The 288,358-nt window shown below is 40.5% G+C and overlaps 7 protein-coding genes, 2 long non-coding RNA genes and 1 pseudogene across 24 annotated transcripts in view; 5 read left to right on the plus strand and 5 right to left on the minus strand.

The window, feature by feature from the left end:
* Positions 1-4,384: 4,384 nt before the first annotated feature.
* LOC131686887 (uncharacterized) lies at positions 4,385-31,460 on the plus strand. 6 transcript variants are annotated; one of them, XR_009305191.1, is made up of 6 exons: positions 25,544-25,966; positions 26,149-26,234; positions 26,318-26,336; positions 26,433-26,686; positions 26,743-27,271; positions 30,785-31,460. XR_009305191.1 is itself a non-coding variant. In XM_058970894.1 (4 exons), the coding sequence occupies exons 1-2, from the start codon at positions 5,198-5,200 to the stop codon at positions 26,559-26,561; spliced, it is 1,248 nt and encodes a 415-aa protein (XP_058826877.1). In that variant the 5' UTR covers positions 4,385-5,197; the 3' UTR covers positions 26,562-26,686; positions 26,743-27,271; positions 30,785-31,460. The 6 variants fall into 6 exon arrangements, 2 of the variants coding, with proteins under 2 accessions (XP_058826877.1, XP_058826883.1); XR_009305189.1 differs by having other exon boundaries at positions 25,543-25,966; positions 26,149-26,336; XR_009305190.1 differs by lacking the exon at positions 26,318-26,336 and having other exon boundaries at positions 25,545-25,966.
* On the minus strand, positions 15,656-20,803 carry LOC131686871 (uncharacterized). Of its 2 annotated transcripts, none has more exons than XM_058970876.1 (2): positions 20,152-20,803; positions 15,656-20,081 (listed from the first exon to the last, which is right to left on the minus strand). In XM_058970876.1, the coding sequence occupies exon 2, from the start codon at positions 19,967-19,969 to the stop codon at positions 15,689-15,691; it is 4,281 nt and encodes a 1,426-aa protein (XP_058826859.1). In that variant the 5' UTR covers positions 19,970-20,081; positions 20,152-20,803; the 3' UTR covers positions 15,656-15,688. The 2 variants fall into 2 exon arrangements, with proteins under 2 accessions (XP_058826859.1, XP_058826866.1); XM_058970883.1 differs by having other exon boundaries at positions 20,138-20,803.
* On the minus strand, positions 28,636-30,598 carry LOC131686908 (asparagine--tRNA ligase, cytoplasmic-like; annotated as a pseudogene).
* Positions 31,461-31,683: 223 nt separating the features above from the next.
* LOC131686916 (uncharacterized) lies at positions 31,684-32,885 on the minus strand. The gene is made up of 2 exons (XR_009305192.1): positions 32,171-32,885; positions 31,684-31,915 (listed from the first exon to the last, which is right to left on the minus strand). It is a non-coding gene; the product is annotated as an uncharacterized LOC131686916 (long non-coding RNA).
* Positions 32,886-40,008: 7,123 nt separating this feature from the next.
* On the minus strand, positions 40,009-206,113 carry LOC131686941 (rhophilin-2). 7 transcript variants are annotated; one of them, XM_058970987.1, is made up of 11 exons: positions 205,765-206,113; positions 204,892-205,317; positions 52,391-52,635; positions 43,345-43,498; positions 42,801-42,942; positions 42,511-42,722; positions 42,339-42,443; positions 42,139-42,283; positions 41,113-42,080; positions 40,900-41,052; positions 40,009-40,835 (listed from the first exon to the last, which is right to left on the minus strand). In XM_058970987.1, exons 2-11 carry the CDS (start codon positions 204,943-204,945, stop codon positions 40,629-40,631), a joined length of 2,385 nt encoding a protein of 794 aa, XP_058826970.1. In that variant the 5' UTR covers positions 204,946-205,317; positions 205,765-206,113; the 3' UTR covers positions 40,009-40,628. The 7 variants fall into 7 exon arrangements, with proteins under 7 accessions (XP_058826970.1, XP_058826965.1, XP_058826975.1 ...); XM_058970982.1 differs by having other exon boundaries at positions 204,892-205,399; XM_058970992.1 differs by lacking the exons at positions 204,892-205,317; positions 205,765-206,113 and adding exons at positions 116,069-116,405; positions 121,633-121,762.
* LOC131687072 (uncharacterized) lies at positions 51,791-52,386 on the plus strand. The gene is made up of 2 exons (XR_009305195.1): positions 51,791-52,144; positions 52,212-52,386. It is a non-coding gene; the product is annotated as an uncharacterized LOC131687072 (long non-coding RNA).
* Positions 206,114-218,892: 12,779 nt separating the features above from the next.
* On the plus strand, positions 218,893-223,980 carry LOC131687002 (uncharacterized). Of its 2 annotated transcripts, none has more exons than XM_058971041.1 (5): positions 218,893-219,024; positions 219,525-219,578; positions 219,651-219,883; positions 220,186-220,341; positions 221,543-223,980. In XM_058971041.1, the coding sequence occupies exons 3-5, from the start codon at positions 219,685-219,687 to the stop codon at positions 221,872-221,874; spliced, it is 687 nt and encodes a 228-aa protein (XP_058827024.1). In that variant the 5' UTR covers positions 218,893-219,024; positions 219,525-219,578; positions 219,651-219,684; the 3' UTR covers positions 221,875-223,980. The 2 variants fall into 2 exon arrangements, with proteins under 2 accessions (XP_058827024.1, XP_058827030.1); XM_058971047.1 differs by lacking the exon at positions 218,893-219,024 and adding an exon at positions 219,116-219,339.
* Positions 223,981-233,175: 9,195 nt separating this feature from the next.
* LOC131686983 (sorting nexin-29) lies at positions 233,176-235,697 on the minus strand. Its single transcript, XM_058971023.1, has 4 exons — positions 235,110-235,697; positions 234,048-235,040; positions 233,704-233,989; positions 233,176-233,631 (listed from the first exon to the last, which is right to left on the minus strand). Exons 1-4 carry the CDS (start codon positions 235,283-235,285, stop codon positions 233,485-233,487), a joined length of 1,602 nt encoding a protein of 533 aa, XP_058827006.1. The 5' UTR covers positions 235,286-235,697; the 3' UTR covers positions 233,176-233,484.
* Positions 235,698-240,045: 4,348 nt separating this feature from the next.
* On the plus strand, positions 240,046-270,184 carry LOC131686928 (integrin beta-PS). 2 transcript variants are annotated; one of them, XM_058970963.1, is made up of 8 exons: positions 240,046-240,234; positions 251,881-252,393; positions 252,448-252,676; positions 252,808-252,892; positions 267,168-267,602; positions 267,660-268,411; positions 268,469-268,943; positions 269,008-270,184. In XM_058970963.1, the coding sequence occupies exons 2-8, from the start codon at positions 251,898-251,900 to the stop codon at positions 269,071-269,073; spliced, it is 2,538 nt and encodes an 845-aa protein (XP_058826946.1). In that variant the 5' UTR covers positions 240,046-240,234; positions 251,881-251,897; the 3' UTR covers positions 269,074-270,184. The 2 variants fall into 2 exon arrangements, with proteins under 2 accessions (XP_058826946.1, XP_058826948.1); XM_058970965.1 differs by lacking the exon at positions 252,808-252,892 and adding an exon at positions 255,057-255,141.
* Positions 270,185-278,964: 8,780 nt separating this feature from the next.
* LOC131686917 (kinesin heavy chain) overlaps positions 278,965-288,358 on the plus strand; it is a 43,465-nt gene continuing 34,071 nt past the window's right edge. For both annotated transcript variants that reach the window (XM_058970944.1, XM_058970953.1), the window contains exon 1: positions 278,965-280,089. In XM_058970944.1, coding sequence (XP_058826927.1) covers positions 279,943-280,089 — 147 coding nt within the window. In that variant the 5' untranslated portion in view covers positions 278,965-279,942. The remainder of the gene's footprint in view (positions 280,090-288,358) is intronic.

Raw genomic sequence — 288,358 nt, forward strand, 5'->3', positions numbered from 1 at the left:
ACAGGTGGCACTAAAATTTTCTAACCAAGACATAACTCGTATTATGTATTACAATTCTTCCGAACATACCATTCAGCTAAATCTAATCATTATTCCACAAAAATGTTTAGTTTGTTAGAACCTAGTACCGATACACTACCATGCACTGCTAGGCCCCATTCAAAACTGACTCAGACACCACTTCGCTAAAAGTTTAATAACTTCTTTTAACACAGCCGAATTTACTAGCAGTCTTCGACAAAGTTGTACACAATTAAATTATAGTTCTTATTTTCACTTACAGTGATAATTCGATGCATACTGTGCCACCTAGCGGTGAAAATGCGAGCTAGTGGGTTTTCTCCATATAAATTGTCGAAAAATCCCATACAAACTTCAGGCACGTTGGTCCGGTACGGTTTTTTGGTGTTGGTGTTTGTTTTTTCGTGTCGTGGAGAAGGCGGCCATCGAGGTTTTTAGATAGTGACGGACCACGGCATCGAACAGACGCCCCGAGTTTTTTTGTTTTTCGGGACAGTTTCCCGCCACAATAACCAGTGCGGTGAAGTGCGCGTGTGCGACGGTGACAATCCCGTTCGAAAAGTGCCGACCCATGGTTCGGGTACTCAAGTGTTTTGGTATCGGGTTGCCGGAAAAGGAAGCTAAGCGCCAAGGAGCAACTCGCTTCCTCGGCTAAGTATAAAGGACCCAGAAGACGCCTTTCCGCTCTCGCTGTGAAGGATCAGCCGAACGAGCCTAGCTCTCCTTCACAGCTAAACGTAAATCGGTAAATCTATTAGTTTATTTACCTTTCCTTGTTGTGAAACAAAAATCCGAAATTCTGTAGAAGCACCTAGGCCGCCCTGAAAAGAAGGGTACGCCGCCCTACTTACAAAGTAAAGAAAAAAGAGAAAAAAAGTAGGCAACCGCGGCATCCCAGTCGCCGTCGTTCCCCCAGCACATTATGAAGCCGACACCGACACCAACCCCGAACGCGTGAATCAACAAATACATCTCCAATGCAACGCACGATCACGACCCGCAGTATTGAACGAGGAAAAATACACATGTCCAAATCGAAAATTATTATTATAATAATATTGCCGATTGACAGCCCATGTGAACATCGGCTAGAATGAACTAATCTTGTTGAGATCTGCGTTCAACATATTGACAACAATATGATTTAATTCGGTTATTCTCGCATCGTAATGACTACGAAACGGGAGCAAGTTTTAAAAGTTTCGTTGAACTATATTGAAAATCAGTCTAAATCTGTACCTTTTGAGTCACGAAGAAACTTAGTTGTCTGTCACAACAGCACATACTTATTGTTGGTATGAAATAGTTGTTGAAATAAAAATTGCTACTTGGGTGATCGTTCATTTCTAAATAAAACCCATACCGATGATGATTTTGACTATTTTGTGGTACCATCATCTTGCTTTCCAAAATGGCGTCAATCAATATCCGTATCTGCCGACCATCCACTCGCAAATGACTTCCATATTGATGACAGTCATCACTGTTTTGTGGAAACCGGAAGCCGCCATCTTGGTTTTTAAAATGGCGTCAATCATCAATTCCCGTCTTCTACTGATCACTCCATTTCAAATGCCACCCATACTGACAATGATTTTCATTGTTTCTTTGGAACAGGAAGTTACCATCTTGATTTTCAAAATGGCGTAAACAACCAATTTTCGTCTTTTGCAGACCACCCGCTTTACAGTGACACCATTATTGACGGTGGTTTTCACTGCTTTGTGGAAACCGGAAGCCGCTATCTTTGCTTAGAAAATGGCGAAAAAATCAATTTCTGTCTTCTATTGACCCCCCTTTCGAATGACACCCATATTGACAATACTTTTGACTGTTGTGGTAACCGGAAACCGCCATCTTGGTTTTCAAAACGGAGTCAAATGTCCATCCGTACGGAACCGGTGCAGGAATGGCCTTGAGGGAGCTGTAGAACCGTATAATAGGGAACTTTAATTTGGAAAAATTGTGCTAGTTTTTCATATGTATTGGTAGCGGGTGTCCTTACGAGTACACTCATATCATTCTTAAACCTTAATTATTCCTTTATGATTTTTAAATTTAAAAAAAACCAAATTAAACTCAACCAGCAAACTGACAGTTGTCCTACTAAATGACGTATCTGTAAATATCTCGTTCGCCTCATTGTTAACCGGGACAGCACCCCACACAGCATGATCTGGTACTTTGTCAATCCGCTAGCAACCTGCCATCCCAAGTTTCATCTGCAAACTATGGTAGATCTGATAAGGCAACCTATAGGGTCGTGCAAGTCGCATTGGTTTGGATGTGTTATTGTCCTAAAAGTAAACAAACTAAAAAATGTTTTTTTCAATAGTTTCGGGCCAAAAAAATTGAAAAAGGACTGAGACATTAACTCACGGTACTAATCTGCATCAGAATATGCCTTAACCCGCACACCCCTAAAGATCCCTATTGGAAGAACTTCGCATTTCGTATAAAGCTATGAACCCAAATCGCTGGAATGATAGAAAAATATATACATTTTCTTAGGTTCTCCCGGAACAGTTCTCCGGTGGCCAAGATTGGTTCAATTCATGTCTATTGTGAAGGATCAAGGGGAAATAGTCATATGTAGTACATTTCAAAACACAATTACTTAAATTTATGGGATGTTTCTTCAAAACTCGTCCGTCACCCCACTGGGATGCCGGATATACCCCAAGGGAATTCGGATTAATTCCGGAATCGGTCCACGGATTTGAACGCTACTCGGTATATAGAAACTGGACTAAATTCCAGATCTTTTAAAGCCGGTTCCATCCAATTCGGTCAAAAATTGACGACATGAGAGCAAAATTTTATCAAAATTTTCAGAAAATTTTTAACTTGGTACTGTAAAGGTTAAAAACCCTGCGAGGGTGGCTGTAAATGGTATCGAGTCAAGTTTCGACATCTCCTGATCGGTTCACGTCTCGACGGGTTCCGACGGTTCTGGGGTCGACCGGTTACGCAGCGATGGTTGAATAGTTTGCTGACTCAACGTACATTGGGGAGCCAAGGGGCTCAGCGTATGCAGAGAGATCAAAGGACAGCCTGGAGCTAAAGACAGCAGTACTAATTCTGCCGGAACTCAAGTGCAGCGGAGAAACGAGCATTAAATTAGCAACACCAACAAGCTTAACATTTGGTTAAAAATCCTGCGAGGGTGCCTGTGAAGGGATGCGAGACACGTTTCGGCATCTCCGGATCGGTTCACGTCTCGGCGGGTTCCAACGTCTGCGACCGGTTACGCAGCGAGGGTTGGATAGCGTGCTGACTCACTGACCTACGCAGGGAAGTCAACCGGCTTCGCGTTTTGCAGATCGGTAACGTTGCAAGCAGTACGCGGGTAAAAAAGAAGAAAAAGGCAATTTTTAACAATAATAACAGAAGTGATAAGCATGACCGCACATTGGTGAGAATAAAAATGCAACAATGCACGAAATGTTAAGTATGTGGAACATATCCACGTCGCAGGTTCACCTGATCTTGCGGGATAATGCGGCAAACATGCGGAAAAGGTTAGTCACCCGCTTCTTGATGGTTTGGAATGTCAAAAATCTGTCAAAGACGCTACAGCGAAATCACGGAATACTGTAACATTCTCCACTAGCAACAAGCTGTCCGACATCCAGGATAAATACGATTTACCGAAAAGAAAACTTCCCTAACATACTATGCAGAAGTTTCCGTCAAAAATTTGACGGAATATGAATGGAATATTGCAAGCCATCTTCTTGTCCTTTTGAGGCCATTTGAGGAAAGAACCAGAACCGTAAGCTCCGATGAATCCGAGTACTGCTGAGGTAATTCCATATGTGACGGCGTTCTGACTGTTTTTCGGAAATAACTACAGTGATCATAATGGAGAGAAACCCAGTTTAATTTGGTTTATTTTGGAGGAAAGTATTTTTACATTTGTCACTGTTCTGAATCCAAGATTTTAATTGAACTTCATTTCTGAATACAATCATCGTATTCTAATTGATCGAATTGTTGCCGAGATACTTGATCAAATGAAATAAGACAGTGTAACGGGGTCTGAAGCGGCGTAATCTTCATTCGGAAGATTTGGAAGTTCTTTGAAGAAATCGGAACAAGTCAACAACAAACTATCGACCCGCTCATCTGCACAATTAGTAACGAGTTACAACAGTATCTTTCGGGAAAAAAAAGATCAAAGCTCGTATGCTTGGTGGACAACAGACATACAAATACCCGTATGCATTGAAAATCGCTAAGCGGTACCTTTCAGTTCCAGCAAGTACTGTTGTAAGCGAAAGGTTGTTTTCGAAGGGTTGAGAACTAGAGGGATAAGCTGGAATGTAAGGTTATATTCTACAAATATTTGATTAGAACAACCATAAGCCAGTATGCTACCCAAAATGTACTGAAGGTGTTATATTATTTGGCGTACCTTTAATATGTTAACCTTGATATTAATCTTACTGGCAACATTGCCACCTTTTGTACTTCCGCTGTCTTAGATCACCGATTCCAATAAAGACTTCTGACGATTAAACGTGCTTTTTTTGTGACTCTTTCCCATCATCACAACATGGTGTCAGAAGCTCTCGCGGTTATCGAGAAAGTGCGTATCGGTTCGCGACGATAAAAAAAGAAAAGGAATCGGTGTTATAGGAATCGAGTGCGCGTGTGTACGTGCCGTATATTTCCATCTGACCGGTCTTGAAGAGCTAGAGTGAAATGGAGGAATTTAGCGAATTGCTTAGAAATCAAAATAAACTTTTCGAGAAGTTTATACGCCATGTTCAGAATGGTCAGCAGCAGGCAGCAGCGGCTGCTCCTCCGGTGTTACCAAGTGTTCCGCTTCCTCCTCCCTTAGCGATTGATGGTGACATGGAGGAGAATTTCAGCTTCTTTGAGGCTAATTGGAAAAACTATGCCACAGCAGTCGGCATGGATGCCTGGCCAGAGGAAGAAAATACTAAGAAAGTGAGCTTCTTGCTATCGATCGTTGGTGTATATGCTTTGAAAAAATACTTCAATTTTGAGCTGACGGAAGAAGACAAACGTACGTCTGACAGTGTTCTAGCGGCAATTAGAAAAAAAAGTGGTAAGTGCACGGAATGTGATAGTAGACCGGTTGGATTTTTTCACGGCTACTCAACTATCGTCCGAGTGTGTTGACGATTACGTGTCGCGGTTGAAGGTTATGGCAAGAGTTTGTCATTTCGGACAGTTGGAAAGTGCAATGTTGACGTACAAAATCGTAACCTCAAATAAATGGCCGCATTTGAAATCAAAAATGCTCACAATGGCTGACATTACGGCAGTGAAGGCAGTTGATTTGTGCCGCATTGAAGAAATCACGGCAAAACACGCCCAAGTGCTTTTGCTGGACGGAAAGAGGGATGTGCAAACACTGAAATCGTTAGAAAGCCGCAAGTGTAAGTTTTGCGGAAAATGGCACGTCTTTGCCAAAGGTTCCTGTCCTGCGTATGGAAAAAAGTGCCAAAAGTGCGGTGGTAAAAACCACTACAAAAAAGTATGTCGTGCGGAAAATGGATCGAAGAAGAAGTCACGAAAAGTAAAACATGTGAATGACGGAAGCAGCAGCAGTTCTGAAGAGGGCGATTCACAGTGCAGTGATATTGACGATTCGGATGAGTCCCATGTCGATGGGGAAATCGGGAAAATTTATGACAACTCCCAAAGCGGAGGCAACGTGATGGCAGAAATACGACTTAAAGTTGGGAAAACTTGGAAGAAAGTTAAGTGCGAACTAGATACGGGAGCTAATACGAGTTTAATCGGGCGTGAGTGGCTGTGTAAACTGATTGATGACCCGGAGCCGCAGCTTTTGCCGTCACATTATAAGCTGCAGGCTTTCGGCGGAAGCTCAATTACAGTGCTTGGGCAAGTGAAACTGTTGTGCAAATACAAAAAGAAGAAGTACCGACTTGTTCTGCAGGTTGTTGATGTAAATCATAGACCATTGTTGTCATTGCGGGTGTGTACTACACTTGGTTTGATTAAGTTTTGTAACTCGGTGTCTGTGGTACCAGCATCATCATTAACGGAAAATAGCGAAGAAGAAGTGTTGAAGATATACCGGATCAGAGCTGAAGCGATCGTCGATAAATTCGCCGATATTTTCCAGTGTTTCGGCAAAATGCCTGGAGAAGTAAACTTGGAGATTGATGCCAATGTCCCTCCAGTCATCCAGCAACCACGACGCGTTCCAATTGCACTACGAAACCAACTCAAATTCGAATTGGATAAACTCCTGGAGAATGGAATAATAGCAAGGGAGTATAACCACACGGATTGGGTAAGTAACCTTCTATTAGTTCGGCGAGGCACAGGGGAAAATCAGTCTCTTCGTATTTGCTTGGATCCGAGACCACTCAATAGAGCTCTAAAACGTCCTAATCTCCAATTTACGACGCTCGATGAAATTCTTCCAGAGTTAGGACAAGCCAAAATTTTCTCGACAGTGGACGCCAAGAAAGGCTTTTGGCATGTCGTACTCAATGAAAGTAGCAGCAGATTAACATCGTTCTGGACACCATTCGGGCGCTATCGTTGGCTACGATTACCTTTCGGAATTTCGTCAGCGCCTGAAATATTTCAAAACAAACTACTGGAAATTATCCAGGGGTTGAATGGCGTAGAATGTTTGGCGGACGACCTTTTGATATTTGGTCGCGGGAAAACAATCCAAGAAGCGTTAGAAGATCATAATACTAATCTTGAGAAACTGTTAATGAGGCTTCAAGAGAACAATATGAAGCTCAACAGGTCGAAGTTGAAGCTTTGTGAAACATCCATCAAGTTCTACGGACATGTTCTTTCCAATCAGGGTTTGCGGCCAGACGAATCAAAGGTTTCTTCCATAGTTCACTATCCAGTCCCGTCTAATCGTTCCGAGCTCCACAGATTCGTAGGAATGGTAACATATCTCAGTAGATTCATTCCGAATTTGAGCGCAAACTGCACCAATCTAAGAAGATTGATTTCGGAGAAAGTTCCCTGGGAATGGAACTTAGTACAAAATGACGAGTTTCTGAAGCTCAAAGGACTCGTTACCGATAGTACAGCACTTCAGTACTACGATATTCGCCAACCATTAGTAATTGAGTGTGACGCTAGCTCCTATGGACTAGGCGTAGCTGTGTTCCAACGAGGAGGTGTCGTTGGCTATGCGTCTCGAACTTTGACTAGTACAGAAAAGAACTATGCTCAAATCGAGAAGGAGCTTTTGGCGATTCTGTTCGCGTGCACTCGATATATGATCAGCTAGTCGTCGGAAATCCAAGAACCATTATCAAGACGGACCATAAGCCTCTAACAAATATATTCAAGAAGCCTTTGCTAACAGCCCCAAAAACGACTACAACACATGCTGTTGAACCTCCAAAGATACAACCTCGAGATTCAGTGCGTGACAGGCAAACAGAACGTTGTCGCCGACGCCTTATCCCGAGCTCCCTACAACGACGAAGATGAGTCTAGGCACTACAGTAAGTTGAACATCTTTAGAGTATTCCGACAACTCGAGGATTGGAATCTGTCGAGTTACCTGAGCGTCTCTGATAGCTGTCTGGTGAACATCATTGAAGCAACTACCCAAGATCTTGTTTTACAAAAAGTTATGGATTACATACGAAATGGTTGGCCAAGTACGATTGAACGTGTTCCATTCGACGTTAAGATGTATTTCAAGTATCGTGGTGAACTTTCGACGCAGGACGGTCTCATTTTCAGAAACGATCGAATTGTCATTCCTCGTTCCATTCCGCGAGCGACGGTTGATAGAGTGCACGTAAGCCACAATGGGATCGAATCGACCTTGAAGCTAGCGCGAGAGAACATATTTTGGCCCGGTATGTGCTCGCAAATTACTGATGTGGTCAAAGAATGCATGGTTTGTGCAAAGTATGCTCCTAGTCAACAAAAGCCACCAATGCAAAGCCATTCAGTACCCATCTACCCATGGCAAGTTGTCTCAATGGACGTATTTTTTGCCGACTATGCTGGAAGAAAACGGAACTTTCTTGTGACAGTTGACCACTACTCCGACTTTATTGAACTAGATATACTAAAAGATCTTTCCGGCAAGTGCACAGTTTAGACCTGCCGAGTCAATTTCTCCCGTCATGGTAGCCCACAGATAATGGCACAAATTTCGTCAACGAATACATGAAGGAAATGGCGAGAACAAGAAAAGGGCAAAATACTACTACGATAGAAAAACTCGCGAACAGCCTGCGCTTCAAACCGGTGAGACAGTTTTGGTACAACTACACCCAGAAACCAATAAAACGTGGACTCCTGCAGTTGTAAATCGCAAGCTCAACGATCGTTCGTACGTCGTCAGTGCCGGTGGTTCAAACTACCGTCGAGATCTAGTGAATATAAAACCGCGTAAGGAACCTGAAGCATGCCCAAGGTGCGGAAAACTCGCTCACCGCCATGAACGTACATGAATTTGTTTCCTTATACATCGTCGGGGGTTTACGCTCTCGTTAAAAAGATACAGACCCACACAACTCGTTCCGCATCACACCGTATGCGATTACGAAGAGAGAGAGAATCGGAAATCGCAAAATTTTTTAACGCGTTCCGCATTGCCGATGCAGTGAGGTAATGAGTGCCATCGAACATATTCGGCAGCGAACATGTTCGTTCGGAAAAATGATCCAAATCTTCGTGCGCAATCCTGAAACTGAACGAATGAATTATATGGCTGGCCTGAAAATATTGGTAGGAGTCAGTGTCCGCCTGGACACCGCACGGAGTGGCAATTTTTGCTGTGTAGGTTCAACTCGCAGTCATTTCCTTGCTGCGTGTTAATTTTATCATGCGCTATACATGTTATCGCTCGAGTTGAACTCTACCATTGTATGTACAAATGGTAATGTACATTGGTTTAGATTTGTTTGGATTTAGTTTAATTTTCAATGTTTAGGCGCGTTCGGCTCCTTCCATGCGCTGCATTCGAGAGGAAACTTAGATTTGTCTTCTTTTCTATGCCAATAAATAATCTCGAAAGTTGTGCGTTTTATAGCGTATCATTGCGCGAATATAGCTCACTACTTCCGGTGATATGCATTTGCATAGAATTGACAAAATATCGATTGTCGCTATTCAATTTTCTTGTTTTTAACTGTAGTGATAATATCTTTTGCTTCAATCATATGATTATCCACGTTTAGATGGTTTTGGCTTGAGACGAAGCTGTCCCAGATTATAACTCAAATTGATGTCAAATTAAGTGATAACAGTTTCGGTTGAAACCTGACTCAGTTCCGGGATCAAACAAAAACGCATTCGTGCTAGGGCATACGAGTGCGGCGCATAAAGTTCATACCTTTATATGTATCAACTAATAACAATATAATACAATATAATAGATAAATCGAAATTTTAAAAACAGTTTACCAAACGAAATTTTCACTGAAATGCTGTTAAGTTTATTAAGTTTTTGGAACTAATCATTGGAATGTGGATTGCGTGAAATTTAGTAACCAGGATCACCGTTCTGGCGGAGTAACTATTGGTGTTTGTTTCAGGCAAGATTTGTTTACAAAAATAGATAAGACTAATAACTAGGACTATAACCATTCATTTATGCGCTTACAGTTGTATTATCTATAGCACTGCAGTTATGCAGTCTGAAACGATTCCGCTGGAGCAGTGCTGCCAGGGACATTTTCAGTTAGCAGTGAAAATGAAATTTGTAGATATTTTCGTTATATTGCATTATTATTGAAAACTGATAAAAAATTTAAGGGTTGTGTACAAGACACGACCACGATGACATTAAAAATGCAGCCAGTTTTATGAGCAAGCAATATTATCCGTGGCCAAATTAAAATCTTAATGTCATCGACTGTTTCAGAACTACACACAGGCATGCTTTTCTTCACTAGAGATAATTGTTGAATTTTTAAATTAAAACTGATAATCTGTAGTTTGACAAATTCAAGTTTTAAAAAAGTTTTATTCAAATCCCCGAAATGTGAACATAAATTAATGATGCTCACAAACAAAACCTTACATCTATCTTTAAATACCTGCTATCAAATAAATGTTTGCAAGCACGATAGAAAAATAACTGGTCATAAATCAAATTATTCGTAAACGAAGAAAGTTTAACATATGCATCTTTATATATTCGGTGGTTTAATTAACATTAACTCTGAAATGTTCTATATGTGAGGTCCATTGATGGAATCCTGAAAAGGACTATTTGTGGGATGCACAAACACGCGTGCTATGGAATGAAAAGTACTAAACTAACTAAGGGCATTTGGTTTTAGTCAGCTGCAAAAAAGGTTTGCCATCTTTTCTAACCGCACGCTACTTACATCAGATAAATCTTTCGAAATGAAAAGAAACAACCTTTCTCTTCAGCATCTAATATGAAATACTGATAGCTTGAAACGTGACATCGGCTTTTATCACTTTCGCACTGATGATGGAAGGACTTCCTTCATACAGAATAACGAAAAAATATTTGCGGATTTTTCACATCCTCCAATTTCTATAATATTGCAGACCTTTGGATTTGGTTTGGTTTTCGCCAATTTCAGTATGGCAATATACTTTTAAATAACTGTACATTTTTGTATTGTTTCGGAAGGATAATATTAAACAAATCACTGATTGTTGTAAATTTCAGGTTGTCAATGTACGCGCAAGCAAAACGTAACGAATATAAACGGCGAAATTAGGTTATCGCAGTCATTGTCAGGAATTTTTCAAATTTGTTCATCTTTGTTGGTTATAGCCCTGAAAAGGGCTTTTAATTTACAAAAATAACATGCGAAATGGAACAATCAGTCAGCCGCAACTACGGTTTGCCGTCTGTTCCAGCCGCGCGCTACTTACATCGGATAAATAATTAAAATTGGAAAGAAACAAACAACCTTCCCCGTCAGCAGATAATTTGAAATACTGATAGTTTGAAACGTGACATCGGCTTTTATCACTTTCGCATTGTTGATAGAAGGACTGCCTTCATGCAGAATAACGAAAAAAATATTTGCGGATTCTTTTTAGTACGGCTTTCGCTAGTTAGCAGTGTTGCCACATCCTCCAATTTTCTGAAACATTGCATTATGTTTCCGGATTATGTTTCCGAAAGATTATATCTCGACAAACATATGATTACGGCCTTAAAACCAACTGTCAAAATCCACTTTGAATGGAAATTCCAGACAAACCGTTCCTAGTCGAACACAGTTCACAACAGTTTAAAAAAGAGAAAACTTTTCTCTTTCATTTACTACCAACATCTGTGATTGGCGTGTAACGGTTTGTCCGGAATTTCCATTCAAAGTGGATTTTGACAGTTGGCTTTTAGGTCGTAATCATATGTTTGTCGAGATATTTAATAAATCACAGGTTTTCACCAATTTCAGACTGGAAATGTACTTTAAGTAGCTTAAATTTAATTTAAACAAATGACAGATTGTTGCAAATTTCAGATTGTCGATATACGCGCAAGCTACAAATAACGAATATAAACTGCGCAATTGGATTATCGCTGTCAATGATTGGAAATATTCCAATTTGTTCTTTATTGTTATAGCCTTTAAAAGGATTTTTAATTTAACAATCATAACATGCAGAATGGAACAATTATTCAGCTTTAACTGAGGTTTGCCAACTCTTCCAGCCGCGCGCTATTTACATCGGATCACCCCCAGCGGTAGCAGTGATCAAATGCAGCACTCATCGCAGCGCATTGTCACCATGCATGACTGCTACTGCTGTTCTTTACGGCCCGACGTTCGAAGGGAGAATGAAGCCGCTCAAGGAATGAAATTCTTTAAATAGTCGAGGATGACGTCATTCATAGAAGCGTAGTGTGCTGGGTGCTCCAATATGTCGTACGAGTCGCTATAGGCACGATGTTACTTGTCTGGCAAAACAGCAACAACTGATTCAAACAGTCACGCGGCACATTTATTTATAACTTTTCGTGCTCGTTTGAATCACTAAGCTGCTCCCTATCGACGGCGCTGCCGGGGATAGTTTGACTGATGTATGGGAATTTTCACGTTTTCGAGATCTGTTCATTTTTGTTTGTTTTTCAATAGCGTGCTATTGAAATACAAAAACACTATAGCAATAAAACATAATTTCAGTTAATTCCGAATTGTTTGGTGATAACCAGACGGAAATCCGTTCATAAATAAGAAAGTTATTAGCGTTCAAAATAGTGACGCAAAAACGTGACATCGTTTGATTTTAGATTTTAGAATGACACCCTACCCCAGATAGTGCAGTAAGACATTTTCAATGTCAAAACACATAAACGTAGACTATCTTTGTCTATCATTCCTGTGCTATGGGCTATTGAACAATTGGGCAGGCCATAGCACTGTGATAGAAGCATCACTCTTGATAATCAGAGGTTTTTAGTGTTTCTTGATACAAACAAATCAAAAAAAAAGTTTAGCAAGAAAGGTTTCGAGTGATCGGTGTGAATGAATTTGTTTATAGACATCATTTAAAAACCGGGGATGGAATAATAACTGGCCAACAACATTTCGATCCGCCTCAAATTGTTCAAAATCACAGTATTTTCAAATCGATTGGAATTTCTGAATCGAACAAGATCGGTTGAGTTTGAATCTAATATTAATAGTAGACCCCATGTTATATAATACTTTCAGAGAAACTTGGTTAAATCTCAGTATAAAGATACTTTCCTATGATTCAAATTTGAAAAAATGTTACATCGTTAATTTTACGAAAATGCGAATTTTAATCCAGGTCGCAATTCAATGATTGTGAGTATTGTGTGAATTATATTAGAATTTAAACTAAACTGTTCTCATTAAATTCAGACCCAAAAAAAATGTGGAAAGCCTTCAGGCAGCACAGAAAAGCTGTTAGGAAAACTTGGAGTCTCAAACCGAATTACATCTTTGAGTTATTTGTCAGATGGAAGAAGTGATGACAATCCTGTAAAAGCTTAGCAATCAGCTGAGAATGGTGTTCATTGCGATAACTGGGTTTCATTGCTACGACACAGAACTGCGTAGAACCGAAGAACTTATAAATACTATCAATTTGGACAGTCTTCGGCTATCTTTTCCAAGCAACTGGATTTTTGCAAAGATTCTAGGGGAATTCTATTGTGCTTCGGAAAGTAAACATTGAGTAGTAGCTTATTATTGAAAGAGAAGCACATACCACAGAGAACAGACGTCCATCTTTAGCGTTCAACTTGTGTAAAAATAATTAACGTTGTCGAAGCTAATTGGGATATCTCCACCCGGGTGCGTTACTGTCGTCATGTTTTTAGTGGCCGAGTTCGATAAATTGAAAATCGAATTGTAATGCCTGAAGATATTTAGGTTTGAAGAAAACCAATTTTGTTGTTAAAATCACTTTCAACTGTCAAAAAAGGTTCTTTTGAAAATTTTCTCCAGAAATAGTCTTATTATCCAGTGTAGCGCATTCCTCTGTATTTGACTCCAAAAGTGAACAGACTCTGGGTCTTACTATAAAAATTGATTCCGTCAGACACCAGTTACACTGTTACCAGTTATATTATACATAAATAATACATTTCTATGCATTGTAATCAATAAATATAACACGTATAGCATAAAATATAGTTAACACTTAAATGCATAACGCTGTTTTGAAGCAATATTACGCAAAACATCCCAAAATTATCACAGTCGACACAGTATTGAAACTATGAAAAAAATTTCACAAAATTTTAAAAAAAATTCTTTGCGCCTTTGAGGGTTAATATGACTCCCATGTTTGGAAAAAAAGAAAAATGTTATATGAATTGATACAAAAATTATTTATTGCACATTTTTAAAAGACCTATTATGTACAACAATAATGTTGCCAAAAACGGAACCCATTTGTTGCCAAAATCTGAGTGTACCGAAAAGGGAGCATGCAAAAATCGGAACGTACCAAAACGGAATCTTACTGTACTATCATTGAACAGCCTCCAAGAAACATAAAAAACACATATCAATACTTCCTCCATTCAATTACACGTTGAATAACCTTGTCAATACGCTGAACGTGTAAGGACCGCTAATATGAAACACAAACAAGATGCTGAATCAAACATTCTTCACTAGTATATATGATGATTGACAGCAGGAAAAACAAAAAGCACCACAAAAAGGATAAGCAATCAAAACATCGGGAAAACAATATTTAGAACAGATGGATAAATCGTCGTACCCAGAACATCACGTTCCAGATCCATTCTTGACCGCTCATCATTCCGAATTAGATCCACATGACATCACTGTGAACAGTCTAGTGAAAGAAACCGATTCCACACACCCCGGCTTGGCAACAAAGTCAACTTACTGTACTATCATACTACAAATTATGCAAAACATGCATCAAAAATATTGAACGCGTAAAGTCCGCTATTCATTTATACCTATGTGGAATATGAATGATATACAAAGGGACAATCTGCTCGCTTAACAAATTACAAACACGCAAATACACTCGACTGACACTACACCACTCCATCGATACAAAACACCGTGGCAGCGTCAATGCAAACAATCGCAAGCACCGCTCCCGCTCGCATGCGGTGGGAATTGAATCGATTTTCGATTTAGGCGAACATAGATCGCGATCCAAATTTTTGAGGAAGAATCGCATTGCCGAACGGATCCGCTCATCATTGTTCGGATACAATTCCGAACAAGTATCGGAAAGAATCTAAATCGCAGCGATCCAAGGTGAGCGTAAGAGAGAACAAATACGAACATGTGAGATACCATATTCACTTGGCTTTGGCCGATCGGGCGCTCAACAGATGCACATTCATAAACAAGAAAAACAGAATAAAGCATCGGAGGTAGGTGAGTGTGCATGAGCCTTGAGTGAGCGTAAAACGAGGCGATTCTTCCTATCCTTGAGCATACCCCAATTTGCTGCCAACACCGATTTCCCAAACCGAAGAACTTCGAAGTATCGTACCAAGCGCCGATTTACTGATGGCTAGTCCGCTACCACCAGGTTCATGTACGGCCGTCATTCCGAAGGATTTAAGGCAACCTCGAACATATTTTCAACCTGAAGAGTCACACATTCAGAATATGTCACCAAGCACGGGTGTAGCTCAAACCACCAAAGGAAGTTCCAGACCGAAGCGTGAGCGAAAAATACCCAGTAAACTAAATGACTTTATACTCGATTAGAGATTGATTTGTTTTTTTAGAGAAGAGAGGATGTTATATTATTTGGCGTACCTTTAATATGTTAACCTTGATATTAATCTTGCTGGCAACATTGCCACCTTTTGTACTTCCGCTGTCTTAGATCACCGATTCCAATGAAGACTTCTGACGATTAAACGTGCTTTTTTTGTGACTCTTTCCCATCATCACAGCAGAAGGGATGAATTGAGGACACTGTTTTGGTTTGCGAAGGTTGAAAGCAACCACGCTTGAGGGGCTCCTTCTGGATTAGTCAACACATCTAGGAAACACCGATGCGGATGTACTGACTGTAAACTTCTGGGGAATCTCAATGCAAATACAGCGAGTCAATTGTTTGTTTTGTACCATTCGAACAAGACCAAACGTGTTGTGTTTATGCCAAAATTGGCATGCACTTTGTTTCGGTAGAAGGTTCAAAATATTTCAAAAGATCATTTTATTCAGTGTTTGTTTGTATTTCTAGTTAACTAAAAGGAAAACATATTTGAAAATGATTGCAAGACCTTTACAAATTTGTCATCCCATACATATTTTCTCATTCTAATATCGTCCAAAATATCAAGCAAATCTTTCTCAATCCTACATTTTCTGCTTTCACTCTCATACTCGTATGAATTAGCAAGTAGCCCTGACCGATGAATAATTAACTCATAACTGCCCTTATTACCATGTCTGGCAGTCAGTCCCTTGATCTTATTTTCCTGTGTTGGATGATAAGAAAAGAATGTTTGAATCACGTGCAACCCTCCAGCGTTTTCCACGGCCGCCCTGGATTTAAAGTCACTGCCTATTCCCATTTCAGATGTCACCAGGGTGGCCATTCCTGCCAGGGCTGCTTTTTTAATAATTAGCTGCTTCTCGACATCGGCAGTATCTGCAGTCAGAATGTTGAGCTTATTGAATTGCTTGCTGTGTTCAATTTGGAACTGGTTCAAACTATATGCATCTTCGAAGACTACAATCACCGGACGATGGGTTTCGAGGACTGCACGTGCTCGGTTTGAAATGCAGTTCATCCAATCAATTTTCTCCGGTAGGGAACAAAAATTTACATCCTCGTCGAATTGAAGCCGGGAGCAACCGAACACTGACGACATTTTCGTCCAATTACTTACATCACAAATTTCAAGGGGATAATAAAAGAAGGCTTCAAACACACCCAGTACCAGTGGGAAGTCGATGAGCAATCTTGTAAAGGGTTTTCCTGTATCATAAGATATTTTCAAATATCCATAGTTGATTTCATCTTCTGTGATACTTGCAGCGTTCGACATCTCGTGTTTAAGATAGTTGAATAATGCGAGATAGTTCGAATTTATAATACCTGTTGGCTTCCGAATATAGCGAGCAGTTTCAATCATGGACTCCAAATGCTCCTGAAACAGATCCTTATTTGTGCAGGATTTAGCGATGCTTAGTTGCGAAAGTAGATTATCCTCATTCGAACTTTCCAAAGAAAGCTTCCACCTATCTTTGTCTTCAAATTCGGATGAGTCAATGTATTCATTGATACTATTTTTTATAACGTCAACAGCAGTTTGGTCAGAAGACAAATGCCATATTCTGGATTGAATTTTATCCAGTCCTGGCAGTATTACATGGATTGCAGGATTCCAATAACGCCATTTATGGAGCAAAATCGTATCATCGATCAACAGCACGGAGTTATCCAAGTTTCCTGTCATCAGCCGCCTAGCAGATGCCGTGTATTGACTTGAACTGGATTCGAAACCGGTGAGAAGTACACGTTGACCATTTATGAGCAAACGATTCAACCTATTATCACAGTTAAAGTTATCCATCGTGGTAAAACTAATGCTTTCTTGAACATCCAGACGCGCAAAAACTCGTTTGAAATCAGTTCGATCTCTTCTCGCTAGATACTCGCTGCAGCACCAAATGCACACTGAATGACCCGTCAAAGCTAGCAGAACAGCTATCAATCGAATAGCCAGCGTTTTTCCCTGGCCTGGTTGAATTTCCGCAAAATGTTTGGTCACCCCTGGATCCGGATTATCCACGCTCAACAGCCTTAGAATACACAAGACCTGAATAGTGTGCAACTTCGGGTTTCGCTTGCCATTGGACGCATTCTCGTAGGCCAAGGTGAACCAGAGAGCTGCGATTCCTGCGAGGATTTTTGGAAGCTGAACCTGCTTGAACTGCTCATTCCAAGATTTAAAATGAAGTGTTTTGGAGGTTGCCTTCAGTGCTTCTACTATTCGAGCAATTCGGATTTTTTTCTCCAATGAAATATATTGCTGATAGTGGTCTGAGTACTGCCGAAAGGCTTCTCGCAGCGTTTGCTTGTTGTATATGTTAATCATCTCATCACATTCATCCATCGTCTTGTCTATATCTTTTTCAGACGTAATCCAATTCCTATTGAAACTATCTTTTCTGGATTCAGCACAACTTTCAAAATCAACGATAGGTTCCATTTGTGTGGCTAAAAATTGTTCGAATGAATCATAATCTAGTTGATGGTTCAGATCCGGTAACCGGTTTCTCAGCGATGAAATCAATATGGCCGTAGTCGTGATTTGATCCGCTTCTGATAGTGCAAGTCCGGATGACCATTGTTTCATGTTTAACTGCTGAAGGATCAAGGACAACTGTGCCTTCACGATGAGAACCACATAATGCTTTGGAATTTGAACATTGTTATGCATAATTTGCAGAATCGGAACAAACTTTACAGGATCCGTCACGCAGAAAGTGGATTGATCAATCGCTTCAAGCAGCATCTTAGGAATGCCATTTTGCATGTCGACACCGGGAATAGCCTTTATGAACCAGTCAAATGAAACTTCATTGAGCTCGACAAGAAAATCGTTATATACGCGGATGAACTTCAGCAGTTGTTCAGCAGGCACATTTTTTTCTAAAGCTACCAGAACTACGTCCATCAATGCGTTCGCGATTTGCTTCAGGTCCGGTAGATTTATTTTCGAAGGGATCTTTTCAATTACATCCCTTTTGCGATTCCAAAAGTCGATGAAATCCTTGACCAGCTCTCGAAATCGGTTCGTAATTGGAGGGCTTAATGTGATCTCTGGAATGAGATGGTGAAGCTGTTTCCGCAGTATCTGTTTATCGACCTTCAAATTAGCTTTATCATTCTGCTCGAAAATCCCGATGGTACAAGCGATATAGTGCACCAAACTGTGCGTCACAGTACGAACGATTTCCAGCTGGTCTTGATTCGCTGCTCGAATCAGGGAAGCATATTTCTGAAGAATATTTTCATACTCCGTAAGTTTTTTTCGGGTTGTAATCGATGAAAGGGCATCATCTAACAGGCAGTACCAAATGAACGATTCTGGCACGGTTTGATAAGGATTAACCACCATTTCGTTCTCACAATTCATCATGAGCCTGAAATTGTATTCAAAAGGCTTACTTCCGATGTTCGGCGAAGGCTTGAAGTGATCCAAGAGTTTAAAAATGAAACGGTATTCGCGTTCCAAGCATTTTGTAGAGTAATCTTCATTGTTCCACGTTATGTCGGTAGCCGGTTGCCAGCCACCGGCGGCATCGCTTTTTATAAGTTCCGATGTGTTCAGTTTTGTCCTTTTACTAATTTCATTCATTAGTTCTTCCAGATGTTTGCAAAGAAGAATGAAAACAGGATATGTTAATGCATTTCCCCGATTAAATTTACCGATTTTCATCGCATTTACTTCATCAACGAACCTGTCGGCCAAGTGCTCCAACGGTTGCTGGAAAACATCCACATCTAGACTGTCAACCAAGTTGGCAAAGAGTTCCACGTCGCATACACCGATGAACATGATTCGTGTTGGACACATGCCCTCTAAACCTTGCCATAAACATGCTGGAGCTCGTTCCAGTAACTGTTTTCTGTGAATCTCAACTGCCTTCGATTGAATAGCCTTCAAAGCTTTCATCAACTCCGATGAATTCGAATCCAACAGTTTTCCCATGCAAGGAATCAGCTCTGCTCTTCTGGACAAAGTGCACTCGAGGTCATACAGATTGGTTGCGATGTTGGTAAGCTGCACAGTACTCAATCGAATTTTGACAACTTCTTCACACACACGCTTATAACTGATCGTCTTACAGGCACCTACGATTCCCCACAGTTCCAAACAATCTTCTGCGAACTCGCTGCTGGTTTCCGAGTTTATTTTGATTTCTTTAAGGGTCTTCAAGAGCTCTCCCCGGAGACGAGCTTGTTCTTTTCTAAAAGTATCGAAATAAACTGCCTCAATCCGAATCTGCTCGAACAGAACTTTTTTCGCCTGCTTAAAATCGGTTGTTTCGTCAACTAATTCCGGTTGCTGGATTTTCACTCTCATCAGTAAATCGTCGTTTACTAGCATCAGACGACCTTCGCTGTGCAGTTTTATGTCCATAGTTTCAATAGTAAACCGAGCGGAAAAGTCAAGCTCAGTGATTTTACCTGCAGTTGGTCGTTTTTTCTTGATGTATTCGTTGCCTGATGGGGCCCAAAATTTTCGCACTTGATTAAGAGTAGTTACGGGCGATCGTAAAACGCAGGCAGCTTCGTCGATGGAGGCATCACATCCAATGGAAGCATGAACCGGATCTGGCTGGTTGAGTACCATTGGAAGATTTTCAAAACACGTTAAATTCTGCTTTGTTTCCATATTTTCGCACGAACGATTTGTCTCAATCGTTGATTCAGCCTTGTTTACATTTGGATTGTTATCTACTGGTGTTACATTCGTTTTGTGTCGTTCGTCAGACCGAACTGGTTCCATTTCCAGACCAGAGGGATATTAACAGTCAATGAAAAACAGCGATTACCACTTGACATCGGTATTTAGCTAAGCGTTTTAGCTTTCACGAGATTAACTTGATGTTGTCGTGGATCTGCAAGAACCAAGATAATTAATAGTTTTATAATCTTATTCACATATGATGCTGACAATTTGTGACTCACTGTCTATGCTAACTGCTTGTAACAACACTTTTGTACGAATAAGAAAGAAAGGTTTGAAAAATGCTGCAATTTTAGAGCAGCAGGCGGTGAGAATCGAACGACGTAACATATGTTTACCTATAATTGAGGTAAACATCTGACTTTTAAAATAAACCAGAGGGGGAACAACTTGACAGCTCCTATACAAATCGTTGAAACCACTTTTTTTGGGTCTGTGGGTCTAAAATGGCGGATCAATCTTTATTCAAGAGCAATTTCTAAAAAAAGCGTAAACTTGTTCACAGTGAAAATTTTCTTGTTCAGATTTTTTACTTCCGATAATTCATTTTTGAAGACTTTTTGGGTTTGGTGTTGTTTTATTATAAAAATAATGCATCTTTATTCCGATGCATTATTTTTAAATGATTCATGATTTTTTGGAATCATCAGCATACAAACAAGCGGCGCTTATGCTAGTTAGTGAGCATCTTCATTTAGTTTTAAGATATTAGGTAGTAATATTTGCATTGCAATATAAACAACACACACAATGACACTGGACAGTTTTTCTCCCTCTCCGATAGAAAATGAGCTGTCATCAGTTCTGAATTTTGTGGAATCCTTTGCACCGTAAATGTCGCATGCTGTCAGAAATAAACAATCGAAGTCAATCCCGCCTTTGTTAAATACGAAGTGAAAAATGATGATCACAAAACTAAATGTATTTAAGATTAACGACAAACTTTCGAGAATTGTCATATGCGAAAGATATTTCAAGGGCGACGGGAGAAGAAAAAGTTCACACTAGAAGCGCACTCAAATCAAATCATGCATTTTACATTTTACATTCGGCACAATTTGTAATCCTTTTATGAAACTCCAAAATGACGAATTAACTTGTTTGTATTTATATTAAATTATTACGCTGTTTTGAAATGATCATCTTGATTACCGCTTCCGAATGTAAATAAAGAAAACAAGTTCGTAAAAGACGTCACGGAATTATTTGCTCGCATAGAAATTTACAGTATCGCAATTTGTGGACGGCGTTCTACGGTGGCGACATCATTCAAAACACGGTGGTTTCATGCAACTTAGGCTAAACGTCAAGTTGCGGGAGGGTTAAATAAACACACTGAGACAGGGTTGCCACATTCACGGATTTATCTGCAATGTCACAGATCTATTGGCGATTCTACGTTAAAACCGCTCACAGATAGCGCTGGAACCAAAGTGTTGCTTATTGTCTTAAATCACTTTACTGTGCGTTGGTCCGCTCAACGTTAGAATATTGTTCAGCTGTTTGGAATCCGTACCACCAGAACGGGATTGACAGAATCGAGGCTGTCCAACGCAGGTTCATACGCTTCGCCCTTCGTCATCTCCCATGGCGAAACAGATTTCAGCTGCCGAGCTATGAAAACCGTTGCCAGCTAATACACCCTGATACACTCAGCATTCGGAGGGACTGCTCTCGAGCCCTGTTCGTCTCGGACTTACTCTCTGCCAGAGTGGATTGCCCTACAATCCTCGGACGTCTGGATCTTCAAGCCCGCGTTCGAGCTCTACGCAATAACTCCCTTCTGCGAGTTCCGTTCAGGAGAACCAACTATGGTTGCCAGAGCGCTGTTACCGGACTCCAACGAATTTTTAACAGTGTGGCGACAGCCTTTGACTTCAACAGGACGCGGAATGCGATAAAAGTGAAAATGTTGTCAATTTTAAAATGTAATTAGTTTAAGCAACCATCATTGGGGCCAAGGGGCCTGTTGGTGAAGGTAATAAACATAAACTACGTTCGAAACCGTTGGGGATTTTTACACAAGTTGAATGCTGAAGATGGACGTCTGTTCTCTGTGCTATACTGGTTGTTTGTCGTTCGGTCCCCGACAGTGGACGATCTTCCGAAACCGATGCTATCCGTACAGATGCCGAGGTCGGTCCCACGATTCTGGGTGGAGGGTGACTTTCAGTTCACAGGCGCCCCGACGACCATTTACCGGTGCTACTTCCGGCTAGTCCCCGGCGGCAGACCTACCATTGAAAGTTTTCTGGAAACCGTTATCTCGATACTGGTCGGTTAGGTGCCGAGGTCAGTCCTGCGATTCCGAAGGGAGGATGGTTTCCGGTTCTCGGGTGCCCCGGCGACCTGCCGTCGACGATGGGTGCTGTCAGTCTAGGTCGGTGGTCTACTTTATCTCTCTTACACTTACGCAGGCTGACTTGTCGAGTGTCAAGGTCGGTCCGGCGATTCCGGTTGGAGTGTAACTTCCTGTTCAACAGGGCCTCGACAATCCAAGGCCGTGTACTGCTACATTGCTACGTCCATCTACCGTTTACAGCGCTATCCCCCTGATGTTGCCACTTGCTTAAGATGTCAGCTCGGGCTCGTTTACGGACTCCTCTCGTGCCTCGATCCCTGTAACACTCATTATCTTCTTCGAGAAGAAGGTTCATGGGAATCGATCCAGCTACTATGTAGGCTGCCTCTGACGAGATAGTTCGATACGTGTTAGACACCCGCATGGTGCAGTTCAGCCGAGACGGGTCTACAGTGCCGTCATCTAAGCAGGTCCTGCGTCCACCGATGTGGAGACACTCGCCAGCAGTCGCTTATTACTGCTGCTGATCGCCGAATTGTTGGGCATGATTCGAGATAGTGCCAAGATCACTTTTACGGCCCTCCAGCATGCGTGGTCGGATGTGTCTATTAAAGCTTAGCCAGTTTGTCCATCTACACTCCCAGTTGGCTAACTTCCCGCTTTGAGTTGATGATACACTCTCCGATCGAAATTCTTGCCTGCTACACTGCCTTTCGGTTGCTTATCGAAATCATCTCGGTTTTGTGGTGAACTAACGTCAGCTTCTTGTAGAGGCATCCAGTCTTCCACAACGTCTATCGCCTCCGTTGCGAATATTTCTACTTCCTCTAGTGATTCGCAGATGACTAGGAGCATCACGTCGGCGGCAAAACTGACAATCTTCACACCCCTGGGGAGGCCCAGCTTCAGTAATCCGTCGTGCATAGCATTCCAAAGAGTTGGCCGAGTATTGAATCCTGGGGAACGCCCGCTGTTACGGTGACACTTCTGTACAGTGAATCGGCGATTGCACCCACACTAGCGCTATTGAAGGCGTCTTTTGCGTCCAGTGTAACCACTGGACGCAAAAGATGCAGTAACGGTTTCCTCTTCTCTTTTGCTTCTGCGCAGCCTCTGTAGTTTCCACGACCGTTCGTATGGCATCCACAATGGATCTACCTTTCCGGAAACCGAACTGCATACTGTGGATGGCCATTCTCTCCCTCCGTGTATATTGTAAGCCTGTTAAGGACTACTCTTTCAAGCACCTTGCCGACTGTATCCAACAGGCATATCTGCCTATATGCTGAAGAATCTCCCGGGGGTTTGCCTGGCTTCGGCAACAGCACCAGCTTTTGTCGCTTCCAGATGTTGGGGAACTTTTGCAACACGGTCCTAAACATATCCGGGTTCGTTGGATCTCAAGGTTTTTGCCACCACTTTCAGCTCCTCGTTGGTTACCCGAGCTTCTCCGTCGAAGTTGTACTGAGTCCCGAGCCCCGTATAGGGACACGGTTTCCGTCTCCAGGGGTTTGTCTTTTGCCTCGTAAGTTGCCCTCACTTTCGGTGGTGCCTTATTTCCAAGGACTTCTTGGCCACCCAACAGCTCCTTTCCAATTACCGCCGCTTTCTGCCCCAAGGTTTTCCATTCCATGACGACCAATCCGAGGTTTCCTTGTATCTTCAGGACTGTGTCAGGTGTCATCCTTCCTTACTCAGGTAGTAGAACAGCACACCTGTCAGTCCAAAGTCGTTGTCCAATTCGTAATCCGTGTCCCGTCTGTTGACGTTCGCCATGGCCAGTACGCCATAATCAAGATGTTACTGGCGTCGATCTCGATGTGCCGGTTGGCACTCCGGTTGGACTGCTTTTATTGCTAAGATCTTAGATTATAGGAATCTTAGGATCTTAACAGAAGCGACACAGACTCGCTTCGTCGAAGCTGCTTTCGGAGTTATGACTTTTTTAGAACTTTAGCAGAGTCCAATCCAAATCCCACCATGTCCTAGCAATACTGCCCAACTCGTAGTAGGTTCAGTGAAATTAAAAGCGTGTTTTAAGGATTTTTTCAATCTTTTCAGTGACAAGGCTTTAGTGGATATAAGCAAGAGACTTCTGACGAATTGAATTGTAGTCGGAGCGGAGTTTATTTGGAATCTACCAGAAGAGAATACCAAACGCGGACACTTGAAGGAAGAGTGAAGATGATGGAAGGTGGAGGCGATCCGCCCCCAGCGGATCCCGGAGAACAGAGCGAAACGGAAATGGACAACCCAAAGGATACACGGAAATCGACTGAAAACAAGGAAAACTACCTGTATACGGGTCAAGATGATGGACCATACAGAATCTACGTGGAAAGTGCAAATGCTGAGAAAATCAACAAATTCTCTCTGGGATCGGTAATTCGCAAAATGGACAAGTATCGACATCATGTCATCGAGCTCAAGTATCTTGGACGCAACAAAATAGTTGTGTTCATGAACAGTTACACGAAGGCAAACCTTTTCGTCGGAGATGAACGAGTGAAAGAATGTGGATACAAGGCGTACATACCACGACACTTGCTATGCGTTACCGGTGTTTTGGCGGGAATCCCAACTGACATTCCGGTGGAGGAAATCAAGCTAGAGATTGAGTGCGACTATCAAGTGGTAGATGTCTATCGCTTAAATCGATTTGTGGACGGGAGATCTAGACCAACCAACCGAGTGAGTGTGACATTTCGAGCGAAGCAGTTACCGGAGAAGGTCAAACTTTTCTGCTGCACCCAGAGGATTAGTCCATTCATCCAGAAGGTTCTGTTTTGTTGTTTTTTTATGAATAAAACGGATACTAGTAGTCCTTAGAGGTATTGCCTCTTCGTTGCAGATACGATCGCCGACATTACTGGTTTACAGTTTTCAGGAGAAGTATACGTACCTGGGTGGACCACCACTAGAAGATCACCGCGATATCTGCCAAGACTAAACGAACCGATCACCGTCAATACCCGCTCGGGGTGGAGGATTTACTTCTTTCTCTCTCAGGACGATCAACGGGCTAAGTCATTGTTAGAATCCCAAACCCGTCCACTGCTTAACCACTTCGAATCCGGCCTGCTCTGAAGACACGATCACGTTCGACTTTCGGATAGTGAAGCGATACCTTTCAACCGATGGAAATGTCTCGAAAACCGTTTGAGCAAGGATTCAGTACAAACTGAGGCTCTTGAGCAGAATAAAGGGTTACGTGAGAAAGCTGACTTCGGAAAGAGTTCAAGAAAAACGTGCACGTATTTGGTATACCTACCTATATTCGTTGTGCGGTGAACTCAAAGGGTGCAGATAAGCTCAGAAACGGAATTCCGTTTTCTTGCATCCCTTTTCCGGCTGCCCTTTTTTCTATTTTTATCTCTCTCTAAAACGGAATGAAAACTATTCCGTTTCGTGATCAGGGTTGTGTTAAACTCGAAGAAAATCTTCCGTTCCACAAATATTTGACATTTCGTTCCACAGCTTCCACATAGAGCTGTCAACATTGTTTTGACTGTTGTTACTCTGAATATAAACATTTGATATTATATTATTGCTATTAGATAGATTTCAAATAGTTACAAACAAAAAGTTAATGTTAAATCTTTTTTGTACCACTGTTGTTCCAAATCTTAGGAAAAAAAAAGTTTATTCGGTTGGTATAAGGACAGACATGCAATTTGAAGACAACATATATGTGTAATTAAAATGACGACGAAAATAAGTTGTTTTGAAAACGAGTGCGTAGTGTTCCAGTTATGACCTAGTTCTTGTGGTGGTCAAGTTTCATTGCATTATAGACTGCTTTTATGTGTATCAAAATTTATTCATTGGCTACCATTGTGAATAACTTGCAATGGACAAGTTCATCTGAAACCTTATTAGATATTAAAACTCTAATCATTGGCTTATTGTGTCGCAGTTTTCCCAATTGTAGATAGTAAAATTAAAGTCGTTCCTAGCAAACAATCGTGCATTCTGTTGGTTAATTTGATCTGCATAGTATCAGTGAGTAGTTGAGGGATATAACAATATAAACATTCGCGATATTCTAATCTGCATCTGTTTCTCATGCTGAATTATCGATATAGCGTTTTGCATCACCTGCTAGTAAATATATCATTTTGCCTCATGTGCTTTAGTAAAATCATTGTTTTGCCTCACCTACTAAAGAAGAAAATTGATGTTGTTTATTTCTGTTTACAGTTTGTGACCAACGTGTATTTGTTCCTCCTGTCCAACAATTCGCTCGTTCAAAGGCAACAAACGGAGGATAGCGAATCGCTACCGGAACCAACGCAAATTCTGCTGATCGATCGTGTCAATTGTGCTTAACAACGAATCGCTATACTCCGGGCTGATCGTGGTCCGGCACAAGATGCTATACCGGATCTACGCTTGCACGGGAAATTGTAACATACCGAAACCGAATGAGGGGGAAGATGCATCAAACGGTGCGGGTAAGTTCGATGGCGAATAAATATGAAAAATCATTACTGACTTCCGTTCATTGCAGTATCGTCCCTACTGGGCTACCGACCAACGTGTAATTGTTCCTGCTGTCTGAAAAGTCGACCGGACTCGCTCGATCAAGTACCAAACGGGATACTGAGTCGCTACCGGAAGCGACACCAATTCCGCTGAAATCTATCGTTTGTGTGTCACCACGAACCGCTATACTCCGTGCTGATCGTGCTCCGGAACGAAATGCTATACCGGTTCTACGCTTGCATGGGAATTTTAATCGTACCGAAACGGTAAGAGTCAATGTCCATCTGCTTCCAGTGTGCGGCAATGAGATTTCAGCTCGCCGGATACACCACGGCCGCAGCTGCTTGTAGCAGGTGAATTTACTCAACACCATATTACGTTTAAAAGCGACCCAGACCGCCCGAAATGTCACCTGATTTGCTCTCTGAACGCGTTGCTCATCCAGAGTTGCTTATTTTGGCTATTCGCAACTAACCTACACTGGATACAAGTCGTTCCTGCATCCGCCACCCGTGGACGCGCTCGATGGCTCTCAACTGAGTTTGTGTATGTATGTGAGTATCAAATAATATCACTTTTCTCAGAGATGGTTGGACCGATTTAAACAATGTTATACTCAAATGAAAGGTGCAACATAGCCATAAAACAACTAAACCTTTGTGCTTTTTGCATATAAAGAAATACTATGCAATCATTCCACAAATCAACTTTTCAACTGAGACTCGGGGGCCGAATGTCATAATCCATTCGATTCAGTTCGTCGAGATCGGTCAATGTCTGTGTGTGCATGTGTGCACATCTAGGGGGAAGTGGCCCAATTCGGACCGCTGGCCAATTCGGACCCCCAGCTGTTTCTCAGCTATGGTAATATTATGAAAAGCGTATATATCATTGTCATGGCTGTCATGTAGCTCTGTTTTATATCACAAAATTTTGCGGTTCTCAGTTTTCGTATGCGTGCGCTGGGGGCGAATGTTGTTTTGGAGCGCTTTTTTGAAAAATGTGTAAGCCAAAAAACACAATTTTCGTTGGCAACAACAATATATCAAGTCAAATGCATTATCGTGATTTTGGATCTACTGGATAATATCTTTTATTTAATATCTTGTTTTGGGCGAGACTATCAACTGTTTTCGTTTAATTGGTGTGTGAATAATAGAATATGGGATGAGCTTGTCAAATTCCAGCAAAAATCCGCATTGCCGTCGACGGGGGTACGAATCGATGGGTTGACTTTCTTAAGGAAAATATTGGCACAGAAGAACAGTTCGGTGACGGGGAATTTCGATTCCTGCACCGATTAATCTATGACTTAAGGAAAGCGGTTGAATTGCAAGGTAAGAACATTACAAATTAAAAAAAAATTTCACTCGTTACTGATGTCTATTTAACAGATAATCAAAACACCCAAATGCTACAGATTTTACAGAATCTCTCAAAGCGATTTAGAGCACCAGTTACGATAGCGAAATAAGTCGAATTCTGGTGTTGTGTGAAAGTTCTGGCCGGTTGTACCAAATCATGGCCAACATTAATACTTTGTCCCTGGCCCGTGACATTCTACCGAATGCATTTGTATTCTTGCGATCCAGTAACTCTCAGTTGGCTGCTACCGGCGGGAACCCACTTAATTCAAATTTCCCCTCGGTTGGTACACGAACGTATCTGGTGTTCGCTTGTTCCTATTGGACAACGGGCCGTATGTAGCACTAGTGGATTGCACTGGAACCTCGACAACCGGGCTGTTTGGTAAGCACTTCGAACACTCACTCTAGCCAGGAAGTTCAAATTCAATCAGAGAGTGCCGTACTTTGGTTAATGGGAACGACCCCGAAGGATATGTGATAAGAGTATTGCCTGCAACTGAAAATACGCGTTCATGTCAACGGGCTTTTAGGTGCCTAATAAAATTCCCTCATCTCTCTGTATGTTGCTTTATTAGATATAATACAAATATACTGATATAGAATGACAATATTTTATTTTCTTAAAGTAAAAGTGTCAATTTCTAGCTTTTTAGTAATACTGTTCAGAGAAATCGACCTCCGACAATTAATCGGCGATCGTCTTCACATCTAGACATGTAAAATGATTTAATTTTCGCGGGAAACCGGCACAGCATTATTGGTTCGTTTATTTGCTCCGTCATTTTTCGTTCCGGACCCTCCGGAATATCATCGCCAAACTCATAAAAAGTTCCATCATTCTTGGTGACGTTGTTCTCCTTTAGCCAGTCAATAGCATCGACATAGTTCGGTGGCATAAAATTCGGGTTAAGATGACCCCACGGAGATTTCAATACTCGATCGACAACATCTACTATCAAATCTTCCAGCCGATCAAGTAGCTCTTTGAAAGTAATAAAGGGACATTCACCCTCAATATAACTGTATTCTGCTAAATCACGGCGAGCAAGACTCTGCTCTGCACGGTAACTTTAAGAAATGCAATAGTCGCCCAATGCCGGCAAACAGGTTTCCATATATTTTTGTGAGCTTTGCGTCAGGAATGCTTCCGCCCTAAAATGTATTTATTGTTTGAGCAAATACTTCTAATGCGAACATTTTTTATTTACCTAAAATAGTCCAGTTTGAACAGAGTCGACCCTCCTTCAACTTGTGTTTGCACCAGCGTCGGCGGCGTTACCTCCGTGTAACCACGTTCATGATAATGCTCCCTAAATGCCATCATAATGACATCTCTCATCTTGAGAATCTTAGAAGTATTTTCGCCTCTAATCATAATGTGTCTGTTATCGAGCTAGACATCAGGAGAAGCATCCTCGTTCAAAATAGAATCTGCCCCACCGGCCGGAGCTAATCCAATTAGCTACCAATAATCAACGTGCAGCTCATGTCCACCGGGAGCGGACTTACCTTCTGGAACCTCTGACACAAGGTATCGCTGAGAACGCTTTTCAAGAATTTTCTTGAGCTGAGATTTGGCTACTAGTTCGTAGGGTGATTCCGATTTTGCATCCTTAGCGTTTACATAAATTCTTGGGAAAGGTTCCTTGCCGGCGTGCTTCATGGCTTGTAGGATTGTTTTGAAGGGTTTTTCCGCTGTTCCATCACCGAACTCGTCATCGCCACGCTTTTTCAAGGTGTAGAGATCGTCTGGAGGTGGTGAGAAAAATTGGATCAATATTCAATTATTATTATCCATCACCGTTGGTTGAATTTCAGCGGCCGTTCACTTTCCGGCAAGTGTAATGGATAAGAGTACTTACTGGCAACGTTTGTTGAGTGCCGAACAGGGGATTGATTTTCGTTTCATCCTTGTTACTACGAGTAGGTTATGCTTCTTTTACCATCTCAGCATAGATATCAGTTTCGGCTGCCAACGTCGGATGGTAATCTAACGAGAAGAGATTATATTAAATTCAAAAAAATTTTATCTTAAAGAAAGAAACCACCCAACTTACCACTAAGAATTGAAACTTTTCATAGCTAGCGTCATACTGTTGAACTTCGCTGTCCAAGCATTCCTGACATTCTTCCGGGTGTTGCATGTGCATCTACGCCCCCCGGAACGAACGGTCGGGGTGAAACGGATAGTAGATTCTTCGTATACCACTAACCGTATCGTGGGGGATAAAACATTCCTTCTTCATAGCCTCCAACAGTTCTTAGTGCATCTGGTGTAGGATAAATCGATTCCAATTTTGAATTAGACTGATCAGATTGATGTTAGCAATGTTGCTTCGGTCCGAAGAAAATATTAACCCCAGGGCAGCTTCTTCCGGAAAGAGAATTCCTTACAACAGCAGTGCGTAATGGGTCGAAGTGACAGCTGCTATCTAAACCAAGACTATTGAAAACTATAGGTAGGATTATTCAAGATTAGCTAAAACTAGTCGAGATTAATTTGGGAATAAAAAAGTTCACTAATTTATTTTAGTCCAACGTTTAGAGTGATTTCCCCCTAGGGGTATGGATGTTTTTTTATAACCGTTGGCTGAATTTTCGTAAAAAAGTATATGTCGCCACGCGATGGGAGTACAATGTACGATTATTTCAAGTCAATTTGAATAGCTTTCAATAAATATTTTCTTTGATATTTCACAGGTGCCATTAGGAGCCTTGAGGACAACCATAACAACTGGGTGACTAAACAGAACAGCGGGACATTATGATTTAGAGCAACACACCACCGTTCTATGAATCGTTGGGGTTTGCACCATGCGATGTAGAATAATATAGTCAATGAGACAAAATAACTAATCGAATGATTCACTGCGTATAGTTTTTCTCATGTTCCCAATCTTCTATTGGCAGACAGCCGCTTTAAATAATCGGTGCAACGTCGTAACATTATTTAGTGGATTCTGGGTGGAAATGTGGTGCTTCCTGCCGATGTTGGTGACTCGAAGGCAAACCGAATAAAAGGGCTCCAGATTGAAACAGTTAAACATATAGGGTAGATGATTTAATTTTTCTCAAACTATTAGGGTGCTACACTATGTTCCGATGAATATACTGGAAGAGGTAGAGATTTTGTGCGAAGTAGGGATACCAATTTTTTATCCCATAATTTGAACAGCAGACGATGTGTTCGGTTAGGTACAATAAATAGATAGGCTACGATGATATAAAGAGATGTAACCCTCTCAGTGGGAGGCACGATTCTCGAGAGTCTACGATAGAATATTTATGCAATTTCACCCGATCGAAGTGAATTATAACTCTTACAGAAACATGGACAAATATATTGCGAATGAATAAATTATGTTTCTAAAGTAAATTGCTTTATGTATCGAAAGAAAATATCCAGTTAAGTTATAAAAGTTTGCCCTCTTGCTTTGGAACAATTCAGCAGTTTAAAACTCTCTTAAAATTAGACGTGCACACTCTGGGAGCCAAAAGCGATATACGAAGAATAAACTGAATCGTAGTGACATTCTATAGAGAAAAGAAATGAATTTGGCTTTCTTTCATTCATAATCTTTAGTAAAAACAGCGTGTGGTGATATTTCATTCGTTTGTCTATTCCTTATATAGTTTTAGTCGAATAGTTATCAGCCAGCTCCAAATCGCATTATGGCACGTTGAAATCTCGTATCGAGGGTATCCATTTCCACGTGTAGCCTTCAAAACTGCATGATCGCTGGTCCAAATAGCAGCTGTGTATCAAAGATGCTAACACGTTTCACTCGTTGTAATTTCGTAATTTGTATTGCCATACAAAAGAGCCTTCAACTGAAAGAGTACAGAAAAGAAACAAATATCAAACTGAATTTATTGAAAAACCCCGGGGCGGTGGATTGCTCTCGAGTTGCACTTTCTAGCAGAAGAGCAGGCCACTGGACGTGTTTCATTCCCACTTCTGCTAGAAAGTGAAACACCAAGGCAATCCACCGCCTCGGTATTTTTCAATGAAAAACGACATGAATGAGTTTACAAATGAAAAAAGTATTATATCTTCAGTACAATGGAATCACTATCAGTGGGAACCTTGTTTAAGCTTCCGGGGTGAAGTCTTCTCACTACATGATCTTCTTATTGGCTCCTTAAAACACTACACAAGATCTTCCTACACTAGTTTCTAATCTGATTTGGATTAATCGAATTACACATCATAATTACACATCATAATACCAATACACAAAGGTGATTTATTGTTCGCAATAGAATAGAATTTATCATCAGGCATTATTTCAACCGTACATCGCTCATCAACAATTTGTCATTTTTGTTGACATGGTGTTAAAAAATATCCACTCTCGCTAGCTTACTATTCGGAAAAACAACAACAAAACTCCACAAGCACTTCCGGAACTTTTTTATGCTCCGATTGTAGTGAAAAACTTTTGCTAATATATATTTTTAATTGCAGAAAGATTTAAAATGTGATTGAAATTTTCGTTTGCTGCTTTTAATACTATATGTAAACAAAGTTTTTTATCTCTTTCTGACTGGTAACGCAACGCATGATGACACACGAAAGAAAAATTGATAGGAGAAAAAGAGATGATCGATTTGTTTTGCTCTGGTTTAGACATATGCACAGGGTTGAACATAAGTTCCACTGCGATCCACAACGTCAAAACGGAACGGAATCGGAATGGAATTTCAGCTTATCTGGGCCCAAATAAGCCGGGCAAGTTTCGCCCAGTGTGGGACGCAGTTGCCACCGTCTATGGTGTCCTGCTGAATGGTCCAGATCGGCTAACACCGCTGTTGACGGTGCTGATCCGTTTCCGAGAGTTCCGAGTGGCTGTATGCGGGGACATCAGGGAGATGTTTCACCAAGTGCCGATGAAAGACGAAGACGAACTTTGCTAGCACTTCTTCTAAAAAGGTATCAACGAGTCGAAGCCCAGAATTTACGTCGTTCAGATGATGATCTTCGGCGCATACTATAACATGTCAAGAACCTGAACGCAGCACGATTCGAGCAGGAGCATAACGATTATATGCTCGTTAGCACTGATACAGAAGAAAACACAGTGAAGCTCACACAGGAAGCCAAAAAGTTTCGCGAGCAAGCTCGGTTTGAAACTGGAACTCCGCTACGGTCATGGCGATTCACTTTCAAAATATCCTCCCGTTACGATGAAAATCTGCTCTCCGGCGGACCAAACGCGAAATTATCTGCATATTGATGATGGTGTACGATCCATTAGGTTTGATCACGAACCTGTTGATGATTTTGAACGTTGCGCCATTGAAATTCCTGTCCATCCAGAAGTCCGGGCTGCAAACGGACTTACACGGTGTCCGATTAGCGGATACGAAGATGGCATCACTATCCATCACGGTTAGCAAGCGGTACTTCAGGATAGATTCTAAAGACGTGTTATACTGGTTGAGATTGCAGAATTTGGATTGCAGGATTGTGGATCCGGTTATAAGGCCGCAAGAATATTCTAGATGGACCACTCTTCTGAGTAGCATGGCTTTCGTTTTCCGGTACATCAACAACTTGTAGCACTCTACGAGATAAGAAAATCGTGTCTTTGGACCGCTGGTGCAACAAGAGGTAGCTAAAACGGAGGACTACTTCTTCCGCCAAGCGGAGTCGGATGTCAATCGATGAGATCACCGTGCTAGCCACAAATCACTCTGCGAGAGACGATTGGACGACGATGTTTAGGAACAATCCACTGTTCCATTGCGCCTTCCTAGACGAGAATGGAGTTGCTCGTGTTCGTGATCGAACAAAAGTCTGTACGTTTGCCGAACGCGGTTTTGTTGAACCCGTCACTCTCCTTCGCATCAAACAACTGATCATTGCCGACATTCACGAACGTTTCAATCACCAAAACCATTCCACAATCATCAACGAAGTTCTACAACTCTACCGTATTCCTCGTTTGAATACCACCTGCCATACGATCCGGAGAGAGTACCAGAGGTGCAAAAACGATCGAGCAAAACAGCACCTTCCAGCGATGGCTGATCTTCCACATTCTCATCTGGCCGCCCGTTCGCCTACATGGTGGCAGATTATTTCGGTCCGATTCTGGTTTTGCTTGGACGACACTCGGAGAATAGGTGACTACCGACTCTTACGTAATGGCAATTCGAGACATCAATGCTACTGGCTATAGCTATCTATAGCGATCGCAGAACTAGCTAGTGATCAAGCCGAGAATCGAGAAGCTTGATTTCGGAAAACTGGCTAGCGAATTTATCTCAAATCGAAACCCAACTTGTCGTGTTCGCCCCACTTAGAAACGTCTGATCCGCAGCGTGGATCTGAATTTAAGCAAACTATAACCCAGTAGACAACCTACTGTCGAAGTTCATCAGAACGCGTTGATCGAGGTAGAAAACATTGTCAGCTCGTGATCACTGACCGACGTTCCCCTGAATAACGACGAATCACCTGTGCTAACACCTAACCATTTACTGTTGGGATCAGTAAACGGTCTGAGGTCGTAGGTTCACTTCGATGACAGTCCGGTACAAAGATGGAACTGACGAACTCAATCACAGATCATGTCGATCTTATTCTGGAATCAGTGGATCCGCGACCATCTATCCACGATCACACGCAGAACCAAGTGGTTTACTCCAGCAAAACTGATGTCGGTGACATTATAGTACACCTATTAGACTTAAAACTAGTAAATTTGAGCTTAGAAATTGTAAGTAGGGGTTTGCCCACTACTCGGGTTCTTGTTTGCCCGGCGAACCCTTCTTTTCGGGGCGGTCTAGGTGCTTCTACAGAATTTGGGATTTTCGTTTCACAGAAAGTAAACAAACAAATAAAATTTAACTTTACCGTTTATTTTCACCAACTCTCCTTCACTGCACACTACACTGGGTCGATCCCTTGTTGGTTACTGCTTACGGACAGGCGGGCGGGTTTCTCTGTACGGCCGGGACGACAACGGACTGGTCGGTCTGTTGGCTGCTCCAGCAGCGGTCCTCGTCAATTAGCCAGGGAGGTGAGCAGGGCTTTTTTGTTGGAACCTCCCTAGCGACGGTGGTGAAGAATCACCGGATTCTTTGCTCCCCGCAAAGAATCCCGGAAGACACCGCAGTGTTTTTCCCAGGGGGAGCCACTGTCCACCCTGCTTCGCCCTCCTTGGCTATTAGCTGGGAAGGAGAGCAAAGCTCGTTCGGCTCATCCTTCCCAGCGAGGGCGGATTGGTGCGTCTGGATCCTTTGCGGTTAGCTGGGGAAGCGAAAACTCCTTGTCGATTAGCTTCCCCCGACGGCGATCCAGCACCAGAAACACTTACGATGGCCGCCTTCTGCACGACCAAAACAAACACCAACCGCCTCGCCGCATAGCTGTCACCGCCGATCCGTAGCGTTATCTGACAACTGAAATGCCACTTGATTTTCCTGACCCTCAAAAACGCCATTGGTGAAGACCCAAATAAGATCGTGATATTTGCTGCGGACGTCATCCAGAAGGGTCTACGACAAAGTATTACCTAGCTTGCCAACGGTTCCAAGATTGACGACCACCACCCACACCTTCACAAAACGATTCGCGAAGGGCTTAAATATCAAGGCACATAACCAAGCAGTTTACCGGCATTCTATCATTCCGCTTCTCCGGTTTCCATCTTCCGAAATTCATCTACATGAGAATGATAAGGATCGTAGTAAGGAAGCACAACCCCTCACCGATGCATTGCTACCGGTGCGGTAGGTATGGACACGGTGGCGAAAATAGCAAAACGGCAAGAGACTTGCCTTAACTGTGGCCGGGAAAATGAAGTATCACGAAAAAACCAGTGTAAAGAGTCGAGAACAAGTGTCAACTGCAAGAGGAATCACTCTGCCAGAGGTTATAACTGCCCCACGTTCGTAAAAGAAATCGTCCGAATCAAAACGGATAGGGACCTAGCCTTCCCTGAAGCATACGCTCTTGTCAATCCCAGGGCACCCACCCGGACATACACGGTGGGACGGTGGAAGAACGCCTAAACCGACACTGAGGACCGGACCTTCCAGCTGTTCCGCGACGAAACCGCCCAGCTGAAGGTCCAAGTCCAAAAAAGCCGAATCAAAAAGATCCCACCATAGCCAAACCCTAAAAATCCAGAACAAGGAGCTTCGTAATGAAATTGCACTACTTCAGGAAGTCTTCTTTGAGTTTAAAATGCTACGGGAAAACCTCTCCGTCGAATTCTCTACCAAACTAGCTACCCCACAAGTGCCTCACTAAAACTGGATAACCCCGAAAACAATCAAGCCGTTACGAAAGCAGGCTGTACACCGGCACCGATTGGGGAAGTACTGCCCGCGCCCTGGCGAGTCTCCGGTGGCTGTCGATTTGGGGCCATTGGAAACTCCCATGATAGGTATGCCGCATTCTTCCAACAATACCAATTCAACTGCCTACCACCCACTCAAAACAGCCTAGACAAACACGGCGGTCACCCTGGTCGCCACGGGTTCCTCTCCACTCAACGGGTCACAGCGCTAGACTGCACTTAATCCCCGCAGCTCGAAAACCACCACAAAGGAATGAGACAACCGACCAACACACCACAGCCGACGAATTACACACCGGAACCAAAGAGAACAGGCGATTGAGCTTTAGGGAAAAGGCACCCTCCCCTGCATCGGCCTCGTCCGCGTTCCCGGCAAGTCCCCCTATACCAATCTGTACACGAGAATGGCCTTCTTATCCCCTAACAGGGAAAGCAACCGCTGTCGACACAGACCACAGACCAACTGGTCTCGGAAGCGATAAAATATTCCCCACTCCCTACAGCACCCAGTACCGACAAGATCACTACGTTAAGCGACAGTACCCCTTGTCATACCCTCCACGGTCACCGGAAGAGCAGCACGCCAGTCCACCCAACAATGACGACAACATCAACCCACCCAGCAACAGCAAAACGTCTAACATAATACGGTATGTTCCAGGAGAAATGCCTTATACTGGCCCTATCCGCGGATGTACCGGTCTCCGCCGATGAGCCTTCGGTTACTGGTGCAGCAAGCCCAACTCGACCAGTCGGACGGCTCCCAATCCATTCCAGATAGCCCGACTAACAACTCTTGAGCCACTCTGCCTCGCAATCCAGTAAAACCACCTACATACCAGCACCGACTTCTCCCCATGGTTCGGGAACCAATACGAGTGGGAGATGGCGAGAGCCGACAACAATCACGAAACCATCGGCCTGGGTATGAAGGTGGAACTCCTATCGGCGTACCTCCTGGTACCTCCTAACTGGTCGCGGTTCCCAGAAGAATTTTGACCCCCATTAGCTGCTCCATCGTATGCGTTTACGTTCCACGTGGAGCCACCTAAAATACGAAACCAAATAACCAGTCTGATCAACCAGGTTCAAACAAGTGTAGTCAGCGAGGCAACGAGATCGTCGGACTCATCGAGGAAATTGACGCCGTGATACTCAACGACGGCGGCAGCACGTCTATCCGCGGCAACGCCGTCTCCGCTCTCGACACCACCTTTGCGCCTAGTTTCATCGCTGTGATATGCAGTTGGTCCACGGCCAATGCCACCGTCGGGAGTGACAACTTCCCCTTCGAGCTAAAACCACCTTCCACCAAAACCACCCGACACAGCCGCTGGCTGTACGATAGTGCCGACTGGGACGATGCCGCCATACAGTCCCATCTCAATCGAAACCGCACGTACTCATCGGTAAAACTCTTGGAAATGATCTTTAATGCGGCGGAACAAAGCATCACTACACCGTGCCGTACACTGATGGAATCGGGAAGTCGCTGCCGCCATCAATGCTCGATCCGTACCTTGCAAAACACACCGCCCAATCATCCCCCCTCGAGACCAACAACCGGATAACTTCAGGACGCTCTGGAATACCGCAAGGAAAACAATCCAAGCGGTTAAGGAAACCGAAGTTAAACGAATGTTGTGGACGGCACCTACTCGGACAACGCGCTCTGTGACAAATGCCGACAAAATGGCTACTCCCGAGTGGTCAACGACACCACCATCACCGATCCTGAGGAAATTGCCGGACAGGATAGGATGCCATTTCAACTCGCCACTCCACAACTGCCTATAACAGAGTCTTCACCGGAGCTGAACGCAACGCTGCCCTGAACACCGCAGGAGGACAGTTCGACGGCCCTGACAGGGTGGGTTACCCGATGCTTAGGCACCTATCCCCCCACCCCGCGGATGCAAAAGGGCCCTCCTAGACTCCTTCAATTCGATTCTTCCGAGTTAGGCGGATCCTTCCCCGAGGACTGGAAATTGATCCACGGCGTCTCTATTCCCCAGGAATGCCAGGGTTAACGTGCCCTGAAAGGCTTCAGGCCAATTAGCCTCCTGTTATGCACCGCTAGGACACTGGAGAGGATGGTCAACCGGCGACTGATTACGAAGACGAGAAACTACTCGACATAAGCTCGTTCGGAGAAATATTGGACAAAGCAAGATCCGAAAACCTCCCTGCTGACATATCCATGCTTGACGTGGTAAAAGCGTCACAGAGGCGTTCTACATCAACTAAAACGATGAGGCATACAGGGGAATATCGGCGCGTCTGTCAAAAATTTCCTAACAAATCGACGTTTCCGGGTCTGCATAGACAGCACCCTCCCCAATGAATTCCGCGAGACCAACGGAGCACCGCAGTGACCAACTGTGACTGTATTTTTCCACAGTTCCACAGCAGATATTTGTACGGGATTGAGCTGACTTGTCGGAACCTTGGAGGACTTTCCGACATCTTAGGGCGGTGCGGTCAGCCTCCGAACTACTACCGAGTACTCCGGCCGAAGCCGTGTCTGTGTGGAGACCGGAATACTACCCTGTCACTGGAAAGCAGTCAGGGTGGCTTTCAGACGGGCACCGCGCTTCCTGGAGAAGACCTCGGGCGATGGATGCTCCCTTCTCACTCCTGCAACCAACTTACACCTGGAGTTACTCAACAATGCCATCCCACCGTGAGACCATGGGCCTGGCACAACTCCGTACCCAACACTGGCGACAGCCTTGCTCGGCGACCACCCGAGCATCACACTGGGGAAGTACCTTAGACAGTTAGCCCACCGAAGATACCCGCAGCACACCGAAGTCTTCACCGACGGCTCCAAAGTGGATGGGGGAGCGGTTTCTCCTTCGGACTATCCCCCTTCGTTTTAGCTTTCTCGGTGGAAACTGCCACCATTTCAGTGTTAATGGCTAACAGACCTAGGCCAGCGAGACTCACCGAGACGCCGACTGATTAGCTCTCTCCGGGAGACCATGGACCATCGTCAGCATGAATTTTTTACCAACCACCCAAAAAAGCGAGGAGCGAAACAACATCTGGACCGATCGAGATAGCCAGAGGGAACAGCAATACTCTTCCGACTCCGCGTGGGACACGTCCGAGTGACCCATGCACATACTGGCTCCAGCGGGTCCGTTACAACAGTCGGTTCAACGTCACGCACCTCCTGCGAAACTGTCGGGAGCTGGAGGACCTACGGGTCAGTACAACCTGACGGGGTCGATACGGGACATCCATCCACCGACCCGGTTCGGGAGGAGGTACTCCTCTTTCCAAAGGACGCCGGTCTGTACGACCGCATCAAAATAAAAACATGGGGCCCTATTCTCACAGTCACGTCACCTAGTGACTAGAAGGAAATTTCCTTCTAGTCACCAAGTGACGTGACTGTGAGAATAGGGCCCATGGACTAATGAGCTCGGATTATCATCTACACTTCCTGGAGCTTAGAAACGCATACTGCAAACCGTCGGTCAACGATGAAGGCTCCAAAGAGGCATGGTTAAACAAACATGCCAACACGTTATCACCAAGGTTCTCTACACAGAAAACTGTGAACTTTGGTCATTGGACAAGATCGGATAGAAGAAATCAAACAGATTATTTGAAAACAACATTTATTTCTGTAACGGTTCAGTTTCGGGCTTGTTTCGAAATAGTTGATTTTTAGGTTATGTCATTTAAATTATAACCGCGAAAATATGGAAGAAAAATACTCAGTTCCTCTAAGTTTAGGCGTAGGCGTTTTTCATGTTTTTCCTGTGAGCATATTCGCCTTTGTTTGTTATGCAATTTAAAAATATTCTTTAAACAAAAAGATGTGAAATGTACAATCTTATTCATCTTTTTACACGTAAATAACTAAACTCGATCGTTTTTTGAGCTTTACCCTTCACTCTGTGTTCGACCTTTCCTAAATAATGTAGGTTCTAGTTTCTACCAAGTTAATCGACCATCTTTATCTGAGGTTAAAATAATAAATATTCACACGAATAAAAGACTAAAGGTTGAAAAAACACTATAAATTAAGTACACTTGATTTCTACTGCACACCCACCGATGAATCGGTGAAGCATGGTTAATGGCATCCGTTTTTTTTTTACACTTCTAAAGTTTTGTGATTAGATTAGAACGTAGATCTTAAACGATACGATAAGACAGCTAAGGCTTGCTTTCCATCATCAAATTTTCTTCCGAGCCATTCTCGATCTAGAAGTAAATTAGAAAATTTTGCCCAAACTTTGCGTCCGGCGGAACGGATTCCAGCTGCCGGAGGTGAAACTGCTCAACCGATTCTTACCCAGCTTCGACCGGGGTTTGCTGTTCTTGGTGGTCGTACCGGTCGGGCTCGGTGCCCCGGATGAAACGCCGGACGAGCTGCCGGACAGTGTCGAAATCGATCCCTTGGAATGGGTGGAGGACATTGGCTGTCGGAAGAGAACGGAAGAATTAGAACAATGACAGTCGGTTCGGTAATGGCAAATTGCCTACCTTCAGGTAATTGCGATCCATCGGAGTGATCACTTTGAGGTCCAAACTGTTGGAGCAGTTTTTGATCAGCTTCAAAACCTGCTGATGCGTGTACCATTTGACGTCAATTCCGCACAGTTCCACAATGAAATCACCCTCCTTGATGCCACCGAGCTGTTGGAAGAAAAATAAATCAGATTGACTGAGCAAAAGACAAAACTAGACAATACTCACATCAGCCAACGAATTGATCTCCACCGTCGAAATCATAACCGGCGCATCGCCTCGTATATGAAATCCGAAGCTTTCAAAACTGTCAACCCCACCACAGTCGCTACCATCCTGGCTGCCGGGCTGAAGCCCATTCAGGGTGCCAGCCGTCGCAGCCACATTCGACCGTGTGACGACATTGTGATGACCGTTTTGACTCGAACGGAACTCCGACTCAGATGCGTTGCAAACATTCTTAAAGCACACGTCACACGATCGCACATCTTTGTAGTAGTTTGTTTTATTGCATTGACACTTTTCCCGACTGCCGTCACTTCGGCCAATGCTGCTTCCCCCGCTACTGCTTCCACCACCATAACGACGCCGATCCAGCGTACCACCGCCGGTCATCGCCATCGAGTTACCCTTCTGCAGCCGTATGCAGCGTGGTGCCGTCCAGTAGCGTCTCGCGGAAAATATCGCAATCGGTCCCAGCTTCCGGAACGGATCCTCAATCTTATACGCCGTGAAATCGGGTCCCGTAAGGGAAATCGTAAATTTAGAGGTAGTATTCAACGTCACATCGATCAAATCGATATCCTCATCCTGGAACCCCGCTCCGTCCAGCTCCATGTCTAGAACTTCCAACTCTTCGGCCGTCTTTTCCAGCGCATAGTTCAACACCTTGGTGAGGGAAATTTTATTCTTCAGCTCGCGGCACATCCGCTGTAGCCTCTGGGCTTCCTCGTGACTAGCAAGCGATTCGCGGAGGTGCGCTTTCTTCAACATTGCCGGATTTAGGTCACCCTCGAGGGAACTCTCGTCGAAGATGAAGGTATCCCGGGACTGGGTCAGTGTTTGGCTTCCGAAGGCACCGATCGCTCCACCGGGGGGACCCTTCAGCAGCTTGCCGCCAGTTTTGGAAGGGGTACTCGTTTTGAGATTAACGAGCGCCGGATCGATCGATTTGGCTGTATGGTAGTGGGCAAGGGCTGGAAAAAGAAGATTTTTAAAATAGTCTTACTCGGAACGGTCTTCAGTGGTGCGTACCTTTGTAGTGTTCTGATTTGAGTGGGACCAGCCCAGCCCAACACTCGGGCAGATAGGTGTGCGCCTCGTTACTCTGAATTATTCGGTGGATCTCCTGGTATTCAACCAACAACTGGGTGGCCTCACCGGAGAGATTGCGGTGGAACTAGAAAAAAAGCGTTTTTAATTCTGATTTGAACATTCAGCGAGACTCGACTTACCGCACTACAATCGGAATTGGTCGTTTCTTCTAGCTGTAGTAAAAGTTTCTCGTACAGGCATTCGCGGGCCTGAGCCAAAATCAGTGCCACCAGCACTTCCAGGACCTATAATTAAAGAACAAAATTATTCTGAGCTCCCTCCCTAAAATAACACACACACACAAACACTGACCTGTGGTTTTAAATCCATCGAGGGCGCATTCGTGAACGTGTCGTAGATGTGCTTGAACACCCCGGCCGCCCGCAGAAAGTTGTCGACCGCCGCGTCCAGGCCCTTTTCCGACGAGCGGTCCTGCTTAGCCCCGATCTGTGTGTAGATGGCAGCCAGATTGAACAGGATGCAGGCTTTCTCGAATGCGACCGTCCGCTGACACGAGGGTACCCCTGGTGTGACCGAGGAAAGATAGCGACATGTAAAGCGAGAGATTTATTATTATTGCAGACAGACGTTTGGTCACTTACCGGTCAGCGAGTCGTACCACTCGAAGTAAACTCCGAGGCTTCGGTCGGGCGGAAAAAATCGTCTCTCGACATAGTACAACAGGTTGTAGTAGCGGAACAATAGCGCAACGCCTTGCGTGTCTCGGGTCGGGGTTTTGGCGGCCTGTTGTACATAGTATGGGGAAGGAGTAATAAAAAACAAATTTTAATTTCTTCAATATAAGATGACCCTTCTTATGCGTTATAATTTAGTAATTAGGATTAGAACGTGACTCTTTCGGGGGCAAGCAGGGACCGACATTGGGACATTAGGTTAGTAAGGATATGAATTTATTTATGTTACAATTGAATACCCACATGTGGCCCAATTTACCCTAAATTACTAATGCTGAATTCGGTTTCGGATCCGAGTCAAATGTTTACATACTCCATACAAGAATGACATTACAACCGAACCAACCCTGACCCGAATAACGAATTCAGCATAATCAATCAAAGTAGGTCATGCTTCTGGGAGACGCCAAACCGAAAATCATAAAAGTTTTTTATCCATCACGCAACGAACCTGTCTCGTGTCGGTGATATCTGCGATTGCGTCCTCGTACACGCTGGAATCTTCGCTGTAGTGCTCCAGGATGAAATCCGAAAACGGTTCCATAAAGCTGACTTCTTTGGTTTCCTTCAGGCCAAGCGGAATCATCGGTATGACGTAATCCAGGCTGGAAGAAAAAGGAATGAGAGGTAGGTGGAAAAATTATTTTCAAATCGGCGGATAGTGGTGCAGCGTGTTTCGTTTAAAATTTCTATTTGAGGTTAGAAAATGAATCCAAATTAAATATTCCGGGAAAGTCCCGAACAAATTAAAAACTCAGTTCCGAAATTGAAGGTCGGAACTGATCTTCAACATTTCTCTAGTGCAGCTCGGTAACAAATTCCTTTTAAAAATTTAACGAACAACCTTCACGTGCCATGCGAAAAGCGTCACACCTATGCAAATCCATGGGAACCCCGGAGGCGGCGGCGGTGGCAGCAGCTAAACAACGATGATTTGTACCTATTTGTACCCTGTGAACCGGTTACATAACTACTGCTGCAAACTTGTACCCAGGCACAGTAGGCTGTTGTCAGTGTGAAATTGACACGCTGCAAAGAAGAAACATTCCATTGACAAACGCGCCCTCCGGGTCGGGTGGTGTGGATGACTGGATGGACGGAAATCAATGTTCAATTGGATCGTTGAGGAACGCATGTGAGGAGCGAGTTGTTTCGTCAGCGCGGGTGAGAGGGTAGGTCAGCTTGAATTACGCGTCTTGTTTTTTTTTGTTGCTTTTTCTGAACTCTTAAGACGTCTTGTTTCGATTGATTGATTACGTCTTCTGGCGCACACACACACAGTCGTCGCTGCCAACAACGGTCAAAGACAGCGTGACGGTGGAATATTCGATACTTCTTTTGAGGTTAAGGGGACTTATTTGTTCTGTCTTTCTGTAGCTGCTTGAAAGGACGATTGAGCATCGAAGGCTGAGAAGCAAAACGCGTTCGCACCGTGATTTATCTTGAAAGGGATGTTTTTGTTTGCTTCGAAAAACAACATGACTCAGGATGGAATTTCGAACAGTGCAAATTAAATTTATTTTTCAGCAATCATTGTGATGAGCAATCACCACCTGTTGATGTACGGATAATCACTCAGGCTCAACTTTTAAAGACGTAGTTTTTTCAGTGCTACTTTTACCGAATAAGGAACTTGTTTCTATAGGGATGAGCTCATCCCTATATGATCAGGATTTTTTTCCTTTTCTGAAAATTATACACCATCTTGTTATCCATTGAGTGGAGGCCTCTTTTTATAGACTGACGGCCCCGTCAGGAATTTGAATGAGATCATCTAAAATCGATATCCAAGTGCTTATTAGAGAAGATTGTTTGCTAACAAAATGCGACTTGAAAGAACTTTTTATGCTACACCTACTTTAGAAGGATTGTCCGTAGTCACTAGTCCACAGTCAGGTACTGTAAAACGTGGTTACTTTGGTAATACATAACAATTATAATGGTCAAATTTGATCTGTGCACTACTTTCAAGATGGAAACATTGATTTCAATACCGCACCACTAATTAAAGTGATATAGCATTTACTGGCGATTTACTTGCATCTGTAACCCATCAGGGTAACAATTTAGCACTGGGTGGAAATATACCTATTGTTGATATACACGTCCGTAGAGTGTATTTGTTATTGCATCGTTGTCATTTGGGGTTAGCTGAACGACAAGAAGTGTTTTCAATGCCCCGGCTAAATACCAAGGAATGGAGATACCGGTTGTTCTTACTGTGGAAGATCAGTCGAACGAGCCTTGCTGTTGTTTGCCTAACAGAATGAAGCAGGGCAGACAAAGGTTTCCTCTGGTAAGATCACTGCGGTGACTTTCGGTACCGTTTACGGCGAGTAGACGATCTGGCGTTATTTTGCCACCAGTAGCGAATAGCCACCGCGAAGGAAAGCGCGGCCGGTCGAAAGAAACCGCCAACAGTAGCAGCAACAGATTGACGAAATCCAGCAACGCACAGTATAGCTGAGGAGAGGTGTAGTGGAGAATGAAGCTAGCAAAATTAATATTTATTTGTTTGTAGTTTCACGAAAATCCGAAAATTCTTGGTGGAAGCACCGTCCAGGCCGCTCTATCAATAAGGGTCTGCCGGGCAGATAAAAATTGGAACCCAAGTGGTGAAGAAATCCTTACAGGAATGGATGTGAGTGAGGAAAATTTGCGAGTCAAAAGATAAACTCCAGGGGATGGAAATTGTGTCCTACTCTACACCGAAGAGATCGAGAGCTTCACCAGGTGATGTGGGATCAGAAGGTTCCGAGAAACACAAGGAGGCTCCCGGAACCGTGGCACGCTTGGCAAACGAAGCAGCCACCAACGTGGGCAAAACACCCAGTCAAAAAAATTGATCCGTAAAGCGAAAACTCTTAAAGGTAAGCGCAGTCATAGTCAAAGCTAACGATGACTCGTACGAGAAGGTACCGTATGCAAAACCCAAGGTACTGCAGCGCAGACCGAGAAAGTCATGAGTGACGCAATGGAAGTGAAAACCGTGTGCTCGTAGGCAATCATTCAATGCAAGGATTTGGATGAAGTATTTTCGGAAGAAGAGCTAAAAGAAGCACGGAAAGACTAGTGCTAGTTTGGAGAAGTGCTGAGGACGCTCCGCACGAGGAAGCGATCTCTCGGCAAGCATGTGGTTTCGGTTAGGTTAGTTAACAAGGCACTAAAACCGGAAAGATCAAAGTAAGCTGGTCAGCTAGCGGAAGCGTCCTTTAAGTGCCAAGAAAGTGCTTTGGTGAAACTGCAAATGAAGCTGACAGGAACGAATTATGCGGAAGGTGCGGAGAAGGAAGCCACAAGGCAAGACTTTCAACAGACTGCGATAGTCTGATCTGTGCAAACGAATAAGGAGTCACATTACAGGAGGCCGCCCACGATGTCCGGCCTTCAAACAGTCGACTGCAACGAAGTCACAGTAGAGCTAACGCAAATCAACCTTAATAATCAAACTCAGTGCCGACACAGCACAACACTTGCTGCGGTAATCTGTATCGGAGTCTAAGTGTGATGTATCTATCAACTCGGAGCCAAATTCGGTAGTCGCCTAATCAACCCAAGGGGGAGCAGCGACAGCCTGGTCGCTCACATCGTACGGGGCTCAAGATGATCATGAAGAAGAAGCTGGAATAACCAACGAGGAGCTGATAGCGGTGGCAAGAGCCTTGAGAACCATAGGCATCTTCAGCGTGGCTGTGAAAACATCTACCCTAATTAACCCGGACATGTTTATGACCGCATTGTACAAGCGTATCGTCGATGGTAGCTTCCCCGACAGCTGGAAGCAACAAAAGTTGGTGTTATCGCCAACGCCAGGCAAGCCGACTGGCGATCCTTCAACATACAGGCCGGTATGCCTGTTGAATACAATTGGCAAAGTGCTTGCAGAAGTAATCCTTGACAGACCTACAACGTACACGGAGCGAGAGAATGCCCTATCCAATATGTAGTTCGGCTGCCGGAAAGGTAGATCTACTGCGAATACTGAACTATAAATACTGTGGCAAAACGAAAGAGAAGAGTCGAAATGGTTACAGTGGACGTAAAAAAATGCATTCTACAGTGCATTCGCCGATTCGTTGTACAGATTGAGAGTTTCCGAGTAGCTCTGTAAGACAGAACCGGATACTGATCTACAAAACTGACACCGGAACAAAGTGTTACCGTAACAGCGGGCTTTCCGCAGGGTTCCATACCCGGTCCGAACCTTCGGAATTCTGTGTACGAAAGAGTATTGCTGCACCTTCCCAGAGGCTTGAAGGTTGTCGGTTTTGCGGACAACGTGGTGCTTCTTGTGGTCGCGAATTACTGGAGGAAGTAGAAGTACTGGCCATGGATCCGACAGTTGCTGTGGAAGCTTGTGGGCGATAAGCAATCGAAAGGCGAGAGTTTCGGTCGGAAAGTGTAGCATCGACTTAAAGCGAGAAGTCAGACAACTGAGAGTGGCGATAGATAGATTATCTCCACATCGGTGCTCCGATACGCGGAACTTGCGTGAATGATGGCGCAGCAGACGAAGGGGACATGATCTCGGCTGAAACGCACGTGCAGTCTGATGGCCATACGGGTGTCTAGTCCGTATCATAACTATCTAGTCAGCTGAAACGATTACCAAAAATCTTCTACTCAAGAAAGATAGGTACATGAGGAGTCCCTAAACGAGCCCGAGCTGATACCTTAAGCAAGTTGCAACATCAGCGGGGTGACGCTGTAAACGGTAGACCCATCGACTAATTCCATGCCTGTCGATGTGGGTGAACATAGCGCACGGCCGAGTGGACTTCTACATGACGCAGTTCGTGTCTGGTCATGGCTGTTTTAAGAAATATCTGAACAGGTTCGGCCACGCAAGATCGTCGTTATACATCGCGTGGGGTGATGCAGAGGAAACACCTCAGCAAGTTGTCTTCGAATGCCCGTGATTCGAAAACGAGCGAAGCGAAATGAGGTCCACCGTCAGTGGTGACGTCAACATGAACCATATTATTAAAAGAATGTAGGCGGACGAAAAAAAAAAATGCGACGCGGTGAACAGCACATACGTTCAGGTCACCGATGAACCCGAAGTCACATCTTAATCACATCAGACCGATCATGGCACTCAACAAGTCAGTGTACTGAAGAGAGATACGGGGATCATCGAGCGGGATCGGTGTAGACTAAATCTACCGCTGGGGACTACACTGTGCATCACGTATCGTCAGCGATAGATCATCGCGGCACCAGAGTACCAGATATCATCCTCCATCCGGAGTAGCATGACTGATCTCGGCTCCTGATCGACCAGCATCGAGATAACTGGTTCATGAGAATTTTGGACGTCGGGAAAAAAAAGTTCGAGCAGATCGTGCGGTAGCTCCGACAAATGGTCGTCGGGGTGCCTGTGAACTGACAATCACACTTCACCTAGATTCGCTGGACCAACCTCGGTACTTGTTAGGGTAACATCGGTTTCGGAAAATATTCCACTGCGGGGAACTCTTCGTCAGAGTAGGAAAGATCCACCGTCGGAGCCTATTCCGAGTAGCGAATCAACGGCTTGAATCGTCGGAACACCACCGAACCGGATGCAATCCTCGACGACAGGCAGACAAGACGAAACAACTAGCTTCCCATTTTTTTGGTTTTCTTGCTTTTTTGTGCCCTGCTGAATAATTCATGACAGTTGACTTTATGCGGCTAGCGATGTTGGCAGTGCAGAAACAAGCTTCTAGGTTTACAAAGTAATAAAAATCCTGAGTATTCTGAGTAATGTACGATTGATTTTTTTTGAGAGTTGTCCTACTGGAGCTGTAGAGCTAGATTCTCGGAAGGGCTCCCCGTCAGAATCACTCACTACAATTGCAAACGAGACGGGTCATGTCACCCACACTAAAATATTGCTTAAGGCCAATTGCGGCAGACTGTGATTCGAAATGTGATATTTATTGCACGGTTTAGATATGTACGGGTGTAGAGATTTCGCGAGCGCGTGTATCACCGCGAAGAGCTCGAGCATTTGTCCGTTAACGTGTTCAGTCGCGTGTGCGTTTGTATGTCGCGTGTGTTGACGTGTGTAAGTAAGAGTTTGCCCACTGCTAGGGTTGTTGTTTGCCCGGCGGACCCTTCTTTTCAGGGCGGCGTAGGTGCTTCTACCGGAATTTCGGATTTTCGTTACACAACAAACAAAAAGGGACACAACAAATAAATTAAATTTACTTTATATTTTCCGATTCTCCTTTGCTGCTGATGCTGGATGCTCTGCTGTCGTTGGCGGAATGGCGGTTGGTCTCTGCTGCGTTCGACCGGCCGGGAACACAACGGCCAAGTTGTCCCGATTTTAGAGGCCTGCTCCGGCAGCGGTCCTAGATAATTAGCTAGGGAGGTGAGCTTTGCACTTTTGTTGGAACCTCCCTAGCAACGGAGCGAATAATCGCCGGGTCCACTCACTTCCCGCGAATGGACCAGGTAGGTTCCGCAGTAACCTACTTCAGGGGAAACCTTTGTCCGCCCTGCTTCGTTCTCCTTTACGATTACCTGTGGAGGAGAGCTAGGCTCGTTCGGCTGATCCTCCACAGTGAGAACGGCACTGGTGTTACCTGGGTCCTTTTTGTTTAGCCGAACTGGACCACAAACCGGTACACTGATGGATTTAACTTGCCGTCGCACGCGCGCACTGCACTTCTATAACGGTGGCGGAAAACTGTCCCGAAAAAAGGAAATAATTTCGAACGTCTGTTCTTGGCCGCCTTCCACCTCGACCGAAAACATCAACACCAAAAAAAAAACCCATACCGCCGCATAGCTCTCATCACCTATGCGCAGCATAGCCAGTACACTTATTTCAGCAGTAGGAGAGCGGTGGTCTATCTAAGCCCTATGTTAATTATTTACAATTGTCAAACAAAAATTACTACACCTATCTGCACAAACAAAACCGTTCACAAACGCGAAACTATATAAAAATGAACGGTGAACGGTACAAAACAGCGGTGAGCATAACATTACGTAAACAATACACTCTACGGAGTGTATACGCAAAAAGGGTATATTTCCAGCCAGTGCTAAATTGTTACACGGACGGGTTACACGTGTATGTAACTTCGCGTGTATAAATTCTATTTCATAACCGTGTGCCTTTCGCATATACGCGTGTATTGTTGGATGATCACGAATCTGATACTATTTTCGGCGCGCGGTTCAGTTGCTAGAAGTCAGTTCATCCAAACCACTAGAGTTCCCGGTCATGTCGTTGTCCAGTGGATATGAGAGCTTTTTTCCAGTGGATATGAGAGCTTTCTTTAATTGATCCAATTGAATGCATCGAGGATAGAGACATCCGGAAGTGAACAATTCACGATAACGCGAGCGCTTCAGACTGTAGGTTGACGCTTGAGACCGTGTTTGAATGTTTATAAGTGCTGAGATGTTCATATTATCACCGGGATGTTATCATGTCTGCGAGAACGCGGCTGTAGGTTGCGTGGATGATCGCGAAGGGCTCAAGCATTTGTATGTTAACGTGTTTGTCTCGCGTGTATAAATTCGATTTTTATGTCGCCATGGAACGTGTTGTTTAGTGGATACGAGCGTCATATATTTGTTTGGTCCACTTGAAAACATTGGACCTGTGCTACTAGGGCCGAGTATAGAGACTTTCGGACGAGAGGCAAGCCGTAGCAGGTTTGAGTGCGTCGTATTGAAAATACCCACGAATTTTGAATATAATTGAAGTAAATAATGAAAGTATTCAAAACTACTTCTGTTGTACTTAATAAGGTATTCATGTCAATGTGTGAGTGCTTAAAGTATTTAAAGTACATATTGGCGGTAATTAAAATATTTCGTGCATTTCAAGTACGAAGGCGCTGTATTTCAAATCTTGCCTGTAATTAAAGTACAATGAAATTGACACTAACTTTTTTAAATAATTAAGTACTAGTTTTGGTACTGCGTCGTATTGAAGATTTAGTGCTTGTCCCTCGCTTCCGAACGTAACCGATTCAGGATCGCACGAACACGGGCATTTCGAGATTTATTCTTGAGACCGCGTTTGTGAATTTAAAATGCTAAACCGTTCACCGGGGTGCTTCCCTGTTTGCGAGATCGCGGGCGTTGGTATCCGTGGATGATCGCGAAGGACTCGAGCGTTTGTATGTTAACGTTTTTGTTGCGTGTACTAGCGTGTATGTAACTTCGAGTATATATAATTTTTAATAAGCGCGTGGCCATTCGCATGCTCGCGTGTTCTTGAATGATCGCGCGCGGTCCATGAATATACTTAATTTTTAGTATATGGTTCAGATGCAAGAAAAGCGAGTTCTCCTATTTCACTAGAGTTCCCGGTCATGTCGGCATGGAACTTCATGGGAAATAAAGCAGTGTAAAATCATTTATTTCTTTATATAATTTCAAAAACAAACAGATTAATCGTAGTCAAGTTTCGTTGAGCATACAAACGGAAAATATCCGGAAACTTGCCTCTTTTAACACTACAGTGAAAGGAAACCATCCACGATGAGTCATGGGAAATTGTTTGTTTACTTGTTTGATTGACAAAAGATGATTTGATTCAAGCCCCCCCGCAGGCACCTCGAACAAACACGAATGAGGTAATGTTATAACGGATGAGGGAAACTAAGATATAATAATAAGTAATCTCCCTTCATAACTACTAGCCTAGCACTGGGCCCATTTGCCAAGCCCGTAGATTGAGATGAAGAAGACGAGAAGTCACGTGGAAAGTGTAATAATCATCTCTGTTGTACGTAGAAGCACGACTATTTTCTGCAGCGCCACAGATGCTTCCATCATCAATCTAAATGTTCAACGGGAAAACGGGCCCGATCGTAAAATGATCGTGACTTGATGCATGTTTTGTTATTTCTGATGTATGTAAATTCCATTATTAGAGGGATGGCTGACGGACGAATGCAAACGACCGTAATCAGTGTGTGCTTGTGATGTGTTGATTTGTTGCGAAAGCGAAGCTTCTGTCTGTCAGAAAGAGAGAGGTTCTACCTGACTGATTCCACTAGCGATCGAGGTATGGTAAACAATTCGATCACGTTTTCTCATTTCTAGTAGCATGTGCCAGCAGGTAATCTCACAGCTCTTGGTGATCAATTTCAGAACAACAATGATAAATACACGAGGGAATTTGCCACACACGTTTGACAGTTGTGCTTATTTTTACCCACGTGGCGTAATTTAGAAGCTAATCGTCTAGTGAATCATGAAATAACATTTAAGCCAAAGCGTTTAAAATACAGCTAGTAAGTATCGCTTCAACATCCAATTCGTTATGACAACTAACAATAATACACTTGAATTTCATTGCAGCTGTCATCATCCCTACATCGTATTCTGACAAAATCTTGCATGGGATCTAGTTACTACCAATATAGATTCAATTAAATTTTCTCAATGATTTGAACCTACAGACGTGTGCAACCTTCGAAAAAAAATGATAAACCTGTCCGATGGGACGATCAGAATTGAAATAACAAAACAAAACTCACCCTTCGCCCTGATAAATCTCCATCGACGAGTTCAGCTCGGAGAGCTGTTCCTTCAGCAGCTGCAGGTTGGAATTTACGAAGCTCAGTTCCAGCGCGACCGTGTCCTTCAACTTTTTGTTGGTGGTCGCCTTGAACAGGTTCTCCGCACCGGCCCGCAGCCTCAGCTCCTTGTTGATTTCCTGGTTCAGCTTACAGCGGCGGCTCTGGAGCTTCCCACGGCAGGTGGCAGCCCGCGGGTCGGATCCCTGGAAGGAGAAAGAGCGCGGTGTTAGTAATTCGATGATTGTCGTTGATTCGTACTGCATATAAAAATCAACCAAAAATTTGTCCAGCTGGTTGGAAATTGACCCATGTTGACGTTTTAATTTGGAGGAAAACAAATCGTTCACACGGCGATGTTGGGAATAAACAAATAACTTCAATTCAAACGGGGAGATCTCAGTAAGCGTATTTTAAACGTCTGATATAATGTCACAAAAGGACTAAAAGGCGTCATACTCCGTGCTGATTTCAATCCTTAAAACATTTCAGACAAATAGTTCGAATGCTAAATAACAATTTCAAACCTGATCGGCAACGTAAATGATCGAGTTCGGATAATCAAGCCATAAACCAGATTCCACGTTCGGTACGAGTCCGGAGCCTTAAAATGAAGCACATTTCCAGTCCAACATAGTACATAACAATCAACGGTGCGTCCAGCTGCCATTAATTGACTATTCAAACATGTAAGTATGTCCATTTGGTAGCACTTTTGCGCTGACTTGTATTTGGCAATCGGCTGGAGTGTGTGGAGTAGCATTACGAAAATAAGAAGAAAAAAATTAAAGGGTTGTGTACAGGACACGACCACGGTGACATTAAAAATATAGCTTTTTTCAAGAGCGTGCAAATGAATTTTATCTATCACACATATCGACACACGTTCTTGTTCACTCGCCTGTTTTCATATGTTACAATTTGCTATATACCCTCCCCATTAAAACATAATTTATTGAAGGTCTTTTAACTGTAATCTATTAATTAATCAAGTATCTCACTAGGTGATTGGCATTATTTGGCTGATCCATCTAGTAAAAATAGGTTGGTCTGTCCAGAAAATATATTCAAAAAAAAGTTCCATATTGAGAGCTGTGATGAGGAAGCCCACGCCCGCCAACGGAAATATACAGATTTTCCATGAAATATGATATTTCATTTTCCATTTAAATTTTCAATAATGTACTAATGAACTTAAGTAAATAATCTTAAGTTTAAGTATTTCTTGATCGATTAGTGGTGGAAAAATGAAATTATTTGATAAATTACATTGTTATGCAACGTTAAAACGGGTTTTTATGCTATCTTGGTGACATTTTTCTTGTTGCTAATTATTAAAACGTGTTATAACTCTGTAGTGTAAACATTGTATTATAAAACCAATTCTGCAGCGTTTTATGTTATATAGGTGTTTCATGTGATAATAGGACTGACATAAGACATAATTATATCTTCAGTACAGCGGTTTGTTTCATAATTTAAAACAGATTTATTTTAAAATTTAAATTAGTAACCTAACCGTATTTGTTGTATACCTTAAAACGCAATTAGAACTGTGTTTTAAATACATAGGGTAGGATAGATATTCTGACTGGTTAAACTGGGAAAACAATTTTAAGTCCAGTAACGCTTAAGACGGCTTGAATTTGAATCGAAAAAGAACACCCGCTTCAACTGCTGCTGGGACGGTAAGTTCTGTTTTAAAATTTTCCGTTGTGTGCAGTACGAAACAAAAGTGTTTGAAATTAGAAAACAAAAAGTTCTGCTGGGAATGTGATTGTTTCCGATGCAATTTTTCAAGCAGGGGATACAGGCCGTGTAAATGAAAACCGCGTAAATTTCAAAATCCGCGTAAAAAAACCTGAGTGTACTCTCCTATATAAAATACTACGCTGCTGAACAGTGCAATAACAACAGAAGCACATTGTCAGATGCCTTACTGATAAAAAACATAACCGAAATAGGAAACATGAAAACCAATAGGCTCTTTACCCTACGCAGCTACAAAGCGCCGTAAACATGGATTAACAAGTTACAACGCACACGCATGCATAAAAATATATTTTTTTCAAACGCAACACTCTTAAGCAGCACACACCGTATTGAATTAAATCCAAACCACCCCGCCCACCCACTTTGCAAATCATTGTGACACCATGCTGGTACCCGACAAATCCGCACACGGCCACCGCTGCCGAAAATGCATAGCGTCTACCGCTTATTGTAGTGCCCAGACGCTGCAGCCATGATCTTACCCGTTCGACATAAGAACAAAAACTGATTCAAACGGGTACGCGTCACCTCTATTTATAAACTAACCGTATATGGTTTAGTCACTTAGGTGCGAGTGTGTGCAAATGCCAACGTTACCGAAAATCGATAGCGCTTATTGCATCGCCCGGAGACGACGTTGCTCGTGTGGGATAAGAGCAACAACTGATTTAAACGGACATGCGTTGCTTCTATTTATGACTTTTCGTGTTTCATTGAGCAACTAAGCTGCCCTCTTTTGACGGCTGTGTCTGAGAAATCTGCCTCACGAATGGTATTTTTCCCGTTTTTCGTGAACTTTTTAATTTTACCAATTTCCAAAAGTCTACTTTTATTGGGGAGATATTAAATTATTACCAATATTTAAGTTAGGTGTTTCTGAATCGGTTGGTGTATGAATGATTAAAATCCATCTAGTAATATCGGAGTTATAAGCGTGCAAACCTTACATAGTTTCGTTACATGGGTGATAGTTTAGATTTTAGAATGACACCTAGCCCCAGATAGTGGAGTAAGACATTTTTAATGTCAAAAATCAAACATCGACCACCGGTTTCCAGCTCTCCTTGGCGGGTGTGCGACAGTAACGGCGAACCGTTCTTTCAGCAGTCAGTCACTCACTCAGCTCTGTACCCATACTCCAAGTTGATGGTTGCTTTTGATGAATGTGGTATGTTGGACTGACATTCTTTCCTCCTATGTTCAGCAGATTCGGATTTAGACACATACGCGTTCCATGCAACAACAAAAAAATAACAAGAAGAAAAAAAAAACTTGATGGCAGACCAATAAGAAAAATACTGATGTGGTGTGGTATTGAGCCATTTCTATGCTCATGAATCATGAGTCGATCGCAACAACATTCCTTCACGTGGTTTGAGCGGTATTGGGGATTGAATGGAAGTTCGCGAAAGGGGAGAAGAAAAAAAAAACCCCAGCACAACTATTTTTTGCGACTTGTGCGGCTTCGTTCCAAACTCGGAACGAGCGCAGCCGTTCTAACCGAGGTTACATGAGTGATTACCGCACATTGTACAGAGATTTGCACCCACCACTACCGCTCGTTGGACCCCAAACCTACAGTTTAGTACTAGACAATTTTTTACCTTTATGCAGTGTGTCTTTCGACGTAAACGATACTGGTATATTCAATAATTTACGGATGAATGTCTGTAATGTCAATAAACCATAAATGCTCCGGAATATGGCGTTTATATGGGTTCTACCGGACCATGCACAGTGGCACGACTTAGAACAAAAGGAGGACTTTTCCGTATCGGTTCATATAAGACGTATTTATGTAATTTTGGTACGCTGAATTCGTTTTCGATATTAAAACATTTCAAAAATGAACATTTACTATTCATTAGGGTGTCTCAAAAATATTTTTTTTTTTCTAAATCGTTCTTACAAATTTGTGTATATTAATTTTCGTATGCTAAATCGTTTTTGATATTAACATTCATAAAAAAATTTCATTATACATTAGGGTGGCTCAAAAATAATTATTTTGTTGTGAAGGTTCAAAAAACATTTTTGTGCGCTGAATTCCTATGTTGGTTATAAAAAATAGAAATTAAGTTTACTGCTTATTAGAGTGGCTCAAAAGTAAATATTTTGTCATTTATAAAGATTTCTTTCAATTGTAATTTTGAAATTTATTTTCCGAATTGAAACGAATCGATTGACATCTCATTATGGGGCTTTAGAAATGACTATATTATTTTTAAGGATCAAATAAGATGGGATTGTCTAATTTTGGAACGTTTAATTCATTAGTGGGTTACTTGGTATGAAAACTACATTTTTTTTTCATTTTCAAAACAAACATTTTGAGCGTCTTAGTGAATTATTGATACATTCACTAATCAACAAGATGGTTAACGATTTTGTTGGTTGTGTGTTTTAAGTTGCTTACATTGCTTATTTCATACCTTGAATTAAAATAGATCCAAAATCCCTTTTTCGCGTATATGGTTCATTTAAAAATGGTCATATTTTATTTGGATAATATCGCGCACCCTTAAGCTATATCAGTGCTATGCAAACTCGGAAAAAATAGTCTCGCCAAATGACTAGAACTCAATTGTGTTCACTCAATTTGACGGTTATTGCGTAAGTTAGCAAAAATAGTTCATGAAACATTTTATGACACATTTCAGATGGTTGAAAATATTTACTGAATTTTAAACATTCTTAATTCCTTTACCACTTAAAAATTATACTTCCCACTCGGCTCCTTACTCTTGAACACTAGTAAAACCCTTGTAGATCATGCTCTAAATGCTATTTGAAAGTTGTGCATAAATTAGTGTCATTATTCTAGTCATAAAGTGAATATTCAAATTAAATATCAGTAATAACCATGCGTCTCCATCCACAGTTTTTTCAAATTTTGACTGCTTATCGCAAGTTTTCGCAAAACTAGCATAGACTCATTTTAAAGAGAAAATGAAAAGCTTTCGAATGAGTATAGTGTGATCGCGGGCATTCACGGGCGTCGTTGTTGTTATCGCTTTAGAAGTTCGAATTCAATAAAAATTCATGACAAACAGTTATCTAAACACTAACTAAACCAACTAGTGACTTATTTTTGGCGATTGTACGATGTAATTTTATCACACGGATAATTTTGGTGAAGTAATGCAATTCATAAAATCAACTGTTTCTTTGAAAAACGAGAATAACCGTATATAGTTCCTATAGTCAAATAATGCAAAAAACGCTTGAGTTATGCCCTTCAAAAAGCTGTCAAAAATTCATTTTGCATTCAAAACACCTAAAATCTCGCGAAAATGTCTCTGATGGCTCAGTTGATACGAGAAAAATACTAGTGAGAATATCGCATAACCTTCATATATGGACTTAAGTCCGGGCTCGTCCTACTGTGCCATGGCTTCATGGGTTGATCCTAGGGAAAAATCACTTTTGATGCAATGTTAAATGTATACAAACAAAAATGTACTTCTATCCTTCAAAACAGATTTTTTCTCAAAAGTTGTCCTTCTGAAGCTGTAGAGCTAGGATCTCGGAAGGGCTCTCCGGTCAGAATCACTCACTACAATTGTAGAAGAAACGGGAAATTTCACCCTCTAAAACACTGCTTAAGGTCAATCGCAGCGGTCCGTGATTCTGAATGTGATATTCATTAAACGGTTAGATATGTGCGGACGTAGGGACTTCACGATCGCGTGTATCATCGCCAAGGGCTCGAGCGTTTGTGCGTTAACGTGTTCGATCGCGTGGGCGTTTGTATGTCGCGTGTATAAATTCGATTTTATAATCGTGTGTCCATTCGCATATTCGCGTATGTTCCTGGATGATCGCGCGCGGACCGTGATTCTGACACTTAATTTTCGGTGTACGGTTCAGATGCTAGAAGAGTCAGTTCTTCCATATCACTAGAGTTCCCGGTAATGTCACCATGGAACGTGATTGTTTAGTGGATATGAGCGTAATTTTTTTTTGGTCCAACTGAAGGTATTGAACCCATGTTACTAGGGCCGAGGATAGAGACTTCCGGATGTAACCGGTTCATGATCGCGCGAACACGAACATTTGTAGGTTCACTACTGAGACCGCATTTGTAAATTTTGAAGTGCTAAATCGATCAATTAATCAATTAATGGGTTGTTACGCTGTTTGTGAGATAATGGGCGTATGTGTGCGTAGATGATCGCGAAGGACTCGAGCGTTGGTATGTTAACGTTTTTGTCGCGTGTGCTAGAGTGTATGTAACACCGCGTGTATAAATTATTTCCTGTAACCGTGTGGCTATTCGCATGTTCTTGAATGATCGCGCGAGGACCGTGAAACTGATACTTAATTTATAGTGTATAGTTTAGATGCTAGAATAGAGTGAGTTCTTCTACATGTTCTCTAATAAATAAGCGTGTCATTTTTTATTGGTCCAACAGAAGGTACGAGTCCAGGCTACTAGGATCGAGGATAGACTTCCGGACGTGACCGACCGACCGAGCGTAAGGTTAACCGTTATGTGTCCAACAAAAAAAAGCACCTTTAACAGGCCGACGAGGGTACCCCGGTATTAACAAACTGAAATGTTTATAACTAAGGCTTCCTTTAACCGATTTGGACACTTTTAGATGTTTTGGATTCCGGAACTTGTCCACATTTTGATTCTGTAGAATTTAACCGAATGAATGGGTCTGGTTCTTAGTAATCCGGATTTTCCGAAGTAATGTTCCAGTACTAGGGCATGATTTGTAAATTTTAATAATGCCCTAGCAATATGAGCATCAAAACTCTTCAAATTGTCTCGGAAGTTTGTTATTTGTTGTTACGGGACCCTAAGGCAGTTTGAAAAATGGAAATAGAAGGGAATGGCCACTTACGGCCCCACGGGAACCTGCTCCGGAATGGGGTCAAATCACCAAATGGTTCCAAAACCACGGGATATAGCCTACTGATGCAATTCCAAGATCTTTGATACCCATGTTGCTAGTAGTACATTGTAATTCACATATAGTATCCCAGCACTGGAACATGCATCCGAAAATCTGGATTCCCAGGAACTGAATGAAGTAAGCCGATTCAGTTTTACCAAGTCTAAAAGTGGATAAGCTCTCGAATCCAGAACACCAAAAAGTATGAAAATCGGTTGAAAATTACCTTAGTTATTGGCATTTCAGTTTTGTGGGTACCCGGGTACCCACGTCGGCCTGTTACGTAGTAAAAAAAAATCAGGAGCTCCTCCTAACTCCCCCCTTAATATATCAACAATGTTATTAACCCAAAAGCATGACGTAGTGAAGTTCTAAAATGTCACAATGTTTCAATTTCCTCCTTTGGATAGAACATGAGAATTTCATTAATTAAAACTTAGAAAGGTACCCGGGCACCGCGTCGGACACATAACGGTTAATGCTGAAGACAGCCCTTGTAAATGTTTAAGTACTAAAGCGTTCGTTTGATTACTGGGCTGTTTTACCGTTGGCGAGATCGTGGGCGTAAGTCTGTATAGATGATTGCAATTGCAAGTTCGCGTTTGTGACAAATTTGTGTTATCGCAAAGGCCACAAGCGCTTGTACGTTTTGAATGAGAAAGATTGTGATTGTATATGAGAGAATATTCAACTTATTGTGTTAGTGAGTGTTACTATGATTCTAATTTAAGACATAGTAATAAAAAGAAAGATAACATGCCGAAAAATGAAAAAAGAAAGAAGTGAAGAAGCGTATAAATTGATCGATATTATTTTTGCTACATATGAGTAGTGGAAAAGCAAACTACTAGAAGTAAATCAAAGTAAAAGAAAAGAACACATGGAACATGCAATCAAACTACTTGAACTTGTCTAAATACCAGCAAATTATGTTTATTTATCATCAACGACAATTGCATTCTGTTAGAACTTTTTCAGGCTATGCTGACCGGGAATAACGGTTGTTCAATGAAAATTGAGAATGATTTCAATACCTTTCTGTAATTAAAGTAAAGAGCGTAATTTTTTTTCTCTCCAAGAGAATTACTTGTGGACTCCATAGAAATGGGTGGCATGTTTCTTTTCGCTCGGGTGCTGCCAGTTCAATCGAAGATGGCGTCGAAACAGCAAGCACTCCGCGAGCGTGTTGTTCGGTTTTACGAAACGCTTGGTCATCTTGGAAAAAAAATTGCGGTAGACCCCTTTCGAGACGAAAATGTGCCCGTGAGTCCAGTTTACCGGATCCTGGCATCCCTGAGCGTGGAGCGGAAGACCGGTAGCGGCCGTCCGGCGAAAATGATGGCAAAGAAAAAGAGGGAAGCCTTGAAAAAGCTGTTCGACAACAATACCTTGATTCACCGAATCCTCAAGGTGGAGGACATCATCTGTCGGAAGAAGACTCGATCCTCCGAGTACACGGACGAGTAGATAGCGATGGCGAAATCGTAGTGCCGGTGGATGACGAAAAACTACTGTCGTTCGTGCTGAACGACGAAATTTACTTTCCGCTCCGAAGACCCACATTTCAGGAAATGACAGCTACTATTCCAGCGACAGCAGTTTAAGCATAAATTTGAAAAAAAAAAACGTTATGCAGTACATCGCCATATCGGACAGAGAGATTTTAAAGCCGTGGATCAAGCCGAGCGGTCTGGCCATCAATCAACAATTGTACCAAGAGGAGTGTCTTGAGAAAATTATTTTGCCGTTCTTACAGGAGCATCATGCAGATGGGAAGTACGTCTTCTGGCCGGACAAGGCGCCTTCCTATTACGCCAAGAAAACGCTGTCGTATTTTGAGCAGAAAAATTTGAAATCGACACACAATGATTTTTACTGCGAACCGTGCCTAAAAACACTGCCATTAAGCTGTTGAATAATGTCTGCAAACACAGCCCACAGAAAAGGTCAATCCACGGTGACCCGCCAGCCGACCACGCTATTGTGCACCGGCTGTTGGTTGACCGTTAGTTTAGGCTGGTGCAGAGTATGAAAAAACACAAAACATAAAAAAGGCCCATAAGCCCTCTCGGTCTCCTCGATGCACCACTATCAAGGCGTAGTGTAATAATCATTTTAAAGCAATTGCTTTAAAATGGTTATTTTTTGTTTGTCAGAGGGTTTTTAAAACTGATGCACGAAATATGCTTGATGATGTTAGCAATACCGTCAAATTCATCAACTTAGGGGAGGGTGCCAGATTTTTTGAAAGATTCGAACATATCATAATCCGAGTTGCCAGTTACATCGAATTGGTCGGAATTCGAGCAAAATTTGATTGAAATGGGATATATTTGTTGTAACTTTCTCGAATATCCTTAGTAATAATGCGATTTGATAGAAAATGGTTGGGATGTCCTAAAATTGAGCATGAGCATGATGACCGTACAATTCGTAGTTGCTACTCTGTGATTGACCAGTACAAACGTAATTGCGCAGAGAATCAAACAAATGAGACCTGGGAGTAGTAACAAACGTGATGGAGACCGTGTATACCTCTACATCTCCACGTTTATCACGGGAACGAGCTTTTGTTAGTAGGATGAGGTAGATTTGCACAAATCTGGATTCATCTTGATGAGTGATACGATTTATGCAACTCTCAGTAGTTTTGTCATGTGTTTCTTGCTCTGGGCAGCCGGCTACCGAGAATTTATCGTTTATTGAATTAAATACTTGGTTTGTAAAAAAAGTAAGTTCAGCTCCGGACAGCCGACAGTCGGGAGTGTTGCCTGTGTTTAGTTGAATCAAACGGAAGGTGAACGATTTTATTATTTTTTGCTCCTTCATTCCGGCGAAAAACGGCATTCTAAAAACAATAGAGTTCAATGAAAAGCGATTACTTTTAGTGTCTCCAGATATTTGTCGATATATCTATGTAATTAAAGGTTTCGTAATACACGCGTTATTTCTCGTCTATAAATTTTGGTGTTATTATTAATGACAATTATTTATTGGCTTATATTTATCCACGCGCGTTGTTATGCTATTTAAGCGATTGAACAAGATTGAAAACAATAAAAATGAAAAGAATCTAACTTGTCACCTTTTGCGTCAATAATCAAGCTACCATATGGTTATACTCATGAATAAATATGGCTAACGTGACCGCAATATAGTGCGTGTACTACTCCAAAGCATATGCAAGTACTCAATTTACAATAAGAACAATTAATATCATTTATTGATGATTTAATTAACTAAAAGTAAACCAATGAATATGACAATAAAACATTTGTTCTTCGTGCTGATATGACTGCCGAAAGTTGGTAACTGGTTTTGAATTCTTCTTGCGAATTGTCAATTCTAAACCCTGTTATATAATTCAAAAGTCATCACCCACTTAGACAAGACCATGCGCATTCCCCACACGCATTAAAGACCCAGTGGATTAGTTTCCTAGTTGGTCGAATAAACATTAAACGAAAAAATGTATTTGTTCAATCTAAAGAAATCTCAGTTCGATTGGCATAACTGACGGATATGTGTTCCCTTACAATGTCATCAAATCAAAGAACATTTAAAATGACATATGACAAAATATGTGCAATTTAGAATATAACGAAATGAAGACAGCTTAATTCTAGCTACTTCAAAAGTTAAACTTCAAAGTGAGAGGTAGTCAAAAGTTGTCCCAATGATAATCCGAACATCTGAGCTAACTGTGACATTTGTCACAATATGAAGGGGGCGTCTTTAAGAATACAATTATGGGCGTTTTATTCATGTTTTCCTTGCAGGTATTCAGCACAGACACTTTATACACAGACTTGCGGAGACAACTACAGTAAGACTAGCAACCAGGAATGTAAGCTGGCATCACGGAAACTTTCATAAGCTTTGCATGGGATTCCTTCCATACTTCCCGTCACAAAACCCTCATGCTCGTTTGGCTGCACTTTTTGACACTTCGCTAGTCTGTGTATAGAGTGTCTGTAGTAGTGGTAGCATGCGATGGTTTTCTTTCATTCGTCTAGGTCAGCGGGAATGAAGTGCAAAGAAAGAAATATTTGACACTAGTGGGTCTGGGTTTGATCCCAGCCGTAGTCGTTGAAGTTTTTTTGAGGTGAAAAATCTGTGATCACATATTTCTTCGGATTGCAGGTAAATTCGTTGTTTCGGTCCGTGTGTTGATGGGTTGATATCTAGCGTCCAGATGGTGTAGTCACCTCTTTGGCGTAGGTGACAGCCACTCCGTGCGCATAGAGGACGACAGAAAATAAACGTGAACAAAAGTCTTTTGTTTCACCCACATCAATTATTTAAAATTACAAATAATCCCAAGTAACCAATAAGCATTATAACGTAGCCTTTTATTTACTTTAAATTCACATATAAAGCTGTCTTATAGAGCCGTGAAGCCCTAAATACTGATATAATGCTGGTATTATGCCAGAAAAGGCGAAATATAGTACTATTACTGTGCAGAGATTGACAGCTCGTTTTTGCAGCACTAATGCTATTATATAGCACCAGCGTACAAATGTCAAATTTGAAAGCTTAATATTGGCACTACTAATGCTATTAAAAAGCTTCAGTTGGTTGTCATTGTCCGCCATGGTTTTAAAACCATTTCTTATGTTTCTTTTCGGTATGGTGAGCAAAAAGGAAAAAAATTCAAATAAAATGTTCTGTTTAAAACCGTAATTGACTCTTTTCTAATGCATTGTAATGAATATCCTTAGTGGGTTTTCGTTCTCACATGATATGAATATTTTACGAAAATTACCTTTAGTAAGTCTCGTACTGAGGTACCTTGCTTCGAGCTTCACGGTAAGTGCGCTGCGTTTGCTGCCAGTTCGATTGAAATGAAATATGCCGAATATAATCTTCAAGAAGAGTTGTATAACGAATTAACCCACAGCATTACAATAGCATTATATCGGATTTTTATTTGCTCTATAATGGTATTAAATGCACATGTAAAGCTTACATGCTTTAAAGATCCTTGAAGCGTGTAAGCGTTATATCAGCTTTGTATGCGCATATAGAGCAAGCGATAATGCTATATTTCGGCTGTGAATTTATACATTATTGATGTTAATATAGAGCTTTATTGCATTGTAATGGAGTTTCAATGCAACATTAGTGCAAATGTATAGCCAATATAGTGCAATGTTTATGGTTACTTGGATACACTCAAACCGGTTCATTCAAAAATACTTATAACTAGAATTCCGACAACTCAATTAAAAAAAACTGATGCGATCTATCTAAAAATGAGTATTAATTTGAGTAGAAGTAGGTGATTTGAAAATATATGAAAAAGTGAAAGATTCGATGAAGAGACACTCAGAAAACTCAGTAAGTTTCTCCGAAATTCGGTGTTTTAAAATAAACTTCCCTTGCCTCTTTTATGGTTTTTGTCATTATTGCGAGATTCGATTTACAGGAAATGTAAGTGGAGAAAAGGTTCCCAGAAATGGAAGTCTAAATACCAATGAATTTCTTTATAGTACTATTAGAAATGTGAAACGGGTATTTTCCGTATTTGATAGTACTGATATTTTCATTCCGCACTCCAAACTGAGTAAACGAGACAAACTCATTTTTTGACTGTGTCTAGTCTAGTCTAGTCTACACATACACAGCCAATACATGTAGGGATCCTGGAAAATTGCAGACGTTTGCCCACATTTTTTCTTGTCACTGGCACATATTTAATATGACACAAGCACTAAAGCGGCCAGGCCAACTGTGCAGCGTACAAAATAAAGATGATACGGCAATCACATGATTTATTTAATGAATAATTTAATCAACGGATTATTTTGAACCTTGAATAAGGAAGAAACGTGGACAACCGTACACAACCGTTTCAATTTGATGGGGGACAAACTCATTTTTTGACTATGTGCCAGTTTTTATGAAATAGTCTAGTGTGTGTCTCTTTGGCAGAAATTCTCTATCTCGCTCGCTAGATGGAGAAGGCATTATTTGAATTGTTGAAAGCAGATCGGATATTAGAAAATTTACAAGAAACAAGGTTAAGCAGACAAATGTACGTTACAATCTCATTTCTTTCTGTCGTATTTTTACTTCAACAAGTGCAAACAATCCAAATAGACCCCTATGATTGGTCCAACCGAACCGGTATATATCTGGAACATAGTCAATGTATACCGCGATTCGTGGTGAACTGCACTCATCTGGTTTTCTGTGATGAGTCTGCAGGCAGATCTTGACCTCCAAATAAAAAAAGCTTAATGTACTCGAATGCCATGTTTCTACAGTGTGCCAACTTAAAATATTGGCAGTGATCAAAACAGAGTGAAAAAATTAGCCTGCGCACCTTTTCCACCCGAAGCTATCACAGGAAGTGCCAATTTCTCTCTAACTGTTAACCTGCCTTTATTTCGGTTCAGCAGATTTTAATCGACCTGTCGAAGCATATCAATCTCTCTCTCTCTCTCTCTCTCTCTCTCTCTCTCTCTCTCTTTCTCAGAAAACAAAAAAAGAAAATGAGGATGCTGTTCATTCATCTCTACAGCCCGGTTGTGATCGGTTCGATTGCAGATGGAGCGGTCTGTTGACCCAAATCCGGAATTTGAGCGGATAGTGTGGCCTTCGCACAGCACAGCACACCGCTCAGTCGCTCATTCAGTCGATGGAGGGAATGGGCAGAGGAAGGGGTTATGTCACTTTGATTGCTTCACAGCTTCGCACAACATTTCTCCACTCTCTCTCGTTGGGAGTGAAATTATGGAAATTAATTCATGCGCACCGATCTGCAACGGAACACCCATCATCGATCTCGATTCGGGTTTCGCGAGTTTCAACGGAGATGAAACATGTGTGGACGGTAATTATATTGTAAATTGTTTTCTTTGCATTAAAGTGACCAATTCCGATGGAACTGGATCATGGTCAAGTGCATTCATTAATGAGCGTTTGTGAGAAATTTTGAGTTGGTTTTTTGTGCGATCTTTTCTTTCATCACGGTTGAAAGCAGGTTGGTTTTTGTTGGAACTGGCTAGGGTTGAAGCAAGCAACAATATTCTGGAACGAGAATAAAAGAAAGGGATGATCGAAAAGAAAGAGAAGTAAATCCTTCCGGAATGATTTTGAATGCATTTTTGAAATGTCGGTGCGCAATGAGGTTAGGTTATGACGACTCTCTTCTAAAATTTACTTCGCAGTTCAATTCGTTCATTTGACGGCCCACCGCATGTGCAGCGTTGCCAACATTTTTTTCAAAAAAACTGGAACCTCTCTGGAAAAAAAACTGGAAAAAACTGGATGATCAAAAAAACCTATTTTACCCTTGTAATGTTTAAGTTAATGATTCAATGAACGTAATTTAAAGTAAACACGTATGTTCCATACCTTTTACTGAAATTTTGAGCCAGTTTTTTGATATTGCTGTCCAAATTAAAAAAATATTAAAGCACTCGAATTTGATTGTAATAGTTACAGTCGAATTTTACTTTTTTTGTTTTGCTTTGAATCTACACATCCACAAAATCCTAAATTTAAGACTATTTGCTAAACTTGAGGATGCGTTTAAACCTTTCTTACGATACCACTATAGCAACTAACTAAGAAATCAACAAATGTTCATGAAAATATTTGACACAATGTATTACCACCTTTATGTTTGAGTAAAATTCATTTGAAATCGAATGAAAACGTACATCCCCGAACCGTTTTACTCACAAGTGGTATAAAGAGTTCAGGTTACGATGGATTAAAATCTTATTCTGGGGCACTCGGCATCATCCCATCGCTTACTTGAAAATTCTATGAATCAAGTTACAATTTGTGAGATAAAATACTAAATAAATAAGTATTTTAAAAAACTGGATAAAACTGGCTCAAATTAAAAAAAACTGGACGATTTTTCCGATTGTCTGTTTGACTGGATGCTATTAAAAAAACGCTTTTAATCCACCTAACAGTGTGATGAGACATTTCTTATAACTCTTATCACTCTCTTCGGATATTATATCGTTTGAGAACATTTAGAACTTGATGCTTCGCGATGTTTTTTATAACACATACTACATGGGATAGTGGCAGGACTCAGAGAATCGCTCAAATCAGCATAGGACAACATCAGTGCTAGAAATCTCAAACCAAATCAATGGGAAAGCGAAAAAATGACCCATTATATAGACATACAAACGAATTATTGCTAATGCTCTGTTAATAAAACATCTAAATTCCTCAATCAATGCATTGTGGTGGGAAAACTGAATTTTCCTAAAGGGGTTATGTATATTGTACTGAGTCAAAAAAAAACATTTAGCCTATACATATAATTGGTCATACAACAAAAATAAAATTCTCATCAAAATCGATCAGGACCTGCTAGAGTCGAATGTAAATCGTCATTTTTCTTAAATTTCTCTCTACATTCGGAAAGTGTTATCCACGTTATTAATCATATTACGTTTTCGTCTCAACTTGACGCATTTCCAAAATAAAAACCCGTTTTAATCCACCTAATGGTGCAATTGTGCTTTTCTCATTTGTCCAGACTACGATTCCATGGCTGGTTATGTTCAATACAATGGTGGAAATGAATATTACATGTTCAGTACAATTTTCACATACGAACAATGGATCGACAGCCACGATCTTGAGATACTATGTGATACTGAAACATCGCTTGAAACCACCGGCGGATCATTTAGAAAGATCCGGGTCCTGCATAAAACTTTCAACTTGTTAAGAAATTTTAAACTAGTTTTAATTTTAAAGTAGCAACCCCTCACTGCATACTCGCTCCGGGCCGGTATGTTCACATTTTTTCCACATACACACACATACATACACACACAGACATTTTCCGAACTCGACGAATTGAGTCGATTGGCATATGACACTCGGCCCTCCCGGTCGCGATTAGATTGACGAATTTTAGAGTGAATGAGAAAGGCAAAAACATTTTTAGCAAATTTTGAAAGTTATGCATTTTTTTGGTGAGCAGTTCTATGTTTCATAGACATTAAATCAATTTCAACTTCACTTCCTATTAAATAAAGACCCTTATTACAGTACATCTCTACAAAAGCGAGCTCAATTTGAAAAGAAATCTGAGGATTATTATTGATTACAGAACTCTGGAATTTTCTATTGGAATGTTTTCAGGCAGGAATTTGATATTGATGCTATTAGACAACTGTGAAATCAAGACCAATAGATCAGTTACATATCAGGAAGGACCCCATTCCGACAATTTATCAAAAGTCCTCATGATGTTTACAACAACAGGTTATCAATCTACGGATCAGATAATTGTTATTGTAATATTGAATTAAATCAGTCTGCATCAATAAATTTTCAACTTCAATCCAATTTATTTTTTTGGTTTGGTGGGGGGGGGGTTGTATGGTGTTAAACCCCAAAACCCTCTCTTGGCTACGCCGTTGCTTGGAGTTATTTATTTCGCTTTCCATTTTCCGATATGTTTCAGATCGATCCGATGGTTATAAGTTAGAAAAATTGCAGTCAGAAGGTTCGCACAAATGAACATTTTTGCACTGATAAGTTATCAAGTTCCTTCCAGATAACTTGGAAGTGTTCGGTGATTATTTCTAGCGGTTGTAGATAGTAAAATGAAATACAAAATTCGTTTTATCGAAATAATGTTTAGCTTATTTCAATGGATTATTACTATATTGAACAATAAATAGGCGAGAAAGAGTAATCAACAAACAACAAGCCATAACTTTTAAAGTATTCAAAATAGATATTTAAAGTCTTTAGTAAAGTTATTCGCAAAAGTAAGAGCTACAAATTTGCTGAAGACATCATTTCGATATAATCACTTCCAAGAAAATTTGTGAAAATATCTCACTCATAGGGAGATTAATCAGCAAAAGCACAATACCAAAAGAAAGGGCATATTGCCGCCATTAAATTCTCCGAAGATACTATTGACCTAAAATAAGCCGTTTTGGCGTTAATAATAGATTACATGTTTTTGGTCATATTTCTGGCAATGGGAAATGATAAAAATCTTTCGTCCGCCTTTAATGTTAAATATCTCTTTTGATAATAGTCCGATTTCAACAATCTATAGCTTGTTCGAAAGGTATTTGTTAAAGTTGTCTAAAAACATATAAATTGTTAATCTATAATGTCAATTTCGGCAGATAATTTAAAAAAACTGTAAAAAACGCCATTTTTACGCATTCAAACATTCATATCTTGGAAACTAAACATCAGAATCAAAAACAAATTAATAGCGTTCATACTGTTTTTTAGTTCTTTCATTTAAAATTGGTTTGGATAAGATCGGTTCAGCCATTGCTGAGAAACACGAATGAGAATTTGCCCGTTACATACACACACACAGACACACACACACACACAGACATTGTCCCAAATCGTCGAGCTGAGTCGATTGGTATATAAGACTCGGCCCTCCGGGCCTCGGAAAAAATCTTGAAAGTTTGAGCGAATTCTATACATTTCTTTTATAAGAAATGTAAAAACAGATTTTTGTGATATAATTCTGATATTTTTGGATATATTTACTCATTTAGATATAAAATATCTTAAATATCCGTCTGTGTGATACAATTATTTTATCAAACCAAGATATAACTAACATACTTTATACTAAAATAGATTGAGATATAATATGATATAACCGATACGTTTTCTTGGTATAAAAACTTGATATTTTAACAACTATCCAGTTATATTTTATATCAAACTTAGATATAGATTTTGCCGTGATATAATATCTTATTTTGATATAATTTTGATGTGAATTTCTGATCGGGTACAGAACTCTGGAATTTTCTATTGGAATGTTTTCAGGCAGGATTTTGATATTGATGCAATTAGACAACTGTGAAATCAAGACCAATAGAGCAGTTACATATCAGGACCCCATTCCGACAATTTATCAAAAGTCCTCATGATGTTTACAACAAGAGGATATCAATGTACGGATCAGATAATTGTTATTGTAATATTGAATTGAATCAGTCTGCATCAATAAATTTTCAACTTCAATCCATTTTTTTTTGGGTGTGGTGGGGGGGGGGGGGCGTTGTATGGTGTTAAACCCCAAAACCTTCTCTTGGCAACGCCATTGCTTGGAGTTATTTATTTCGCTTTTCATTTTCCGATGTGTTTCAGATCGATCCAAAGGTCATGAGTTAGAAAAATTGCAGTCAGAAGGTTCGCACAAATGAACATTTTTGCACTGATAAGTTATCAAGTTCCTTCCAGACAACTTGGAAGTGTTCGGTGATTATTTCTAGCGGTTGTAGATAGAAAAATGAAATACAAAATTCGTTTTATCGAAATAATGTTTGGCTTATTTCAATGGATTATTACTATATTGAACAATAAATAGGCGACAAAGAGTAATCCACAAACAACAAGCCATAACTTTTAAAGTATTCAAAATAGATATTTGAAGTCTTCAGTAAAGTTATTCGCAAAAGTAAGAGCTACAAATTTGCTGAAGGCATCATTTCGATATAATCACTTCCAAGAAAATTTGTGAAAATATCTCACTCATAGGGGGATGAATCAGCAAAAGCACAATACCAAAAGAAAGGGCATAATGCCTTCATTAAATTCTCCGAAGATACTATTGACCTAAAATAAGCCGTTTTGGCGTTAAAAATAGATTACATGTTTTTGGTTATATTTCTGGCAATGGGAAATGATAAAAATCTTTCGTCCGCATTTAATGTTAAATATCTCTTTTGATAATAGTCCGATTTCAACAATCTATAGCTTGTTCGAAAGGTATTTGTTAAAGCTATCTAAAAACATATAAATTGTTAATCTATATTGTCAACTTCGGCAAATAATTCCAAGAAACTGCAAAAAACGCCATTTTTACACATTCAAACATTCATATCTTGGAAACTAAACATCAGAATCAAAAACAAATTAATAGCGTTCATACTGTTTTTTAGTTCTTTCATTTAAAATTGGTTTGGATAAGATCGGTTCAGCCATTGCTGAGAAACACGAATGAGAATTTGTCCGTTACATACACACACACACAGACACACACACACACACACAGACATTGTCCCAAATCGTCGAGCTGAGTCGATTGGTATATAAGAGTCGGCCCTCCGGGCCTCGGAAAAAATCTTGAAAGTTTGAGCGAATTCTATACATTTCTTTTATAAGAAATGTAAAACTGGAAGAATCCAGTTTAAACTGGAAGGTTGGCATCGCTGCGCATGTGCTTAAAACTACAGACACTTTATATAACAGACTAGCGGAGAGAAAAACAGTAAAACTAGCAACCATGAATGTAAACTGGCATCACGGAAGCTCCCATAAAGCTTTACATGGGCTTCCTCTTGCACTTCCCCTCTCAAAACCCTCATGTTCGTTTGGTTGCGCTTTTTGACACTTCGCTAGTCTGTGTATAAAGTGTCTGTACTTAAAACGAAGCCGATGGGTTTTTTATATAATTATAAAAATACCAATATCAATTTATTGAATGCAATCCGCGCAGTTTAAAATGCGTACGACGATCGCTTCCGATAAGTTGGGGTATCCGTGGCGTGGCTTGTTCCCGGCTAGCGGGTCATCTTAATTAGAGCACTGTTTCTATATAATTTGCATCTCGTGGGATTTGATGATGATTAGTCCTATACTTCTTAAACTTTAATTTTGTGACATGACGCTCCAAAAAGAGGTATAGATCCTATTCATCCAGGAAAATGAGCACCAAAGAAAAATGAAATTCATTCATTTAAGGGTTAACATTTTTGGGATTATTTTGTAATGCTGATCGCGTCCTACTAGGCGACCTTTGCATTTGACCCAAGAAAATTTATATCCGTTCCTGCGATCCAACTCAATGTGCTTGTGTCATTGTTTATAATACGATTCACAAATGATTCATATTCCTTCAAATTGAAACTTGAATGTTGCTGGGATGCACTGTCGGATACATTTTGCAAAGGCGCTGTATCTACTTCTGAACATATATCCAATAAACTTCTGCTAGATTCCATTCTATTGACCGGCGGAAGATTCTTTGTCGGTACCCAATCAACGTTCGTAATATCCAAAGCAGATGCAGCTCCTGCAAAGCATTTTAGCATTAATTAGTTGCATTAATATGAGTATGTAATACGTACCTTCAACGAAATGCAAATTGCAAACATATTTGTTTTTGGGGTTAAACTGAGATTGAAATCCTAGTACTTCCAACCATTTATATTGCCTTAGTTTTACAGCCGCAATTGTCTGCTCATTTTTTACAAAAGGGAAACGAAAATAGCGAGCACCGCCTGTTAAAGAGCTAGTTTGACATCCAGGCACAACACATTTCCTTGTCATTTTCAATAATTCTTGCGAAACAATAATTAACTGCAGCAAATTACTTGAGTAAAAAAAATGTTATGGTTTCTTTGAAAACTTGCAAACAGCTGATCGATCGGTAACAGTAAACAAGAGCGCAGCAAATGTCATTCGGGACGAGCTGGGGCTCGGATAGTAACGCTTGTAACACAGCGTGATTTGGTTGATTGCGTGTTGTTTATTACGGTTGTTGCATTGACTTAAAGCAGTAGGCCTTGAATCTCCAGAAACGTAAACAATTGTATTGTATTGTTGAGTACGTGAGTGATCGTACGTTGCGTGCGTTTCGAGTGAATGATAACAGAATATCTTACATTTCTAGACAGGTAGAAAGAGCTCGCTTAGAAATTTCTCAAGTCGTAAGTATTTCGCTATCTAATTAAATCGTAAAGCAAACAGCTGTGACACATTTCTCGGATAGTTTAGTGTGACATCGGCGGGACAGCTGCTCAACCAGACGCGGTGCGTGACAAATTTCCAAACAAACGGAAATTATGCATGCCTGCGACATGCGATCGACCACAACACAGGCTTTGCGCTTTTGGGCCAGTCTCAATTTAAAAAAAAACGAATGCTCTGCAGTAGGCGGCGGCGTCGGCTTGGCAGTGTGATTGTTTGGAATCAACAACACCACCATACAAAAAAGTACATATAAGTTATGGTAAGACGGCGTCCTAGCCCGGCTCTCAAAACCCTATCTATCTTTGATAGTAAATGGTAAGTTAGGCCACAATTCTCTCAAGCGCCTTAAACTTCCTTCCTAGATCGACCGAGTTGTGGTTCATTAGCGTGGGTGCAATTAGTGCCGTTATACTGCGTTGCTACGATTCCGGTTACTTTGGAGTGCGAGAAAATAGAAGGCCCTTTGTTTAACCAGTTATTTCGTTGCACATCAAAACAAGCCAGTAATTGTTTGTTACTGATAAGCGACTGGCGGGCTGTGGGCTGTGGATATTGTGTCGGAAATAAACCATGCATTCTTTGTCATAAAATATATGAGCCTAGAGGTACTCAGGTGAAGTGGATGACGGTTCAACTTTCGGTCATTGTGACAAAAACAGTCCGACACAAAATGTATCATTTACTATTTTGACGTAGTCAGTAGATGTTATTTAAGATTTTATTGCTTTTACTAACAAATACAATTCAAGTCATTCACGTAGAGGAACTCATAAATTCGAAAACATTTGACATATCCGACATCGACAAAATATTTATTACATGGAATGAAGATATTCTCGCGCCCAGCGATATTACACTCCCGTGTAGTTTTCCTTACAGGACATTCCATGTGAAGATTCCCTTTCGAGACGAGTGGTTGCCAAGCTATATGAAGAGACAACAAGAAACGCAAGTGGTCTGTTTACACTGACGGCTCTCTGATGGAGAGACGGGCTGGTGCTGATGTCTACTGTCGTGAAATGAGATTGAAACAATCGCACTCGCTCATAACAGTTTTTGCAACCGACCGAGACGGTTGTGCCTCCAGGTGGAAGGTTTTGTTCTCGAGAGAGTGACGGAGTGCGAGACGCTGTATGCGTTATTGTGGGAGAGAGAGACGAGTTTGTTAAGTGTGAGTCGACAGTTGATACGTCGGAGGCGTGGTCAACGGCATCCTCGACAAGTGGTGTTTTGACAGCAAACCGCGGGTAGACGAATTTGCCTACCGCGGTGGCAGAAATCGACAGTGATCGTGCCTGTACACACAGAAAAAAAATATAGTGTATTGGTGTCGTCGGGCAATTCTAATCGACGAGAGGGAAGCGTCACAGGTAGACCCATTTGCTCTATTTGTCTACCGCAGAAGTGGTACGACGAATAAGGAAAACAAGTGGCACCGAAAAGTGCCGCATCGACAGTGGGATTTTCGCAGCAAGCCACAGGTAGCCATTTGTCTACCGAGGTGGTGGAAACGGAGAGAGCGCGCTTGTGGTGGTGATACCGACGAGCAGCTTAATCGGAGAGAGTTTTGAAGTGTTGCAGGTAGGACTATTTCTCTACTGAAGAAGCAACGCGACGAAGAAGGACAGCAAGTGTCACATTGTCAAACAACGGGCACCGAGTTTACAACGTAACACATGAGGTGTGTTCTACCGGTGTCTTCGTCACCTAATAGATAGTAGATAACAGGTATATTTTTCATTCCTTTTTGTGATAGTTTTTCTTACTAGGTAAAATGGATGAAGAGATGGGAGAACGAGTAACAGACCCTCCCCCTAAACCTTATGCTGAAAATGTAAATCCTACTAGAATTAAAATTTACCCAGAGTCGTCAACGGGACCATGGATTGTATTTATTAGGCGTAAAGCAAAGGCGCTAAATATCATTCAAATTTCTAAAGATTTGACTTCGCGATTCTCGGATGTAAAAGAGATCGTAAAAGTTAATAAAGATAAAATACGCATTGTCGTTGGTAGTCTCAAACAAGCCAATGCAATTGCTTCTTGCGAGCTTTTTACGCGTGAATATAGAGCGTATATTCCTTCAAAGGAAATTGAAATTGAGGGGGTCATCACAGAATCGAGTTTGACTGTTGATGACTTAGTTAAGCATGGGGTTGGTCGTTTCAAAGACACCATACTTAAAGACGTAAAAATACTTGAATGCAAGCAATTGCATTCAGTATCACACGAAGGAGATAAAAAAGTTTATCGACTGTCTGACTCATTTCGAGTGACTTTCGCTGGGTCTGCGCTGCCCAACTATGTCATTATCGATAAGATTCGTCTCCCTGTTCGCCTTTTTATCCCTCGTGTAATGAATTGCCTTAATTGCAAACAGCTTGGCCACACAGCCACTTACTGTTCCAATAAGGCACGGTGTGGCAAATGTGGGGGTTCACATCAAGAGGATACATGCAATGAAAATTCAGAAAAATGTTTAATGTGCGGAGAAAACTCACATGAGCTCCCTGCATGCCCCATTTATAAATTGCGTGAGGATAAAATTAAACGATCCTTGAAGGAGAGGTCTAAGCGCTCCTATGCAGAAATGTTGAAAAATGCTACCCCTAAACCCATCTTCTTAGAAAACACTTACGCATCTCTATTTTCGGAACAGTCTGACTCTGACGGAGCGTGCGAAGGTACATCATTTGTTTTACCCGGAAATCCCAGAAAAAGAAAACAGTCTTCTTTTCCCAAGCTGCCAAGAAAAGGCCTTAAAATTTCTCCACCAATAGATAAACTGCGCCCAAAACCGAAATATTCCGATTCAAAACCGAAATCAATTCCGCCCGGTTTTGGGAACGTACAATCCAAACAGAACACCATTACTGGTAATAATAAAATTTCGACTTCCTCTGAGCCTCAGCCAGGGGTAGGATTATTGAAATTTTCTGAAATTGTTGATTGGATTTTTAAAGCATTCAATATTTCTGAACCACTAAAGAGTATACTTTCAGCTTTCCTCCCAACAATTAGAACATTTTTAGAGCAGCTGATTGCTCAATGGCCCATCCTTGCAGCGATTGTATCTTTCAATGGGTAATTCACCTCCTCCAATGAAAGATTCCATCACAGTTTTACAGTGGAATTGCAGAAGTATCATACCTAAAATTGATTCCTTAAAAATTTTACTGCATAATTTAAAATGCGATGCTTTTGCTCTATGTGAAACATGGCTTACCTCAAACATTAATTTCAACTTAAATGATTTCAACATTATTCGCCTAGACCGAGACACCCCGTATGGAGGAGTGCTTCTAGGAATTAAAAAGTGCTATTCTTTCTATAGAATTAACATCCCCTTGTTTGCGGGCATTGAGGCTGTAGCTGTCCAAACGAACATTAAAGGCAAAGACATGTCTATCGCTTCTATATATATACCTCCCAAAGTTCAAATTGGACAACGTCAAATTTTTGAGGTAGTGGAATCCATGGCTGCTCCGCGTCTGATACTGGGAGACTTTAACTCGCACGGAGTATTGTGGGGTTCCCTCTACAATGATAATCGATCCTCTTTGATATACAATGTTTGTGACGAATTTAATATGACAGTTTTAAATACTGGCGAAACAACACGCATCCCTAGACCTCCTGCACGTCCAAGTGCATTAGATCTATCTCTGTGCTCGACATCACTTCGGTTAGATTGCACGTGGAAGGTTGTACCTGATCCTCACGGTAGCGATCATTTGCCAATCGTTGTTTCAATTAACAGTGAATTAGGCCTTACGAATTCAATCAATGTTCCTTATGACTTAACACGAAATATTGATTGGAAAACATACGAAACATTAATTTCCACTTCTCTTGCTTCGACAGAAGAGCTACCCCCTACCGAAGAATATGAATTCTTAGCGGGTTTAATTATTGAAGCAGCAGAACAAGCCCAAACGAAATGCAATCCTGGAATGACAATAAATAGACGGCCCCCTAATCCTTGGTGGGACAAAGAGTGCTCTGATGCATATGAAGCTAAACAAGTTGCCTACAAAGAAATTATGAAACAGAAAGGGGGTATACGTGAGAACTTTGAAAATTATTTCATTTTGCAAAACAAATTTGACAGTATACGTCGTGCCAAAAAATCTAGTTATTGGAGACACTTCGTTAATGGCTTGTCAAGAGAAACATCAATGAGTACTCTTTGGAACACAGCCAGAAGAATGAGGAATCGAAACGTGACTAATGAAAGCGAAGATTTTTCGAATCGTTGGATATTTAATTTTGCCAAGAAAATTTGTCCCGATTCTGCTCCTGCGCAGAAAATCACTCGCGATGCTCCCACAAGTAACGATTTCATAGATTCGCCTTTGACAATGATGGAATTCTCAATTGCACTCCTCTCATGCAACAATAATGCTCCGGGACTAGACAGAATCAAATTCAACTTGGTGAAGAATCTGCCTGACCTAGCAAAAAGACGCTTGTTGAATTTATTCAATAAGCTTCTTGAGCAGAACATTGTCCCGCACGACTGGAGACAAGTGAGAGTTATCGCAATTCCAAAACCGGGAAAACCAGCCTCCGATCATAACTCGTATCGACCGATTGCAATGCTATCCTGCATCAGGAAATTGTTGGAAAAAATTATCCTACGACGTCTCGACAATTGGGTTGAGGCGAACGGCTTGCTATCAGATACCCAGTTTGGTTTTCGGAGGGGAAAGGGAACGAATGATTGTCTGGCGCTACTTTCGTCAGAAATCCAACTCGCTTACGCAAAAAAAGAACAAATGGCGTCTGTGTTCTTAGACATAAAAGGAGCATTCGACTCAGTCTCCATTGATGTTCTCTCGGAGAAGCTACATCAATGTGGTCTTTCACCGATATTAAATAATTATTTATACAATTTATTGTCAGAAAAGCACATGCATTTTTCATATGGCGATTTGGCGACACTCAGAATAAGTTACATGGGCCTCCCACAAGGCTCTTGTCTAAGCCCCCTTCTCTATAATTTTTACGTGAATGACATTGATAATTGTATTGTCAGCCCATGCACTTTAAGACAACTTGCAGATGATGGCGTGGTTTCTGTTACAGGACCAAAAGCTATAAATTTACAACAACCATTGCAAGATAGCTTGGATAATTTATCAATTTGGGCTTTAAAGCTGGGCATCGATTTCTCTACGGAGAAAACAGAGTTGGTCGTTTTTTCAAGGAAGCGTGATCCAGCTCAGCTTCAGCTTCAGTTGGTTGGTAGAACGATAGCCCAAGTCATGACCTTTAAATATCTCGGAATTTGGTTCGATTCTAAAGGTACATGGGGAGGCCACATTAGGTATCTGATAAAGAAGTGCCAACAAAGGATAAATTTTCTGCGAACAATAACTGGATCATGGTGGGGTTCTCATCCAAGTGACATGATAAGATTGTATCAAACAACAATACTTTCAGTAATGGAATATGGGTGCTTCTGTTTCCGTTCAGCTGCGAACACTCACATTATTAAACTGGAACGGATACAGTATCGTTGTTTACGAATTGCCCTAGGTTGCATGCAGTCGACCCATACGATGAGTCTTGAAGTACTAGCGGGAGTTCTTCCTTTAAAAGACCGATTCTGGGATCTCTCCTCTCGTTTACTTATTCGTTGTGAGGTTATGAACCCACTGGTAATTGAAAATTTTGAAAGACTTGTTGAGCTCCAACCCCAAACCAGATTCATGACAGTGTATTTCAATCACATGTCACAAGAAATAACGCCTGCTAGGTATGTTCCCACATACGTCAATATACTAGATACTCCTGAATCCACTTTATTCTTCGACACGTCCATGCAAGCAGAGATTCGTGGAATTCCGGATCATCTACGCTCGCGGGAGATCCCTAAAATATTCACAAGTAAATATCAACACATAGACTGCCTTAAAATGTTTTACACTGATGGGTCACGAATCAGTGAGGCCACTGGTTTCGGTATTTTCAACAATAATTTTTCAATTTCTCTCAAACTTGCAGAACCCGCCTCTGTTTATATAGCGGAACTAGCAGCAGTTCACTATAGTTTGCAAATAATTAATACTTTACCCCCGAACCATTACTTTATCCTCACTGATAGTCTCAGCACAATTGCAGCTCTACGCTCAAAGAGGATTGATAACCACGATCCATTCTTTTTGGGGAAGATACGAGAATCTCTGAGTAACCTGACAAGAAACTGTTATAAATTTACCCTAGTGTGGCTCCCCGCCCATTGCTCTATTGCGGGAAATGAGAAAGCTGATAATTTAGCCAAGATTGGTGCACTAGATGGTGAAATATATGAAAGACCCATCGCTTACAATGAATTTTATAGCGCTTCTCGACAGAGGACACTTGTTAGTTGGCAAACATCTTGGGACAATGGAGATATGGGACGATGGCTACACTCAATTATCCCTAAAGTATCAACGAAGGCATGGTTCAAAGGATTGAATGTAAGTCGGGACTTCATCCGTGTGATGTCTAGGCTCATGTCCAATCATTATACTTTAGATGCGCATCTCCGTCGTATTGGGCTCGCTGAGGGTAATCATTGTGCTTGTGGAGAAGGTTACCATGACATTGAGCATGTTGTTTGGTCCTGCACTGAATATCGTGAAGCCAGATCACAATTAGTAGATTCTTTACAAGTCCGAGGAAGACCAATCCATGTTCCTGTTAGAGACATCCTGGCGTATCGCGATCCTCTATACATGGAACTTATCTATCATTTTCTAAAAACAGCATCTGTCAAAATTTAATTAAATTCATCTCCTCATACTCTCATCCAAGGCTAATCATTCACCAATTAAAGTGTCCTAGAATATTTAGTTTTTAAATTTAGACAATAACAGAAAAAAAGTAAATAAATACACCCGAAAATACTAGATCATTATGAAATACAACAATGTAAGGAAAAAAGCAAACAATAAAGTGATTTCAGTGTTAGTTTTAGACAAAGTACTAGTATAGTTAAAATTAGTCTTAAGAATTTTTGTAACGTGCTATGTAAAAAAAAGAAACTGGCGTAAAAAGCTTTTGCAAATGCCGTGTCAAATGAACGTATGGAAAAAAAAAAATCTCACTCGCTAGGTAGATACTGTACTGTATTCTAAGCGGTTATGTGCGGGGTACAATCGGCCCTTTAGCAGAGCCTGTCCGGCAAATTTATAAATTTCAGCTCCGATTTTCAGGCTGCAATCAAGGCCGTCAGCTCAGACAATCCACGGTCCAAGCTAGTGATCGCGTGCTGAACCCAAATCGAAGAACTAAGCATTATCAACACTATCTACCCTTGTCTGGGTACACGGCCATTGCGATATTACTGAAATTGAATGGAATGACGAATTGGCCCGAGCAGGTGCAGCTATTGATTTCGTTTGTCCTGATCCCACTGCCAATATCGACAGGTTGGATAAGAGAAAAATACGGTCCTGAGCTTCGTCCGAGCATCGCAAGAAATTCGCAAACGTGTCGCCCAACAAAGGCGTTGCTAGGAACAACCGTGCCCAGTGATTTCGAAAAATCTCCTATATTTTTCAGAACTCCACTGCGACATGCTGACCAGGGCTTTAACCGGCCACTGCCAACTTCAGCGCGCTGAGCCATTTTCGTAAGATCCTTTTCAATCCGGCTACGGAACCTCACATCATCTGATATACAACTGCTCAGCTGTAGTGTCCCAGCGATTTCGAATTATCGGCCGTGCTTACATAGACGAAACTGTACTTGGACGACTGAAACTCAGAGACACAATAAAGTTTCTTATCCAATGCGGTAAAGAGCTTTAGGTTACCCGCAGGTGAATTGAACTACTTGTGAGTTTAACGTACCTGTTGTTTGATTTTGTACTATTATTTTCCCCTCTTCGAATTCTACTTCCTCCCTACTCCTTATTGTTTCCTTCCGCTCAGGGAATGATGAGGAGACACAACAAGGCGCAAATCTCCGACTGCGTGCGTGGAACGTGCCATTTGAGCCAATATATTCTGATTCCTGATGTTATTCGGTCAGGTTTGTCAACTAGAAGTTTAGTGGAAACTTCGAGTTTGAGTCTCTCAATTAATCGAAACAAAAAAAAAACTTATTTTTCCGTTATTTTATTGCAAATAAGTAATAGTCTTCATTATATTATCTTCATAATTTCACACATTCTATTTTTTGTAATTTAAGATGTTCGTTAATTTGATTTAATTCTTTGGACTCAGCAAACCAATTTCTTCGTTTTTTTTTTGTGTTTATTTAACCAACTAGGGAACTGATCTTTAGAGTATTAAATGTGCGTTGGGAATACGCAAGGTCTTGTCTGAGTGGAATGATGACTGTTGAATCATGTATGAGGGTTGAGAAATAACAATTCACGAGAAGGATCGAAATCCAGTTCCAAAATTTTCGGCCGTCATATTAGCACGAAGAAAAATTGTCTTAGAGTCAAATACACTGGTTTGCTTTTAGTCTATTAATTCATATTTATTTTATTAATTGTTCCCATTGCATTGAATACTTTTCTATACTATCCAGTGGTACTTTCACTATATTTCATCATGAGCGTAATAACATTACAACTTGATTATAACCGTAAAAGGCGACAAAGCCAGGAGTCCCTTATTTATTTCTTGCAATTTTTGCATTGCTGCTTTAAGCACATTGTTGTATTAAATTAGTAAAAATTCGTTGTTATTGTTCAACACTTTACCCCGCCTAATAACAAAAATTCCTTCTCGTAGCCGGCCCCGTTATTGGCATTTAAAAGTACAAAACTCTAGAAAGTTGTACATAAAAAATGGCTAGCTACTCCATGGCCAAATTTGTTGATTCTCTGTTTAATTTCAAATCTTCAACATTTTCATTTTTCAATTTCATATTTGTTAGTCTTTTTATTTTTAAATTCTTTATTTGCTAATCCTTGATTTTTTTATTTCTGAATTTTTAATGTTTTTAAATTTCATGTCTATAATTTTAATTTTTAGACTTCTTATTAAGTTTTTTTGAATTGTTATTTTCAATGCAAAATTTCATCTCATTTCTTATTTTTTTGATTATTTAACATTCTACGTCTCTATTCTATAAATATTTAATCTCTTTAGTTTCTTTATTTTTAAATCTTTAAATTTATTTTTTTTTGTTTTTAGTTTTTTATTTTATTCTTTTAAATTCTTTTGAGTCCCTACTTTTTTATTTATTAATTTCAATTGTTTACTTTTTCAATTTCCAGATATCTCCTAATTCGCTAATTCGACCACCGGAACTTTTCTAGAATCCAAACCGGATTTTTATCTATTTTTATCATAGCTTTCCACGCCCATCCGGCTAAAGCTGACATTAAAATTTAAATCAAAGTCCAACGAAAATAACTCAACCTAAAACAAAAAGAGATAGGAAAAAAACCGCGATTTCCTTTTTTTCTCTGTGACCCATTTTAGATGACTTCCCATTTTCATAACTGATTGCGCAGAAGAGATTAACTGGAGCCAGCTGGAGAGAAGGCATTTGCTAATGAAGGCTGATCTGGGCAGCCATCAAAGCATAATTATCCGCGCATCCGAACACACGGTAACGGTTAAAATTTGCCAATAAATCTTGTGCGCATCGTCATCCGACGATTATTAGAACCGCGCACATTTGTGTGTGTGCGTGTGTGTGAGTTTGCGAACATTTGAATAAAAACTGTGCTATAAATGATTTGATTCCGCTTGTTTTTCTTCCGCGTGTTCTCTTCCGAAAGAAAGAGGTTCACCGTATTTTGGAGTGGCACAATGAAAAAAAAAATCAGCTGAGGTTCAACGGTTTTTCTAAATAGCCACCGTTTTGTTTACGGCTGCGTTTCGAAATTGATTGGTCTGTCAGAATGGTCAGCAACTGGCGTTCGGCAATGAATACTGATTAGTTGATAAATTTAGCCACCGAACATGATTTGAATATATGAATTTAACTGACAGCTTAACCTACACAAGTTAACCGTTCGGATGGGGTCAGTAGTCGGCTCGAAGGTGATATCATAATTAATTCACATTCCATTGTAACAGTTTTGTCTGATGGCGACACCTTTCCGCATTCGTTGAAAAACGATCGCAGCAGGTGGTTGCTGGAAATGATGTTTATTGAATACTTTACGGTGACGTCATAAATGAACTGACTGTTCATTTTTGACAGTTCGCTTGTACTGTTTACATGGACTTAGAAAAGTTCTTTACGAGCGAATCTAGTCGTCCACAAATTTTTCTAAGTCCATGTAAAACAGTACAAGCGAACTGTCAAGAAAAGTGAGGTTAACTGTTTCAGTAAAGAACCTAATTCGGTTGGAATTTTGTTCTCGAATTAAATTCTAAACTGGTCGCATAAGACTTATCACATGCATAGATTGTATTTATTTATACAGAGCTGTCAAATGTCAGTTCGCGTCGTTTTCATCGCCCTCGATATTTTGAAACGGGTCATAATTATCTATAAGCCGTTTGTCTTATTTCTGGATCGTTTTTTCTTTTGCATGCTTATATTTTACACTGAACCAAATTTGCGAAATGCAGTTGAGTTTCACTTACGCACCGACAGGTGGTATTGTTGTGTGAAACCGAATCATTGACTTCGAAACAGTATATCCAGGGCCGGGGCGTGGTTTTCTGGCGCCCTTGGCAGATTCTCAGTTTTGTGTTTACTTTGCCTGTTTTAAGTTTGAATTTTGAAAGTTCGACTTTTTAACAACAATTTAGTGTGTACCTCGAAATGGTACGCTTATCCTGACCTATAACTTATCCTCACTTATTTGATAGAGCTAATCAAGTTTTCTGCGCCCTTGGCAAGGGTCAAGTTAGCCAATCGCACACCACGGACCTGAGTACAGCTTCTGCAGTCTACTTTCTCCAACGGTAGTAAAACGGTGATACATGCTCGCCTTGGGCCAAGATCTAACAACAACAACAAAAACAAGCATACCGACCGACATCAGCGGTCTCGATTGCAGATGGAAAAGCTACTTAACTTTTCATCTCGCGGTTTGCTTGATTTGCATTTTTATATGTTTACAAGGTTTTTCCCCTCCACCAAAAACGGTAACCTTCCTGCATATCTTGGACATAGCCCTTCGCCAATTCGCCGAAAAGCTTAAAAAACCGAATGTGGCAAAAGACGCTAATAATAACCGCAATAATCATAAATCGCTGTGAGAATTTCGCGACTGGATTGTTTGGTTTTGGACCTACCATAGGACGAAGATGTGAAAAAAGACAAAGCAAACCCAATGATCATCAGCATACAGCAGCTCACAACCTGTCCGGTGAGAGTGAGTGAAGTATCTTAGCGTTTTTTTTTGCTGCCGCAAGGAAAAAGTGTGCTAATGGGTTTCGTTCGGAGTCGGTTTATTGGTTGGGGCTGCACATAAGAAGTACTTGTGCGCGTGGCCAATTGGTGGCCCCAGGAGTCATCTTTCTTATGATTAGTTGGAGAAAGTTACGCTGATGTATGGAACTCATATGCTTCAGTAAAGTTCAAACAATTCAAATGTTTGAATCGTGTTTTTCTCATTTTAAGCTATTCATGGTCATGGGTTTATTTCGTCCAAACTTTGACTATTTCTGACCAACAGGGTTCCTCGTGGGCAATTGGGTTATACCACAGATAACAGACGTTTAGGCTAGAACAAAATTTCTTCAAAAACCTGTGTAAACTTTCAAATTGATAAACGTTGGAAATCCGTGTTTCACTAGTGCCATCTGCGCAACTGTTTGCTACACGTGTTTGACAGCTGCACTCTAACTGCATTGAATCGATCACTGCGCCATCTACAAACGTTTGCCAAATGTGTTCCAGACGGCTGATTTATTCGGAATTTCAGTAGCGGGTATTTACACACGATTCAAACCGAGCCTAAACGTCTGTTATCTGTGGTTATACTTTCATAGAATATTTTTATATTGAATTTTAATGCAGAATGTATTCTAAGCTTTTAATATAGAGATCCCGTTTCAAAATATCGGCATGACTGCCACGTCAGATTTTGAACGTTAATAACATCCATTATACTTACCAGAATAATTTGATGTTTAGGCCATTTTGTCGAAAATATGTTCAGCAATCTTGTATTAAAATTTGTAGTTGTAACAAGCATTAATAATGAAAAAACTGTGTTTTGAAAAATCTACTCGTAAATAGTAAAAAAATTCAAAGCCGTCAATCCGCTAAAGATTTGTTTCTATTATCATTCATATTTGGCTGCTTGGTGCGAACAGAGGGCGGTACAATACTGAGAAGGAAATATTTGTGAGCTGTACATGGCTGGTGGATGTATCAGCACAGACTAACAGACATAACACTCAAAAACAAAACTTCCGCCATTATCACGAGACCAGAAGGTGTGCTGGAAGTTGTGGTTATTATGAGCGCCATAAGACACCAAGATCTATGAAACTTAGTCCTCCTACGAAGTACTCTATGTACAAGGCGCTTATAAGACTAGTAGTAGCCTACGGGTACGTAGATCGCATTAACATTTTTACAGGAAATTCTAGCAAGTTACTGTTTTCAGCAAAACACTTTTTTTGGATTCTTTATTTAATTTACGTTAAATTGCCAATATGTAGATGCAAAAGAATAGTTTTTCTCACGCTAATTTTGTTTACAGATTTCGGTTGATGTGCTTCGTTCTAATTTCCATACAAATATTGCCGATGTGCACAATGCCAAGGAACAACCAATCGTCCCCAAAATGTGCACATTCATTTGAGACCTCCGAAGGCGTTTGAAAAGTACAGTGCCGGAAAAAGGTATATGACGAACAACTCTAATGAAACACCCAACTAGTCGAAAGGGGTAGAAGAAATGCAAACTAATTTACCGGCAGGTGGTGCGACATACCGACGAATCATAGGTGAGACGACAATGTATACAATTTTCTAAAATGATTTAGTTTTGAAGAATATACAAGTTTGGATTGAGGCGTTTTCCGATAACACAACCGGAGAAATGCAAACTAATTTACTGGCAGGTGGTCCGGCATTCCGACGAATCAATGGACCTTGCGAACGTTTTTGGTAAGTCTGTAAAGAATTAAATTTTCTAAAACGGTCCAGTTTTGAAGAATATACAAGTTTGGATTGAGGCGATTTCCGATAGCACAACCGGACCTACTTTACCGACAAGTGGTGCGGCACACCGACGAATCATAGTGGATCTTGCGGACGTCTTGGGTGAGTCTACAGTGAATCAAATATTCTAAAATGATCTAGTTTTGAAGAATCTACAAGTTTGATTAGAGGCGTTTGGCGGTAGCACAACAGTTCCTTTTTATTTTTTTTCAGATCATCGCGTGGCATCTAAGCGATCGAGTCGGCTTTTGGAAAGTTGATGTGCTACTTGAAGGTGAGCATCAAATCGAGATTACCTTCTGCGTTTTCAATATGCTCAATCGGTATTTTAAAGGCTATAAGTGTAACGGTTGATGGTTTCTGGCAAGCATTTTATAGGTTTAAGGGGTGTCCTGTGGGAGTTTGGACTTTGTCAGGCACAGCCGTAATGCGATTGTGGTTCGAGGGGTTTAACCCGTAGGAGAGTAAGCACCATGTACCCGAGCAAATACTCATGGGTTCAAACACCACACAGCCCCTTGAAAAGACCTTAAACATGGTCCGTGCCAAAATTCCCAACCATCAAGGCACCATAAAATGGTCTCAATAACCCATAAAAACACCAACATATGGTGTTTTATATGGGACCTACCGGACCATGGTAATGGTGTTTTCATGGGTTGAACCCATTTCAAACACCCATGTCAAGCCCCATGAGCATGGGGGTATTATGGACTTTGCGTTTGCTCGGGTAGGGGTTTCGTGGCCGAAATAGTCTCTTGCTGGATGTCGAATGTGCATGGGGCGTTGAGATTTCCTTTTTTGGAGGTGGATTTATGGGGATTGGGTGGCTTTTGGGTTTGGAGACATGTTTAACTTTCGATATGATTTTAGTTGGAGATACACATCAACTAAAACAGCCTACAGTTAAACGATGTTCATGAGATTAGGAACTAAGTAGCAATTTTCGTAGTTTCTCTTCAGGTTATTGTGATATTTTATTCATGAGTTTACTATCGCTTTAACGGTCATTTCAAATATATTCGTAGTTGGGACTGTGGCCACATTTGAAATTATGGCGCCACTGACATATGAACAAGCATATGGAGGATAGACCACTAGTGAAAAATTGTTCCCAAACCTGAGGGGTAACCCACCAGTAACTGAGTGTTTGGGACCGTGAATAAAAGGTGGAGCTAGTGTTCTGGGAAAATTGCCGGATCGATGTTTTTTGAGGGAATTTCCTCATAGTGTTATGTCTGTTGGTCTGTGGTATCAGTTTGGGTTGTTACGTGCTACTTGCAGAGGCTATCATTTTCATTCTCGATGGGTGGAAGATGCATGTACACACGAAAAAATCGATTTTAAATCATCTGACCGAAGCTTGGTTCGTGATTGGTTTCCGCTAATTTCATGCACCGAGCCGTAAATCTTGAACGGGCTTCGTTCGAAGCTTCTCCTCTTTCTCGATGGAAGTGAATTGATTTCATTCGATGGCCGCATTGTGATTTTAGTTGGTTTTAGCAAGTCTCGTCAGATGTCCAAAGACTGTATGTCAACACCAGAAGAGAAGGTTTGTTGTCCTTAAAATCATATTCAAAGTTCCTTAATCTTAAACTTTGATGCTTAATAAGTTTAATATATTTTCAGGTATTTGAATACGACAACTCACTTATCAAGACAACAACGCTTCCCTCCTTTGAACTTTAAATACACGTGGATAATGAAGCTTAGCTCTGTTATGGTTTTATTTAACCGAGTGAGCTAAATTAGTTTAAGAATTTATGGTATTTATATATTTTGAAAAGAAAAGTAGGTTTTTTATGCCTTTTTGAGAAGAGATTATAAAAGCAAATTTCACTCCAAAAAAATTCAAGTAATAAATAATAATAATAATAATAACCAGGAGAGGTGTTCGTGGATTAATTTGTGCAGCTCCGTGCTAGTAACCAGGGCCAATTGAAACAAAAATCTCCCACCCGGAGAATATTTTCTTTAACAAACAAATTAGTCCTTATTGGCGATATCAAACCACTCAAAAGAAAAAAATTGAATTTTTTTTTCTTCGCCGATTATTATTTTTATTTACTATGGGTGGAAAGTTGCATACATATGAAAGAAAACGATTTTTAATACATCCGACCGAAGCAAAGATAAACTCAAGATAGAGTGGTCGGATGATTCCCATGTACCATCAAAATGCGACCCCTCGATGAATTTGGTTCACCGTCAGTGTGACAGCTCAATAATAAATTGAAGCGAAGCTTTGCGAAATAGAACCAACGTCGATATTTGCGTCGTATCTATGACAATGCGTTATTTCCAAAATAACAAGCAAGCTTTCGTTTGGAAAATAAACAAACTTTGAGGTTTTTAACGTTCGGTAATTAATTGATGTGACTAATGCCGATTTCGTTTTTAGATTAGTGTCACTCTAGGTTAAAGTGACCAGGCGTCCCGGATTAAGCGGAACAGTCCCGGATTAGGCGGAACAGTCCCGGATTTAAGGATGCCTCATGGTAAAATGGACCGGAAAGTTTACCAAAATTCTGCTTTTTACACCAAAATACCCATTCATATTGTTATGCGTTATTTCGAAAATAACAAGCAAGCTTTCGTCTGGAAAATAAACAAACTTTGGGGTTTTTAAAGTTCGGTAATTAATTGATGTGACTAATGCCGATTTCGATTGTACTAGTTTGGTTGAATATTTGAGAAGCATACATTTTAAGGGTTTTCTTGAGGCCTTTAGAAGTCAGTATGACTATAATAATAATTTTACACGCCAATATAGACAACGTGTTTCTTTTATAAAAAAATTGTTTACTACATTGATTTGCTTCGTAACCATAGCATTTTTTCGACGCATTCTGAATAATATCGACGCCTATTAACGAGGGGGCAGCAAAAGCATACTATTATTCAGTTCTCCGGTTCACGGTTACTGTACCATCATTTGCTAATGGTTGGTATAGGACCTAGTAATCTTGAGTTTATCTTTGACCGAAGGTCGTTCCTAATTGGTTCCCGCTAATTTCAAGTACCGATCCGCAAATATCAGGATGAATTGAGATTTTGGTTGGTTTCCATTATTTAACCTTGTTAGATGGACTACATTTCAACATCGAGAGAGAAGGTGATTATTAAGATTCAGCCGGCTTCGTGAACTGATTGTAACAATTAGTTTGTACCAGTAACGAAAGCCAATTCGGTCACTAAGCTATATATAGTTTTCCGTTCCATTCGATAAATTTTAAGTTCAATATGCATAATATAACATTATTTCAAAAAAAAAAAATTTCGTTGCAATACGTAAAAACGATTTTTTTGTTTTTTAAAATAAATCTTATGTAAACTTGGCAACCATACATAGGAAAACTGCGGTTGTTTACATCTGGCCTATCAGGACAACACCCAAAATGAAAAAAAAAACTATATGCAATGGATGGTGTTTGTCAAATAAAAATAACGTTCCGGGAAAACCGAGAAAACATGCCCAATTTTTTCTGACAGGGCATCATTTGTCGTGAACTTCGATATGTCAAATTCTTCCTATAGTGTCAAATCCAGACTGTCAACATATTTCTTTATTTTAAATTTTAATATTATTTTCACGTTTCCTGAGTTAGAAAAAAACATTGTTGCAATCACGAAAATCAGCTTTATCGATGTAAGTAATAAAAAACGACTTTTTTCTCATTTAATGACCCAATTGGAACAAAAGTGTCCCACCCAGAGAACCTTTTCTTTGGAAAACTAATTAGCCCTTATCAGCGCTATCAGTCAACCAAGAATCAAATTTGAACATCATTTTCTTCACCAACTATTATTTTTATTTCCGACGGGTCGGAATCAGAATATATACACGGAAAATCCCGTTTTTTTAATCATCTGACTGGAGCTCATTCCATATTGGTTCCCGCTAATTACCTGCACCGAGCCGCAAATCTTGAACAGGTTTTGTTCGAAGCTCCTCCTCTTTCTCGATGGAAGTGAACTGATTTCATTCGATGGCCTGCCCAAACTGAACCATGTACGAAACCGGGGGTCGTATGCAAGTGCGGCATCATTCGTGTGTTGCACCCGTACTGGCAACAAACGCTCGTCTGGTCGCGGTATAGGAGGAAAGAAGAAAAGGAAAAGTGAAAATCCCGCTTGGCACTTACGTTAGGAAGGCTGCCAACGCAACACGGTGGTCCGGCCAAAGACTCTATCCACGGGTGGGCAAATAAAAGTGGTTCAAACACTCTGTCGTATTTGACTTTCCCGAACGTACAAAGAGCAGAAAACTAAATCCAAGATACCGAAAAGGTAAGCTAATCGCGGGTTCAAATAAACACGGTTAAACTAAATTAAAAGCTACGCGTTCGTCAAATTGCCGGCGACCTTTAAACTAGAGAGGCGTAGCTTCGTGATTACATTGTGTATTGGTAGTTGGTTTCCTACATTTGTTCTAGGTCCCGGGACAAATATTGGTCAAGCTTTACTCCTACAGTTATGCTAACTCAGTTGCCTAACATCGATCTGACCTGCAGTTGGATGGGCTTTGGTGAACCGCGGTAACTGGAACTGGTTGGTGACGGCGACGGGCGGCAGGCGTAAGCGACCGCCTGCGTCGATTTTTGATGAATTTACTTGCGCAGCAGTTTCAGCAGGCTGCTCGATTCGTAGCAATCATCTCCGAATTTGTACCATAAAATATAGTTCGAGTGGGTGACGGTGTCTCACAAAACTTCGTGTCAGTCTGCCGTGTAAAGGGTTCGACAGTCTCCACTTAAGTTATTAGATCAGTATTTTTTTTCGGGACAATTGGTGGCGTGATATTGGGAAAACAAAAGCATTTTCTTTCTCGCTCAGTCCTATCCAGGGATGCCAGGTCATATTTCTTGAAATCTGCGCGCAGCCAATTTTATAATCTGTTCAAATCTGTCTTGAAGAAAACGTACAAATTTGTCTCAAAACAAGAAGTGGCGACATTTTTTTAGAAAGAAACAAGAATACCCGACCGTGAGCATTATGAATGCAGTACCGATGACATGGACGTAAACGAAAATGCGAGAGAAAACGGACCGACTGATGCGCAAGGTGCGATGGATAAGGCAACTAATGCTTCATCGCCAATGAAAAGGATCTCAACACGCAGCAGCAAACTGCGTCAACAAGATCAGCCAGACAGATTTGCTTGATAATTTGTTATTTTTACTTATTGTAAAAACATAAAAGATCCACGGCTCAGTTGTGCTAACGCACTGAGTCGTGTCAAAAAAACCTGTAGAAAAAAAGATATTGTTTGTATAGAAGATGATGAAAAATCACGAAAAAGAAAACAGCTGTCAAATCTAGAGTTTCGTCGGATGTTTGTTGATATTTCCTAGCAGCGTTGCCAATGTTCCAGATTTATCTGGAATCTTCCAGATTTTTCCCAACTGAACAGACATTCGTTCAAGCCAAACATTTTACCAGATTTTTTAAATTTTGCCAGATTTTTCCAGATATTCTGAATTCTACGTTACAACCCAGCTTTAAAGCTTTAAGCTTTAAAAAAATCTGGCATAATGGTATCCCCCATTATGCCAGATTTTTTTAAAGCTTCTTGCAAAAAGTCAAATCTCTTATTGTATCAGATTTTTTAAACTATAGAAGTAGTATCACACAAATATTGGAAATCTGGGACTTATTCGATAAATTCACGTTCTATGAAGACCAAAATGTATGCCAAATTTCGATGACTTTGAGGTCGCTGTTAAGTGACAGATTTTGACAGACAGTTTTAGTTGAACTGCCAAATTATCTTCGAAAAATAGTGGCAACCCTGTTTCCCAGATAAGTTAGTTACTTTTGAGCCTACAATTAAACACGATCGAACGGGCGTGAAATAGCGGACTCCACCGTTTGCTACGCACGCCGGGAAAACTCCGCCCATCCCATTAACTGCAAGCTATACAAACATTCACCCGTAGTGATGGGTTTTATGTAGACCCAGATGCCGACCGGGGCCATTCCCGGTCGATCGGAGGTTCCGAGTTTCCAATAAATATAGATATATACCCGTGAAATCTCTGTTATTATAGCTCATTATTCTATTACAAGTAGCTTGCGGCCTGTTGGTCGACGTATGGATGTTCTTCGGCACGGGATGAGCTGCTTTTTTCGCATTGAGCCGCTATTTTGAAACTGTTCGTAACGGTTTCATGCAGAATTTTTCCGCCGAAAACCGTATACTCACTTAGGCTTCCTACCAGAGAATGGGCTCTAGTGTGCTAAATGATTTAGCTTCAATCCAATTTCCATGTCGCCTGAAATATAGTCACCTTTCTATTTCCATTTTCACCATCACCTACATAGTTTGCCATGTAAGAAATCATTTCCCCGGTTGTAAATTGAATTTCTGCACCCGGTATGGCCTGAAAGCATCCAGGAAATGGACGCTCAACAGTGAATATAATAATCGACCGCCAGCACATCGAAACAGCAGCTGCTGTTCGGCACTCCGTACAACAACCGGTCAGGGTACCATAAACAACAATCCGGGCAGGCGCGTGAATCTGCTTCAATAACACGACGGATGGCGGCAGTCAATCGAGCATGCCATGCCGCGAAGAATTCTATTTATTTCATTAAACCTAAAAATGCGCATGGTAGTTGGCCATGCACCTCCGCATAGTTACGATGTCTAACTAGGTACGCGTCGCTTTGTGCATTTCCTACATCAAATCCGAAGGCGCGCCGCGTCGCCCGTTGCCAATTGACCAATCGAACACCCAGCACCGTAACAATTAAGCCGCCAAGGTTCGGTCTGGCCGCCATTATTTGTTTCCTAACCTAATAAGCCATCTCGGACGCGGGGTGTGCAAATATCGCGCATGTCAACAACCGCGATAGCCGCGCGACGCCGAGTGCCTTCTCAATGTCAACCATGTTAATGTTTGGCCAAATTTCTTCGCTCAATTGAGTCAATCATGCAAAAATTGGGGGGAAATTACCATTGGAAAAAAATTACAACGAAGCCGCCTACCTGATTCAATTTGCAGCGCGTAATAAATGCGGTGCGGCGATCTGAAGGTTAAGCATATTATCCACTTGTTTTCTGTTGCCGCGGCTACCCATTATTGGATCGGCTTTGGTGTAGTGCATTGTACATTTGAATATAAGGTAACAATTGATTGGTTACGGAATTTGCGTTTCGACTTCGTCTCATCAGAATCTTACATTAACTTAGTGACAGAATAAGCTAGCGCCAGATTGGTGCTAGCTACAAAAAACGGAGACAAAATTTGTGGTCCTTCCATAACTAATTTAGTTATGGTTATAGGAATGATTCTAAAGCCTCTAAATTCTCTAAATTCCATACAAACCGTTGCTCGCCAATCACCGATGTTGGCAGTAAACAAAAGAGAAAAGTTTTCTCTTTCATTAACTGCTATGAACTGTGTTTAGCCAGTAATGGTTTGTCCGGAATTTCCTTACAAAGAGAATTTTGACAGTTGGCCGTAATCATATCGATCGTGAACCGACAAATGGGCCTAAATAACAAACGTAAACAAATGTAAATAAAGAGGAGTAAAAATACATCATAATAAATATAAAAACTCACGTATAAATGGTTCACACTTCATGAAAATCAATAAAAAACGAAACGGCGGACTTTTAACTGTAAACAAACCGTCAGGCGGGTTACGCCTCTGCATTTCTAAAGTAGTGAATACTGACGAAATTGGCAACATCATTGTTTACAAGCGCGTAAACAGAATCGCCCTAAACAAAAACCAAATGCTTGTTACGCCCGTGGGAATAACAAATTTTACCCTCGGGTGAGCACAGCGAACACCACATTTGATTTTTGTTTTCTGGCGACACTGCAGGGCGAAATTGCGAGTCGTCAAAACAATAGGGCGACTCGAAAATGGCCTAACCAACATTTCGTAACAACACTTGGCGGAATATATGGCTGGATGTTGTTGGCTCGAATCAAAACTTGTCGAAAGTAAACAAAGTTCATTTCATATCGTCAACCTGGCGCCCAGATGGTGTAATCGTTAGAATTAGGTTTTACACCAACCGACATAACCCCACAAAACGAGCCGGATGAACTTCTTTTGACAATTCTCGGTGGTTTGTTTACATGGAAGTTACGTGAGTTCGAATGTAACAGATGAGCAACCGTTGCGCTCGCACTCACGCATCTGACAAAGTAAACAAACCACCGAGAATTGTCAAACATAAACTTCATTCATTATGAGTTCATTCGTGTCGTCATCTTGTAGAACTCAATTCAACGAGGTGCTGGAGCGTTGCCAGAAAATTGTTATTTCCAAATTAAATTTTACTAAACTTCCCAGCTAAGCTCAGCCGGAATGCTGGCTGGTTCTAAGTCGTATTTCGGCTCCGGTGACACAACCGATTCTAGTTAGAATGTTTCAGGGGTATCATTTCGATGCGGCTTAGCCGCATAACCGAGGCCTAGGAACCAAAGTGATCCACTCGTTTGCCCGTCTTACTCAAACATAAGGTCTATCCCTAGTTTAAGTCCGACTGAGCGGTATCGAAGTCGGACAGCACGAGGAAAAGCGATGTGGCGTAGCCACATTGGGTGGTGGACACAAAATAAAATTGGCAACACTAGCAAAATGTAAACACAAATGAACACTCCGGATGAACCTATCGTCAATTCATATTTCGACGAGTTTTAATTCGAGCCAATTATATGGGCCCATGCAAACACTGTTAAAGTACGATTTAATTTTCTGAAGCGAATTTTCAAAACTATTTTTCGGGCCCATATTATCGAAATATTCTAACTTGAATCGGTTGTGTCACCGGAGCCGGAATACGAATTAGAACCAGCCAGCATTCCGGTTGAGTTAAACTGGGAAGTTTAGTAAAATTTAATCTGGAAATAAATTTTTTTTGGCAACGCTCCAGCACCCCGTTGATTTCACCACCTGGGCGCCAGTTTGACGATATGAAATGAACTTTGTTTACTTTCGACAAGTTTTGATTCGAGCCAACAACATCCAGCCTATTTTTCTCGATTCCGCTTCAACTTCGGCCCTTTGGTCGGTTCACGATCGATATGTTTGTCGAGAATTGATGTTTTCCTAGTTATCGGAACAACTTGAAACACTGCACTGAGTTTGAAAACAACTTTATATGAAGATTTTTTAGGTTGTAACTCGTCAGGGTAACTATTTGGCACTGGGTGGAAATATACCTGTTTTTGTGTATACACGCCGTAGAGTGTATTTGTTTACGTAAATTATGCGCACCGCTGTTCCATATGATCGTTCACTTTTTACGTTAAATTTTGTTTATATTTTTGTTTGTGAACGATTTTGTTAGTTCAGATAAGTGTAGTAAATTTTGTTAAACATTTGTGAATAACACATAGGGCTTAGGCAGGTCACCGCGCTCCATTTGTCACTATTTGTCTATTTGAATGAATGCGATATATATATATATATATATATATATATATATATATATATATATATATATATATATATATATATATATATATATATATATATATATATATATATATATATATATATATATATATATATATATATATATATATATATATATATATATATATATATATATATATATATATATATATATATATATATATATATATATATATATATATATATATATATATATATATATATATATATATATATATATATATATATATATATATATATATATATATATATATATATATATATATATATATATATATATATATATATATATATATATATATATATATATATATATATATATATATATATATATATATATATATATATATATATATATATATATATATATATATATATATATATATATATATATATATATATATATATATATATATATATATATATATATATATATATATATATATATATATATATATATATATATATATATATATATATAGGGTAAGATATATATATATATATAGGGTAAGGTGGGGCAAATCCGACCGTTGGGTAAACCCGGCCCTCCTCTGTTACCGAAAATCAGAAGCACTACGCGAACTAATATCAATGGTGTCGTGTAGAGCATCGAAAATAATCATAATGGTGGTATGACAGCATTTTATTAATCTACATTGATATGCTCAAACGACAAAAAGTGTGTTTTTACAACTTTTGATTTGACTTTTGTGTATTATTGCCTACAGGATATTTCTGATTGTTAAAGTGATTGCATAAAAAATGTAAGTGGATTTAAATTCTTTGAATACAAAGTGCGTAGATGAATTTGGTTCAACCTTTTTCATAACTTTTTTTAATTGCATCGTAATGAAAAATGACGCGGTGGGGCAAATCCGACCTCTAAATAGCGGGGTAAATCCGACCGCTTTTTTGCAAAGAAAATTTTTATTTATCGAATTGAAATATATTTTTATTGTTATTTTATATTATTTTTATGAAAAATAATTCACAATTACAAACGAAAGACACAAAAACGTGATGATTATAGTATTCGTCAAGCAATTGCTCCCATGCAAATGGGAATATCATTACGTGCTACTGCTCGTGATTTTAGCATTCCAAGATTGACATTGAACTCCATTTTCTTCATGTTACAATTCAATAACACAACATTCATTGATTTTTCATTGAAAAACCATTAAATTTGGGTAATATCTGCACTAAAACAACCAAAAGCATAGGGGGTCGCGTTTACCCCACCATTTTTGAAAACAGCAAAAATGAAGATTTTCGTTAAAGGCTTGTATCTCGAAATATTCCCAGGATCTGAATAAAATGCTATATATAGAAAGTTGCCCAGGAGTCTAACCTTTAATTTGGTATATAAAACGACTTGATCCGATGGAAAATGAGCATTTTACAGCCAAAACCATTTACTAGGTCGGATTTACCCCACCTTACCCTATATATATATATATATATATATATATATATATATATATATATATATATATATATATATATATATATATATATATATATATATATATATATATATATATATATATATATATATATATATATATATATATATATATATATATATATATATATATATATATATATATATATATATATATATATATATATATATATATATATATATATATATATATATATATATATATATACAGATATACAGGGTGTTTGGTTCATGGTTAAGAATCTCTCGGGGGGTGATAGACTGCCATATATGGAGAAAAAAATTGTTCTACACATACCATCAAATCTCAACCGTTACAGAGTTATTGAACTTTTAGTGTAAAAAACTTATTTGTCTTAAAATACCTCTAACTTGAAAAGTATACTTTGTATTTCAAATGTTTTAGTTCCATTCGAAAGGTGAGAAAATTTTACATTGAGTGATGCCCTCACGTGTTTCAGCCAATGAGTTTAAGTAGCCTTTTTAAAGTAATTTATTGAAAATTAAACAATTTTAAAAGATTTTTCGCTCATTTCTTGAAAATCCTAATAGTTAACCTCATCATTTTAATAATTCAGATTGTTAGTCTTGATGAGCTGTTTAATTCGTTCTTTGACATGATACACTTACCTTTTCTTATTTTCATGATTTTGGGTTATTCAACTTGAATATTTTTATCTCATTTTCACTAGTATCAGCTCTAATTGAAAAATTATGGCACTTATTGTACTTTTTGTCTTTTTATTCGAAAGCCAGGAAAATTTTACAGTGAAAAATGTATTAATACCTTTCAGTTAAGTGAATTTAGTATACTTTTAAAAGTAAATTAGTTTAAAGTTAGTGCTATTATTAGCATTTTCGTTAATTTTCTTAAAATAGTAAATAATAAACATCACCATTATTATCATGGAAATAATGCATCTCAGCAAGTTCTACAGTTCTTTCTTTGACTCCATTCAATTATCTCTTTTGGTTTCGACGCAAAATCGTTTTTATCACATCGTTTCATATGCAAAAATAACGATTTCGAACCCACTACATTTGTGGCGAGCTCATGCTGTGTTAACTATCAAATAGCAGCAAAATGAAAAGAGATATAGACAAAGTGTCTAATAAAAAGTTATAGAGAACATTAAGGGGCATCAAATGAATAATAGTAACGAAAAATTTTGTTGATTAATAATTAGAATAATTAAAAAACTCTCCAAAAAACACAAATTTTGAGTTATTTCGTTAGTAAAAATAATTTACAATACTTAACCAAAAGATATTTGTACATACACTGATAGGACATTTTCTCAGCTTTCCAATGAAATCTTGTAAATAACGATATAAAGCATATTTTTTAGATTAGAGTCTTTTAAGCACTTGCAAGTCGGTTACAGAAAAAGTATTGTAATGAAATTACAAACAAATGAGAAGAGATAAAAATATGACGTCCAAGAACAAATTATGAATCGTCCTAAAACCCAACTTTTAGATAATGGATATTGCTATAATCATACTTCATTATTTCGAGAAAATTAGCAAAAACCTCCTCAAAAACACTAACTTTTAGCTACTTTACAGCTAAAAGGTAATTAAAACTAATTACTTAAAAGATATGAGAACACCATTCAATAGGAAATTTTCTCACCTTTCGAATGGAACTGAAACATTTAAAATACAAAGTATACTTTTAAAATTAGAGGTATTTTAAGACAAATAAGTTTTTTACACAAAAAGTTCAATAACTCTGTAACGGTTGAGATTTGATGGTATGCGTAGAACAATTTTTTTCTCCAAATATGGCAGTCTATCACTCCCCGAGAGATTCTTAACCATGAACCAAACACCCTGTATATATATATATATATATATATATATATATATATATATATATATATATATATATATATATATATATATATATATATATATATATATATATATATATATATATATATATATATATATATATATATATATATATATATATATATATATATATATATATATATATATATATATATATATATATATATATATATATATATATATATATATATATATATATATATATATATATATATATATATATATATATATATATATATATATATATATATATATATATATATATATATATATATATATATATATATATATATATATATATATATATATATATATATATATATATATATATATATATATATATATATATATATATATATATATATATATATATATATATATATATATATATATATATATATATATATATATATATATATATATATATATATATATATATATATATAGGTGTGACAGAACACACGGTTTGCTAGTGTTGGCAAAAGCACCATCCAGCTAAGCCGATGGTTTTTCCAGCAGGTATTTTGCATGAATTGAATCGTTATGATCTAATAAATCGACTGATATTCTTCTTTTAGAGTTTTGAAAAGGTTTAAATGGATAATCTGGTGGCAAAGCTGAACACAATTTTTCTTACGCATACTACCAAGCCTTGAGGTAACTTGAGCCTTAACCTCATTTGGCAAAAAATCCCGATTTAACCTCAATCTCGCACCAATACAACCGCACATGGATTAGTCAATTGAGGTGCGATTACGCGATCTGTCATCGTGAATAGACTTATCCAGCTGCGTTGGAATTGTGCCATTTTGACGTTTGAATTGGAAGGAAACGAAGGAAACCAAATCGTTTACATGGCAAATTGAGAGGAAAACAACCTGCTTCCGGGCTCAAGGGGAGGACGGTAGTATAAAAATGCGAAATCTCAGTGTACGTATTTTAAACATCAAATATCTTAATTAGTGTAATATTCTGTTATAAAATGCGGACTTGCAAATGAGACTTATTTTTTTTTAGTTTTATGTTCTATTTCCTACTTTATATTCAAACACAGCTCAGTAAAAAACCTGTCACTCTCGTTGCTAGTGTAAAGGGTAAACAAAATAGCCCAGATCATTCACAAAATAACATTCAGAATCAACTCCATGTTAACATGAACCCATTCTCCTTTGTTTCTTCCAGGTAAGTCTTTCAACATCTCCACTGGAATACGCCAACTCCAAGACAAACAGGTCAAGGTGTTCCATCTCGGGAACGTCCACAGGAGACCTGTTTGTCTTGGAGTTGGCGTATTCCAGTGGAGATGTTGAAAGACTTACCTGGAAGAAACAAAGGAGAGTCACAGCGGTGGTGAGCAGCTATCACTAACCATCTTAAGCCCCCTCTCAAGCATACCATTTTCAAGTGCTCCTCCAAGCCAAATCCGTACAACCGTAGCCAGCCCCGTTTGGAAAGTCTCTCAACAATCGGGCCCCGGGTCCGGGCCGCAGAAGTAGCACTCATCTGTCATCTCACAGATTCGCCACTTGTGTTGAGGTGCGCGATCTGTTTTTACTCCTCTCTTTTACGTCTCTCGAGACGCGGAGATACGTTCCAGGGTTTTTCTTCCGCGCACGATCGCCGTCATTCGGCGTCCTATATTTTCAGCGATGCTGCGCCCGCTCGGCGATGGTGCAGTAGTGCAGCCCAAAACAAAAGAGCCCGCGAGCAGATCACTTACCTGGGCTTAGAGAAAAAAAACCAGTTAACTGCTCCAGAAAACTAACGAGCCCGCCGCGTTGCTGCACTCTACACAAGACAGATTTGGGTCACGTCCGAGAGACACACATCCGCCGGGGCATCTCACTTTTAATGGCCCTGCGAAAAAAGGCAACAGATGGGATCTGAAGGTATTTGATAAAAGAAAAAAAAAAGACAAACTGGCGACTTTTATAATACGGGAAGGAAAACATTCAACCTGTTCGGAAACAAGTTCCTGGAGGAATCTTCACCATCGTCGGCTGTTGCAAGTCATGTGACCTATTTTCGATATTTCCTCTCTAATGACTCTCACTTGTACCGAGATGAAGCTGACCCATTCATCCCCTCTGAAAATAGTTCCGTCGGTAGAAAGCGACGAAAGCGAGAAATGGATAAAATGCCTCATTCGTTATCCCGATTGCTTTGCGGAAGAAGCCTACACAACGCCCTAACTAATTGAAACACGGTTGACCATTGGGCTCAGTGGGCGCCCTTCCGCAGTTCCTCCCTCCACAGCTCTAACCACAACGAGGCAGGAATTTACCGAGAGCGAAAGCCGACATGTGGTCCAGCGAGCAATGCGGCCACAGCAAACACGGCTGCTGCGGAATGTGGGGGACCTATTGATCCAGTGTGCTTCTTTTTACCGGATCACCTCCAGACCATAGCGAATGAACCTTTTTTGTCGGATTGCGCTTGGTTTATTCGAGGCCGACCAGTGTGTTTAGACATTTCTGAGTTGTGCAATGCGAGTCGCCGGTTCCCCATATTTATATGTGCGAAACGTCAAACTGGATGTCAGCATTGGAAAGCTCAGTTACCCATTTGCTAAAAGTTGCCATAATCGAGTTCACATAACAATCGAGACACCGAGTACCACCATACTATCAGCGGTTGGTTGGGACGAGAAATCAAAACAAATCACGTATCTATCCAAGTATCGCTGATGTTGGGGGTGAGCTGTGCCATAAGGCAATTTTGCCAAGTATTTACTGCCAGAGACGTGCCTTAAACTAGCACCCCCTTGCCGCGAGCCCGAACCCAAGCCAAACGCTCAAATGCAGTCGAGCATTCAAAAGTTGTTGTTTACCGCTCTGTTATAAAACATTTATCGTACACACACATACACAGGCGCGGCTCATGTCCGACGCGAAACTGCACTTTCTTTCGGCCTGCCTGAAGCTTGCTCGACACTGAATTTAAAAAGCTGATCGGAATCAGGCGAAAGGAAAAATTTTCCTATCGTGTTTGGGAGCGGTTAATAAGCAGTGTCGGATTTCGAGCGGATATGTACATGTGAAGTTCATACTTTTTTTTTATCAGATCGAACTGTCAAAACAACGAAAAATCAATGGTATTTATAAAAGCTGGATCGTCCTCAGGACTTAACAAACCGAACTAATTCGAATGGCGAAAAAATGTCAACTAGAAAAAATGCAAGGAATGGCTTTAACAACCAAGCGCATCTCTGCACAGTACGCCATATCTCTGCGCAGTTTGAACAGCGGGTGTTGATTTGATTAACAGGGTTTATCCTCCCTCTTAAAGGAGGGGCCAACGGACGATCATCACTACGATCAGTCACGCTTTTTGATACCACAGCGCCACAGAAAAATAAATGATGCGTGTTTCTCCTGAGATGAATGACGTTGTAGATACTATGGACCCTGCTGTCACAGTCACTCCACTCAGCGACTAAAACGGAATCTTTATTCTAGTCACTAGGTGACGTGACTATCAGAATAGGGCTCTATATTTATATTTCACTGTTATCAAATAATCCCGCCTAGATTTGTTTTGCTAAACAGATTCGCTGAACTAGTTTTCATTGATACACCATCAAAAATGATTTCAAAATTGTACTTTGTCTGTTTGTCTGTGGGAACATAAGCTTCGATCCGGCGGTATATCCAGTGCAGGTGCAATTTCTTTTCGCTTTTTTGCGCTGACGATCGTTAAATTATCTTAATTTATCATTTCGGAAAGTTTGATCGTTTAGGGGTGTGTCAGTCTATATTTTACGGGTAGGCAATTACCGATCGTCGAGCCTGCGGACGGGAGCGGGCCATTTGGCATAGTCTTTTGGCATAAAGTCTTGACATAAGGTCATTTGGCATAATGGTCATTTAGTATAATTTTGAGAATTGATCATACTGAAGGCCATTTGGCATAACGAATATTTGGCATTTTTCGACGGAACAAACAGCGAATCTCGATTCAAAGGCCCCACGTGAAGTAGCGTATCACAAACAACAAAACCGGCGCAACCTAAGTTTCTTGCTGTCGAAAACCGATCACGGTTAACAGGTCAAACCAAACCTAATCTCGCAGGGTACCAAGAAACAAATCAAAGAAATAGCCCCTGTTTCCACTCTTTCTCCATCTCAACACACTAAACAGAAACTGAAAATCCCTGAGTCACCATCGGATCGCAGAATGAACAAAAGATCCCGCAACGGGAAAAGAAAGCGACGAACCCGATTTTTGATCTGCTCAATCTCCGCCCCTTCTCATCCACTCGCAGTCTGTTTTTGAATGAATAATGGTTCCCCGGGGTTGGATCAAGGGCCTCTCTATCTCTTTCTCTGTTGAAAGAGATTAGGCCAAAACAAACAATATCTGCGCTTCGGAAGAGTAGGGACCGCAGGGTGTCTCTTACAAACTATACAATCCAATTGTTATGATTTTATAATAAGGCAACCAAAATTAATATTGCACGAGTTAAGGAAAAAATGCATTTAAATTCAATTACACAGCGTGAATAAACAACTAACAGTTATTTCCAACTCTGAAATTTAAGTCATTTGTTCCAGTTTAAATAATGGTACCTCATCAAAACCGATCAAGTCACTAGGAAATCGTAAAGTTACGTAAACTTCATTGCCGATTTTTTGCAGAAATTAAAAAAAATATTGTTGGTCAAAGAATAGAGATCTTAATTTAATCAAATATCTTATTTTTTCATAGAGGAAGTCCCTCTCATATTGTTTAAAAACTGAAGAAAATTCAGCTTCCAAACTGACAAGTGCTTTACATAGTTGATATCTACTTACATCCCCGTCCGCCCTTTTTTGACTGGGAAAGATGGTATAGGCGCCCACATCACATCATCTACACGGAAACTAAAAACTACCTAAAATTGAGTTCCTTTGACTCAATCTCGTGGTATCGTGGGGGAACTTAAAATTAGGTAAACCGTGTTGAAGGTAGTTTCCATTTAACCACGGCAAAAATTACAACTCATTGATAGGTTTTTGATACTCAAATTTAAGTTGAATTTACCTAATTTTGAGTTCACCCCAAACAACTCAAAAGTACCTTCCTCCACGGAAGACCTCGACTGAGTCGAATCTCTCTTTTTGTTTTTGACAACACTAATAAGCAGGGCAGGAAAATTTCGAAAAATGAATTGATTGCTGTTCGAAGCTTCACGAAGCACCTTCTCCAGCATACCACATGCAATCGATGAGTTTGACACAATCGCTGCGAACATTTAGGGGTAAAACTTATCTCTGCTCGGACGAAGCGAGCTTCGCATCTAGTTCGCTCTTTACAATGTTCGAAAAAGTTCACATTAACCTTAGAAGCACACATCGTCGAACACGAGGTAAGCTCTTGGCTCGTGGTTTTTGCGTTTTTGGAACATTTCCACAGAGTTTCGAAGCGATATTCGGTGAACACATATAAAGCGAATGCCTCGTTTATTTGAGAATCGCGAACATCGAAGTTTTATATCGCTTCAAGCATCAGCATCATGAGGCCACCGCGAACATGTACGCTACGTGACTATCTGTCTTAAAATCATAAACTTTAAATCTTATTTTGAGTATAAATAAAATGGATTATTTTAAGATTATAATTTAGGATTTAGGGATTAGGTGCGTCGCATACCTTACCAATTTATGAGCCACGAGTTTGAATGAGCGTAGTGGTAGTGAAATTCAAATTCTTTTTTTCGGAATACAATTATGTTTACTAGCTACTTTGATTGCAAACTCGTCTTTTCTTCTTCAATCGGAGTATATTTTCCCTGCCAAGGAGTTTAGGTGAAGATGTATAAAGTATGTTTAAGGGGGTAAGGGTTTCAGCGTGAAAAAATGTTTTTTGGTGAAATGACTCTTTTGGATGAAATGATACATTATAATGTACAAAAGTTTTGATCAATTCGCTTCGCCCAAATTTCTAAAAAAATCGCAAATAGTGTTTTTTAACGCTAAAACCATTACCCCTCTCTTAATAATCTCCCTATCTAAAACAAATTCTTCCTAAAAAGAACAATTTTCGGATGGAATCTCACTGCTGACGTCCGAGTTCAGTTAGACGGCGAACTTCAGTTATTTGTATTCACTGAGGGGTAGTTAGGCGTAGTCCGTTGGCCTTTGTTTTCAACTTGTTGCGGTTTCTAACGTTCTTGCGCAACATTCCTAAATCGGCTAGTCATATTCACTCAATAATATGCGATGATTTGGGTGTTAAACGTTATTTTTAATTTTACCAAATGAATTTATTAACAAATACCTACATACTTGAATCCATTATTATTGTCATTAATTGAATTATAATTTCTTGGCATCTGTACCAAACCAAGAGGAAAGCTTCCAAATGATTTTTATAATATTGTTTTATAAGTTTATTGGTTGATTACCTAATCACAAGAGACAAAATATTTATTTTCAAACATTTTCGACAGAATCTGTTCACTTAATAAATGAAGTGTCAAACTTATTACATGTTCCACTTTTATGAAATTTATTTCCTGACTCCTGTACATGTGTTTTGTGATAAATAATGAGAAGGATATTCCAACTTGTTTGTATTGTATTTGTTAACTAATTACTGATGGAGAAACGCAAAGAACTTACAAACAATGTTCTAGTGATTTTTTTTGTTGGAAATCCAAAAACAATTCTGAAAAGGACAAAATTTGGTTTATCTTCTCCATGATGTAATCTTCCCTTATTTGACTTTTACTAATAAAAAATAAAAGAAAGAAATCTTTAGGGCCCCCCGTATTTTTTTTTTTGAATCAGTTATAGCCGAAATGCTTTATGTAAGGGAAATCTCGGAAAATGAGAAGCGAAATAAATAACTCCAAGTAGAATGAAAGTCGTTCTAAACTCGAACTTTTCGAATACTGTCTTTCCATTATTATTTGCTTTTTGTCGCATTCCATATTTTGATATATTATTTTGAAGACCCATATTTAAGATCAATACAATAGTAATTCTTCAAAAGGGCTAATGAGACTTTTGTAAACAAACTTATTTCGCTCATTTTTCCGCTACAGAGTTGAATTTTATGAAAAATACACATGAATCAACATCTTTGCCCTTGGTAGAATCGATTTCAAATGTTTTCTGTGTTGAAATGATAACAAATTAAGAGAAATCAGCAAAACAAAAGTTTGTTCACAAATCTTATTAGCCCTATTCAAATGTTGATATGGAATAATAAAATCAATCAAGATCAATTTCGATTTTTTTTTTAATTTTGCGGTGGTGTAATCCCTTAAGTGGTTGATTTAACGGCTTCTTTCAAAATTTATCGAACCTACTCCCATTCGTTCATTCGTTGGAGTAGTTTATGTTAAAGAGAGTGTACTAAATTAATAGGAACACTTAAATTTATGAAGTTATGACCCTCGCTCCACAATGCAGTTTGCGACAGAATTGCTCAACTGAAAATTATTAAATGAAATGAATGAAAATAAACATTAGACTATAGCATTTTGTACGCATGCACTTCAGAGGTCCAAGGGTTACAATTTCTGTTCTAGTTCTCGGATCTCCAACACATTTTTTTCGATTTTTTGGCCCAGTTCTCAAGGGAAATCCAGTTTTTAACTTTTTGCATACATATTGCATTGAATGAAGAACTTAGATAATGTATTCATAAAGTATTAGTAATAATTCGATTGTCCGTTCATTTTAAAAGGCTATTTTCTATAACTTTACAACTGATTTAATTTCACTTTCAAAATTTCTCGAAACATCATGTTCTAAAAGTTCTCAACCGATATAATATTCGAAAACAGTTATAAAAATGTCTCATCACACTGGTAGATGAATTCAAAGCGTTTTTTTAAATAAGTGCACTAAAAAACATGCGCCCTTCTAAAACATATTTCTGAATCAAAATGGTTTTACTATTAGTCGAAAACAAGATTTACAAAACGACCAGAACTGCCAAATATGAATCGGGAATGGTCGAGTTTATTGACATTCCCTATTTATTTCTAGGATTCATCATACACATCATGACGTTATTTATTTAACTGATAATCGATTTTTTTCCTTTGAATGGATATCGATATCTTTATCCTCAAGAAACTGACATAACTGGATCCTCAAGAAACTGACATAGGAACATGACTAAGATAAGCGAGCCACTCAATACGTTGTGTACATTGTGTTTAACTTCATTTTCTAGCCCTAATTTATTTCATTTGAAAATTTATCCCCGCCCTGTCACGAAATCTTGATTTTATCCCTACTGGTAATATATCAGTAGGGTATCTTAAATAAACTTGTTACGTCACTTTTCAGTTAACCCCAGCATCCATAAGCTACACATTGTCACAATTATTTTTCACCTATTCCACCCTTAATACAAGGCCTCTGTCTAGAATATACTTTTTTTTGCATAACTAGTAGGTAGGTATTTGAATAAAGAAAACTAATATCGTCCGGCGAACATGTTAGCGATGGCCCTCGCGATGCTAAATTGATATAATCCTTCGGTGTTCGCGATTCGGAAATACTTCGAGGTAATCTTTCTTTTGTGTTCGCGAACATCGCTTCGAAGCTCCGTGTAACTGTTTCAAAAATATCGATCACACGAACCAAGAGCTTAGCTCGTGTTCGTCGAAAACTACGCAAAAGCTTTTACATATCTTTCCGAACATCAATGAAATAAACAAGAAGCTTCCTTTGTCCTCGCCGAAGAGCATGCAAAAGTATCGCCCAAATGTCCGCAATTACGATGGTAAGCGATTGTGATGCGAAGCTTGTGAATACGAACCAGTAACGCAAAGCTTCGCGCTTTGAAAGTATTCGAACATAGGTTCGGTTCGAATATTTCCTGCCCTGCTAATAAGTGCGAAAGCGATGCACAACTCAAAAGTAAGTTAAAAGAACTTATTCTGCAGGTTGTTTTATTTAACCGTGTAGTACTTCTGCAATTCGTTGTCTGATTGAGATTTCAAGTGACATTTGCAAACTACAGTGAGTCTGCTGAAGCATGTAGTAATTCTTGGTTCATGGGTTTGGATAAACCGATAACTCACACCAGAAAATTCAGTACATACTGCAAAAAATTCCTGTTCCAAACAATATAACCGTCTTCTATTGACTGTATATTCTACTAATTTCTAACATGTTAGCTGATAAAAATTGTGATCAAACCCTGAATTTACGAGACACCCTTAATCCGGCCAAAGTTCGACTTTGAACCAGCGCGCAGTTTGATTGCATTGCGTATCTGATGAACGCTGTTTAGCTCGTCATTTTCTCCGTTTACCCATGCTCCCCACACAGAAGCACCATATCAGTTTCTGCTCAATGATTAACGGTTTTTATTTCTACCGCACCGTGCCGTGGCCAATCTCTCTTTCCTATTCCCGAGACTTAACCTCCGGTGTTTTTTTCGCTTCTTGAAAGGGCTGTCCTAGCGGATAGATTCAGGCTTTTGACGACGATGATTGATCAAATTCTTTTGTGGATTTAACTCATTGTTCCACCCTAGGCTTTGTCTGTTGTCATTCATTCAGCTTGGTATGTGAAATTTGAGGCGATTTGTTTTACAATTTTTCCACGCGTTCTGTTCTTTTGAGAAAGACAAATTCCAAGGTAAAAACTAGCGGTTAAAAAACTAACCTGGCTCGAACCAACTTTATATCCAGTTTTTTTATATTTCACCCGAGGGGAAAGTCACTTCAGTATAATTTTTTATATTCCGTTCAATTTTGCATGAATAAGTATTTTCCGGTAATTCTAGAAAATTTAAACAATTTTCTATCAAGTCGAATATTGCTAAAAAATCGAAGAAATCACAGCAAATCTATCTAATCTAAATCCAATTCTGCTCGAATTCCGACCAATTTAATATAACTGGCAACTCTTTATAGTCTATGTTCAAATTTTTTAATAATTTTGGCAACAACATTTATGTTTTTGTTTTTATTTGTTCCTGCAGTTATGCTACTGGCAATGTTTTGTTTTGATTTAATCGAGCACTGAAGCGTTCAAAACTAGAATTCCAAGCAATTTATTAGTTTTTTCATGACACATTTCAAAACAATCCACGGCCATTCTAAACCATTATCAAGCGATGTTGGAAATGCAAATCCACTCCGAAGAAATCAATGCCAATCTTTATCAATCCAATCAGAATTTTAAATTATAAATTCATTTCATCAACAAATCGCGGAGTGTCGTTCCCCTCGATTTCATCAGAAAAAAAACCTGTTTTAATCCACCTAATGCCAACTGCATATTATACCTTCCGTTTGAGACTAGGATAGTCAAAATTGGTCCAGTTATCATCGAAGTGGCTTTAGTTCTGGAATATGTCCGGAAGCCGGAACTTCCGGAATTATCCATAGTGGACAATGTGTTCCAATAATCGCCATCAGTGATGTAGGTCTGCGAATTGAAGTAATTTGATGTGCATTTCAATAGATTTTTCACCTATGTGGTATTACGATTGTACCGGTTTTTATGGGAAATTCCTATGTGACCGCAATAACCAACCTGTAACTCCGAAACCAAAAGTCAGAACCAAATGAAATTCAATAGCAGTCAATGGGAGTATTATAACTTTCGTGTGAATTCAAGTTTGTAAAAATCGGTAAAGAGGTTGCTAGAGAATATGTGTGATATTAGCTCAGGAGCGTGGCGAGTTCCCCGGGGGCATCAAGAACCGTCATAGGTAGTCAATGTGGTCAAAGCTTCTTTGATTGGTCATTAGTGATCTAGACCCGCAAATCCAAGTAATGTTGAACGTATTTGAATAGGTATATATCATTCGGACATCATAGGATTACCAGTTTGTATGGGGAATTGCTGTGTTACCGCACTCTTCAACCCGTAACTCCGGAACCGGAAGTCCGATCAACTAAAAATTCAATAGCGTCTTATGGGAGCGTTATATCTTTCAGATAAGTTTGTGCAAATCGGTTCAGCCATCTCTGAGAAAATTGAGTGACTTTATTTGACACACATATACATACACACATACATACGCACACACACAGACATTTTGCGATTTCGACGAACTGAATCGAATGGTATATGTCACTCGGCCCTTCAGGCCTCGGTTGGAAAATCGATTTTTGGAGTGATTGCATAGCCTTTCTTTATATGAGAAAGGCAAAAAAACTTTTTTATCCATATCGTGATTAGTGAATTGGCATTGGATCACTGCCTTTGTCTCACAAACGAATTCAATTCGTCGGTTCCGACAGAGTGAAGTAACAAGTTACTTTACGCTTGTCCGGACATGCCGTAGACTCGGGTGATTCGCATTTCTAATGCCAAAAGATCCTGACTCCTACGGTAGCACACAAAGGGTTAAGTCGCCGGTAAACTCTAAGCTTGCTCATATGACCCTTTCCACGCTTTTCTAAACTTTCTCCCTTCAACTCCTTGCTCTCTCTTGAGTACTATGGCTCTTAATATGGAAAAAATATACTTAATTTTCCAGTCCCTTGCTAATTAAATGCCGTAACAACAGTTGACCCTAGAGGTCGACTAAAAACTACTCTGTAAAAATCGGTTGAAGATTGTTTATCGACTTTTACAAGGGAGAACTCCAATGCGAATTTTACGCTAGAAGTGTATAGCCAAATTTTAGATTCAATTCCGATTTTATTTCTCTTTCCGATGCTATAATGTTTCGCGTGTTCGACGAGATAACGTCCGCCCAGACAATCGATTCATGGTCTATATCCAGCATAAAGGAAAATCTCTAAAAGTGTCACAAATTTATAAATCTGTGGCCTCTAATTTGACTAGCGTACGGTTAAGAAACAAGACCAACGCGATTGTAAATGATTCATGATTTAATATAAAATATCGCGTATACATTCCGGCACTCGTCGTCGAAATAGACGGCGTATTAACCGAAGAGTAATTAAATGTCGCAGACCTAAGGAACGATGTACCTCCCGTACCGACTCTTGGTGCTAAAAGAAAAAGAAGCGCTGCCTTCTCTCTGAAACTTCCCCGTAAAAAGGGACCAACCATCTACTTTAAAGAAACGATCGGTTACCAAACAAAAGGGCGAACACGAAATTATTGCGACACCGAAAATGTCATACCAATTTTCTTATAATGTTTAAAATCAAACCAAAATTTTAGGGTAGTTTTATACATATATTTACTTCAAAAATCAAAAGAAAAGTTAATCGATGGAGCCTTGAGTGTAAAATTGAATTTTCGCTTGATGCCCTCTATCAAAGTCTTTACAGTGTCATCCGGTACCAGTTTCTCAGTTTTTTCTATTTTCTTAACTTGTCCTTCTCGTCTTTGACTGTCTTCTTGCTCTTTTGAAGTTCCCGCTTCATCATTGCCCAGTACTGTTCCACCGGGCGCAGCTCCGGACAGTTTGGCGGATTCATGTCCTTTAGAACAAAATGGACAGAATTTGCCTCATACCACTCCAGGACACTTTTAGAATAGTGGCATGATGTCAAATCTGGCCAAAATAGCGGAGCTTCGTCGTGCTGCTGCAAGAACGGCAAAAGGCGCTTCTCGAGGCACTCAGATTTGAAGATCTCGCCATTTACTGTGCCCTTTGTCACGAAAGGCTTACTCCTCTGTCCGCAAGAGCAGATGGCCTGCCAAATGAGATATTTGGAGGCGAACTTCGACATTTTCTTCTTCTTAAATTTGTCGTCCACATAGAACTTGCTCTTGCCGGTGAAAAACTCCAACCCCGGAATTTGCTTAAAATCGGCTTTTATATACGTTTCGTCGTCCATCACACAGCAGCCATATTTTGTCAGCATCTTCTCGTAGAGCTTCCGTGCCCGAGTTTTAGCCGTCGATTGTTGCCGCTCATCGCGGTTTGGGAAGTTCTGTACCTTGTATGTATGTAATCCAGCTCTCTCCTTTGCATTCTGGACGTGGCTCTGCGACATGCCGATCTTTTTAGCCAAATCACGGCTTGAGACGTTGGGATTTGCTTTAATCATCCGCTTCACCTTTTCCTCCGTCTTTTTGTTCTCCGGTCCCGGTTTTCTTCCAGCTCCTTTGCTGTGGTCCAACGTCAACCGCTCCTGGCACCGCTTCAACACTCTGGAGACGGTTGAATGGTGTATGTTCAACATTTTTCCCTACTGCCGGTGCGACAGGTCAGGAAATTCCAGGTGTTTGGAAAGAATTTGTTCTCTCGACTCGCGTTGGTTCACCTCCATTTTCGTTGAATCGAAAAACACGACTTTGAGTAAACAATACACATCAATGAGAAAGTGTGCAAAATTTGGTTGATTTTTACGGTTAAGAAACAAGACCAACGCGATTGTAAATGATTAATGATTTAATATAAAATATCGCGTATACATCCCGGCACTCGTCGTCGAAATAGACGGCGTATTAACCGAAGAGTAATTAAATGTCGCAGACCTAAAGAACGGTGTACCTCCCGTACCGGCTCTTGGTGCTAAAAGGAAAAGAAGCGCTGCCTTCTCTCTGAAACTTCCCCGTAAAAAGGGACCAACCATCTACTTTAAAGAAACGATCGGCTACCAAACTAGAAGCGCCTGAAAAGTTTAATTGTATAGTGGTTCGGATTCTCCTCGTCCGTAACAAACACCAACTAAAATGCACTAAAATGGTACCAGTTAGACACTAAAATTCAAACAGTCACACGTTTTGAGCGAGCACATTATATAGTTCCAAATTTGAAAACTTCATATTGGCACTAGTCGTGCTATTATAAAGCTTGAATTGGCCGCAATTTTTATTTTTATTGTTTCCTTTTCGGTATGATGAACAAAAAGGACGAATATAAAAATACTGTTTAGAACCATTCTAATGCATTGTAATAAATATCCTTAGCGAAATTTCGCTCTCCCACGATATGAATGTTTGATGAAAGTTAACTTCAGTATGTCTCGAACAGAGGTAGCTTGCCCCGTCCCTCATGTCAAGTGCGCTGCTGTTTGCGGTCTACGGTATATTGAATGTGGTCGAATGAAATGAAATATGTCGAATATAAATTTCAAGAGGAGTTGCATAACGAATAAACCCACAGCATTGGGATAGCTTTATATCGGCTTTATTTTTGCTCTATAATGGCACTAAATGCATTTGTATCCTTGAAGCATGTACACGTTATATCAGCTTTATATACGTATACAGAGCAAGTGATAACGCTATATTTCGGCTGTACCGGTATGCATTTATGATGCAAATATGGAGCTTTAGTGTATTGTAAATGCTACAATAGAGTGTCAAAGCAACATTGGGGCAAATTTATGGCCAATGTTGTGCAATGTCTTATTTCTTATGGTTACTTTGGAGGAGAAAGTTCTCGTATTACGATCACTACCTACCAGAGTTAAAAATAATCGAAGCTCTTTTTTGACGACTGAAAATGAACCTGTTGCGACTCGCGGTGAATAGAAAAAATATTCATTCAACTATCCATCTTATTCATTCAGTTGAATATCGTCCAATATGTTCATTACACTAATTATTTAGGAAAATGTTTTCAAATGCTGATAAAGCATATGAAACAACAATCATCTTCGCTTGCATTGTGCCAGGGCCTACTTTGATGGATTTGATTCGTTGCTGCACGGTCGCTTCGTGTAATAATCGGAGCCGAATGAAAATCTACATGGATGAATGGGCGGTTTGATCGTTTGACGTTTTCAGCTGCGTAACTGAATGAATGCGGCTGAATATGATCAATTTTCATTCAATGAAATTGAATATTTTTAACTCTGCTACCTACACTTCTTATAAATTTGAGCGCCTGGACAAATTTTTTTAGTTATTTTGAACGAGTGTGTACTGTTAAGTTTGTACATATTTTTGGTTCTGTTAGTTAACCGATAATAACCAAAAAATAACAGATCGCGATAAGGCGAAGAGAAATTACGAATATCTTAATAAAACTGCTGATGTCATGAACATCAGTCACATCACTCCACGTGTCAAATTCGAAAGCTCTAGAATAAAATATGACAACGTGCAAATAAATTACGAAAATCGTGACTAAGACCCTAAAATCGAGAACATAAATCATACTATTCGTGACAAAATATTAAAAATCGTGACTAAAACCATGAACATAAATCATTCTACTCGTGACTAACATATCACGATAACGTGAATAAAAATTACGAAAATCGGGACTAAGATCCTGAAATTATAAATATAAAACACATATACCCTAAGGAGGAAAATTGGGTAAACACCAAAATTTCTCACTAGGGCGAGTTTTTTTTGGTAAAACCAGTCTTTGCACTTGAAGGGCACAAATCCTTATTTGTTACACGCATAGTGCTTTCGCATAGGCCTGCCAAGCCAAGACAAATTTCGGCTTCACTGTGTCTCATCGGCATTAACAGAGCTTCTGCTCGGACGGGACATCACGTTTGATCAGTCGTTCGATTGAAACACAAAGTGTGTTTTAGTTTTAAGGGATTTGCGTCAAGCCGGCGCTAATCTATTCCGACAAAAAGTTAGTGTCGGTTTCTGATGAGGCGAAGCCGAAACGCACCCGTGTAATAAAACACATTACTCTTCATCAAAATATCAAAAAATCGTGACAGAGATCCTGAATTCATGGACATAAACAACTCTACTCGTGACTAAAACATCACGATAACGTGAATAGAAATTATGAAAATCCTGACAGATATCCTGAAATCATGAATATAAATCACATTACTTACACAAAAATCGTGACTAGTATTCTGAAATCATGAGCATGAATGACTCTACTCATGATCAAAATACCACGGAATAGAAATTACGAAAATCGTGACTAAGATCCTGCAATTATGTACATAAATTACGCCACTCTGACAGAAATCCGATAGCAAACTCATGAATAAAATATCACGGTAACTTGATGAGAAATCACAAAAATCGCGAATAAGCTCCTGCAATCATGAACATCGTTTAACTGTCGGCTGTGTATTTCCAAATTGTGAACAAGGATCACAACAAAAAACTAAACATGTCCTGGAAACAACCACAGTAACGCAACCAAACATTCGAATGTAACGCCAAGTATATATTCGACGCGAACTAGTTTTTTGGAAACACAAATAGTTTCATGAATACGACGTTTATTATTCATAATTTCAAGAACTTGGTCACGGTTTTCGTAAATCCTTCAGTTCCCGAAATCGTGATCTTGTTTTCATGAATTTATGAACGGATTTTTTTTCGTGTGATCAGGATAATCTATTTACATGGAGAGCCGCAACTATACGGAACTCACTCTCCCGTGTTCTGTTTAGCAGACAGAATGCTTTGTTGTTGAATATCAAAGTGGGTTTGAATGAAGACGATCAACTATGGACCAGATGGTTATCCTGCAGTGAATGTTTGAACATGTCTTGCAAACAAAACTGATTGAGCTGATTTGTATTACACTGGAAGGGTAAAAACTGAGCATCAAAATAACTGTTTATGGCGGTAGAAGGATTAAAGTAGGATGGTGTACTCTAATCTATTGTTTTACGTAGGTACTATAGGAAGATCTGTTGTGCAAAGGATCGGAACCATCATGAGATCTCACATGGTTTTTGGTTTTGCGGACGACATCTACAGCATTGACGTTGGTTGCAGAGCAGTGGAAGAGCCGTTTGTGCATTCTAATTACCAAAGCTAAAGACTTTTAAGTATCTGTTAGTACCCGTGTCAATTAATACCCGAGGTGTATACAGGTGTACACATTTTTTTTCTATGTGTGCATCAGCTGTCACTTTTTTCGGGCAAACAAGAATAAAACAGAAGCACGTGGTCTCATACTTCATTCTGATTGGTTAGTGATGTAAACATTTGCTCTTTTGCGATCCCGGACGCCATACTTATTTTTACCACGTGCTTACAAGCTTCGTTTCGATTGGTCGATTTTTTGATTATGTGCTTCGCGGTCCTGGGCCGCCATGATTAATTTCACTAGCAACAAACCAACATACTCAAACATGACGAATGTGAACACCTATACTATAATGCATCTCGATTAATACCCATGTCGAATTTTGCGCAATTTCATCCTTATGCATGTTTGAAATCAATACCAATTCTTCAAAAGAGCTACTGAAATTTTTGTAAACAAACTTATTTCGCTCATTATTCCGCTGTCGAGAATTTAATGAAAGATACACATGAATCAACATCTTTACCCTTGGTAGAATCTTCTGTGTTGAAATTATAACAAATTAAGAGAAATCAGCAAAACAAAAGTTTGTTCACAAATCTTAATAGCCTTATTCAAAAGTTGATGTGGAAATGATTTTGATTGCCACCTCCCCGTCAATTGACCGGTTCAACATAACTAATTTTAGCAAAATCATATCGAGATTTAGCGTCGTTCAGGTAACGCAATTTACGGCTAATTTGCTTATAATGCGATAACTGTGCATACACTCTTACCTTAAGCTGCAAATCCTGCAAATACCCCATACCGGCTCCGGTCTGCTTCACTATGCCGTATCCACCAGCTGCAACGATCTTGTGCCTTTCTCGGCGCACACGGCCAACAACAATAACAAGGTATGCGCGCACAAACCGTCGAAAGTAATTCGCTTTTTTTTTTGCAAAAATAAATATTTTGTCTTGCACTTTTCACCCGGTTTTTGCTTGTTTTCCTTTCACGCACTTTTCCACTTTTGGTCTGTATGTATACCTACAGACAGCCACAGTCAGCCAATCAATCAGTCACGCGGAAATGAGGAGACCAGATAATCCATTCGGACACATATCAACACAGCTAAATGGGAAGAAAAATGTTTTTGTTTTTTTCCACGCGGTTTGTTTTACTTGTTTTTCTTTTTTAAATTTGGAACAAGATGATGGAAAAATAGATAAGAAACTCTTAGCACTGTAGTTGATCAACTTTTATACTACATCAATCAGATCGCATTCCAATAATCCTATTGAATACTTTACGGTGACGTCACAAATGAACTGAGTGTTCATTTTTGACAGTTCGCTTGTACTGTTTACATGGACTTAGAAAACTTCTTTACGATTTGCTTCGAGCGAATCTAGTCGTCCACAAATTTTTCTAAGTCCATGTAAACAGTACAATCGAACTGTCAAGAAAAATGAGGTTAACTTTGTCAGTAAAGAACCTAATAACGTAACTTATTCTGCAAAATATATTTCTCTAACATATGATATTTTGAGGTTATGGTTAACTATTTAGTACAAAAAAACCATTTGTAATGCGCTAATCTGCTTCCCAAGCGCAGATAACAAAACCGTTGTTTACAATCAAAGGAACCCAGAAAAATACACCTTTATCGATAGCGGTTTGTCAGATGACGAAAAAAAATGTTTCGAAACAAGTGGAAAATAGCCATTGTGAAAGTTTACCCAACTTTTGTAAGATAGTTTCAAACAATAAGTAGCTCTCGCGAAAAAAAAACGGTCTGCTGTGTTAGCAAGATTTCTGTTTGTATATTTTATCGCGTTCGTACACGCAAAAAAACAACATTGGTAAAATTGAAAGGTTCAAAACATCCAGAAGAAAAATAGTTTTTTGCTGAGTGTTTTATTAGTAGTGTAGATCAGGTTAAAAGTATTTCTTTCGAAGTAAGAGTGAATGTTTGTTGTATCATTCTATTTCGAGTTGTAAAAAAAAATACCGACTCATTAAAATGTAGTTCGGTACCTACTTTGTGTCAGATATGCCAAGTGTTACTATCGAGTTGACAGCTGATCGGAAATACATTTCAAAAATAGCCGACACAGATTTTGATCGGGTTTCTATTTTAACATAAGTGCTTTCTACTAATTCAAACATGGAAGTATGTTATGTTTAACTATTATTTTTATCAGTGTATACCGGCAAAACAACTGTTCCGATCCATCGGAAACTGTCGGAAAGTAAAGCATTTTCATGCTATAGTGTGTTAAAAGAAGGCACTTTTACAATTGGCCTCCTCATCCTCGTACGGGAAGTACCGTTTCGGTTTGAAATTTGGATGCGGTTCTCGCTGACGCTTACTGCTTAAGTTCGTCATTGATTGAGCGAAACTCGCTAAAAACAACAAACCAAACGTCAATTACAGAGCAACGGTTACAAAAGTGAGGTTAGTGAAAAAGTTCGGCTCCACTTTTCGGCATAACATTCAACCGAAACCACCGGTAATCGGTCAAATATTTGCGTTAACTCAAACCTCGCTCGACTACTCCCGCTGGAAGTCATTGCCGGGGCGGCAACGGAGTAGTTTCCAACCGAATGTTAGCTCATTAATATGCACTGGAATGGAATGGGAAGCTAGAGGTAATGTGAGTGCATTTACGAAGAAGCGAAAAAAGAGTTGCTTCGATACGGTTTGTTGATTTTTCCCCTTAGCTATCTACGGTACGGCGGCGGTTATGTTACAAGACATGACGGCGTAAAGGTGTCGGTGGTATTTGTTAAGTTTAACAAGTCGCATGCGGAGAAATGCGAGCACCTTCGGTTCAGCCGTCTTGATTTAGAGTGTTGTTTTGAATTTAATAAGCTTTTAATTTATCCGCAGGAGTAATGCGCTCGTAAGGGGGAGGAAGAATCGAAACACCGACCGTGTACTGCACTGGCAAGTGGGCAGCAAGTGCGTTGAACGTGAATGGCGTGGCGATCCGCTTGAGGGGACATCAGCAATGTGTACGAGTGTGTGCCTTCGGGTGTGGAGGAGTTTTTGTTGTGTTGCACACAGGAACAAAACTGCGACTATTTTTGTTTGAATAGAAGAATGAAGCGTCTGATTTTGACGTAGGACTTACGTCTTTCTTTACTATACTGGGTGTCATTTCAAAATTTTCAAAACGGATGCGTTACGTACACTTTGAACTCTAATAACTTTTCTCCTACTAAAGGAATTACTAATTTTGTTTCATAAATCGAAAGGAAAACGTTCAACGCTTGCTATTGATACCTTGTTTGCTATGTAAAACTTGTTTAAAAAGTTCAAAAACTACTTTTAATGCGAATCAACATTAATGCTAAAACCTATAAATATGGGTGTCACAGTTTTTCTTAAAGCCAGACGTGTGTAAGCCACAGAGCAGAACACACGTACGTGTGCTGCTCAACGAGAAGCTGCATTTTGACCACCAACCAAATCATAGCTACTGCCTTATCGCTGCCAACCAAGAACAGTCGTCGCCCTGCGTGAAATTCATTGCTCTCAGAAGTGGACAGAGTTACTAATTCGCAAGCTGCTCTTCCAGTGCCTGGTCCGTGAGATTGCACAGAATTTCAAAACCTACTCTTCCGGAGCTCAGCCGTAATGACCCTTTAAGAAGCCAGCGAGGCCTGCCTGGTTAGTTTGTTGGAAAATACCAATCTGTGCGCTATCCATGCCAAGCGAATAATCATCATGCCGAGCGGGAAACGGCGAAATAATATTCACAACAAACGGTCCTTATTAGGACCACAAAATCGTTCTCAGAAGAATTACAATTGAAATTTCCATTTCGTGCTTTGGAAAATAACTTCCCTCTTATCGGGTTAGTTATTTTCTATAATAATATCCGAAAAATGTGCGATAAAACCAATAAACTGACCAATTGGACGGAAGCAATAAAATACCTACAACAATTTGAGTCAGAAAAGTGATATTAACGGAAAAATGCTTCGATCGTTTCTAAGTGTTTGGCAGCTGAAGTTGCCGATTTGTTTTCCAACGTCAATTATTTGCGCTGTGCTGTACGGAACAGATTTTTGCGCGATTTGTTGGGAAATAATTGAAACAATTGTGTAGTAGATTCCGTAGATTTTACCGTAAATTTTGATAGAAATGATTTTGTAAAAGCATTAATTAGCCGTGCTTTGAATGGTGGTTTTTGCAAATCTTTCTAGAACATTAGTGAATGTGGAAACCCTGCTACTAAGCGAATGCCACGCCAAAAAGAATGATGAAAATATTTTCATTTGTCGCACAAAGGGATGGACTACCATCTGCACTAAGAAGTTTATAAAAGAGATCGCATTCCGACATACAATGCTCATTCGATGTGAGCTGCGAAAGGGGAATGTTCGTGCATGTACGCATCTGGTGTATGTACTCGTCTGGTATCACCAAAAATAGTTATCTGCAAACCGTTCTTATTAGGATGAAAATATAATGGAGAAAGAATTTATTTAGAAAGCTCCTTTTAATAACTTGGATTGAGTTTGCGCCTGTCAAGTCTGCTGTACTTTATCAATGACACATATAAACCAATGTTTATCGAATTAATCTACAATGCAAATCTTTCTAGAACATTAGTGAATGTGGCAACCCTGCTACTAAGCGAATGCCACGCCAAAACGAATGATGAAAATATTTTCATTTGTCGCACAAAGGGATGGACTACCATCTGCACTAAGAAGTTTATAAAAGAGATCGCATTCCGACATACAATGCTCATTCGATGTGAGCTGCAAAAGGGGAATGTTCGTGTATGTAAGCAGTAGAAGCGAATTCGGGCAAGGTTCGAATCGTTAGCAAGGATTCTCGTCTGGTATCACCAAACATAGTTATCTACAAACCGTTCTTTTTAGGATGAAAACATAATGGAGAAAGAATTGAATTAGAAAGTTCCATTTAATAACTTGAATTGAGTTTGCGCCTGTCAATTCTTGTATACATTTACCAGTGATTCATATAAGCAAATGTTTATCAAATTAATCTACAAACCCGAAGGTTTTTGCAAGTCCTAGAAAATCAGTGAATGTGGCAATCTCATTCGACATGAAATTTCCAGTAAACATTCATTCAAAAAGTGCATTGGCTCAAATTATCCATGAATGTCATATGATATGCCCAAGTTTAGTCCTACGTCAACACCGCGGTTACGTCCCGGGCATTACCCACTCCTAGTTTTTTAGAAGGGAACTTCGATGAAGAGTTATGAATTCTGGGCAGAATACAAAAAAAACCATGGTCAACTACAGTCAAAAAAGTCAGTAATGCTTGAAGCGGTTGTGTAACGACTAAAACAATTTTTTAGTACAAGGTAATTAAATCCTTTGAAAAAGTTCCCACAGAGTGAGAAATTTCAATCGAACATTTTTTTATTTCTTTAGACCTCACAGTCAACACCAAAAAAATTATAACCGAGGCGTGAAAACTCTGCGGGACATTAGCCAGATGTCATACAATCTGCAGTCATAAAATCATTCTACACTAGACGGCGGCTCCCTCTTAGTAGGCGCGTCATGCGGCACCTCAATGAAGTCGTAACGAGCACACCACACCAATCGATTGACCTTCAGCCAAACACAGTTTGTCAGTTCGGAATCGATTCTCAAGAAGGAATGACTAACGAAATTAGTCTTTCTGCGGTCCTCCTTGTTGCTTTAACAATTTGCTACGTGCCACCGCCGTCGCCGCCGTCCGTATTCAACTCGCCTCAGCAGAAACATTTAATTGGCGTACAACCTGAATCGCAAAAGTTCCGCTAATCCACGTTTTATTTTAACACTTCCCAGAAACCTATTCAAATCGCGCATCGGTAACTAATTTTATTATCCTGTCTGGCATGTTGCATCCCGTTCTGCACCTATTTATATATAGTTATAGAAGTCTCATTACTGCAACCACTATTAGTGCGTTAATTGGAATCGACAGCAGCCTACGGCAAAGCCAGTTTTAGGTCGGACACCGCTTCCAACCAACAGTTCCGTCCGTTAGTTCAGGATCGTTAGGATAGCACTTCACAATCACTGATTTTCACACTGTGCCTTTTTACGACACACACGCATCACGTAAATCCATCAAGATTCCTTATCGGACGAGATCGATCCGTCTAGCACGTCACAACACATCACATCAACCAAATCGTAAACCTCGTTTCCTTTGGCCAATTGAATAATCCAAATTTATAGCGCCGATCTGTGCAACGACGTTCATTCGACCTTCACTGCAAAAAAAAATTGGTCCAAGCACTCCAATAAATCTTTTGCCAAACCTAACCGCCAAATCAAAGTTGGCCACTTGTTTTTCTTCTAGTTTCAATACCTGTGACAAAACCAAAGCGACGAATCGTCCTGAAACAGACGCACACACACACTCCCGAACGCACACACGAAACGGAACGGAAAATCGACCGTCTTCACCGGGGGGATGTCGAGCAATGAGGTTGCCTGGTCGATGAGATGTGTTGCGGCCAGTCAGCAGCAGCGGCGAAACGGACACGGGCTGTTGAGCACACTGCGGGACGACGGCAGGTAGAGACCGCAAGAAGAAGGCTTCAAAAAGTAGGCTATGGGCTACAAAAATGACTGCGCTCACTGACAGTGGTACCAAACATCAGACCAGCCACCGTTCCTCACGGGGTTTCTCGTTGGGTGAAAGAAGCCGACCGACGAATGGAATGAAAAGAGAGAGAGAAAATGATGCACTCGGCCAAAGCCAGCGCCATCAGCGAGAGAGAGTGGAGATTCGGTAGGCCCGAAGAAATGGAGGAAATGCAGTTCTCGCGAGTTGGGGCCGTGCTACTGAAAGAGTTAGGAAAACAGCAAAGCTGGCGATTATTATTTACTCAGTTTGTTGTGTTTTGCTAGCTCAGCTACGGCTCCGCCGGACGGGATAAGCCTTCTTATTCGACACATTCGATTTTCACACTTGAGCGGAACAATGGCAGCGTTCCCCTAGTAGGGTCGGTTTTGTTTCGTGCAGGGGAAGCGTAAAGATATGTAGTCGAGCTTTTTTACATTTTAGTACCCAAAAAGTTAAAAAAATTCTCGATAACCATATGATTACGGCGTAAAAGCCAACTGTCAAAATTTTCTTTGAAGAGAAATTTCGAGCAAACCGTTACTGAAAGAACACAGTTTACAGCGGTTAATGAAAAGGAAATTTTTTTCTCTTTTGTTTACTACCAACACCTGTGATTGGCGAATATCGGTTTGTCCGGAATTTCCATTCAAAGTGAATTTGGACAGTTGGCTTATATGCCGTAATCATATGTTTGTCGAGAATTCTCGAGTACTTTTTCAAATGGACGTAAGTAACAATGAGAGATTCTCTTTGAGGTCTTTCTCTTCTGTTCATTACTCGGCCATTTCAACATTTACTACTCTACTCTTTGCATAATATTGTAGTAAAAACCGTCGGCTTTCGATATGTACTGGAAAATTAGTACAAAGTGTTGTAATGACGTCGTAATAAACGAAAGAGAAAGTAAACAAAGAGAGGCTCTCAATGTTACTTACGTCCATTTGAAAAAGTACTCGAGAATTATTTTATTAAATTGGGTCGCACCTTTCAATCAACTGGTTAACTGTCAAACATACACAAAACAAATACACACCATTTAGAAAGTTGAGAACTATCAATTTATATTGAAAAGAAATATTTTTATTCTTCATTTAATGACCCAATTGAACGTGGCACATTCTTCAAAAACTTTTTATTAGCTTTTTGATTTGATTTAGTCATTCACATTTGTTTATACATTTTATTTTAGCAGCAAATCGCTGATACTCCCTGTATTGCGATTTTTTTTTATTTTTATTTAATTTTTAGACTCACAACAAAATAATTTTGTCGCACGAAAAGATGCTCACACCGCATCTACCATAGATTGGTTGTTGCAGCGATTACCAAAACAACATTGAACGCCCTCTCTAGGATTGTGCATAAGATATTCGGTTTGTTTATTTGCTGTCCCCACGACGAAACGGGCAATATAGAGCAAATTTTTATGCACGTCTGTTGACTACGGAACTTTTGCATGACTAGTTAACACATAGAAAGTCTTACTGGCAGCAGCAACACACCTTTTTACCTCACGGTTAACCTCGTTAGCACATGTCATTAGTGTTCTAAGATATCTGAATTCGTGCACAGCCTCGTGCCGTATCCCATGGATATCCTCGCAACCAACACCGTTCGGACTGTCTCGTTCTCTACCAGCTAACATATACCTTGTCTTATCGGAGATAATAGTCAATCTACCCCCGCTTTCGAAAATAAAAATACCTCTTCCACTGCTCTACGATCAACGCCAACAATGTCGATGTCGTCCGCGAAGCCAAAAAACATGTGATATCTCGTAATGATGGTCGCGTCCCTTTGCACATGAAATCTTCGTATAGCACATTCGAGCGCTATGTTGAACAATAGATTAGAGAGTGTGTCACCCTACTTCAATCCATCTAATGTCATAAACGAGTCGGATGTCTCTTTGGCTCTTTTGACGCTTGATTTTGACCCAACCAATCATACGAATTAGCTTAATCAGTTAAAACAAACTTTTTCGCTAGGCAGCTTCTGTCAAAAGATAAAGTGGTCAGAATATGACACAATTTTATCCAAGATGCTTTGTCGAATACATCAAACATGTATGGTGCATACTCAGATCCAAAGAAACTATTCTCGTTGAAAAGAGTCTTCGGTGATTATCGCAAAAATGTGGACTTTGTTGAAGAAAACTATAAAAAGGTATGATATATTATTCAGTAGATGCACGCATGATAAACTCGAATCGGTGACTACACCGTCGCTCTCGACTTTGTGAGCAGGCATGTACATTAGGGTGAGACAAAAAATAGATTCCAGCTCCGAGTAACTTTTTGGGTACCATTTGGGTCCTAGATCTGTGCAAATTCTTAGCTCGATCCCTGAAACTATATTTTTGCTCCCACTGTTGAAAGTTTACATAGGATTTTATATGAAAAAAATAACTTTCACAAAATAATTCCTCCTGGAGTCGCCCATTGCTTCCTAAAAATAAACCGTTATGTGGCTTTTGTAGGAAATTTAACAAAGAAACAATGTCTCGAAAACTACCAGACGATCTGACGCTTGAGAAAAAAGTTATTAAGCGGAAACCAATTGTTGCTCTGACGATTGATAAAATATTCATTTTTTCTAGCACCACTGCTGTTGGTTGTCCAATTATATGCAATTTTGTTTTGATCTTCTCTTAATGTGTCTAAATCATTTATCTATACTATTTGGCCACTTGGCAAAAGTTTAAAGGGATAAATTGAGTCTTCTTTTGTACATAATAAGAGAAAGTTAAAGATTTTGTATATATTTCGACCGTCAGCAGCAGTGATGCTATGAAAAGTAAAATTTTCATTAATTTTCAGGGCATCAATCGGTTTTTGCTTAATAACTTTTTCCACAAGTAGCAGATCGTTTCGTGGTCTTCTAGACTTTGTTTCCTTGACAAATTTTCTATAAAATAAAACCAGATATCTATTTATTTTCTGGAGGTAACGGGCAACTCTTGGAAGAATTAATTTGTAAAAGACGTTTTTTCCATACGAAATCCCATGTAAACTTTTAACCGTGGGCGCAAAAATATAGTTTCACCGATCGAATTAAAAATTTGCAGTGTTGTTCTGGGAACTAAATGGGACCCAAACAGTTACTCGGCGCGAAATTTTATTTTTTCATATAACCATGTCCCACTCTAATGTACACGCGATAGTCCTGCATAAAAGGCTTGTCGTCAGTTACGTTATTTGCTTTTTAGACAGAATATCACAATTCTGCTTTTATCTTGGCGAACTTTCAAGAAATCATCATCCTCGGATTGTTGTATGATAGTGACGGGATGAATTCCTTAATAAATCATCAGCTCAGTAAACCGATCTATGCGTACAGTTTTCTGCAACAATCCTCCGTCTGTTGCTGTCAAATATCCAGTGCCAACTGATTACTGTCCGTAAACTTCAACCACCTCACTTCGAATGATATTACAGACAACCCTGAATCGGATGTATATTTAAAATTTCCAAAAAAATGTGTACTACTGTTGGTGCTCCACATTGATGGCTTTGTCCGAAATAGGCTGGAGAATTTCGGTTTCCTGCGTCGCTTTTAAAAGATTACCCGAAAATTAGTTACCGCGTTTTCCAAAAGTCATACATACTTCGAAATTAAATATAAATTGGTTAAATTTCTCTGATTAATGTGTTACGGGGTTAATATGTTGAGGTTGGTCAAAAAATCGGAAAAAATATTACTTTAGCTAAGTATAAGTTCTTAAGAATGTTTTTTTCGAAATTATTATGAAGATCCAATCAGTAGAAAAAAGATATGGCGTTTTTCATCTTGCTCCCTTATGAGGACCTGGATATATACTTGAAACTTTAAACACGATTATATCGAAATTGTTTTTTTTTTTCAGAAACGTCTTTTTGGTGACTAAGACAGCCGAAAAAGTTTTCAACCAGGTTCAAAAATATTTTTTTTTAAATTGTTCGTAATTTTACTGCCGTGTCGTTGAACGATTCCATTTTCCTCTTCAAAATTTTCATATCAATGTTATGAATTTTTTATTAATTTTTTCATGTAAAAATAGTGGCCTTTTTTGAAAAAATCGACCCTGCTCACAAAAAAAAATATGTCATGGACCTTTCAAGGACACCATAAGTCCCTGTGCTAATGATTTTGTTTTTGTGCTTTCAGTTGAGCTGTTAGACAGAAATCGTAGTCACGGCAAAACGCGTTTGCGGATTAATATTTTTTCGAGTTTTCAAATGGATTTTGCAAATCAAACATTGTACTACGCTAGACGTTTAACAAGTATTTGACATAAATATGGCAAAATTTAAAACTTCCATTTTTCCTGCACTTCATAATATAGGGTGGGTGTACCAATAGTCGCATGCTTAAGGAAAACTTTTGATAAAAAATCGATTAATAGACCTATGGGCAATGTTAATGCATTAAACGAAAGCTTTCAGTCCCTACTTCATAGGAAAAATATAAAGATGGCTTAATAACCAATTTATGTATTCAAAACCGCTTGTACCACTATAGGAACACAAGTACCAATAGTGGTGCAATCGCTAATTTCGGTTCCTATTGTTGCAAATCCCATTGCTTTCTTATGGGACTTGCAACTATAGGTACACTACATCAACTATAGGTGCAAGGGAGCTCAAAATTCTAAGAAAATCATTTTTTTCAATAGTTATTTGAGCAAATTTCAAGGATAACAGTTTTATTGTCGCATAATTTTAGTGCGATGAATCGATAAAAAATTTTTTGTTGATGGTTGGTACCTTAGTTAGGCGTATAACCCACTACTGCAACTATTGGTACACCTCAACTATAGGAGCACCCACCCTATATATAAACCCTTAATTCCGCCCAATTTTCGATGTATTTTGAACTCCGTGCACATTGTCGCGCTACCAACCAGCGACAAGAGTAGAACGCATGATTTGCTGCCCCGCTACTACCAGAACTTACGTGGAATGAGAACAAAAACTCAGACCTTCTTGCTTGCTCTCACCTCCAGCGACTACGAAAATATTGGGTGGGTGGAAATATACCATTTTTTGTGTATACACTCCGTAGAGTGTATTCGTTTACGTAAAATTGTGCTCACCGCTGTTCGGTACCGTTCACATTTAGTTGTAAATCTTTGTTCATTTTCACGTTTGTGAACTGTTTTGTTCGTGCAGATAGGTTAGATAATTTTGGTTTTGTGTTTGTAAATAAATAGCATAGGGTTTAGATGGGCCACCGCTTTCCTTCTGATGCAATAAGTGTGCTGGCTATGCTGCGCATCGGGTATGACATCTATGCGGCAATGGTTTTTTGGTGTTTTTTTTTTGGAGTGCAGAAAGCGGCCATCGTAAAAAAGGAGCTAGTGACGGATTAAGACCCAGAACAGACGTTCAGAATAATTATTTTGCTCTCGGGGCTGTTTCCCACCACTGCAACTGTGATAGTTTAGTGCGCGTGTGCGACAGTAAAAAGTCCTGTCGAAAGGTGCCGGCCCATGGTCCGGGTGCTCGTTGTATTCTGGTGTTGGGTCGCCGGATATCAGACGTTAGCAGCCCGGTTAAATTTGAAGGACCTGGTGATACCACACCTGCCTCACTGTGGAGGATCAGCCGAGAGCATAGCTCTCCTCTACAGTTAATCGCAAAGGAGGGCGAAGCAGGTAGGGTAACTTATCCACCTGCGGTGTCTACCTGGGCCTTTCAGGGAGAGTGAGTGGTCCCGACGATTATTCACCCAGCCGTTAGGAACGTACCAACAAAAGCGCCAAGCACACCTCTCAGTCAGTCGGAAGAAACCGTCCGTCGTTTCCGCTACCAGCAGCACCTACAAATTGTGCGGAACAGAGGAGATCGAAGTAAACAAATACCGTGAAATTTAGTTTGTTTTTCCCTTTTTTGTTTACATGCAAATATCCAAAATTCCGGTAGAAGCACCTAAGCCGCCCTGACAAGAAGGGTCCGCCGGGCAAACAAGAACTCGAGTAGTGGGCAGACCGCTACTTACAAACTCCGATCTACAAACTACACAATTTCTAGATACGATCACTACCTCCCTACCAGTGATCTAGTGCGCGGAGTTGGTGTTCTTATTGCGATAAAGAAACGTCTAACTGAGACTGTCCTAAAAATGCCTCCATGTGAATGTTTGGAACAAGTTGTTGTACGCGTTTCACTGCCGGGCCGATCTTTATATTTTTGCTGCATTTATCTCAGTCCAAATAGTAATTCTGACTTGTATAACGTTCACTCCTCTGCGGTCCAGAGCATTCTTGACAAATCCAGCAGGCCAAAGTTTTGGAAAAGTTCATTTACAATGCGATGTATACTGCATCTTCCAATATAATTGATGAACGGAATCATTAGTACGGATTAGTAAAAAAAAAAACGCTCGACAACTTCTAACTTGATGATGTACACAAGTTTTCTAGTTCCAGTGGCCGAGAAGCGTGAACAAGTTGATGCAAAATATTTTAATTTCGCTAAAGCCCTCGGCAAGGTGCTGCACAGCATTTCTGTTATGAAATTGCCGAACGATCAGCTTTTGTTAGATTTGGCACCACACGTTCAGGCGTCTTTAAAACGCAAACCGGTGTCCCTCAAGGAAGTCACCTAGAGCCACTTATCTTTATCTTATTTATGAACGATTTTTGCACTCTCATCAAGTCTGGAAAACTACTCTATGCTGATGATCTGAAAATCTTTCGTTCAGTTACTTCCGGATTCGATTAAGCTGTGCTCTGAAAGGATATAGTCAATATTGAGAAGAGGAACTTGCTGAACGTCGATAAATGTAAGGTGACAAGTTTTTGACATCACCGGCACAACGGCGAAGGCTTTTGCAACATTGGGCTTTCTCAAACGGAAGATTTTGTGCATTTCTACGCGCTGAAATCTATATACTGCGCACTGATCCGGAGCTTCTTGGAGTATGAGCTACAAGTGTGGGCACCATAAAACGCCGTCCAAAGCAACCACCGGTCGGAGCGCGTTCAAAGAAGCTCTTGTGCGTTTCGCTCTAAGAAGACTGCCTTGGAACGACCCTATCCGTCTATATGCTAGCAATTATAACATTGTAATACATTAACAATAGAATTAAGTGTAATCTGTACGGTATCTACCGAAGACAAATAAATAAATTATAAAATCTAAATAATAAGCCTGACGTTCTGAAAGAGATTTCATTCGCAACGAGTTTTAACCTAAACTGCCTTGTCAAGTCAGCAAAACTTCAGCAAGCAGCATATTAGTAACGTGAAATTTGCCGGTCATCCTAATTCCCGAATCAACATTATGTTCTTGAAGGGAAAGAATTGCTCATCCAGTTTGTGTCAGTGATATATTATACAATTTTGGTTGTGTTGACAGGTCTCTGTACAATGTTTATTCTTTAAACCTAAAGTCTTTCGTGTTGAATTATGTAATTGATAATTTCTCAGTGTACAAGAAATGTGCATCAGTTGTTTTCAGTGTAGCGAGCACTGTCAATTGTCAGTTAGGAGAAACACGTGGTTTAGAATCTTGTCAATATAAGTGAATGCGATAAATCGCTTAAGAAATATTACTCAAAGTAGTGAGGTAAGGAAGTGAATTTAGTTTTTTTTTTCTGGAAGAAGATTTCCGTTAGATCAATTCCAAACAAAACTTGCTGGATAAAAGACTGCAAATATTTCGTCTGGAGAATTCCTACTAAGTACTTGTATATTATTCCCCTGGTCGTCATCCGTTTGTTCAACATTTCAGGGGCGTTTAGATTACCTTACAGCTACTTCATCTTCACCGTATCATATAAGCTAACAATGGTGTTAGCGTAGACAAATGCCGTAAGGTACGCAAAACTGAGATTCCGCGAAGGGCGCCAGACGACCACGCTACTGCCCTGCATATAGTGCAACAATTCGAACACAAAAATGGTTTCAAGCTAGTTTTTTCCTAGGAAGATCTAGATCAGTTTCAAACTATCTAGGTTAAACCAAAATTGTGAAAATATGGATTAATTTTACCCAAGATACTTTACCGAAAACTTTAAATAACCAGAATGCATACCCAGAGCACTAGAGGTTCTGTTTGTCAACAGTATCTTACTAGTCATCTGTAAGACGGAATTGATCATGGAAAGAGTCGATCTTTTAGGCTACTTTTGTTTTATTTATTTTTTATTTATTTATTTTAGGAGCAGGGAACAGCCCGATGGAGTTATGTTTCATTCATTCAAACTTTTTCTCCAGCAGGCATAAAACCTCCTCATCTTTTGCATCAACAGATTACATACATCCAAATGATACTGTTTAGCGCTTATTTCTACAATTAATAGTAACATTATGCAATTGCTAAACTATAACTAACACTCATATAAAAGCTAACTGGACAAAGAATTAATAAACAATCGCTTGGTAGGGGACAATCTAAAGTAAAAAAAAACATCAGAACAACGACTGAATAGACGACACATACAGGCTCATTATAGCCGTATTTGGTTCTGGCGAAAGGAATGCGGAAGAAAGCATTATATCGAAGGGTACGACGACGGATATCGAAATTTAACATCTGCAGAAGATCAGAACAATCGATACGTGACATCTCGACGAACACACAGGAGATCTAGGTCGATAAGCTTAAAGCGATCCTGGTAGCTAAGGAGGTTTAACGGGAGACGACGAAAGGCGAACCTGACAAATTTACGCTGGATAGATTCGATGCGTTGAATATCGTTTTAATAATAAGGTGACCAGACAACAGCTGCATATTCGAGCGAGGAGCGAACCAAGGCACAATACAGTGCTTTTAAGCAGTGTATAACGACATTGTCCTCAGCTAATCGAAAAATAAATCCTAGGAGCTTAGATGGAAATAGTGTAATCTATGTGTTCCTTAAAACTCAGTTTAGAGTCCAGCAGAACTTCGAGATCCTTGACAGACAAATTCCGTTTAAGGATAGTCTGTGAACTTGATGGTAGAATGCTTCTGGGTGAAGGAGATAACTGAGTATTTAGTGGGATTCAACTCCATCCTGTTAACCTTGCACCTATTTGTGAAAATATCCAACTGAAACCGCAAGAATTCGGTATCGGTGGGTGTTTGGATGATATGGAATATTTTGAAGTCATCAGCAAACGATAGTTTCTTGCACTTAATCGAAAGATTTAAATCATTCAGGTAGAGTAAAAATATGAATGGGCCTAGATGACTGCCCTGTGGAACTCCTGAGCTTGCAGCAAACGGGAAGGTCGTGTTGTCGCCAATTGTTACAGTCATTTCACGTCGAGACTGGTACGAGTGGAGCCAATTAAGAAAAGAGCCGCCAAATCCAAGTCTGTCTAGCTGGGAAATTGTTATCTGGTGATTGATATTGTCGAAAGCTTCGGAGCAGTCAGTGTATATGGCATCGACTAGAAGTCTTGCTTGCAAGGAATTGATGATGCATGATGTGTAGGATACTAAGTTAGTAGAAGCTGATCGCTTAGGCATAAAACCGTGTTGGGTTTCAGATATATAATCGGAGCAGTTGTGGGTGATAAAATCCAGAATAATCTTTTCAAACAGCTTTGATACTGCGCATAATGAAGCTATTCCACGATAGTTAGCGATGTCACAGTTTTAAATCTACAAAGCGCCTAATACTTTTCCATATGCTCAAATGGTAAAACTGCTAAAAGCCTCAAGTGAGCCTCAAGTGAGCCTCAAATTACAGGGAGAAATTTTCGCTCACCCAACGGCCAAAGTTGAAGACAAAACATACGGTCTAGCAACTGCGCTTCGGGGCTGTTGGAAAGGAACGTCCACATTTGTAGGCGGCCGCTTTACGTGTCGCTTCCATTTCTCAACGTCGACGGATAACGATCCCTTCGGGGAACACTCTCCCATTCAGAATCGCTGAATGGATGAAAAAATGTATTAAAGAGAAATGTGCAAAATAAATACGCTATACGGCTGAACAACGGGAGAGGAACAAGCGAAAATGGGCTTTTATGCGAAGGGGTTTGTGGCACGAGGCGGAGGGGAGTTTCGCCATTGATTAGCAGTTTCACGTTCCGCAGGGTATTATGGGTAATAACTGTCTCAGCCTGGCCGATCCCACATACGTTTATGCTGCGATCACCGTCGCGATGGTGGTCTTCTTTCCAGCTCATCCACTAGCCTCAAAAATTGCTAAAGGGGGGAATTCATACTTGATTTGCACCATTACTTACTATCATCTACGGCCCCAGCAAATCATAGCTTTATGACGAGTTTTATTGGGTACCTAATTCATGACCTTAACCGTTAATTGAAAACTCAAACCATCGTCGTGCTTTAAGCGTAGGTTTTATCGACTCCGACACTGAACGCAAGAGGGAATTGGGTTTTTTTTGCGCGCGCACGAACAAGACATGAAACGCGAAAATTACCACGTGCGTGGCACAAATTGACCATCGCCGGTGCCCAATTAATCATGTTCGGTGCGCGTTCGACGGAAAGCAACGGTTCTCTCCGATCGTAGAGCAGAACTACAACACAGCCCGCAGCTAGACGATGTGCGCTTGATTGCGTTCGTCATTCGGCGGGTAGGTGTGTAAGAGAGAGAGAGAAAGAGAAGGAGAGTTGGGACAGGAATGGCAAATTGATTCAGATGAGATTTAAATTAACCGATACCGGAGGAGCGCTGAAGTGCCCCCTTTCGTGTCCGATATAGAGCTGATCGAGTAGCAGAAAGCGATGAAAGAAATGGTCTGTTTTGATCGCAGTACGCGCAGCCACCGGTGGTTTTTTTTTTGTGTGTGTTCAAACTGACGGATTGTTGACTGGATGACGGTGCAGAAGAATCAATCGCCAGCACGATGGGGGAGTCCGTTCAGGTGGTAATCCACGCGATGAGCTCGTTGAGTAAGTATGGAAACAACGGACATGTTTAATTGATTGCGCTTCACTTGAAAAGACGATGATGCGAAACGATCGGTATGCTTCGAAGAACTGTTATTGACGGATCCGCAGCCAACTGTGATTGTAACGTCGAAGGAAACCTAGTTTTGTGCATAATCCCGTTATATGTAGAATTATCTCCAGATCACCAAACATAAAGTTCGTGTCATCGTTCTACACTGATCTAGCGTGATATGGGTCGACCACCTTCCTGTCAAGAACCTTCGTCATCGTTTCTACATCTTCCAGGTCAACCCGTCAGCGCCTTATAATTAGCTTCCCACAATATCCCAAAATAGACGCATACCGTTAGCCCGCCCCGCGGGAACCTGACAACGATTATAACAATGATCAGTACATTTTCTTTTTTCACTCCCAGACCCTCATTATCCGGGCGGAAGAACGCTACAACGCTCCCGGGCGGTCCCGGTCGCAGAATATGGGATTCTGTGGTTGATGCCAGTTTTCCTGGCTCTTACGCAAGCGAAGGCGTTCGGACACGATTCCCACATCAAACTCACCGTCAAACCCTGGCACAGCAAACAGCAACTGAAACAGAGCAGTGTGATTAATAATTAATTCTTTGCACCGGTTGATGTGAGCTCGATTGAAGAACAACTGCTGTTTTTTATATATGGGAATGGTGTTGGCATATATGGGAGAATGAAGAAATTCCCAACGGGCGTCATCATCTCTTTCTCGGAGACGCGGGAGCCAGTCAGTCAGCCAGCCACGATCGGATCATTGAAATGCTTTATGGAATAACAGAGCAATTGCTGACACCAAAAAGAGCAACAGACTCGGCTGCGGTGAGCGGGTAAGGGAACAAGGGGGGAACTAATGCGAAATCGTTGGTTGAGCAAAGCTACCGGTAATTGTTTTGTTGTATCGTCTAGCTTCCCTTCTCTGGGGATTGCTGCGTTAGATGGTTGTACTGGGCAGGTTGGTATGCACTAAAATATGCTATTTTAAAAATGATAACATCTTCCTTGGTTATACGCAGGTGTCTTTAATTTTTTTTTTTCGAGAGTTGTCCTACTGGAGCTGTAGAGTTAGGTTCTCGGAAGGGCTCCCCATCAGAATTTGCAGACGAGACAGGCAATGGCGCCCACTAAAATACTGCTTTAGGCCAATTGTAGCGAGGCGTGATTCTGAATGTGATATTCATTGTACGGTTCAGGTATGTGCGGGCGTAGGTACTCGCGATCGCGTGTATCATCGCGAAGGTCTCGAGCGTTTGTACGTTAACGTGTTCGATCGCGTGTGCGTTTGTATGTCGCGTGTGCTAACGTGTATGTAACCTCTTAAGTAAAAATTTTATTTTATAACCGTGTGCCCCTCGCATATTCGCGTGTGTTCTAGAATGATCCCGCGCGGACCGTGAATCTGATACTTAATTTTTCGTGTACGGTTCAGATTCTAGAAGAAAGTGGGTTCTTCCATATCACTAGAGTTCCGAGTCATGTCGCAGTAGAACGTGTGGTCTAGTGGATATGAGCTTTATTTTTTTATTGGTCCAACTGGATGTATGGACCTAAGTTGCTAGAAAGGAGAGTAAAGATTTCCGGACCGATTGACCGATTCATGATCTCGCGCGTTTGCAGGTTCACGTTTGAGACCGCGTTTGTAACTTCGTATGAACTTTCACATAATAGACGGAATGTTATCAAGTATGCGCGATCGCGGGCATAGGTGTGTGTGGATGATCGCGAAGGCTTAAGCGTTCGTATGTCGACGTGTTTGTCGCGTGTATGTGATTTATATTCACATATTCGCGGACCGGCATTCATTTAGTTTTCGGTGTACGGATCACATTCTGACAGGGAGTGAGTTACCCCATATTACTAAAGTTCCCGGTCATGTCGCCATGGAACGTTTTGTCTAGTGGATATGGGAGTTATTTTTTCTTAATTTTTCAATTTTATTTTTTTTTACTAATTAATATGGACCTAGACTGTTGGTACCGAGGATAGTAACTTCCGGACGATCCCCACTCATAATGGCGCGAGCGTGGGAGTTTGTAGGTTGACGCTTGAGATCGCGTTGGTAAGTCTATGAGTGCTGAGACGTTCACCTTATCACCGGGATGTAATCATGTTTGCGAGTTTGTGGGTTTAGGTTGCTTGGAAAATCGCGAGGGGCTCTAACGTTTGTACGCTGACGTGATTTTGTAGCATTTTTTAGCGTGTGTTCTTGAATAGTCGCGCGAACCGTGATATCAAACTTTCGGAGTGCTGTTAAAACTCTGGCAGAGATTGGGATCCCTTATATCGATAGGGTTCCCGGTCATGTCGCCATGAGACGTGTTGTCTAATAGGTATGAGCGTATTTTCTTAATTGGTCCAGCTGAAGGCATGGACCCAGGCTTCTAGGATCAAGGACAGACTTCCGGACGTGACCGATTCGTAATCGCGTGCGCGAGGGCATTTTTGTAGTTTACCGCTTGAGACCGCGTTTGAGAAGGTGTGAGTGTTAAGATGTTCACTATCACCATCTTTGCTGACCCAGCTGATGAAGGGTGTAGAATGAGAGCATATGACTCGAAAAGAAGAAATAAAGACAATATATGAGAGACGTAATAGATTAGACAAGTACAAGATACGGCTAAAGTTATGATCATCACATGAAAGACATACATTAGTACCTCAAACACTACTAATACTGGTATAACCAACCACCACACATAGCACATCCTTTCTGAATTATCTATTTGTTACTGATTGATTGTTGGTTATGAGCGGGTAAATAGAGGAAAGGCATTTATCAGAAAAAAGGCTCATATCAGCCTTCCCGGCCTCCTCGATACACCACTATCGAGGCGTGTAGTAATCAACATCTTGAAGCGGGCTTCTTATATAAATCAAATCCTGAGTAGTCATAATGATTGGTGAATTATTAACATGAGAACTAATTAACCTCTAGTAGTAGAACTTGGTGCAAATAGAAACTAAAAAGAGCGAACGTCCTTATACTTAGATAACCCTATTTAATCTATTGTGGTTTGATGATGTTTACAACACCGCCAATCCCATCAACCTACGAGAGGGAGAATGAAAAAGTTGTCTAAATTTGCAACAACAAAAAATCCTTGTTTGGCAAGCGATCCAACGTTGTGGTCAAATTATTTGGCTCATAATCGTCCCGGGGCCGTCCAAAAAACACGAAAGCCCTTTAAATCCCACTGCACTGTACTTCTTGAGATCCATCGAAAGCCCGACACTATTTTGGCCGGATTTGATTTGACTTTCAATATGCTTGTTAGATTGTTACAGAACCAGTTATGCTGTTTAATCCACTGAATAAATATTGAGCCATCATGAAGGAAAAGCTCTCTAAAATCCCAAAAGTGCTTGACGTAAGCAAATGTGATCGAAAGTGTCTAACATCTGCACGGAAAGATTTTAGACTATCTTTTTTGAGTGTGATCCAACTAGAGCTGTTGAGCCAGGTACCCTGTCATAATCACTCACTACAATTGCAGACGAGATGGGGAAATGTCATCCACTAAAACACTACTGAAAGCAAAATGCAGCGAGTCGTGCTTCTGATTGTGATATTGAGATTGCACGGTTCAAATGTGTGGGCGTAGGAACTTCACGATCGCGTGGGAATGAGCGTTTATTTTTTGGCGCTGGAGACCGCGTCGATCAGATTATAAGTGCTATAGCGTTTATTTAATTAACGGGGTGTTTTGTGTACCATCGCGAAGGGCTCGAGCATTTGTAAGTTAATGTGTTCGATCGCGCGGGTGTTTGTATGTTCCGTGTGCTAGCGTGTATGTAACTTTGCATTCGCATGACTTCGATTGTTCAACCGTGTGGCCATTCGCATATTCGCGTGTGTTCTTGAATGATCGCACATATCACTAGAGCTGCCAGTCGTTTTACTACGGAACACGTTGTATAGTATATATCAGCGTCATTTTTTTATTAGATTGTGCCAACTGAAGTCCCGTACCAAAGCCTGCCCGGACCGAGGCTAGGGACTTCCGGATGTGACCGATTCATGACAGCACGAACCCGGACGTTTGTAGGTTCTAGAGTACGGGAAAATAGTTGTTCATCTTGTGACAAAACTATTTGAAAAAAATATTTTCTGTACTTTTCAACTCCTATTATTATAGATCTCATTCTACAAGATCTCGGCCCACCGCTTCATCGAATCGAGAAATTTTTTTCGAAATTTGTTTTTTGTTTTTTCGTGTTTCACAGTGGTGTAGCCCCTTAAGTGGACTGCAATTATATTTTTCAAAAGTTTATAATGAAAATGAAATATCATTAGGAAAATTTTTCAATTCGATGTTTTGTTTTCAAATGGCGGCTATTGGTCTAAAAACCTTCCCAGCACATGTTACACCAGGATCTTGTCCTTAACCTTATCAGAATCAACAAAGTAAGAAGTCATTTATCTTGTGGATATTTTTTTTTGTGGTGTGAAACGATTTTAGAATCGTACCAGTACCACATTTCGTACGTGTTGAAACTGGATAAGGGTAAATTTTTATTTGGCAATGCATTTGAACTCCATTCAACGCATAAAAGTCTAACTGAGAATGTGATTAAGAATTAAGCGTAAATCTTAACTTGCTAGGATTTTTTTAATAAAAATGTTCATACAATTTTATGATAGAAGGGTCAACTCGTTAGCGATGTTTCGTTAGCTCTGTTCTTATCTGAACGAACCTAATATATAAGCTGAGCAAAGCGCTGTATTCAGGTAAAGGATTTTGTAAATTTTAATCTATTTTTTAAATTAATTAATAACGCCCCATGCGCAAGGGGAGGGTTTTGGGTGTTCAAACCCCTCTCTTGAGGGTTTTGAATTACTTTTAAAATTTTATCAATTTCCTGTTCAGTAAAAAAATATACTGCGAGCCGTTTTGACACATAAAATGTCATTTGAGTTCGGTCACTCTAGAAACAAGTCGAAGAAAAAATTAAAGAAGAAACTTTGCGAGGGTGGCTGAAAACGGATGTAATTCAAGTTGGTCGGTTTCTCTGGAACAGTTCACGTTTCGACAACATTAGCAACTGTTATAAGTAGACCAATTACACAGCAACGGTCCGTTAGCGGGCTTGTAACAGCATCTAAGGAGGGGAAACACGAAGTAGAAGAAAATCGGGATATCGTTTTCTGGAGAAATTACACCGCAGATGATCTCTCTTTTATAGTGGCTGCAGTTAAATGGATCGCGAAAATGGGCTACGGTATCGGGAGAAATACCGCCGCCGAGGAACTCTCAGCACCAGCTAGCAGATAAATAGGAAAGAGTAGCGCCAAGAAGGATAAGAAACCGTACGGAGGTGGTAGTAAAGAGATGTAAATCATTATGTTCGACTCCTTCGGATCGGTTCGTGTCGTAACAGGTGATGATATTTGCAGTAGACCTGAACAAATCTGATATATCGCGAAGGTTGGACAGTAAGCATAAAAAGGAGCAATGGAAAAAACACGAACTTTTAATACAAAATAAAAAGAGTAAGAAGAAAATTTCTACTGAAGTCGTTCCTATCGGTTTAGGTTTAGTCGGTAGGCTTAACTACTACAAACCAATCCGACACTACCACTAGCCAGCAGGCGACAGTGTCTAGTGAAGATTCCTTTTCGATTACGGACATTTACCTAATCTGTTGAGCTGAGTCATTTAGTAAACAAGAGTCGCTTCTGTAGGCCTCGGAAAAAATTTCAGTTTGAAGGTTGCTACACATTTCTTTTATAACAAACCTAAAACAATTAATTAGAGAAATTTTAACTTTTGTCTTCTGCTGGTGAGGGTTATTTTACTATACACTCCGTAGAGTGTATTATTTTGGAACAATGACCATCACTGTTCCTTATGATCGTTCATATTTTTCAGTGGATTTTGCATTTGTGTCTAAATAGGTGTAGTCGTTTTTTTGGCATTTGTAAATAAATAGCATAGGGCTTCGATAGGTAACAATTCTAATCTTGTTGAAAAAGGCGTGCATGCTGTACAATGATAGCTAACCTAAGCGGTGGTTTTTATGTTTTTGTTTTGGTCAAGCGGCAAAGGAAGTCATTGTAAAACAGACAGCTTCGAACAGGGTAATCATTGGTTGTGTCATTCCATTTTTCGACAAGCCAATTCGCAAAAACAGTGCGCTTGTTTTGAAAGCGGAAATTGTCCGCAGCAGTGCCAGTAAAGGAAGGGTAATCGCCTAGGAGCCACTCGCGTCCTCGGCTAAACAAAAAGGACTTAAGTGACACCAGCGCCGTTCTCGCCGTTGTGGAGTCGAACGAGTCAAGCTCTTCCCCACTGCGGTGTCTACCTGGGACATTCACGGGGAACGAGTGAACCCAGCGAAATTACACCACCGGCGCTAGAGAGATTCAAACAAAGCTATTCTAGCTAATAGTTAAGTACCGCTGCTGGAGCTGCAAACGGAAACACCCTGGACAACCCGTTCGTTGGGGGGAAAACTTGCCCGGTCGGAAGATACCGCCCGCCATTCGCCAAAAGCAGCAGATCGACGATCGTGGGAGGAGTTTATGTTTTCCTTGTTTTTGTTTGTTTACGTACGAAAATCCGAAATTCTGGTAAACGTATCTAGGCCGCCCTGTCATTTAGGGTCAGCCGGGCAGGTAACGATAGAGCCCAAGTAATGGGAATACCCCTATTTACAAGCTAGGCATTCCGGGTTGAATTCATCAAAATTGTTTGTTAGCCTTCCGATAACAAACATGCTTGTTGTGTTTAACCTAAGATTTTGTTAAAGGCGCAAACCATTTTTCTGTGTGAAAAAGTACCGCCGACAGAGATTACAGCTCAATGTTAAAGCGAATATGTGGGTGTTTATCGCCATAGAAAGTATGATCTTTATTCGGAAGAGAGAGAGAGAGAGAGAGAGAGAGAGAGAGAGAGAGAGAGACTGGGCGTGGAGGGGGTTAAAAAGTGAGGTCCAACATAATTTGGTATATGAACATATTCTCGTATAAACCGAAAACGAAAATATTCAAATGGATCACATAACTAAGAACTGTTCCTGTCCGGTACATGACTATAGAACGATTTTGCTCTATTGACACGTTTTTCAAACTCAAATAATGATTTTGATTCTTGCGCGTAGGTGCCATCTAGAAAAGAGATTTCCAAAATTGTTTTAAGTATTATCGGCCATGGAATTGTAGTTTGCACGAATGAAAAAGGCACAATTGTAGCACTTTTTGTTATATACTTTTTAACGAACATCTAGTTTTTAAAGTAAAATTTAACTTAAACTCTTGAAGAATCGATAGCTTTAAGTACTTTAATTTTCAACGTTGGAAAAATATTGTTTTTTCTATTTACCCGAATGTCCCTGACCCGTATCTTATTTCCGTGAAGCTGCATACCACTCTGAGACACCTACTCGCATTCTTTGAGCTGTCTACATCGCTCCAAAAATAACAAACTAAAATATGTAATCGAGTGATCATGGCTAAATTCGACCAATAATAAACATAGCCATTGTTTGGCGTCAATTTAATAACCAAAATAGAAGTTCTGCATACACAGGTGCAGATTTCGTGCCAGATCGTCAACTTCTAATCGAATGTTGCCAAAAAAAAATGGAGCATACTTGCGCCACGCTAATTTTAAATGTGGACATTTAGTCTAGTAATCATCTCGAAACATACCCATAAATTTCTGTTTTCCTGAGTCAACGGTTTGATCGCTTTCAATCAACTAAATGGCATCTTGGTGACACTTACCTGGAAAGAAAAACAAAGAACAAACATCAGTTTACAGAGAATAACTACGATGCCTAACACCGTACGAGAAGGTCAAACAAACTCCCACAAAAACACAGTTAGTTTAGCGTACAGTGTTCGCTTAAAAGTAAAGTTGATGGAGTAAAACCAGGCAAACCCCCTCCTCCCCCCATTCTTCGAAATGGAAGTAGGCGCCAAACGGCAACATTAGCAACTGCTGCATAATTATAGCTGTACATACATATTACTTATTCATCCAAAGTCATCGAGAAGCCTATTACTTTTCTGCAGTTCGCTCCAGAGCAAACAGAGCAAGCGGCGAGCGCCCCTGCAAGCAGCCACCAGGAGAAACAAAAACAAAAGATTTGAGCGCCATCTGTTGTTCTCCATCATTTGTTTTTTTTTCTTTCTAGAGCGTATGGTTTCCCCGTTTGTGCATGCATCGAAGTTGTTCAAAGTTCATTACCTTCGCGCAGCTCACTCGATATTTGATGTTAGGTACCTACATATATAGGAGCGGGAACAATCACTGCCGCTAACTGTGTTCGTCTATACGCGTCAATCGCAGCAATCAGCCCGCATCTGCGAGGCGTGAGAGCGAAAAAGACAGCCAATCAAAACAAAAACAACACGCACTCCAGTTATGTTGCTGTATAGCTTTGGCGTGAACTTGATGGTAAGATAGGTTAGGTTAAACATGACGGAGAGGCTGGCTGGCCTGTGTATCTTCCTATATAAGCCGTATTTAGAATGCCTCGTTTGCTGTTAATTGCTGCAATTATTGTTAGAGAAAAAAAATAAAACCTGCGGAGGCTTGAAGGGGTGTGTTGAATCATAGGTTGAAAGTGGGGGGGAAAGCCGGGAAGATGCGGAGCAACAGCATCTCGCTCGAGTAACCTTCTGCGCACGCTTCTCTATAAAAGTAGTAAACGGGCGGAAATTAGGTGTAGGTATCTCGGTGGCAGTTAATATGTACTTATGAATTGATGAAGGTGATGCAATGCCAACTTGCAGGTGTTAGCAGTGGGTGATCTAAGATCTGTGCATTCTATTTCCTCAAATTCAATCACAAATTTCACTCAAATTCCCGCTATCCCACAGGGCCGTCAAAATTTCATCCCGTCATTTTTTGGGTAAAATCACCATTCCCTTTTCGTCGTTTATAGGCAGCGATATAAGGACGGCAGATTTGAATTACGAGACAAAATCTGCCAAAACATTTAACAAAAAGTTTAACGTGTAATGTTAGTTAGATTACACGTAAACCACTTATTGTTGGATTCTAAATCTGAGTGTAACAGCGAAGAAACTTGCGTCGACGGTATTGACAGTTCTATAGACTAGTTACTTGTCAATCAATGCTCTGTATTTAGCAGATGTGGGTGGGCGTCGTATTTGAATGAATTAATAATTAAAATAATAAATTTACAGAAATTGAGCAGTAGGATTACCACACCTGTAATCCATCGCATTGCTTGGCAATCAAGGGCAGCGTGATATTGAGCAAACATTTCAAAGGTATGAATTAATCATTTCATTGAGGGATCGAAGCATGCTTAACTTAGAATTAAATTTTGTATCCATTTTCTACCGCAACTAATTTGAAACGTCAAAATTCAACATGTTCAACTAAACCAACAACAAAAAATACTTTCGAGGTATTTCACTACAATTTTTGTACCTGCAGAGGTTGTTCGAAAAGAAAGTTTGTTACTTGTACTTCAAACACGAATTCTTCTTTCGAAAAACCTGGTTTAGTACATCAGGCAGTTCAGTTGTTATTTTTTGCGTAATAAAGGAACATATCGCTTGTTTGTTTGTTTAGCTTGTATGTAGTTTTCCCGGCAACAAGCTTATGGAACTCGCACCTCCTTCACAGACTGATGACCGCTGTAATGTACCTACCTACCTAGTAGTTGGTAGGTAGGTATCGTTTCGCATTTCCCTTCATAACAGGAAAGAAAGAAAAAAATTCGCATTTAGTTATCGTAAATTAATAAAAAAAAAACCGAAACACTTTCACTGAACTGGAGTGTGTTCAGCCCGGCCCGAGCTGGTCCGCTGCGAGGGGCGATAATTTCTTTCTGATTGAATGATTTTGGAAGGTTGGCAACAGTACAAAACATGACGAACGTAAGATGGAAAATACAGTCTGTTGTATGAATACCTGTTTCCGTTCCAGTTCGAAATAGTGGTTCGCCTCAATAAGTTTTGAAATTAGGAAATATTTGGACGCGATCGACAGTGCCTACGTTGCGTCCTTTCAAAATAAATGAGGGTGTGTTGCAGAGATGCCAGGTACTTTTTTCAAATGTCTGTAATAATAATTTTAAAAGTCTGGGAAGAACAAAAAATGTCAGGAAAGCTAGTGTAACCAAAAGCCTTTATATTCAAAAATCTGTAAATATCTGCAACCAAACTAAAAAATCTGCAAATATCTGCGTCATCGAAAAAATCTGCAGCTTAAATTAAAAGTGTGCGAATTTGCCGACTTGTCTGCAAATCTGGCATCTCTGGGGTTTTGACATGATCTCTGATATCCACTTGACGAAAATAACTAAAAATTGGAAGCACTTCACAGGAAACTTCAATTGAATACTTTGCGGTGACGTCACAAATGAACTGAGTGTTCATTTTTGACAGTTCGCTTGTACTGTTTACATGGATTTAGAAAATTTCTTTGCGATTTGCTTCGAGCGAATCTAGTCGTCCACAAATTTTTCTAAGTCCATGTAAACAGTACAAGCGAACTGTCAAGAAAAGGGAGGTTAACCGAGTCAGTAAAGAACCTAATAGATCCAACCATGCTTTTCATTAAAGCACGTTTGTGCCGCCCATTTCTTTGATTACTACTCAAACCCGTCAGGGTAACAACTTAGCACTGCGTGGAAAATACCCAAATTTGTGTTATTCGCTCCGTAGAGTGTATTGTTTATTGCAACATAACTCACCGCTGTCATTACGCTCGTTCTTGTTCATCATGTAATTTTGTTAAAAATTAGTCCAATTTGGTGTAATAGTTTTTATTGTTCTTTTATAAATAAAAATATAAGGTTAGATAGGCAACAATTCTCCTCTTGCTGCCGAAAAGTGTGCTGAATTTGCGGTACGTTGGCTGACAACGGCGGCAGTGGTTTATTGACATCGTGTTAGAGGCGGCCAACGGAATTGAGCTGTTAGTTTCGGACTACGTATAGTTTAGTTCGTATTTTTTTTGCGACCGTGAACCGACCGACTGGAAATTACGCGAGTGATTGCGGAAGAAAAGTTGCTTCCGTGAAAGTGTCAACCCGTGGACGAAGAACAAGTTTTGTAGTGTCGGGTCGCCGGAAAGAGAAGTAATGCACCGAAGAACTACTCCCTTCTCCGGTTAATTATAAAGAACCCAGAAGACGTCTTACCGCCCTCGCTGTTGGCCGAATTAAGCGCGATTCAGACGATACATCAGCTTCCGTCAACGTCAACAGAACGTCACCGTTCCGTCAGGATAAGTAGAATACGTTTCTTTTGCGCCCGTTCACACGTGCCGTACGTCAAAACGTTCCGTGCCGTTGATGTTGTGTGTGAATGCCTCCGTTTAACTGCATGTAACTTATCCTGACGGAACGGTGACGTTCCGTTGACGTTGACGGAAGCTGATGTATCGTCTGAGTCGTCCTTTAGCCGAACGAGCTTAGCTTGCCTTCACAGCTAACAGTCAAGGAGAGCGAAGCAGGGAGGTCAAAGGTACCCTCTGGGACGTACACTGCGATAACTTCTGGGATCCATCGGGGGAATGAGTAAATCCGGCGAAAATTCGGCATCGCCACTAAGGAAGTTCCAACAAGCAGCCAAGCTCACCTCTTTAGTTAAATGCAAATAACCACTGCACTGGAGAACGCGGTCTCTTGTTATCCCGGCAGGTCGGATGGAACCGTCCGCATAACCACCTTCAATAACGTTCAGCGGTAGAAGTACAGTCGTGATTCGCTGGTTGGACCCTTTTTAACTGGACTGATTTTTAGTTGGACCTGCGCTAGTTGGACCATTGTCCAACTAAAAAGCATCTGAATGTCAAAATCTCATGTCAAATTTACTTTGACAATCTGACAATATTTAGAGATGTGAACAGATGAATTTACACTGCCAACATCTCCTTTGGAGATTTTTTGACATTTGTCAGTCGGTTTCAACCAACGAATCAAATTCGTTAGTTGGACAGAGGTGTGGCTCAACCAGCGAATCACGACTGTAGTTGGCAGCAGAGGAGAGTGATAGTGGACGGATAAAACGGTAAAATTGAACGTGTGTTTTCCTTTTTGTTTGTGTACGAAAATTTGAGTCGTGGTAGAAATATCTAGGTCGCTCTGTTAATAAGGGTCTCCCGGATAGGGAAAAGATAGAACCCAGGTATTGGTAAACTCCCTTTGCACTACACTACACTAGTGCCGTTCACAGTTACCGTGTGGCGATGGCAACGATCAAAAGGACCGTGACGCCTCTGGAAATGTATCCTGAAAATTATCGTAGGACTCTTTCTGGAGTACAATCCAATGACATGGCTGATTATATCGTATGGCGAGATAGAGCGGGACAATACCGAAGTGATACAAGTCTTCAACAAGGAACTCTTCGCATTGGTAAAAGGTTTAAAGGTGAAGAAAGCGCCCGGACTAGATCCCCAACATCACATTGAGAGCGGCAATACAAATACTCCCAGATGTGCTTAGAAAAATGTTTCCAAAGCTTCTAGATGAAGGCCGCTTTCCTGACAAATTGAAGATACAGAAGATAGTACTACTGCCTAAACCAGTTAAGGACCCCCGAGGATCTATCGTCGTACAGACCAATATGCCTGCTGGATACGTTCTGTAACCTCTTGGAGAGGGGCTGACATCATTTACAGAAAGCGATAACGGGTTGTCGAAAAATCAGTTTGGATTCCAGAAGGGCAAGTCTACGGTATACGTCATTCGGACAATGATCGCCGATATGGTGCGCAAATAGGAAAGAGGAAGAAATAGACACTGTGCCGTGATGACGATAGACGTCAAAAAAGCGTTCAATAGCGCAAGCCGGGAAACCATTGCGGAATCACTGCACAAGCTGAGGGTCCCTAGCCACCTGTGTAGAATTCTAAAGAGCTATTTCCAGAACTTGGTCGTGACCTGAGACATACAGGGGACAAAAACCGATTAGAATTACGAAAGGAGTCCTGCAAGTTTCTATCCTGGGTCCAACACTTTGGAACGGGATGTATAACGGCGTGCTGACGCTTAAACTGCCTAGGGGACGTAGAGCTCGTTGGGTTCATGGACGACACCGTACTAACGGTACTAGGAGACACCGGAAGAGGTGAAAATGTTGGCAATTCGACATGATTGGAAACTGAAGACAAGGAGTGAAGTTGCAGATAGCCCATCACAAAACGGGACTCGTCGACAAAAGGAAGGTGGACTCACTGACTCATACCGGTTCTATCGACCTGGGTAAATAGGAGGCATGGCGAAGTGACCAGACGTCTATCTAACACAGTGCCTGTCTGGTCATGGTTGTTTCAAACAGTATCTACATCGGTTTGGCCACGCAGTGTCATCCTTTTGTCCGGAGTGCATAAACGTCGAGGAAACACCGGAGCATGTGGTCCTACTTTGTTCTAGATTCGCAGCAGTGCAAACGGTAGAGAATATTGTGGCAGAGATGTGTCGAGACCAGGACACATGGAAGATCGCAAGCGGACTGGTGATACTAATCCTGTCGGAACTTCAGCAAACCTGGCGAGTTCTACAGAGAATTATCGGAAATGGAAGCTATTGAGTTTAATTCCCGATTCTATCAAGTATCTTCGCGGAATGGAAATTTTCTTGATGGACCCTTGTTGTTGACAGAATATTCGGAATGTATCTAGTTGCGTTCTTTTGATGGAAAGGCTGTGTCTAAAAATTGAACCAGTCCTTGTTCTGTTAACTGGTCTTGTCATGAGTCGAAATATTAATTATCTTCTAGATAAAACGTTCAGTTCACTCCTTTGTGGGGATATGAGGGACGCGAGTCAAGTCTTGGCTCATCCAGACCGGTTCACGTTCCGATGGATTCCAGCGCGGGCGACGGTCGTATGTGGACTAGCTACGCATTGAGGGCCTGTCCACAAGCTATCTCAACATACAGAGAGGGGGTAATTGGCTCAAGGAAAGCTGGGAGCTACCGACAGCCACACTAATCCGGTCGACGTTTCATCGATAGCGCAGAAAAGAGCAGCAAGTTAGCAAACACGAACTGGTAGTTTGAAGTCGGTGAAAAATCCTACGACGATAGCTGTAAAGGGATGCGGCATCTTTGGATCGGTTCACATCTCGACGGGTTCCGAAGTTGGCGGCAGTTCCGGGATCGTCCTGCTACTCAGTGAGGCTTGGGTAGCGACCTGACGCAACGGACGTAAAGTGGACAACGGGCTCAAAAGCAGCTGGGCGCCGATGGCAGGGTCACTAATTCGGTCTTGACGGGTTCCGATGTTGGCGACGGTCCTGGGGTCGACCACATATGTAGCGAGGGATGGATAGCGTGCTGACTGACTCAACGTACGCAGTGGAGTCAAAGGGCTCATATGCATATGCAGAGGGTGCAACAGGTTCAAGGGCAGCTGGGAGCTAATGCCGGTAACACTAATTCTGTCGGAGCTCCACCGAAACGGAGATACGAGCGTTAAGTTGGCGATACCAACAAGTAGTTTCACATCGGTTAAAATTCCTGCGAGAGTGGCTGTGATGGGATGCGAGTTAAGTTTTCGGTATTTCTGGATCTGAAACTTTCACCTTCCTGAGCTCGATAATATTCACCTATTTAGATATTTTAAAATAGTCGAATTGCTAGGAAAAGGTAGTCCAAAGCAGTCGAAATTGATAGGTTTAATCAATTTTCAATAATACTTCAAGATAAAAAGATATACAAAAAAAATATTTTCCACCGTAAACATATACTGTTTCTGGCAGCACTGCTTCATAGAAATCCAATCACACTAATTGCAATACCTTCAGTTCAACTTATAATATTTACAACTGTTCGAACTTAAATGACACCACAGTTTTAAGTCTTACTTGTTTTTGTGAGAAAAGTTATTTATGAACAACATGGGCATGAAGGGGTTAAGTAGCAAATTCACAAGCTTTCGATAAACCGAGAATCCTGTAATTGTTTACACTATGAAGTGTATCCACGAATTGGTTTGTTCAGCGCTGATCCATCTCCGAAAAACATTAAAGTCTGTGGCCATTAAAATCATTAAATATAGTCTGTGGACATTAAAAAAACAATTGACGGTCACACGAATTTTCTACTTAGTTCAACTAACGTCGCACAGTGGCTGGAGGCTGGCCAAAACCTCAAGAATTTATTTTTGAAATATTAATATTTTATATTTTTACTAAATTTCCCATGTATTGAATGATGTATATTCAGAATTTTATGATCATTCGATAAGAACACGATTTTTAACATCAGTTTAAACGTAGCAAAGTCCGGATTTTTTAATGATTTTCATATCCGAAAACACTGTTGCTCTGTTCACTTCAAATGCATGTTGTTCTTTTGATTTTGGTCCAATTTTAGCACAACCAGTTTCATTGTGTAGGGGAACGAAAGAACTTGGTTAGTGAATAAAATACATTTGGTAAATTTGCTGGAAACTATAACTTTTTAGTTTAAATATGTTTGAGGTGGTCAGATCAAAAATACTTTTTTCACTAATGTGATCTGTACAAATTTCGGAATCATTTCGGAACGGTCACATAGTATACATTCTATGCGAAATAACCTCTACTTTTCGAATATCATGGTCTCGTTCTGCGCCTAGGTGCGCAAAATTTTTTAAGGAGATTTTGAAGCTTTGTTGCTGATATGGAGGCGCATGGTGTTTTGTGTAAAATAGACAGTCTACAGTAAACCAACACGTTATACAATGGATTTAAAGTAGTGTTCTTCATTTTTTATGATATTGCTGACATTGGTGAACAGTAACGGAAAATCTATCATGAAAACGGGATCATAGTTATAAGAAAGGTTCAATGACACTGTATGGAAAAATGCATTTTATATTTTACGACTTTTGACTTTAAAAATGAGCTCAGCACCTCAAAATTAGCTTAAATTGTGATTTTCAGCCAAATTAGGTAACATTTGAGGTTTTGTCCGACTTTTGTTTGAAGACCCGCCACTGTGCGTCGTTGGTTAAACAATCACCCCGAAAATAAACTCGACGAAGTTACAAATCACATCACTGTCACCAGCTAGAACTACTCTTCGCGAGAACCATTATTCCACGGCGGAGAGGTCATTCATCTCAATTAGCTGAAAAATGAGTCATAAAAAATGCCAAGACTGTTAAATACGTTTGGGTCCGTAAAAGAAATCCAAACTCTCAGAGTGACGACATCTGCGGGTGCAAAACTGCTATAACTGCTGGCCCCTACCGAGCACAGATATACAGATACGAAGCATAGAACAAGATCTTCACTAAACTTTTAACGGCTATCCGCCGTAGCTTCATGACCTCACCTGATTCTGTACACTAACCTTGATCCATATTGACAGCACACGGTAATATAAAACTGACTAAAATTGAGTTTTTTTTGCGAGTGTTCTGTTTCTTTATCTGTGACACCACCATAAACCGCCTATCTATCGAGAAGCCTTCACTAGCTAACTTTAGCTTGCCAGAGCAATAAAACGATTTTGCACCCTAGCCAAAAGAATCCGCAATTGGCTTGATGGTGTAAAACAAACACAATGGCTGCCACCATCAGCCAAGGCGGCATTTATTCCCACGTTCGGTTGTTTCGCTAATCCGTTTGGCTTTTGTTTGCTTTTCAAATCGTCTGTCTGTTTTTGTTCATATTATACTTTATTGCTTCAATTTCCCGTAAAGGAATGATTCGGAGAGGCCGTGGTGCATTTGTGATTCGAGATTTTGCTGCCCTCACTGGCAACCCCGGAATGACCATGCTTGTTTATAAGCAGCAATAATTGGATCTGGCTAATTACTTTAAATTTATTCACCTATAGAACGTTCAGGAATTGAATGGGAGCTTCAGAACAGAATGATAGCTCTCAAATCACCAATTTATAAAGTCACTGTTACTTTTACGACAAAAATAGCTCGAAGTATATTCTCCGAAAACGGTTGGCAGCTAATAAATTTCAAGATTAAGGGTTTAAATCAAAATCATTACTGGTCAATCACCGTTAACAGACAGTCAACGAAAAGTAGTGATAGTAAAATTTTCTTTATTTTTCTCTTTTGGTTTTATACATGGTATTTACATTAAAATGTTTCAGTTTTCTTTTCATCTTTGTTATGGTCAACGAAAAAGAAAACGCTTCTCTTTTATTAATTATCATAAGCTGTAGGTGGCGAGTAACGTTTCCCACTGGGGTTTTCCCTCAAAGGAAATTCGATGATTAATTTTTACGCCCTAATCCTAAGTTAGTCGAGAATGCGACGATGAGTTGTTGTGATCCTGTTTCGCATCAGATAGCCAATGTTACCATTAAATATCATCATCAGAATTTAAATTCTATGTACAGGAAAGGGTTAAAGCTCAAATTAAATGCATCATTTTGCGTCGGAGGAAAAAAAAGGTTACTCAACCTAAACTGCGAGATAAGATTTCAAACAATAGTCGTACTGAGAAACGAATTCGCCGTTACGTTCTGACAGAACTTTACGTGGTGATGATTTGTCATAAAAACAGTAGGCTGTTTTTATGACACATCATGTACATTTTGTGTGTACCCAGCAATTCGCCTCGGAGCAGCAGCTTGGACACCGTTTTTGTTATCGTCACTGGTTCAATGGGATTTCCTGAATAGTGTATGGAATAAAATTGCTGTAACTTTTTTAATTTTCTTTTAAAATTTTGAGTAAAATTAGTTCAATGCGTATTGTTTACATTGTGTAACTTTCCCTTGCAATTGTGCACCAGTGACTAGTAAGAACATCAGCGGCGGTGACGTATACAAATTTTATAGACGTGCATGGAAAATCCGAATCCCATTGTGCTATTAGCAAGAAGCTTGTCCAATCTACGGTAATTCGTGTTTCGAAACGTGTAAAACGAACGTTTGATTGCCAATAGGAAGGGAAACAGTGGCCAAAATGGAAGTCGAAGTTTGAAGTTACATCTTGGGGTTTGCTGGCAACTAACTAAGACATATTAGCTGCGGTAACTTTTGTACGGCATTTTTTATTATCGCGATCCACAGTTGTTTAAAATCCACTATTCAGCTTTCGAATGAACCTAGTAGCCTTTGCCTGCAACCAAAATATCAGCCCCATACTCATACAATCAATGCCGGTTTAGTTGGACTCATGGCGCATTGTGTGCATCTCTACTGCGAGAGACAGCCAACGAGCACCGACGCACAACACCATACACCACGTCTCTGCGCCGAGAGTGAACGGCATGCGGGAAGATTTAAAGCAAAATGAAACACCCAGCGTGTACTGGTCCAATTGGGTTTGCAGTGCTCTATTGCAGGTGGCAACTAACGAGCACTGATGGGAAACGTCATACACCACGTTATTGCGGCTATAGCGAGCGATCCAGCCGAATCTATTTAGGTTTTTTTGTGAAATTGGCAAAGCTCGGGTAGAATGTAGTACTTTACACTGATCAACCATGTGACGTGACCGGATATATTTGATCCATTGATCCATTCCCAAGGTTTAGGCGATACCTTTCCAGAACAATTCATTAGGAAAATTCTATTATCATAAATAATGCTCTCATTCACCAGGGAAAATTCCGTTTTCAAATTGCATATAAGCATTGATTTTTTTTCGAAATTTCTTCCAGTTTATAATCAGCAGTGGACCTTAATGAAGTCAGTGTGCAATCTGCCAAAATCATCGTCACAACGCAAATTGATCAAAGACTACTTTGGATCCAGCATCCATCCTAGCATAAGGTAGACTCACTGTTGGCGAAATTAATGAAATCATGGGTTTCACTACGAGTTCGTCTCATCGCAATCCGACACCAACTTAATGGTGAAATAGATTAGCACCGGGAGAGGCGCATAACCCAAGGTATACAACCTCTATATTCCAAATAAAAAAATTAACGCCTCTATATTCCAATTAAAAAAATATTTGAGATTTTTTAGAAGAAACAATTCGGGATATCTGAAGAATTCCATTTTAGCTTTCTGGAAAATCCCACGCGTGATCCCGAAAGAACCCCTTTCGGGATTCCAGGAGAATTCCATCCGTGTTCCGGGATTTCTAAGCAATCTCATCCGGGTTTTCTGGATTTATGTAGAAACCCATGCGGAATTTCTGGAGAATCCCATTCGAGATTTTTGGACAATCCGTCTCTGGATTTCTAGAAATTCAAAGGGAATCCAATCCAGGATTTCTGGAGAATACCATCGGGGATTTCCGGAAAATCTCATCTGAGATTTCTGTAGAATCTCATCGCCATATTTCTGAAGAGTCCCATCCGGGATTTAGGAAAATTCCATCCACAATTCTGATAGAATCTCACTCACGATTCCAGGAGAACACCATCCGACTTTTCTGGTCAATCCTCTCCATGGTTTCTGGAGATTCCTGTATGGGATTTCTGGATAATGACGTTCGTCATTTCAGGAGATCCCATTTAACATTTGTGGATATCACCATTTCGAATTTCCAGAGAATCTCATCCGGAATTACTGGAGTGTCCTATTCATAATTTATGGAGAATACTATCCGAGATTTCTGGAAAATCTCATCCTTGAATCGTGGAGTCATTTCGGAAAATTTTAGAGAATCTCTTCCAGAATATCTGCAAAATCTCCGAGATTTTAGCACAATCCACTCCGAGACGTCTGGGTAATCTAAGCAGGGATTTCTGGAGCTTGAAAATCTTGAATCCCATCGGGATTTTCTGAAAAATCCTATCCGGCAATTCCGTCAAACTGATCTGTAATTAGTATAGCATCCTATCCGGGGTTTCTAGAGAACTTCATGCGAGATTTCGGAATAATTTTATCCGGGGTTTTTAAAGAATACCACCCCTGACTTGCGTAGAATCCCATCCGGGATTTCTGGAGAATTCCATATAAAATTTCTAATGAATCACGTCTGAGGAATCATATAGGGGATTTTTAGCAAAATTCCGAAATGTATGATAAGTTTCATCCGATATATTTGAAGGATTCCGGTATTTCTGAAAAAACCCATTTTAGGTAACTGGATAATTCCTGCCGTAACTTATGGAAAACCCATCCGAGTTTTCCTGAAAATCCTATCCGTAAATTCTAAAGAATTTCATAGTAGATTTATGAAGAATCTTATCCCGGATTTCATTGGAGCATCCCATCCGTTATTTCTGGAAAATCCTAACCTTGATTTGTGGAGAATTCCGTTGGATCGTCCGCAATTTTTTAAGAATCCCATTTTAGATTTCAGGAGCATCCCATCCGAGATGTCTTGAGAACACCATCAGGGATTTTTGGAGAATACCAGGAGGGATTTTTATAAAATCCAGGATTTTAACACAATCCCATCCGGGTTTTCTACCTGCTTGGAAATTCTGGAGAATCCCATAGGAATCCGATAGGGAATACCATCTGGACAATCTATTCGAGGATCTCAGAATCTCATTCGGATGGGTGGGTGGTTCTACTTGAAAATTACAACTGGGATTTCTGGATAATCTAATCATGGATTTCTGGAGTATCTTTCGTGAATTTCTGAAAAATCCCATCCGAGTTTTTGAAGAACCTCATCTGGAATGTCTATGGAATCTTATCCGGGATTTCTGGAAAATCTCATCAGCGATGTTTGACGAATACCATCCAGAATTTATGTAGAATCCCATCCGGGATTACAGGAGAATTCCATCCGAGATTATTAGTGAATCCCATTTGGAGAATCGCATCGGGTGTTTCTTCGAAAATCTTATCCGGAATTTATGGAGAGTTCGATCCAAGATTTCTGAAGAATCCAGGCTCAGTGGACTGAAACATTCCGTGAATTCTAGTGAATTCCTTCCACAATTTCTAAAAAATTATAACCGGTACTTCTTTGGATACTATCCGAGACTTCTGAAGAATCTCGTTCGCAGTTTTTAAAGAATCCAAATGGATATTTCTGGAGCACCCCATCTGAGATATCTTGAGATAGAATCTAGGATTTCAAAAACATCCCATCCGGGTTTTCTTCCTGCCTTGAAAAATCTGGAGAGTCTCATAGGAGAATCCATTTCATTTCGTCCGTGATTTTTGAAGAATCCCATCGATGATTTTTGGAGAATCCTTTTCCGGATTTCTGGGATGTCATCCGAGTTTTATTCAGCATCCCATCCCAGGTTCCTGGAGTATTCCATACAGGATTTTTAAAGAATACCATCCTGAATTTCTAAAGGATTCCACTTCCAGGGAAGCATTCCGTGGGCCATTCGCGGGGAGTGAGTGAACCCGGGGTTACTTTATAACCGTCGCTTGGGAGGTTCCAACAAATGAGCCTTGCTCACCTTTCTAATTGAAAGCCCAAGACCACTGCTGTAGCAGCCACTGATACGCTGTAGGAGAACGCTAGCGTTGAGATTCCGGCCGGTCGGAACCTAACCTATTGAACCCGTGTAGTGGCAAACTTCTACTTATGATTCTACAATTTGACGGGCCACGAGACCTTCTATATCGACAGACTTCGAATTACTTAACACTTTATGGCAAACTGAAATAAATATAATTCTACACAAGAAAGGTCTTTCGGAGTTACTAGGAATAGACATTTGATTAACGATATTATTTTGAAATAAAAATTGTACATTATCATGAAAGAACAAAAGTTAGATGGAACTGGGAATTTAGGAAATATTTCAGAAATCTTCTCACAAGGCTTTCCCAATTTCCATATAAATACAATGCAAAATCGATCAGCTACCCGGGTATGTTCGCTATCAATGCAAAAATCACACTGTCAGTATGCGCGCAATGCATACCAATCACATTCTAAACAAAAGGCGAAACTGTTCCAACATACCTAGTGAACATTGGATGCCGTTGTGACACACTGCGGCATCACTATCAACTTGCGGCTACGTGACTCATTTAGTTTGGTGAAGGTCATTTGTGATAAAAGCTACTCGTATCAGGCTAAGCCATACCGTGTTATTTCAAAAATAGTTAGTCAACAAAATCCGTTCCATTTTTGTGAATGAATTCAAGGGTTACCTAATCCACAATTAATCATAGCCATAGGCTTTATTACGTACAGAAATCTTACCTTGCGTTTGTAATGGAGTTTCCCACATAACGCTATAACGCGAATTCTTCACCGATACCGTTAACTTCACTGTTTGTGACAATAGTACTGTTTACATGGATTTATAACAATTCTCGACAAACATATGATTACGGCTTAAAAGCCAACTGTCAAAATTCTCTTTGAAGGGAAATTCCGGATAAACCGTTACTGGCTAAACACAGTTCATAGCAATTAATGAAAGAGAAAACTTTTTTCTTTTGTTTACTACAAACATCTGTGATTAATGAGTGATGGTTTGTCCGGAATTTCCTTTCAAAGAGAATTTTGACAGTTGGCTTTTAAGCCGTAATCACATGTTTGTCGAGAATTTTGTCGATTCGGTTCGCTCGAACAGTACCATCGGACTGTCAAAAATAAACATTCGACCTCGTTCGTGACGTAACGGTAATGTATTCAATATAACCCACACTATCAGGGTGGGTTGCTGGCGAGTTACGGCGGGTTGCCTAGAACAATGTTTCAATAGCCTACCGCTCGCCAGCATGTATTTTAACACGCCTAGCCGCCATTTTGTTTACTGGGAAGCCTTTCTATTCCCGTTAAAAAAGAAACGGTGCCGAATTATTTCGTGAGGAAAACAAAACATTTTGCACTACAAAAACCGGTTGAGGTTAGGTATTTCGTGAGACAAACAAACCAAAATCCTTTGGCGTTACATTGCTTCTATAGATGTAAATCAGCTGTCAGAAATCTTAATTAAGATTTCTGACAGCTCATTTACAACCGCAATTCAAAAGGCAAGTAAAATGAGTTTGGTTTGTTTTCATCACAAAATACCTAACCTCAAACGGTTTTTGCAGTGCAAAATATTTTGTTTTCCTCACGAAATAATTCAGCGCCTTTTCTTTTCAACGGGAATAGAAAGGCTCATTGCGATTTACAAGGCCAGTAATTAAATAACTCCTATCTTCATCCTATTCATGTAACAGTTTGATGTGATTTTGTGAAATTTCCAATATTTGTATTATGATTGTCGTTTCTATTACTGTCAAAACGACAATGCAAGATTTTCTCCTAACGTCGTCGGAATACCGATGTGCAATCACGAATAGGTACAGTAACCTTTCCATTAAGCAGAACTCAAGTTCAAAATGCTCTTGAAAATAGGGAGTATTAAAATGCGTTGCTGATTCATCAAAAAGGCCACATCCGCCGACGCTCCAACACGCACGCCCGCACCAGCTAGCTCCAGAGTCACTGATCTACATCCACTCGTGCTGAAACTGAAACAACATTAACAACAACGGTCGTAACATGGCAACCAGCGCGCTATTCGATTCTTCATTCGTCCGTCCGTCCGTTTTTTTTTTCTTGTTGGTTGGCGGGCAAGAAAGCAGAAACAACCACAACAACCGGCGCTCAAAACGGTATCAATTATTGGTCTTTCTTCTTTCACCATCTCTCTCACCGAGATTCACGGTTGGCTGCCGGCATGGTTCCTACATACACGAATGAAGCGGTGCCCTTTCCCGACCAGTGCCATCTGCAGTAAAACCGCAGCAAGCACTTTTACTTTTGCTTTCCTTTGACGCGGTGCGAGTCCCGGCTAGATCGCGGAAAGAAAACAAAAATTAAACCGGACGATCAAAACAAAACTCGTTTTTTTCGCGCGTATGGTTTGCCTTGGGTCGTCGTCGTCATTGGAAAGGTCGTTACAGTGGCTGGGTTGGTTACTATAGCATCAGACTGAGACTACTGGATTTTCGCACCTTTTTTGTTTGTGTTGTTTTCCAGACACATTTCCAAGAACAAGGAAGTCGTCGCACGACTTGGCAATACTGGTTGGCGCTTATCTTGACACAACGATCACGAAGCCTAGGGGGCAAGCTTGGAGAGTGATACATTGTTGGAGTGTGAAATTCTTCGAACGTTAGCCTGGGGGTATAGTTGGTGTACTTGACGATGCGCCTAGGAAATAATGGTGTGTTGGTCGGAACAGGTTAAAATTCTCCCCGAGGTTGTAGCTTTAACGATACGAGACAATGGGTGGAGCTTTCTTGAACTCGGGTTCCAGTTAAATTTTTATTTGAATAACAACAAAAATGTAAACAGATCCTTTTTTGATACTATCGGTCTTATTTTACAATGATTGTGAGGCCCTTCGTTTTCAATGGTCAGAGGTTATTAACTGTGGCCGCATTTTTGACGATATTTGTGACAGATTGTTACATGGAGAGACGAGGGAGTCAATTTTGGGAAATTTCTGAAGGGTTCCTAGGAAGTAACATAATAACTTTGTCGATTTATTCAATCAAATATTGATTGCTGTTAAATCACAGATTATCAATTAATCAAATAGCTATTTTTATCAATTTTTCTTCCACTTTTTGCTCTCTGTCTACGTTCACACTAGAAACTTAATGCTGTTATCAGCATTTTGGTCGATCTCTATGATTGCCAATTGATGTTCATGGAAATGTACACACAATGCGACATAAATAGGTAAGTCAGGAGTGCGACTAAAATGTTGCGACTGGTTGCATCTTTAAGCTAGTGAGTTGGGATTAACGTTTCGATTTCCGTTGCTGCAGTAAGTGGCAGCAGACTTGTCCACACACATATCTTTATGTTACAGATGAGAACGTGGCCTTAGAGAGCAACGATTATTGAACACGTATCGAAGAATCGTATCTCGTTCTTTATGGTTTTTATGGAATAGAAAGAGAGATGAGTAGAACTCAAGAAGAAAAGGGAATGTGAATAGACACAAGAATGTATGTGTCATCTCTTCCATACACATAATACAAGCACTTTTGAAATTACGGCCCGATCCTCTTATTCTGGTTCGATCTTTCTTGGAAGTTGAGGTTTACATTATAAGTAAGGCATGTTCCACATAGAGAAAATGCATCGTAATTATTATAATCTAGCAAGTGTTTTAATGAATCAATTTCAGGGATAATACTTCTTCAATTACACTGTAAAACAGTGATCAGATCCATGATTCCGTTTCATAAGTTAGTTATCGAAGGATACGATCGCTGCAACGAGGGGCCATTGTTCAGTCAACCGTTTTAAAAATGTACTTACTGTTGGTAGAAGCAAGCTTTTCAGAGGGTCGGTAATGTTATGTGCATATCCAGTCCACAATATCAGAAAATTTAAGGAATCCCATTTTATGTTGAGTTTCAGACTGGTTTGTACGTTAAGTTTGTCAAAAGTGCATGCGGATTCTCCCCACAGTAAGCACATTTCTAAGCGGGCGTCCCACAAGCATCATTTGCATGGCTACAGTGGGTGGCCGTGTGACCTAGCTGCTTGCAATTGGAACAATTCATGACCCGCGGTACAAACAGACGCACAGGTAGAGGAGCTGCTCCCACTTCCACGTAGCTCGGAAGTGCTGATCTGGTAAAAGACACGCAAAACGGGTCTGATGGATAGTACTTCCCAACTTCGATGCTTGCCCTCCAAAATCTTAACTGATGGAAAGTTACGGTTCTTAAAGCTGCCAACTCCATCATGCATCAGAACATCAACAATTCAACTCGCATCACTTACAACACCGTCAATCTCGTCATTTCGTGAAGGGATGTAGACGCGATACTCTTGCATGAAGATTGTTGCTAGCAATATTGTTGGCCCGTTTCAAATCATTCACAACCACACGCAGTTTATCTGCCTGGACTTTTTTAATCTCAGTCACTGCCGAGTAACATTTTGTCAGCCCCTTCGCAAGTTATGCTGTTTAGTGGTTCTTTTTTGGGCCGAAAGTATACCATCCAAAAAACAGCGATCAGCACCATCTTGGTAAAAGTTTGACTCGGGCGGACTGCGAAACATTGGGGGAAGTGGATCGGAGATATCTTCTATCTACGAAAGAACCAGATGTTCCCCTCCCCATAAGATTCATCTTTGGGGTATTCCCCGATTGAATCCATTTTGTTGCGGTAGCAACACGCTCAATCGCAATCTCACAAATTTGGAATACGATCAGTAAAAAATTTGCGCTTAACGGCATTGGATAATCCAATCTTTTTCCTTTAGGAAAAAATAGATTACATAGTTGCAGGCGTTTGGCTCTCATGCCAAAAGACAGTTCTCCTATACTCGTTAGCGACCCAGAGCTTCTGTGCTTAGCTAACCGGGACATCACTCGGCACCAGCCAGTTTCTTCAGGCATTCACATACGTTGTGCGAACTGTTTGGATTTAATGTCTAACTGGTGCCAATTTGGTGTTAGCTTGGATCTATCGTCTAACTGGCAGTAAGTTGGTGTCAGTTACTGACGAGTGGAGCACGAAACAATAAAATTCAATAGCTATCGAAGAATCCGAGTATTTCTTCGAACCATGACCGATTGTATATTTCTAGGGTGCTCAGAGTCGGTTTTCTCCAGTCTCTCAGTCTGCAACACGCGCAATTTTCTTTAGCGCGCAGCCTCAAGCTTTGTTACGAAATGCACAATCACGTCTTCATATCTGCTGAAACTTATTTTAACCTATCGAAGTAACAGCTACATGTTCAGTTCCCTTGCTGTAGTCTTTTGTGTTTGATTAGCCTACCGATTATAAGTAAGATTGTAAGGTTAATCACTACATGGGTTCTAACTTTTACCTGCCTGGTTGACCCTTACTGACAGGGCGGCCTAGTTGTTTCTACCAAAAGTTTCGGATTTTCGAACACAAACAAACAGAAAGAAACAAAAACAAATAAACTAAATTTTTCCCTTCTATTTATCCCTTTGATGCTGTACTGTCGGACCTCAGCTAGCGGACCGGTTGGCGGTTTCTTTCGACCGACCGTGGTAACAACAGTCGAGTTCTCCTAGGTCTTGATGGCTGCTACGACAACGGTTCTTGGTGTTAAACTAGGAAGGTGAGCAAGGCTTTTTTGTTGGAACCTCCTTCCTAGCGACGGTGACGCAGGTGCGCAAGATCGACCCACTCGACGCAAGTGATTCCGAAAAATCACCGCAGTGGACTCCCCAGGGGAAATCTTTATCCGCCCTCTGATTCGTTCTCCTTGACGTTTAGCTGTGGAGGAGCGCTTGGTTCGTTTGACTTATTCTCTACAGCGAGAAGCAAGGTAGTGAAAACACTTCTCTATGGTTAGCTAACTCCTTAGTGGCGAATCGACACCGAACGGTCACTAATACTCAGATAACGGGCCGGCTGCAAGGAGTATCGGCTATTTGCACCGATGGTTTTATTGTTTCTTTTATATGACACGGCTCAATGAGTCACTTCGGTTGAGTCGTGGGTCTACAACAGATGAATTTCCGACTCTTTTAAACTTTGTGCGCACTACTCATTGTTCCTCGTGGAGTTCTCTTTTCGCTGCGGTGAAACATTTGCTGCATCAACTACTGCAGTTTGGGGATTTTCCGGACTGCTTTCCCTCAAGTTGTGGTACGCGTCCATGTCGTATGACTGGCCTAGTGCTTACGGGTTGATGTTTACCTTTCTGTTGTTCTTGGTACAGTTTTAGTATTGGCCTTTTCACTGGCAATATTGGCTGTTGGTTTGGAGATACTGGGGGCGGTCGTGATTGAAGTAGTTTTTTTTTGTAGTTGATGTGATCGTATTTGTACTATGCCAGCTCATTACAAAACGATCCGTTAGATATGACCTGGGTAGGTGCACAGCAGCGTTGTCTGATCATCAATAACGCCATCAAGTGACGGTGCCCATGGTGGGGTGGTAAGCGTGACCGCCACTCACCCCAGTTGGTCTGGGTTCAATCCCAGTCGAGGGAAGTAAAGCCGTTGTTCCCCGGTCCATGAGTTGATGGGTCGATATCTAGTGCAGATAGTGGGAGTCGTCATTTCTCTGGCATCGGTGTTTGGCCTCGTAGCGGAAATAGACCGACAGAAAATAACCAGAACTAAGAAGATAAAAACGCCATCAGGTATGCCTGGGAAGGATGATGTGCTACCAGCCACATTTTTATCACACGAACTTCGTTGAAAATACCTGGGAAGAAGTTCTACAAAAATTCATTTGAACGGGATGTAACATGTCCCTATTTTTACATGAAAGTTGCAATGAACTACACGGTGCTAGACCGTGTAGTCGAACGTATACTGAATCATCGTCCATCAATACAAGGTATATATTCTAACTATGTCCTATTCAACGCACTCTTGCATATTGTTCTGACTATTCAAACTTTCGATCGCAGCTAACTTTTGATTGTTATCAGAACTGCACTGCTCACGTCGTGGAATTGAATAGGAAGACTTTCGTAAACCTAAGCACCAAGTTGAGTTTAAAAAATTAACGGTTTCTGTCTTACTCTGAGGTTCACTAATCTCTTCACAATCGAGGGCAACGATACAGTACTGTTTGTACAGTGAATACGCAACAAAGCGATAGATAGAATTCATTGGTTTATTGATAACTGTAGCGAATCGGTTTTCGTCTTCTGTTTCGAATCAAATGAGAATGGAGACTGGGCAATTTGTTGCATTTGCCGACTATTTTACTTTAATTACGTAAACCATATTAAGTGCACACTACTCTGCGATCGACGTCAATAATTTTGGCGTCGCCGGCGAAGTCATAGATGTGAGATTTCATGATGATAGTTCCGTTCCTAGTTTTAATTGCGCAATTTTAAAGCCACATCAAATTGCATCACGGAAAAACCCTGTAGAAAATTACCTAGTGGACTTTCAGACAATAAAATATAACCCATTAGTTTGGCATATTTATTTCATCTTCAATACCATAACCGTACGCTCGCACCTTATGCTTAACTCCACTCATGAGGTTCTGTACAACATCTGGCTGCAGCTTCTTCTGTACGGAAACCCTCTTTTTTTCATGTCTTTCTCGGATTTGATCTTCTTGGGATGCTTCCGTAGTTCCTGCTTCATAATTCCCTGGTATTTTTCGATGTACCTTAGTTTCGGTGGGTTGGGGAAGGGGGGTCAGGTTCTTGGGTACGAAAGTGACCCTGTTGGCTTCGTTCCACTCCAGGACAACATTTGAATAGCGGCACGAAGCTGGGTCTGACCAGAAGATCGTAGGGCCCTCGTGTTGCTTCATCAGAGGAAGCAGGTGCATCTGTAGACACTTCTTGAGGTAGACCACCCCGATTACAGTCCCGGTAGTCACGAACGGCGCACTCCGTTTGCCACATGAGCAGATTGCTTACCAAATCAAGTATTTATTGGCAAACTTTGAAAGTTTCTGCTTCCTTACTCCGTAACATCAAACTTGTGCTGGGCGGTGATGAACAGCCCCGGAAGCTGCCGGAAGTCCGCCTTGACGTAAGTCTCATCATCCATGATGAGGCTTCGTCAGCATCTGCGTGGACAGCTTCCGGTCCCGTGACCTTCCCACCGTATTTTGCCGTTCGTTACGATTTGGAGAATTCTGCACTTTGTACGTATGCAGTCCCTGCCGGTCCTTGGCACTCCGAATGAAAGATCACTAATAGAACATCCATTCTGAACGCATGTCTCCTTCCGTTCGATGCTCAGAGTTTGGTAATAATGTTTAATCACACGACTCACCGTTGACTGCAAAACCGATTCGCGACGTTGCTTTTCGGGTGACGACATTCTTTTCCAATTTTCGAAAAATTGACAACGATAAAAATACAGTGTAAACAAAACACTCTAAACTACTTCTATCTAAATTTTCAAGAGAAAAATAAAATAATTTCGTGTTCTTGTCCGGTGAAAACGGCATGTGTTACAGTATTGTCCTTTAAATGCACTGCTATTATAGAATGGCGCAAGAGTAATGACATGAAAAACGGTCGGTAAAGAAGAATGTACTGAGGATAAATAAATTGTAAGGGCATAACCCGTTTTGTTTGTGTGGCCGTTGTAATCCCGGCAGGTCGGAAGAAACCATTCGCCTTCCTGCTAGTAGTAGCAATACCACATCAGCGAAGTCCAGCATTGCACAGTGCAGCAGTGGAATCGCAGTAAATAAGTACGATAAAATTAAGTGTTGTTTTGTTTACTTTTGTTTGACTACGAAAATCCGAAATTCCGATAGAAGCATCTTGGCCGCCCTGTTATCTAGGGTCTGCCGGGCAAACAGGAATCCACGTAGTGGGGAAACTCCTGTTTACGAGTTTAAATAGTTTCAACTAAACATTAAATGACTATTGTAGCTAGTCAACGATTAAAAACATGGTAAAGTACATGAAATCAAACCGGAATCAGCCTGTGACAAATTACATTGTTGCATGTTGATCCGGGTTTAAGCTTTTAAGTTGACATGCCTCCTGTCAACTCTCCAGTAGTGTCAGTATCACCTTTTCACTCTACACAAAGTCCAATTGAATTATCCTATTTGGATTTACACTTCACTTTGTCACAACCAGCGGATTACCCGCGGCTTTCGATTGCTTAGTACCATCGACGACTAAGATTATACCCGCCCCAGGCCAGGGGGGCTTCCAGCTGAATTGACCTCGACAAATCCGATTACAGCTGTGATGGCGCGAGTAATTCCGTTTTCGCCTCGCAAAAAAAAACTTGCCTCTCGATTGGACAGGAAAAACACGCCTCATAACCTCATCGGACTCTACTAAATCAGACAAACCCCCTTCGCCCCTTCCCTGCCATCACTATCCCCACAACGGTGGGAATTTGTATCTCAGCTTCTTATTCTGTTTTCTGTTATTCGCAAAAAAATCTTTTTTTTTCCTGCCGGCGGCTGCGATGTTGTGATTTAGCAAGACTTTCGTTTTCATTTGGCCCCAACTTGTGCCACTACGGTGCCCTCCCAGTGAGCGAGCAAGGAACGGCCGCGGCGGCATCGACTCACGCAATCTCGGAACAATGAGCGGAGGTTTCCCGCTGTTGTTTTTCTGTTTTTTTGCTAACTATAAGTGTCGGTATCCCGCAGTGCCGGGCTTGCCGAGGTTGTGCACATTCAGACAGATCAGCAGAAGCTTCTCGTTTGCTGAAAGCGATACAAATAGAAAACAAATGGTTTTATCCGTCTTGGCTGTACGATGTACCTACAATCGGAGGGTGCAGTTTCCGTGATTTCCTACGGAATAATACATAGTTTCTAACACTTCGCTGGAAATGACTCAACGTTGTCGGCTTGATTGTATTGTAGTGGGCCGGTAACCGGTGACACTGAAACCTTTTGTAGATCTGCCAACACTGTTCCTGTCAAAAAGATTCCGCCAGTTTCCGCGCTGCAATTTTTCTTCATACTTTCAGGTTTTGCGGTTATGTTTTTTTGGGTTTCGAACCAACGGTTGCCAGTAATCACCCTCAAAGCGTGCCTTATTGTTTCCCATCTGGTTCATCATTGCTCCCCAGCAGGAAGCACCTGATCCGTTAAATGATCCAGCAATTATTTATCAATTGCTCATTTTCAGCTTCGCCCAATGTTTTTACACCTCCAGCGCGTTCATTCACCCATTATCGTGCCGACTACGGTTTAGACGTGTTGCATTGCGGGAATCGTTCCGAACTTAACACCGGAGATGACCTACTTCGCTGTTCGCCGTTCCTCGATGTTATAATTATCAACTCACAAATTGATCAGATTTTAATTGGAAGACCTCATCAGTTAAGTGACACACTGACATTTTTTTTGCACATCGAAGCAACCTTTGAGATCTAGTCCTGATGCTGACGGAAAAAAACAGTTGTGTCAACATAGCAACGGAGCTGCCATAAGTGGCTGTACCACCAACGAAGCTATACACCGTTATCGTTATTCAGGTGCAGTGTGCAGCTATGCGCCAAGCCCAAACGGTGCATCCGTAGTAGGCATGGTATCGATGGTTACAAGAGGGTGAGTCAAAACAATTTTCAATTTGATTACGAAAACGTCAATTTTTACACAAAAACGCTCGAGATTGACATTTTCTGTGCTGTCGGTCTAACAGATGAGTAGATTCAGTCTCAGGGATCACCCCGAACAAATGATAGAGTGAAGGTAATTGAATGGAATTTAATTCAATTTTACTAATTTTACACACATTCTAGCGAACTTATTCAAAGGAAGCGACCAAATTATTACCGAAAAAGCAAGTGAATAAAGAAAGAATGTCATAGGATCATTTGAATGCGTATCTTCACCGACGGTTGCATAGGAAAAAATAAAACTCAACACATGGCTTTATGATCATATTTCCAAAGGCCTATTCCCGGACAGAAACTCGATGTAACGAAATGGATCAGGACAAAACTGAAAACGACCTGTCAACCGGACTGTTGTGCTCGCTACAGACATTGATGAATCCCTCGTTAGTAAACCCAACCATAACCACGCGTGCACCAACCATCCGTCAGCCGCCGGTGGTGGCCTATGGAGAAGCTAAAATCGCGATAAGCGTTTGCAATAATTAGTCGTGAGAATTTCCGAACTATCCCCTCGCCCTTCTAACCAATGTATAGCATTTAGTCTCTTTAAGCCCTATTCAGTACACCAACAACCGAGCCGTCTGAAGGCGATTCTCCCTTTCCGAATTCACGAATCGCACAAACTGCAAGGGAATTTAAGATCTTTTGTGCGAGATAAACCGCGGTAACTGACGGTTGTTGCCGGTGACGAAAGTGATACCGATGGGAGCACTATTGTCTATCTCTCTCTCTATATATATATATACAGTAGCGCTTAAATAAAGCTGTCTTTTGGTTTTTTTTTGTTGCTTTTCGGGTGATTGCGATCTGCATCTGGTTGTGAAATCGCGTGACATTAAGTTGCGAACGAGCCGTACATATTTGCATACTGGCCGGTAATCCCACCCGATAACTAGCAGTTAAATAACACCGACCGCGAGACGATTCACATTCGAAACATAAAAAGAAATCCTTCCGTTAGGTGCGTGACAAACGCAACGAAAACGGTTTGTGCAAACCGGTCACTTCTGTTGCTGCTGGGGGAATACCACTGATCGGTTTGTACACGCAGGTCACGTTCTGGAACCGGTAGTTCAGGTGGTTCTATAATTACACATTCAAGGGATGGGTCATAGCTATTGTAATGTCGAGATTTATACGCGGGTGTGTGCTTGAATAGCATTTTAAAAACTATTCGCCGGCGACTTGATGACGTGTAACCACTCCCCACTATTCAAGTTTAGTGTATGGGTTCGTCGGTAAGTAGGTACAATTAAGCTTGGATCACAATTTGATTGGTTTTGTTTGGCCCGGTACCTGTCGGGTTCTTCCGGTTCGGTTCGGTCGACAGGAAAAGTCAAATAGATGACAATTGCAATAAAGCTGTGTGATACTTTACGATACTGTTGGAAATGATACGGTCCCGTGATTGATAGCTGTGCACCGTTTGTTTGTTTCAATCGACAAGAAATGATAATGAGAGATAAGAGACGAACTGTTGAAAAAACCGATGACAGAGCATTTCCCAGCATTAAGGAAAATACGTTGTGCGGTGTGCATGCTAACTCGGCATAGAATTATCTTGTAAGTAGGGGTTTGCCCACTACTTGGGTTCTTGTTTGCCCGGCAGACCCTTCTTGTCAGGGCGGCCTAGGTGCCTCTACAGAATTTAGGATTTTCGTAACACAACAAAAAGGTAAACAAAGAAAATAAATTAATAAGTTTACCGACTTTATTTCTTCTCTGCTATACTGTCAATCTGCTGCTACCGTTGGTGGGAAAACGGGCGGTCCCGACCGAGTTCTCCCGAAATGCCGTTGGCAGCTCCGGCAGCGGTCCTTTGCGTTCAGCTAGGGAGGCGAGCTTGGCTCCTTTGTTGGAACCTCCCTAGCGACGATGGCGAACTATCGCCGGATCGACTTGCTCGCCGCAAGCGATCCCACATGCCATCGCAGTGCACTTCCCAGGGGGAACCTTTGTCCAGCCTGCTTCGTTCTCCTTGGCTATTAGCTATAGATGAGTGCTAGGCTCGTTCGACTTATCCTCTATAGCGGGAACGGTTCTTTACGGTTAGCTGTCCCACTCACACGAGTACCCGTATCATGGGTCGGCACTTTCCGACGAGGATTTGCACCGTCGAACTGGTTATGGTGGCGGGAAAATTGTCAAAAAAAAAATAAAACTGTTCGGCCATCTGGTCCGTCACTATCTAATCTCGATGGCCGCCTTCCAACTCGTCCAAAACAAACCACCAACCGCATCGCCGCATAGCTGTCATCGTCGATACAAAGCATAATCAGCACACTTTTCACGGCATGAGGAGAGTGGTAACCTATTTAAACCCTATGTTAATGATACAAATTCAGGCAACAAAAATCAAACCTATACTAACAATATCGAACAGTGATGAGCATAACTTAAAGTAAACAAATACACTCTACGGAGTGTATACACAAAAAAGGTATATTTCCACCCAGTGCTGAAACGTTACCCTGACGGGTTACAATCTGAAATCAAAAATGTTCTTAAATTAACTTTAAGTATGAGTTAATCCTCTCCCTTACGTCGTTGTTAAGTTATCAGTTCCGTTTTCCAACAGTTCAGATTTTGCGCTAAATTTTCAACCATTTTAGGTAACAAAAATCTTAATAAGAAAATGGAGAGATGTAAAAAACAAAGGGGGAAATAATTTTATACCAAGAAAGTATATTCCAAGTTTGTGGATTTTGCAGGATCGTGTTCACGGACATCAAAAAATCGGTTTTCAGAAAAATTCGATTAAAACTTTTTTGTTCTCAAAAAGTGAGGAAAAAAAATTTCTTGTAACTTACACTGAATCATCGATCCCAAGTACATAAAATACATTCATGTCAGCAACTTCATTGTCTTGGAAAAGTTTTCTACAAATAGTCAAAGTCCACTGGTCGATTGTAGCGCCAGCAGGCGGTAAGTTGTTACGTACTGATGTAATTTCAAACCGACAGTTATATATCTTACACCCAATCAACTTTACCTGTATTAGTGCTTTAATGGAGGTTGCACTAATAATACTTGTAAAAGTTCGCTGCAACCTTATTATAAAACAATTTCGTGACTAGTATAATTTCTGTGATAAACTGCTTAAGGTTTACGCCATTATAATTTATTTGTCTTCAGTAAGTTCTTCTTTACCGACCGTTTCTCATCTGTCACCATATATGCATGCGTTCTTCTGTAACAACCGTTTAAATTGACTGACAGTTTAACATATGACATCTGGATGAAAACAAATCCCCAAGTAGTGTGAGTGAAATCATTTGCATAGAGCTCTATTGCTCTACACTGAAAAAACCGAACACGTTAACATTATGTGGAAAACTATTGAGCATGAGCATGATGACCGTACAATTCGTAGTTGCTACTCCGTGATTGACCAGAACAAGCGAAATTGCACAGAGAATCAACGAATGGGGCCTGGGAGTAGCTATCCATCCTCAATGTGCAAGTTTCGAGAGTTCTATACTTTGAAATGCCAATAACGGTGCCGGCCACGTCCTTACAGTCATCGGGAAAGGAAGGGAATGTTAGTGTAACAAACGTTGTTATGGAGACCGTGTATACCTCTGCATCTCCACGTTTGCCACGGGAAGGAGTTTTTGTTAGTAGGGTGGAGTAAAGAGTTAGACAAAATCTGGATTCACCTTGATAAGTGATACGATTCATGTCATTCTCAAAATTGTTATTTATTATTTATGTTTATTGATCTGGGCAGCCGGCTGCCGAGAATTCATGATAGATTTATCGTTTATTTAATTAATTCAGAAGTGCTCGGTTTGTAAAAAATGCAACTTCAACTCCGGACAGCCGACCGTCGGGAGTGTTGCTTATATTTAATTGAATCAACCGTCAACGATTTTATTAATCCGTGTTTTTGTAGTCCGGCGAAACACGACATTCCAAGAACAATACGATATAATAAAAAGCGATTACCTTTACCGCGATTGGTATTTATTATTATAAGAAATGAAATGATAGTTATGTATTAGTTTCGATCTCCATAAATAATTTGATAGGATGTGAACTCATATGTTATCATTATTCGCGCGCGTTGTTAGACTTACTGAAGTGCATTTTGAATGCTATAAAAACAGTACTACCTAAGTATAAAACGGCCGACTTTATATGTCGAACATACAAAGGATGATGCGCGCGTGTTTCTATACTAACAACTACAACAAGATTATAAAAATGGAAAGAAACTAACTTACTAATACAAACCACAAAATGCCAAAATCAATTCCCTTTGGCGGTAATATTCGAGCTTCAACACAACCATACTTATGACGAAACATGGTTAACATGTCAATCAGTAATATACTGCGTTCACCATTCAAAAGTATATAACAGCACTCAACGCAATGAGAACAACTATTATAATGGACGTAATCCAACCGACCAAAAGCAAACCAATGAACGTGACAGTCGCAAATTTGTAACCATTATGTGGAAAACTATTGAATTGATTAAATCCTCAAACACATGAAATGCACACCTGAATAGAATTTTACATTAGTAGGGTGAATACTATCAATCATAAAATAAAAAAATCTTATAGTTATTACTGTTTCAACATTGTTCGACGCAGAGCTCTCACAGTAGATTTACAATAAAATTTTATGTAACAATAATTTTGACTGTTCAGCAAAAAAACTGATACAGTTAATTCACATTAAATTTTACTGTTTTCTAGAAAAAAATGAATGCAATTTTCATGATTTTCCATGCGAAATCATCATTTATTTTAATTTTTAACTTGAAAACAAACATGATAGTGATATTGAATAATTGGATATGGTTTTATCGTGTGGATTATTTTCAGTGTGAGAAAAGCACTGCGATGAATCGCGCACCGGCTAACGCTCTGGATCTTACTGCGACGAAAAAAAAAATCATCGCGTATTCCTTTCGAAACTCACGGACAATACATTATTATAATTAATTCGTCTTTCGGACGTCCTGCTTTACCGACTGTTTTTCATCGATTACCACAGAGTCTGTATACGATAGGTTTGTTTCAGTACACTCTTCTTGCTACCAGTTGCCTCGGAGCAAATAAGTGTAAAAGAAGTCGCTCCTTTTTACTACGTTTTGCTACCCGAAGAAGAAAAGCACGTGTATCATCGCGAAGGACTCAAGCGTTTGTACGTTAATGTGTTCGTTCACGCGTGCGTTTGTATGTCGTGTGTGCTAACGTGTACGTAACTTCTCGCGTATAAATTCTATTTTATAACCGTGTGTTCTAGGATGATCGCGCGCGAATCGTGAATCTGATACTTAATTTTCGGTGTACGATTCAGCTACTAGAAGTAAGTGAGATCTACCATATCACCAGGGTTCCCAGTCATGTCGCAATGGAACGTGTAGTCTAGTGGATATGAGACCTATCTTTTTTTATTGGTCCAATTAAAGGCATGGACCTAGACTTCTACCATCGAAGATAGAGATTTTCGGAAGTGACCGATTCATGATCGCACGGGATGCGCGGGAGATTGTAGGTTCTCGCTTGAGACCACGTTTAAATGTTTATAAGTGCAGAGACTTTCATATTATCACCGGAATGTAATCATGTCTGCCAGAACGCGGGTGTAGGTTGGGTGGATGATCGCGAAGGGCTAAAGCATTTGTATGTCAATGTGTTTGTCGCGAGTATGTGACTTCGCGTGTGTAAATTCGATTTTTGTGTTGTTTAGTGGATATGATCGTCTTATTTTTGTTTGGTTCACCTGAAGGCATTCGACTTATGCTACTAGGGTCGATGGACTTCCGGAAGTAATCGATTCCTGATCGCGCAGACACGAGCATTTGGAGTACACTTCTGAGACCGCGTTTGTAAATTTATAAGTGCTAAACCGTTCACTTAATCACCGGGGTGCTATCCTGTTGTCGTGATGGCGGGCGTAAGTGTGGGTGGCTGATGGCGAAAGAATCAAGCGTTTGTACGTTAACATTTTAATCGCGTGTGCTGGGGTGTATGTAACTTCGCGTGTATACATTATTTTTTCGCATGTTCTTGAATGATTGGATCAGATGCTAGAAGCGAGTGAGTTCTCCCATATCACTAGAGTTCCCGGTCATATCGCCATTGAACGTGTTGTGTAGTGAGTATTAGCGTGATACTTATTTACCATTAACGCCGCTTGAATTCTGTTAGACTTTTTTCATGTTATGCTGACCGGGAATGGACGATTTAGGTGCGCCGGTTAATTAAACGTACCTTAATTTATCGAATCCGATCTTCCCGAATGAATCGAAACGATTGCACGAATTGAGCACCAAAAAAAGTGATCAACGACTGTAAAGAAGGATTACTTACTATTCTATCGTATACGCCAGTTCTGCATCAATTCCTTGACCCAGCTTTCACAAATACTCAGACGAACACATACACAGATAGACATACGACTAGCACATAACAATTGTACACTATTACTAAAACTACAATTATTACTACTCTAACACTACTGAGTTTCTACTTTCACATTTCTTCGATTAGCCTATGGACTATTACGAAGCCGACCGATAAATCTACACACAATGACCTCCACTGTGAGCCGTGTCCACCAACACCGCCATTAAGCTGTGGAACAATGTTCGCAAACACGGCCCACAGCAAAAGCCAATCCACATCGACCTGCCAGTCGACCACGCCAGCGCGCACAGACTAGTGGTTGATCGTCGGTATGGGCAGGTGCAGAGGATCAAAAACACAAAGCAATTGTCTGTCAGAGATTTTTTAAAACTGATGCACAAACATGCTCGATGATGTTTGCAATACCGTCAAACCCATCAACCTAAATTGAAATTCATTTTTGCAAATTAAATACAATGTCGTTATACAACATGCGTCCAGGTAACGACACAGCTTCATTATAAATTTTATCTAGATTTTCGCTTACATGGATGTGATCATTTAATCACAACCGCGAATTGCTTGCCAGGTCCGACTATCTTTTTTGGCGAATTTTCTACAAAGCTTGTGAAATATTTGTCGGTTGAAATACCAACGTAGTCAATCCAACAAAAAAAACTGCACAAACATGGTCCACTGGTTCGTTCGACATAACGGATGATTGATGACCTAAAGTACCACGTCGAATCGATGTGCGCATCGCTGTCAGTCAACAAAAAAAACTACCCACCCTCGCTCCAAAGTTAGGCAAATTACGCCGCAGATCGATCGCCTTGATTGATTGGTAAAAATATGTTGATACTGGACTCAGTAAAACTCCAAGTTTGGTGTCGGATTGTTCTACCCTAGTGAACATCGTATGATTTAAGAGCCTAACGACCAGTTCAGGGTATCATCCAAACAATATATGGTATCGTTGCACTATATGGGTTAAAGTTCGCGTATATTTTTTTTTATTTGAATATTTTTAAATTACACAGTTAGGCAAAACAATTGATCCTAAGCTGTTACCGAATCAGACAAGAAAATTTATCACATCAGCCAGAATATATGGATTTTTCTAGATGGTAACAGTAAACACGTGATAAGGCATAACAGGAACAGCCGGTGGCGGCGACAGCAGTTCAAATAACTGTGTGCGGCTTAAATTGCTTCCACGAGCTGATAATTATCGTTCGATAATAACACCGATGACGATCTAACGCGATAACAAGTATCAGTTATCACAATGCGTAAGTTAAAGCTTTCATTTTAAACAATGGCCGTTAAGTTATCGCCATTTCTCTGTTGCAATGGTTTACGACGGGTCTTTTTACAGTCGATAAATTAAACTGACTGGTTCTCCAAAGAAAGCACCGTTTCCGTCATTGTATTTGTAGAAACTAGTAAAAAGCTAATAAAAACAATCTAAACTAATAACCGACATATGGAACGCATTTTTTTCCTAGCCTTAAAAAGTGGCGCTTATGCCGCCCAAACTATACGTTTAAGTGCCACGCCTTACAGTTTCACGTTGTTAACTTTATCATAGCTTTTCCTATGAATGTCGAGAAATGTTTCATTTCCACGAAACTCCCTACGTGGACTGTATACCTTCACCGACTGCTATCTTTAAATTCATCTGGTCATGTTAGAGTCAATGTTTGCTCGAACAGATAAAATTCCATATTTGACACCGTACCGTGTCGGGGGCGTACAGGATGGAACCAACCACGCAAAAGATGTGTTTAATTCTCCACGATTGCATAAGCAGTTGCTGAACCGCTCGTACTTGAATTTAGTGAGAAGATTCTCATTACTGTATCTATAGAGAATCTTCTAAACGCCGCACCTTCTCAACAATTTATGACCCCAATATCCCCCGCCTATGTTAAGTTGTTGTTCGATTGGTACTACTCGTGAGGTTCTTCTTCTCAGTCAGCATCATCGCTAATCAATTCAATTGCCTTTGTCAGTATGTGTGCCTATAGGGGAAGAGTTACGATGCAGAATGCTACAAAAACAAATGAATAATGGCACAGGTGAAGCAATAGAATTCCGACTGGATGATGAGATACCCTCATCGAATAAGTTTATTACTATCACGTGGCCGCATGTTTAGTCAAGCACTCATTATCACACTTTATAACCCGTCAAGGTGAATCACGATACGATACCCGGTCATGAATCGGTACAATAGCTCGTTTGCGGGCATTATAGAAATTCTTTAAAAGTTTCAGGTTCAGTTCAAGTACCCGAACCGGAAGTAGACCCCAGCTCGGCGACAGTAATGACAATGACGAGGCGACATCCATCAGACATCAGCAGCTTTTTCAAAAGCACCATCCAGCTAAGCCGATGGTTTTTCCAGCAGGTATTTTGCATGAATTGAATCGTGATGATCTAATAAATCGACTGATATTCTTCTTTTAGAGTTTTGAAAAGGTTTAAATGGATAATCTGGTGGCAAAGCTGAACACAATTTTTCTTACGCATACTACCAAGCCTTGAGGTAACTTGAGCCTTAAGCTCTGCAGACTAGATTTGCACGTGTTCCTTCGAAAGGGAAGCTCTGACGTTGGACCAGGTCTATGTGTGGATGGGTCGATATCCAGGGTTCAGATGGTGGAAACGTCGGTGATTGGAACTCACCGTGGACAGACAAGGAAAGTAAACCGAAAGAAAAATCCGCAGACTGCAATTAGTAAACATTATTGAATACCACTTTTATCAGGTTTCACCTTTGTGACGTTTCAGATTATTAACCTCTTTGAAATATGACGCCGAACCAGATGGATGAGCGACACATATGAAACTGGTATCTCAAGTGGTTTATTGCACAACCTGGCCAATTTTTCCACTGTTTACCTTAAAAAAAAATAAACCCCACGGCGATGGTGACCGATTATGTCGCGTTACCTCATTTTCGGGCGGATGATTATGATAATAATAGTCGGTCGGCTCCGATCGCTCCGATACATCTAAAGGGCCGCTGCTAGATACGTAAACGATGTACCACATTAATCGTGACCGAGTCATCCGCGAAGCGAAGATGCATCTCGGGCGAACCTTTGTTAAACCGATCGAAGTGCCGTACCGGTTATTATTGACAGTTTTTCTTAGGTGTGTCCACTGATGCTGCTTCCATCGTGGCCAGTGTGGTGACTGATCAAGTTGGAGCGGGTCGGTTGATTTTCTTCGTAAACATCATAACAGTTATGCAATAAGCTTCGACCCATATCGGTCTTCTCATATACATATTGAAACGGGTGGCGAAGTTGGTAGGAGAATGGCATAGGGCACTAATACAAGCGCACAACAACGTCGAAATTGTGGGTCACCATGTTTTTAAAGATTAAGAAAATTGGCCGCAAACATCGGTCCTGGTGCTGATTGCCTCTAGCTTGAAACGAAACAAAACCAGATCCTGTGTTCATCTTTTGCGAACCAGATTACCCCGACAAGGTTATTTGATAACTTTCACCCAACTCTGTCAGCTGCGGGTTGTTGAATTAATTGCCGGATCGATGAGTAGTAAGGGGTAAAAGTACCTACTTCCGCAGGAAACCCGTCATTTTGACAATTCTTACAGTGTTTTCAGATACTTTGCCTCCATTGCCATTTTTCTCATACTTTCAGTGTTATTACGGAAGACGACAAAACAAAAACGTGCCAAATCCGTGCGAGAATTATGCGCGGTTCTAAAACCAAATATAACCTATACATCTTCACAACTTGCTTGATTTTTATTTAAAAATTCTAGGAAACTTCTCATGTATTGAGTCATTTATTAATAGGCTAAACAAATCATGTCCTATTACTTGTAAATATTCCTAGCTTTCAGAGTTATTTTGAAATATTACAGCGCAAAATATTTTCGCCAAATTTTTATTATTGTTTTTTTAACAGAATCGAGCAACCGTTTGATTTTCATTTGACTCTATTGAGAATGCAAATCAAATACGTTCTAAAAAGCGATCCGTCATAAGGCAGAAAAGGGCTGATCACCAAAATAATACAGGCGACGAAAATTGTGATTGCTCTCACTACATCGTCTAACCGTGCATCCACATGCTTCTCATTCGACTAGCGAACGATGAATGAAGCACTTAGAACAAAAATGCATGCGGGGCTTATATTCCCAGCTAACATTTTGATCCGCTTTAATAAGCCGCAATTTAATTAACCATACTCTTAAACAACATAAATTAATTAAAAAAATAAAATGCACAGATTCCTTCTATGTGAAGAAAAGTGAAGGTCATATATGTGCAAATCGGTATATTAGTACTATGAGATATAAGACGAATTTTGATCTTATCAGGAATATTGTACAATCCTCTTTGTTCTTGTTTTGAGTTTGTATATGATTAGTTATACAATCACACATAGAGGTTTTTAGAATTTAATGGAATAAATAATTTATGATTCTCAGTGAGTTGTATTTTTTTTAATAAATATGAAAATAAAAAAAATCTGGCTGAATTAATTTGCATAATCTTTTATAAGATTGCTGATGTTTCTTAATTACTACTGTTTACTGTCAAACTATTTTCTGAACTAAGTTGCGGTTGCCCACTACTCGGCTTCTGATTGCCCTGCGGACCCTTCTTTTCAGGGCGGCCTAGGTGCCTCTACAAGAACTTCAGATTTTCGTAACACAAAGAGGTATACAAAAAAATAAATTACTTTTACCGTGTATTCTCCCGAAACTATCCTCTCCTGGTCGTTCTTTACAGTCCGCTGCTGCTGATGACGGCGAGAAAGCGACAGTTTTTTTTCCGACCGGCCGGGACTCCAACGGCCGTGTTCTCCTGCGGGTATCGTTGGCTGCTCCGGCAGCGGTTCTTCCCGTCAGAATCACATACTACAATTTGCAGACGCCTATTGTAGCGGGCCGTGATTCTGAATGTGATATTCATTGTACGGTTCAGGTATGTGCGGACATAGGGACTCGTGATAGCGTGTATCATCGCGAAGGGCTCGAGCATTTGTACGTTAACGTGTTCGATCGCGCGTGCGTTTGTATGTTGCGTGTGCTAAAGTGTATGCAACTTCGCCTGTATAAATTCTATTTTATAACCGTGTGCCTTTCGCATATTCGCGTGTGTTCTAGAATGATCGCGCGCGGACCGTGAATCTGATACTTAATTTTTCGTGTACGGTTCAGATTCTAGAAGAAAGTGGATTCTTCCATATCACTAGAGTTCCCATTCATGTCGCCGTAGAACGTGTGGTCTAGCGGATATAAGCTTTATTTTTTGATTGGTCCAACTGGATGTATGGACCTAAGTTGCAGGTTCGCGTTTGAGACCGCGTTTGTAACTTCGTATGTACTTAAACGTTCACATAATTACCGGAGTGTTATCAAGTATGCGCGATCGCTGGCATAGGTGTGCGTGGATGATCGCGAAGGGCTTCAGCGTTTGTATGTCGACGTGTTTGTTGCGTGTGCTCGCGTGTATGTGACTTCGCTTGTATAAATTCGATTTTGAAACCCTGTGGCATTCATATATTCGCGAACCGTCATTCATTTAGTTTTCGGTGTACGGATCACATTCTGACAGGGAGTGAGCTACCCCATATCACTACAGTTCCCGATCATGTCGCCATGGAACGTTTAGTCTAGTGGACATGGGAGTTATTTTTTCTTAATTTTTCAATTTTATTTTTTTTAATCAATTAATATGGACCTATACTGTTGGTACCGAGGATAGAGACTGCCGGACGATCCTGACTCATGATGTTGCGAGCGCGGGAGTTTGCAGGTTGACGCTTGAGATCGTATTGGTAAGTTTATGAGTGCTGAGACGTTCACCTTATCACCGGGGTGTAATCATGTTTGCGAGTTCGTAGGCGTAGGTTGCTTGAAAAATCGCGAGCGGCTCTAACGTTTGTACGCTGACGTGATTTTGTAGCATATTTGCGTGTGTTCCTGGATGGTCGCGCGAACCGTGAGTCTGATATCAAATTTTCGGTGTGCGGTGAAAACTCTGGCAGAGATTGGGACCCCTTATATCGATAGGGTTCCCGGTCATGTCGCCATGACATGTGTTGTCTAATAGGTATGAGCATATTTTCTTAATTGTTCCAGCTGAAGGCATGGACCTAGGCTTCTATGATCAAGGACAGAGGGCATTTTTGTAGGTTCGCGCTTGAGACCGCGTTTGAGAATGTGTGAGTGTTAAGACGTTCACTATCACCATTTTTGCTGACCTAGCTGAAGGCGGATGGAGAATGGCAGTATAGGACTCGAAAAGAAGAAGTAAAAGACAATATATGAGAGACGTAATAGCCTAGACAGGAACAAGATACAGCTGAAGTTATGATCATCACATGAAAAACATACATTAGTACTTCAAACACTACTAATACTTGAATAGCCAACCACAACAAATAGCTCATCCTTTCTCAATTATCTATTTACTACTGGTTGATTGTCGATTATGAGCGGGTAAATAGAGGAAAGGTATAGAACAGAAAAAAGGCTCATATCAGCCCTCCCGGTCTCCTCGATACACCACTATCGAGGCGTATTGTAATCAACATCTTGAAGCGGGCTTCTTATATAAATCAAATCCTGAGTAGTCATAATGATTGGTGAATTATTAACATGAGAATTAATTAACCTCTAGTAGTAGAGCTTGGTGCAAATAGAAACTAAAAAGAGCGAAGGTCCTTGTATTCCTTATATTTAGATAAATCTATTGAATCTATTGTGGCTTGATGATGTTTACAATACCGTCAATCCCATCAACCCGAGAGAGGGTATTCTGACGTAAAATTGGAAAAAAAACGCCCCCCCCCCCATATTGTCACGTCTTGTCTTAGTTTTATACTTGTATAATTACATATGGCGACCGAGACCTGGTAAACATAAACATCAGTGCGAGCATTCTGATTCCTTGGTGCACTATGAAAAAAGAGTTTTCTCTCGGATCTTCCGATTCGAACACTTATGGACACTTTTTATCTCGAAACTTCCACTAAAAATAATTATGACCACATCGAAACAAAACTTATGACAACAGATAAGTCGTCTACGTCATTTGTTTATGTGTTTCTTCCTTATGTCATCCTGTTTTATCGGTTTTATCGAAGAAAAATGACAACTGCACTCATGCATAGAAAAAAAAGTGTCCACTTGTACCGTCTTGATCGAGCACATTGCAATAATATTACACTCTACGGAGAGTTTAATGAAAAACACGTGGTTTTCCACCCAATGCTGTCAAAATTCATCTAAAAATCTCACCTTTCTTTTTCATCGCGCACTTTTCACTTATTACTAATTATCGACGGGGAGAATATGCTCTCAAAATGCTAATTATAAATAACAATGTTTGTTTACACGATTTTATCATATCTTTCTCAAATTCTGCAGCTGATTATTTGTCGTTTTTTTCTTCTGATGTTACTCGGGTGGTCGCACTTTCTGACAAAATCGTGGATTCAATCCATTATCAAACGAATTGGACTAAACAAAAGATGTCGGATGGATTTTCTGGTCACAGGAGTAGAGCAAAATAAACTTTTTGACAAATTTGAATTGTCAAATAAATGTCTCGTGGATTGCCTAATACCAAAGACTATATATAAAGAAGCCTGGCAACTCTGTCCAGAATATGCAGACAGGAACAGAGGCACCTCTTCCGGGTAATACTTTCCATAGTGCTGCACGCACACATATTTAGGGGAAAGAGGGTAACAGTGGAATGTTTTCATAGTTCCACTGTTACCCTCTTTCCCCTACTTTCACACTGAGCTTCCTACCTTCGTACAATAGACACGCTGTAACCTTTGTCGCTTTTCATTTATGAGAGAGAAAAAAAGATGTCAGTCTCTTGATATGTAGCGAAGACTGCATATTAAGAAGACTGGCAACTCTGTCCAGAATCTGGAGACGGTAATAGCAACGCCACTTGCGGGTAAAGGTACTTTGCATAGTGATGCACACACACACACATATACACCTTTGCATTAAGCTTCCTACCTTTACGCAATAGAGGTGCTGTAACCGCTTCTCGTTTGTATGAAAGGAGTTAAGAGATATCAGTCTTCTTAATATGTAGTCTTCGTATGTAGCCTTCGCCGATAGTTCAAAAAACGCTGCTAGAGTTGCCAAGAGGAAGAAATGTCAGATTGTCACAAGGCAGGTTGACTGTACTGGTCCAACAGTCCTCTCCGCTTGTGCGTAGACCGGCCTCTAAATTTGATCCTAGAACACTTGTCCCGCAACAAGTTTACCTTTACCCATGGGCAGATCCAGAAAAAAAATTCGGGAGGGGTCCGAAATTTTGATTGTAAAATGAACATTGTACAATTATTCGTCAACTTTGGTTCGGAATGATTTTGAGTTTGAAACTAATTTAAAAAATTTCGGAGCGTGTCCGGACCCACATCCCACTGGATCCGCAACTGTCTTTACCCCATCAACCCACGAACTCCCGCGGCATAGTATTCTGCAGTCAGCACACAACAGCACAGACCTCTGTTGATTGTAGTAAATAGTTATGACTATGGTAGTAAGACATTACCATCAGCAGAAAGCTCCCGAGCGACGTGCGATTATGAATATTTATGCATCGCGCGGTAGGCTGTGCAGATTTAAATTTTTAAAGAAACCAAAATCGAAAAAAAGCGTCCGGCCTACGACGGGTAGAGAAAATAACACAGTTCGCCGCTGCCGCCGCCGCATGCTTCGATCGGTACCCGGGAGGAATACGATCCACTGCATAATAGGTTTCCTTTTTAATGTCGGAGCATAGCCGGTTTTACGAGCACTCAAAATTCCGAAAACAAGAGCAAAATTAATCGCAATACTGTTTTGTTATTATGATACTGCGCGCTCGTTTCGCGAGCGGAAACTGTTTGTTGAATATGGTCAACTGGATCAGGTTTTGGGATGGAGAAGAAAAAAAAAGTGGCCAACATTATAAGCTTTGACACCGTGCGGAATGAATAGGTAAGAAATGGTCGATAGATGGCGGGTCCGTTTTAATGTTCGTTGCAGCTGTTCCGGCAATATATCATTGTCAGCTTCTAAATTGAGTTCAATTTTGGAGCGAAACTGGTTTTTTTTTCTACCGGGAACCATAAAACTGTGATCATCGTAACACAGATTGTGCTCTATTTTATTTTTTTGCAAATTTAACTGGGTTAGTTTGTATTCCTATTAGTATCTGATTTGCCGAAATTCCAACTAGTTCGTTCGCGAAGCGAACTTAATGCGATTTTATGTGCTTTAAACTGTAAATTAACGACTTGGCTGTTTATGTCACTAGCGTAATATGAAAGGAGTGTATTGCATCGTATGACAGTTTTTGCGTCAATTGGCACATGACAACGTATGTATGTTGTTTCCGTTTTTTTGATCAGGGTCAGGATAGGTCCTTTGAAATTGTCATTTGTATGGAATACGTAAACATTGGAGCGAACCTATCCAGAATCGAATACCATCGAGTTCTTATAAAATGCAAAAAAATATCTTTTCCAATGTAAATTTATTCGTATTCCCCATAGTCGTGGTTATAAACTCTCGACAAACATATGATTACGGCCTAAAAGCCAACTGTCAAAATCCACCTTGAATGGAAATTTCGGACAAACCGTTACATGCCAATCACAGATGTTGATAATAAACGAAAGAGAAAAGTTTTCTCTTTCATAAACTGTTGTGAACTGTGTTCGGCTAGTAACGGTTTGTCTGGAATTTCCATTCAAAGTGGATTTTGACAGTTGGCTTTTAGGCCGTAATCATATGTGTGTCGAGAACTCTCCACACACAGACTAGCGAAGTGTCAAAATCTGCAGTCAAACAGACTGCCAAAACGTATACCATGTTAAATTATGTAATTGATAATTTCTCAGTGTTTAAGAAATTTGTATCTATTGTTTTCAGTGTAGCGAGCACTGTCAAATAACAGGAGAAACACGTGGATTAGAGTCTTGTGAATGCAAGTGAATGCGAAAAATCGCTAGAGAAATATTAGCCAAACTAGTGAAGTAAACAAGTGAATTTTGTTTTAATTATGTCACACTCAGGAAACGAATGTTTCTGATATCCAACAGCTTTCGGTAATAAAGGAAGTTAGCAGTTATTCTAGACGGAGATTTCCTTTAGATCAACTCCAAATAAAAGCCTCTGGATAAAAGACTACAAGCAAAGACAAATAAGAGTAGAATTCCAACTAAGTACTTGTATGTTATTCCACTGATAGTTGTCCACTTTATTCAATATACCAAACCAGTTTTGACAGTCCTTTTGACACTTCGCTAATCTGTTTTTAACATCTATTTACATGGATTTGAGTAGTACAGATTTGTACATTTTATTAAATCCGTCAAATCTGGAATATCACGAAAGTATATCCAGCATCTAATCTGAATCAGTTTCCCAAATGCCCACGGTCTTACCTTCAAAATTCTGGAAGGTCGCCCGATAAAACGCCCCGAATCAATAACCCTGAAGTGCCTCCCGCGTTCTAAATGAAACGACCTTATATAGTACCAAAGCTGGCAGGCTCACACTCTTGTCAATATAGTGTTGTGTCGATTCGTTATCTAACCTTGGCAGGACTTGTTTTTCGAATGCTTTCAAGAATAGGTCGCCGCACCGCTCTTGACTTGAGTATATTGTATTGATATAGTGCGAAGAATGGTAGCGAGGAAGCGATATACGATATCGACACCGTACACGATTTGGTAGAAAAACTAGAACCACTTAAAAGGCACTTGCAGCATAGACAAACGGATGTGGCACAAATAAATCAAAGGCCTTAGTATAAAGGTACGCAAAAAGTGTGCAGAAAGTGAAGCCGAAAAAAGTCTACCTATCGAGCAAAATTAGAATCCAACTTTGCCGCAGAGGTATCAGAGATGGATTCCAATTGTGCTCGATAGGTAGGCTTTTTTTGACTTCACTCTCTGCGCAACTGTTCTCTACAGACTGTGAAATAAATATATAGATAGGTGTCCTTATTCCGATGTAGTTTCTTTCAAATGATCGTAAGAGTAGGTTTTACTGGATAATTAACCGTAACAGCTTCCTAGCTAACAAATACCATGGTACCAAAAGTGGATTACAGATTTGAAGTACTACCAATCGATAAACATATGATCAGGACGTATAAGCCAACTGTCAAAATTTAGCGTCAGTAGAAATTCTTGATAAATCGTTACTCTCCAATCATTCCATTTAATCCCGGCAAAACTACTAGTCCTATCACTTTTTTGTACTGAACTTTGAGTCAAAAATACTCAAGATGAATTTATTTAATTTTTAGGTTTAGATATACCCAAAATTAAGTAAATTTAACGTCTCAAAAATATTTTATTGAACGGAAGAGCTCGACCAAGTTTTAACCGTTCGTTTTATAATTGACTATAGTACAAATGAAAGGAAGAACTCGAAAGTGCCTAAATTTATGTTAAAAACCCTATGCTTAGGGTAGTTTTATTTTAACATGTACACTATTGTTACCCAGCATAAAAACAAAACTCATGTCGTTTTTGATTGAGAACCTAGACACTAATCCAGGTCAGTTGCTTCAAACAAACGTTTTTAATGGAACTGAGTTGGGTTCTCGCAAAACAACGGTGCTGTGAGCGAACCCGAAATATATTTCAGGTTGGAACCCAACTCGGTTTTCAATTCAGTGGCGCATAACCTAGATTCGGAACTGACTTCAAACAAACAGTTTGACAGCAGTTAGGTCCGAAACTGAGTTAGTTTCTGCCTCAAGCAAAAACGACATTAAAAACCTTTATGTCAACCCTAAAACTATTCTCTTCAAGGCCAAAATGGTTCTCTTGATGGCAATTTCGCCAGAGTTCTCCGGACTGCCATCAATTCTCGACAAACATGTCAAATGGTCCTAAGTGCAAATGAGAGCCTCTCTTTGTTTACTTTCTCTTTCGATTATTACGGCGTCAGCATAAAACTTTTTAATATTGTTTCATGATATATCGAAAAACGCTGATTTCGACGAGCATATCATGCTAAGAGTTAATAAACAAACGTATAAACGGACGAGTTATTAGCGAAACAGAAAGTAAACAAAGAGAAGCTGTCATTTTCACTTAGGACCATTTGACTTGTTTGGCTAGAATTATCGATCAGTGAAATAAGTGAGTATCTATTCCACTTGGCTGTGACTTCCATTAACCATATATTTGCCCGATAAGGCCCCAGAGTAGAAACTTGTTTCTGAGCAGGCGGTGACTTCTTGTTGATTGTGTATTTGCAGATAAGGTGTGCCCATTGTGTTTGTTTGTTTGTTTCGGTAGCACCAAGTGCTAAGTGGGATAGGTTTCAATAAGACTCTTGACCGAATGAAATAAAAAAACTGCGCCTGAGGCAACGTAGTTTTGCGCTTTAGAAATTGCTTGAGCACTTCGGAATGAGACGAAAAACATATTGAAATTCTTCGATAGCTGTACCAGCCCCTATCATGGAAGGCGTCTCTGTACAGTCAGCATCACTGCCACGAAAATCAAAACAATAATTATGATCAAATCATTAAAAGCTGTATTTGATTAGGAAAGATTCAATTTTCCTAATGATATCAAATTGTATCACGGAAAAAAACGCTGCAGACAATAACCCATTGGCGGGCATCTTCTCTTGAAAATTTGGGTAGAAGAATTTTAGAGTGTATTGTTTACATCTGTCAGTTTTTCGAAAATTGGAAAAAATGGAGTCACCTGTCAAGCTAAGTTGCGAATTGATTTTACGCAAGCACCTGGAAAGTCCTAAATTCTCTCACCGGGACAAAGGAAAACTACTCGGAATCGTGCAGTCAATGGTGAGTCGCGTGATTAACTACCCAACTCTGAGCATCGAACGGGAGAAGAAATGCGGTCAGAATGGATGTTCTATTAGTGATCAGGATCACAAGCGTGTAGTAAAAGTGTTTAAGCGGAGTCCCAATGCTTTGGTCAGGGAGGTGGCCAAAAAGTTGAATCTGTCCGAAATCTGCTTGTTCAGAGAGTTAAGGCCCGGAAACGGCTGCATACGAAGGAAGTGCAGAGGGCTCCAAATCGTGACGAACGGCAAAACAAAACGGTGGGAAAATCACGGGCTCGGAAACTGTACACCCAGATGCTGACTCATTGTCTCATCAAGAATAATGAGATACACGCTAAATTATTGTTCGCAAATCGAACTGAACAGGAAGACCAATGCGAAAACCAAAGGTACGAAAACCCGAGATTTAACGAAAACCTTCAAAAGACCACGCTACGACGTTGTCAGTCACGACCAGATTTATTTACAATTAATAGTGTTGTACTTAAATTTTAAGTGTATTCAAAAATAAATAACGTACATGTTTGAGTACGTGCGATACGAAAATTTCAAATACTAAACCTTCAAATTAGAAAAATAGCGATACTACTTCTTATGAAGCAAACACCGTATTTGCCATTTAAAATAAAAATGTTTGCAAACTTTATCATTCTTTTCTCAATTTCATAGAAACATAAATGGGACAGACCAGCTATAGAAAAGACCGTAGAGTTAGCTAAATTGATTATCATTGAGAAGACAAGAGGCGGGCATGGCGTAGTTGGTAAATCGATTGCCTTGTACGCAGCTCACCGGGGTATGATTCCCAACTCCGCACGTAGGATTAGATTTTTTTAACCCGAAATAGAGTCGAATGACCCTAAAGTTCAAACTTCTCTAATCGAAATAAAAACAATCGTGAAGACGACTCCATGTCATACCTTGAGAATTTAAGTCTCCTCGGTGTCGCGCAATGACACAAAGTGGCCGGCACTCAAGCTAAGTCCACCAAGTCCAGCACAGAGTTGAATCCACTAAAAAATTTGGTGTTCCCGGAAGCGCTAACGTGTGTTCAATAAAAAATGAGAATGATTTCAATACCTTTCTGTAATTACAGTAAAGAGCGTATTTTTTTCGTATCGAAAGTAGCGTCGAAACATCAAGCACTCCGCGAGCGTGTTGTACGGTTTTACGAAACGCATGGTCATCGTGGAAAAAAGGTGACGGTAGACCACTTTCGAAATGAAAACGTGCCCGTGAGTACAGTTTACCGGATATTGGCATCCCTGAGCGTGGAACGTCCGGAGAAGATATCACTGCTCCCATACCTTGATTCTCCGAACCCTTAAGATGGAGGATATCATCTGTCGGAAGAAGACTCGGTCCCCGGAGTGCACGGATGAGCAGATAGCGATCGAGAAATCGCAGTGCCGGTGGATGACGAAGAACTACCGCGGGATGTCGTTCCTGCTGGACGACGAAAGTTACTTTTCGCTCTCGAAGACCTATATTCCAGGAAATGTTCCAGCGACAAGTTGACCACACCCCCGAAGTAAAATATAGGTTTAAGCATGAATTTGAAAAAAAGTTATGCTGTGCATCGCCATATTGGGCAGACGGATTTCAAAGCCGTGGTTCAAGCCGAGCGGTTTGGCCATCAATCAACAAGTGTACCAGGAGGAGTGTCTTGAAAAAAATCTTCTGCCGTTCTAAAAGGAGCATCTTGCGGATGGGAATTACGTTTTCTGGCCGGACAAGGCGTCTTTCCATTACGCCAAGAAGGCACTGGAGTATCTTGAGCAGAAAAAGATACCGTACATGCCGAACGAAAGGAACGCGACCAACTTGTCCCAGTGCCGTCCCATTGAGGATTCTTTCGACTCCCTCAGTGCCCTAGTGTACAAAAATATCCACCAGGATCCGGAATTGTACCCGGAAGATGAACGTCAGTGCCGTTCAGCGTGCTCGTGAGAGCATCGTGACGAAGTTGCGTCGTACGGCTGACTAGGGCTCCTTCTCCAATATTCATTGACGTTTTTTTGAAAAATAAACATTGTTTTTAATAAAAAATACTGAATTCGCTGAAAATTTTGTTTTTTAACTACATGACTGGAAAAATTTGTTCATTTTTTGTTGAACACCCGTTAGAAAGTTCTCGTTTGATCTACAATTACTAAAATCAGAGGCGGTTTTCTTAGGCTTTGTATCAGCGCTTCTTCGAGTTATTTTTTGGTGAGCCCTCCCCTCAGAAGAAAAATTTTAGCCTTTCCAAGGAATCTTATCAGCCTATAGTGTATAGTTGGAATAACAAGGGGATGCCAGAGTCGCAGTCTTTATGAGCCAAGAGATCATAATATTTTGTTGTGGTGAATGGTGCAGCTCCCTTCAATTTTTCTACAAAATTTAATCAACATTCAAATATCTATTTAAAACGTTTTGTTAGTAAATAACATTTTAGATACACAATCGCATAACAAAAAATAATGTCAGTGCGGTAATGTAGCCATAAATTTGGCCAAAAAGCTGTTTTTAAATGACATTTAAAACTAGTCACTGATCACGCCGTTGATCTCTACTTCGTTGGCGGGAATGTAGACAAGGGTAACCCTTTATGAAATACTGGTCGTCAGTAATATAATTGCTTGCTTTAGATAGGGTCGCACAATGCTGAGCTTATTTGGGCGCATTTTCGTGACATCCGTCACGATTAACCGCCTTCGTGGCAGCTCTTTAAATTAGGTCTTTTTCAGCTAGTTAAATGAACTAGTTAACATTTAAACAAATTCTACAAATTTTTGGACAATTTTGAGGACAAATCGTATGATTAAGGCAGAAACAAATTGTAGGACAAAATTTTGGACGAATATTGCAATAAATTTGGAGGACACAAGAAGCATCAATTGTATAAAAAAATAGGAATAATTTAACAAACTTTAGAACAAATTTTAGGAATTAATTAGAAGAATCTTTAGGACAAATTTCAATGCAATTTTTTGAACATGGTTCACAATCCGTAGGATACTAATTTGAAATTTTTTAGAATAAATTTCCGCTCAAATTTTTGGACAAATTTCGGGCCTTATTTTGAAACCTGTATTAGATCAAATTTTAGAACATATTTCATGACAAATTTAGATCAAATTTAAAGGTCAATTTCAAGACAAATTTTAACAGAAAGCCTTTGAATAAATTTGAAAACATTTAAGACATGCTTTCAAATTTCAGGATATATTTTGAAACTTTTAATTTTGCACATTTTTTTAAATTTTATGAATTTTTGGACATCTTTTTCATATTTTGGAACTAATTTTTTGACTAATTCTTCAAATGTATGGATAAGTTTTAGGACAATTCTGAGGACAAATTTTAAGGAAAAGATTTAAACAAATTAGAGGATGAATTTTAGAACAAATTTTGGCATAAGTTGCATGAAAAAAAATTACATCGATTAATTCGTGAAGTAATTACCAGGATGAGGTACGATAAAGAAATTGTGACATTTCATAAAATTGGCGAGCAGGAGTCAACGTGCGTGACATTATCATTTGTCCGATTTTACATTCCTTTAGGATTTAATCTGGTGAACAATTATGCTCCACGTAACGTCGTACATGGACGCTTGTCTCCAATCTCTCACGCGACCAATATTCTCCAGTTTGTGCTTCATTTAGTCCAGCCACCGTACCCTCCTCTTCGATTTGTACCTGCCGAATTGCAGGTGATTCCGGACCATCCTTACCAGCTGCACCATTCAGATATTTATCGTAGTACCTTTCGATCACGCCACGTTCACAGGTCACCATTGTAAGTAGGTGTTTTCTCTCACTACTTGGGTGCCTGTTTGCCTGGCGGACCCTATTTGTCAGGGCGGCCTAGGTGCTTCTACCACAATTTTGGATTTTCTCACATAAACAAAAAGGAAAACAAATAAACGTTCAATTCTACCATTTTGTTCTGCTCCTGCTGGCGGAAGGGCGGGCGGTGTCTTCCGTCACACATGCGCGCTAAAACAGACATCGTTGAAAATAGATTTTAAAAGCTCACCAAAACCGAGGATTTTTGTACAGCACTTGAAAGCCATTAAAAGTATCAAACTTAGGATCAACTTTTTGCTCTGATACGGGACAATGGCACTCACCGCAGCAATTCAAGACCCGCCTGCCCTGCCGGTCGTCAACAATAAGGAAACAATGAAATGGCAAAAAAAAGCTAACGACGGTAGGGTTATGTCATCCTACTATGTAGCGTTTAACTGTCGGTTGTCAGTTTATGACACTGATGAAGTGTTCAATCACCAGTACTCCATCATAGCATAATCGATTACATCGTACCATCTGTTGATACCGAATGGCAAATTGTAGAGCCAAGAGGTATTCCGTCTCTCGTCTTCGTTGTTGTTTTGTATACGTTCCAAAACCCATTATTAGGTTTTAGGCCAACCGACATAACCCCACAAAATGAGCCGGATGAATTTCGTTTGACAATTCTCGGTGGTTTGTTTACATGGGAGTTACGTGGGTGCGAATGTGACAGATGAGCACCCGTTGCACTCGAATCCACGCAACTTACAAAATAAACAAACTACTGAGAATTGTCAAACATGAACCTCATTCATCATGAGTTAATTCGTGTCGTCTAGGTGCAGAATTCAATGCTAGTTTCTTCTTCTTGCGCTGTCAAGGCTACCATTATGCCAGATTAGGCCGGCACGGAAAGCGTTTTTACAAGCCTCCAAACAAAAAACGAAACACAAACTACTAGCCAAACTAAACAAAAAACATTTCCTGTTTTAATCTTGTCCTGAAACGATAGATGTCAGGTTTGGTGCTTCCGAAATACAGCAAATGATTAATGTAAACAAGTATTTGATTTTGGACTACCACCTTTTCCTTAGGAAAATAATGGTAACCCTCTCCTTGCATGGGTTAATGGCTTCCATTACGTTTACACGCAATTTTTACTCCTCCTTCCGAGGTGTGACAAAAGTGCATTCAACTTAGGTGCGATTTGGTTAAACATGCTGCTGCTGCTACTGCTACTAGTGCTGAACAGAAGCAATTTCTTTGTTTTAGTGGCGCCAAAAAAAAACCGCGTTCGTTTACCTGTGGTTTGTTGAATTTTGAACAGTAAAGAAACCTTGTTTTGTTTTTCTTTAAAAGTTGTATTTGTTTAGCTTTTTTCATACCCGCTTGTAAACATTCAATTTAACAGCTAACCGGTAGCGTTTCCGATTCGAATCCCTCCACTTTGGGTAAAATTCAATAAAATCTTTAGGTTGATAGGGTGACCAGATGGGCTCCAAGTAAATTACCGTGACAATTTTTTTTACGGCAATTATTGCAATGAGTCGGTGAGGATTAGCATGTAAGCCACAGTATCTTAAGAAAACGCTGCACAGTGGGACCAATCTAAAAAAGGTGGGACAAAACCTATTTGAGGCCTTAGATGCCATTTTAGAACCAGCATTTCTTGGTATGATATGTTCACAATATTATTCTGCAACTTTTTATATAGAATATTTTGTTGTTGGACTAAAGTAGAGTACCCGAGCAAAAAAAAATTGTTCAACAAATTGTTTTAGAGGGTCGATGTCTTCGACAAAGTTGTAGAATATTATGTTTTGAATAACTTCTTCTAAGATACCACAGACATCAGACCTCAAATTTGAGACAAAATTGTTGTTTTTTGAAAATATGATAAAAAATCAGTTTTTCGATATTTCCATGCTAAAAACCTTAATTGAATAATTTAATATGTTCTACAAACTTGCAGATAACACTAAAATACAACTTTTTGTTGAAGGAACTAATAATCTAAAATCAATATTTTGGCTTCTAAAACTATTTTTCATATAAATTTACTCTATTTTCATTAAAGATTTCTGTTTTTAGGTGCACTTTTGTGCAGCCAAACTTTGGCTATTCCGATACTCTATTATTCGTAGAATAAAATTAATACTACATAGAAACAGGATATAGTTGGACGCATTGTTTGGGTAACCATTCATGTACGACGGTTTATAACATAAAATGTGCTTATATTATGTTTAATTTATATACATTATTAGCTATTAACAAGATCTTATATTTTATGAGAAAATAATATAAATTTTGAATTTAAACTGCCAAAGAACAACGATTTCAGATTAAAAAATAAATCTACAGTATGTATAAGGTATTTTTAACAAAAATGCTCGAAATTGAATATTATACAACTTTGCTGAAGTCCTCAACCATCTAAAAAATAGAAATGATTCAATTATATTGTGAATATTTTTCGACACACTTAGATTCTATCATATCTAAGGCCTCAAATAGATATTATTCTACTTTTATGAATTTGTAGAACTAATCTTATTGGTTAAACTAAAGTAGAAATCACGAACTAAATAAATAAAATTTTGTTTAAGTGGTTGAGGTCTTCAGTAAAGTTGTCAAATATTGTATTTGGAACAATTCTGTTGAAAATACCATTTATTTATTTTTTGAGCCGAAATCGTTGTTCTTTGGCAGTTTAAATTCAAAATTTATATTATTTTTTCACTTTTTCATATTGTAACCGTAATTGATCAACTAAATATGTTCTATATGCTTGTAAGTGCGTATAAAATGTAAGATTTTGTTAATAGCTAATAATGTATATAAAATAAAAATAATATAGACACATTTTATGTTATAAACCGTCGTACATGAATGGTCACCCAAACAATGCGTCCAACTATATCCTGTTTCTATGTAGTATTAGTTTTATTCTATGAATAATAGAGTATTGCAATAGCCAAAGTTTGGCTACACAAAAGTGCACCTAAAAACAGAAATCTTTGATGAAAATAGAGTAAATTTATATGAAAAATAGTATTAGAAGCCAAAATATTGATTTTAGGTTATAAGTTCCTTCAACAAAAAGTTGTATTTTAGTGTTACCTGCACGTATGTAGAACATATTAAATTAATCAATTAAGGTTTTTAGCATGGAAATATCGAAAAACTGATTTTTTGATCATATTTTCAAAAAACAACAATTTTGCCTCAAATTTGAGGTCTGATATCCGTGGTATCTTAGAAGAAGTTATTCAAAACATAATATTCTACAACTTTGTCGAAGACATCGACCCTCTAAAAAAATCTTTGTTTTTTTGCTCGGGTACTCTGCTTTAGTCCAACAACAAAATATTCTATTTAAAAAGTTGCAGAATAATATTGTGAACATATCCTACGAAGAAATGCTGGCTCTAAAATGACATCTAAGGCCTCAAATAAGTTTTGTCCCCCCTTTTTTGGATTGGTCCCACTGTGCGCTGGAATAAAATGACGATTGAACAGTTCTAGAGAAAATTTTCAATAGGACGTAAGTAACAATGAGAGATTCTCTTTGGGGTCTTTCTCTTCTGTTCATTACTCGGCCATTTCAACATTTTCTACTCTACTCTTTGCGTAATATTCTAGTAAAAACTACAAGGGACAGCCCTATGGGGTTGCACGAACGGTAGACGTAGGACTATACTACTTAATGTAAAATATTTATATTCTTAGTATTTAGTGTGTGGGAAAAAACACCCGGACCGGTGAAGAAAAATCAAATTTTAGACAATATAATCACATCTCATGTATAGAACAAGCTTTCTAGTTGCTCTCAAACAGATCATAAAAGTTCAAACACCCATGGATAACCCCAAGTTTGTCGATGTGTTTCGATGCCGCAGGATTGTACAATGGTTAATATTACGTCATGAAAACTCAATTCTTCCGTGACAATTTTTTTTGCCTGCAAAATGCCCTGTGTGTATGCAAAGCTCATGATTTGTTGGGATATTAGCATTGATCGGAAAATGCTTTCCAACGCTGCGCATTGCATACATACAGGACATTTTGCAGGCCACCAGAAGCTGTTCATTTTACCACCGCCACATGTTCATTTTACCCACTCGCTATAAACATGTCTCATTTTTGGACATGTTTAGAAATCAAGAATCATGTTTAAAAAATGTGTTTATGACGAAGTATTTTTACCAGATATGTACAAAACATGTCTAACAAGAAATATAAGGTGATTGTAATATCTCATTCACTTATTAGTTAGAAAATAATGACTTTGCTTAATGTGTTCATTTTACCGCCAGTTCCCCTACCTACCAACACATTCGCACCAAACATTGAACCCAAGCGTACAATGCGAAATGAGTCAACGCTGATGATGATGGGTAGAGCGAAAGAGACAACTAGTACCACCACGACACTATTAGCGCATTTCACCAAAATTCCACGCGGCCTTTCCCGATTGAAAGGAACGGCCGCGCTTAGCCCATCTGTCATAATATCGTGATTTTGCATAGCGAAGGGCTGAATGATAACACATTTTGTTCCAAAAAACAGCCCTGCGTTATGCAACACTTTGTGCAGGTTGATTATACCAGTTGCAAGTGGGGCCAAATTCACCAAGTTCCGTAAAATTTCATTTAATTTACAGAATTGATAAAATTGTTTAGATGAGCTAAACTAATTAATCAAATCCTGTTTTAAAAACTGCCCATGCGTTTAAACCAAAATGGGAAGCTTATTACTACCACTACATTACTTAATTTCAAGCGCAAATAGCAAATACATGTGCTAGTTAAACCAAAAATTTACTGACAACATTACAGCGGCATTTAGGAAGCAGTTGGAGCGGTCGCCTGTTGGACGACACAGGGTAGCATCCCTCCACAGCCAGTGTAACGGACTTCTAGCTCAGCTACACTGGCTGTAAAAACACAGCGCAGTGATCTGCTTCAGCAGCCGTTCAACAGGGAAATGAGCGTGTCTGGCCAAGTCCGTGCTTTAAATAGTCGCTGATGACGTCATTCATAGAAGCGTTGCACGCTTGGTACACCAATCCGTCGTACAGGGCTTGGGAAGCGCTGTCTTCTGTGTGTAAATTCGCGATATTTTGACAAGGTTGTATATTATTTAATTTTTTAATGCTATGATATCAAAAATCTTTGGGTTTACCTATTGGAATTTATTCTTAGTAGTATTTCGGGGCGATTTGCGCAAAAAATTGAAAATTTATCGTGAGATGGCTGAATTATATGCGTTTAAAATTGGACCACTTTTCGTTACATACCATTTTTGTAGAATTTGCAGAGTGCACCCCCATATTGAAAACAAAGACGTAGTCCTACGTCAAAACCGTCGGCTTTCGATATGTACTGTAAAATTAGTGCAAAGTGTTGTAATGACGTCGTTATTAAAGAAAGAGAAAGTAAACAAAGAGAGGCTCTCAATGTTACTTACGTCCTATTGAAAATTTTCTCTAGAGTTGTTTTTTCTCGGAGTAAACATGATACGAAAGGTTTCAAATATGCCAGCTTGAGACCAAAATGAAGAACACTTGAAATACACTAAAGGACGCTTCCCAAAACCATCGAATTTAGAACAATATTTCTATTAAAATAAGTACGGTTTGGTTACCCTGCCATAGGAAATATCACTACACGGTTAAATAAAACAACCTGCAGAATAAGTTCTTTTAACTTACTTTTGAGTTGTGCGTCGCTTTCGCACTTATTAGTGTTGTCAAAAACAAAAAGAGAGATTCGACTCAGTCGAGGTCTTCCGTGGAGGAAGGTACTTTTGAGTTGTTTGGGTTGAACTCAAAATTAGGTAAATTCAACTTAAATTTGAGTATAAAAAACCTATCAATGAGTTGTAATTTTTGCCGTGGTTAAATGGAAACTACCTTCAACACGGTTTGTTTTGTTTTGTTTTATTTGGGAGCGTTTACCTAGTTTTAAGTTCCCCCACGATACCACGAGATTGAGTCAATGGAACTCAATTTTAGGTAGTTTTTCGTTTCCGTGCACGATTCACATGCAAAACTGTAACAACAACGCAGCAAGCATTGCCAGTTTTTGACATACCTCCGAACCGAACGCCGCTCGTGTTTTTTTCAATCACTTTCAAGCGGCAAACCAGCACATCCGCTTGCGCGCTGCTGCCTTCTTCTTAGTGTTTCCTGTTGCATTCGAAGGTAAATAGTATACACAGTCTCAGTTGGTGAGTGATAATTTATGACTTTTCTTCTGGTAGCAGCAGCGTTGTTGGACTTTTCCATCTTGCATGATACACGTAAATAGCAATGCCCTTCCCCACAATCCCCCGGCGCACTACCCTGTGCAAGGGTCACACATGCAACCAGTTACCTGAAGGCGGCACGGGAGGATGGGTGTTGGCTTAAAGGAAGGCTGCGGTGGCGCCGGTGACGGTGAAATACAATCTCACTTTCTTCACGCGGCACGTTCCACGAGGTTGACTGACTCGGTAACTGATGGCGCTTGGTATACATACCAAACGACCACTGTTGGATCGGATCGGATCGAAGTCGTTGACCAGGACCTGGTGTAACCGCATCGAGACGGCCGCCGGCCGGTACTGGTCATTCTAGCTAGTAGCACTCTCTGGTTTATTATTGCGCAAATGTATAACCGATCACTCTCTCTACTACTGCTGGTCGCTGCGGTTGAGGTGCGGGTTATTAATGGAAAGAGAAAAGTATTTATCTCAATAAGATGGCATAATCCCGCGGGATCGCCTTGGATCTTTTTCTGCACGAGTGGAAGGTGTTCTGCTGTGCGGTTGGTAATATAGTACCATAACTCGCAGAGTTGCATAGAGAGAAAAAAGCTCCAGCACAACTGCTGCAGCACCCCTTGATTAACAGCAGCATCGATCGCCAGCGGTTGCAGACGCCATCCAGAGCCGTATGATGATTGGGTCATCCGCTGCCCGCAAGCATCGAAAGCTGATCACTCTTGGAGCTCGTTAAATTCGATACCGCATAAGAGAGCGGGCAGACGGAGCCGTCTAAACGGTGTATGGTGTTGATTTTTTTAATGATGGATGCATCCGTCCCAGTTCTTGATGAATGCTCGTTGCTTAAGATCTAACAACTTTATTGCGTGCCTGAGGCACGCATAGGGCTTTGCCGTTGAAGCTGGGAGGTTATTGACTTGTTTAACGTTTGCAACGAGAACGAGATTTACAAGGTTCCCCTGCTCGTGACACGGTTCCTGGTAGATTCAAGTTTTGTTTTCGTGAATAAGTTCATTAAATAAATTATGATCTGGCAAGGGATCTCAAGACTATGAATTTGGAAGTATTCAAAAAGGAGTACATCAATAAACGGAGTTTACCCTTCATTATGTCCCATGATTCAGATTCAATTTCGCTTTGGCCACATCAATTTCAGCCGCCATAACAGTAAGGACGCGGTACAATGATAAAACGACAATGGAACAAATCAATCCGCATAAAAACCCCGATTAAAATGAAAATATCACGCACACGATGCCTGAATTAACAGCGCGAGAGTGAGTGACGATCCTGGAATGTAGCGCGAATTCGGTCCGACGTAAAACGGTGGCCGCCGAAGAAGAACCGAAGCAGATAGGTGCACCCTAAGGTTATAGTCAAAGGTAAGTCGCAAGCCTTATCCTGGTACATGAGAACGACGTGTGGATGAGAAGCATGAACCAAGAACTAGCAGGACTCTTTGGTGAACCAAGTATCTGGAAGGTAGCTTTAGCTGGAAGGGAACGATTGGCGGGGCACTGTTGTAAAAATTTAGGACAACAACCTTACCAAGCTAGCTTTCACCTCTAATTCCGTAGGTGCAAGATGAAGAGGAGTGCATAATTCACTGGACCAAATGAAACAGAACCTGGGGAATTCCCTGAGATGTTGGACACACGCGGCCATACACCGGAGTTACATGAAGCAGTATTGTAGAACAGATTCAATCCTAAAAGGACGTAAAACTGAAAAATGTCACGCAAAAATTGACTCCTATTCCCCAATTTTATGAAATATCTTTATCACGCCTCCACGTGGTAATTGCGCCACGAATTAGTCGATTAATTTTTTTTTGGTTTTCAGTGAAATATGTTATAATTTATCCCAAAATTTGTTCTTAAATTCATCATGAAATTTGTAGAATTTGTCCTAGAATCTGTTCTAAAAGTTGTCCTGAGGTTTGAAAATATAACTATATCTTATACAATGTTTTATATAATTTCTCCTGGGCGAATGACCATTTGCTTAAAGCGATAATAAATTAATCAACATTTCTCCTCTCATTTGCCATGAAATATGATCAAAAATTTGACCTAAAACGCATCATAAAATTTGATCTGGAATTTCCTCAAAAACTTTAAATGAATTTTCGACAAATTGTAAAATTTGTTCGAAGATTTATGCTAAAATTTTTCTTGAAATTTTTTAAAATTTGTTACAAGTTTTGTCCTGACGTTTGTCCTAAAATTTGTCTCGCAAATAAAATTGAACACTAAATCTTGGGTTAAGGTTTAGTGTTCAATTTTTATTTATCCAAAAAAATGGCAGCACTGCCTGTAGAAATGTTTCTGAAATTTGTCTAAAAAATTTTCCTCGAGCTTGTCCCGTATCCTGACCTAAAATTTTTCCTAAACTTTGCTTCAATATTTAGTAGTGTTCTTAAATTGGTAAACCATTTGTCCTAAAATATGTTCCCAAGACTGTACTAAAGTTTGTACTAAAAAATTTCTTTGTATTTATTAGAAGAATTGTCATAAAAAATTATTACAAAGATTGCAAAACTGTTCTACAATTTGTTCAAAAATATTGTCCAACAATTTGTGCCAAAAATTGTCCTATGAATTGTCCTAAAATATATTCAAAATTTAAAAAAATTTAAAATTTGTAAAATATTTGTCCTAAAATTTGTTCGAAAACCTTAAAAAATAAAAAAAATCCAAAAAAATTAATCTCAAATCCGGGCATTTATCCTTAAATATGTTCGAAAATTGGTATTAGGTATTGTTCAAAAATTTGACCACAAGCTTGTGCAATAATTTGCCTCAAAAAATTTCCTGAAATTTGTTCTAATATTTGACAAATTGTCCATAAATTTGTAAATCCTATATCCTTTAATTTGTTCTAAAAATTGCACGAAAAACTGTTCAAAAGTTGGTACCAAAATTTTGCCCTGTTATAAAAGTTGTCCGAAAGTTTGTAGTTAAATTGGGCCTATGAATTATTCGAAGTCCCAAAATTAGTTCTTCAATTGGTTCAAGAAGTCGCAAAACTTGTTCTAATATTTTTTTCTAAAATATATCCTAAATGCTGCTCTAATTTTTGGAAAATTCTTCTAACATTTCTACTCAAATCTGACCCGGAATTCGTTTTAAAATTCGTTCAACGATTTATTCCGAAAATTCTTTTAAATTTTTTATACTATTTGTACTATAAATTTTCCTGGCACTTGTTCTATAATTTGACCTAAATTTTACAAAAATTACCCTGAAATTTGTAAAATATTTGTTCTAACATTTTATCTAAAATTTATATGTCTTAAAATGTCTTCTGAAATTTATAAAACCTTTATTCCAAAATTAGTACTAACATATGACATAAAATTTGTTGTAAAATTCTTAAAATGTCCTAGAATTTGGAAAAAAGCATCCTGAAGTTTATTCTAAAATTTATTTTTATATTGATCCCTAGGATTTGCGTTAAATATTTGTTCTAGAACCTCAAATTTATCCTAAAGCTGTCCTGTAAAATATTTGTTCTGGATTTTTTTCTAAAATTGATTTGTCTTAAAATAGCTAAAAAAATTGGAAAAAATTGTTCGAAAATTGTAAAATTGTTCTGTACAAAATCTTGTCCTTAAACGCACTTTTATTTAAAAATTTGCAAAACTGTCCTCAAATTTGTAACACATTGTTCTAATACTTATACCGAAAGTTGAATTAAAATTTATCTTAAAAATTGTCCAAAACATTATCCTAAAATTTTTTCCAAAGCTTGGCTCTTGTTGGTTTGGTTTGTCTTAAAATTTGTTCAAAAACTTTCGAAAATTTATTTCAAAAATTTTTCCAACGCTTTTTTTAAATTTATTTTTATTTATTTTTTTAAATTTTTTTTTAAATTTGTCCATAAATTTATCTTACATTTTTTTTTAAATTTGTCCATAAATTTTCCTAAAATTTGTTCTAAAAATCTTAAATTATCCTAAAATTTGTAAAAACAAAACCCTACTATTTATTATAAAATTCGTTCAAAACATGATTATATTGATCCTAAGATTTGCCTTACAATTCGTTCAAAACTAGTTTAAATACTTTTATTTAATTTTTTTATTTTGTTTAAAATTTTGTCCTAGAATATGTTCTCTAATAGGTATAAATATTTTTTAAAAAATAGATCCAAATATTTTAATCTTGTTCTAAAATGTGTCCCAAAAATGTCTTCAAATTTGCTTGAAATATTGTTCTAAATGTTGTCCCGACACTGGTCTAAAGATTTTTCTTTAATTTGTTCTAAATTTTATCGACAAAGTTAATGCAACATTTGTTATAAAACTTTTTTTGTCAATACTTTATAATATTTGTACTAGTTTTTTTTCTTAAATTAGATTTATTTATCTCAAAATTACTCACCAAAACTGAAAAACTTATGTCCTAACATTTATTCGAAGATTTATCATTAAAACTTCTAAAATATTTGTCGTAGTTTGATTCGGAATTTATTCTAAAAGTTGACAAAAAAATTATTTTTGAAATAGTCCAAAATATTCACATTAAATTTCTCCGAGCTTTTGTCCTATAATTTGTTCTCCAAACATTTAAAAAATAGATCGAGAGATTTTAAATTTGTTCTAAAATTTGTCCTAAAGTTTATCTTAAATTTAGTTCTGAATATTGTCCGTAAATTGGCCACAAAGGGACCATCCATAAACGACGTAGCATTTTTTGAGTGATTTTTAACACCCCCTCCCCCATCGTAGCATTTCGTCACAAACCTCTAAACAACCCCCGCCCCCTGGTAATTTGCATTTTCGATGCCAAATGACTTTAAAATGCATGAAACGTCGAGATTTTATGGAATCTCGAGAAAAAATTTTTTTAACGAAAGTTCCTTTTTGGACTTTTTTTTTGTTCAAAAGGGGAAAAATTTCAAAATCGAGCTGGTATTATTGATGTCAAATGACTTCAAAATGCATAAAGCGTCTTAAATTTGATGTCATCCCGAAAATTTTTTTTTGACGAAAATTGACTTTTTTGACGATTTTTGTTCAAAGGGGGAGTAAGGGAAAATTTCAAAATCGAATTTGCATTATCGATGCCAAATGACTTTAAAATGCATGAAACGTCGAGATTTTACGGAAACACGAGAAAAAAATTTTTTTAACGAAAGTTCTTTTTTGGACTTTTTTGTTCAAAAGGGGAAAAATTTCAAAATCGAGCTGGTATTATTGATGTCAAATGAATTCAAAATGCATAAAGCGTCTTAAATTTGATGTTATCCCGAAAAAATTTTTTTGACGAAAATTGACTTTTTTGACGATTTTTGTTCAAAGGGGGGAGTAAAGGAAAATTTCACAATCGAAGTTGCATTTTCGATGCCAAATGACTTTAAATTGCATGAAACGTCGAGATTTTACGAAATCACGAGAACATTTTTTTTTAACGAAGGTTCTTTTTTGGACTTTTTTTGTTCAAAAGGGCGAAAATTTCAAAATCGAGCTGGTATTATTGATGTCAAATGACTTCAAAATGCATAAAGCGTCAAAATTTGATATTATCTCGAAAAAATTTTTTTGACGAAAATTGACTTTTTTTGACGATTTTTGTTCAAAGGGGGGAGTAAAGGAAAATTTCAAAATCGAATTTGCATTTTCGATGCCAAATGACTTTAAATTGCATGAAACGTCGAGATTTTACGGAACCCGCAACCTTTGAGACTCCGGCCCAATGCACTAACCCTTATGCTATCCCTGGGTATGGTGACATCCCAGAAAGAACATATGATTATCCCACTGGCGACGGTGATCGTACCCTGCCTGCAAAGCGAGGAATCACACACAACGGCAGCTGATCACCCCAACACATTTGATCTATTTAATTTCCCCGCTAGATACCAAGGCCCGGGTTTTTATAATCGTCTGATGTCTAATTTTTAGTTCATTACCCATCGTACTTCGGTGGGTGACAGAGCTAATGAAGACTGTCGATTTCTGGTCCCTTGCCCAGTGAACAGAGGTATGACGGGAGCGAACCCGCCCGTTCGAATTAAACTAATAATTCAATTTTTTTGGTCTTTTGGCTTAAGTGCCAATACCTTATTTAGGACTGGTGGTTGCGGGTTCGAGTCTCGCCTCTGGGTGGTGAATTTTTTTCACATGATTGCTTAGCTTCACTCACCATTTCCGATCGTTTTTCCCCGTTGGATACCACCAGTCCTAAATAAGGTATTGGCACTTAAGCCAAAAGACCAAAAAAATTGAATTATTAGTCTTTTTTGGACTTTTTTTGTTCAAAAGGGCGAAAATTTCAAAATCGAGCTGGTATTATTGATGTCAAATGAATTCAAAATGCATAAAGCGTCTTAAATTTGATGTTATCCCGAAAAAAATTTTTTGACGAAAATTGACTTTTTTGACGATTTTTGTTCAAAGGGGGGAGTAAAGGAAAATTTCACAATCGAAGTTGCATTTTCGATGCCAAATGACTTTAAAATGCATGAAACGTCGAGATTTTATGGAATCCCAAGAAATTTTTTTTAACGAAAGTTCTTTTTTGGACTTTTTTTGTCCAAAAGGGGGAAAATTTCAAAATCGAGCTGGTATTATTGATGTCAAATAACTTCAAAATGCATAAAGCGTCAAAATTTGATGTTATCTCGAAAATTTTTTTTTTTACGAAAATTGACTTTTTTGACGATTTTTGTTCAAAGGGGGCAGTAAAGGAAAATTTCCAAACCGAATTTGCATTTTCGATGCCAAATGACTTTAAAATGCATGAAACGTCGAGATTTTACGGAATCACAAGAAAAATTTTTTTTAACGAAAGTTCTTTTTTGGACTTTTTTTGTTCAAAAGGGCGAAAATTTCAAAATCGAGCTGGTATTATTGATGTCAAATGACTTCAAAATGCATAAAGCGTCAAAATTTGATATTATCTCGAAAAAAATTTTTTGACGAAGATTGACTTTTTTTGACGATTTTTGTTCAAAGGGGGGAGTAAAGGAAAATTTCAAAATCGAATTTGCATTTTCGATGCCAAATGACTTTAAATTGCATGAAACGTCGAGATTTTACGGAATCACGAGAAAAAAATTTTTTAACGAAAGTTCTTTTTTGGACTTTTTTTGTCCAAAAGGGGGAAAATTTCAAAATCGAGCTGGTATTATTGATGTCAAATGACTTCAAAATGCATAAAGCGTCAAAATTTGATGTCATCTCGAAAATTTTTTTTTGACGAAAATTGACTTTTTTGACGATTTTTGTTCAAAGGGGGGAGTAAAGGAAAATTTCAAAATCGAAGTTGCATTTTCGATGCCAAATGACTTTAAAATGCATGAAACGTCGAGATTTTATGGAATCACGAGAAAAAATTTTTAACGAAAGTTCTTTTTTGGACTTTTTTGTCCAAAAGGGGGAAAATTTCAAAATCGTGCTGGTATTATTGATGTCAAATGACTTCAAAATGCATAAAGCGTCAAAATTTGATGTCATCTCGAAAAATTTTTTTTGACGAAAATTGACTTTTTTGACGATTTTTGTTCAAAGGGGGGAGTAAAGGAAAATTTCAAAATCGAAGTTGCATTTTCGATGCCAAATGACTTTAAAATGCATGAAACGTCGAGATTTTATGGAATCACGAGAAAAAAATTTTTTAACGAAAGTTCTTTTTTGGACTTTTTTTTGTCCAAAAGGGGGAAAATTTCAAATCTCGAGAAAATTTTTTTTAACGAAAGTTCTTTTTTGGACTTTTTTTGTTCAAAAGGGCGAAAATTTCAAAATCGAGCTGGTATTATTGATGTCAAATGACTTCAAAATGCATAAAGCGTCAAAATTTGATATTATCTCGAAAAAAATTTTTTGACGAAGATTGACTTTTTTTGACGATTTTTGTTCAAAGGGGGGAGTAAAGGAAAATTTCAAAATCGAATTTGCATTTTCGATGCCAAATGACTTTAAATTGTATGAAACGTCGAGATTTTACGGAATCACGAGAAAAATTTTTTTTAACGAAAGTTCTTTTTTGGACTTTTTTTGTCCAAAAGGGGAAAAATTTCAAAATCGAGCTGGTATTATTGATGTCAAATGAATTCAAAATGCATAAAGCGTCTTAAATTTGATGTTATCCCGAAAAAATTTTTTTGACGAAAATTGACTTTTTTTGGCGATTTTTGTTCAAAGGGGGGAGTAAAGGAAAATTTCAAAATCGAAGTTGCATTTTCGATGCCAAATGACTTTAAAATGCATGAAACGTCGAGATTTTATGGAATCTCGAGAAAAAATTTTTAACGAAAGTTCTTTTTTGGACTTTTTTGTCCAAAAGGGGGAAAATTTCAAAATCGTGCTGGTATTATTGATGTCAAATGACTTCAAAATGCATAAAGCGTCAAAATTTGATGTTATCTCGAAAAAATTTTTTTGACGAAAATTGACTTTTTTTGACGATTTTTGTTCAAAGGGGGGAGTAAAGGAAAATTTCAAAATCGAATTTGCATTTTCGATGCCAAATGACTTTAAATTGCATGAAACGTCGAGATTTTATGGAATCTCGAGAAAAAAAAATTTTTAACGAAGGTTCTTTTTTGGACTTTTTTTTCAAAAGGGGGAAAATTCCAAAATCGAGCTGGTATTATTGATGCCAAATGACTTCAAAATGCATAAAGCGTCAAAATTTGATGTCATCTCGAAAAAAATTTCTGGCGAAGATTGACTTTTTTAACGATTTTTGTTCTAAAATTTGATCTAAAATTTATTTGTCTTAAAATGTTTAATGAAATTTATAAAACTTTTATCCCAAAATTTGTTCCAAAAATGAGTACATCAGAATGTTCAATAATATGAATAAAACGGGACAAAAATTGTAAACTTGCCCTCAAACTCTATTCCTTGCTTCTTCCAAAACTTATCCCGAAATTAGCTCTAAAATTTCACCTAAAGTTTGTATTTAAAAATTGTCCGAAATATTTTCATCAAATTTGTCTCAAGTTCGGTTCTACAATGTCTTAAAATTGGTTCTAAAACTTTGAAAATTTATTTCAAAGTTGTGCTAAAACTTTTTTATAAAGATTTGTGATCAGTATAAGATTTTTTTTCCAAAAATTTGTCCCTGAATTTTCCTAGAATGTTATAAAATTCTTAAATTTTCCTAAAATTTGTTTAAAATCCTTAAATTGTGCTCAAAAATTCTAAAATTCTTAAATTGTCTCAAAATTTGTTTTAAACTTCTTAAATGACAATTTAAAATTTGTGAAAAACATCCTTAAACTTGTTCTGAAATTCGTAAACAAATTTATTACGATATTGATCATAAAATTAGCCTTCAAATTTGTTCTAATTTTTTTTAAATATTTTTATTTAAATTTGTTATATAATTTGTACTATAATCTTTCCTAAAATTAGTACTAAGCTTTGGCCTAAAATTTGTCCCAAGTTGTTAAAGATTTGTCATAAAATTTCTAAAATTTGTTCTAAATTTGTAAAAAAATCTAATTTTGTCCTAAATTTTGTCCTCTAATAGGTTCAAACTTTAAAAAAATGGATTTAAAGATGTTAAAATTGCTCTAAAAGTTGTCGCAAAAGTTGTCCTAAAATTAACCTTAAATTTTGTTCTAAATATTGTTCCTAAATTGCATATTGTAAAAAATATCAAAAATTTGCCCTAAAACTTGTCCTAAAATTCGTTCTAACATGTATCTTAAATGTTAGTTCTATATATTTTCTTAAAAATTAAACCAAAAATTAACCTTTAAATTTAATATAAAATTTGCCTACAATTTATTCCAAAATTTCTTTGAAAACTTTTTTTTTAAATTGGTCACTAGAATTTGTTCTATAATTTAGCCTAAAATTTGTTTTACGATTAATCCTAAAATTTTAAACTTATGTTCTAGAATTTGAAAAAAAAACATTTGTCCCAAAATGTCTTGAAATTCGCTTTAAGATTTGTAAAAAAATGTCCTCAAATTTGTTCACCATTAGATGCAACAATTTGAAAAAAATCGGTCTAAAAATCGAAAGGTTGTCTTTAAATTTGTGTAAACATTTTTTTTTTTTGCAAAATTTGTAAAATCTTTTCAAGCTTCGCTTCAAAACTTTAAGACATTGTCCTAAAATTTGACCTGGAATTTCTTCCAAAATTTGACATAAATTCGTGGAAAAAAATTTCATAGATTATTTTAGAACAATTTTAAAACATTTTTTTTTTCAATTTGGTTCTGAAGATTGTTCACAAATTCATTTGAAAATTTAATTTTATCCGAAACTTTTATTTACTAAATTTTTATATTATTTCAACTCAACATTTTGTTCGAATTTGTTCTAAAATTTGACCCAAAATTTACTTTCAAATTTGTTTTAGGATTCGTCCTAAAATTTGGTCGAATATTTGTTTCTAAATTTATTCTGGAATTTATAAACCATTTCGGTAAATTCGTTCTACAGTTGCGGTGGAATAGAAGTGGAATCAACCTGCGTAAATCACCGGCAGCATTGAATTTTGTCCAACTAATTGTCCTGAAACCCCTCCAGTAATGTGTCTTGTTCTATGTCTGTATGAAAATGAATCTTAAATTTTGTTCTAAAATATCAAACATTGACCTGGAATTTGTTCTAAAAACATTCTCACAAATGTGCCCAGAATGGTACCTCTAAATTTATTCACGCATTAATCCTGGTTAATTTTAGATCAAATTTGGTGGTAAATCGGTGTAAATTGACCGCCGGCTTTGACTAAATCAATCACGACATGATTGTTGCCAAATTAACCAAACTGGGATTCAACGGTTCACTACTTCACGGGTTCCAATCGGATTTCGTTGGCCATGAACTAAGTGCGAATGAAGGCAACGAATACTCCGAAACGTTTGCGACTACATCTGACAGCCCGCAAGGAAGCCATGTTGGACCAGTCATCTTCCTACTTTACTTCAACGATGTGAATTACAGACTGAGTATACGCGGATGTTTCCAAATTTTCGCCACAAGCTATATGAAAAGTTTATTTATATAATTCCAATAAAATTTAATTATTTCCTTATCACGCAAAATCCTATAAAATAAACTAAATATCAAACACAAACTATATAACAGATCATCACTTACCCTTATGAAACAGAACGACTGTTCCGGATCCTTTCCTTTCGCCTTCTCATCCATCCTTGAGACGGTTTGTCCCCCGCACAACGACGAGTGCCGAAACTCCCAAACAGATCGCTTATCAGCAGACACCGGCACCGGCCAGCGAACTAATCCGTCCCGAACTTAAGCTTACGAGGCTAAATTCGTTCGCAGCGATAACGAAAACACACCACGGCACGTCTAATTGGCTTCTTGGTTAACTAAATACGTTGGAGGTTGCAGCAACACACACACACAGACACAAAACAAGAACGAATCACTTGCCCTAGCACCTAAATCAGTGATCCGATTTGGGAAGCTCACTTTTATTGATTTATTTTCTTTTCTTCAAGACACAATTTTCTTCTTTTCCTATTATTTCCGTGCCATTTCCTTCTACACATGCTCGTCCTTCAAATGGCCATATTCGGGTTACTTCCTTTTCACCTTTTAGCTTCCCCTAACAAATTTGACACCTGACCGGGTCGGAGCACTGAGGGCAACAGCAAAGCGAAACCCCGAAAATCACAATAAATTCTTTTCCTTTCCCCCGCCCCTGTAGGTTAGCATACCGAACTAATGGAAACCTTTTTCCGTCACTTTGCACCCTTCGCAGTCGCAGACGGATTCAGGTTCAGGTAAGTAGGTACAACAACCGATAACACCACCGCCACGTTCCAGTTGTTGGTGCGGAGGCGTAATTGATGCTATTATGCGAATATTAATGCCACACGAGCAACAATTCTGAACGTTCACTACCCCCGAAAAATTTGCGGAAAAAAATCTTATTCAACGTCCGTCGTATAGAAGTATGAATCAGCGAACTTTAAGCCACGCGACTCAACACGAAAGTTCTACCTCTATGTCCGATTCCACCACCAGCCGAGTTTTTGTAAGTTTCGACTCCAAACAACTCGCCGCCGCTGCGCGACAATCGTTCAAATTGCCAACTGCGATCCGCAGTCAGAGTATAGGCAGCACCTATTATTCACAAAACGTCACGACTTTTTCCCGTTTTTGTGGTCACCACTGGTCACCATCGAGAAGCGTATACAAAAGGTAATTGGCGACGGGTGTACTAGCTGGTCACGTTTCGAATCTACGGTTGGTATTGTACCGCGCGTAATGCGCCACTCGGAGCGCGTAACCTAAACCTAAACAAAACAACGTCAAACACGATCGAAGTACAAATCGGCACTGAAACGGTGTCTGGCTGAAGGTGTGCTGTGCTAGTGCTAGACTATACGGTTTACGGGCGTAGGCGGAGGGCAGCGGTATATGATAAAACAGTCAGTTATGGGTTGGTTGTGTGAGTGAGGCACACCTTGTTTATGTTTCATGCACGCTCGAGTAGTGAAATCTGCACCACCTGGTGAGGGGTGTCAGCAGCCGTTGAGAATTGTGTTTCGTTAAATATCGTATAGTCGACATTTGGGCGAATATCGATCAGCGGATAACCAACAACTGTGTAGGATGGAAGGTAGATACATTTACTATCTGATAACTTTCTTTCGATGACGAAAAATAATGTGACAAAGGCAAACATAAACAGATGATGTACTGAGATGTTTTCAAACATTAATCGACGTCGATATTTCATAAAGTCGTAATTGCATTAAGCTGATTTCGAGAAAATCAAGCACACATTGTCTGTTCCCATTTATCAATAAAAAAACGCAGATTGTATTTTTTAGAGCGTCACGCTTTCGTCACAGACACCAAACTGTCAAAGTCACTTTGGCAGTTTTGCTTCGAGATCTCAGTATGCATATCTTTAATTACTTCAGTGTGATGTGCTGTAGTAAGCTTTCAAATAGTTGATCCCCAAGTGCAGGCGGTCGCGATTTGCTCGTTGGGCCACAGCCTCTGTCCAACTAACGAATTTGATTCGCTAGTTGGACCACAAATGCAGCTGTTCACATCTCTAATTGTTGTCAGTTTGATCGTCAAAGTGAACTTGACGTGAAATTTTGACATTAAGATGGTTTTTAGTTGGACAATGGTCCAACTAGCGGAGGTCCAACAAAAAAACGACTGTATAAGGAGAGTGGCGACAACTGTCAAAAATGGAACAATGATTATTTGTCAGTGCCATTCAATTTTAATAGCTAAATAATAGTAAACCGAGCTGATTTGATCGACAAGGAAAGTAAGAAAATGGAAACGAAAAATTGAAAAATATTGGTGATCAGCTTCAGTACCTGCTGGTGATTTCCCTACCACCTTTGCAGAGACCAGTGATTCTCAATCTGTGGTCCGCGGACCCCTTGGAGGCGCTGAAGTATTTGCTGTGAGTCCGCGAAGAAAAAATATCTTCGGCTGGAATAGCCTATTAATTTTTGTGCAACATTTTCGCTAGAAATGCATATGTGTTCTACATAACGGAAAGCTGAATTTTGTTATAAATTGGAAAGCTTAACAAGATCGATCGTTCATTTCTTTTTAAAATACATTTAATCTGTTGGGGAGGGGAAGAAAGCCGTATTTGGGGCGGCCTAATCCCCATAGAAAGGTGATGATGAAGAATAACACGGAATATCAAACCAACGTCAATGTTGGACCAGTGCTAGGGGCATATCACTTGTGATACATTGAAAAACTACAAGGGACAGCCCAATGGGGTTGTACGAACTGCAGACGTAGGACTGCAGTACGTGAAATATTCTATTTCAAAAATATTTCTTTCAACAGTTCTCTTCACGTATAACCAATCAACATCGAATGGTACATATTGAACCAAACCGTCTTGCTCATTAGGTCTTTTTATTCATAATGAGTGATCGAATATGATTAAACTAATTCAATGAGCTCTGAAAAAAGCAAACAGAAAACAGCGATCGAAATTCGAGCTAATATCTGGAACTGTTTTAAATTTTTATGGAAGATTCTCAGCTTTAAAAAAAATGCAAAAGCTTTTCGATGTTGTTGTAATTTTCCTAAAATACACATATAAAGGTGGGGATGCAGTGATCTTAATCATATAACGAAGTAAAACAAATACAAGGATCGAAAATAATTTTATATATGGACTTAGATGCGTTTTTGCAACGGTTTTTTGAGTAACAGTGTATTCATTCATAAATAGTATTAGTAGTATCAAAGTGATTCTACTAGATAGGTTGACTGGAAATAAATCACGTGGAATTAATAAATTGAAGGAAAGTAAATAATAAACCTTCATTGCGCTTTCCATCGATTCGCGTGAATATCTTGCTAAGAAAGTTTTCGTCCCCTTAGCCTGGCATGGAGATGTCCAATCAAAGAAATGCAAGTTTCCGCTTTGCACAACGAAAGCTCAGATTTCTATCATACACGCATGCATTGATGGGGTTTGATCGGGCAAGTCGCCTATTGAACTGCACTACCTAGCGTGCCTCCACATCCAGTGTAACGGACTTATCAGTCTGCTACACTGGTAGTGAAAGCGCGCAGCGTAGTTCGCTACTCTGCCTGCCGTTCAACAGGCAACTGAGCTTGTTGGACCAAATCTGTTTTTTAAATAAATGATGATGTCGTCATTCATAGAAGCGTTGCACGTTAGGTATATAAATCAGTAGTGCCAGACTAGAGAAGCTTTGGTATCTACTTCCTGGAAAAACCGGGAAAAACATGGAAAACCGGGAATTAAATTTCACCTGAAAAAACCTGGAATCCTCAGGGAACTTTGAAAGTCGACCATGATGATATTAGAAAGTAGACGTTTCTAATGTTCGGGATCGATAATGCCATCTTAACTGCATACGCTTCCACAGAGAAAACGCTACAATGTTGCGAGAGGCTTGATGTTCTTGCTACATCATTGAATTGTCTCCGACTGTATCATTGAATTTGGACGCATCATTGTAGAATATCGTGCATTACCGCAATCAGCTCGACTGTACTTTTCCGATTATTGGTGGTATTTTCTCAGTTGGATCCCCGGTTATTAGTTTTGTTTATAACCCGAACAATTGATGGTTTTGCCATTTTTCACCACTCCTTTTTCTGGTAACCGTATCTATTATGGTCAGTGCTGCTTCTGCAACTTCCTACGTACGCTTCGACGCTTGTCCAATCGTTGTTGTAACGGTCTTTTTCCTGCAAATGTAATGCAATCCCGCGAGAGAATTTGCTGCTAATAGCTCGAAGGGAAGAGTACTCGCTTCAGCTATGATCAATTGAATTGGGCTAGTAACGAAGGCGCCATAGGCGAAGCAAACCATTTTGTTGCAAGCAGATGCGAGTGTTCTGCTCACTAGGACAATGCCGTATTTTTTATAGTAAGGTTTAGAAAGCTTCAAAAGCCTGACCTGTAGTGTACTGGCACCGTTGTACTTTCGTGCCAACAACTAAAAGCATTTCTTACCATGACCTTTGGGCCATTTAACTCTCGACTCTTCTCTTTTTGTGCGTCTCCGTCTGTTACGTCGATATTAAATCCTCGTCTGAGCGAACTGATTTTCTGAGCCATTCCGTAAGTCATTCAGCTCCCAGCTTTATCACTATCTACTTGGATAGTCCCCTGTGATGAACTCATCCTACTCCGAGAGTTCCCCGACGGAGGAATTTCTCCCGACACTGATATCCTCTCTCTTGAGCCATTTAGCTCGGATATTATACGACGGTCAAACTACCATACTCCGGCTGAGAGTTCCCTGGCGGCAGAATTTCTGTCGGTGTCGATGTCTGTTTCGTAAACCAATTAGCTCCCAGCCAATTTGAATCTACCCTACTGAGAATTCCTCGGTGGTGGATTTAGTACGACACCGATGTTATCGTGAGCCGTTTAACTCCCCGCTTCGTTCCAGTCTACTCCATCTAGTTCCCGGCGGTCAAACTAGCCTACTCAACAGGTCAGCCAGTAGGGGGCGAAGTCTGTTCAGCGATTTCGGTTGGAGCGTGGCTTCCGGTTCACTTGCGCCTCAACAACCCGCTGTTGGACACGATCCACTCGAACTAGTCCTCGGCGGTGGATCTTGTCTACTCATAAGCTACCCGGAAGGGTGTCGAGGTTCGTCCGGCGATTCCGACGGAGCCTGGCGCTCCGATAATCCGAACCTGGTGCTGCGTCGCGTACTACTCCACTGGTTCCCGGCGGTGGATCTAGTCTACTGCGGCAGAATTTTTCCTGAATCATCATATGCTCATCTTTGACTATATTGTCAAGTGCCATGCCGGGCATACCCTTTCGAACTTCACGTTCACGCACTCCGGACGAAGGGGTGACGAAGCATGTCCAAACCGATGCAGGTACTTCCGAAAGCATCCATGCATGGACAACAACTGCGTCAAATGGAAGTTCACCGCTTCATGCTTCCTATGTACCCACGCCGACACATTTGAGATGAATCCTTTCTCCGCGGTATCCCACTCTTTCTGCCACTTAACCAACGAGTCTGCTCTGATCAGTTTCCTTGCATTTCGTGTATTCTTCTGCTGAGACCATTCCATGTCCTCAGCCAGAGTGATGCAGATGGGAATCATCTCAGCAATGATGCATACCGCCTCCGAAGATATCGTTCTGTACATGCTCACGACACGAATAGCCATTAGGCAGTTAGTTGTCTTCCTAGCCTTCTCACATACCTAGTTGAAATGGCTGTCAATGCCGTACATCGAGGAGTGTTTTCTTTACGGTTAGCGGGAGTCGTTAGAAGAGAGGCTAGTCGATCACGCCAGGCTCTGCTGATAAACTTTGCCCTTTGTCGAGAGTCCACAAAAGCTTATTCAGAGTAAGGTCGGTGTTATATACATCACACGTTGCCATTCCACTCGTAGTTTCGCTTGAACGATTGGAAGGTAGCTCAAGATCGCCGATCTTTCGCAGAAGTGTTTTGCGGGGCGGTGTTTTGCAAACTGTCAACGAAAAATGCAACGTAGGCTTAATTCGGGCAATAACCGGTCTATCTTCTACAATATTTTTGAATGATGATGCTGAGAATAATTCACAAATTATCTGCAAATTGTTCGCTTCGAAGTTTGTAAGTGTGTTTTTCAATGAGACTCTGTCCTCGCCTTCAGATAGACATCGCTGCTAACTACAAGAGTCTAATCAGTTCTAATCCTCTATCAAGACACATCGATTCTTCAGCATTAGAGCGAGTCAACATTCAAGTGAGATCTAGAACGTTACGGGGAGTAGGTTCTTCTGATAGCGCCTTTTCGACGAACTAATCATACCGCGAATTTCGCTATCATGGGACTTCAAAGACATGTAACGCACTTGTTCAACTTCCATCTGTCTCGGCCAATACTAAGGAACCGATTCCTGTAGTTTTTAGAAGTAATTATTTTAAGTTTCCATCATTGTCATCCATCTGTTTCTGTGTGAGTTATCTGAATACTCGACAAACATATGATTACGGCGTAAAAGCCAACTGTCAAAATTCAATTTGAATAAAAATTCCGGAGTAACAGTTACTCGTCAATCACAGATGTTGGTAGAGAACGAAAGAGAAAAGTTTTGTCTCGCATTTAGTGTGGTGAACGGTGTTCGGCCAACACCGGTCCTCCGGAAAGTTAGGGGGTTGGTGTCAGGCCCTGCGAGCCAGCCGTAAAAAACCAATTGCAACGAAAAGTCAACAAGATAAGAATGCGAACCGATACCAATGGCGACGACCACTGCGACGAAAAGGGACTAGCGATTGGAAGCTCGGAACGTGGAACTGCAGATCTCTCAACTCCATCGGGAGCACCCGCGTACGCGCCGATGTTCTCAAGGACCGCGGGTTCGGAATCGTAGCGCTGCAGGAGGTGTGTTGGACAGGATCCACGGTGCGAACGTTTAGAGGTAATCATACCATCTACCAGAGCGACAACACACATGAGCTAGGGACAGCTTTTATTGTGATGGGCCTTTATGCCTGGAAGAAGCGGAGTGCGAGGAAATGGAACTGCTGTGCCCAAGGGGCGTGACACTTCCAATAAATTGTAAAGTATTATACAATTATAATGTTTTGATAGAATTATAAGCAACATTATAATTTTATACACTTTATAAGCAAATATGCTTTCAGAATTTTCGAACTGGTTTTCGAACTTATTCTCAGTGTGCGGTGAATTTATTAGTTGTCATTTTTTATTGTTGACATCAGGCGAAAAATAAAAATCGAAAAAATAATTTTCGCTGCACAAAACCTCGGATACGTCTGTACTTGTGCCACAACGCAAGAATTCGGTACCAACTTTATCACCTAGACCGTAGAAGAACTACCTATGGAGCAGCAGGTAAGGACAGGCCGGCATTAATTCTAATTCTCCAACTATTTACTATTTTTTCACTTTTCTAGAATGTTAAACAAACATACCGTGGGTCACGAAGGAGAATTCCTTCTGGAAGGTAAGTACCTGGTTTGTTAACTTCGACCGGTAGATATTTCTGTGGAACTTGCACGGGTAGTGCGAAAATGTCGGTATGATGACAGGGAAATCGGGAATTAGATTCCATCAATTTTAACTGCAGTACCGTGAAGTTTGTTATATGGGGTGTTTGAATATGTGCCTGTACCAGAAAAGACATTCATATTTTCGCAACAACTACAATGAGCAAGGCGTACGCCAATGCTGGCCGAAAGATAAGTGAAGGTTTCACGGACTTCAGTATAACTACCTACATGACAGATATCCATCTCCTGAATAAAATAATGTTATAGACAATCGGAAAAGGTAGTTTTATTCTTTATTCGTCTTATCGAAACGCCTAGGACAGAAGAATAAACACACATTTAGCAAACCGTCCGAAGTAAGACAAATCAATTACTACTATCACTTTCTCAGTGTGATTATTATTCAGTTACCGATGTATCGTATTCTTTTTTTCTCAAAACAATCCGTTCAATGTATGCTGTCGTAATTTTAATAATGTAGCTGACAAATATGATTTTAGCATTACTAAGACTACCTTTAAACATAGAATTAATATTAATTAAGGAACTGTCTGTACGAGTAACTCGAAGACCAGTAAATAAATAAATAAATAATGATACCTAAAAATGAGTGTCGTGATCGTTATTCGAACAGATCGCGATGATACGAATATGACCAGATTCCGGCTCCGTCTCATGACAAAGCTTCCAATGTGTAGCTTCCGTCGTAGTCCGTAGGTCAAGTCAGGTGCACGAATTCCAAACAGTATCTGGTATCCAAAAATACTATTCACTGTACATAGAAACCCAGTATTCATACCGCTATGAATTACCGTCCACTAACTTCAAAAGCAGGCCCATGAATTTTTGTTTAACCTCGCTGCAGTCGTAGACGAAACAATTTACTGCGACCGGTGCCACTTTGGATCTTAAAGAGGCATAACTGTCTATAATCGCAAATCTGTCCCATGTGGATAGGAAATCCCATATTAGATGGGACTGGCTTGCGGTTCTTTCAGAACGATCTCGCGTGCGCGATCTGCGATTCCACCAAAATCGACCTTTGCGTGTCATCTGCCTAGCGGATTTGTTCCTATTCGAAAGAAGCAAATGCCAAATCAGTACGGTTTGATGGTAAGATGGATTGATATTGAACTAGTTGGCGATATTACCTGGCTCTCGTTCAGCTATGCCGTGTTTTTTCCCGATAGTTTGTCATATGCGCTTTTTACAAACGAGTCACATACACGATTGTCCCGTTTGCACCTCAAACACATGTTTGGTCTGTAAATCGACAGTCACTACATATTAAAAAGAACGGTTGGAGGAGAGGCATTGTGAAAGATACCGAAAGAAAAAAATCCTGTCCGAGCAGCTTGCTGTTGTGTTTGTAGTTGATCGGTTGTGTCCTGCTACACTACTGTTGAACGATTTGTGGCCAATTCGATCTGAAAGAGATGTGATTTTTAGCGCGATCTTTTTCTTCAAAGGATATATTTATTGCGCTACAATCAGGGGGATTGCATTCCTATTCCGGTGTACATGTCGTCCATGCTATTGCATTGTGTTGGCTTCAAAAGATGGCCTTCTAGCAGAAAGTTGAATACAATGTACTGATCCGTTCGAAATAAAATAACTAACTAACCTTGCTGCGGACGCTGCACCAACTGAATAGTGGTTCTTCCTGCTTGCGGTGCTCCCACTGCTCGGAGCTGCATTGCATTGTATTGTATGCTGTTGTACCTGAATGGACCGTTGCTGTGTCTGATGCTGCGAACGCTGGGTGATGATAGTTTCAAATTTTGCTTGTTGCTACAACTGTTGTTGCTAATTAATGGTCTTCTGCGTTTGACAATGATTGGCTTGGATCGTTCACACTTTGTCTGCCGCAGGGTTCACCCTTCGTAAAATAAATGCATTTTGATTCAACACCACAATATTGGATAAGTTCGTTAACTAAATTTTACTTACCTTTCACGTTTGTAGATATGACCATTTAGGCGTATTTTGATTATTACGTGATTTTTGTCATGATGGATGTTTTTTGCTATTGGTCCAAATGTTGGAATTACTTTTCGGTGATTATGTTGTTGATTTGCGGGTTTTAAGTTGTGATGGTTATAGTTTTTTCAGGGGATGTAGGTAGCCGCTGCTGTTGTTGTTGATGCCACTGCTGTTCTATTGATTGAATGTTAAGACATTCAGATCCAGAATGTTGGATCGAGATTAGTGGAGAAATACTTTGTAGCATTTAATAATTGTTAGGGAACTGCGGACTACGGTTGTTTGCGTAAGTGTAACGATTGCATTCGCATTTTTTATAATTCTTTTGACGTTGATTTTTTGCAGGCGGTGAAGTGGTAAATCCGTTGAATCGGTCACCCGCGGTGATAGCGGTTATCTTCAGCTCTACCTAGTTTTGTGGTGAAAAAAAAGTTTCCACCTGATTAATTAGCTAGACTTGATGATCTTTTAACAACCTCCGTTCCGTTATGCAGCATTTCGCAGTACACTTGTCCAATAGATTTTCTAACCGAAAAAACTGGGGGAAGTTTTCCTTGGCACGAAACTATGGGGAACATTTTCCTTAGTGCGGGACATTGTGCGGTTGAATGAAAAAATTCACATATGTTGATTGGAATCGATATTCCACCGTGGAAATCAATCAGGCATACATTTGACAGATTCTAAGCTGCCGTTAAACCGAATCTAATGAATAGTGAGGGGATAAAAGGATCGTTGGTAAAAAAAATTATGTGTAAATATAAATGCGTACTTACCATTTTTCATTGTTTTTATTTGATCACATGCGTAACTAAGACTACTATGGTAACGGCTGTTCGAATTTCGTTCGAACTTTTCACAATTCGAATACAGTTATAACTTTTATAGACGAATATAAATAAATATAGGGGAGTATAAAAAATATAAAATCAGGGGAAATATATTTATAAAAGAGTGTCACGCCCTAGGCTGTGCCGTTCTCAAGATACACGGAAGTTCTACCAGAAGCTCAACGCATCCCGCAAAGGCTTCGTGCCGCAAGCCGAAATATGTACAGATAAGGACGGGAGCCTGCTGATGGACAACCGTGAGGTGATCGAAAGGTGGAAGCAGCGCCTAAGACGGGCACCTGAACGACGAGGAGAATGTAGGTACAGATGACCAAGGCAACGGAGGATTTGACTACGTCAGTGCAGTTGAGGACGGGAATGAGCCAACTCCCACGTTGAGGGAAGTTAAGGATGCCATCCAACAGCTCAAGAACAACAAAGCAGCTGGCAAAGATGATATTGCAGCAGAACTCATCAAGTTGGGTCCGGAAAAGTTGACTACTTGTCTGCACCGGTTAGTAGTCAGGATCTGGGAAACCGAACATCTACCAGAGGAAAGAAGGGGTGATCTGCCCCATTCACAAGAAAGGCGACCATTTGGAGTGTGAGAACTTCCGAGCGATCACCATTTTGAATGTCACCTACAAAGTGCTATCTCAGATCATCTTCCGTCGTCTATCACCTAAAGTAAACGAGTTCGTGGAAAGTTATCAAGCCGGCTTCATTGATGGCCGGCCGACAACGGCCCAGATCTTCACCGTACGGCAAATCCTCCAGAAATGCCGTGAATACCAGGTCCCAACGCATTACCTGTTCACCGACTTCAAGGCGGCATGCGACAGTATCGACCGCGTAAAGCTATGGAAAATCATAGACGAAAACAGCTTTCCCGGGAAGCTGACTCGACTGGGACTGAGACAAGGTGATGGACTCTCGTGTCTCCTATTCAACATCGCTCTGGAAGGAGTGATGCGACGAGCCGGGCTCAACAGCCGGAGCATGATCTTCACGAAATCCGGCCAATTTGTATGCTTCGTGGACAACATGGACATTACCGCCCGAACATTTGGAACGGTGGCGGCCCTGTACACCCGCCTGAAACGCGAAGGTCGCACTGGTGGTAAATGCGTCCAAAACAAAGTATATGCTAGTATGCGGAACCGAAAACGACAGGATCCTGCAAGGAAACCGCGTTACGATCGACGGGGATACCTTCGAGGTAGTGGAGGATTTTGTCTACCTAGGATCCTTACTAACGGCTGACAATAACGTGAGCCATGAAATCCGAAGACGCATCATCAGTGGAAGTCGGGCCTACTATGGGCTCCAGAGGAAACTGCGGTCAAGAAAGATACACCCCCGCGCCAAATTCACCATGTACAAAACGCTTATAAGACCGGTGGTTCTCTACGGGCACGAGACTTGGACCATGCTCGAGGAGGACCTGCAAGCGCTAGGAGTTTTTGAGCGACGGGTGCTAAGGACGATATTCGGCGGTGTGCAGGAGAACAGTGTGTGGCGGCGAAGGATGAACCACGAGCTTGCTGCACTCTATGTATCCAAAAGGTAGCTAAAGCTGGAAGTATACGGTGGGCAGGGAATGTTGCAAGAATGCCGGACAACAATCCTGCAAAAGATGGTGTTCGCTGATGATCCGGTTAGTACAAGAAGGCGAGAAGCGCAGAGAGCACGATGGGCGGACGAGGTGGAACATGATTTGGCGAGTGTTGGACGTAACCGACGTTGGAGAGCTGCAGCTGCAAATCGAGTATTGTGGAGACAAATAGATTCAGTGTTATCATGAAATTGATGTTGAACTAAATAAATGAATGAATGATTAAAAAAGGACATCACTAGTTCAAGATTCACTCGACAACGTTTGCTGCGGAGAGAAGCTAGAATGGAGAAAGCTCGAAATCCACGACAATAAATTACTAGACCGAACGATTTTTTTCATCCTTGATCAGCAATGAGCAGATATCGTGATAATTATGCGAATTGTTCTAGCTGTTTTCATCGTTATTGTTTTCGCCTGTGACTATAGTCTATAGCTAGAACAGAATCCATACACACTCAATTCAATTCGGTAACTTATCCTGATCAGAATGAAATAACAAGATTATAACAGAATACAATTTTCGTAACATATTGAGTTATAAATTAGGTCTCGTTAGTAGTTAAAATAACCTAGGGGCAGATCGCTTGTGATGCATTTTTTAAAATCAGCGAAATTAAATGCATTTATTTCCATCAAAATAGAAATTCGTAATGTATTTTGCGTTGCGTGCAATGTTTTTGCGTTGCGTGCAATGTTTTTGCGTTGCGTGCAATGTTGTTTGCGTTGCGTGTAAGACGTCAAAACCCTACAGAAAAACTAGCCCTACATTTAACAAAACGTCGAACAAAGTGGATCAGTGTAGGACGTTTGTTAAACAAACTTTTCTGCGAGGCAGTGCAAAGCTGATGCAAAAATGGAAATTAAATGCATTTTTTTCAATTTGATGCAAATTTGTTATACATTCTTAGAGTGATCTGCCCCTAGAAAATAACAGAAAATTATAACAAGTAACAACGCAAGATATTGTTTTGAAAACTTTTTGTTATGTGTTTCTGATCGGGTACGCACAACTTAACAGTCAGTAAAATTTTCCAACTGATAACACCGCAAAGTGGCTTTAATTTACTGATTTTCAGCGATTTATTTTCCGAGTTTCGGTAAAACAAACGTCTCTTCTACTGAGATCTCGGTAAAAGCTTTCAAAATCGATCAACACGGGTCCAACGATGGACATCTGTTGAACGGTTATTTGGACGTTGTCCAACGAATGTATTTCATTCGACGATTTTGAAAACAACCGTTCTTAGGGGCGGGGGGTGGTGAATCAAAGATGAAGATGTCACCCTGTAAGCAAACACTAAACATTATGCATCCAACACCGAGCACTAGGTGTCGTCGCAATGTGAGTGCCTGCGAACCCTGCCCATCCTGAGCTGCATGAGATGGTCGCTAAGTTCTAGTGATAAGGTAAAGTTATCTACAATGAGCACCAAATGCGTTCATAAATATTGCTAATATTAAAGATACTAACAGGGGTTTTCCTCGAAGTGTATTTTCCCAGTTGGCTTGAACGCCCTAATCGTGTTATAGACGAGAATTTTTATATTCTTGTTTTGGCAAATTCATGTACTATGTACCTACGTATCAAAAACCGTATCGAATCGAAACTCAAATTTTATCCTAACCCAAAAGTTGTTACACCGGTCGCTCACCGCGAGAGAATGAGCGAAAAGGCGAAAACTAATATTCAAAATACACTCAGGTTTTTTTTTACGCGGGGGATACGAGCCGCGTAAATGAAAACCGCGTAAATGAAAACCGCGTAAATTTCAAAATCCGCGTAAATGAAAACCGCGTAAATTTCAAAATCCGCGTAAATGAAAACCGCGTAAATTTCAAAATCCGCGTAAATGAAGACCACTTAAATTTAAGAATCCGCGATAAAGGGAACCTCATTGATGGATACCGCGTAAATTCCAAAATCCGCGTAAATGAAAACCGCGTAAATTTCAAAAACCGCGTAAATGAAAACCGCGTAAATTTCAAAATCCGCGTAAATGAAAACCGCGTAAATTTCAAATTCCGCGTAAATGAAAACCGCGTAAATTTCAAAATCCGCGTAAAAAAACCGCGTAAAAAAACCGCGTAAAAAAATACCGCGCAAAAAAAAAAACCGCGTAAAAAAAAACTTGAGTGTACGCGAGTTCGGGAGAGTGTTTGGAGGCCCGTGAGTTCCGATTCCAAGCAAGATTCCAACTGGAATAACAGTACACTGGTACACCCGATTCTGTCAGACCAGCAGCAGCAGAGCCACAGAGAGTGACAACAAGAGCGTTCGCGAAGTGCTGCGGTGGAAAATCAAACAGGAAAAGTAACTTTTCAGGTAGGAAACGATTGGAAAATTGCACCAATTAGTGAAGGATGTTGTTCTCCGGGAAAGTTTTCCCCGTGCGATCCGACACTAGGCAGGGTTGGTGTCGAAAATTTCGCTCATAACGGATGAAAAGTTCCAGCTGCAAAGAGTTTAGTGCGTTCGGAAACTTCGCGACGAAGAAGAATAAGCAGCAGAAAAACAAGGTGGAGCGCAGTCCAAATAAGGCGAAGCTGGAAGACAAAACATAATACGTATGCAATTATGGAGGAACGAAACAGGAAAATGTAGTAGCATTTTTCTACAATTACCACTACTACCAGCAGTGTAGGTGGTACTTGCGATTAATCAAATTCTTTGCCCGTAGCCCTCTATGTAGTAAAGGAAAGAGAGAGAGATAGAGAGGAAGCTGAACGAGAAAACAGGAGAGCACTTTCCTTCACCTGCGTTGATGTTTTCGATCGAATGAATCATAAATAACACGTTTTTTTACCTTTCTCACACGCAAACAGTGAATTACCACCGCACGGCTAGATTGGCAATTTGCAGCATATTCTCGCATAAAGGTGAGCGCAGGAACTTCCGTTTTACGGGTTGTTTTTGTTTCGCTAAACATAGTTTTTATTTTATTCGCGCAGGATTTTATCGTAGAAACGACAATCGAATATCGGAATGCCTGGAAGTGGTCCCGTTTATCAGCCGACAACGGTTTCCTACGAAGCCCGTCCGGGAACTGGTAATGGTGGTGGTGGTGGCAGTAGCGGCGGTGGACTGTTGGCTCAAACAGCGGCCGCTTCCTCGCTGAAAATGCTCCGGAAGCCAGCTGCCCAGATGTCGGTGTTGATTTTTGGACTCATTTCGTTGGCTGCGGGTAAGAGAATTTTGGCCCCTGGTCGGTGGTGGGCTGGTTTATTTTTTAAAGCGACTACTGTGCGTGTGTGTGCTGGTGTGGGGAAGGTGGGAGTTTGGTTTTCGCTCTGGTTAGGCAGGCGAAGGTCATGGTCACTTCCGGAAGAGTTAGGCGAACATTTTCAAGGTTTTGCTGCATTGTAGTTTTACAAGGCAGGTACCTGGTGAAATGGCGCCGTTTTGCCTTGAAATTTTATTTGGATTTCGTTCGTTTTTCTTGATTTACATTTTTAAACAAAATAAACAGTTAAAATACCTTTTTAGGAATCACCATGATTGCCAGCGGCTCAGCCGACTATTCCGATACGGAGCAACACCCGGAGGCACACCCAGACGGAGGAAGTATTCCCGAGGAAGAGCTTGACATCGGTTTGATTGTTTCCGGCGTTCTCGTAACGATCCTGGGTTTCGTTCTTCTCGGTAAATCTCGTACATCATATTAGTTATGGAATTTGCGTTTCGACTTTTTCTTATCAGAATCTGATACTAACTTAGTGACAGGATTAAGCTAGCGCCGAATTGACGCTAGGTCCAAAAACGGAGACAACTTGTGTTTCTGAGCAAACCCCTAGTCAAGCGTGACGTCCCGCAAGAAAAGGAGCTCATTTTAAGCTGATGAGAACTAATGAAATCGAAACAGTTGGTTTGGCTTAGGGGCCATGCATAAATGACGTAGCATTTTGGGGGGTAGGGAGGGTATACCAAATTTGTGACGAAGTGTGATGAGGGGGAGGGTAGGGTCAGAAGTTGTGCGACGTAGCATTAAGTTTAAAACCCATTGTTTAGAGAAAACAATTTAATGATCCTCCATTCCCTAGATAAATGAATTTAACTTCAAACAAGTTACTTTTGATGCGGTTTTTCATGAGGTAAATTTTACGATTCGCGGAATTACAAGATCGCAAAAATACGAAAAGATTTTGTATGCGGATTTAACTTTCTACATTAGTTAGCTAATGTTGCTAACTAGTAGACTTAGTTTGGAAGCTGAATTAAATTTTCACTTCGAATTCAACCAAACAAAATTTGGTAATTTAGTTGAACGAATGGTTCTTAGAATCATTGGCAGATGCACGATTGTGAACTGAGAGAACTTGTCTTCATGCTCCCCTTGAAAAATAAAATTCAAAACAAAACTATCAACACTATATAAGTCATGAAATGGGCTTATTTTGCACGCAATTTGCTTTTAAAATTAAAATGTTGATAAAAGTCGGCAAACATTTTGAAAGGACATGTATTTAGAATAATTGAAAAACATATGTAGCGCTTTGCATGGGACGAGGGGGAGGGGATAGGTAAATGCTACGTTTTTTACGAGGGGGAGGTTAGAATTTTGTGACCAAATGCTACGAGGGGGAAGGGAGGGTTCAAAAATCGCCGAAAAAAAGCTACGTCATTTGTGTACGGCCCCTTAGTAAGCTAATGCAAGATTCGCTATGCTATATTTTTCCTTAGTGGAGAATAATTTAGGTAAACACTATTTTTTCTCCATTAAGGAGAAAATTGTCTAAAACCATGTTTGCAGAACTACGCTAGCTCAAAAAACGGACACAATTTGTGTTGCGTACATTATATTGTTGTTCTTACAATCACTAACCATTATCTGCACACCCCTCAGGTCTCTACATCAAGGTTGCCGACTGGCGCCGGAACTGCGTCTGCCCGTGCACCCTCACCAAGAAGCAGGGCTTGGCACGGCAGCTGCAGGGTAGCAGCGGTGGGCAGATTTTGGCACTGAACCCGAGTACGGATCCGCTTGTTTCGCACACACAGTATGCACCGGTTTCCGAGATTCCTACCCGCCAGGAGGACGAGGAACGGCGAAATCTGATGCCCGATAGTAAGGATTCGTGTTTGAGTAGTGCCGAAGAGTCGGATCGAATGCTGGATCCCGATCCGAGGATTGTTCTGCGACCGATTGGCGGCGGTGGTACCGCGGAGGATGCTTAGGAAGAGGAGGATGAGTGGTAGGCGAACTAGGGTGGATTGGGTTGGACAGGCGGGGATGGTTTGTTTTGTATCGCTAGGATAAGCTTAAAGCTTCTGTGCGAACAGTTTCGAAAAGAAAGGTGCACGAAATAAGGTTTTATTTGACTGGGAAAAGGGAAAGGTAACCAAACAAAGCAATGAGATTATTTTTTGATGTTTGATTCGTTCAGAATTTCAACAAAAAGCATATATTGGGAATATGACGAAAATTTGGAACTACGGTTAGTGACAAGGTGACGAATTAACAGCGAATCTCGCGAGGAAAAGTTTCAATATAAAGTCAGGTTTATTGGATCTGACAAAGATTATTGTACAACAGCTGACTTTAAGCGTATTAGTTTTACTTACATTTCAAAATTTAGTTTAGTAATAGTAGTACCTAGTTTTCCTTGACCGTACTATTCTAGAAAATCTCACCGCTATCGAAAAGCTACGGTAAACATTCGTCTATAGGTAAATTAAAATCAACTTACTTTTCTTGTAGTCGTTCGAATTTTACAAGAGACTGATAAGAGGGTTCCACTTCCGTCCACTTTTTTCCGTTAGAATCCATTTAAATCTAGACTGGAAGGTTGTAAACATGGTTTATCATGGCTTGTATTGCTTTGTTGTTTGAATACCATCCTCCAATTTTTTAGAATTTCGGATGTTTGCAGAATAATTTAGGAGTGAGGATAAATGAAAAATAAACCTAACCTAATTCCATCCACTCCCATTTTATAAAATCAATTTTGAAATACCGTAGCTTTGTCAGTACTTACAAACACGCTAAAAATTTAATGCGAAAACACGGCATTTACTTAGTTGACAAAAAAAATGTATTCACACCAGCGAGTCTAGATTAAGTACTTAGTTTTTTTATTGCATTTTACTAATATTAATTTTCGTTAGAAAAGTAACACTATACAAGAGCAAAGAGTGCAATTATATACATATTTATTCAGTATTCCGTTCCATTCCAAAATAGGCACAATAGAAAGCTCATACAAACCTACAACAAGCACGAATTTACTCTCAAACGACTACTACACAGGTATCATCCGCTTGTTCATTTATATTTTGATGAATACTTTTTAATAGACTTCCCATGAACACGTACAATTTTGTACCTGTGTACAAAATTTCGTGCACGCGTTCAACTTCAAAAATGCTTCGTCTCGATGTGCAAGTTTGCCTCGAACATCGAACTCAAGCGAACGATGTGCAAACGCTAGTTCAAACATCCGTGTACGTACACCGGGTGCATACACGAGACCGATTCGCACATGGCAAAAACAGTCAGCGCTAGTGACGATGAGAGTTAGAAAGAGAAAACTGGTGCCACGAACCGATGTGTACGCACACCGTGCACGTACATGGCGAACATGTGCACGTGTTTAGGTACGAAATAGTGGGTTTGAGCTCGTACACGAAGTGTGGGTTTAATATGAGCACAGAACCAGGGAGAACATTGTGTGTACGATGTGCATATGGGAAGACTGCTTTTTAAATTTTCCTTCGAAGTTTATCAGTAGCTGTAATTTTTGAAAATAATTTTCTGTCAAACGGAACAATTTTATTGTTAAACATGGCGACCGTTAGGAGGCTAACGATCATCTCTTTACCATCCTTAGGAATGGTTTATACACACCGACTAGTGGATGAAAGGTACACAAACACAACATTTACACTCACACACTTACAAAAACACATTTCGGAGCAGATTCGTCCAGGGGTGCACTCTGCAGGACGCAAAAAGGGGTGCAATAGGTAACACGCAGAAGGTATTTGATCGAAGCAAGTGATAACATAGCAAACGAAAACATCATTATTATTACTGTGTACTTTTGTAGTAGCACATTTATATAGTCGCATAGAGACAGTAAAAAAAACGAGAAAAGATTTTAGAACTTGTGGTATGTTATTTTTGAAGAAAAAAAAAACTAGAAGAAAAAACCTATTGTTTCATACCTGCTCTCTCACGCTCTCTCTCTGTGCGGTGCGCCATGCAGACAAAACGAAACGAAAAACGAATATTGTGACACCGAGAGACCCCCTAATAAAAAAGTTGAATTGGTAAAAATAAAACATCACATTCTTTCTTTAAACGAGCACGGTTGAAGTTTTGAGAAATCCAGGGTTATTTCAGTTCGCGCGATCGTGGATCAGTCTCTTTGTACACCCAGACAATTATAGTCTTTTTTATAGTAAGTTTTAAAAAGCCTGCCCTGTAGTGTATTGACACTCTGTGGGACTTACGATTCACTTTCGTGTCTAACGTTTGAGTTTTGATATAACTCGAATCTTCTCTTGCTTCTTGTTTCCATCTATTACGATACCCCAACAACCCACTTCTAACCATTCAACGCGATCTACTCGCTCTAATCCCCAGCGGTGTATCTAACCTACTCACGAGCTACCCGGTAGGGTGTCGAGGTCGGTCCGGCGATTCCCGTGAAGTCTGACGTCCGGCTCACTGGCGCCCAGACGACACGAACCCGGTGAAACGTCGCGTACTACTCAATTGGTCCCCGGCGGTGGACTTGCTCTACACCGGCGGAGAGTTCCCCGGCGGCCGAATTTCTCCCGAAACCCGATTTGTGGTTTCACGTCGGCTTTCTAGTTAATGGCGCTACTTCGAAGGAACCACCACTTTCTCTGCAGCTCGCAGAGTATACTTGTAACCACTCTGTTGACAGCATCCCAGATATGCTAGTCGTGGCACATCTCTTCGACGATATTGTCCACTGTTTAATCAGGCATACCCATTCGGACTTCCTCGAACCTAGGGCATTCGAAGAACGCGTGATCCGGTGTCTCTTGCACGTTCGCACACTCCATGGCAAAGGGGTGACGAAGCATGTCCAAACCGATGCAAGCCCAAGCCGACACATTTGGGATGAATCGGTGGGTTCACCTTCCTTTCTCCGCATTGTCCCACTCTTGCTACCATTTACCTAACGAGTCCGCTCGGATCAGTCTCCTTGCATTACGTGCATTTCTTCGCTGGTAACATTCTACGTCCGCCCATAGCATGATTACGGGCTTGCTTCTTAGCGGTGCAGATAAGGCACTTGTGCGCCTTAGTGCAATCCCGCTCCTTATGCCCCTCTTCGCCGCAGCGACGACATAGTTTGCTTCTGTCTGTGCCCTTACACTCGTAAGATTTATGGCCGGGCTCAAGGCACCAATAGCACCTATCCACTGAAGGCGGCTGGGGTATGCTAATTGGGCATACCGGAGAGCCATTTCCGCCTGACCTGGGCGCCTTCACCCAGGACCTGTTGGGCCAAGGCCTTGTACACTGCACTAGATTGTGCGCCTCGCTTCATTACCAGAAGCATTTCGCCTGTGTTGGTGCGTCTCACGCTGCGCACGTCTTGCCCGTGGGCCGAGAGGCTTTTGGCCGCCCTCATCGACTTTAGGATGTCGGCGTATTTGTCCTTGTCGGTTTTTAACCACAAGGCCTCTTCTTGGTCACCAGCGTCCAGGGGTTTATGCCCCCTGCCCCGGTTGCGCCGGGTTGCTGGTACCATCGCTCTGCCCAGCGAGGTCACTCTCGCCCTAGGTTACCTCGACCAAACGCCTGGCGTTTGGCCGTGACGGTTACACGCCGTGTGGTGTTGGTTTTTTCACCCTCGCCTGGTGACCTCCAAGGGCGCTTAGCGTTCGACGCCGTCTTGCGCTTGCCCTTGCCTTTGTCCTTCGAGGGGAACTCAGCCGCCGCTTCGAGCGACATGGCTGCTCCATAGAAGGGGAAAGGGAGGACCCCTGTCTGGGTACCTATGTCGACCTTCTCGCTTCCCTCCCTCTTGGAGGCCACTGTCTGGGTTTCTCTGTCGGACTTCTCCCGACATTCTACCCTCTTGGCGTAAGCCTGCTGTTCCTGTTTTGCGACACGAACAGCTTTCCGAAGCATCAGCAGGCTGCTTCAGCTCCTTGCTAATATTTTGTTTCGCGCTAGTGAACTCGATTATTGCATCGAGCTGCTCCACCACTTTGCGCATCGCGGATAGTGGCCCGTCCAGCGCGTTGGTAGGGCTATTTTCTACCACTGCTGGGGGGGGGGGGGTCACTGGTGCTATCGGATACAGCACTTGTCGCTCCACTACTCTCCCCACGGAGAGGAGAACTCGCCAAACCACCTCTAGCAAAGGGGTTCGGCACCTCCGTTTGTTTATTGTTTTTTATTTTTATTCACTTCATTCATGTTGATACCCACGAGTTGCGCGAGAAAGAAAGGTCCGCCACGCCAGAGCTCCGCAGTAACGGGGTAAGGGACGCTTACTGTTGCCCAGGTACACTGCAGGCTCCGTTAACGATCGAGCATCTTTTTCACCCCCTCGATTATTCATCCCTCGGCACAGGTCGCTTCACGCCTTGTAATTGGAATTATGACCTATCTTGCTTTACGTGGTGACCTCGGCCCAGATCATCACAACCATCCTCCTTTACCAGGGCTTGGGACCTGTAGCTCTGGTTCTCAATAGTTCCAGGTACGTATGTTCTTACAGACACGCTACTATTGAGATCCGCCATTCGCTAGCGGATCATGCAGATGGGGATCATTTCGGCGATAACGCATACTGCCTCCAGCGATATTATTCTGTAAGCACTCGCGATTCGTACGGCCATCAGCCGGAATGTCCTGTTCGGCTTTTCACGGTTCCGCTTGGTTTTCAGCGCAGCACCCCAGGTAGGAACCCCATATCGGAGTATCGATGACGAAACAGTAGATAGCAGACGTCTTGTGCTGCTTTTCGGGCCGCGGACGTTTGGTATGATTCTCGCTATTGCGTTCGTTGCCTTCGCCGACTTTGCGCAACCGTAGTCGACGTGGTTGTTGAAGCTAAACCGGTCGTGGATTGTCACTCCCAATTGCTTCAGTGCACGCTTCGATTCAATCATGTCCCCTTCGATGTCGATCTGCATCTGCTGAACCGCTATGCAGTTGCTGACCAACAACACCTCCGTCTCATGGTGAGCTATTTGCAGCTTGATGCCTTCTCAGCACTCTCGAGAACTGTCCGAATTCCATCCACTGACGATGCTCCTTTGCGGAATCCGAATTGCATCTTGGACAGTCCGCGCTCACCTTCCGTGAATTTCGTCAACCTGTTTAGGATTATCCTTTCCAGGAGTCTTCCAATTGTATCCAGCAGACATCCTGTACGAGGCCGGATAGCCAGGTGACTTCCCTGGCATTGGTAGCAACACCAACTTCTGGACCTTCCACATTTTGGGGAATTTGCCTTCATTTAGACACTTCTCCAGCACCATACTGAACATGTCCGGATATACCAGGATCGCAGCTCGCCGTCAATGAAGGACTACAGAATGTGACGTCTATGATAGACTCCCTCCCATCTCTCTGAAATGCGCTAACAGAACCTTCATTGCACAATCGTACGTTTAACTTCGCTACAGCTTCCTGCTCTTGTGTTGGTTACTCTACTGCCCCACTCCACATAGCCCAGGCGTTGAAGTCACCGCCAATGACTACCGGTTTCCGATTGATCAGCTGCTCTAGCATTTGGCAGAACTGCTTCACTGTCCACCTTGGAGGAGCGTAACAGCTGCACACAAAGACGTCGTTAATTTTTACTAGCTGTAGTCTGTCGAGCTTTATCAGCATGTTTGTACACTTAGTACAGCTCGTGATTTGCGTCTGCGCCATTCTTCATTGTGACGCCGAGTATCTCCAAAACACGCGATAATCTATCTCCTTCAACGTTCATATCTCATGACCGTGCAGGACAGCAAGGAGTGTCAGCGAATACTCTGGAGCAATCTTTGTGCGAGACGGTAGGGTACGGGGCTTTAGCTGACCTCGTATCGTACAATTCACTCTTGAGCCAACACCGTTTGAACTGCCTCGTTCTCTACCAGCTCTGCTTGTTCTGTCAGAGTTCATAGTCAGTCCGCTTCCCGTAGCATTCACTTCAAAAGGCAAAAACATCTCCCCTACTGCTCTTCGATCGACTTCAATGATGTCGATGTCGTTCGTGGAGCCAAGAAGCATGTGATATCTCGTGATCATATTTCCAAACATTTGCACCACCTTGTTCAACCGTCATTTGCCATATTTCATTTCGTTTGACTTAATCGTACGCTCGCTTGAAATCCACAGACAGATGATGAGTCTATAAGTTGTATTCCCCATTCGGACAGATACTCTCAGAGCGGATAGATATTTTTTCTTCAGTCCGTGCAGTGTGGCACTGTAAAGCAAAATGGATGGCACAAATCTAATATTACTGGCTACGGACCCTTTACGAAAGTGTAGAGTATATCAACGCTTTTTCTTGAAAAGGGCGATACTAGCAGTGATACCATTCAAAGAAAATCAACAGTGAATATTTCCAAACTTGGTTTTATTTCCTATTTAAGAACTATTGTGTTTTTACATCCTAGATTGCATGATTCAAAGATCGAAACCCAAAACTTCATAAAGTATTTGAAATTATTAAATTAAAATTTGTTTTTGCTATTGAAATTGACAAAATGATAGTATCGCCCCTTTGGCGATTGTTTACTTTTTCGGTCCCACCTATCAGCATTGAAATATCGCCCTTACGTTTTTTTACAATAACTACCGTTCTACACTACCGATTTCGTCCGTGTTTTTTTCAATAGCGATCATTGTTACTATTTACAGCTGGTATCAGCTTGATAATCGTAAAAAATACGAAAATAGCAGTTTCGCCTCTAAACTGCTAGCAAAAAAAGTATCGCTCTGTTTGTTTACATGGAGCGTAGAGGGCGAAACTTTAAATAAACAAACAAAATTTCGCCCGTTGTATTTTTCGCTGTAGTTTAAGAAAGCAATATCGTAGAATCAAAATTTTTAGGTTAATTTGTTGCGTTTCAAAGCCCTCATTCGCATGTATGAAAAAAGCCTTATGTTTACATTTGTAAGTATCGCCCTTTTCACAAAAAAGCGTTGATATGCACCAGGTATGAAAATCTGTGAAACAGTGGCGTAGTAGCGGGAGGGGAAATTCAAATTCGATTTGAAAAATTGAATATATTAAACAAAAATATCCCTAATATTTTAAATAGGATTCTCTAAGTTTCTTTTGCGAAAGTTATCTTCTGAGAATAATTCCTCGTAGTGAAAATAGTAGCGAAAGACCGCGAACCCTACCGGTAGGCTCGTGGCGGAGTGTACCGGAGAGATAAATGGCTCATTTGCATCGCGACAAAGCTGGGAGTAAATTGGTTGACGAAAAGGACACCAGTACCGAGAGAAATTCCGCCACCGGGGTAGTCTCAGTCGGATCAGGATAGTTTTACCGCCTGGGAGCTAAATGGCTCAAGGAAACAGGTATCAGTTTCGGGAGAAATTCCGCCGCCGGAGAACTCTCAGTCGGATTAAGGTGAGTTTACCGCCGGGGACTATTCGAATAGATCGCAACAAAACTGGGAACTGTATGGCTCACACAAACCACAGCTAAATGGCTAATAGTATCAAGAGCTAAATGGATCACTGAGACGAAAGCCAAATAGCTCACGAAAACGGGAGCTAAACGGTTCACTGAAACTAGAATTAAATGCCTTGTGGTAACTTGCCACAGCATAATATCCGAGGGGAGTTCAAGGCAAAAGAGCTCAAGTACGCTGAGGATCTATATAGCGTAGTAGATGGAGAAAATGACGGAAAGCAAGAGAAAGGACCGGAACTAAATGGATGAAAGTGTAAGCTATTTCATGGATCAAGCGAGGCTCCGACTTAGTTTCAGAAAACTCGTGAGCAAAAGGTTTCGTGATCGCCAATATTAACGGCGTCTTCATGTGCAGCTGTTACAAGGTTGACAGTGGAACAGTTGAACCTAATGTTGGAACAGTTAACCGAGCAGTTGAGCTGTGAAGTGGGCTGTAGAGTAACCGACACAAGAGGATATAGCCTGTGGAAGCACCAGTGAAGTTAGACGAACGATTGTGCAATGAAGGTTCCGTTGGCATATTTAGGAGAGACGCAGAAAGTCGTTGGTGCACGTTCGTTTGCAATAATCGAAGACGAATGAAACTAGAATGAATGGGCAGTTTGTTCGTTTGACGATTTAAATTGCGTCCGTGAATATTGAAAACGAATGCGGCTGAATATGATCAATTTTCATTCAATGAATTTGTATATTTATGTGCCCGGTGTATACTCATAGCGACTACTACACGATTCGCTACCACATCGACCAAGCAGCCCTGTCGCAGGACGGAGAGGACAACCAGTGAGCGAAAGTGGAAGACCTCTTCGTTGAGGCATTTCGGCCGGACAGCAAGACCGAGAACGTTTATGCGGCTGCTCTAAAAAGAAGGATTGTGACGCCACAATGCCACAAAAACTGGAGCCACGCAGTAGACAACGTCCAGTCCCCGGTCCTGATGGAATACCAAACATGGCGCTGAAAGCTGTGATCCCGATATATCCGAACATGTTCAGGATGGTGATGCAAAAATGTTTCGATGGTGGCAACTTTTCCGAAATGTTGTAGGTACAGAAGCAGGTTATGCTGCTAAAGCCAGGGAGGTCGCCGAACGATCCCGCCTCGTATAGTCCTATATGTCTGCTGGATACACTCAGAAAAATCGGAAAACAAATCGACGAGCTTCAACAAACACATCGACCACGCCTGCGGAAGGTTGGCGAATGCAACGAACGCGACAGCGAGGATCATGCCAAACGTTGACGGTCCGAGAGGCAGCACGAGTCGTCTGCTAGCTAACGTTTCGTCATCGGTAGGCTGTGATATGGGCTTCAGAGCGAGGGTACAGCTCTGAAAACCAAGCGGAACCACGAAAAGTTGTACAGGACGTTCCGGACGTTGATAGTCTTGCGAGTCGCGAGCGCGTACAGAACAATATCGTAGGAAACAGTATGCGTTATTGCCGGATGATCCCACCTGCATCACTATAATCACCCAGAAACGTTACAAAGATGTTGAGAATCGATTTGATGGCTACAGGAATAGGACAATACGGAAAAAGAAAGGTGGAACTTCCAGCTCATCCTAAACCTGTTGACGTGGTTCATTAGAAAGCACGCAAAGACGAACTTCAGGGTACCAGCGAGCCGGACCCCACGCTCCATCCGCAATCGGCGGATTGACCACGGTACCCTACCGGTAGGCTCAAGAGAAATATAGCAAAAAGAAGAAAAATCGGCGTCACCCGAACTTCTTCCGCCGGGAAACTTTCGTCGGTGAAAGCAAGATTCACCATCGGGAACTACACTGGGTGGATTGCGAGGAGACATCAGCATTTGTGGCTCATTGGGACACCAGCGAACCTCGGAACCTGGCTAGTTGGTTCGGTTTCGGGAGAGCTTTGGGGAATATTTTAGCGATAAGGTTCGATATGAAAAGGCAGTGGGACTAACGTGTATGACTCCTGTGGAAGGGATGTTAAAAATTGTCTGTACTGTCGGGGACATCCACATGATCTCCCGATATGTTCCGCATATAAACAACGCGAGGAGAAAGTGAAACATCCCCTGCAATAATTGCAACATCGCACTTCGCTTGTTGTTGACTGCCACAACAGTTGCTGTGCAATGTCGCAATGATTGAGATTAGGCTGGGTTATCTCCATTATCATTGGCATGCCTTCGCCTTTTTGTACGCAGGGCACTTGAAGCCACCCGTCGTGTGGTCGTTTCCGTCCTCCGGTTTGCAGATCATGCACCTTGGTTGTTTCGTGCAATCTCTAGCAACGTGTCCCTTTTCTTCGCATTCTTTACACAGTGTTGACCTGTCCGGGCCATTGCAGTTCCTCGCCTGATGTCCGAGGTCCAAGCACCTGAAGCATCGCTCCATCTGCTTGGTAACTCGTGGAGCGACTCTTACCGAGCATACCGTCCATCCAACTTTGATCTTGCCGGTCTCCGCCAGCTTGTTGGCAACGACCACCGGTAGTCGAATCGCCGCCGTTTGAGTGCCAGTGCCGATTCCCAAATGCGGATAATCCCCGGTACATCTAGTTTGCACTGCTCGATCGGTGCACCCTTCAGTTCTTCTATGGTCGTTATCTTGTCTAGACCCTTGCACTCGACTACGGCTTCCTGCGACAGGGCTCTCTCGTTCCCTTTGCTGCCCAAGGATTAAGCAACGAGCTCGCGGTAGGTCGAGCTCTTGACGAAAGGATCCTTCTTCAGCTCGAAAATCCTCTCGCCTTTCTGAGTGCGCCTCATTTCAACAACGTTCTCTCCTAACTTCTTCAGCTCGTAGGACGTCTTATCGTTCGCTTCGATGATCAGTGTATCGCCCTTGTACCTCTCCCGAGATGGCTTACTTCCTTGTGTTTCCGTGCACCATGCTGGTGCAGCTTCTCAGAAAGAATTTTGATAGAAGCTGAATCAAAAGCCCCCTTAATATTCAAGAAAACGGATGCCATCTGCCCTTTTCTAGCAATATGAATTTCTGTTGAGAGCAACGCAAGACAACCGTTCGTCCCTTTGCCTTTGCGGAAGCCATAATATGTATCTGACAGTTAACCATTTGCTTTGTGGTAGGACGATGGTTTTTGAATGACGATGATCTTCACTTGCCTCCAGTCATGAGGGACAATGTTACCCCCAAGAAACTTATTAAATAAATTCATCAAGCGTCTCTTGGCAGAGTCTGGCAGATTCTTTAACAAGTTAAATTTGATTCTATCTGGCTCTGGGGCTCTATTGTTACATGATAAGAGCGCAAGTGCGAACTCCATCATCGAAAACGGTGTTTCGTTCGCGTTATCGTGAGGGGAAGCGGCGCGGTAGATCTTCTGTGCCGGGGCGGAGTCCGGACAATCCTTCTTGGCAAAATCGAATATCCAACGGTTTGAATATTCCACGCTCTCGTTAGTACTGTTTCGGTTTCGTAAGCACCGGGCCGTGCCCCAAAGAGTGCTCATCGATGTTTCTCTCGTTAGCCCGTCAACGAATCGGCGCCAGTAGCTACGTTTTTTAGCTTTCATCAAACTCTTCATGCGCGTTTCTGCCATCGCGTACTGTCGATAGTTAGCGGGTAGCCCTTCGTCCCGGAAGGTCTACTCCTAATCTAGATAGGATATTGCAGTTCTTTCGGTCCTCTGAAAATTCTTTGAGCATTTATCGATTTGGAAACACGTTTCGCAATTCGGGTACCCAACTTATTCGTTCTGAGCCGCTAAGAGATAGGAGCTCTATTTCACAGTGGGGCCTCAGACTGCTTGCCAACGACCGTGGATCTCCTTTCCGTTTTAATGCAGATCAAACTGCACATTACGCTTCGGTCGCGTGTCATCGAAAAAGCAATAGGCCAGTCATTCGGTTAAATGTCGTGTTTAATACTCGAACCGTGACGTCTTTTAGTACTCTATTACCTATAAAACATGCTGTTCGCTAACAATATAACATTCAACACAAAAGACACAGGCTCCCTTGGAACCGTTATCATGAAGCTGTTGAAAGAGAATCTGTACCGAACGATGAAACGAGATTACTATAGTACATGCTGTTTATTAAACTTTCGTCTTCAGATTACGTTTAAAATTAATCACACCCAATGCACAGGCATGACGTTCGGTTTGTTTCGTTCATGATATTTGAAATTATGTTTCATTTGAAACCCTTTCCTACAGAACCGCATCGCGCAGAAATGGAAACACCTGTTCCAGCTGGGAGCGGGTGCTGCAGGCTGAGACCTCCGGCAGAACGGCTATGAACAGACTGTTCAGATAAACCTGCAACCGTTGACGGCGCTGTTCCACAAATTGTGGATTCTGAAATGTTACAAAACGGGTAAGGTTAACAACCTTAGAAATCGATTGTAAAGTGCAATTCAATCATCCTACCATGTTGCCAATTTTCTTCTTTGGTGGGAAATCAAGCGACTTGACACTGGGATGCTCCCGCTGGAGCCGTTTGTGGAGCCGATAAAAGTCACTATACCGACGAAAAACGGACCACGACTCGTTACTGCCTCTGTCCGATCCCGGCGCTATCCGGATTTCGTAGCAATAGTGCTCGCGCCGCCGGGCACTTACCGGCGTCCGAAGAATTGCCTTAGGGATCGAGATCTGGAAGTGCATCAGCGAGAGCCGATTCGGACGGGTTAGCATTCGAAGCCGATGGTTTTCTCTGAAAATTTGGCAATATTTAAATCGTGATTTGAAAGGAAATGCAATAGGTAACTTACAAGCTCAATTCCGCAACACGAGCCTCCAACATCTGACAACGTTCGTCGGAATCGGCCAGTCTTCGCTGCAGTTTCTCCACCATCTTCGAATAGTTTTCCGAGTCCAGCGCATCGAGTGTTTCGTTCGCTGAAGATTCCGAACAGGACGTACTCGAAGCGTTGGAAGCCACTGTCGTCGCGTTGGACAGATCCAGGGATATATTCCCCATGATGCTATCTTCGGAAGCTTCCAGCGCATTATCCGGGCTGGTGGCCGAAGATCCACTATTCTTAACGGGAGTCGATTGTTGTCTGATTTCTTGGGCGATAGAGAGACTGTTCAATGCATCCTCGACGGAGTACGAGTCCTGTGCAGGTCGCTGAACATTTTCCACGTGAGTATACTCCTTGATAATATCAATGTTGGCAGACCGCCGCTGACTTTGAATCGAACCATGAGATGTTGCAACGCTTAAAATCGGCTGCAGCAAATTTTCGTCCAAAATCTCCCGCTGGACAACGTTAACCTTGCGTGTAGGATTCACCGGACGTTGAGTCGCTATAATCGGTTCCGGCTTTTCCGGTTTTATTTTGTTAGCCGCATTTAACTCCGGTGCATCAATCGCAATGGCAAAGAGAATCGTACTTAAACCAGCAGCCATATTCGGCAGCAGACTTGCAATTTCCGCGTCCCTTATCAGCGCCCACGTTTCGTAGCTTTCCTCAAGAATCGTTTCGTCTCCCAGCCAAATCAGTATGTACCTTTCCATCGCTCGCTCATTCAAGATAGCTCGCAATAGCGCCTTAGCTTTGCCCCCGTTCGTCCAAACGTGCCGTAAGGTGGAAAATCGTTCCTTCTCATGATTGGTCAAATGTTTAAAAGCAAAATCCCAAAAGTTTGGTACTTCCAGACTCCCGCTGGCCACCAAATCAGTCATGTTTTTAAAAACCGAGCTGTTAGACTTTAATCCGTGTGACAACGCTCGCTCCCAAGTATCGCAAAGCAGTATAATTCTACAGCAAAACAAGAGTGAGTTATTATTATTTACATTCCACTCGCTGTAACTAATCCCATTAGCTTACCTTGAATCACTCTCGGTCGCCAGCTCCGTTTTACTGCCATACTTTTTCTGACACTCTTTCACCACCGTCAGCAGCTCATCGGCCAGTGCTTTCCGTTCTATTTCGTGTCTCTTGCTGCTGCTATTTCCTACACCCAGCAGGGCAGGATCAATAGTAAAATTACTCATACCAACCATAATGTTCAATTAGTGCCGTCGGTGGGAATTTTGTCTGCTAGTCACCCCAGAAACGAGTGGCCTTGAAAATCCTCTACACATTGCACATCATCACAGCGGAGGGGCGGATTACCTCCTCCAGCACATAGCAGCAGCAGCAGCTTCCTGATTATTTTGTCTCTTTTTTCGGTGGTAGCTTTCTTTGTCGAGAAAGCTGACGGAATTTTTGCTTTGCGTTTCGCGAGGTTATTCGGTCGAATTTAACGGATGAGAGGGCTTACCATTTGTTTAGATGGATGAGTCGTTGCACTGGTACTGGGTTTTTACCGTTTTACGCTTTGGTGATCAAGATTTACGACACGGGACAAAAATGATTTGCGAGTTATTTATTTTCGCTAGCTGACTGCCTTGCCTTTTGACTGCTCGGATGTTGTGTGAGTGAATGCGATACAAAACGATAAGTTTGTGAAAACAAAAAAAGGAAACTTATCGATTGGATGTCACTGGAGAGTGAAGGGGTTCATTAGCAGCGCGGGTGAATCTGACGCGGCAGTATTTTTCGAGGGTGGTTCCGTAAATGAATGCGAAATTATTTCTTTAACAATAATGTTATTTTAGCCTAGATTTCTCGCGTGTTTTTTTAGAAGGGTTAATAAGCATACTATAAAAGTTTACTTGGAGATGCAATTCTGGACAAACTAATAATTGCCGATTATAAATCACAGCAACAGACGAAAGTTACTCGGCGAGTTACGGTTTGTCTGGAATTGTCTTTCTACGTGAATTTTGACAGCATGTTTATTGGCCCTTCTCAAAAAACACGCGAGATTTTAACATTCCTGTTCAGTTCATCATCGTGAAAGGAGTGTTTTTTTCCTGTTTACTCTGGTTCTTGGGTGAATCCGCAAAACAAAAGTAGGCGTGAACGGTACTTTTTTGTTATCCGCATTGAAAATAACAATCGGCAAAGACCTACGCGACGAAATAAGGACTACGATTGGAAACTCGGAACATGGAACTGCAGGTCACTCTGCTTTCCAGCTTTCGACAGGATAATCTACGACGAACTCCAACCACTGCAGGAACTTTGCTTGACAGGACAAAAGGTATGGAAAAGCGGGTATCGGATGGCTACTTTCTACCAGAGCTGTTGCACCACCAACGAGCTGGGACCCGGCTTTGTAGTGCTGGGTAGGATGAAGCAACGCGTGATTGGATGGACTCCGATAAACGCAAGGATGTGTAAGTTGAGGATCAAAAGCAGTTTCTTCAACTACAGCATCATCAACGTACTCTGTCCACAAGAAGACCCGACGACGAGACGACTGGTTCGATAATGAATGTAAGCAGTTAATAGAGAAGAATGTGGCACGGGCGGAATGCGCTTGGTTACGTTCCGCAAGCCGATATGTGCAGGGACTTAGACGGCAACCTTCTTACGAACGAGTGTGAGGTGATTTAATGGTGGAAGCTATACTATGACGAGCACCTGAACGGTGAAGTAGCAGAGGACGAAGGCGGTATGGCAACGGATCTTGGAGCACGCGCAGAAAACGATAGGCTGTCGGCCCCTGACCTCCAAGAAGTCAAGGAGGAGGTCGGTCGGCTGAAAAACAACAAAGCTGCCGGTGTAGCTCAACTACCCAGCGAGCTATTAAAATACGATGGTGAAACGCTGGCTAGAGCGCTGCACTGGGTAACCGCCAAATTTTGGTAGGAGGAGATTCTTCCGGAGGAGTGTATGGAGGGTGTCGTTTGCCCAACAGTTGGATTGCTGCAACTACCGCACGATCACACTACTTAACGTCGCCTACAAGGTCCTCTCTCAAATTATTTGCCGCCGATTGTCACCATTTGCAAGGAAGTTCGTGGGGCACTACCAAGCGGGATTCATGGGTTCCCGCGCCACCACGGACCAAATATTCGCGATTCGGCAGGTTCTGCAGAAGTGCCACGAATACAACGTGCCCACACATCATTTGTTCATCGATTTCAAATCGGCGTATGACACAATCGATCGAGATCAGCTATGGCAGATAATGCACGAGTACGGTTTTCCGGATAAGCTAACACGATGAGTCAAAGCGACGATGGATCGGTTGATGTGCGTTGTTCGAGTATCAGGGACACTCTCGAGTCCCTTTGAATCTCGAAGACGGTTACGGCAAGGTGATGGCCTATCGTACCTGCTGTTCGACGTTGCGTTAGAAGGTGTAATAAGGAGAGCGGGGATAGACACGAGTGGCACGATCTTCAGGAAGTCCGTCCAGCTTCTTGGCTTCGCCGACGACATTGACATAATGGCACGGAACTTTGTGGCGATGTCGGAAACCTCCCATCCCGAGTTCGGATTGACGGCCACGAAATTGAGGTGGTCGACGAAACCGTGTATTTGGGCTCACTGGTAACCACCGACAATGATACCAGCAGAGAAATTCAGAGACGGATTTTTGGCGGGAAATCGTGCCTACTTTGGACTCCTGAGGACGCTCCGGGCGAACAAAATTCGCCGCCGCATGAAGTTGATTAGCTACAAGACGCTGATTAGACCGGTGGTCCTCTACGGCCACGAGACCTGGACTATGCTCGTGGAGAACCAACTTGGAGTTTTCGAACGAAAAGTGTTGCGTACCATCTATGGTGGCATGCAGATGGAAGACGGAACGTGGCGCAGGCGAATGAACCATGAGTTGCATCAGCTACTGGAAGAACCATCCATCACGCATGCCGCACAAATAGGACGTTTGCAGGGGGCTGGACACGTTGTAAGCATGTCGGACGACGATCCGGTGATGGTTCTTGAGGGCGACCCTACAGGAACAAGAATACCGGGCGCACAGCGAGCACGGTGGATCGACCAGATAGAGGGCGATCTGCGGACCCTTTGAGGACTGCGAGGCTGGCGACAAGCAGCAATTGACCGAGTGGAGTGGAGACGGCTTCTGCATACATCAAGAGACACCAAGGCTCTAGCCTGAACGGTAAGTAAGTCCTGATCAGGAATAGCGTCACTGCTAGAATAGAATGCCTTGCCGTACTCCGATGGTCTTGCGGAATTCCTGGGATAGGGTCCCTCCTATGCAGACCCGGAACCGTCGGTGGGTGAGGTAATTTTGTATAAATGTACCAAGGTTTCCCTGCAGGGCCCATTGTTTAAGGTTTTTGAAGTGCTCCCTAACGCCATAGTGTTGTACGCTTTAGCTAAATCCAGAATGGCGATATCAACGTGTAGGTTCTCGGAGATAGCCTTATCGAGTCGTTCCCCGAGGGAACCTTGGTGGATTCCCGTACCGAGACCTTTTCGAAAGGCGAACTGGCGTGGATCGAGTAGATTGTGGTCTTCCAGCCACGTGGTTAGCCACCGGTTGACTATCTTTCGAGGATTTTTGCTGTGCAGGACAGCAGTTTGTGATTGGTCGGAAGTCGTTTGTGGTGCGGTTTCCCTGACATTTTTTGGGGGTAGGCACTACGTATGCTAATTTCCATTCGTCTGAAAAGTGCGCGTCTTCGCAGATTTTGTTGAAGGCGTCAAGGAGGGCACTTTTTCCTGTTGGAGGGAGGTGTCGGAGCATCGGGTTTGTACCCAGTTGGGTCCATCGTCGGATTTTCCGCGAGCGGTGTTGAGTGCGGTGAGCTCCAATCCAGTGAAAGGTTTGTTGTATGTGGTTGAGAAGTCTGGTGAGAAGGTGGTCGGTCGGTATTGTATGCTCCTATTGCGAGGGAAATTCCGTTCGAAAATTAAGACAAAAGAATTAAAATTTTTGAATATAAAAATTATTGAATTTTGGAATGTGTAACTCCTCAAACCTTTGAGTTAAAAATTTCAAATTTCCATATTCTTGAATTTTCATATTAATTTAAAATTTTTCGATCAAAATTGATTTAATTATTCTTAAATATTTGAATTTTTGAAGCTTAAAATTATAATCTAAAGCTTAAAATTATAATCTAAAAATTTAGAAATAGATTAAAATATTAAGCAATTTTGAAAATTTTAAGAATCTGAAATTTAAAAATCTAAAGATTTGGATTTTTAAATTTCAGATTCTTAAAATTTTCAAAATTGCTTAATATTTTAATCTATTTCTAAATTTTTAGATTATAAATTATTAAATACATTAGTTCTTAAATTTTGATTTTCTTAAATTTATAAATTCACAAATTTTTAAGTCCTTTAGTTTTTTAATTTAATCTTAAAGTTTTTAAATTTGGGAATGCTTAAATTTTTTAAATTCTAGAATTCATTGTTCATTTTTGACAGTTCTCTTGTACTGTTTGACAGTTTGATTATACTGTGTACATGGACTTTGCAATTTGCTTCGAGTGAATCTAGTTGTCCATAAAAAATTCATGTAAACAGCACTAGTGAACTGTCAGTAAAAGTGAGGTTAACGGTATCAGTAAAGAACCTAATAGGATCAACTCGAAAATTGTACTTATTCACTTAACATTAAAGCAGTGCTATTACAAGTGTTAAATTATTTATAGTAACAGCGGAATAATGAGTGTAACAAGTTTATTTACAACAATCTCACCCTTTTGAAGAATAAATATTGAATTTATTTTTAAAATATTATTAAAATATTATGGCGTAGTGAACGTCACAAGTTAAAAACAAAAACGCTGTTAAATCATTTACATCGGCTGCACCCTAGACTGTACCCCTGGAAAGAAAATCATGTATTCATTCCCACAAGAAATCAGTAAGTTCATTCCCATTCCGTTCATTCCATTCAATCATTCGCCTACTTGCAGCATTCTCAGTCATTCTGTCAGTTTCCGTCGCGAGATTCGGGCGTACGAAAAGTTTCTCGCCTCGTCGGCTAACTTTTTTTCTTTTCTGGTTAAGAAAATGCATTGAAAGTGAAAATTTTGTGCTTGCAAATCACATTAAAATTGTCGGGAGAAAAGTGCCTTACCGCTTGGAAGCAAGTTTTTCAGAAAAGTGTGACCATCACGCGCGATTATCGGTAAGAGTTCGGAAGGCTTAGCTAATTTCTTCCGTTTTTGGTGGAAGCAGAAGTGATGGGAAAACTGGGTGTGTGTGATGAATTTTCTTTTTAGCGAGTAGTAAAGAAAATGGTTTCCGCGGAACGCCACTTGAACGATGTGGAAAAGTGTGCTGAATCCGATTTTTAACGGGGAAAAAGCAGTTGATTTCGAAACACTCGAAAATGGCGATACCTACGCGTAAATGTGTGTGGGCAGCACGGAACAAAAAGGCGTAGATCATACACGATCCGGGCTTGTTTACCTAGGCCTTATCTCGGTGCTGAGCTTATCCATCGCTGTTCCAGCGTCCGATGGATGACTTAGCGGGGGATCAGTAGGTGGACGAGTATTGTGGGTAGAAAAATGGTTCTATTCATAAAAATTGAACCCTTTCCGCGCCAGATGTTGAATCATCGTCTCCGATGACTGCTGGCTGATCTCGATAGCGAGAAGAATGAAAGGAAACGGCGAAGAAGAGACAACACACCGATGATCAACACGCACACAGGCGCAACGGTGAGACCGTACAGTGGGTCGAAAGACAAAGCAAAACAGAAAATGCGGAGGAAGCGGGTTCCCTGTCGAGGTTTTGATCAGATGTTTTGGGCAGTCTAAAGAAAATATTTTTGACTAGTTGAAAATCGTCCCATAGTTGTCGCTAATTGAGACAATGATATTGTTGGTATCTGATTGTATGTATGAACGAAACATAAATAATGGTAACAGTCGTGGCAACCAGCTCCTCGCCCACAGATTGTCGTCAGTGTCAACAGTATGAAAACCAGTTATTATTGGATTGCACAGTTCGAAACCTATACAGCAGTGATACCAGTTGAAAGACTGGCGAAAAAGAGAAACGATAAAAAATAAGCTTTTCCAATGAACCTGTTAAGAAATACAACTTCTGGCAGAACGCCAATGCTGCGGCCATTATCGGACCAAACAAAGATGATTCACGTCCTGAGCGGCGGCAAAAGTGCAACGGCAGACGTGCGAATCAGTCTGTTTTCTAGGAACAACGTCGCTCAGCCAGAATGACGTAAGAAGCTAAGGTGAGGGTGACCACGATGATCGAGTGAGTGAAGGCTGGCCGAATTTAGTCGCGTACTGCGAATGATCGTTTACGATGACGCTCGATCATGCGCTTTTTAGGAACTGGGATTTCCGGTTGAAGTGCCAGGTTATACTGGTGAAGTTTGCTCAACTTCGAAGGATTGCGATCGCTTCTGATGAACAGTGGAACAGTAGAGTCTCAACTCGATATGATAGTGAAATGGAGAAATAAGACTTGCCAGAAAGGATTGAGTCATCAAATGGCACAAAAATAGTTGCATAGTGGCAATTGCAGATAACTGATGATATATGAACATTATCAAATATGTTGTGAGCAGAAAGCTGGAAATTTAGTCGCAGATTGTTGACAAATGTGAGGCAGATGAAAGTCACACAAGGATGACATGAAATCGTTCAATCGTAACCAACAATGTTTCCATGTTTATATAAAAAACTGTAAACCCAAGCCAATCGTTGTTGGGCTAATCGAATCAGGACGGATAAAATGAATAGCTGTCTACCTAACTTATTATTTTAACATTTCCATAAATGTAATTCCCGTACGTTGATGTTATTTAGACGTCGCAAAAGTCAATCGTTTGAGTTAGATTGGGTGAAAAGCGATGCTTCCTAGTGTCAAACTCGAGCTAGATTAAAATGCTATGTCGCAACTGGGGTCCCTACGGTACAGAAGTTCTGATTGTTTTAACCCGGTCGGTCTTTTAGCTATTGATGAGAAGAACACGAAACAAAATAATCCAACATTATTCAAATTTGATAAAAGAGGATAAGTTGAAACAGGTGATGAAGCTCGAATTTTGGCATTGAAAATAATTATAACAGGATGGCTTTGTGGAAGAAAAGTAGTAGCAAAAGATAAAAGCGTGCTATATGCGAGTCAAGGTAGCCGTAAAAAGAACAATCTATTCAATGAAATTTAAATATGCGATTCGAATGTCGATTGATCTGCTATGACATAGTTGTAGCAAAGCGGTTTGAAATCATTAGCTATGTGAAAAGATAAAATTCAAAGATGAATACCTTTTTGGAATGCAAACTGTAATAATGTACGAGAAAACTAATATTAAATAGTTCGTCCCAAAATGATTTGAAATGAAAACAACGGAGTAAAAGAGCTGTGTGATATGACACATAATGGAAAAATCAACAACGGTAAGGCCTTGAAGCCAGCTCGAGAAGACCTGTTTGCTCAAATCCTCCGAAGGTGACGAAAGTTCAACGCAAGCGATCGGGAAATTTAAGTGGTAGTCCCACTACAGGTATCTCGTTCAAGTAACGAAATCATGGAAAGTAGCAGCAATCCGGGAGAAATTAATGAGAGACCATATCTGGTTCTTCAGGTTGAAGGGCATTTCTATTCAACGGTTTAGCCAGCCACCGACAAACCAATGATGCAAGACCGCATTGGCTGTCGATCTTCTGAGTAAACGTTTCTTGATGCAGTGCGAAATACCCATTTGTTGTCCTTCGTTACACGAATACCTATGAACTGTGGATAAATGTTACCAAAATGATCTCTCCCTGCGACAGTCTTTGAATAGAAGCAAGGATCAACCTGCGCTTGGGCGAACCTCATATCCAACAAAATCTTGTTAATGTCATGTTGAACTTTTCCCACCGTATAAGCTTCGATGCAACTAACCGACTAACTTCTCAATGCCGTGTCCTGTTTCCTTCTGTATACCCATTTACATCCGATGAGCTAGCGACCCGCAGATAACTCAACCAACGTCCCCGTTCTATTCTATATCAAAAATTCGTACTAATCTTTCATGGCCGCTTGCCACAACGATCGCTCTGGACTGATCAACGTCTCTTCGTAGCTGGTAGGGTCAAGCTGTGCAAGCATAACAACGTCAACTTCGTTATCCTTTACCCGTTGCGGAAGAACACCTCTCTTGCTCCGCTTCGGTCGCTGGTAACCGTCAGGACGATTGCCTTCTTCTCTAGTTTCGCCGCAGCCGAAGTATTCGTCTTCTGAATAAATAACTTCTGAATCGAAGACTTTCGTTCCATATCCTTTTCACCAAGACTATTGTGCATCTGCGAGCCTGTCTGCAATTCAATGAACCGTTCAGCTCGACAGATGATTCTGTCGGAAGTCGGATCCAGGAATCCAAAACTTCAACAGTCATCGTAGTGGTTGCGCTTCGTTGTCAAGCTTTGTCCGTTTCATATCAAGTGCACAAGCCACACTCTCGAAATTCCGACGATGTTTCAGCGAAGGCTTCTTCCTAAACCATTTTCAGTAGGCAGCCGTGTTCGCTGATCGCGAGAGCATTCTATTTTGAACGTAAGACGTAGCCAATGCCTTTTTGTAGCCTCGCCTCAATACCTTTTTGCAGTCTCCGGGACAGCAACGTACAAGTGGCCATCTCCTGCATGGTACTGGTTTCCGTTCGGCCACACCATTCTTCTGGGGTGAGTACGCTGTCACAAGCTTGAATTTGAATCCCTCATAGCTTATAAAACCCCTTCAGTTCCTGATTTGTGATTCTCCTCATGAGCCACGTACTGCTTAATGCACAGAGATGCATCGGATTTCTGTCTCAATAGGTATTCGTATGCCGACTGGAGTCGTCAATAAGTCATAAGGTAGCGGCAGCCCATCGGAGTTAGCCTTAATCCAAAATCCTGAAATTAAAACTAGTCCATCATCGAGTTCTCAGCGACAATCCGCTCCATCACCGCTGAGTTTGGATGCCCAAAGCATCGGTGACAGGTATGCTGGCAGTTCGGCATTCTCACTATTGATTTGGGCTTACTGTACCTGTCGCAAGAGGTAGCACCACGAACCCGCTACTGCTACCACCATTTTGACGCACCAAAATGAGCAACTAAGCCTTTTTGTCTAATCTTCCGAACGACCGCTGTCCAGATCCGAAATACACAAGACTTATTTGACCAATATCTGCTGTTCTTTACCGACGTATTTGTTGATAGATCCATCCACCGGCCTAACCTCGATCTTTACATTGTCGTTGAGCTTGTCGAAGAACGAGTATCCGTCACCAACAACGAAACACATCGGATGGTCTGTCCCGAAAAATCTGATTGGCTTTTGTTCGGGAAAATTCTATATACCCTGACCACTTCCAGCGAGTGCTCAAGCTGCTTCCCCTGTACACGACAATCGGGCGAAAAGCTCCTCCAAATCTAATGAGTGCTCTTCCATATCGGCGCCATCAGCCACGTTCAAGCTACAAATTCTTCTTAAGAGAGACACTCATAGAGTTTCGAGAGGCTTTGACCCGGAGATGTTTACTGACGAGTGAGGGGGAGTGGTGTCTTTAAGACAAACCAGATATAAATTTGGATCCAAGCGATTGCTCCACATTTTGAAGCACTTTTATCACTTTTTATTGAAAAAGAGACATGCATTCCTTCTCTCCGAGAATGGAATTTAGTACTAGTTAATTAGAAAATTACCAAAATTATCTCAAAATCACCGTAGAATATTGTTTTTGCAAAACTTATGCAAAAGCATCAGCCGTTCTCGCTGTGGAGAATAAGCCGAACGAGCATTGCTCTCCTCCACAACTAACAGGAGCAGAGCGAAGGAACCGTGGCAGCGACACAACCTGAGAAACACTCTGTGATGTCGGTAATTCGTCACCGGAGGTCCCAACAAAGGGGCGAAACTCACCTCCCTAGCCAACAGGTAAGGGTCGCTGCAGGAGCAGCAACAATTCGAGGCAGGTGCAGATGAGCATCACCAACAGTGAAGTGATTTGGTAACATAACAGATTTTTTTTAAACCATTTTAAGGGGACCTTCTCAAGAACGAGCAAAGGCGCTATAACCTAGGCTCATTAGCTAGGAGAGAGCTAAATACCTCTGTCCCATCCCATGAATCTAGTACCAAAGAAGTGACATTAACCCTCTTAGCCAAGTCAGTCCCAACGATCTATCAAAGCCCCATCAAATTGAAACGGTCGGTACGGTTGTCCACGTTTCTTCCTTTTTCGAGGTTCAAAATTATTCATTGATAAACCTCTTCATTAAAGGAATACTATGATTGCCGCATAATTTTGAATCATCTTCATTCGTCTGGCCGCTTTGGTTGTGTCACATACTATATGAACCACAAACATTAATATTGACAAGAAAAATTGTAGGCAATCGTCTGAAATTTTCCAGGATCCCTGCATGTATTGGCTGTAGACTAGACAAGACTAGAAACCATTTTAAGGGGACCTTCTTCTGAATTCGGCGTAAAATGAAGCAATATTTCAGAATTTTCAGTATGAAAATGAAGACATGCGAATTTCTGCTTGTGTTATTTACTTCGTTATTTATCGATAATTAGAAAAAGATTTTTTTTTTCGCAAGCTCAAAATGGCGGTTTTAAAATGGCGGATCTAGTCGGCCACTGCGCGTCAAATATCGTCCTACTTTGTCAGGTGCAGGGCCTCTCGTGGTTAACTGAAATGAGAAATGGATATAATTTATTGAAATAGATAAAATTTCCTATGATTTACAGCTAACTTCAAAAAATTTTGCTGAAAAAAAAACATTTCACAGACGTCAAAGAAAAAAAAGAGAAAATTTGTCGTTTTACTGCATTTTCGTTTATTTGTTGAATCAACACCAACAGACCCCTTGGCCTTAATGATGATTCGTAGCCTAGTTACACTTATGGATGCACAAAAATTTTGTTAATCGTATTTATAGTCCAGTGGAAGTCGAATCTTATGGCAACTCTATTGAAAACTCGCTGTAGTCCAGTCACAGCGCTGTGGCGATCGTACCGTGGTTCTCCTAAAAGGTAGTCGCAGAAGATAGGTAGTACGCAGTGTTGGAATGCGGGCTTGAAGATTCAGGCGTTCTAGAATTGTAGTACAACCCACTCTGGCAGAGAGTAAGTTCGAGACGGACAGGGCTCGAGAGCAGTCCCTCCTAATGCTGAGTGTATCGAGATGTGTTAACTGGCAACCATTTTCATAGCCAACTACCGAGGAACCTGTTTCGCCATGGGAGACGTCGAAGGACGAAGCGTATGAACCGGCGTTGGACAGCCTCGATTCTGCCAATCCCGTTTTGGTAGTACGGATTCCAAATAGCAGAACAATATTCTAACGTTGAGCGGACCAACGCCCAATAAAGCGATTTAAGACAGTATACGTCCCTCAAGTTTTTCGCTATTCGGAAGATGAACCCAAGCTGTCTTGATGCCTTATCTACGATGTATGGAGTATGTGGTTTGAACGTTAGTGCCGAATGCATGACTCCAAGATCCTTGATGTGAGAGTGTTGTTTAATGCTTTTGTCGAAGAAATGGTAGTTAAACTGAGTCGGATGGCAACTCCGCGTGAACGTAACTCGGGTTTAAAACCAATTTGTTTTCATCACACCACGTACTAAAGCTCTTCAGTTCTCTCTGAAGAAGCTCGGCATCGGTTTTATCCGATATTTGTGGAAACAAATTCATGTCGTCGCCGAAAAAAAAATGTGATAAAGACGTCATTAAAGTAGAAAAGGAATATCACTGGACCGAAATGGCTTCCTTGTGGGATGCCGGATGTAGCGAGGAATGGTGCAAATAGACATTCGTCCATGCTGATTTGGAGTTGCCTTCAATCGAGGTAGGAACGAAACCAGCGTAGAAGTTGCCCATCTATACCGAGTTTGTCCAGCTTTGCTATTACGATATCATGGTTGATTTTGCCGAAGGCCGCAAATAGATCCATGTGAATAGCATTGGTTTACAATCCCTCAGCGAATCCGTCGAGTGCTGTTCATCTGCAATGTAGTTTTTGCAGTGAAAGAAAATAGGGCTTACAACAACCAGCTCGACTAGTTTCGATACGGCTCTTAAACACGAGATTCCCCGATAATTATCAATGTTCGATTTGTTCCTTTTTATGAACTGGAAACATGTGCGCTGCTTTCCAGCAGGAAGGGAATGTTCCAATAGTGAGAGATAGCTCGAAGTAGAGATGGGCAAACCGATTCAGTTTGGAGAGTTCATTCACTAAATTGAATCGACTCTTTTGATCGATTCAGTGATTCGTTTTAGTACTTTGAAAAATGTTTGAGACGAAACGGGAAAAATACATTTAAGGGGGAACTTGGGGTTTCAGCGTGAAAAAACGGTTGTGATTTTTTAGAAATTTGGGTGAAGCGAATTGATCAAAACTTTTGTACATTATAATATATCATTTCAATAACATTATGTTATTCTTTTATGCAAAACATCAACAAACGGCTCGGCGACGAAGCTTTTTGTAGAATGTTTCTGACAAAACACGATTTGCGGTGTTAACTGTCATTCAAAAAACTACTTAACCGATTTATTTCAAACTTTCCATGCACATTCATACAAGAAACCTAACCCCTACGTTGAATTTTCGAGAGAATTTTTGAATTAAGAGAGTTTTTACTAATTTGAAGTAAAAAATGCTTCACTTTCATGAAAAATTCCACCACTTTCAAGTTTGTTTTCTCCCTCGAAATGACAACTATTATTAAATTTAAATTAGCTATGAGTTGATATTTTATTCCGTGCACGCAAAAAAATCCGTTCATAAATTCATGAACAAAAGATCATGATTTCGTGAACTGAATGATTTACGAAAATCGTGACCAAATTCCTGAAATTGTGAATAATAAACCTCGTATTCATGAAACTATTTGTGTTTCTAAGAAACTAGTTCACCCCAAGTACATACATGGCGTTACGTTCAAATATTTGGTTGGGTTACTGTTGTTGTTCCCTAGACATGTTTAGTTTTTGCTATGATTCTTGTTCATAATTTGGGAATACACAGCCGACAATCAAACGATGTTCAATATTTCAGGAGTTTATTCGCGATTTTAGTGATTTTTCATCACATTACCGTGCTATTTTATTCATGAGTTTTCTATCGGGTTTTTCTGTCAGACTGGCGGGATTTACGTTCATGATTTCAGGATCATTGTCGCACATTTCGTAATTTCTATTCACGTTATCGTAATATTTTAGTAATGAGTAGAGTGACTCATGTTAATGATCTCAGGATCTTGGTCACGATTTTTGATATTTTTATCACAAGTAATGTGATTTATGTTCATGATTTCAGGAACTTTGCTTGATTTTCGTGATTTATATTTACGTTGTCGTGATATTTTGGTCACGAGTAGAGATTTATGTTTATTTATGTTCTTGATTTCAGGATCTTAGTTACGATTTTTGACATTTTTGTCACGAATAGTTTGGTTTATGTTCATGATTTCAAGATTTTGGTCACGATTTTCGTAATTTCTGTTCACGTTATCCTGATATTTTTTATAGAGCCTACTTTTCAATTTGACAGGTGACAAGCCATCACACTGAACCTTATCAAATGAGTAGCGTTGTTCGAGGCCCTAATAGTTCTCTTATATCTACTGCTCGTACGTATTACTGGCCGCTAGAAGCTGAACATTTCATGAAAAAGTGCATGGAACAAAAATGATTCTACGAATATTACCCCAAATTTCATTATCATTCATTTCATTACCATGTTGCATGAAATTGAAAATGATAAGGAATATATTTTAAATATTACAAGCACACAAAATATATCGTAAATCACGTGCTATGAATCATGAGCTAGTTCACGAATCCAAGAATAATATTTCATAATTTTGTGAACTATTTGACGAGCACGAATTGTCAAACGTATACTAGAAATCATAAACCAATTCACGAATACATGAATAATATTTGATGATTTTGTGAACTATTTCACGAGCACGAATGATAAGTCGTGACTATTATATTAGGATTCATGAACCAATTCACGTATACATGAAAAATATTTTATAATTTTGTGATTTATTTCACGGGTACGCATGATCCGTCGAGACCATTATACTAGGAATCGTGAATTAGTTCACGAATACATGAAAAATATTGCATGATTTTGTGAACTATTCCAAGAGCACAGATACAAGATCGTGACTAATATATTAGGAATCATGAACTAGTTCACGAAGATTGAAGGGATTCATGAATAAAATTCCGAGTTTCGTGAACTAATTCACGAGAAAATATCCGGAATGTTTTGATTTTGTGAACTAATGTTCCTAAATCTATGAACAACATCCTGAGTTAACCTTTGGTTTTATGAATAGTATTCATAAAGTTGTGAACTAGTTCACGTACGGAAAACCGATTTGGTAGTGACATGGCGACAACCGTGACTGAAGTTCACAAAACAAAATCAAATGTTTCCACTAATAAAAGCGTTATGCGGGCGTTACTGAAAGGAAATTGAACATAATTATAAAACACATGATTTTTATTCATGGTCCTGTTTTCGTAACGTAAAAACGTGATTGTTCCAGAATTCATGGCACTTTATTCACGATGTTGGGAATAATTTTTTTTTCCGTGTGTAGACAAACAGAGCTCATGTGTTCATCGTGTTTGTTTATTTTACAATGATTCATAATGATGGCAAACTCATTCGGTTCTTTTTGATTCTCGTTGAGTTTATAATAAATTGTCACTCCTTCAGTGAATCGCAGCTGTTTAAAAAAGAATCGCGATTCATTCACTCTTTTTGAAGAGTCGATTCTATTGATCGATTCGCGATTCATTCGCCCATCTCTTGCTCGAAGACTCGCCGAAGTGGTTCAAGAAGCTTGCTGATGCACAGCTAAAGTGAAGAAAAGATGAAAATGGCTATTTCAATGACAAGATACCAACAGCTTGTGCATCCAAAACAGCGCGCTCAAATTTTCTTTTTTTTTTGCGCTCGCTATCTCATGCCCAAAAGCAATCCCTTTTGAACATTGATCAATTCGCCCACAGTTTTATGTGTAGCTAGAAAAAAATTAATATCGGGTTGCATCAGGACTAGAGACAGTATCAGTATATCCACTCATTAAAAACGCCTCTTTTCACCCTAGTCCATAACGACACTTACTAACTCTTCGAACGGTCTGTATAAACTTCTCATCATTCTCATCTCTGAACTATACAGCCAACGACGTGTAGCTATGGGGTTCATTACTGTATTGTGCAAATATGAGGTTGGTTGCAAACTAACGACTCATATAGAAACTTCTCGAGAGCGGAAAAAACAGATGCCTTTGTGCTCCAGAGGATTTGTTTTGCGAGCTTTCGAGAGCGGAAAAAAGATACCTTTGTGCTCCAGAAGATTTGTTTGGGTCATTCAGAAGTTAACCTTTACAGAACCAGGTTATGATTTTTTATGGAAATTTTATTTTAATTTTGCCACCTGCTTTACATTGACATCCATATTAATGTTGGTTTCACCGAAAACCACAATCGTAGTTTTCAAAATGGCGTCAATCATCAATTTTCGTCTTCTGCTGACCACCCGCTTTACAATGACACCATTGTTAATGATGTTTTTCCACTGTTTTGTTATAACCGGAAGCCGCCATCTTGGTTTTCGCAATGACATTAAAGGTCCCATTTGATTCCATCCGGAACCGGTGCCGAAATGGCCATACCGAGGTTGAGGGAACTTACAGTTACGGTCTTACAGACCGTATGATTGAAAGAACTTCACATTGCGTATGAATTTATGAACCCAAATGGCTGGAATGAGAGTAAAATATACACATTTTCTTGGGTTCTCCCGGAACAGTTTTCCGATGGTCAAGATAGGTTCAATTTATATCTTTTGTGGATCAATGGAAAATACTCGTATGCAGCACTATTCAAGCAAATTTTACCTAAATTTAAGAGATGTTTCTTCAAAACTCGTCCGTCATCCCATTAGGGTGTCCAGTTCGGAATAATTTCGGAACCGCTCAACGGGTTTCATCGCTGCAAGCTACGCATAATCTGGACTAAATTCTAGAACTTTTATAGCTGAATTCATCAAACTCAGTCAGAACTGACGAAATGAAACTAAAGGAATTTAATAAAAAATATAATCAGGTACTATAAAGGTTTCTCAAGCAACCAAAAGTTCTCGGACAATACGTTAAAAATATATTTTAAAGCTGCTAAATCTTGTTTTTGGAAGATCACAGAGTTCGTATAACAATTTATACCCAATAGCTTAATCATCTCTCAAACAAACTTTTGGTTGTGCGGGGTCTAACTAAAAGCAGCATTAAAACGGCTAAACGAATCCAATTTTTCAACAATTCACTACGGTTTTTTTTCTTCAAAGTCTGCACTAAAATACTCACACCGTGCACACAACGCTGATACTCCCTGTTACCCCCCCCCCCCCCCCCCCCACATAACGATGTGTCGTAAGACGTGTAAATTTAAGAAATTGTTCTATCGTACGAATCAATGCTTCCATCGAAAACTAGGATTATATTTGGTCATAAATCGAAAGCAATACACGAATTTTTTGCAGCGTTAATAAGTAAGTTTGGAGTGAAGAGATGCTATGTATCAAGTCATTCACAAAGCTCAATTAATAAATAGCGGGGAACGACTGTAATAATATTTTATCACACCCCACAACTCACCACTGTAAAAGAAAGTTCATCACGATAAAAAATTATGATTCAAATGACAGACTCCATAAACTGCGCAAGAGCACCCACTAACAACCATTGCCTTTTTCTTCGCCTTTCCATTACCCTTCCAGATACACAATCGCCAGTCATGATAGCAATCGGCGACAGCAGAAGTCGGGTGCTTCTCACGCTTTCCGCTGCCCTGCTAGCGGTGCTTTGTTGTGTGACCCTCGGCTCCGCCCAAACCTCATCACAGTTGACCTGCCCGGGCAAGACGACCTGCCGGGAATGCATTCAAACGAGCAACTGTCGCTGGTGTACACAGGCCAACTTTAGCAAACCGCGATGCCACGGGCACGATATCGGTTACTGTCCGGAGGAGTACACGGTTGATCCGAGCAATGAAGCGATTACATTGATAGCACGGGAACTGAGCAAACCTTCGAAAGGGGGTGTGGCTGTTGCAGGAGGAGGAGCAGGTTACGAGGCGGAAATGTCCGCCAGTAGTAGTTCGCATTGGTCGTCCTCGTCGTCTTCGTCGTCCCATTCAAGTTCGTCGCATTCATCCTCCGGAAGTATGAGTGCCAGCGGGCAGAATATTGTGCAGATTTATCCGCAGAGGGTGCAACTGAAGCTGAGACTAAGTAAGTGGTTCGATTCTGGATGACGAAATTTTTTTATGTTTTGATTCTTTTTAGACGAAGTATACCGATTGGGCGTCAAGTACTCCCAGGCGGAGGATTACCCGGTCGATCTATACTACCTGATGGATCTGTCCAAATCCATGGAAGATGATAAGGAAAAGTTGTCAACGCTTGGTGCATTACTGGCCGATGAGATGCGTAGTATCACGTCCAATTTTCGTCTCGGTTTCGGATCGTTCGTGGATAAGGTGTTGATGCCATACGTGTCAACGGTGCCGAAAAAGTAGGTATCGATTTCATACGTTGTTTGTTCCGACTCAGTTCCTTTCAGGATATCAACCCGTTTCCGGTCATGCTCTGCCGGTACATTACAATAATTATCTAAATACTTTTACATACTAAAAAAAAATACAGACTGGTCAACCCGTGTGACCGCTGCGAAGCTCCGTACGGTTACAAGAACCACATGTCGCTGAACGTGGATACGGATCGGTTTTCCGTAAGTGGTTTAAAACGGAACCGCCTGCGCGGTGTCTCGTTATTTTCTCTCTTTCTATCGGATGGTAGTTGTTTGTTGGGGGATTATTAGTAGTAGGACAGCAAGTACCGGGTTTTCATTCGTTTCCATTATTCTAGTACAGACAGGTTCATTCATTTTAGTACTTTTAGAATTCTATGTTTATATTTTCTTTCGGTTCGTTTACGGTTTATCTTTTATTTTATTGTCGAAACATTTTAAAATATTTTCGGAAGTGTTAGAAAGAGACGAATTTGTATGTTTTGTGTAATTGTTTTGTACTCAGTTTTATTGAAGATGCCGGATTGTTCTTTTCGAATTTAGAGTTTTTATTGTCGAAGCGCAAGCTTTCATAAAAGTGATTTTAGTTGATCTGGCACCGTCAATGGAACTGACTGACGTACTTGTATCTGTGTTTGTCGTAGTTCTGACTGTTATCGTTGTTGGCAATTTATGTTGTAACGTGTTAAATGGTAATTAGTGCATGTTTAAGTATTTCAAACCGCGACATTCAAATTTTTAAGTTAGACGATTGATGGTGGTGCAAAATGCTGAGAACCGTAGTATAAAATTCGATGTTGGTGTTAGTTCTCATTGTAAACCGGTCCCACAGAACTTGTAAGAATTCTGTCGGGATCCTTATGATGTGTAGGTTGGTTTCGGGAAATCATTAGACGTCTTTTCAGAGCGATTTGCTTAACTGTCTTATCAATGGAATTTAGCCACATTCCTTCTCGTTTTTTTGTAAAATGCTTTCCGTTAATGACAATACGGTGTATATAAGCGACAATAATTATTTAGATTTGGTCAAGAAAATTAATATTTGAAGACTTATTTTTCATTAGGTCCAATCTGCAAATGAGAGCCCTCTTTTTTCGCTTTCTTTTTTGATTATTACTGCAAAATCATAAACCTTTTTTTCGAGAGTTGTTCAACTGGAGCTGTAGAGCTACGTTCTCGGAAGGGCTCCCCGTCAGAATCACACACTACAATTGCAGACGAGACAGGTAATGGTGCCCATTAAAACACTGCTTTAGGCCAATTGTAGCGGGCCGTGATTCTGAATGTGATATTTATTGTACGGTTCAGGTATGTGCGGGCGAAGTTACATACACGTTAACACACGCGACATACAAACGAACACGCGATCGAACACATTAACGTACAAATGCTGGAGCCCTTCGCGATGATACACGCGATCGCGAAGTCCCTACGCGATCGCGTGTATCATCATGAAGGGCTCGAGCATTTGTACGTTAATGTGTTCGATCGCGTGTTGGTTTGTATGTCGCGTGTGTTAACGTGTATGTAACTTCGCGTGCATAAATTCTATATTAAAACCGTTTGCAATTCGCATGTGTTCTAGAATGATCACGCGCGGACCGTGAATAATACTTAATTTTTCGTGTACGATTTAGATTCTAGAACAAAGTGGGTTCTTCCATATCACTGGCGTTCCCAGTTATGTTGGCATGGAACGTGTTGCAACCTATTGAAAAAAAGTCTTCATTTGTATTCGAAAGTGTTAAAAAAATACTCACCTACTCAGTGAAATGGTCTTGTATGCAATAAAACTCCCAATAATTTAGTGTTTATTGAAAGATAATGATTTCGATTAGCACATTATGCAAATATTTAAGCAGTAAACCTAAATACAACCAAGTTATTAGCGATAGAGAAAGTAAACAATGAGAGGCTCTTATTTACAAATGGGATCGTTACAAAAAATTGGCTAAAATTGAGAAACTGGGTAGGAACTGAAAGTGACATTAGGATGCGTGCAATCTACTCACGGCAAATCAAATCAAAGTAATCGTGTCAGAGCAAAAACGTTCCGGTATTAAACGGATCGCTTGCTTTGGTTTGTTGTAAGCAGGTTTCTCGCATCCTAAGGTCAGTGTTAGTTAAGGTATCAACACCAACACAGCCAAGTAAAACTGAGTTGATTTCCCACTTTAAGAATCAACCACCTTTGAAACTCAGCCCTGCTTAGGTCAGTTTCTCTTGATTTCTCGAAAAAGCAACCTCCTTTCACATAAATTGAGTCAAATTACGCACGGGTTGCATTCCTTCGAGCATGACGGAAAACCTTATCATAAACTGGCAACACTAATAATCGCATCCGTGTCGCACTTCTACGCTACAGTTTACGCGAACCATGCCCTCAATGTGCGGCTCCCTATGGCTATCACAATCTTATGCCTCTCAGTATGGACACGTATCGGTTTACAGTAAGTTTTATTTATGTATAATGCAAATAAAAAATCCCTTTGTTAAAAACTCCTGCCCTCCAGAACTGATCACAATTATTAACTTTTAGTTTTTAGTGTAACGTTTTTTTCTTTCTGTTCCTATGTTGATTCAACATACATTTTCAAGCCGCAGCTTGTCCTCCCGTAGAACAACCCTGGAAAGCTGTTATCATTTAATAATTTAGTCACCTACATCACATTTGGCAGCCATATTCACTTGCATATACTGATTAGTTTAATCTCTATGGAATATACAACAAGCACTTCGATTTAGACGTATAACAATCCATTGAAAATCCCAAAAAAAAGTGTCCTAAAATCGTCCTACACAAACCCCACGATGTTTGGTATACTGAACTCGTCTTCCGCTTACCATAGTCATTCCTGTAATAAACAGAGAGGTGAATTTAATTTATCAATATTTATGCTGGTTAAAATTTTACGGCAGTCATCAAATATTTCTGGGCAGAGCTCTGCCAGAATGTCTTTCGTGAGAATTTTAGCACTGGGTTTTTTCCTATACCAGAAACAGCGAAACTGTCGTCCGCGAAGAACCGGCAGGGAGTCTTCCGAACTAGATACACATCATTGAAGTAGAGTAGAAATATCAACAGTCTCAAGTAGCTTCCCTGGGTTATTTCTAACGTAAAAGTTAATTTTGGCGCCTGGCAATGATAACTATTATCTCTCGGTCCGTGAGCTAGGATTGCCAAAACTGCAATTGCAATTCTCTCCATTTTATCGATTGTTATATCTTGGTTCAATCTATCCAAAGCGGCTGATAGATCGGTGTAAAAAGCATCAGTAGGAAAACCAACACTCCCTGTTATGTAGGATGCTAGACACTGCAGGTTAGTCGCTATTCAACGTCCAGACGTGAAACCAATATGATTGATCGTATATTAGGTACTGCTAGCATTACGCAGTCAGTAGCTCCATAATCACTAACTCGAGACAGCACTCAATGAAGTTATTCCACGATAGCTATTGATGTAAAAATACTACTGGGAAGAGATGTTTGAAAGAATGTTGAATTGGGGTCTCCAAAATTTCATTTTAATCCTTCGGGTCACCGATAAAAATACGATTCAATTCACAAAGAAGCTCTGGTAATCGTTGTTTCATTGACATCGATAGCACACAGAGTTTGGTCTACAACTGGAACTGGTTTGATTCGTTCTTCCAATTTCCTCTCTTTTTAAATGTGTGTGTGTGTGTTAACCATCCTAACTCCCACTAGCTGGTAGTGATTTACAGAAAAAAGTTGTTTGCATGTATTTTAACATATGCATGCAAATAACTTGGTTCAAGGATTTAGGTAGGTGTTAGCTCAATTGACTTTCCGATGACCCATTTCGTGTACAGAGCCAGACATGTTCCGAGGTCATCGTTCCATCAACCAGCCCCGCCTTACTGTAATGTTTATATCAAATGGATTATAACATTACAATAAGACTTTCGATTTCTTACATGAGGTAAGAAATCGACGCGTATTTAGTGTATTTATTTGATTTTTGTACGTATAAATTAGAATGTCTGTAGAATCTTCTACTTACGCGAGTGACTGATACTTGCTTATCCATTTTTCGTCCCATTCCAAACCTCCAGATATCCTCAAAATCTCCAGCTTCTTTCTCACGCATCAAACAGCCCGAGCAATCCTTTCTCTTTCTCACGTTTGCCAGTACAGCGCTATTTATCAACAACAGTATGCTTGCAGCAGATACAGAAGACTCCACTGGCCACGCACGTGGTCCTGACCCGAAAAAGGCTTGGAAAAAAAAGAAAAACTGACCTGCAGGTTTCCGAATGTGGAACTAAGAAATTGGTGCGACACCTATCTGGCGATAGCTACGGGTGACGCGCTGATAATTTGGAATCGCCACTTTTTTCACCAAGTGACGCCGTAAAATTTTCACTTTTTGGGAAAGATTTATCACTGGGAAAACGCTTTTTTTGTAAGTTTTTGATCTCCACTATTATTATTTACGTTGTTAAAACACTTTTTTCTTTCCCGCATCGGGAATAGACGGCCCGTATTGCGGGGGGAGCACTTTTGACACTAATGCTGTGTGGCTTTGAATCACTTTACGCCGGGATGAAACTCCAAAAAAATCACTGAATTCCACTTCCGATTTACGAAAACTGTTCACCGAGTCGTTCTTTGTATTTAAAAACACTTTTGTTTGATAATCCGTACCGAAAAACTACGATTTTGGACCGACTAGCGAGGAGCTCCAAAACAGTCCAATTTCCTCTCTTTTTAAATGTTATGATAAATTCAGTTGTCTCTTAGTGGTTTTTAGAATTTAAATTATTCAAAAAGGTGTTTACCGGCGACATTCAAACAAAGGGAAACACGTGACTTAAACTGACTTATTAGCGCATACAAATTGATGAAAATGCAACTAAGTGTAGTAAATTAATATACTTAGCGCAATCCATACGCAATTATTGGATATAATTGACTCAATGCAATAATAGTGATATTCTCCGAATATTTTAGATATTCCAAAATGTCGTTTACAACATTAAAAAAATCTTCTCGCTCAAGCAAACCAGCTTGAGTGTGCTGCTAGATTTTGAAGACTCTTGTAACAATATGCCCTTCCAGTCTATCCTACAGGTGACAGGCGGTCATGGGGAAGCTGCATGTATCTTGATGGTTGGATAAACGCAATGCTTAGTAACCGCATTCTTTGAGGTAGAGATAAGGAAATTGAGTATTTGCGGCTGTCCCCAAGGTGGCGCGCTGTCACCTTTGCTATGGAACCTGGTTGCCGACGGCTTGTTGCGGAAACTCAATGAGCTTGGATTTCAAACCAAACGGGTTTGCTGGCGATTACCAAATACTAATTACTGGACTGTGCATCGGAACAATTTTTGATTTAACGCAACAGAGCTGTCGAACAGTGATGTCGACAAGTCAAATTATCAGTTAATCCAAACGAACTTTTGGAAAGACCTGGGGTCTCAAACCTAAATACATCTATTGGATTTACACGACAATTGTACGTCAAATACTGTCATATGGATGCCTTGTGTGGTCATACAGGAAAGCGATGATGACGCTCCCAGCGATATTACTCTCACAAGTAGTTTTCCTTACCGGACGTTTCCCATGTGAAGATTCCTACTCGAGAGAAGTGGTTGTCTGTATATATGGTGAGACAACAACAAACGCAAGTTACACTGACAGTTCTCTGACGGAAGGACGTGCTGGTACTGCTGTCTACTGTTGTGAAATGAGATTGGAACAATCTCACTCGCTAGGTAGACACTGTACTGTATTCCAATCAAAAATCTTCCCGATTATGTGCGGGGTAAAATCGGCCCTTCAACAGAATTTGTTCAGCAAAGTTATAAACTTCTGCTCCGATAGTCAGATTGCAATCAAGGCCTTTAGCTCTGACAAATCACGGTCCAAGCTAGTGATCGCGTGCCGAACCCAAATCGAAGAACTAAGCATTGTCAATACTATCTACCTTGCCTGGGTGCCCGGACATTCCGGTGTTACTGGGACTGCATGGAATGACGAATTGGCCTGGGCAGGTGTTGCGATTTTCTTCGTTGGTCCTGAACCGACCCTACCAATTTCGACAAGTTGGACAAGAGAAAAAAACGAGCCTGGGCTTTGTTCGAGTATCCCAATTATTGGAGAAATCTACAAACGTGGCGTTTCTAGAACAACCGAAAAACCTACATATTTCGGAACTCTACTGCGTCATGCTGACCAGGGCTTTAACCGGCCACTGTAAACCAGTCTTCCCAAATGAACATCGAACACCATGTTCGCTCTAGTTCTGTGCTCATTTTAAACCCACGTGTGCAAAATTCGAACGCACTAATGTGTACCTAAACACCTGCACACCTGCACCGCGTACCTACATGGGGTTCGGTTGTGCAGATAAACAATCTGCACAACCGAACCCCATGTAGGTACGCGGTGTTCGTACACACAGGTTCTTTACACTAGTTTTCTCTTTCTCACTCATCATCACTAGCGTTGAATCATTCTATTTTCTTGTGTTCGCACACGGTGTACGTACACGGTGCTTTAACCTAAGTTTGCACATCGTTTGCTTGGGTACGATGTTCGAGGCAAACCTGTACACAAAGGAAAAGCATGTTTGAGGTTGAACGGGTGCACGAAATGTTGTACGCGGGTGCAAATTTGTCGATGTTCATGGGAAGACTGCTGTAAACTCAACTATCACATGGCAACTATTCAGCGCGTGTGATCTTTGTGAATCCGACTACGGAACCTCATATCATCCGATATGCAAACGTCCAGCAGTAGTGCAATTGCGTTTTCGAGTTTTCGGTCGTCCTTACATAGACGACAACGTGTTTGGACGACTGAAACTCAGAGACAAGCTAAAGTTTTATATCCAATGTGGTAAAGAGCTTTAAGCTAACTCGCAGGTGACTACTATGCAGATGATCTTCGGTGACTGCGTCTTAACTGTTGTGTTCAGCAGCAGTTTGTAGTGGGAGGCATTCTGAGCGAGCAGAAGCGATACGATCCAACTTTCCGCTTGGTTGGACATTGAAGTTGTTTGCCAGTCAGGTTTGCAATGATGAATCAAACGAATTGTGTTTGTCTACAGACTGCTATTCAGATTTGATTTGAGGGTTTGCAGCATCTAGAATTGCTTCGGAAGGACATATACCCTCTTTGGCTTTACCTAACACAGAAGGATTCTCCGATTCGTCAGGTATGTTGATTGCCGAGGAAAATAAAGTTAGAAAGACGAGTTCTTCCGGTATAGCGTTGAGCTACAGAGCACCACCAGATCAATTCATCTCTGCAGCAATTCTGATAATAGGTCGTTGACTTGTTGAGTTATTCACAAATTCTCGAAAGTAGATGTTTTCTGGCCAGGTTTGTTTGGTTAGGTAACGTTGCCAGTTTCATTTTTCTTTGGCCATGTTAAACCGGTCAAAACGAAACAGACGAATTGGGCTGTGTATTTTACTCCCCACAATGGGTACGTGTTTCAGCATTCCTAATCCTTATATTATCCAAAACAATTCTTTGCGCTCTCACCATTCTAAAACTTTGGTCACTGGAGCAAGCGATCCTAGCAACAGTAAACCTTTTGCTTCAGTAGATCTACGCCAAACTAACTCGAATCGATAACCACACCGTTGATCTCAACTTTGTGGGTAGGCATGTAGATGCGATAGTCTTTTAAAAAATATTTTACACCGGTCATATCATTTGTTTGCTTTTGATAGGATATTACAATTCTGAGCTTATCTTCGAATGCCGCAACTTTCCATCATTTAATTTCACCTCTACAGGTCCATAGCATGCAGCTGGCTGGGTTGGCAATAGCCAAGGACGCCGGTCTGAGGAGAGCAGTAAAACCTTGATTTTCTTTATAAACATATTGAGGATAACTCATGAAGTAAGTTCGACTAAGTGTGACATTTCCATGTACACAAATTATCATTGGAAGTCGAACTGAAAAGGTACCAAAGTAAACAACAAAGAGGCGCAATACTTAGACTCCGCCAAGGGCGCCAACAGACCACGCTACGGCTCTGTGTATTTATTAATTTGTATTTGGTTGAACCAATGTCGAATTGATCGACCAATTTCGGATCAACGTTGGATCGATGTCTGGCGAATGTCTGATCAACATGCGAACTATGTTTGACCGATGTCTGACCAATGTTGTGCCAATGTGTGGCCAATATTTGACCCATGTTGGACCAATATTCGACTCGTGCCTGACAAATATTGAACCAATGTTTGACCAATATTGAGCCAATATTTGACCAATTTTGAACTAATTTTGGACCCATGCCTGAGCAATATTGGACCAATGTTTACCCGAGGTCTGGCCAATGTTTGGCCAATATTTGACCAATGTCGAACCCCATGGACCCATGCTTGACCAATATTGGGCCAATATTTGACCAATGTTATACTAATATTGGACCCATGTCTGACCAATATTGGACCAATGTTGAACCAATATCTAATATTTGATCGTTGACAGGCCAATATTGAACCAATATTAGACCGATGCCTGTCCAATGGCTGATCAATATTTGACCAATGTTGAAACAATAACATTGGACCAATTTTTGCCCGATGTCTGCCCAATGTTTGGCCAATATCTGACCAATATTTGGCAAATGTTGAACCAATAATAGACCCAAGTCCGACCGAAATTGAGTTGAAAATTGATCAATATCTGACCAATGTTGAACCATTATTGGACCAACGTCTGGCCAATATTGGACCCATGTCTGACCAATGTTGGACCATTGTCTGGCCAATGTCTGACCAATGTTGACCCAATGCTTGTCCAATGTTGGATCAAATTCTGACCATAAATTGGACCAAAATCGAACCAACGTCGATTGATATTGGGCCAACATGGGAACGCTGTTGGGCAGGTCCAACATTAACCCGCAAATTCAACTGTTGAGAATGAGACAATCTATCCCGGTTAAGTTTAGCCGAAAAATGAGCCGGAATGCTGACTGTTTTTAGTTTGTATTCCGGCTCCAGTGACACAACCTATTTTAGATAGTTCAAGAGAAATTGTTCAATAGATTGCTCACTAGAGCTTAGATTTAGCTGAATAGTATGTTCGGAAGAATTGTAGTACATAATACGAGTTATGTTTTGGTTAGAAAATTGTAGTTCCACATCCGACCGCATAGATGGCGCCAACACTAACTTTTCAACGAAGAGAGATAGAAATTAGGTGTCTTCTACAAAGTTGTAGAACAAGAATATTGCAGTAATTCTCCCAAACATCTCAATATTCTATCTCTCTCCGTTGAAAAGTTAGTGTTGGCGCCATCTATGCGGTCACAGATTGAACTAAAATTTTCTAACCAAAACATAACTCGTATTATGTACTGCAATTCTTCCGAACATACTATTCAGCTAAATCTAACCTTTATTCTATAAAAATGTTTAGTTTGTTAGAACCTAGTACTGATACACTACCATGTACTGCTAGGCCCCATGCAAAACTGACTCAGACATCACTTCGTTAAAAGTTTAATAACTTTTCCTATTGGAGTCGGATCGCTTTGCAGTCTTCAACAAAGTTGTAGATAATAAAATTATCGTCTTAAGTTTCACTTTTGGTGATAATCTGATGTATACAGTGCCACCTAGCGGCGAAAATGTGAGCAAGAGGGTTTTCTCCATGTAAATTGTCGAAAAATCCCATACAAACTTCAAGCACGTTGGTCCGGTAGCTAGACTTGTTCGATTTGCTTCAAATTTGGAGCAAGTACTCCTGTTGGGACTAGGAATCGACTCAGGGGTGGGCCGATTGAGTTTTCAAAAATTCATTATTTTTCTGGGCAGTCTATTGCTCACATTACTAAGACGTATAAAGGGAGTTACGATCAAAAATTGGTCAATTTCTACTTGACACATCCTGCGCTAAAAAAAATCTGCGCGCCTCTCATTCTAAAGATGTGTGTATGTAGAATCATGCCTGCTGTTTGATTTTGACATTTGCTCGGGAAGCAACGTAGTAAAATTTCCAAAAATTCAGAAGACAAAAGCGTCTTCCGATCCCGGTCCAAGTATTATACCTGCAACAGTATTGAAAAAATACTCGGGCATATTGTCCATTTGCGCAATTGGAAGTGTTTGTCACTATATTCCCAGTTTTCAAAAAAGGCGACAAGCATAACGTTGAAAATTACCGTGGAATTACTTCGCTCGTAGTTGAATCAAAACTGATGGAGTCAGTGGTTATCGAAACACCATTTGCTTCCTGCCGACACTATATTAGCAGCTGTCAGCATGCTTTCTATCCTGGCCGTTCGGTGGAAACCAATCTAGTGAGCTTTACGTCATTTTGTATGGATAATATGTTCAAAAAACTTCAACTGGATGCGATATATACAGATTTCGAACCGCTCTGGAGTTCCGCAAGGTAGTACACTTGGACCGCCGCTTTTTGCGCTATTTATGAATGATGTTGCTGGTATTTTGAATCTTGGTGGCAAACTATTTTTTGCTGACGATGTTAAACTATATTACGTATTTCGTAATCAGTCCGACTGCCTGGTACTGCAAGCCACTCTGGATACTCTCAACGACTGGTGTGCGCGGAATATGATGGTTTTGGGTAGTACTGGGTTGTTTACCCCAGCAAAGAGATATTCTTAGGGTCAATGAAATTGAAAATAAATGGAAAATAATTGAGTGACTGGGCTGTTTGAATGAATGATGCAACGAACATCTGCCACTTTAACATGGTAAGGTAGGCTTTATGATTTATTTCTCCTTCAAGATCAAACAAACCTGTTGAAAATGAGCAGCTCTGACGTCAAGGCAAACTATAAACAGCTTTTGGGCAGGAATACAATACGTCGATTGGAAGAGGAAAGATGACAGATTTTCAAACACATTAAGCTGTCAAAGTTTGCAAAGAAATATCTCGTGTGGCTGGCTATCTGTTTCTGCGGCTTGAAGAGCGACTTTTACATCGCAAACAGGATCCTGATAACAAAATAATTATTCCGTTCTATTTTTGTCGGATTTGATACCCTGCCATTACCAAAAAAAAGGCCATGTAGTGGTTTGCCGCGAAAAACGTCCAGGTCGTACTCATGGACATGAACCCTCCCAATACGCCAGAGCTCCGCTCGAGAGAAAAATATTAGGCAATCATCAAGCGGAATCCCAAGAAGACGTAAAAGCTGGCAAGCTGGCGTTCTCCGGCGAGGAGAGTGTCCAAGAAAACTACAAATCACAATAACCTCTTCCACTGCTCTGCGATCAACGCCAATGACGTTGATGTCGTCCGCGAAGCCAACAAACACATCACCAAACACTGTCACATTTTGTGATGATGGTTCCGTTCCTTTCCATACCAGATCATCGTATCGCACCTTCGAGCGCTACGTTTCGAATTCCAGAGTGCTCAGTTCGTTGTTTCACATTCACAGAGTGCTCAGTTCGGCAACTCACATTTGCTAAATTTTTTTTCTTTTTCTGTATGAATTGAACTTTCACAAGAAATATGATTTGATTTTTAATAAAACATTTGAGCGATTTGCACGTTCTTGTTAGACCAATTTTAGGTCGCTAAACCCTTCAAAATGCATGTTTGTTTACATTTTTCGGATCTTTTTTCAAACTTTTATAGAGGGCACCTCAGTATACTTAAAAGTTCCCCCCTTCGATTCCAAATTTTATTATTAGGTTTCACACCAACTTATCATTACCTCGTAAAACGAACCGGATGAACATCGTGTGACGATTCCCAATGGTGCTGCTAGTAGTTTATTTTATTCACTACCGCATCCAAGTCACTTGGAGCTTCAATCGTTGAAAATACCCCCAAAACCTAGTCGCCCAGCTCTTTTTGTGGAGATTATAGTTCGTAGATTTTGGATTACGATACATAACGATATCTAGGATGATATTAAAATTAAGATGATGTATTTGTGATCAATTTACGACGGTTCGAGCTCGCTGGATACGAACCAGTTTGCCAACTCATGCGTAATACTGTCAGAGCAGAGAGGTACATCTAACACCTCTTTTCTGCCAAATAGTGTAATTCACAGGTGATTTTCTCTATTGAGAATATGCAGATTTATACTGCATATTCTATCTATTCAGTACCGAACAACAGACGTAATTCCTGTCTGCTAAACAGTCATATTGACTGGTACAGCACAAATATTCCGATTTATGAGGACGGTTATAAGATATGCGTCAATAACACTATTTTCAAGTATACACGCACGAGGCATTTCATGTAGATTTGTCATGTTATAGCACACCTAAGTGTATCCAAAGAAATGCGCTGATTTAGTGGAACTGATGATTCGACAATACCTACTTTTCCGTTAAGGTAAAGCTCCTAAATAATAAAGGCTCTGGTCAATTCAGGATCTGGGAACCCTTTACCAACGATCTCTGAGCTCGTCTTTTGGCCTCGTGGCTAACATTGTTGTCGTATGTCTGTAGTAGTTTTCTAAGATATCCACCTCAGAACTAACACCTTTTTGACTGCCTCGCTCTGTACCAACTATAAGTTTATAGTCAGTCCGCGATTCTCGCAGCTTCCCTTTTATAAGTCACCTTCACTGCTCTGCGATCAACGCCAATAATTTCGATGTCCTCCACGAAGCCAAAGCGCACGTGAGAACCCGTGATGATGGCTCCGTTCCTTTCCCCACCAGCTTTTCGTATCGCTCGAAGGTGCGTTGTTGAACAATGAACTAGAGAGTGCATCGCCCTGCTTCAATCCATCTAACGTCGCAAACGAGTCGGATGTCTCTCCGGTTATTTTGACCTATCCAGCATGGCGCTGGCGATTCAGCAAATTCGATAGTGGTTCCATTAATGACAGATCGATTCAGGATGACTTATTTATCTTATAAATGAATCTCTATTTCGCCACCATGGTTAAAGTAGTTTCACTACCAGGGACACCAGAAGGGGTGACAGCAGTCCTCTTTGAGGACAGCCTCTAGAGGTTCTCATGGTTATGGTCTTGCATTCTATCCACGTTGTTACAGTCCAGCAACACTGCTCTAAGCTCTTCGGTTTATCCACACGTCGAAGCGATACGAAGGCAAGGTTGTCGTAGGTTCCCGCAATATCGATAAAGAGCGATACAGCGATTGCTGTAATCATGCAGTCTAAGTTTCCTGGTAGTTTCGTATATATAACTGGTGTCTTTGACATTGACCTGGAAATTCTTAAAAAGACGTTTTTAGAAACTACACATACATGTGCCAATTTATCATTTTCGAGACCCTAACAGCTTCATGAGTAGTTCTCCCGAACTTTGGGTTAATTCAGTTTCTTCACAAACCTTCTGAACCGCGGAAACTCTTTTTGCATGCAGTCGATCCCTTTGCATGCATTTGATACTGTTAGTCATTTTTAAGATGATAAGTGTCCAGGTGTCTGATTTGGGATTCCTGAGAGATGAATTGCCTTCTTCCATTTTCCCAGTTTTTGCAGCGCATTTCTTATTCTAGCTTAGTTAATTTAGTGCAAGAGATTCCTTACGTCCACATTCTCTGGGGGTGGAGCTCAAGGACTTAAGGTCGCAGATGTTTCCCCATTTTGATTCTGACCCTGATATACCCTCTTGGACATAATCACGAACAGCTGTTTTCGAACTTGGACATAGTTGGGGATTGGATTCTTCTGTTATCCTGGAGTCGTCCAAGGTAAACTTGCTACCATGTGCACCCTTCTATTCATTCTTGGTGGTGGACTTCAGCTTAACCTTCTGTTTGTGACCAAGATCAATTTCAAAATTGTGTCTCTCTAGTCCATCACAGGAGATCTGATGCCCGACATTATTTGGAGAATTGGGTTGTACCCACTATCAACTCCAGGGGACAGTCCAGGGCGCCCTCTCCCCTTCCCCTTCTAATCATACAAAAAGTGTCACTTTCGTGAACACTCGTTTTTGTGTGTCACAATAAGGCGCCATTGTATCGTTATAATTGATGATTAGAACAGAAACGAGGAGTCCTTAGTGGCTTCCTTGAGTAACGTTTTAAATAATTAATTTCTGGAAATCATGGCCTACCCTTTAACTTTTAGTTTTGGCCCCTCCATGGCCCATTTCTCACCACTTAAGAAACTCATTAAAAATGTGAACAAACGTTTGTACAGGTATCATCGAATGTAAACAAAAAAAACTCTTCCTCTGCTTGTATTCATAATCCACCTCATCTGTACGAAAATCATCGATATTTTGCACCTCATCAGGAACACGTGGCAACGCACGCTTCAGTAGTAGTAGTAGTAGTACATCGGTGCATGGGTGTTTGTGTAGATAGTAAGCCAGTAGCTTAGCATGATGTTCTAACACCGCCTAGCTTTTAGAGCTTAAACGCTAGAATGCATGAGCCAGAACTGAAAAGCCTTTCTTGAATAAGGCTCATTCATTCTCGTGACTTAACATTCACCGCTATGCTAGATTCGTCCAATACCAACAACCTAATCGTGAAATATCATCCAACCCACCCAACAGGAAGAGGTCCAGCGAGCGGCAGTCTCCGGTAACCTGGACGCCCCGGAGGGTGGCTTCGATGCTATCATGCAGGCCGTGGTTTGCCGTGACCAGATCGGTTGGCGAGAGAAAGCCCGTCGTCTGCTGGTGTTCTCCACGGATGCCGGATTCCACTACGCCGGCGATGGAAAATTGGGCGGTGTGATAACCCCGAACGATGGCGAGTGTCATCTGGATAAGACGGGCCGGTACACTCATTCCACGATTCACGACTATCCGAGCATTTCGCAGATTAATTTGAAGGTGAAACAGAATGCGATCAACGTGATCTTTGCGGTGACGCAGAACGAGCTGTCCGTTTACGAGCGGCTGTCCAAGCTGGTGGAGGGTTCATCGGCGGCCATGTTGTCCAACGATTCGTCCAACATAGTATCGCTGGTGCGGGATGAATATAATGTGAGTATGCTCAACTAACGCCAGTTTGATAGGTTAACATCCGTGTTTTTTTTGTAGAAAATCTCATCCTCGGTCGAAATGAAGGACAACCGGACGGACAGTTTGATCGACGTTAAGTACTACTCGCGCTGTCTAGGAAATGGACCGCTCGTACAGACCAGCAAATGTGACGGACTTAAAGTCGGCGACATTGTCCAATTCGAAGCTCACATCACCCTGCTGAAGTGTCCGGAAAACCCGCGCGACTGGAACCAGGGTCTGCAGATCTATCCGGTCGGTATCACCGAGAGTCTGACCGTTGACATAGAGATGTTGTGTAGCTGTCCCTGTGAACTACCCGGCAATCCAGAGTACAAGGAGTACGCCGAAGAGTGCAGCAACGTGGGAACGTACAAGTGCGGGGTTTGTGACTGCGACGAGTTTCATCATGGGCACAAGTGTGAGTGCTCCGCGACGGATATTCACACCGAGGCAGGATTCGCCGATGCTTGCCGTCAAACGAACACTTCGGTCGAGTGTAGCGGGCGGGGTCAGTGCGTCTGCGGAGTGTGTGATTGCGACAAACGAGCTAACGCGGAGGAGGTGATCTCCGGGACGTTCTGCGAATGTGACAACTTCTCCTGCGATCGTCACAATGGATTGTTGTGTTCCGGGCCGAAGCAAGGCACTTGCTCCTGTGGAGAATGTATCTGTGCTGAAGGCTGGACTGGCGCTGCCTGCGATTGCAAAGCGACCAACGAGAACTGTATTCCACCAAGTGGTGGCGAGATTTGCTCCGGTCATGGAACTTGTGAGTGCGGAAGTTGTAGGTGAGTTGGTAGTTAATCTTCACCCAGAGCGTAGTATTTCATATTAGTACATTTCAGGTGCAAAATAACGGAAGAAGGTCGCTATTCGGGTCGATTCTGTGAGAAGTGCCCAACCTGTTCGGGACGCTGTAATGAGTTTAAACACTGCGTCCAGTGTCAACAGTACAAAACGGGGCCCTTGGCAGAACCGTCGGATTGCGCAGCAAACTGTACCCTGTTCACGCCCATCCCGGTACAAAAGGTGGAGGTTGATGAGGAGAAGGATGACAACAAGTGTACCTTCTTCGATGAGGATGACTGTCGGTACGAGTTTTCGTATAACGACAGTGGCGAACAGGTCGTCGTGAAGGCGCAGGAGGAACGCGAGTGTCCTCCAAAGGTGTTCATGCTGGGAATCGTTCTTGCTGTGATTGCTGCCGTTGTTTTGATCGGTTTGGCGGTGCTGTTACTTTGGAAACTGTTGACCACGATCCACGATCGTCGAGAGTTTGCACGCTTCGAAAAAGAGCGGATGATGGCGAAGTGGGATACGGTAAGTGATTGGGTTTGTGTTTTCCAACGAATCTAGAACTAATCGCTCACTGTTTTTTTTTCAGGGCGAGAACCCCATCTACAAGCAGGCAACAACGACCTTCAAGAACCCAACGTATGCCGGCAAATAAACCTCATCGAATACCGCAAGTGCCTACAGTGTTTCAGCTAACAGTTTTGGATTTTAGAACAGCTTAAACAGTTCACGATTTGTGATAAAACCGAAACTGTTACTGTCATGTTTTTGGATCGACTTATTCAGGAGACGAGGCTCCCGATAACGCAAACAGTGTCACAACAAACATTACTAGTCTTCGAATTTTCCTTTCTCTTCTATGGCCTGCAAACCTCTGTGGAACATACCAAGGTGAAAGGCGTGCTAGGGTAGCCCGTCTCTTTAAGTTTTTTGGAAATTTGGATCCTTTCTCTCTGCACAATCATCAACAGAAGTGTTACAGAGAAAAAAATTGTGTTGGAAAGCTAGAATTTGAATGTAATACATAAAACGTAAAAAAAGAAGGCCTTATCCAATAATTGAAAGTAAAATCTACACAAACAGCATATGTACTGCTATACTTAAGTGTACTTACGTCAAGCGATATAAAAAAGCAACAGTTTTACAAACAAAGCCAAAATTTACTAAGCAATAGTTGAGCGGAGAATGGAACGCGAATTTAGATTAAGCATGAGTTTGCTGCCATTTTTTTAAACTTAAAACAAGCTTTGTGACTAAATTATTTAGTTGTATACGGCAGGAAGTGTCGACAAAGTGACTCGACTCGAACGAACGTGTCTTCGATTGATTTCTACAGCAAATAACATTGTATTAACCTCGGCATAAACTACCGAAAAAAAAATGAATTGATAATCAATAACATTGTATTAACAAACATGAATTTATGTGTCAAATTTTCGTTAGGGATTTAGTTGTAGTGAAACGAACGCATAACGCACACATCAGTGGATTAATTTATTTTTAGCTGTGTGTGAAATTTCGAGTTTCCTCTAACATTGAAAGCAATAGTCTACTTCATCCAAGTTCAATTTCATGAATTAATTTAGTTTAAATTTGTAAATAATTTATTTTTGGGGTCCCCGAAAAGAGGGATTTTATCTGTGCAAATCAAAACAAGTACGTATTACAAACATTTAGAAATAATCATACATGTGTACGAAACTAGCCGAGGGTTTAGATGACAGAAATTTTTATTGTAGTTGAATAAAAATATACTTTTAACAGTCCGAGGTAGTTGGGGTCGTATAACCGTGGTTATTATCACATTTCCATACGTGTCTTTCTTCTATCTTGTTAACAATTAAAAGCTGTGAACCGTCAGAGTAACAATTGAGCACTGGTGTTAAGTATCTTTTTTATTACATTCTTTGTAGAGTGTAATAAAGTTATTGCCGAAAAACTGCGCTGCTTACTGTGCTTGTGAATAGTTTTCGTGTAAATTTTGTGAATTTTCCTTTATAAACGTTATTTTTCTCTTTATGACATTGTCATTAGTGTCAATTTTGACAAGCCGGCATTTCAGCATCAAGTTTTACAAACTTTCGCCTACCTCGCTCTTTTCTGTACTCAACTTAGCAGAGAACAGAGTCAGTTTAATAGCAGATTAGCAGCCGCAGGAAATAAATTTTAAACTTGAATGATGGGGGTAAATAATTTTCAATAGAATCGGAAGGGATATTCTTAAAAACCTGATCATGAGAACACTAAAATTCAACTGATTTGGAAATTTTGTTTACTAAATATTGACTTACTTGGAATAATAGCTTCTGACTTATTCAGCTTCAATATTGATTCTAATATTCTTTTCACTTTTCAAATGCTTGAAAAATAAACAAACTACCTGAACTTTTATATTAAATATAAATTTTAGTTTTGGTGGCATTTTTCACTCAACACACTCAAAATCGCTGCAGATCACAAACACTGGTTTGACCTTCTTCGCCTTATTCACCGCTCACTACGATGAAGCCACCATCAGCGCTGATTCTCCCAAACACTGGATGATCTCATCGTGCACTCTTTTCTCTCCACAAACTACTCTCACCGATAACGAAAAAACACTTGCCTGCTGTGAACACGATTGAACACGTCGCTCGTTCAAAATGGCTGTCGAGCTATCCACACGCCCAGCCTGAATCCAACACATAGCACTTTGCTCTGCTTTTACACTGGATTATGATCTTTTTGGAAGAATTTTTCTTCCGCAACCAATTATGCAACACTTCCTTCGCTGCGCGGTGACGTAGAACGGAAGAATCACGCACTACTCGAGTAGAACAGTACACAGCGATCGAGTCAGTTTTTCCATTCGAAAAAAAAAAAACATTTAAAACGATAGCTTCCGATTTCCGAAGTGATACATAATCTACGAACATTATTTGAAACGCGGTCGAACCAAACCGGACGCAAACGATGGGCAAGCACTGCGTTTATACAAGCTTTAAAGCGGGCCTTACACGTTCAATATTTTTGTCAATACCAGACAGTATTGACAAAAATATTGTACGTGTAATCGAAAAAACTTGTATTGACGATGTGGATTTCAAATGGGATTGAAATATTGTAACAATATCGTCAATACGCGTATTGACAAAAATATTGAACGTGTAAGGGCCGCTTTACCGATTACCAAACCGTACCGCGACGCGATCGCCGATGAACTGTACTGAACGAAAACTCATCGCCGCAGTGGCAGATGAGCGCCTGCGCAGGCGCAGCAGATGATTGCGATTTGCGAGCGAAATGAGAGTGTTGCTCTCACTGCGTTCGCAATCGGTGACAGGGTTGCCAAAATTAAATCTGTGTGTTTGTCCTAAAAAATCTTTTCATCTGTATTTACTCCTCGTTTATATCTGTATCGAATCAGTTGAGTCGTTTATCTTTTTACTGGATTATCTATCGAAGATATTAATTCCTGTGGTTTAAATCAGTCAAGCAAGGACCTGTTTACATTTTCATAAAGAAACACTACAAATCGTTCTGATATTTTACATCCAGAAGCTTTAACTTTATCGAACTTGCACAATGGAAAAATAATTTTCTTCTTCATTTAATGACTTCTGTTGATATATAATGTTATACACATTGAGTTGACCAATGTAGCTGTCGAATTTGCGGACAAAAAATTGAGAAATAACAAAGCACAGAGCATTACAATTAACGTTTCTGGAAGTAGACTACAGCGAGCCGTTTTCTGGGTGCAAACCTGAGTGTATTACAAACCTGTACCTTTCAGAGTGAGTGACCACTTTCAAAAATGAAGATGTATTTTAATATAGAGGGCTAAGCTGAGAGAGACAGAGAGGAATTATTAGTGAAACTTAAAAAAATATTTCTTAAAACAATTTTTGTAACATCATTTTTCAAAAATCTGTATATCTGTACATACACGCAAAAATCTGTATATCTCTGCATACAAATTCTTGGTCTGAAAATGGCTGAAAAATCTGTATAAATGCAGATTATTCTGTATTTTTGGTAACCCTGATCGGTGATTCTACGTCGAGCCCGTTCACAGATTATAGCCGTAGAAGCAGTGTTGCTGATTTCATTTTGTTCTGTCTTGGTGGATATATCTCGACAAACATATTTTCTGTAAACATTGGTAAGAAAATAACTTTTAAACAACAAATCTCGACAAACATATGATTACGGCTTAAAAGCCATGTGTTTGTCGAGAAATCACCTCCTGATTTGTTGATAATGGCTCATAAAAACGAATGAAATGTATCATTTTATAAGATCGCGAGTATTACGAAAATAGCGTAAAGAATAGAGCGACATGTGGTCGATTTTAAAATGGAATCCATGGAACACCGCAGTCGCCGCAGCAGTATATCAGCCGAATGTGCCACCAAAACTGACTTTTTAGCACCACTCAAGTACAATATTGTTCCACAGATTTATCTGGAAAGGTACAGATTTTTGAAGCATTTTTGGTACAGATTCTGTACGGTACAGATTTTTGTAAAAAAGTACATGTTGTTACAGATTTTTTACATGACAACAAGGTAAAATAATTTAACCCTGCGATGCATCCCAGTAAATAGCAGATAAACGTTGAGTTAGGCAGCAGTGATGGCAAGAATCTGAATGAGCTTGAACTGAAGCTGACATTAGAAAACGATATGCGAGAAACCTGCTTCCAGCAAATCAAAGGGATCATCTATGTGACAGCCGAGCGAATCTTCTCGGAGTGCATACGTTTACTCTGAACTGCTCCATTTGAATTCCTCGCTGATGTGGATGCTGCGATTCAAACTTGAAACTCGTCCGGAATTCTAACTGGTTTCTTGCGGAGTTCCAGCTCAAATAAAACAACCGAGTCAGAATTTCTGGTTTGATTTCCTCAGCCCATGGACAACTTGACAGGTAGTGCTTGTTTCATATATGTACCACCGACTTGATGGTGGCGCTAGTATGCCTTCTCTGTACGAGTACCACGAACAACGAAACGAAAAAAATTCAATAGAAAAGCGTGTTTCGTTACGTGTGTTATGAACGCCGTCAATGTGGTTAGAACAACATTTAGAAAAAAGCGTATTCCAAAATGTAGATAAGGAAAACTATTATTAGATAATAAATTTAGGGAAACCGTCAGCAAAGTTACATAAATCTTATTATAAATTTTGCTGGAAGTCGTTTTTAGCAACCGGCTCTCTTCCTTCCTAAAAATGTTTTGGTCTGTGAAGTTTGTAATCTGTTAATCGTTGGTGACTTTTTTCTGAAGAAATATAAATGAAAAACATTTTGGCCAACGAAAGTAAACCTACGACCTTGTTTCAAGTTCATTAAGAACGTCAAGAGTTCTAGTATTTTGATTGGAAAAATAAGCAGTATATGTAGGATTTTCGACACATTTAGCAAAATTGGTTTTGAATAGAATTTGTGTGCTTTTATCAGAATTCTGGCCAGCAAACCGGTAGTGCTCGGTTTCAGCAAGAATGCTGCAAGAAATGTACAACTTTGTTCGACTACTGACAGAGTTTTTTCGACTTTGCAATTATTCTGTCCGGAAGATATTGCGATGGTTTTGGTACGGATCCCTTCAGAATAATTCTGGCATTCTACTCGACCCAAGTCTGATAGAAACTTAACGGAACGGCATCTACCGGACGATTTTATGCCTGGACAGATGTAGATTCGATCTGGAAGATTTTCGGAAATCTTAATATAAGTGGAAGTGGCATGATTTTGAAAGTCATCTTCTTGTATTTCCGAAAATCGATTTATTTTATTTTGGATTTTTTTTAAATTCAAAAATTGAATTTATGTTTCTGTTTAGGTATGGTGGAATGAGGAGAGTTTCTAATTTGAACAGCGAAATAAATTTTATGATAGAAATGCTTGTTTATTTTTTGCAAATATGGAAAATAATAAATGGGATGCGCCTTTTCGAATGTTGCTCCATTTGAGCCGCCATGACATCACCAAATCACCGCAAAATCACCTATGAGTTCAATATATGGGCTGTCAAGCTGTCCCAAGACTGGATTTCCTCGAATGAAAAATGTGCACAAGAAAAATATTTTTTTTATAAAACAACCTTGTTATTGTTTGGGTACAGAATCCGGTACAGATTTTTCTATAGAAGAGTACAAATAGAAAAGATTTTTCAACTCCCAGTACAGATTTAATTGTGGCAACACTGGCTTCAAGGCCATCGGAAACTCCCGACGTTTTTCTCGGTTAAGTTTGGACTTCAAGGAACATGCTCTCTTAGGTCAGAAAGATGACGAGTGTTACGATCACGATTAGATGACATCATTTACTACGTAAAAAAGGAAGAATATTCCCTGTAAAGGCCAAAATTGTTCCTTCAAGGGACTACCAAGCGCAGCGGATCGAAGAGGCTCTACCGCAAAACCGAAGCAAGTAGCTCCTGCTCTTGGAAATTGGGATTAGACAACGGGTCCCCAACGCTTCTAGAAACACAAAAAAAAACAAAAATACCTGAAATGAGGAATCGCAAAAGTCGCATTTACTCATCCGAACTATCAGCAAAAGCAATTGGATTAGCCCGATCAACACTCTTGCCACACTCTGGAATGGAGCCATACAGCACGCTTCGAGAATGCTACTCGGTACCGCTGATGCAACTGCCTATCATGAAGCTTGAGCAGTTGCGATTGATCCTCACCCTTGGGTGAGCTCTTCGTTTTTTCGCGAAGGCATCCAGATGATTGCACCCTATTCCCATCGGTGATGGAGATTCACCGGATCTTGGCTAGCCTCGTGCTGCCGCTTCTGGCCCGTTGAGACTACTAAATACCAAGCTCATCGGGTCAATGAAGGCAGGTCATGGTTGCTTAATTGAAGGAGGCAATTTCGAGGCTATTTCCGTGTAGACATTTCTCGACAAACATGTCAAATGGTCCTAAGTGCAAATCAGAGCCTCTCTTTGTTTACTTTCTTCTTCGATTATTACGGCGTCAGCATGAAACTTTTCAATATTGTTACAGGATATATCGAAAAACGCTGATTTTGACTAGCATACTTTGCTAAGAGTCAATGAACAAACGTATAAACGGACGAGTTATTAGCGAAAGAGAAAGTAAACAAAGAGAAATTGTCATTTTCACTTAGGACCATTGGACATGTTTGGCTTGATTTCAAGGTTGTTTTCGTTGTTTTGTGAGTTACCGTCAAGATTGTGGTAGAAGCTGTAACACACAGACCGGCATGAGAATTGGATCATTAAATGAGAAAAAAAAAACTCTTTTTCTTACATATATCGCTAAAGCTGATTTTCGTGATTACAACAATGTTTTTCCAACTCAGGAAACGTGAAAATAAAATTTACAATTAAAATAAAGAAATATGTTGACAGTCTTGATTTGACACTATCAGAAGTCTTTGACATATCGAATTTCACGACAAATGATGCCCTGTCAGAAAAAATGAATACATGTTTTCCCGATTTTCCCGTAGGGTTATTTTTATTTGGCATAAACATCATCCAATGCATATAGTTTTTTTCATTTTGGGTGTTGTCTTGATAGGCTAGATGTAAACAACCGCTGTTTACCTATGTATTGTCTATGTTTACATAAGATTTATTTAAAAAAACAAAACGTTTTTACGTATTACGACGAACTTTTTTTAAATAATGTTATATTATTTATATTGGACCTAAAATTTGTCGAATGGAATGGAAAACTATATATAGCTTAATGACCCAATTGTGAGTATTTGTAATATATGAACTTATACAGTCCCCAGCTGATATTTTTTCGTCTTTTGATATCTCCGTCATCTATGGAGAGTGTTTCGATTCCGAGCATTTTCCGTAAGTAGATGAAAGGACTATTATGAAAAAAACACACTTGCATGGGCGTGGCTAGGTGTGTGGAATTGAGCGGGTCTACGTCATTGTAGATCGTGGCAAAGTCTGATATGACAATGGATGTGCTCAATTCTGCAACTCCATTTACGATTTGTGCAGGTGTTCGTGCTATGCTATGCTATGCTAGAAAATTTAATCCATCTCCGATTTTAAATATATGGGAAACACGATCCCGCGTTCAAACTCCCGAGGTTAGTTTACAGTTCGGGAAACGTATCAAGAGAAAAAGACCCCTGTGTATATTAAACAAAACCCGGGATTTTAAATCTCTTGGCGGCAAATAAGTCTACACAAAAAAGACAGTTTTCATGAAGCGAATACCGAACCGCAGAAAACGTCACGGTTTTTAAAAAACTCAACGCAATAAATTCCGATGGACGGAGAATTATGTTTTGAATTAGAATACTTCTAACGTTTCAATATAGCGGCCCCGATTTAAAATTTTCGGAATTTTACCCAAGTTTTTAAAGGGTAATATCTGCTGTTGTACTGAATGAAAACATTAGATTTTTGCACTATTTGATTGAAAATATTTGCAACAATTTTGTAAATATTTCTGTAGAATGTACAATTATTGAAAACAACGAAAATAATGGATATTCTGAAAGCAGTTATCTGCACTATGATTGGTCCGAATAGCTTGCTTACAAACGAGCCAGACTACCTCCACCTCTTTGACAATAGAAGTCAACTATTTTTGTTCGATGTCCGTCCCCTTTGGCTTCGAACGTAAGCTGAATCAGGTACATCATTCGTGTGTTACACTCGTGCTGGCTATACCAACACGGCCTATCGGCAGAATCCGTCTGCAGAGAAAGGGCAACTACGCCGAGTGCGCGGTGCCGGAGCACTCGTCTACTTGGTAGCCGCAATGGAATATCTCATCGCCGAAGTAGTGGAGCCAGCAGGAAACGCGGCCCGCGATGGCAAAAACACCAAGATAATCCCCCATCATCTGCAGCTGGTCATTCGAAATGACGAAGAGCTGAACAAATTGTTCTCCAGCGTGACTATTTCTTAGGGTGGTGTGTGGCCTAATATCCAGGCCATTCTGCAGGCCAAAGAAGACCAGAAATAAACCGAAGAAATCGGCTACCACCGGAGAGAAGAAAAACGCTGGTGGTGGTTGTGAGAAGGCCAAAAAGCCAAAGGCTGCCCAACAAACAACGAAATCTGAACAAGCATTTGATCCGAGAGAATAGACTGAACAAGAACTGTTTAAGCCATTATCCAGCTAAATTGTTTGCTGGGTGTCGCTAAGCAACCGGCTGCGAAGAAAGCGGAAGCTGCCTCTGTAAAGACGGTAGCAGCTGTCACTAAATAGAAGGCCACCAAACCATCGAAGGCTGCAGCGAACAAGCCGAAGATCCCTAAACCAAAGAAGGCCCGCCTTCCAAGAAGTCTGCCCCGAAGAAAATCACCGCCGGTAAGAAGTAAATTCACGCGTCTCCAATGTAGCCAAAACAGTGATTTTCAGGACTAACAAAACTGGTTTCAATACAATCTTTCAGAAGACAGTAAAAATTGCAATATTTGTATTCATAGCCTAAAGAGTTTTCTTCTTTACTTCAGTTATGTCTCTGAAACATCCTTTTATTAGGCTTAAAATTCGGTGCTATTTTGAAACCATTGGTATTTTTAGAAGCAACAGAAGTTTTGGTTTGACAGTGTGGATAGATTTCGGCGAAAAGTTTTCCCTGATAAAATTCCGGCACAAATCACGTGACCTATTTACCAAATTTTGCACCACGGGAATTTGTCCTGGGGTTTTGTGTAGAGTTTTGATCAGGGTTTCTTGAAAATACCAGCTGTATCAGGAAGTCACAAATTTACAAACACAATATTTAAAAATAACAATTTTTCCATCGGAAACAATTCAACAATCTTCCCGTAAGGAATCGAAAGTTATACTGTAATGTTAAAATCCAATTAATACAAACATTACATTAAGGCGAGGCTGCTTGATGGAACGATGACCTCGGGACATGTCTGGTGCTGTATACGAAATGAGTCATCGGAAAGTCTAACACCTACCTAAATTCGTGAACCAAGTTATTTGAATGAATATGTTTAAATGCATGCAAAAATATTTTTTCTGTTAATCACTACCAACTAGTGGAAGATAGGATGGTTAACATGGTTTTATTTGCTATTATCGGCAGTGCTGGGCTTTTTACAGTTCGTCCGGAATTTTCCCCCGAAGTGAATTTTGACAGTGGGCTTTTGAGCCCTAATCATATATTTGTCGAGAAATTCCCAAATTAGCAACAAGAAAAATGTCATCAAGATAGCGTTAAAACACGTTTTAACTCGTAGTGTGAACGTAGTATTAAACTCATCCACAGGACAGACTTCTCTGCGAGGAAGTGCAAAATTGATGCAAAAATGGAAATGAAGAGGCATTTTTCTAGTTTGATTCGTTTTGGCAACGGCGTTTCAAACATTTATGCGCAAAAATATTGTTAAAAATTCACCCTACTTAGCATAAAAAACCCATCTGAATTGAATAAATCATGCAACCGAGCACGTTCACAAAATAATTCGAACGCGCTCCCAAACTGACACCTGTCACCTTGACAGCCTCTTCGTTTTAATAATTTTCCCGACTTTTCCGAGTTTCTTTGTTCCTCTCTCTCTCGCCACGGTCAGTTGCTTCAAGACCATCGGACCGTGCGGTTGTGTTGCGTAGTGTATGTGTCGCCGTACGAAACACTGATATCACTCTGCCCGAAGGAAAAAACGAGATAGAAAGCGAGTGAGAGCCATCAGCCGCAGTGTGCGGTGTGTGTGTATAGCAAAACGGGAGTGTACCACACGCACGGCAGCGCAGTAGAGGCAGACACAAAAAGTGGAGAAGCCATTTTCCAATCTCGAGCCTGGCCGGAGCGCAGTAGTGTGTGCACAAAAGTGAAGAAAAAACGGGAAAATCCGAGGAAAATGTTCCATTTTCTACTGCAAATTGTCACACTGGCGGATAAATAGACGAACGGCAATGCAGGCTTAGGATTTCAGCTGACTGGTGCGCATTGTGTCGGAGGAAGCCCGGTTCCTGTGATATCCGATTTTTCCTGGTTTCTTCAGTTCGGTTCGCGGTCATGCTGAAAAATTGAGTTTTCTTCTTTTCCTTACCGATTCGGTTTTTTATTTCACTTCGATCTGTTGCGTGGGTGCTGGAAGTGTGTGCGGGCGAAGAGTTTCCGGACGGCTGAGCAAGGTGACGTCGTTGTCGTCGTCGACGGCGGAAGGAGCGCAGCAGCACGAAACGAGTGCAGCAAAAATTAGATCGATATTTTCCACCATTTATTGTGGTGCGCCAAAGATCTTGCCGTGTGGTTCCAATCTATTTTATTTTCACCGGAGGGACCAGGGTGAGGCGTAAGGCACAGTGCAATTGTTGGCCTGATTGAAGAAAAAAGTGTAGTTTTTTTTATGTTAGTGTGAAATCCTTAAATCAGATTCAGTGTGTATTAGAGTAGATTTTATTTGGTCCTATTGGACCTGATCAGAAACGACACAAGTCACTTCCGGAGCAAATAAACGGAAGATTTTCTGAAAAAAAAGAAACAACGCAGAGAAGAAGAGAGAGACGGGCGCTTGTCTGAATCACACGTCCCACACGAACAGGCAAAGGCAGGAAAAATGTCGGGTGATCGTGAGATTCCAGCCGAGGATAGCATCAAGGTGGTGTGCCGTTTCCGGCCTCTGAACGACAGTGAGGAACGGGCCGGGTCCAAGTTTATAGTCAAGTTCCCTTCCGGACCGGAGGAGAACTGCCTCTCGATAGGGGTGAGTAGATTCTATGGTTGCTAGAATTCTATCGATAAGGGCGGGGGTGGGTGGATTCGTTGGATGGCGATAATGGCGTCAACAAACGGCAGCCTCCTCTCACTTCGTGCTTACATAAGTCCGCTGAGAAGGTATAATAGTGAGAACGTGGGTTTTCGGGCTGGGTGGTATGATTCATTTGGGAGGTTCTTGCCTCTTCTGCTGGGCGAAAGCAGGCATTGGTTCGAGTGTAGCAATGTTCAGTGTTATCGATTTTCTGACACGTAGCATGAAAAAAAAACAACGGACTTTTATGTTTTGGTCGGTACGGGCGACGTCAAAATGCTCAGAAATCGGTGAATCTCTTCGTTTTTGTTTCATTGGATTTGCTATACTGCTTGGAAAAATAAAAAGGTGATTGCCGTTTCCTCGAATGGTTGAGCAGTTGTAGTCAGGGCCGCGAATGGTCGATGGTTTCTCTTTCGCGATATGTGAATTTTGCTGCTCATCAAACCCGTATGATGCAGGCATGTTTTATTGGGCATTGCCTTGGAAATGTGAAAGAAAACAGTTTCGAAATATAATTATATAGGAAGAGATTGTATGTTATGTAGGTATATGTCAATTCATTGTACATGGATTATAATACATCGCAGTATACCATTTGCGATTAATTCTTCAGGAAAACGTCTGAGCAGATAATTCATTATTCGCAGCATATCAAATAAGGAAAATTATTTGACGCTGTTGCAGATGAATTTCTCTACCACAGGGAAGTAATCTCGAACCATTGATTGTCAAGTTCTACTTTAAAGAAGCGAATTTTTTGAGCAATTGATTGCAACACTGGAATTTTAGTCTCATCCGCATTCTGCTAATGCAAGAAACAAAAAACTGGGTTGAGTATCATGAAATCAGAAATGTATTGCGAGTGTCAAAACATTGATACGAGATTTAGGAGACAGGCGACCTTGAGTCGGACGCTACGCAATTTAATTCGAGGTTAAAATTGGCTGCTGGAACAAAATAGCTTTTTTTGGGCATGAGCACAACTGTTTACTTTCACTCATCTGCCATGCAGTACCACGAAAGCTCAACGCTTCAAGGACACCCCCACTCCGATTAGAAGAGCCTACTCGCATGTATCGAATTTCAGACAAGAATAGTCTGTTTGTCTAAGTGCTGCGAATCCAGTTTGATTGTACTATCCTACTTTTCTAGATCGGTGAAATTCTTGCCAACCCAAAATTATCAGAAAAGGTTATTTCTGTAATATTTGTGTAGTTTCATTATGACAGTAACAATGTTCATACGACTGGCTTGGGAAGTAGCATATATTGAAATCTAGATATGAGCAGTCTTGGAAAAGATGAAACGCTCTACTTGCAGGTGTAAAGGGATACAATTTTTTGCCGTAATGTGCACAATAATAAATGGCTGTGTCGGTTTCTCGTCAGATGAGAGCGTACAAAGGACACGGTGCAGTTCATGCTCTGCCTTAATTCGTTTGAAAAGCTAGTGCTGAGGGAATGTATTGATTTTTGAGCTGCTAGTCATAGATAACACATTTCGTAGCTTCACACTGTTCAGCTATCCATAATATTCTATTTCTGAACGTTTTAAGTCAATCATTTCATTCACATTGCCTCACTAGTGCTAATGTCTAGGCTTTCTTCCAAGCATACTAGGCTAAATCGCGTTAAAAACCTTCTTTTAAACATGAGCTTTTCTTTTGGGTGTTACTGTGGGTTGCCCTAATTAAAATGGGGGATATGACAATTTCATACATAATATTTTCCACATTTTACACTCTTTAGAATCTTGATACCATACGCGTGGCTCCTACAAACTGAAAAAATACTTGAACTTCAAACTACCAGGAAAATCGCGGCATTTGACAGTTCGAAACAAGTTAGCCGTATTCGACAAGGTATCCCGTGAGCAGTGATAGGATCTTCAAAAGATGAATACTTCCCTACTATTTTAAAACTACCGTTGACCGTAAATTTTTGTGACGGCACATCGAACGAGCTTTACGGTATTGGGAAAGATGCGCGAACGCGTGATCAAGCTGCAGGAGAAAAGATGTGTGCGATGAGAATCAAAGGTCACTTATTCAACTGCAGCAGCATCGATGTGCACTACCTAAACAATGCACAACAGGAACAAGTCCTTGAAAGCTGCCCGTTGTTAGGCCAATCATAGGCGATATGGTTCATCAGATAGTCAGAGGGGCAATGTACGAATCGGTGATCTTACCGGACAGTCTGCACACCATTACGAACGGTCAACGTTGCAAGAACGTGCAACACTCGGGGAGCCGAAACTCAATATCGAGCAGCTACGAGGCGATCGTGCTGTCAAGGTATATATGCGATGCCGCTGGAGACTGCGTAACAACGCGATAGATGGTTATGTTGTGTTACCTGAGCTCAAACGAGAAAAGATCAGAAACTAAATTTAGACACAAACCATGGTGCCTATATTCTCGAATGCGCCTCCTCAAAGTAATTTATGGTTCCAGCATACCGTACGACAACATACTTCTGCCCTCGAAGCTGATGTACATCTAGCCATTCGCAATCTATATTATGATGACTCCACCACTGTTTCCTCAGGTAGCAATCAGGAATGTGAATTTTTTTCCCGTTTCCAGCTCAGAATATGCTACCAGAAAATAAGAAGACTACGAACAAAGATCGATGAGGTGTTCGTAGTTGTTTTAATGAAACTGTTTTATTAGTCTTATACAGCAACAGGCGTACCAAAACCCCAATAGTGTTGGTCTTAATAATAAACTTATTACTAACATTCATATCATATACAAAAATAGTAGCCATACAAAAAAAGGTAAAAAAGTCAAATGTGGTTAAAAGATCGCTTAAAAAGTCTAGAAAATCCCTGACGCAGAGTTTGTCTAGATACGTTGAAATCGAAAGCTGAAGCAACCTGGTTGAAAATCCTTTGTAGACCAGTGATGGCTCCATGCATACTATAGCTGGGGCATCTATATGACCTTGCAAAGTGTCGGCGATGAGCAAAGCTCTTGGTGTATTCCTTCGAACGTATAGTGGCTCCAGTTGAATCAGCTGACACCGGTTTTCATAGCTGTTTGTTTGAATCTCTTCACGGCAATTTACGGAGCGCGAAACGTAAAAAGCGACGCTGTACGCTTTCAATTCTCTCAACGCCGTTATTGCAGTTTGGGCTCCACACTTCAGGGCAATATTCTAGGGTTGATCGGGATATAGCGCAGTACACTGACTTGAGACAATAAACATCTGTAAATTTTTTGGCTATCCTGAAAATGCATCCTAGCGCTCGAGACGTTTTACCAACTGCATAGGAGACGTATTGTTTGAACGTAGGTTGGGAATCCAGAATCACTCCCAGCTCCTTCACGTGACTGACGCGTTCGATTTCTGTTTCTAGTAGACGGTACTTAAATAGATCGAATCCTTTTTCCGTGAGAATAATATTACCGAGCACTTGTTTGGCTTTACATACATGCGGTTCATGTTACACCAGTCAGCAAAGGCTTGAAGCTTCTGTTGGAGAAATCTGCAATCTTCAATTGTACGAATTATGCGAAAAATCTTGAGATCATCCGCGAAGGACAATCGCGGAGACTTCAGAATTAGATGTACATCATTGAAGTATATCAGAAACACCAACGGTCCCAAGTGGCTTCCTTGAGGTATTCCTGACGTAGAAGTGAATATAGGGCCCTGGCATCTCCTATGACAACCGCTATCTCTCGGTCTGTGAGGTAAGATCGAAACCACTGCAAAACACTACCATTAACTCCAAATCTCTCCATTTTTCATACTGTGTTGCGTTTCGGCTTCGCCTCATCAGAAACCAACACTAACTTATTGTCGGAATAGATTAGCGCCGGCTTGACGCAAATCCCTTAAAACTAAAACACACTTTGTGTTTCAATCGAACGACTGATCAAACGTGATGTCCCGTTCGAGCAAAAGTTCTGTTTATGCCGATGAGACACAGTGAAACCGAAACTTGTCTTGGCTTAGCAGGCCTATGCGAAAGCACTATATGCTAAGCCAAGACAAGTTTCGGTTTCACTGTGTCTCATCGGCATTAACAGAGCTTCTGCTCGGACGGGACATCACGTTTGATCAGTCGTTCGATTGAAACACAAAGTGTGTTTTAGTTTTAAGGGATTTGCGTCAAGCCGGCGCTAATCTATTCCGATAATAAGTTAGTGTTGGTTTCTGATGAGGCGAAGCCGAAACGCAACACAGTATGAAATAAGGATTTGTGCCCTCCTGTACAAAGACTGGTTTTTACCAACAAATTTTCACCCTAGCGAGAAATTTTGGTTTTTACCAAATTTTCCTCCTTAGGGTGAAATATAGCATAGTGTCTCCATTTTTGCTAGTGTGATATCGTGGTTTAGCTTATCAAAAGCGACAGATAAGTCGGTGTAAACGACATTGGTTTGAGCGCGACGTTTCATACTCTCTGTTATGTAGGATGTTTGGCATAGCAGGTTAGATGCAGTTGACCGCCCGGAAGCCCGGTGAAGCTATGTTGATCGTCACTTAGGTACTGCTTACAGTGAGCCTGAAGAGGTTCCATAATCACCAGCTCGAACAACTTCGAGATAGCACTCAATGATGTTATCCCAAGGTAATTATTGACGTCTCGCTTATTGCCCTTTTTATGAACTGGGAACATGTTCGCTGATTTCCAGCAAGATGGAAAAATACCTCTAGTAATAGATGCTCTAAAGATCTGAAGACGCGGAGCAACCAAAACTTTGATGCGCCTTTTCAGAATCGTGGAGGGGAGCCCGTCGGGTCCCGGATTGAAGGATGACTTAAGACGAGAGGAAGCTCTGGTAATCATCGTTGCATTAAAATCGATAACACCCAGACCCACAAGTGGAGCTCTGCTAGCAGCGAGTTCGATTTGCTCAACAGTTAGTGTCTCATCTGTGAATACATTCGCGAATTTTTTCGAAAGAAGTGCACATATGTCTCGAGATGTGGTAGCTGTGCTCCCATTGAAAGTCATAGTTGACGGCCGCCCTGATTCTTTGTGCTGCTCGATAACATATTTCCAGAAACGTTTACGATGGGACTTGAGATTACGCTGAATATTTTGCTGATATCGATAGAAACAGTGTTGACTGGCTCGTTTGTGCGCATGGTTGTGACTGACGTAATAGTCTCTGAGTGGTGTTGTGCGATACTAGGTAAACCTCCGCAGGGCAGCTCTCTTTATAGACCTCAGCCGTCGCAGTGTACTCGTTTGTCATGGAGGACATCTAACGCAGAAAACGATGTCATTGTCCTAACATAAACTTCGCTGAACGACGAAATCAACTCGCTACAGCTGTTCGGGTCTAGTTATAGAATCTATCATAACATGATAAAATCATTCTTGTTATAAAAAGTATAAGCGGTGGAGTACTCATCGCTGTTTTCTAATCGGTTAGCGTCCATACAAAAGAATCTTCTCATAAACGGTCTAGAACCACCCAGGATAAACTTTAACGGCCATGGTACTGGCATCTGTGTTGTGTAGCCCGAGCAAAGTCGAACATCAAAATTACAACAAGTAGAAATCATATTTTGATAATAGCATCAAATTGAAATCTTATTTTGCTATCAGTTTTAGATTTTTTAAATATCACATCAAATTTTGATCTCGTTTTGCTATCCTAGTTTCTTAGAAGAATTTTCTATGTTTATATTTCTTTGGTGAAACATCAAAGTGAATACATATTTTGTTATCAAAAAAATTTCAACATCTCAATGAGCTTTCAATTTACTCTCACTGATAGCAGAATTAGTTTTCTGTTTGATGTCATAGGATAATTTTGCTGCTCTCCATTTTGATCTTTTAACCGTTAAAACGACCAAAACGACAACAACCTGAGTAATCATTTGCCGAACATCACAACATCAAGTTTAGTTAGTTTCAATTTGTTGTCAGACTCTGCTCGGGAGGCGTTATATATCTCCCTCCGGACTCCGCAGATAACACAAAGGTTATTCAGAAGCCTATTGACTCCGTACTTGACATTGCCAATTTGCTCGAAGTTTCTCATTTGTTATTTGTTCTAAATTTTAGAGATTACAACCAGCCTGATCTTGTATGGAAAGGCACTGCTACACTCACGCCGACCCCTCCGACTTATTCATTTCGACATCTAGCTTAGCTCTACTAGACGGGATATCTCTAGTGAAAATGCAGCAAATGTGTACGTTAACGAGCAGACGAAACCGCACGTTGTACCTTCTGTTTATAGATGAAGATGCATACGCGTGTCAAGTATATGAGCCACTCGTTGAAATAGATTCACATTATCCCCCTCTCTTAGTTGAGCACACTTCTCCCTAACTAGGCCTGTTTGCTGAGCTGCTTGAAGATTTGAAATTCTAATTCTCAAAAACAGATTTTTCTTCAACATAACAACGCACTGCAAACTATTCATTGAGTGACCTCGCTCAATAGCGCAACCGATGTAAGTTTACGCATTAGAAAAGTTTTTATCGATCCTGACACAACTGTTTAGAATATATCCCTTGAAACGACACTGTACCTTGACGTGGTTCGGGGGCTTTTCCAAGCAGTATTACAGTGACTTGGGAACTTTAAGTACGACTGCTTTTCTTCTAATAAGCTACATTGTGGTACAATTTAGTGCTTAACTTTCAGCTTTAGTTTTGGGCTCTTCTAAACCTGAAGTGTCCCATGCCAAGACCAAACATGAACCTACAAATGCCAGTATTCGCTCGATCATCTATGGTTCACGTCCTGCAGTCTCTACCCTCGCTCTTAGAAACAATCAAAAACATGGCGACATGACCGGGGCTCTAGTGATATGGGGTAAATCACTTTCTTCTAGAAACTGAATCGCACACTGAAAATTAAGTATCTTATTAATGATTCGCGCGAACATTCATGACAAGCGACCACACGCGACAAGCACCTGAACATACAAATGTTTGAGCTCTTCGCGATCATCCACGAATACCTGCGCTCGCGATCGCGCAAACTTGATAACACCACGGTGTTAAAGCGAAATTTCACAAAATACAAATATTTAATATCTTTTTTTTTAACGGGCTGATAGGACTGCAGCTTATAGCTTGAGGGATCTCGGTCCGTCCCGCGAGACAAAATTTGCAAAATCGGAAGGATTAGCGACTGTCCGCCAAATAAACACCGGTCCTCGGAAGGGGGACTAAATTTTGCGTTTGTCTCGAAGTGTGTAACGTCAAGTTCTCTATTTTGTCTGGTCCAATGTATCCTGCTCCTAACAACGCGTGCTAAGTCGTCAGTGATGCAATTAAAACTTCGCATTGATTCCGCTTCTATTTTCTTCCTGATCTCCTCATGGGTCACCTAGGTCAGAAGCGGATCAATCGAATACAAACTATTTGGCGCAAGTTCAGAGCGTGTAACGTCGTGTCATCTAGTCTGTCATCCTATGGAAAATCATCCTACCATCGCCTTGGGGTCAACGTCATATTGGCAAATTTTGCATTGAATCCGCTTCAGTCTCTTCCTAATCTCCTTTTTGTCTCCTAGGTCCGAAGCAGATCAATCGACTATTAATTGAAACGGTAAACATATCAGCAGTATTAGTCCTTACTCGCGAATACTTTTCCTTCAACTGTGCTGTTTCTTCTCTATCTTATAAGATAACTCGATTATCCCTGTTCTAGTTAATATACATATTCATTACATTATGGACCAGGCAAACCCTTAATTTTTCTATTATTATTATACTGAGTAGCTATACCAGTGAAGGTATTTTAGGATTTTGTTGAAAAGAATCTCTGCCAATAAAGGCGTAAGCAATATTTATCCACATAAAGTTTGCTCGAAACGAATGTCCGCCTGGTTCGACTCGAACAGACCACACCGACCCGAAAGGGTTGCTTATCATTTCTGAGAGCCGGTGTGCTTGATCGAGTTTAATAATCATAAGAACAAATCCTGAATAATTAACTATCTCTTAGGTGCCAGTCCTGCACTCCTTTCCTGAACTAGCCTCATACTCACGATCAAAAGAGTCGACAACTAGTAGGATCTACATGTCCCCCACCCAAGCGAATTGATCAACTTGCAAGTAGGATCACATATCTACCAACCAGCCAAGAAGACTTCCGAATCAATGAGAATGGACCATGCCAGTCGAAGGCCACAGGCCCAGCGCCATCTCGTACAGTGTCATTGTCATTTCTCAGCCCACCCTCTGGCAGACGTTCATCCGCCCATCTAGGCTCTGTCAAGATGAGAACCTACAAAG

The sequence above is a fragment of the Topomyia yanbarensis genome, chromosome 1 (assembly GCF_030247195.1).
Source record: "Topomyia yanbarensis strain Yona2022 chromosome 1, ASM3024719v1, whole genome shotgun sequence".
NCBI classification, from domain to species: Eukaryota; Metazoa; Arthropoda; class Insecta; order Diptera; family Culicidae; genus Topomyia; species Topomyia yanbarensis.

Bases quoted from the DNA above. Each gene is read 5' to 3' on its own strand.
- LOC131686887 (XM_058970894.1), top strand. From the start codon at position 5,198: ATGGCAAGAGTTTGTCATTTCGGACAGTTGGAAAGTGCAATGTTGACG. The intron at 6,317-26,432 runs GTAAGTAACCTT...TTCTGTTTACAG, and splicing joins AGTATAACCACACGGATTGG to TTTGTGACCAACGTGTATTT.
- LOC131686983 (XM_058971023.1), bottom strand. From the start codon at position 235,285: ATGGTTGGTATGAGTAATTTTACTATTGATCCTGCCCTGCTGGGTGTA. The intron at 235,041-235,109 runs GTAAGCTAATGG...GTTTTGCTGTAG, and splicing joins GCGACCGAGAGTGATTCAAG to AATTATACTGCTTTGCGATA. The intron at 233,632-233,703 runs GTAGGATGATTG...GTAACATTTCAG, and splicing joins AGAAGAAAATTGGCAACATG to AATCCACAATTTGTGGAACA.
- LOC131686928 (XM_058970963.1), top strand. From the start codon at position 251,898: ATGATAGCAATCGGCGACAGCAGAAGTCGGGTGCTTCTCACGCTTTCC. The intron at 268,412-268,468 runs GTGAGTTGGTAG...AGTACATTTCAG, and splicing joins TGTGAGTGCGGAAGTTGTAG to GTGCAAAATAACGGAAGAAG. The intron at 268,944-269,007 runs GTAAGTGATTGG...TTTTTTTTTCAG, and splicing joins TGATGGCGAAGTGGGATACG to GGCGAGAACCCCATCTACAA.
- LOC131687002 (XM_058971041.1), top strand. From the start codon at position 219,685: ATGCCTGGAAGTGGTCCCGTTTATCAGCCGACAACGGTTTCCTACGAA. The intron at 219,884-220,185 runs GTAAGAGAATTT...ATACCTTTTTAG, and splicing joins ACTCATTTCGTTGGCTGCGG to GAATCACCATGATTGCCAGC. The intron at 220,342-221,542 runs GTAAATCTCGTA...CACACCCCTCAG, and splicing joins CCTGGGTTTCGTTCTTCTCG to GTCTCTACATCAAGGTTGCC.
- LOC131686941 (XM_058970987.1), bottom strand. From the start codon at position 204,945: ATGGATGAGAAGGCGAAAGGAAAGGATCCGGAACAGTCGTTCTGTTTC. The intron at 42,284-42,338 runs GTAAGTCGAGTC...CTTTTTTTCTAG, and splicing joins CCAATTCCGATTGTAGTGCG to TTCCACCGCAATCTCTCCGG. The intron at 41,053-41,112 runs GTGAGTATTGTC...TTCTTCCAACAG, and splicing joins AGATCAATTCGTTGGCTGAT to CTCGGTGGCATCAAGGAGGG.
- LOC131686871 (XM_058970876.1), bottom strand. From the start codon at position 19,969: ATGGAACCAGTTCGGTCTGACGAACGACACAAAACGAATGTAACACCA.